This window comes from Elephas maximus, chromosome 19 (genome assembly GCF_024166365.1).
Source record: "Elephas maximus indicus isolate mEleMax1 chromosome 19, mEleMax1 primary haplotype, whole genome shotgun sequence".
In the NCBI taxonomy this organism is placed as follows: Eukaryota; Metazoa; Chordata; class Mammalia; order Proboscidea; family Elephantidae; genus Elephas; species Elephas maximus.
Window position 1 is genome coordinate 70,962,403 of NC_064837.1, and position 279,320 is coordinate 71,241,722.

At 56.5% G+C, this 279,320-nt stretch overlaps 7 protein-coding genes and 1 long non-coding RNA gene across 21 annotated transcripts; 3 read left to right on the forward strand and 5 right to left on the reverse strand.

The window, feature by feature from the left end:
* Positions 1–276: 276 nt before the first annotated feature.
* Positions 277–69,423, forward strand: BAIAP2 (BAR/IMD domain containing adaptor protein 2). 3 transcript variants are annotated; one of them, XM_049858813.1, is made up of 15 exons: positions 277–408; positions 13,919–13,994; positions 18,116–18,202; positions 42,961–43,022; positions 44,001–44,072; positions 44,667–44,804; positions 53,699–53,851; positions 57,059–57,283; positions 57,403–57,604; positions 58,492–58,693; positions 60,698–60,766; positions 61,345–61,507; positions 62,149–62,183; positions 64,879–64,922; positions 69,333–69,423. In XM_049858813.1, exons 1-14 carry the CDS (start codon positions 355–357, stop codon positions 64,904–64,906), a joined length of 1,566 nt encoding a protein of 521 aa, XP_049714770.1. In that variant the 5' UTR covers positions 277–354; the 3' UTR covers positions 64,907–64,922; positions 69,333–69,423. The 3 variants fall into 3 exon arrangements, with proteins under 3 accessions (XP_049714770.1, XP_049714768.1, XP_049714769.1); XM_049858811.1 differs by lacking the exon at positions 64,879–64,922 and having other exon boundaries at positions 69,333–69,419; XM_049858812.1 differs by lacking the exon at positions 69,333–69,423 and having other exon boundaries at positions 64,879–67,630.
* A 2,773-nt stretch (positions 69,424–72,196) lies between these two features.
* AATK (apoptosis associated tyrosine kinase) lies at positions 72,197–109,882 on the reverse strand. The gene is made up of 14 exons (XM_049858810.1): positions 109,674–109,882; positions 88,822–88,955; positions 84,036–84,183; positions 81,837–81,916; positions 81,278–81,396; positions 81,025–81,112; positions 79,897–80,030; positions 78,480–78,564; positions 78,275–78,396; positions 76,735–76,884; positions 73,365–75,990; positions 73,124–73,274; positions 72,758–72,970; positions 72,197–72,284 (listed from the first exon to the last, which is right to left on the reverse strand). Exons 1-14 carry the CDS (start codon positions 109,753–109,755, stop codon positions 72,244–72,246), a joined length of 4,173 nt encoding a protein of 1,390 aa, XP_049714767.1. The 5' UTR covers positions 109,756–109,882; the 3' UTR covers positions 72,197–72,243.
* Positions 109,883–120,398: 10,516 nt separating this feature from the next.
* PVALEF (parvalbumin like EF-hand containing) lies at positions 120,399–122,603 on the forward strand. The gene is given in 5 exon segments (XM_049860141.1): positions 120,399–120,501; positions 120,912–121,049; positions 121,331–121,359; positions 121,361–121,448; positions 122,560–122,603. Coding segments are annotated over 5 exon segments (402 nt in total).
* A 5,899-nt stretch (positions 122,604–128,502) lies between these two features.
* On the reverse strand, positions 128,503–160,457 carry CEP131 (centrosomal protein 131). 7 transcript variants are annotated; one of them, XR_007514102.1, is made up of 29 exons: positions 160,325–160,457; positions 157,777–157,968; positions 145,930–146,024; positions 145,398–145,512; positions 144,992–145,119; positions 143,287–143,400; positions 142,398–142,556; positions 141,678–141,795; positions 141,220–141,333; positions 140,970–141,120; positions 140,438–140,532; positions 139,807–139,977; positions 139,240–139,422; positions 138,673–138,798; positions 138,120–138,245; positions 137,499–137,615; positions 136,780–136,882; positions 135,504–135,705; positions 134,772–134,879; positions 134,575–134,692; positions 134,246–134,320; positions 133,742–133,884; positions 133,336–133,513; positions 133,046–133,191; positions 132,203–132,263; positions 130,419–132,111; positions 129,845–130,114; positions 129,477–129,706; positions 128,503–129,081 (listed from the first exon to the last, which is right to left on the reverse strand). XR_007514102.1 is itself a non-coding variant. In XM_049860305.1 (26 exons), exons 2-26 carry the CDS (start codon positions 157,951–157,953, stop codon positions 132,037–132,039), a joined length of 3,198 nt encoding a protein of 1,065 aa, XP_049716262.1. In that variant the 5' UTR covers positions 157,954–157,968; positions 160,325–160,457; the 3' UTR covers positions 129,735–132,036. The 7 variants fall into 7 exon arrangements, 1 of the variants encoding a protein (XP_049716262.1); XR_007514104.1 differs by lacking the exon at positions 129,845–130,114; XR_007514103.1 differs by having other exon boundaries at positions 128,503–128,793; positions 129,845–132,111.
* A 1,432-nt stretch (positions 160,458–161,889) lies between these two features.
* Positions 161,890–169,832, reverse strand: TEPSIN (TEPSIN adaptor related protein complex 4 accessory protein). Of its 6 annotated transcripts, none has more exons than XM_049859360.1 (13): positions 169,746–169,782; positions 167,736–168,503; positions 167,410–167,501; positions 167,230–167,323; positions 166,970–167,037; positions 166,625–166,703; positions 166,450–166,521; positions 165,975–166,178; positions 165,438–165,615; positions 165,043–165,156; positions 164,841–164,919; positions 164,134–164,268; positions 161,891–163,854 (listed from the first exon to the last, which is right to left on the reverse strand). In XM_049859360.1, exons 2-13 carry the CDS (start codon positions 167,905–167,907, stop codon positions 163,276–163,278), a joined length of 1,866 nt encoding a protein of 621 aa, XP_049715317.1. In that variant the 5' UTR covers positions 167,908–168,503; positions 169,746–169,782; the 3' UTR covers positions 161,891–163,275. The 6 variants fall into 6 exon arrangements, with proteins under 6 accessions (XP_049715320.1, XP_049715318.1, XP_049715317.1 ...); XM_049859362.1 differs by having other exon boundaries at positions 161,892–163,854; positions 167,736–167,808; positions 169,746–169,832; XM_049859363.1 differs by lacking the exon at positions 169,746–169,782 and having other exon boundaries at positions 161,890–163,854; positions 166,092–166,178; positions 167,736–169,690.
* A 254-nt stretch (positions 169,833–170,086) lies between these two features.
* On the forward strand, positions 170,087–171,118 carry NDUFAF8 (NADH:ubiquinone oxidoreductase complex assembly factor 8). The gene is made up of 3 exons (XM_049859365.1): positions 170,087–170,241; positions 170,449–170,559; positions 171,027–171,118. The coding sequence occupies exons 1-3, from the start codon at positions 170,158–170,160 to the stop codon at positions 171,051–171,053; spliced, it is 222 nt and encodes a 73-aa protein (XP_049715322.1). The 5' UTR covers positions 170,087–170,157; the 3' UTR covers positions 171,054–171,118.
* A 164-nt stretch (positions 171,119–171,282) lies between these two features.
* On the reverse strand, positions 171,283–214,559 carry SLC38A10 (solute carrier family 38 member 10). The gene is made up of 16 exons (XM_049859358.1): positions 214,057–214,559; positions 210,146–210,263; positions 203,154–203,199; positions 202,227–202,320; positions 200,682–200,825; positions 200,469–200,593; positions 197,544–197,646; positions 196,445–196,627; positions 193,944–194,055; positions 192,570–192,676; positions 184,458–184,611; positions 181,420–181,587; positions 180,540–181,004; positions 179,566–179,685; positions 176,445–176,600; positions 171,283–176,284 (listed from the first exon to the last, which is right to left on the reverse strand). The coding sequence occupies exons 1-16, from the start codon at positions 214,153–214,155 to the stop codon at positions 175,332–175,334; spliced, it is 3,147 nt and encodes a 1,048-aa protein (XP_049715315.1). The 5' UTR covers positions 214,156–214,559; the 3' UTR covers positions 171,283–175,331.
* A 47,278-nt stretch (positions 214,560–261,837) lies between these two features.
* LOC126062168 (uncharacterized) lies at positions 261,838–265,896 on the reverse strand. The gene is made up of 3 exons (XR_007513985.1): positions 265,751–265,896; positions 262,422–262,506; positions 261,838–261,944 (listed from the first exon to the last, which is right to left on the reverse strand). It is a non-coding gene; the product is annotated as an uncharacterized LOC126062168 (long non-coding RNA).
* Positions 265,897–279,320: the final 13,424 nt, after the last annotated feature.

Consider the following 279,320-nt stretch of genomic DNA (forward strand, 5'->3'; position numbering starts at 1 on the left):
CGCAGGCCGCCCGGCCCCGCCTCCGTGCCCTCCCCCGCCGGCGGTGCCCCTCGGAACCACCAATGAGAAGGCGGCGAGGGGGCGGGGCCGAGACGTAGCCTAGCAGCGGCGGGCCGGGGTGCGAGCGGGAGTCCGGGGGCGGGTCGACAGGCTCGCGGGGGCGGGTCGCGGGGCGGGAGCTGTTCGGGGGCGTGCCTGGGAGGCGGGGCCTGCGTGGGGCGGGGCCTGCTGCGGCTATAAAGGGGCCCGCTCTGGCTGCTGGCTGGCTGTCCTGCTCCGCGCGCCCCGCGTTTTTCTGTCTTCGTTGCCGCTCTTGACCCCGCTCGGGTCTGCGGTGCTGCCGGGATCAGGACCATGTCGCTGTCGCGCTCGGAGGAGATGCACCGGCTCACGGAAAATGTCTACAAGGTGAGCCCGGCCCCGAGGCGTCCGCCCCGGGCGCCCGGGGTTTCTGTGCCGCCCGCGCTCTCGGGCCCTACCTAGTAGACCCGGGCCGGGGGCGACGGATCCCCGGGGCTCTCCCTGCGCGGCTCCGGTCGCGGGCGTGGAGAGCCAGGCCGGCCGGGCACAGGTAGCCTCGCCCGTCCGGCCCGCGTCTCCCCCGTGGGCGCAGGTCCAGATCCCCTCGGTAACGCCCCTGCCCCCGCGCGCCCCTCCGCGTCCCCCGTGCGCCCCCCGGCCGGCTTGCTAGGCTCTCGCGTCCGAGGGCACTGCCCGGCGAGGAGCGGGACCCGGGGGCGGCGGGCTGGGCTGCGGGGTCCGGGGTCCCGAGGCCGCGCGCGGTGCCCTCGCCCCGAGCTGGCTCATCCCGGCGCCGTTACGCAAGGGCTGGGGCACTTTTTCTCAACAGGCTTTCCCTTTCCACAACTCCTTCCCCGCGCCCGCGGACGTGGCGCGAAGTGGGAGGCCGGGCGGCCGGGTTGGGTGGACGGATAGTCCGTCATCTTATGTAACCGCGGAGGAGCAGACTGGTGGTGTGGGAGGCTGACGCGCCTTCCCTCGCCTCTGAAATGTGCGAAGAGTCAGGCCCGCAGCTTTCTGTGAAATGCCGGCTCGCGCCCAGGAACCGCAGAGCCCCCGGAGGCCCCCTCTGCACCCCTCCCGGGCCACGGGCGTGCAAGCTCGCGACTTTTCTATTTCTGAGGCATCCCTCCTCTCAGTGCCAACCCCCGCCCTCAACCAGACAGACCCAGGCTCCCGATGGCTCGGGGGCGGCTGCAATTCCAGGCAGGCGTTTTTCTCACGAGAAAACACCATGCCCGCGGCGTCCATGACGCCTTCTACAAAGATGTGCTCCTTTTCCAAACTGTGCCTGGAGCTGAAGCGATAGAACGGGAGCTTGGAGTAATTGGTATTTACATGAGTGTTGCGGGCTCAGGGCCACTAACAGGAACTGCAGAGCGCTTGGCGTGGGGCAACAGTTCCTAATTGTATTCTTCACCAGTGGCCTGTGAAGCCGTCTTAACTCTCTACTGGACGGCCAGATGGGCGTCTGGGGTGGCCCCGTTGGTTTCTGCTGGAGCCCAGGGGGACAGGTTGTACTGTGAAACCGCTTTCAATAAAGCTTTAAAGTTGCAGCAAGGTGGTGGGGAGAATTTTGGAGCTGGGTAGGGGTTGACTAAGCCAGTTCCCAGGCCAGGTTAGCGCTGCTCTCTCTGGTAAACAGGCTTCTAAGGATGACTTGGGAATCCGGGAGAAGTGCCTTCGCGGTTTCAGCCTGCAGTGTTGTACAGGCTCTGTGGTGCCTGCCTCTGGTCTCCTGCGCTGTGGAAAGAAATCGGTCCCGGGAGGGAGCTTTATTAAATCATTAGTGATTAGTCCATTACAGTTTTCGTGCAGTTGAAGGGGGTGGAGGAGAAGGCAGGTCAGTCTTTTTCTCCCTGTTTTTCTTGCTGCTGCGCTGAACTTGGTAAACAGGAATTTTCTTGGCGAGAACGACGAGGGAGTGAGGTGGTTTTGCTCCAGGGAATCCCATGGTGGTCCTGGGCAGCTGGGCGAGCAGTTGAGGAGGAGATGCAGTATACCCGGAGGTTTACCTGGAGGTCTGAGTGACATCCGTCCTCCCTCGTGTGGAACACAAGGGTGAGATTTTCCTGGGTTGGGCACACACGGCGCTGGAGGTGTCTGGGAGCTGCTCCACCTGGGAACTCACCTGACCTAGTAACAGGCCCCCCAGCGGGGCAGGCTCGACTTTGTGGGCGGATGGCTCTTCCCCCTGCTGCGTGGGCGGGGTGCTGCGGCTTCCTTCCTGGTGCTGTTACCTGTTCTGTTTGTGTCACCTGGAGCTCCAGGCTCAACAGCACTGCCCGTACAGGTTGGACAACTCTGGCACTGTGGCTGGGCAGAAACCCAGCCTACGTGAGGCAGCATGAGGAGGCAGCCATCACAGGCAGACCCAGGCAGGTCCAGCCGGTCCCAGCTGCCACACTCTGTCCCTCTCCAGGGCTCAGTGGAGCCTCTGGCATCCCTGGAAGAGCCTGTGCCTGTGCCCGGGTTGCCAGTGCCTCGAAGTGGCTGGCTGGGACCCTGTGTGCTGCTGCCTGCGCTGCAGCGCTGCCATGTGCTTTGGCCCTGCCTTTGCATAGGTTGCGGTTCTGCGTGTGTTTGCCTTGGCGCAGCCGGAGCAGTGGGGACGCGCCCTTGCCCTTGCTGATTAGAGAAACAAGAGTGAAATGTGCCATTGTGATTTTCCTCCTGGAAGAAACTGTCTCTAGGACTAGATCTCTTCTGCCTGTGGCGTGGTTCCCTTGGGAGTGTGTGCCCAGGGAATTTCACGGTGATAGGGGAGGCGCTGGGATGGCTTCCCAGTATCCCCTGAGAACTCACACCCCCGAGGGCACAGGCTGGAGCCTTCTGGGGGCTTCCCAGAAGGATGGGCACTGGGCTGGGCCCTGCGGAAGTGGCAAGGAAGGGCCTTTCCTCCAGGGCACAGGGCAGGGCCTGGATCCCAAATAACTGGTGTGGGGAACTGAGTGACAGATCCAGGAGAGGGCCCCGGGAGTGGGACTGAGTGCCGGGGAGGGGGTGGGAGGGCGTAGGGGGCTGGGTCCTACTACTCCCTGATGACTGAGTGTACTGTTGAGGGGAGCAGTTTTTAGCAGGAAGTGGACATTAAGCCACCATACATTTCCCAAGTGTCCTTGGGTGCTGAACTGACCTCGTTCCCAGGGTGGCAGGGGCGTGATTGTTACCATGGTATTTTGTCACAGTCGCATGTTCCAAAGGGAAACCTGGCTCCCGGTGGCCCACTGACCTTTGAGGGTGGTGGCTCCAGTGCCTTCCCAAAGGGAAACCTGGCTTTTGGTGGCCCACTGACCCTTGAGGGGAGCAGTTCCAGCGCTTTCTCTAGGAAGGGGACTGTCAGCTTCAGCTGTCCCCAGGACATGGGCAGGTAGGGGGAGAGTCCTCATCAAGCCTCAGGTGCGGCTGTCCCTGAAGTTGTGGCTCTTGGGCCTCAGGCAAATACTCTAGGCTGGTCGCCAGGGGCTGTGTGGGCATCCTCACCCTGCAGGCTGTCATGGGGAGGTTGGCTGGCCCTGCTGCAGCCCCGCAAGAGTGGGAGCCCGTTGAGTTTGCTACCCTCCAGGATGGCTAGGGCTGGGTGGGAGAGAACCCACTTGGTGGGAGAGATGGCTGTCTGCTTCCCTGAAGAGTGGCCTTCAGCCACCCTCTGCCATGGCCTACCCACCTCTCCAGGTGGGGGCCTTGGGGAGGGGGGTCTGCATGGAACCCCTGAGCACTCGCTGCTGACCTCACAGTGTTGGGCATGTGAGCAGCATGGAGTGGACGTTGTTGCGGGCGGGGGGCTCTGTATTTGGAGCTGGAGCTTCTGGTGGGCATCCCTTTGCCTTGGAGACATTTGCTGGAGGGACAGGCAGGCCTGGCTCACATTTTGCCGAGGAGAGAACTCAGCTGCCAGTGCAGCTCCGTGTGTGTGTGTGTGTGTGTGTGTGTGTGTGTGTGTGTGTGTGTGTGTGTGTGTGTTGTTTCGTTTAATCTGTGGTGCCTTTTACAGGTTCTTGAGGTGTGGCCTCTTGAGGGGACATTTTCCAATAACATCGTTAGGCCTGAGGTCTCTGGATGGCCTGGATCTGGGGCCCCCTTTCCCTGATGTGTCATATGGTGCTTTTCCCGTGCTCCTCAGCCTCTTACCATGAATAGGGGACAGTGTTGATCAGGTTCCGGGGTAGCGGGCAGGTTCCCCACCGCACTGACTGCTGAGCCACACTGACTTGGAGCTTGCAGCCCTTGCAGCCCTTGCCCATGGCACATCCCAGACCCTGTCCCAGGGCATGTCCGGACTCAGGCTGTTCGGCCCCGCCGTCGGCCTGGTGCCTGGATGATGCCTGGTATCACTGCTACTGACAGCAGTGTTGGGGGCTGCTCTGGTGGGGCCTGCGATCCTGGGTGTGGCATTCAAAGTCTCAGCTGGGTCCTGCCTTCTGTCCTGACAGGGTCTTACCCAGCATATGTCTGTGTTGGGAGGCCTACTTGGCTCATGGAACTGGTCCTTGGGGCCATGAGGCAAAGAGTCAGAGAAAGGCTGAGCACCGCCCAGGGTCAGGGGCCATGGGGAGCCTGTTGAAGGGGTGGCAGCGAAGGGTGCCCCTGGGGGCCATTCTGGTGCTGCCAGGACCTGACCCTGGGCACAGCAGCACTCATGGAGCTGTGGGACGGGTCATCTCAAAAAAGGGCTGTGCACCTGGTCGCTAAGCAGAGGGTCCTGCCCCACTCCTGAGCACGAGGAGTGGCAGGGAGGCCAAGGCTTGCTGGCCTTCCTTCCTGGGGAGTGGATTTAGGCCCTGCTCAGGGAGCCACCACAGTGCCATTGCAGGCAGGGTGGGTGGTGGACAGGGCTGGCCCTTGTCCCTGCTCAGCCGCATCTCTCTGCCTGCTGCCCTGAGCTGGCGCTGCCTGGGGTTGTCACTGTCAGGTGGGGGGGGGAACCTGAGCAGTTGATAGGTACAAGGGTGGCTGCAGGTGGGCTGGCTCTGGATTTCCCTTGGCTCCAGGTATCTGGGTCTTGTATTGCCTTCTCATTCCACAGGGCCTGGGATCAGGAAGCCCCCTCCTGCTTGCAGGGAGCCTGTACTCCCTGAAAGCACTGTGCTTGCTGCGGCAGCAGCCAGCCTCCCCCTTAGCACCGCACTACAATCAGCTGCCCACATCCCATCGTAATTACAGAGCGCGGACGCACTGGCACCTCCACCAACGCGCTCCTGCCTCCCTCGCGCTGATTCATGTGCCCTCATTGGGCCTGTACAGCTGCAAGGTGGTGACCGCAGAGGCCAGGAGCAGGGGCCAGCCCAGTGGGTGTCCGAGGCGTGTGTGCACGGGGAATCCTGCAGTCCACACGCGATGTATTCCCGAGTGAACCCTGCTTTCCCCAGAGCGCAAGGTGAGGTGACGTGGGACCCAATCTGTTCTCCCTGATGGGCTCCCAGACCTGGGACAGTGGCCAACCTGTGACAAGGGACTGGTGGGCAGTTTGAGGTGAATGATGACTGTGTCTGGCCTCTGGAGAAAGTGCTGGGTTGTTGTCCCATTGACGTTGTGTCAGGCTCTGGCTGTGGGCACACCTGAGGCATGGCAGCCGGTGTCTCCAAGCAGACAGAGCTCTGTGTCCCAGGCCCAAGGGCAGGAAGGGGACACTGGGGACCTGGGCTGGCTGGCTGGTTGGCCGGGGAAGCAGTTTGTCCTGCCATGTGCTTAGGGGCTCTCAGCATTTGCATCTGCACCCAGTGGACCAGAAGGCCCAAGATGACAATTGGACCTGTGGTGTGGGGGTCGCTGGGGTGGCCGTGGAGAGGGTGGAAGGTGGGGCCCAAGCTGACTGCAAAAGTGACCTTGGTTGGAATCCTCAGGTGGATAGGTGGGCGGGGTCACAGCCTGGGCTCAGGTGCTTCTGGGCAGGTCAGGGGCTATTGTTGCTGCGAGTCCCTCCGCCTGTGTCTGTGGCTGGTGCTTTGCTTCCCTGCCAGGCTCCCTGAGTTGGGCCTCTTGTCCCCTACCTGCCTGGTCCAGGTTCAGCAGCACCCTGCCTCAGAAAGGCAGGTCTGGTCTTCAGGGCTCCTGCTGGGCTGCAGGGAGGGAGGGAGGACAGGTAGTCTGCTGTCTGCGCTTGCTGTGTGATGGGGACAGTGGTGGCTTAGAGACCCGGGTTCGATTCTTGTCCATTGCACCTCATGCGTATCCAGCACCTGTCTGTCAGTGGAGGCTTACGTGTTGCTGTGATGCCGAACAGGTTTTAGCAGACCTTCCAGAGTGAAGTGGACTAGGAAGATAGATCTGGAATCTCCTCCCAAAAATGGACCAGTGAAAACTCTATGGATCGCAGCAGTCCAGTCTGAAACTGATCACAGGGTTGGGGCAGGACCAGGCAGCGCTTTGTTCCCTTGGGCATGGGGTTGCCGTGAGTTGGGCCACTTCACGCCAGCCAGCAACAGCAGCAACACGCTGTGTGCCCAAGCCTTGTCCCTACATCACGGAGTGGGCCTGAAGGCGTCCTTCCACCCCAGGGCTGTTGGGGCAGGGACCCGTCCCTGAGTCCCCAGCCCCGAGGGCCCCGTCCTTGCCCTCGTGGGGTGGAGTGTGTGACATTCTGTACGCAGTGCTGAGCGTAGTCTGCTCTGTGAAGCCCGTCTGCCCAGCGTAAGACCCCGTGAGTGGATGAACCTCTGGAATGGGGAAACGTGCAGTCAAAGCAGAGGCTTTCTTCCTGTTTGGAGTTTTTGCTTGATGCTTATTGGGACAGCTGTTTTGGAATTAGACAGGTTTTTAAAAAGTCGTAAGTCAAATCTATGCGAAGTAAAATGACTTCACTTTCTGGTCTGGCTCTGAGCTAGTGGCCGCTCTGTGTCAGGGTGCTGGGGGGAGGCATGGAGAAGGATGTTCGGGGTAGGGAGTGTTGGGGGAGGTTAAGGTGGAGGGTGCTGGGGGGAGCATCAGGGGTTTAGGGAGAAGCATGGGAGGGGGGGAGGTTCCCAGGACCTGCCCCTGAGCTGGGGGGCTAGTTGGGCTGCCTCTGCCCAAGGCTAGCGCCTGTCACCGAGAGCCTCAGGAAACTCCCTGCCCCCCCCCAATGCTGGTGTGATGGTCCTGCATGGCCTGGGGGCCCGTATAGGTGTTTAGGGCTTGTCCTTGGAATGTGGGGGCAGAGGAGGCCTGGGTTCCACATCTCCCTGTCTTGTCCCCTGCCCCTCCCCTGGAAGGTGCGTCTTGGGGACCTGGGCTGGACCCCAGGGCTGGTGGCTGCCTGCAGTGTTCCTCAGAGCCAGGGGCTGTGATCACCCTGGCGGCAGAAGTCCCCACCTTGGGTGTCCTTGCTGCAGCCCTGCCTGGGGAGGTGGCCGTGACATTGGGTGTCAGGGCTTGGCTGGTCCTTCACACCCAGCTTTACATTGAGGGTGGCCGTCAGCCTTTGGGAACTCAGCGTGGTGGCCAGTGACCTCGAGAGCATGCTAGTACAGCCCTACCTGGGATCCTATGTGCCTGGCCTCACCTGTCCTTCCTCCACTGCTCAAGGCAGTGCTGGGTCCCCGCTGCCCAGGCGTCTCGCGATGTGGTGTCTTCGTGCTGGTGCGTGGCTGAGCTGGGCTTTGAGCCTGACGTTGAGAACCATTGGGAACCCACAGGCTTGGGGCAGGTTATTCGGTGTCTGTGCTGGTTTCTCACGGGACCCGGGATGTTCCCCGGCACAGGGACAGCCACGGGTAAGCAGTGGCTGTTATTTGTGCTTCTTTGGCGAGTGGAGGGGTTGTGCGTGTGACTTCTGGGGTGTCCTGCTAGTGTGACAGTCTCTCAGGTTAGCACATCCTGCCCACCATGAGGGGGTACAAGGTGAGCCCCTCAGAGTGCCAGGCCTGACCCTGCTCACTCATCTATCCCGGGGGCTTCCCTGCCTGCAGGGACTCCAGCCTGCGAAATGGGAAGAGGATGGGTCAGCACCTGGGATGATACAGTGGGCCAGGCAGTGTCAGGCTGGCGTTCCCCACACCAGAAGTGGAGTGACCAAGTGTGCAGTGGGGCTCCACCCACGGCAGAGGCACGGTCAGCTGGCATGGCCGAGGGCACCGGGTATGCAGGGTGCTGTTGGTCATCATGCGGTGACCTGTCCACTTCAGGCTGATCGTGCAACAAGGGTTTGTCCCCCGCGACCTCAGCCACATGCAGCCTTGTCTGTGACAACGTGAAGCTTTCTGGGACCACACTGTGATATCATCATAGGAGCCCTAGGTTATGGGGGGTGGGTTCAGGCTTAGCTCCAGCCACAGACAAAAGCAGTTGGGAGGCACCTCCCTGGTGCAGGCCAGACACCCCTCTCCCACTGCCTGGTTGTGTGGTCCACTCTGTGGCAGGCCCAGGTGGCAGGCGTGATGCAGGGCAAGGTGCTGAGCTTGCCTGGAAGTTGGGGTGGGCCAGGTGGAGCTCTGGGCACAGGAGGGAAGCGTCCCTGTGGTGCAGCCCAGCACTCCCGCTGGCTGGCCCTCATCAGGCAGGGAGAGGTATCCAGCAGGAAGCGATGTCCAGCTCGGCGGAGCTGTGGCCTGCGCCAGGGAATGGTGGTGCTCTGGACCTGGTGAGCAGGCACCCAGGCCTCAGCCTTGGTCCAGGCACTTCTTGGTGTTCAGTGGCAGAAGAAGCCTGTGTCCACCATCTCCATGTGTCCCACCTGCGCCCCAGCCTGGGCTTGTAAATAGTGCTGGAGAGCTGGGGAGGGGGCTCCCTCAGGGCATCGGGGCTGGGAGCTTGGGCTCCAGGTGTGAAGTAGCCGGTCTTCCCCACCTGTGCGTGGCACAGAGCATGCGGGAGTCTGGCTCTCAATACAGTGGGTCCAGACAAGGCGTTGGAGTTGGTGGCACTTAAATTCACCTTTTATTCTGGTCGAGCCCATGGTGCAGGGCATCACGCCAGTGGGGCCAGTCGCCATAGCTGCCAGCTGCAGGCGGTCCCCTGGCCAGGAGTATCCAGGTGGTAGGAAGGAGCTGCCCGGTGTCAGGTCTGAGCACAGTGTCAGAGCCTTGGGGGTCCACTCTGCTGTGACTCCTGCCTTAGGCCTCTCCCACCCCGACCCCCCGCTGGCCCCTCAAGCCCCTCCCTCTGGCCCTTACCGGCCACTCCCACTCGGGAACTCTGTTCTGGGTCAGCCCCTCCCTGCCAGGTGCCTTTTCCCCAGTGCTTGGCTGGAAGCACATGCTTTTCCACACATGCTTTTTCCCTGAGGTCCTGTGTGCCCGCAAAGTGTCCTGTGTGCCGTCGGGGCCTCCTGTGTGCCCATGGGGTCTCCTGCACAGGGCGGGGCTACCCCCCCCCCGCCCCACCGCCGGGGCTGGCTAGGGGCACCTGAGTGGCCAGCAGAGAGACTGACATGCTAAAGTGTGACCTGTACAGTGAGCTCTGCTTGGTGTTCCTCTCTCGGGAGCCTGCCTGCAGGGTCCTGGCCTTCACACTCCCATCCTTGATTCCATCTCAACCGTTTCCTTCTGGAAGCCTCCACTCAGTTTCTAATGTGGAACCTGGCTCTTATCTTCTCTTTGATTCTAAACAAGTAAAGAGCTGCCTCCTCCAGGAAGCCCCCCCCCAGCACTCGCTGCATAGGAAGCCATGTTCCCTACCAAAGTGTCCCCAAGGACAAATGCCCCAGCTGTTGGAGGGGACAGAACCTTCCACTCCCAGACACAGTGACCTGCTGGAAGGGTCTCACAGAGCTGGGGTGAGAGCCAGGCTTCCTGGCTCTGGCAGGTAGTCCACCTCCCCCACCCCCAGCCCACTGGCACTGTGAGCCTGGTCCTCAGCCTAGGGTCCCCAACTGATAGGAGGCTAGAGTGGACAGGGCCCTCGTCAGAGGGTGGAGCCTGGGCCCCCCAGGGCCGAGGGGGCAGCTCTGACCTCCTGGCCTCAGCCTATATGATGAGATACAAAGTCAAGGGTGAGTGGCGTGGCAGTCAGTATGACAGGTGTGTGAAGTCTCCCTGTCCCCTGCAGCCAGGTGAGGCACGATTTCCTGCTCTGCATTGAGCTGGGTGTCCTGGTCGCTCACACACCAGACACGGGCGTATGCCCCCACCCTTTCTCTGTGGATTGTAGGCCTGGCCACACCCCTCTGTCAGCCCAGGAACTTTGCCTTCTGTATGTGCAGCAGCCCTGCTGGGAAAGTTCTAGAGAGGGGCCCCTGAGGAGGACGGAGAGCTGAGGGTGACCTGTGTTCCTGAGCTGGCACACATGGCCCTGGACACCTTCCCGGGCCCTGGAGCAAAGTCCTTTGGCATAGTTCCTCCACAAATATGCCGCCTGGACTCCCTTTGTTCTCCAAGCCAGGGGGAGGGGGCTCCACCGCCCTTTGTCCTCACTGGCCTGGCAGGCCCCGGTGGAAGTAGGCCAGAATGGCCGCCATCTCTGGCCTGGCCAAGCTGAGAATGTCCAAGGCTGGAGCACGCTGGGCAGAATGGGCTGCCCAGGGCTTGGCCAACTTCCCCCAGGCTTGCCGGCTCACCTGTATCCTGATGGTGGCTGGGGTACTCGGCCCCCTACTTGCTCTGGTAGAAGTAGGTGGTCAGGAGTCTTTGGGGAGCTGGTGTAGGGATGGCCTGGCCTGATCTCTGCTATGGACACACAGTGGATGCCTGGATCCCACTGTGGCCCAGTAGGGACACGGACACCCAGCTTTGTGAATGTCCCAGCAGCAGGGCACTTCTATAATGTGCCTGGGCTGTGACCCTTGATGGGGCAGACCCCCTCTCCACCTGCTCCTGTGGGGGAATTCCCTACTGGCGCCAGAGAGCCCCCATCAGGCCCCCCATGCCCTAGCACTGTGCCTGGCCCATGAGAGGCACTCCCTAATGAATACTGAATGGACAAATGAGTAAATGAGGGTGCCCGTGCTAAATATAGTGCTTGGCCCACAAAGGCTGCCCGAGCCACACAGGCCTCACCGTGTGCACAGTGAGATTCCAGCAGGCGCGGGCTTGTCATCCGTGTGTCACAGCTTAGGGTTGCAGGAAGGTGCGGTGGTTGCTTATACTGTCACCTGTCTGTGCAGGCAGGTGGGGCAGGCCTGGGGGAGAAAGGAGGCTTCCCATGTGCTTGGCTCTCTGGGAGCCCGAGGCTGACCCAGGGTTAGAATGGCCCTGGGGGCCCCCATGCTTTACCCCCAGCATGCAGGGCGTCACTCCGCCTCTGTATCGAAGTTTGTTTCCTCCCAGCCTTGGTTTCTCTGTTTCCATAGCCCTCTAGTGCTGATAACGAAACCCTCCCTTCCCTTTGAGACTCGCAGAGCCCCCTTCTGCCCCAGGCAGGTTATGGAAGGGAGCGTGGGGGTGTCAAGGTGGCACCCTGCTCAGCTCGGTGGGGGAAGCAGGCCTCCCCTCCCCTATAGGAGGGGCTCACCTAGGTGGCTCTGCCTGACCCTGCTGTCCTGCCCCACAGCTGTCCTGGCCCACAAACCCCCCGTCCCCGATGCCTGTGCCTGCTGTGGGCATGGGGGGAGGCTGGACAGGCCGTGGATGGAAACCTGGGCCTAGTTAGGGAGCAGCGGTCAGGCTGAGTGCTGCCCTGCCATGGGCAACGCTGGGTGGTGGGCCGGAGCCTTCATGGGGGGCCCTGTTCGGGGGCTTGGGGCCATGTGATTCCCAGCACCTGCCAGGGCAGCATGCTCACTCTGGGGCACAGCCACCCTCCAGGTCGGCGATCCCAGACTTTGTGCCCCTTCCTCACAGTGAGAAGTGCATCCATGCTGCGACTCTGTGCTCATGTATGCATACACACACGTACGCACACATGTACACCTGTACATGAGCTCCTGTGCGTGCACACACATGCGTATGCATCTATATATGTGCATGGACGTGTACATAACCTATACACGTACATACCCATATACACATGTACGTGAGCACCTATGTGTACACACACACGCATATACACCTGTATATGCATACACATACGTACATACACTTATACATGTACATACACATACACACTTGTACACACGTATACACACTCATACACACCTATACACTTGTTCACACACACCTATGCATGTGTTCACACACATGTATACACTCACATACATGCATATACACCTGCACGTGCATACCCACACAGGTAGACACGTGTACACATACACATAGATACACTCATACGCACACGTACGTGCATGTACAGGTGCACACTAACACACATGCAGGTATGCACGTATACACACTTACAGAATAAACATGCGTACACACACGTATGAGCTCACACATGTACACATGCACACACACTCGTGTGCACACATACTACATGCATATAGATGCACACTCATACATTAACTCACACGCACACACCTGCAACCCCAGAATCAGGAACTGCCCTGCCCTCACTGGGGTTGTCCCACTTGTGCTCTGATTCATTCAAATAACACAAACCCCTTTTGTGTCTCTCAACCACTTCATAACCGTCCACAGGTCTGGAAGGGAGACCGGGCAACGCTGCCATGAGTTCCTCCAGTATGGGGGCGTTTGCTCGTCTACATGGGTAACTCCCAGGCACGCGTCGCCGGCTCCTAGAGGCCTCCCCCACGCCTATGTATATGACCCTGAGGCACCCATAGACTCCATACGTTCTGGGCCAGACAGGGCCTTCATCCCGTTGGCTCACACCCACCCCAGACTGTGTCAGCTCTGGTCTCACGCACAGTGCAGTCCAGAACCTCTGTTGAGCCAGGAGGGAGGGATTGCTGCCCAGGGTGAGGCTGGGGGCTTCACCTTGCTCAGGCGCCCAGCCCGGGTGAGGGCCAGGGGCTGTGAGTTCACACCATGGAGGAGCTGAGTGTCTGAGGTGGTAAGGGGCTGGTGGCTTCTCGCTAGGCCTGAGCTGAAGCGTGGTCAGAGCAGGACCCCCTGCAGGCAGGCGCTGGAGCATGTGCTAGGTAGTGGGTTTCCGGTAGCCAGGCCGCAGAGGGGGCGCATGTCACTGTAGATGCTGCAGACTGAGGGTGAGGAGCAGAGAGCATGTCACTGGGCCTGGGGTGGCTGCCAGCCAGGCCAACAGACGGGCCTAGGGTGAGGGCACCCGTCAGACAAGCCTTGGGGACCCCCTCTGTGGCAGGGCGAGACATGTCTCCTGCCCATCTCCCTCACCCCAGGAAAGCCCAGCAGAGGCATGGGATAAAATCACTGAGGACTTAGAATGTGGTAGAGCCAGGTCTCTGTGCTTCCTCCCAGTTCTCGGCTGGCGTGGGGCTCTGCTGACAGCCAGTGCCACTCCTGCCGGGAGAATTCTCGTTTGGCTGCTCTCAGTGTTGCCTGCTCTGATGCCTTGTAATTAAAACATGCATTTGGCCTTCGCCATGAAAATCTAATTTCTTCGTCTGAGATCTGCTGATCTTGGCACCGGACGCCAGCCCGTCTAGCGTGTGGATCGGAGTCGGCTGGATTGCTCATAGCCAGTGTTTGCAAATCAGGCCGTGGGTCTCTCTAATCAGAGCCCAGGTTTGGTAATTGGTGTGTAAAGATTCTCAAGGGAGGGGGACGTTGGGTGGCACTGGGCCATCTGTGTGGCCAGTGGGGGTTGAGTCGCTGACTCAGCCTGCCGGGTGGGGTAACAGCTCCCTGGTGGCCGCACTTCAGAGCAGGTTATATGCGAGGCACCGTCCCACGTGTGCGACGTGCATCCGCTTGTTTAACCCGCAGGCCTCCCTCTGCGGGTCCTGTTGCTGTCCCCATTGTGCAGATGTGAACACTGAGCTTAGGAAGTAATTTGCCTTCAGTAAGGAGCAGAGCTGGGGTTTAAACTCAAGGAGTCTGACAGCAGGCTGCGTGGTCTTAATCGCAGGGGATGCTGCCATCTTTGGGTTTCCTGGTCGCTGCGCGGACCCTCCTGGCGTCACTGGGCGGCCACCTGCGCATTGACGCTGTCTCTCTATGCCTCTCCACAGACCATCATGGAGCAGTTCAACCCCAGCCTCCGGAACTTCATCGCCATGGGGAAGAACTACGAGAAGGCCCTGGCAGGTAGGACTGCACTGGGCCCCTCAGGGTCAGGGGAGGGGCATTCTTGGATTTGGACACAGGCTGTAGCTCGTCGGCAGATGGACTTGGGCACAGGCGGGGGCGGGGCTGTGATGGAAGAAGGCCTTTTGTCCTGGAAACAAACCTGGCAGAGGCGCTGAGCGGAGGAGGTGTGGGTGCCAGCAGCGCCATGGCCCTGAGCTTGACAATCTGCTCCTGTGGTTACAGCGACGGCCCCACCCTTGGTGATGTGAGCCATTCCTGCAGCTGGGGTGACAAGCCCGGCGTCCTGGCTCTGATCCTTGTCCACAGCCCCTAAAGGTGGGCAGGATTTCAACATCGGTCCTTTGGAACTCAAGGTTGGGGTTTAAATTAAGTGGTCCTAGCCTGACCTAGTTTTTTTGTAGCCTGACCTAGTAGGTCCTAGTAGTCCCTGGGTGGTGCAGATAGTTAATGCGCTTGGTTGCTAACAGAAAGGTTGGAGGTTCAAATCCACCCAGAGGCAGAACTCAAATTCACGTAAAAAGACCAGACTTAATGGTCTGACTGAGACTGGAGGAACCCCTGAAGCCATGGCCCCCGGATACTCTGTTAACCCAGAATTAGAACCATTCCTGAAGCCCACTCTTCAGACAAAGATTAAACTGGACTATAAAACATAAAATAATACTCATCGAGAGTTTGCTTCTTAGTTCAAGCAGGTACATGAGATTAAATGGGTGGCTCCTGTCTGGAGGCAGGATGAGAAGGCAGGAAGAGACAGGAGCTGGTTGGATGGACGCGGGAAACCCGGGGTAGAAAGGGGGAGTGTGTTGTGACAGTATAGGGATTGCAACTAGTGTCACATAACCGTATGAGTATAAATTTTTGTATGAGAAATTAACTTGAGCAGTAAACTTTCACCTAAAGCACAATTAAAAAAAAAAAAAAGCTTTAAAAAAAAAATCCACCTAGAGGTGCCTTGGAAAAAGCCCTGGTGATCTACTTCTAGAAAACCAGCCGTTGAAAACCCGGTGGAGCAGAGTTCTACTCAGACCCACACAGGGTTGCCGTGAGTCGGAATCGACTTGACGGCAACTAGTCTGGTTTTTGGTTTAAGTAAACTGTGCTTTGGAAAGGAAGCACATCCATCAGAAGCACACAACGAGCATCTTCTCCAAGCCTAACGAATCTGCTCCTGTTGAATGTCCACCGCTTTCTGGCCGTGTAGAGATGGGAGTTATAAACTTGAATCAACGGTGCAGGGATGGCTCAACCCTGGAGAGCAGCATTGGTCTCGAGCGTTTCAGGATGGTGGTAGTGTCCTTTTGTGATGCTGTCTGTTGGTAGGACGCTTGGACTGTCTGGGACTATTTGCAGAACATGTACCGTCAAGGAGTTCTTTTCACTCTGCGCATTGTTCTTCCTCAGAGTGACATCCCATTCCCAACTGTTTTGCATTCAGGGAATGTTGGGGATTGAATGGCACCCCCAAAAAGACATGTTGAAGTCCTAATCCTGGTATCTGTGAACATAACCTTGTTAGTGTTGGGGATTGAATGGTGGCCCCCCCAGAAAATGTGTTGGCGACCTAACACTGGTACCTGTGAAACTGTGACCTTGTTTGGAAATAGGGTCTTTGAAGGTGTTGTCAGTTAACGTGAGGTCCTAATCCCATCTGAGGGGTGTGTTATAAAAGAGAAGAAAGAGAGACAGACAAACAGGAAGGATGGATGTGAGACTCTGCAGCCACACACCAAGGAATGCCTGGGGCTACCAGAAGCTGGGAGAGACAAGGAAGGCTCTTCCCCTGGAGCCTTCAGAGGGAACACGGCCCTGCCAACACCCTGAACTGTAAGACAGTCAGTTTCTGTCCTCGTCAGCCACCTGTGTGTGGTCCTTTGTTACAGCTGCCCCAGGACACCAGGACAGGGAGCCACAGGATGCCGTTGATGCCTCTTCAGTGGGGGGGGGGGGGGGGGGGGGGAGGCTGTTGTCTTCTCTTTACTTTGTGCACCCTGGCTCTCTGACGCTGAGGCACAGGCTTCCTTCTGGGCCTTTCCGCCTCTCGCCCAGATTCCCTGGGAGGCTGTGCTGGAGACAGAGAACCAGAGGCTTCTCCTCTTCCTGTTCTGAGCGCTCAGGGGATAGGCAGCTGTCTGGCCCCAGTCTTCACCTTGGAGCCAAGCTTCTGTGACCTCGTTTTTCTTCCACTTGTTTTAAGAAGCCCTCTCCCCCAGGCATCAGAAGCACTTTCGTTCCCCAGGATGAGGTGCCAGAAATGTCCTGGGCTGCAGAACAAGTTGTGTGCACTTAAACACAAAACTGCAAATAAAACTTGATCAAGTGCCCCGTTATCAGCCCCCATGGGGCCTGTGAGATCATGCATGCGGACGGCTCCAGCTGGCTCCACCCCTTCCAGCTCGGAAGGTTGGGTTCGCTCAGTGCACAGATCAGGCATGTGGCCAGGCACCTCAGCAGTACTGAAGGGTCGCGCATGCCCCTGAGGAGTTGGCCTGGACTGACGCTGGCCATGTCCTGTGCCTGTCAGTGGGCACCGCAACTTGGGCAGCAGGGAGTTTCCCACACCTAGGTCAGGATTTGCCCTTTCAGGTGCTGTGATACGCACCTGACAGCCAGCAACACCAAGTGCCAACTTTAGTCCACTTTTCGTTGGTTTGTTTGAGGATTTTAAGAGACTTTATTTTTTTTAGAGTAGGTTTAGGTTTGCAGAAAAATTGTGCAGAAAGCACTGAGAGTTCCCAGATGCCCCCTCCTCCCTGCACATTGTTTCTTTTGTTATTTTCATCCTGCACGTCTGTGGTACATTTGTTCAACTGGTAAACCAATGCTGATACATTGTTATTAACTAGAGTCCACAGCCTACCTTAGGGTTCGCCCTCTGTGTTGTACAGTTCTGTGGGTTTTGACAAATGCATAACGTCATGTGTCCGCCATTATAGTATCATATAGAAGAGTTTCACTGCCCTCAAACTCCCCTGTGATCCACCAACTCTCCCCTCCCCTTCCCCTGAGCCCCTTTCTACACAATCTTTTCACTGTCTGTGTAGTTTCCCCTTGTCAAGAATGTCCTCTGGCTGGAATCATACAGTGTCAGACTGGTGTCTTTCACATAGCAATATCCACGTTTTTCATGGCTTGCATCACTTTTTATTCCTGCATATAACACTCCACTGTGTGGATGTACCAGTTCGTTCATCTATCCAGCTATTCAGGGACATCATAGTTATTCCAGTTTTTGGCAATTATGAAAAAAGCTGCCACGGGCATTCACGTGCAGCCTTTTGTCTGGTCGTAAGCTTCCATCCATTTGGGTGAACACCTAGGAGGGCGATTGTTGGATCAGATGGCAAGGCTGTGTTTAGCTTTGCACGAATCCACCAGACTGCCCAGTGGCGGGGCCACTGCATTCCCTGTTGCTCCACGTCCTCTCCCGCATTTGGCAGCGTCAGTGTTTGGGATTCTAATGGGCGTGTAGTGGAATCTCCTTGTTGTTTTGCACTTCCCTGATGATGTATGATGTCGGCATCTTTTTATCTGCTCTGGTGAGGTCTGCTCAGATCTTTTGCCCATTTTGTAACTGAGTTGTTTGTTTTCTCACTGTCGAGTTTTGATGGTTCTTTGTGTGTCTTGGATATAAGTCCTGACTTTAGCCGACCTACTCCCAGTAGTGAGTCTTATTCTGAGACCAGGAAGCCGGGAACAGTAGTCCTCTCTCTCAGCTTGGCTTGGGGGTCTCTCCAGGTAAGGAGTTGGCGCTCTACCTCCCGGTGTTGCCTTTTCTGGCCCAGCCATGCCTTCTTTGCCACAGGAACTACACTTAAAGAACCTCCCCATCCCTTGCCAAATAACACGTGACTGGGAGTAGCTCTCTCCCCACTGAGTGAGGAGTGCTGGGTGTGAACGGAACACTGGGTTCTTAACACATAAAAGGAGCCCTCATGACCTGAATAGGGTCAGAATATCCACAAGAATATCACAGGGCCTGGGATGAAGCCCAAACCTGAGTCGTGTGCATGGGGAGCCTGAGGGTTGGGCTGATGGGCTCAGGGGCAGCGGTGTCTTTGCAGCTGGTCTTGTCAGTCCTCGTGAAGGAAGTAACGCTCCCTCTGCCTCTCTCTCAGGTGTGACGTATGCAGCCAAAGGCTATTTCGATGCCCTCGTGAAGATGGGAGAGCTGGCCAGTGAGAGCCAAGGCTCCAAGGAACTGGGTAAGACCCTGGACACATCTGACATGCTGGGTGGGGCTGGCCTCTTGTCTGCGTCTCATCCTCCTCAGGCTTGGAATCAGGTTTTATCTGTCAGATACGACATGGTTTTAAAAATGATGACAACCTTCAGGGCTGGTGGGGGCCGTGGGGTGCACTGGACAGTTCCTTGGATGCTGCTCAGAGCTCACTGGGGAGGGGGGGTGTCTCCCCAGGGGCGCAGCTTAGAAGTGAGGAGACGTAGGAAAACCCTGGTTTAAAAGTGTTACATCGGGAATTAGCGTCAAAGATTCAGACAGTGGGGTCAGGATGGACAGCCAGCTTCCCCCGACCTGTTAATGACATGGGGGAGTGGTCCTGGTATAAAACCAGCAAAGGGCGTGGACCATCCTCGGTGAGACCTGACTTCATGAAGAACGTTGCTCGTGCACCTGCCTCGCTCTAAGCAGAGGAAGAGACCACTAAGCACCAGTGTGGGTCTTCCGGGGCGGGGGGGTCTTCCTGGGGGGTGGCCTTCCTGGCTGCATTTTCATTGTATTTGTGCCTTGTCTACTTTTTGCGAACTTTCTGCACAAAGCTTGTCTTACTTTGACAATCAATGCGATGAAGCCGTGAGCTCCTGCACTGGGCTGTCAGCAGCGGCTTTTCTGTCAGTGTTGTGGTCTGTGAGGGAGGAGGGCGGGGCCCTCAGGGCTCCTCCTGCCCTGTCTGGTGGGACTTGCGGCCCGCGGGGAGGACCTGGAGGGCTGGCCTGGTGATGCTCTGGTCTTCACTCTCAGGGTGGGCTGTGGATGGGGAGATGGACCTTGGTCCAAACAGGAAAACCAACATGGGCTGAGAACCCGTTAGGATTTTCCCGGCTTCCGCTTTGGTGATGGAGGGTCTGCTTCCTGCATGTGGACTCCTGATGGCGGGAATCGGCCTGCGGCCAGCTTTCCCAGGGTGGCCTGCGGGTCTCAGGCAGTTGGTGTAGAAGTAATCACCCTGGCTGGATGAGGAAAGGAGGTAGCCATGCCGTGCCTTGGCCCCTCTGATGGTTGTGTTTTCCCTTGAGTGGCTGGCTGCTGCCCTCGACAGACAGTCAGCCCTGGGCAGCAGTTGCAACTCTGGGGGTTTGGGTCCCTGTTTCTCACATGCTGTGCCAAGCCCCTGTCCATGGAGCTTTGCCTGCTCTTTTTCCTTCAATCCGTTCCACAACCGCCTGCACAGGATGTCAGGTCTAGAGACCGCGGGGCTCTGCAGTTGCCTCTTCCACTCCTTTGTTTGGAGAAACTAAGGCCAAACCTGTAAGTTGCCATGGCTGGCCAGACAGGGGTCCTGACCCCGGATAGGCACCATTCCCTTGGGCAGCCCGAGGGGCGCATGCTGTGGGTCTTCTCATTCCCACCCTTACAGGTGGACGGCGGCCAGCGTGCCATGTTGAGAAGGCACCTGGGCAGGTGATAGGCCAGAGTACCAGCCTGTGGGGCGTAGGCTGTGTGGGGAGCCACCAGGGAGAGGCCGCTCACAGGTGGGGCTCAGGTGGTTAGAAGGCAGTGTTGCTCTCATCTCCGGTGACTCCAGGGAAACCTCTTCATCTTGTGGCAGTCCCTTGGGAACATAGCAGGGCTATGGGTGCCCACACACTGGCCTGCTTGGTGATGTCGGGCGGATAGAGGTCACACTCTGCTGTGAAGAATGGGCTGTGGGACAGCGGCCTCACCTGGGCTCCCCTGGGCCTCCTGGCTGCCCCTCCCGGAGGCCCAGTTCTGGATATGCGGAGTTGGGGGCTAGTGTGTTTGCACACATACTGTGACTCGTCTGGGGGTTAATCATCGCGGTTAATCACGCAGTGGATCGTAGGGGCATGTGCTGGAGGACGGGGTGTGCCGTCTCCTGCCATCATGAGCACGTGCAGGGGATGCGAGGTCTTCCCACGGGAAACGTCACATTCCGGTGTAGCCCCACAGTTGGGGGGGGGTGTCCAGGACTGCAGTGGGAGTCTAGAACTTACTGTTGGCAGAGTTCTGGGAGGTTGCTAGCTTCACCAGACCTGGTGAGCAGGGTGGAAGGGCTCTTGCCACCTGCAATGTGCCCTGGTATTGGCATGTGGGGAGTGCCATGGGAGAGATGTTTCTGCCTCACCCTGGGGCTCACAGGATTTCCACTTTAATCAGGGGGTTCCAGTCGACTGTGGGTCTTTGACGTCTCCTCTGGGGTTTATTTGGGGATGGATTCCTTCGCCTGACAAATACGAATCCCCGTGTGTCTGCAACTCACGTATTTAAAGTGCAAAACCAGTGGTTTTTAGTGTAGCCACAGATCTGTGTGACCATCAGCACAGTCAATTTCAGAACATTCTCATTTTCCTAAAAAGAGACCCCGTACCCTTTAGTGGTTGCTTCCATTCCCTGTGTCCCCCAGCTCCTGGTAACCTCTAGTCTACTTTCTGTCTTTATGGATTTGTCTATTCGGGACATTTCATAGGAATAGAATCATAATACCTGGCCTTTTGTGTCTGGCTTCTTAATGTTTTCAAGGTTCATCTGTGTTGTAGCGTGTATGAAAACTTTCTTTCTCTTTATTGCTGGATAATATCCCGCTGCTTGCATGAGCCGTGTCTCGTTTATCCACCAGCTCTTGTGAACAGCGCCGCAGTAAACGTTGCTGTTGAAGCTTTTCTGAGCAGACACTTGTTTTCATTTCTCCTGAGTCTGTACCTGGGAGAGGAATTGCTGGGTCAGATGGTCAGGAGTTGAGTTTTTATTAAAGCAACATGTGGCCCTGGTTTCACAATATGTCCCCTGCCCTCTTCTCCTCTCACCCCGGCGTCCCACTTCTTGGGGGTCGCTGCCCTCAGCTCCTAAAGCTGTTTTTCTTGGTGCCTGCTTCTATGTGTCTAAAAAGCAGGTTTCTTCCTTTTTTTTTAATTTTAGAAATTAATAATTCTTACTATTGAAGATTTGGATTTAACTTTTTTATGCAGCTCCCTTGCCCGAATATAATTTATCACAATTTTTGCTTAAATCCATATGGGATGTTTATATTGTGACTGTATCAATCTTAGCCATGGCTAAGACATCTGCTGTGTTTTGTTACAGCTTCATTGAGGTATAACTGATACACAGCAAGCTGTCCATGTGTAAAGTATACAGTGTGATGGGTTTTGACGCGTGTGAGCACCCACGAAACCATCGCCACAGTAGAGATCACGAGTCTCTCCCTCGTCCCGTTTCCCTGGCCTGTCAGTCTCTCCCCACTGTATCCCTCCCCATCCGCAAGAAACCACTGATCTGCTTTCTGTCACTGTAATTCCGTGTGCATTTTCTAGGGTGTTATATCCATGGGATGGGATGGTATGCACCCTTTCTCATCTGGCTTCTGTCAGGCAGCATAACATTTTGAGATTCGTGCACACTGTCTGCGTGCGGACCAGTAGCTCGTTAGGTTTTATTGCTACGCGGTGTTCCAGCCTACCGAGGTCCTGCACTTTGTTTATTCAGTCCTGTGTTGGTGGACCCTTGACTTGTTTCCAGCTTGGGGCTGTTACAGATTACATTTCCATAATTAACTAACCTTGCTGTGAGCACCTTTCCAGGTACTTATCAGCTGCTCATACATCTTCTTGGGTGAGTTGTCCATTCAAGTCTTTTGCCCCCTCCCTTTTATTAGGTTACTTGCCTTCTTATTTTTGAATTGTAAACATTCTTTATATACTGTAGATGCAGGCCCTTTGTCGGACATATATTTTACACATATTTTCCCTCGGTTTGGTTTGCCTTTCATTTTTGTAACTTTTTTAAAGAGCGAAAGTTTTTTCCATTTTGGTGAGGTCCAATTTATTGACTTTCTCATGTATTGTGTTCATGGATGTTTATTATGATTACTCTTTCTCCCCATAAAACTGTGTTTTCCTTCACTTCTGCCTTTGCTTGTTTCTGTATGGACCGTCATGAATTCGTTCCTCTGTCTGCCACCGGCCAGCTCAGGGGATCGTTTTATGTCTTCTTTTGGAGATTGCCCTCCTGGAGCCCCCACCCCCTGCCCGGACTGGGGGGCCGGGCTGCCCCCCCGCCACATGCTTTGGAGTGTCCTGCCACCATCGTCTGAACTTCCTTGTGCTCTCCTATACGGGAGCACCTGTGTTTTTCAGCATTCATGTTTTGCTCTCTCATTTAGAGATTGTTTTTTTTTTTTCTTCGTACTTCATTTTTGAGAGCAGATTTAAGTGTACAGAGAAACTGTGTAGCAAGTAGACAGTTGCTGCGGACTCCTAGAGTTTTAGCATCTTGTATTCCTGTGATACACGTGTTACAACGGGTGACCAATATCAATGCATTATTACTAACTGAAGTGCACAGCCTACTTTAGGGCTCACTCTCTGTGTTGTACTGTCCTGTGGATGTTGACAGATGCAGACTGTCATGTGTCCACCATGACAGAATCGTGCAGAATACTTTCACAGCCCTAAAAATGCCCTGGGCGTCACCTACTCATCACCCCTTCCACCCCAGCCTCTGGATCCCTGGCAACCACTAGTGTGCTCACTGTCTCTATAGTTTTCCTTTTCCTGAATGTCATCTGGTTGGAATCTTACAGTGGGTAGTCTTTCCAGACTGGCTTCTTTCACTTAAAACCCAAGGCTGCTGAGTCAATTCCGACTCATAGCGACCCTATAGGACAGAGTAGAACTGCCAGGTAGAGTTTCCAAGGAGCGCCTGGCAGATTCAAACTGCCAACCTTTTGCTTAGCAGCCATACCACTTAACCACTATGCCACCAGGTTTCCTCTCTCACTTAGCAACGTACATTTAAGCTTTCTCCAGTCTTTTCATGGCTTATGGCTCATTTCTTTTTACTGATGAATAATGCTCCATTGTATGGGCGGACCACGGTTTGTTTATGGGGAATCAACTTGTTGTTAAAGGTTCCTACAAAGGAAATACAGTTTTTGAGCCTAGGTGTCTGCAGGTGTTTCTCTACCTGGCATCCAGTGGGTGGCTTGGCTGGGGGTCAGCATTCAGGGTGGGAAACCGTCTTCCTTCGGACTTTGGTGGCATTGTCCCAAAGCTCTGGGCTTGTGGTCCTCCATCAATGCCATCTTGACACTGATTTCTGTAGATGGCTTTTGTTTTTGTTTTTTTCCCTCCCTGGAAGCCTTAAGAGCTTCGTCCTTGGTGTTCTGAAATTTCCCAACAGTATGCCTCATGGGAACCTGGTGTTCCTAGAGGAGGCCCACGAACCAAGCATCCCTGAAGGACAGGTTTGGGGCCAGTGCTCGGGGCCACCTGTGGGGGGTGTGACCAGGGCCGGCGTGTAAACTGCGTCCAGTGGGTGAGGAGGGGGTGGGCTTAGTGACAGGTGGAGGAGGGGGAGCAGAGGTGCACACCCAAGTGTCCCAATGAGGTATTTCTGCAGAATGTGAACAGTCTGGAGCAGAGGAGGTGGTGGGCTCAGAGGAAGTTGGGTTCGAGCAGCGGGGCCGCGTGGGGATGGGTTCTGGGCTTGTGCCAGGGGTGGCTGGCCCTTGGAAGATCGTCACCAGGAAGGTGGACTCGTGCAGCAGGGGCAGGCTGGCCCCTGGAAGATCATCCCCAGGAAGGTGGACTTGCATGGCAGGCCTTTTCTCTTTCCATGTTCAGATTCGTTTGTGTTGTTGAAAGTAGGAGAGTGCATTCGTTTACACTGCTCTAGAACATTCCATGCTGTGAGCGCACACAAGTCATTTCACTGTTCTCTTGAGGAACAGCTGGGTTTTTCCTGGTGCCTTTTTCCTGCTTGCCCTTTGTTTCCTAGTTGCCATAACAAAATACCACAAATTTGGGTGGCTTGAAGGAACAGAAATCTATTGTCTCACAGTTGTGAATCACAAGTCTGAATCACGGTATCGGCCACGTCAGTCCTGCGGTCTCTGAGAGGAAAGTTGCCTCCCTCCCGGCTGTTGGTGGCTGCCAGTGAGCCTTGGGGTTCCTTCGCTGCTTCTCCATGCATCTTTCCCATCTCCAGGTCTGTCCTCTGCTTTTATAAGACACCCTTTGGAAGGGGTTAGGATTTGGATATACCCCTACCCACCTGGTATGACCTCATTTTACCTAACTGATAATGTCTTTGGAGACGCTGTTTCCACACAGGGTCACGTTCTCAGCACAGGGCTCAGGACTTGCACATCTTTTTGATAACACAGTTCTGTTCACATCGTGCTCTGAGCATGCTGGTCTGGGAGCCACGGTTCCCAGCCCTGAGCTGACGCCTGCAAGATTCTGGAATGTTCTGCCTGCAGCACTAAGGGCACACACTCTTCACGCAGCTGGTGTCACCCGGCAAGGCCGCTCTCCTCGGACAGCGCTGCTCACAGGCACAGGCTGCAGGTCTCCCTTGCCCCCCTGACCGCACTGGAGGGGAGTGGGCCAGTGGATTCGAGCTGACTTGGGTGTTTTGGGCGTAAAAAGCGCAGGAAGGCCCAGTGCCTTTCTCAGGCCCCCTTATCTTGGCATAGTTGAGACCCGTACACTGGACCTGGGCAGGGCACAACCCCAGGCCCCTGAGAGAGGGTGGCAGCCCCTGATGGGCTTGGCCAGCCTGGTTCTTGGAGGCCCTTGGACGGGAGGTAAAAACCTATAGCCAAGTCCGGTGTCTCCAGCACTAAAGTAGCAGGTTGCTTTCACTTTGTTATTTTGTGGGTATCTTGGGTGTTGGCGGGCAGGTTTGCCAAGGTAGGGGTCCAGCCCAGAGGAACCCCAGCCCTGGACCAGCCCTGTGCCAGTATCTGCTGAGAAAGGGCAGGTCTGCTGGGAGCTGAGTGTGGGTGCCCTTCCTGCTGTAACGCCCTCACAGGGAGGCTGGGGTCCTTTGCTCTGGGCTGGAGCCAGAGAATTTGCCCATCGTCCCCATGGACCAGTGTCCCTGGGTTCTAGGTGGGAGGCCACTCACTCAGGAAATGTGTTCCTCCTTGTTCCTCAAGTCCTGGGCTTGTTTGAGCTCTCGGCCCCATTAACTCTGGCGGCTGTGGGCATCTATGGTGAACCCCTCCCCAAAGGCCAGTCAGGCTCCATTGGGGGTGGGGGCTTGTTCTCCCGGTTCTTTGAATGGCCCCAAGTCTAAAATGTTCACTGAGAGGCATTACGGCCAGGTGTGTGGCCTGTGTTTCAGGCGTCCACATTTGCCTGAAAAGAATATTCCCTGGTGACAGGTGTGGGCTTTCTTATTGTCTCCGAATCTTCGGTAACGTTGTCCTTCGTAGTTATCAGCAAAAGAGACATGTTATTCTCCTGGGATGGCTGGCTTATCAGTTTCTGTGTAGTGTTTGCTTTATGCATTTGAAGGCGGTGTTATTAAGTACATACACTACACGTTGTTTTGTGTCTTCTTGAAGACAGGAACCTTATCGTTGGGATGTGGCTGTCTCAGTCCCTAGTAATCCCTTTTCTGGTCTGTTTGTTCGCTGTTTATTGGTTTCTACCTACTCCTCTCTTCTTGTTGTAGCCCTGGGGGATCGCTGAGCCTCTGACCACTTCCCTTCAGCATGGCCTTGCTGCCCCAGGATGGGGGTGCTGCCTCCCTGCTATCCAGGAGGTGACCAGAGCCCTCAGGGGATGCCCTTTGTGAAGAGGCTAGGAGGTGGCCAGGTTGGTGCCAGCATGGAGGGCTCTCTCTGCTCTGGTCAGACACCCTGAACCAGGTGCCAGCCATGTGGGAGACCTGGGTTCGACTCCCAGCCAAAGGCCCTTGAGTGCAGCCACCACCCATCTGTCAGTGGAGGCTCGCATGTTGCAACGATACTGAATAGGTTTCAGAAGCTTCCAGACTAAGACATACTGGGAAGAAAGGCCTGGTGATCTACTTCCAAAGGTCAGCCAGTGACAACTCTGTGGAGTGCAACAGTCTGATCCGCAACCAACCGTGGGGATGGTGCAGGACTGGACAGCATTTTGTTCTGTTGTGCATGGGGTCACCATGAGTCAGGGCTCCCCTGACAGCAGCCAGCAACGACAGCAGCAGACCAGCCTTGATTTGACCCCAGAGATTGTTTTTTAGTGACTTAATGTTGACGCCCAGCAAAGTGGGACTCTAACTCACCCTTTTGCTGCCAGTTTCCTGCCTGCGTCCTCGGGTTGTGGCCCTGGTGGCTGTGGGGAGCAGTCTGATGCCCCTGCCATCCCCACTTTTCCTTATCTTGCTGTTTTGACCCCCACTTTCCCATGCCGAGGAGTCCTGGTGGGGCTGAGTGGTTAAGCACTCAGCTGCTAACCAAAAGGTTGGTGTTTCAAACCTACCCAGTGGCTCCACGGGAGAAAAGACCTGGCAATCTGCTCCCACGAAGATTACAGCCTAGAGAACCTTATGGGGCAGCTTTACTCCGTCACATGGGGTCGCTGTGAGTCAGAACTGACTCCACGGCGCCCAGCAACACGCAGCCCTTTACCATTCTTTACCTTCTTGCTCGTGTTTGGGACGGGGTGTCCAGTGGCTCCTGCTGGCTCGCTGGGCTGTCTTAGCCCATTAGGATAAGGTGGGATTAGACTGCACTGACCCTTGTCCTAGTTGCCGTGGCAGATGTCCCCCCCTTCACTGCAGGGCCCCAAGTCGCGTCCTTCCTGTGCCGACTGCAGCTGTCAAGTGGGATGCACCACCCCCAGTGTAGCCAGATGTGTGCGCAGAGGTAACCTGAGTCTCCGGAGTAGGCAGACTGCAGATGGGAGCCTCGTTTGAGCTGCCCGGCCATAGAAGCCAGCTGGCCTCCCGCGTGGTGGAAGCCCAGTCATTGCCCTTCCACAGCAGCCAACCAGTTGTCCACCCCTTTGTTCCTCCTCATTCACTCTGTGGCTGTCTCTGAGATGGCTGGCAGCTCATTTGGTCCGTCTGGCCTCTGTCTTTCTGTGCGTGTGCGCAGCTCACAGCTGGGAGGTGGCCCCGGGTGGGTGGCTCCTGACCTCACAGCGGGCGTGTCCTCTCATCTTGTGCAGTTCTCCCTGCAGTGAAGAAGTCTCCACAGAGGACTCTTTTTCGGGCTTTGCTTTGATACGGGGAGTGGAGGGGGCTGCTCTGCGTTCTTCTGTCGCCCTCTAATCCCCCAGCCGGCAGCCACCCACGTTTTATTGCCTGTCTGATGGCTGATTCGGTTTCTTAAGTCTCCCCTGCTGTCTGTGGAGCATGTCGCCAGTGTATCCCAGCTCTGTGGGTGCAATCACACAAGCGAGCCTGGCGCTCTGACAGCCCCTTTGATCTGTGCACACCTCACAGCATATTTCCCAGGCCATCTGCTCGTCCCCTTCCAGCTCTCAGTGCCAATATTGCTTGGACTGACCAGCGGTCCAGGGCGATGGGGGCGTCAGCGGGGTCCAAGGCTCCAAGCCCTGGCATGTGCAGATATGCCATCTCTGTAGCTGAGAAGCAGATGCGGGCAGCGAGGGTAGACGCCGTGGCCATCATGGATGTGGCGCCCTGTGTACCATCCCTGCTTCCTTCCGACTCGGAAGTTTGAGAAGATGGGAGAGAGACTCCGTTTCTCCTGCTCCTCCATCACTGCGTCAGCCCCTCCAGTCACAGCAGGGACAGGGCCTGGTGTGGAGACCACAGGGCAGAGTGGAGGGGAGCCTTGGGGGGCTTCAGAGCTGCACATGTCTCATTATCCCAACCCTCCTGACCCCAGCAGTCTGAAATGTGGTCGACCTGAGAGCTGGGAGCACAGCACAGAGCAGCGGAATTGCCCACGTGAGCTCTGGGGCTGGTTGAGGAGGGCAGGTGTAAAAATGGTGCTCTGGGACATCTGACTTCTCTACGTTCATGAGGGGGGAAGGAGAATCAAGGTCGTCAGCAGCCCAAGGCTGGTTTCTGTGAGGGTGGAGGTCAGACATACCTCCTCCCTCCAACCTTTTTAACAATTCTGACACCAGCCATCCCTCCCACAGCACACTCTACTTCTCTGCTGGGTTCAGTAATTTGTAGCAATGGCCACACAAAACTCACAGACCACACACTTATGGGGTTTACAGGGAAGTAGCAGGTTACAGCTCAGAATCAGGAAGGCTCAGCATGTAGTTCTTAATCAGGACAGAGTCTTCTCAGCTGTGCCTGCAGGTAGCCCTCTCTCTGGCCCTCAGCCCCTTGAGCCTCTTGGGCCAGTCTGGCCTCTGTCCTGCTCTGGCAAGTGTTATAAAGCTCTTCAGCTCCATTGGTAGGTGCCCAGGGCACCTCACTCTGACAGTAAGCCTCGGCCCGACAGCTCTCAGCCTCCTAGCTCCATGGGTTGGCAAGACTAGCTCCATAGACAAGTGCCTGGAGTCATCACACCCCACCAACAAGCTTGCTGACTGAAGGCATTCAGCTGTCTCACTCCATGGGGCAGGAAGCCCACCACGCTGTCTCCTGTTGGTCTCCTGGTTCTGCTGTCTCTGCTGCCACCATTTCTCTCTCTGCCGCTGCTTTCACTGTCTCTTGCTGCCTTCCGTGTTACAGCTCTCTTTTCCGCCTGAGTCCAGGAAGCTGTTAGTACAGGAACTCTGGGTCCAAAGGATGTACTCCACTCCTGGCTCTTCTTCCTTGATTTAGTAAGGTGTCTCCTTTCTGCCTCTGGGATGGCTCACTTTAAGGCTAGTGGATGGCAAAACTAACCATTCCCCTTGTTGGGGTTTCATACACCTTATTTGCATGGTCCCACCCCCACAAGGGTGCCATGCACCTTATTTGTATTATTAGCAAGCTATCCAATCCCTTTGGTGAGTCATAAGCACCTCATTTGCATAGGCCACTCAGTCATTTGGTGGGAGTTACAAGATCATGGCAAGAAAGGCCGTATAAAACCAATGCGTTGCACCATAGAAAGACTTAGGGCCAGGTTCTCTTTGCACTGGGTGGTGCAGTTAACGTGCTCGGCTGCTAACCAAAAGGTAGGAGGTTTGAGTCCTCTCAGAGGTGTCTTGGAAGACAGGCTTGACAATCTACTTCTGAAAAACCAGCCATTGAAAATTGTATGGAGCACAGTTCTACTCTGACACCTGGTCACCATGAGTTGGAATCAACCCGACAGCGACTCATTTGGTTTGGTTTCTCTTTGTCCTAAGGCAGGAGAGTGTTTTCCTGGCCTCGGCAGAAGCTGTCCTTCAACAGCTCGATGTTCTCACCTGCCTCCTGTTCCTTGGGTCACTGCCTTTCAAGCGATGTGCTTCCAGCGGCGCACACCTGGCCGAAGTAGCTTTGTGATGGGCTTGAGCTCCTTCAGGCTGTGTGTCTCAGCCCCTCCAGCACCACTGGTCACACAGGTTCCCTCAAGTCCACCTGGCAGAGGGCTGGTACCACAGCCCTGAGGGGTGATGCTCCTGTTCTGCCATCACAGCCTCTGGAAACAGGGCTGGTCCTAAGCTGTGGCCAGGCGTCAGCTTGCTGACTTCCCCAGGTGGGGCTTCTGCTGCTGCCGACCCTGGGGGCTGCTGTGGAGTGTGGTAGCCCAGGGCCTCAGTCCCCACTCCCGCCCCAACCCTGAGTACTATAGCCTTGAGCACATCCCCCGACCCAGCCAGGCTCCTGGCCTGCAGAGAGCTGGGCCGAGCCCATGCCTGTGATGTGGGGTGGCAGACGTAGGAGGAAGAGCCCGGTGTCCCGACTCAGCATGGTGCTGGCGAGGTCCACAGACAAGGCCAGGCGGCCTCAGTGCTCTGGCTAAGATCACCCATGTGGAAAGGGTGGCCCAGCTCCTGCTTCTTAGGAGGCTGAGTTCAGTACTCTAAATCTTCCAGAAGGGCAGCACTGCCTAAAGGGTCGTTGTGGTGGGCAGGGACAGCAGTCCCCACAGAATGCTCCTTTGTTACCTGGTGTGCAGGAGAGGTGTCTCACCTGGCTCTGCAGAAGCCTGGGTGCCATGTAGTATACTGCTCTCGGCCAGGCTGGCGTCCATGTGGCTGTCGCACAGCCTTGCCATCTCCCAGGGCCCGTTTTCTCCATTTGCCTGTGAAAGCAGCCATGCAGTGACTGATGAAGCTGTGGTCCATTGTTTGTCACCACGGGCATGTATGTGCTCACCAGGCACGCCTGGCTCTGCGCCCTGGCCTTGCCGTCCACGGGTTCCCTGGGCGCCCATAGGACACAGGAGCTGCATGCTGGGCACCGCCTGGGAGCAGGTGCTGGGGGAGGCGACTTCCTCTTCATCTGGAGCTGCAGCTGCTGTGGTCTATGAGTCATCGGGGAAGGTGTGTCCTGGAACCCCCCATGGCGTTTCGTTGGTCCCTGTCCAGGCTGTGTCCCTGAGCAGAGAATGGAGGAAACACCTGCCCCCAGCTCTGGGAGAGATCCCTGCCCAGGCCCTGTTGCCCACCTTCTCCCCAGGCCCTCGTCATCCTCAGAGGCCTTCGGGGCCACCCCGCGTGGCCTTCTCTGATCCCTGTGCGAGGCAGCTCCGTGGCCCAGGGGCTCTGCAGTGCTGCCTCAGGCCACTTGCCGGACCCTCCCCGGTCCTCAGTCTTGGGATGGAGGCTAGGGATGTGGGCCTGCAGCCTGTGTGCTGCCTGCCTGGCCATCAGATCCTACCAGAAGGGCCACCTTGGAGATGTTTCCTGGTTGTTAAAAGGTGAACCCACCCAGAAAGGAAGGAGCAGCCCTTTGAACCCCTGTGTTCCAGGCCCTGCCTGCCCTCCTGGGGCTGCACCTGCACCTCTGCCGGGCACCTTGGGCCAGCTCCACGGGCATGCTTGGAGCGAATAAAGGGAAAATTGGGGAATTAGAGCGACCACATGCCCACCCACGCCTTAGATTTGCCAACACTGGGAGACGAGGGACAGAGACAGTGCTGACAGCTCCTCTGGGCGAGGATCGGGGTGCGGGGGGAGGCCGGGGCACAGCTCTGCTCCCCCATGCAGGACACATTGCATCAGTGGCAACTCCCCTGCTCCAGGCTTGCGTGCAGTCACCAAGCTGCTCACGCCGCAGCCCACATGGTTCACTTCCTCTGTGACCCAGTCCCTCGGCTCACTCCAGCCCCCCGCAGGTCATGCCTGCCCCTCATGCCCCCGTGTGACTCAGGCATGTACATGCTTGTGCAGACCACCTGTGGGCTGTGTTCACACATAGCAGCTGATCCAGGGGCTGGAGTGGGGCGGAGGGTCCACGTGGCCACCGAGCTCTGGGTGGGGCAGACGCTACAGGTCCAGGGACCCCTCCACGTAACAGGGGCCTGGCCTCAGGGCAGCTGGGTGGTGAGCTGAGAAGGCAGTGGCAGAGGGGGAGCTGGGGGCAGGGGGCCGGGAGGGCCAGGCCTCTGCCCTCCCCACAAAGACCCTGTGTCCCTGTGCCTGCTGTTGACACAACATTGATACAAAGGCGGTCCTTTGCTCGTGATTTGTTCCAGAACAGTGCATCAGTAAATATTGCTGTCTGGTGTCATCGCCATGGCAACTCAACCATCGATTTTCCCGTCTGTTCCCCCCTTGGCCACTTTCCGTTTTTGCTGTTTTTGTAGGCGGGAGAAGCCTGCTTCTCCCAGGAGATGCCAGCAGCTTCTGTGGCAGCGGGGGGAGGGAGCGGGTGGGCGGAGGCCAGTCCCCAAGTGGGGGTCCCCGGCTCCATGTCCTCATCCTTCCCCTGTGTCACTGGCCCCACAGTATCGCCGCCTGGCAGCCTCCTCACTGCCATCTTCCTCCTCAGAGAGCTGGGTGTTCATGCATTGCTCTGTATGCTGGTATGCTAACGAGCTCGCTGTGGGGGCTTTCCACTCTGGAAGCCACCAAAATAATCGCAACTCAGGGTTATTTGCTCAGGAGACTGAGAGGTAAGGCCGCTCACAGCCCAGTGCGAGCAGCTGACCCTTGGCTCAGGGCCCTCTGGAGCCTCCAGAAACGGCCAAGACGAAGGCCATGGTGTCCTCCTTGGCTGCTTGTGACCAGAGGAGCGCTGTCATCACCTGACGGGGCAGCCCCCCACCCTGACCCCAGAGACCCCGTGCTGGGGCAAGGAGCAGCTCCAGGAAGGGTCAGGTGGCTGCTCCACACCCCCTGCCCCACATCATCTGGGCTGGTGGCTGCTCATGACCAGCACACACTACTGCCATCTGGGATGGCAATAGCCGGGCGTTGGAAAAGGCTGGGTGGCCCCATGAGCCCCTGCACATGCAGACAGCACCGTGACTGTGAGGGGAGGGCCAGGCCGTCCTTGCTCCGGGGGGCCTTGGGATGCAGGGCAGCAGGTCCCAGGCAGGGCTGGCGTTTCCAGTGGCCCATGGCTGTGTAGTGCTCATGTTGGCTCTGTCCCTGGAGCTGAGGGGAACCATGGTGAATCACTGGCATTCCATCTGCCAACGGCAGTAGGCACTCCCTTCTTCAAGGTCTCTGGAGCGGTCAGGGCCCAGGTGGCCAGGGAGGGGACGTCAGCCACAGCCGCCCTGTGGGGCCACACCTGCCCTCTTGGATGGCTGCCACTCTTCAGGGCCTTTGGGCAGCCACACCGAGGGTGGAGTGGGAGGGGCTTCCCTCCTGCAAACAGGCAGGGCCCTGGGCTTAGTGGGCTCTGCAGGGTCCAGCCCAGCCCCCTTCACGCACGACTCTGCTTCTCAGTCAGTTCAACCCCAGGACTTCCTGGCTGCTCACTGTCCCTGCGTGCCTCTTGCCCCCCACCCACCTGGGTGCCTGTGAACTCCTGGCCCTGTGTGATGAACAGGGCAGCCAGGCAGGACCCCTGTGCACTGGGGCGGATGCTGTGGCTGACCCTTCTCAGAGTGCTCCTCGGGCCCAGGATCTATGGGGGGCCCGGGGTGCTTGACCATGCTCCTGACATCACTGAGGTCGCCTCTGCTTCTGAAAGGCGGTACTTCCAGCCACCCCGCTAACTCCCACAGGATAAACACCTCCTGCTGACCGCTTAGCCAGCTGGATCATGGGCCACTTTGCAGCTAGGTGGGAACTTTGGCTGCTGACACATGTCTGCGCTTCCAGGGGTGGGGGGCTGTGCATGGGTACTGTGTCCCAGGGGTGGGGAGCTGTGCGTGGGGGCCTTGTCCTAGGGTGGGGTGCTGTGCGCAGGGCCCTCCCTAATGCCAGGACATTCTCAGTGTCACCCCAAGGAGTCTGCTGCCTGAGCTGAGATCCACTGAGTTTGGGGGCCCATGGGGCAATCGTATCTCCAAGACATTGGGGCATTGATGGGTGCAGGGCGACACTTCCCTCAGTGGCTGGTTACTGCCTTCAGGAGCCGGGAAGTGGCACTGAGAGGATTGGAGACTCCCGAGTGACGAGGAATCAGGGTTGGGCCCTCCCGCTGCCACCTCAACAAGGCCAGAGCCCCCATCCTTCCAGTACGTTCTCAGTCTCCGCCCTGGACCCAAGGTGTGATCTCATTGGGTCTTCCAAGGGGTGGGCGGACCCCAAGGCTAGGCTCTTCCTTCCTGTTGGCATAGCATCTTCACAGGGGCTCCCTGGACTTAGTCAAGAGGTACCCTGAGCTGTCCCATTGTCTCCACAGCCTGGGGGAGGGAGAGCTGTACAGGTGGGCTCAGCAAGGAAGTTTCCGGCACTGGGACCTCCCCCTCCAAGTCCTGACTTCACCACCAAAGGAGGGATGTCAGGGGGGCCATGGCATGGACTCTGGGTTCTCAGAAGCTGTTGCCAGCGCTATTAACTGAGGGCACCAGCCAACCCCAATTAACTGAAAAAGTGAGATCCGTCAGGGAGCTGCTGTCCTGAGCACTGTCCCTGTGGTCGCTGTATGGCCGAGACCATCCCCTGGGTGGGCCTCCCCACACGGGGCACCCTCCAGCCAGCACACGGTAGGGTGATCTTGCTGGGTAGCCATGGGTTCCAGGCCTGGGAGGTGTTGATTGTTGGCAAATTACTGCTTAGGGGTTTTGGGCGCTCCATTACAACGCAGTCTGCAAAAAGTGTGTGTGTGTGAACATCTCACAGAAAAGCATAAAGCAAATGTGGTAGAGTATTGACAAAATTGCTATGGACATGTTATTAGGGACCAGCCCTGGAGAAGGACATCATGCTTGGTAAAGTAGGTCAGCGAAAGAGAGGAAGACCCTCAGTGAGATGGAATGACATAGTGGCTGCAACAATGGGCTCAAACGTAGCAATAATTGTGAGGATGGCGTAGGACCAGGTAGTGTTTCCTTCTGTTGTGCATAGGGTCACTGTGAGTCAGAATCGACTCAACGGGACCTAACAACATGGTTATGGGTTGAGTAGTATCCCCCCAAAATTTATGTAGAAGTTCTAACCCATGGTACCTGTGCATATGACCCTGTTTGGAAATAGGGTCTTTGAAAGTGTTATCAGTTAGGTTCACATAAGGTCATAGGGGAGCAGGGTGGGCCCTGATCCCACCTGAGTGGTGTGCTGTTAAGAGGAGAAGAGACACAGAGAAACAGAAGGAAGACACCCCGTGAGGATGGAGTTCCCCTGCAGCTCCATGCCCAGAAATGCCTGAGGCTGCTAGAAGCGGGGCGGAGCAAGGAAGGACCTTCCCCTACAGCCTTAGACAGATGGCCCTGCCAGCACCCTGAATTCGGACTTCTGGCTTCCAGAACTGTGAGACAATCGGTTTCTATTCTTTTGAGCCCCCCGTTTGTGGTGTTGTGTTACGGCAGATGCAGGGCGTTCCTGCACTAGGAAAAGGATGAATGGTGTTTGTCGTTCTCTTCTGGAGACCTCTCCGTGGGTTTGGAGGCTGGCTTGGGGAAAATGTGCCCTGTCTTCTAAGCCGCAACAACAGCCCAGCAGTGTCAAAATGTGCAGTCCTTTGGGTCTCTGGACAACTTCTTGCCGGGTGCCCCCGGTGGGAGCCGAGTGTGGTTGTGTGTGGTTATAGGACCGGCCCATCTTACCTGAAGCTGCTCTCCACCTCGGTTCAGCAGTCGTGGAAGCGGCCTGGTGCTTTCTGCTGGTCTCCCTGCGGCCCTTCCTGCGGTCTCCTGGCGGGAGAGTGTACACACCGTGAGAGCAGAGCCTCTGGCTTCTTCTTCCACTGCAGCAGCCGAGCACGGGGCAGAGTCTGGCACACAGCAGTGCCCACTGGGCCGCTGTCAGGGACGTGGTGCAGCCAGGCCGTCATGAGGGTGAAACCGAGAGAGTGCTGGCCACAGGGGCACGTGCCCTGGATGCTAGCCCTGGTCCCTGCGGGTGACTGTCAGGGCTTTCCAGAGAAGCAGAACCAATAGGAGAGAGGCAGAGAGAAGGGGAGACAGAGAGAGAGAGAAGCAGACAGAGAGGAGGAGTCAGAGAGACAGAGATTGTGGGGGCTGGCAAGTCTGAAATCCGCAAGGCAGACAGCAGGCTGGAAATACAGCAGGCCTGGTTACAGTCTTGAGGTAGAACCCATACTTCCTTCCTCAGGAAGGCTCAGTTTTTACTCTTAAAGCCTTCAGCTGATTGGACAAGGTCCGTCCACGTTATGGAGGGCCATCTATTGTTAGTTGCCATCCAGTTGGCTTCGACTCGTGGCGACTCCACGCACAGCAGAACAAAACACTGCCCAGTCCTGCACCATCTTCAAAATCATTGTGTCTTTAATGTGTGTGTGGAGTGCCTTCCAACCTAGGGAGCTCACCTTCCAGCACTATCGGACAGCGTTCTGTTGTGATCTATAGGGTTTTCATTGGCTGATTTTTGGAAGTTGATCGCCAGGCCTCTTCTTCCTAGTCTGTCTTAGTCTGGAAGCTCCCCTGAAGTCTGTCCACCATGGGAGACCCTGCTGGTATTTGAAATACCGGTGGCATGGCTTCCAACATCATCATGGCCACAGTACAACAGATGGACAGAAGGGTGACTGGAGGGTAATCTGTTTAACTTAAAGTCAGTTGATGGTAAATGTCAGTCACGCTCAGGTATTTCACAGCAACACTAGGTAGCGTTTGACAGACGGCTGGGCATCGTGTCCTCTCCACAGTGACACAAACCCCACACACTGCAGCTGCCTGACAGCTCTTGCATGGACATCAGGACTGTTATTTCTGTCTGTACGTGTTGTGTTCCCACATCTCCTGGAACCTTTCCTCTTGCCCCAAAGGGAACATGGGAGCCGTCCAGCACGTGGAGCCGTCGTCAGCGTGGCCCTGGGTCCACCAATGTCTCGCTCTCTGGCGGCTCCAGGCCGGGCTACGCGCAGCTCCTGTGCTGTTTTCCTTGGAGTTCTGGAAGCAGCACAGGAATCTGCAGTTTGATCCTTCCTGTCATCTGCTAACAGGGTGCAGCTGTATCAAAGTGGGGGGCTGCCTTTCTTGTGCTCTGCCTGCCTGGAGCGCATTGTCCTCGTCTCTGTCAGGCCCACCTTTGAGCTCGCCGGCCTTGCTGACCCTCTCGTGCCCCGCACCTTCCCATGTAGTCGTCCCTCTGGCTGCGGGGGGCCCCCTTCACCGTTCTCCTCTTGCTCGCCTGTAATGTCCCTTTAAAATCTGAGCACACCATACTCCCTCTGTGCTGGCGCCTTCTTTTGCTTCTTTGCTGCCGCCCTTCTCCTCCCCCATCAGGGGTGCTTGGACTGTGCTGCGGTGTTTTGCTGCCATCTATGGTGGTCCTCATGCCCTGCTCCATTCCTCGGTCCTAGGCCAGCACTCACCTTGGCAGGAGCAGGCTCAGATGGGGCTGGCTGTACCCTCTCACCGCTGTCCTCCCCCTAGGCGTCTCCTGAGGGTCTCTGTTGACTTCTGAGAGTCTGTTGGGGACTGTCTTTACAGCAGAGGGTACATAAATGGTATGAGAAGAGAAGCAGGTGTGACAGACCCCTGGTTCTCGCTTGTGCTTGAGATTCTGAGGCTTGGCAAAGCCAGCTCTAGGTCAGGGCAGCCAAGGAGCACAGTCGGCTGCCTGCCCACACTGATGCCTGGTGAGGCCCACGCCGCTTGCACATTCCTACACGGCTGGCTGCGAGAAGGAATGCTGACTCACCAGACCTGCTGAGGAGGCAGGAGCCTCCCACAGAATCCATTCCTCTTAGTGTCTCTCCTGCCTTTATTCTGTTCCTGTTCCGTCTTCCCTCTGTGCTCAGCCTGGCCCAGGAGGAGAGGGGCACAGCCTCAAAAAGCCTCACTCACAGAGACGGGGCTGACATCCGGTGCTGTGCTGCTGATCCTAGCTCCTTCTCCCTCAAGGAGGGCCTGGTCTGGAGCCAGATGGACCTCAAGGGCCTCACAGCTCTAGAGTTCTACAATGCTGAGCCGTTGGCCAGGGCCGAGAACCCACAGTTTACCTCACTTGCCAGCAGGTGTTTCTGGCTGTAAGCAGGTGGGAGCAACTCAAGAATGGCTCTTGTGAAGGCTGACTGTGCAGGTAGAGCGTAGGGTCATTGTAAAACAAAATCAGTTCTGAAGAAGAGCTGACAGTCATAGTGGCACCCTTCACAACAGCCAGAGTGAAAATAGCCCAAGTGCTCATCAATGGATGACAGATAATTAAGACGTGGTATATACGTATAATGGAATATTTTTCAGTCGTAAAGGGAAATGAAGTCCTGGTACACGCTACGCCGTGGATTAACCTTGAAGACATGCTGTGTGAAAGAAGTCAGTCACAAAAGGCCACATGTTGTATGATTTCAGTTACACAAAATATCCAAAACTGGTATAGAGACAGAAGGCAGATTGGTGGTTACTAGGGGCTGGGGGGAGGAGGGAATGGGAGTGATGTTGATGGGTACGGGGTCTCCTTTTGGAGCGATGCGAATGACCTTGAACTAGCTGGAGGTGGTGGTTGTGCAGTCTAGTGAATGCAGTAAATACCACTGAATTTCACCCTTAAGAATGGTTGATCAGTGGGTTTTACGTCCTGTGGCTTTCACCTCCATGATGAAACAAGCCAACTGCGGGGGGTGGCTTGCTGTCTCCGGTCTCCGTCCTTGCACTGTGCTGACCCAGGTGAGGCCCAGGTGAGGGACATGCTCTGTGGGACCGGGGGCAAGCCATGGGAAGTCCTGGCTGCTGGACCCTTCTGAGTACGGCCAGGGTTCTTCTTGAGCTTTCTGTCTGGCCCTCTGGGCTGTCTCTCATGCTTCTGGGCACTGGCTGCACTGAGTCAGCTGGGCTTGGAGCTGTGCAGGAACAGGGACTGGATCCGAGGAGCTTCCTGCACAGTGGGGTCATAGTTCCTGCGTGCAGGTGGTCACGAGGACTGGGGCTTTTGCCATTCTGTTTCAGCCTCGAGTGGTGGGACCTGCTTGCCGGCTCCCAGCCTTGAGTGGGTGGCATGGGCCAGGCCGACTGGCAGCCAAGCCCCTGGAGCCCCTGGCTGTGCTGTCTGGGCTCTGCAGCCCACAGCATTTGCTCAGCTCCGGGCACAAGGAGAGGAGGCTGAGGCTCCTTCTGCAGGAGTAGAGGCGGATGGCAGCTGGGGGGGCGGCAGCTGCATCTGCTGTCTCATGCTCACATGCGTGTATAGCTATGTAGTTGATGCGGGGAGGAGGGCGTGAGGAGGGGGTGTGAGGTACACCTGGTCTCCCCCAAGCCAGCCACACGGCCCCAGGTTACGCTGCTCTCCTTCCCTTTCCCCACTGTCCCCTTCTGTCAATTGGCAGGACGATGGAGGCACCCCAGGGTGGGGAAGCTTGAGGGTGTCCCTGAGCACCATGGTGGTCCCCACCCTCCAGCCTTTCACTCTCTGGAGCTGCCACCACATTCCCCAGGGCCTTATTCTTCTGGGCTGGGGCTGCTCTCATGGCTAGGACAGAGGAGGGGAGCTGAGTCAGGCCCCATGTCCCCCTTGCAAGCCACCCACAGCCACCACCCACCACTCAGAGCATGTTTCTAGGGCACCTTGCCCATCTCTGGGTCCAAGTGGGATGCACTCAGGGAGAAAGCTCCTGGTTGGGGCCCCTGTCCAGCCTCGCCCAGCTCCGGGATGGTCCCTTGGCTGGGGACTGTGTGCTGGGGCTGGGCACTGCCTTCGTGCCCCCAGACAGCTGGCTGGCTCCTTCTAGGGGGACAACGGCCCAGCCTGGCTCTTGACACCAGCCTGGTGTCCCTTCAGCTGCACACAGACCCAGCCCAGTTCATGGTCGGTCATGTAGAGGCAGATAGGAATGTGTCTGCTTGACCAGGCCCCACCTGTTTCACACGCCCAGGTGGCCTGTGCTTGGGGGAGGGGGCAATGCCTGTGTGTGCGTGCATGTGTGCGGCTGTGTGTGCATCTGTACATGTGTGTGTGCATTTGAAGCTCTAGTGGCACAGTGGTTAAGCACTCAGCTGCTAACGAAAATGTTGATGGTTCAAAGATGGGGCAGTCTGCTCCCATAAATATTACAGCCTTGGAAACCCTATGGGGCAGCTCTACCCTGTCCTGTCAGGTTGCAGTGAGTAGGAATCGACTCAACAGCAATGGGTGCCGGTGCATGTGTGTGTGCATTTGTGCATGTGAGTGTATGCGTTGGCTGCCTGGGTGGTCCCATGGTGGCCCGCCCCACCCCCGAGGGACTGACCACTTTCACTCTTAAAACATGAGGCCGCGTGTGGTGTTACTAACAAGGCCAGAAGCGTTAACGTGAGGACCAATAGGTGTGGGGCGATGACTCAGGCCACAGCCACATTGGTGGAAGTTGTGGGGCAGAGCACCATTTTCTGGACGCCATGTGTTTCCTCGGTGAAGCCCAGTGTCGGTCTGCCCCCTCCTTCCTGTCCTGTCCCTGTCGCTCCTCACACTGTCCCGGCTCCTGTGTGACGGCCAGGCCTTCCTGCAGCCTGGTGACCTCCTGTCCTGGGAGGACCCCCTGGTCTGGGAGTGACAGGGCTGCACCACTGACTCACAAGGTGAGGCCACCTGCTGCCCTCCCCTGCTGTGACACTCCCCGGAGCCCTGACAGCAGATGATGGATCTCACGCTAATTGATCCTATTTTAAGCTGGTTGGTCGGGTTGGCCCCACCTGCATTGTGGGCCTGTGGACGGGGTTCCTGAGGGGTCAAGGAGCCCAGGTGGCCTCCTCCCTCCCTGTGGGTGTGACAGCTCTGTGACTGGTGAGGTCCTGCAGGCCAGGGATCGGGGGCTGGCTTGTGGGGTGTTGGAGCCAGCTTCTGCCCAGGGCTGCCCTCCCCACAGGGCCTCTGCTCTGGTGGGGACCTCATCCTTGTCCCCCACTGTGTCATCCTCTGTCAACCTGGGCCGCTTCCCTGAGCACACCAAATTTTGGGGGTGCTCAGGCACTCAAGTGAACATGTGTCAGTGGAGTCTGGCCTGCGGAGAGGCTGGGGGGCTGGCCATCCCCACCCCAGGCTGGGGCTGCTGAAGCTCAGATCCAGTGAGGTTCGCCTCTAACCAAGGGCAGTTATGGCCTCACCTTGACCACGTGAGGCCATGGCACAGCTGGCTTTCTGCATTCCTGGGAGTCATGTTGCACCCCTCTCCACCCGCCCCCTCGAGGCTGGCAGTACCCCTTATGCTGGCACTGCGGCTCCAGAGCTGGGTGGAGGAGCCCTGTTCTCTCCCCCGCAATGGGGGTGATGGCCAGGCCATGGTGTTCATCTCCGTGGAGGTGCCAGGTCACCGGGCACATGACCGACACATTTATCAGAGTTCAGTGATTGTACCAAGCAGGGCAGAGGCCTGGCGAATCCTCCCTTTCAGCACATGGGCAGTGTCATCCTGGAGATGGACCAGTCAGGTGTGAGCGCAGCGCTGGACTGGAGCCACGTGCAGAGCTCTGAGGGCAGCACCAGGGCTCGGGGATGGGGAGGGAAGGCTCTCACACACACTCGCTCATACCCACAGACACTCGCATGCATACACATGTACTCCCACACAGAGATCCACATACACACGTGTATACACACAGCCACATTCACACACACAGCCATACACACATGTACTCCCACATGCAGATCCACATATACACGTGTATACTCACAGCCACATTCACACAGCCATACACACATGCATTGCCACACACAGATCCACATACACATGTGTATACTCACAGCCACATTCCCACATACTCACATGCATACACACGTACTCCCACACACAGATCTATATACACACACGTGTATACTCACACACAGCCACATTCACACACACTCACACCCATGTACACATACATGTTGTCACACTGTGCGCTCACAGCCACATACACCACACCCTCACATGCATACGCACATTCACACATGCACGCCTGTGTACACACAGGGCCAGCTTGTGGTACCAGCTGTTAGCACTGCCCTGCCCCTCACGCAGCTCTCATGCTGGGCTGTGTGGGGATGGTGGCGCGTGCTGGCTGGGACTGGGTTGTCCCCTGGCCCCCACTCCCTGAGGAGCCACTCTGTCCTGGTGGGGATGGTAGGGCATAGAGGGAGCTCAGCTCGGCAGGGAGCTCAGGCCCACTTCTCTGTCTGACGGGCTCGTCTTGCTGTGTCTCAGACACGCTGTCTCTGTGAAGAATAGGGCTGGAAGCCCCATGTCCTTGACAGTGAGACCATCCTGTGGTCATAGCTGCCAGGTGGCCCTGCCTCAGGGCTCCGTGAAAAGCTGTGTGTTCCTCTCCTCCCCCGGCCAGACATTTCTGGTGAGGGTGGCCAGCAGGAACTGGTGCTGTGCTCAAGGACATGCCAGCAGAGGGGTGCTCAGAGGCAGCCAGGCCCCAGGTGGCTCTTGCATGTGTGTTACAGCCGTGGCTCTTGGGTGTGTGGGTTGTGGCTGTGCCCAGTGGGGCAGGACTCTGAGCACTGCAGAGCAGGGCAGCAGGTGTGGTGTGACTCAGGCTGTGCCACTGGGTACAACTGGTGACCTGGGTGGATTCTTTCCTGCTCACTTGGCCCAGGCGCCCAAGCTCACAGGGTGGTGTGCTGACCGGAGAGGCACACTGGAAAGCCCGTCTGTGGTCAGCGGGGGTGATGCTGCATAGGGTCCTGGGGCTCAGGTGAACCAGACGCCTGCGGCTTCAGAGCACGCCAGCAGGCCATGTCACTGGGCATTGCGTGGCCATCTAGGACGGGGCTCATCCTGCATGGTTGTGAGTTAGCTTGCCCAGTCTGCCCTTCACGGGGACCGCCAGGACTCAGCTCGCCCAGTCCGCCCTTCAGGGGGACCGCCAGGACTCAGCTCGCCCAGTCCGCCCTTCAGGGGGACTGCCAGCGTCCCTGGGTATCCTCATTCTAGGACAGTGTGTGCGAGGAGGCTTGGTTTAGTTGTCCCCGAGGCCTCAGTGGCGTGTGCCTGGGCCCCAGCATGCCGGCGGCCAGGGTCCAGGAGCAGCTGTGGACAGGGCCTCCTCACACCACCATTTCCCTAGGACGAAGGCTGTGTGTGATGCTGCGCTCAGGACCCAGGTGGCCATGGGGCGTGGGTTCTGCTCCTTCTTTATTCAGTCACCCTGTGGACAGGAGACGTGGGAGCAGGCCACCCCGCTCCACAGCCCCTCAGCAGCCTTTTGTGCTCCCCGTGGGTCAGTGACCCCCAGGAGGGTTTCACTCTGGTGTTGGGTTTGTAGCTGTCAGCAGGGCCCAAGGATGCCATGTGGGTCAGGTGTGTGTGCATGCATAGTGGGGAGCCTTCTATCTACAACTGCATCATGAGCACCAACTCTGGTACAGACCCCCAGGGTCCCCTCCTCGGCCCTCAAGGTGCCAAACTCTCATGCGTTTATGTTTGGGGTCCTGGTCATGGTAGGGTCGTCTGCTTTCAGGGAGTGCACCATTGGGAGACGCAGCACCCACCTTCCCTGTCCTGCTTCAGGCCCCTGGTTAACCCTGTGCCTGCCACTGGGTCGGGGACCTCAGAGGCCTGTGTCAGCCACCATGCCACACCGCCCCCCACGGCGTGGATGGATGATAGTGAATTCGGAGTCACTAACCCTCCTGTCCCCTTTTTTCTCCCACCTCGTGTCCCCAGGAGACGTCCTCTTCCAGATGGCGGAGGTTCACAGGCAGATCCAGAACCAGCTGGAGGAGATGGTGAGCACAGCTCTGCTGCTTGGGGCCATGGTGGGGAAGTGCTGACCTGGGCCCTGCCCCAAGCATCTACTGTCATGTGGCCACGCGCAGAAAGGGGAAACACATCCCAGGCTTGGGACAGATCCTGGGCAGGCTCTCAGGAGCCCTGGGAGGTGATCTCCATGGGGGCTGTGGGGCACAGCAAGAGCCAGCCCAGGGTCCCCGCTAGCTGCCTGCCAGGTTGGAGACAGTGAGTAGGGACCGGGGGAGAGCATGCCACAGTCTCAGACCCCCAGAATGCAGTCCTGCTGTGAGGATGGGCCACCTCTTGGGATTTATTTCCTTCCGTGATAAGCTGGGGAAACCCTGGTGGCGTAGTGGCTAAGTGCTACGGCTGCTAACCAGAGGTTGGCAGCTCAAATCCGCCAGGCGCTCCTTGGAAACTCTACGGGGCAGTTCTACTCTGTCCTATAGGGTCGCTATGAGTCGGAATCGACTTGACGGCACTGGGTTTGGGTTTTTGGTTTGGAGATGAGCTGGAGGTTCAGGGGTCCCCTGTATGGTTCCAGTTGCAAGATCCAGGGACCACATTTACCCTGAGCCAGACATTTGGGGGCCACTGGTGTGCAGCCTCTGGTCTAAAGCAGGGGTCCTTTCCTCACCCCCCAGCTTGGGTTCAGGTGCAGTGCCTAGGCAGCCCCAGCGCCGAGCAGCAGGGAGCCCCTGGCTGGTAGGCTGTGTGGGTGTCGGACAGTCCTGGACTTGTGCTGTAGGTGTCCAATACTCCTGGACGTCTGCTCTGTGCCCACAGCCTTGGGGCTTCTGCATGCAAGGCTGTCAGCGATTGGGGCTGTCTGTGCCAACTGCCCCGTGTTGAGGTGCGGTGGTGACCGCCACTTCATCCCAGGCCCCCCCCCCACACCCCATCTAGTGGCTCCTCGCCATGTGTGTCCCAGCCAACAGCTCAGGGCCTTTCCACTGTTTTCTCTCCTGCTCCAGCTGAAGTCTTTCCACAACGAGCTGCTCACTCAGTTGGAGCAGAAGGTGGAGTTGGACTCCCGGTACCTGAGCGTGAGTACCTCGTCATGCGCTTGTCAGGGGCCTGGCTGGCCTCCATCTGCCAACTCTCTGTCTCTGAATCCTTCCCTGGGCTGAAGGTTTCCTCACTTCCTTAAGCTTCCACCCCAGTAGGTCCCCAGGTCTGCGACACCCTTGCCTGTTTGGCACTGAGGCCTCTATGCCTGAATATTGTCCTGTGGGTGAAACGCCATCAGACACCCCAGCCCGGCAGCTCCCACCTCCAGCTGCTCTCAGTAAAGCTGATGGCGTTATTTTGCTGCCCCTTCAAAACTGCATGCAACTATTCTCTGACCTGCTGTGATACATCTTAGCTCTTCCTGCCCCACATCCAGCCACAGACCAGGTGGCAGGAAGAATGCCAGAGTGCGGTGGATGGGAGGAGGTGAGACTTGGGGGCTTTCTGGGGTCTGACTTTCATCTTTGGGAGCAGAGGCTGCCATTAGGCGTGAAGGGCCAGGTCCGTCCCTGTCCTGAGGGTGTCCTGCCCACAGTGCTTGGGGCCTGTTGCAGAGGGTAGAGGGGGCCAAGTCCCAGCCAGGCCACAGTGGGCTCACAAGTCTGCTCGGTCTTTCATTTAAACTCCAGGCAGCACTGAAGAAGTACCAGACAGAGCAGAGGAGCAAGGGTGACGCGCTGGACAAGTGTCAGGGCGAGCTGAAGAAGCTTCGCAAGAAGAGCCAAGGGAGCAAGAACCCGCAAAAGTACTCAGACAAGGAACTGCAGGTGTGTGCTGCCGGCTGGCCTGCAGGAGGGCGCGGGGCGGCAGGCCTGGACCCCAGCTTCCAGATACGTCCTGGGCCCAGGACTCTGCACCCCGTTGCTAGCAAGCAGGTGAAGGAGGAGAGTCCCCTTTGTCCCCAGTGGCTTGGCCCTGTCGTGGCCCTGATGGCTGACTGACTGCTATCCATGTGACTGGGCAAGGGCAGAGCTGCCGAGCTGTCAGGGTGCTGCCAGAGCCGTGGGGTACCCCTGCTTTGTTCCCAGCTGCCTCTGAGCTAGAATGTGCTAGAAGGCTCGCCACCCAAGTGACCCTCCCACCCTGTGTCCCTCTAGATTCCTAGACTGTTACTCTGATCAACCGGTGATGCCCACCGTGGGTCTGCTGGGGGCACTGGGTTTCATGAGCAGATGGCCTCAGGGCCGTGAGAGAGGGACACCCTAGTGTCAGTCCTCTATCACGCCTGGTGTTCTGGGCACCCTGAGCTGAGTGGCCCTGACACAAGTCACACAGCAGAGCCCCTGGCCAGTCACCTGACGAGCGCCCGGGAAGCCCCTCCCTCCCCACTTACCCGCTAAGCAGATCTCCCAGTGGTTGGTAATGCACATGGTGCCAGGTGGGGAGCTGCTGGGAAGGGCCTGGGCGGGCTGGGATGGGGCTCTCAGAGTTAATCCCTTGCCTCCTGCGGACCCACGTTTCCTGAGAGCTGGCAGGCTGGCAAGCCTTGGCAGGCCCTGTACACACCTGCCTGTTCCATGCTGCTGTCTGTTTTTGCATGTCCCTGCTCAGCATGGCAATGTGCATGCAAGTGCGTGTGTGCATGTGTGTGAGCCCATGTGTACACATGTGAACATGCACATGCGTGTCCTTGCGAGGTGGGAACACTGACACCCACATGTGCTTCTGGCCCCTGGACTGAGGGGGTCTCTGCCTCTGAGAAGGGGAACCCGTGGGCCACATACCCTATGAGTGTGGGGAGGCCCAGTAAGGTCACCTATGGGTGTGGATGCACAGGTGACACTGGGGGTGTCACCTGGTGAAGGGACACCAGGTCAGCCCTGATGGAGAGGCCAAGACTGAAGACCCCTGTGGGCCATGGCAGACGAGAATAGTATCCAAAGGCTCCTGTCAGAGAGCGATAGGACCGAGTGGGGGAGGCGGGGAAGTCGTGTGGCCCCCAACCCTGGCTCTTACACGTGTGGTTTACACAGCATTGCAGACTGCGCCCCCAGCAGACACGCTATCGCAAACCCACGGTCTACCTGTGCCCATAGCTTTCGCGCCTCCCGGGGATGGCCCTCCTGGTGATTTCCAGCTTGGGGCTGTTACAGACTGCTGTGATGAGCCAGCACTGGATTGTTTCTGTGACTAAACGCCTAGGAGAGGGGTTATGGGATGAAGAGTAGAAATGTGCGCACATGCTTCTGTCTGATCCTAGACGTGGGCTGCCATTTTGCTTCTGAAAGCCTTGCCCAGGGGTGGTGTCCCCTCCTGCCCCAGAGGGTGATGACAGCCTGGCGTGGGGCCTTGGGGTAATTGTTGGGCAGGTGGGTGGAGCCCTCTTAAAGGGCACTTCCAGGGGCAGTGATCAGGGACTCCCCCAGGGCTGACGTCCTAGTGGCGCTGAGGCCAGCTTGCTTTCGTGGGTTCATTTGCCTGTCGGGAGGGGCCAAGAGCCTGCCTGCACCTCCTTTGTGGCTCTGACTTTTAAAAAAACAGTTTTATTGAGCTTTAACTCGATATCCACACAGAGCTGCCTTGGAAGAAGGTTCTGGCGATCTACTTCTGAAAAATCAGCCATTGAAAACCCCATCGAGCACAGTTCTACTCTGACACCCACAGGGTCACCGCGAATCAGAGTCCCTGGCAACCAGCAACAGCAGTGTCCTTGCCAAGGGCCTCCCAGAGGGTCCCAGGATGGCCAAGGGAGGAAGGGGGAGCCAGGCCATGTGCTATACATTCCCGGCAGGGTGGGGAACCTGCAGGACCCCCTCTGGCCCTGTCTGTCCTTCCCTGCAGTGGTCGCTGACTGGAGGCTGCTGGGGGCTCTGGGTGGAGGCGAGCGAGGGCTCTGGTCCTGGCTGGAGAGCGGGAGGTCCCTGCCTCAGCACCTGTGGGCTGTGGTCTGGGCAAGGCGGCCTCTCCACCGGGTCTGTCTGTCGGGGCCTGGCCAAGCACCTGCCCTTTCCAAGGACACTTTGTCCTTGAGCCTCTGCTCTGGGGTCTCCACCCCAAGGAGTAGTTTTGATTGTAGGTCAGGGAACAGGCATGGAGAGCATGGGGGCCAGAACTAGGATGGGAGACTTTATATAAACATGGGAGCAGCTGTGTGCCACCTGGCTGGCCCCAGGGTCACAGGTCTATGGGGTCCCCTCATCCCCCAACATCCGTCCTTCCAGGACTGGACGAGCTGACAGAAGAGGGCACGTGTGCTGGTGGGTGGGACACTCTCCTGGGGGCTCTGGTGGACGTGCCCACAGACCCCTCCATCTGGAACAGGCTCAGAGCAGCCCTGAGGGGGGCGGATGTGCACCTGTGATGTACCCTGAATCCTGGGGCCCACCGTTACCCTGGGCTGCTGGTATGAGGAGTCAAGCAAGCACAGCCTAGCAAAGGAAAATGGGGTACTGGGGTGTCCTTAGTGCCCACGGGGGCCCGTGGGATGGGCAGCGAATTGGGATGGGGTAGCAGATGGGTACCCCAGTCTCTGGTACCTGCCACATGACATGGGAAGACCCCTGATTCTGACTATTTGGGGTGAGGGGTCCTGGCCCTCCATCTGGGCCCCTCAGTGAGCAGCCCTGCACCTGCCCGGCCCTGGCCCACGTCCTCAGCAACACGCAGGACTTCCCAGCACTCCAGCCCCCCAGCAGGGCACTCCTGCCACCCCACCCACCCTGTGGTTCCTTTTGTTCCAGAGCCCCCTCACCTGGGCAGGCTACGTCCCCTCCCCAGCAATGCCGATCCCACTGGTCAACTGCAATCTGGCTGCCAGCGTTTGCAAAGCTTCTGGGTGACTCTAATGGGTGGCCAGTCCTGAGGTTCTGGCCGGTGTGTGTGGCTGGGGTGGTGCCAGGCCCACCCTGGGCCGGCTTTGCAGCCTGTCCCCCTCCTTGTTGGTGTGTGGGACCTGGGTGAGGGTTCCTTCTGTTTGATTCTATCTCCTGACCCCACCCCAGCCCAGCTCCCACTAGTTCCACACAGCGGGGGCCCCTTGGCCAACATTTTAGCTCCTCTTCTTGCTGTCGGACCTGGGCAGCAGGGGGGCGCTGAACCCCCAGGGCCTTGGTGGACACCGTGTGTGGGGGCCAGCCACAGCTCTGGAGTCTCCAGACTCCAGGTTGGTTTTAGCTCCCTCCTTCTCACCCTCAAGGAACTTTCTGAGCCCCCCATCCTGGGAGGCGGCCAAGCAGAGCCAGCCAGGGCCAGTCCCAGCCCAGCCCATGCCAAGGTGGAGGGTCAGGAGCACCCCTGCCTGCCACTCCGGGGGTTGTGGCTGTCCCGGGACCTGATGCTGCTGGTCCATGCAGGGTCTTGTGTGGAAAACGGGCAGAGAGCCTCCTCCCTGGCTTTTCTTACTTTAGCAGGGATGCAGGGGCCCCGAGGAGAGGGGTTTTTGTGCCAGCTCAGCTTTACCTGTTCCACCTCTGAGCCATGCCAATGGGGTGAAGAAGCCAGCACAACCCCAGGGCCCAGGGGGGAGAGGAGAGTCCTGCGTTCCTGGGGGTGGGGTGCAGAAGTTGTGGGGGCAGAGGCTCCCCAGTGACCACCCAGGCTTCCGTTTAATTCTGGGAGGTGTCCTTGTCACTCTCACCGCCGTTGTGGGGGCTCATGGTCCTCAGACGGTTTGCATCTTCCAGAAGGCAAGTGAGTCCTATCTCGGTCTGAGAAAGGGGAGAGGTTAGTTCTATTTAAAGGGCTATATAACTAAACAAAGCAAAACCAAATAACCATAATTTAGATCTTCAAAAAAGATAATAGCAGAGGCTGGCCCCGCTTCGTGCGAGCCTGACATGGCACAGGGTGGCTGAGCTGCCACTCGCCGCTGTTCTAATTTTAAATAGCTCTTCACAGCAGAGATAGTTCACGGGCAAGTGGGAGCGCTCCGTTCTCTGGAGTAAAATCAAGTTCAGGGCTCTCTGGAAAAACCCAGATGAGCATGGGAAACTGGGGGCCACAGCCCTCTCAGGGCCCTGTGCCTTGTCAGCTTGTCCCCCAGGGTGTCCCTAACATAATGATTGCGTGTGTAACGGAGCAGCAGCTCTCCATTTGCTGGATCCTGGGTAAGACGAAGAGTCCCTGGGCAGTGCTGACCAAAAGGTTGGAGATTTGAGTCTACCCAGAGGTACTTTAGAAGAAAGGCATGGTGATCTACTTCCGAAAACCATCCGTTGAAAACTCTATGGAGCACAGTCTACTCTGACACACGTGTTCTCCATGAGTCTGAGCTGACTCAACAGCTGCTGACCTTTGGGTAAGACGCCCAGCTCGTCACCTGCCCAGTGCCAGTTCTGGCTCTGAGCTCCTGCGTGGGGTCCTCCTGTCTTCCGAATCACCTGCCACAGTCCCACCACACCCCGTACCCGGCTGGCCTTGCTGTGGGCCTGGTCGGAGGGCAGCCTGGCTGGTTTGGAAGGCAGCAGCTGGCAAATGCCATGACTCTGTGCCCATGGGGACAAAGGCTGTCTCGTCCCCTCCTTTGCATTACAGGCTGCCTTCTCGCCTCCTTGGAGCTGTCGTCACTGGTGGTGAACGGCTGAAGGCCGAGACATGTGCTCTTGTTCACAAACTGCAAGGCACTGGAGAGGCAGCTTGTCTTCGGGGAGATGCAGGGAAGATGGCGGCGTTGGTAGACCAGGTGGCCGTGGTAGACCAGGTGGCTCTGGTTGCTTCTAGCGTGTCCCTCCCCCACTCTGAGTCACCAGCTTGTTTGGAGCAAAGAGAAGACGTATGTTCTCATCACTTTTGTCTTCTCGGATTACAGGGCGGCTCAGCCAGGGTGACTAAGTGGATCAGTTTGTGGGCCGAAAGTGGTTTCTCTGGGGTGTTTCTATAGTGGCCGCCGTCGCCATGGTACCCAGCTCCACAGAGAAGCAGGGTGCGGCAGCATGGGGAGGGGGGCGGAGATTGGGCGGGACAGGCGGCAAGCTTGCTCCTGTTCTCTCAGCTTTCCAGAAGCCCCAGCACCCTTCTGTGTTTGGGCCGCACCTGTGCCCACAAAGCAGCCCTGCAGGTGGGGGTCTTCCTCGCCTCCCCCGCCGTGGGTGAAGCCCCCCTTTGTTCTCCATTTCCAGAATGTGCCTGATTAGGCTATGGCTTTTCTGTGGAAGGAGCCAGGCTTCCTGGAAAAGGAGAACAGGAAGTTGCTTTGGCTCTTGGAAGGAAGTGGCAGCACGTGCCCCACCCCCCCAGGGCCTGACCGGGTAGGGGGCAGCCAGACAGCTTTGACCGCCGTGGGTGATATGGCTTCTTGGGTGCCTGCTGGCAGCCGGGCAACGCCACTCCACACAGGGGCTGTCCTTGCAGATAGCCCTGGAGATGTCCTTTCGACCTCTGCCTCCAGGGGTGACCAGTGGGGAGGTGCCTGGCGACCCCGCTGAGACATGGGTCCCCCCTCCTCTGTGTAGCCTGTGACCGCTCACAGCCGTACATAGGCTTATCTGAGTAAATGGAGATTTTAAAAATAAACCCCCTCCCTCTGCCTTTGGGGACCCTGCTAATGAGGCCGGCGCCTGCGCTCAGTCCATGTCTGTGGTGGTGTTCTCTGCTCCAGGGACGTCACCGCAGCCTAGAAACCCAGAAACGCCTGGAGAGGCTGGTGGGGCCACAGTTTGGAAAGGGTGTTCTGGGCATGAGCAGACCCAGGAGGCCTAGCGACCCAGTTTTGCCACAGTCCTGGGGGACCGTTGAGAGCGGTATCTGGCTTTCTCCACAGTCCCAGATCAGGCAGCACTTCAGTGTGACTGAGGCCCTGGGCACCTCCCACCAGCCACCAACCTGGGAGCAGGGTCTGTGGGCTCCACTGCCCTGCACCCTTCCAGGTGCCGCTAGGGGTGGTAGGGAAGCTGGGCTGTCCCCAGGGCAGGATGGTGTGTTGGCACAAGGAGACCACGAGTTTGGGGCTTTTCCCAGGGTTATACCCGATTCTCTTCTGGGGAAGCAGGGGATACTGCCCAGAGGCTGTCCTCTTTGGGGGCCCTGGTGCCAACCCCGCTGTGTACCCAAGCATGGGGGCCAGCAGAGGGTGAAGCTACAAGGTCCCACCGGTGTCCCTTCCAGTTTCCTGAGTGGTAAGACACCCAGACTGAGGGGCTTCAGGGGTCATCCTAGCACTGGGCATTGCTTACAGGGGGGCTTATCTCTCTCCCCTCATCCCGCCCTGCCTGTCTATTGAAGCATACCCTGCCCTTCCTATCACACAGGGGAGCTGGCCCCACTGGGGCAGGAGCAGCCAGCATCGGTCCTGCTCTGTCTGAATGTCCTGGCCCAGGGCTCCTGGGGAACTGCCCGTGTAGGGTGGCCGATGTATGTAGTCCCCGCAGTTCCTGAGGCTGGCGCCCACCTGCATCCCTGTGATGTGGCCCTCCCGGCGCAGGAAATCCCCTGGCTTGTCCCTCTCCTCCCCCCAGGGTGGAGGTACTTAGTTCTGAGCAAAGTAGGCCATGTAGGGGTGGGCGTGCTGTAGGGTTGGGTGGGCTGTAGGCATGGGCTCTTAACAAGAAGCCCTCCAGCAACTGGGAAGGAGCCTGGGAGCTGGGGCAGCTGCAGGGTCCCCCAATACACTCAGGCTCATCTCCATGTTCAGACTGTTCTCCAGAGCCTGTGTTGTCCCAAGCAGACCCCCAGTGCCATCGGGGGCCCCTGTAGGCTGCAGCCTTGGTGGGGATAGGAGGGGCTGTCTGGGCGACTCTTTTGAGGCCATTGAAGTTGTGCCTCCCCCTACCCCTCTGTGGGGAACAGAATAAAACCCCCCATGGGGAACTGGGGGTTCTGTGAGGGCAGAAGCAGCAGGGCGTTGGGGCCTGGTGACAATGGTACGGTCTGGCTCCTGAGACTGGCTGGCCTGCGGAGCCAGGCCCTGCTGATGGCACTGGGTCCCCATCCCAGCTGCTGACCACCACCCCCCCCGCTCTCCAAGGGGCCGAGTGGGCACTGCGCTGGTGGCAGCGAGGGAACAGACAGCTCAGATGCTTGGTCACCGCCCCCAGCAGCAGCCCCCGGCAGCGGCCCGCCCACCCACGCTGAGTCAGCCTCAGAGGCTTCACTCAGGCAGGCGGGCCTGCCCCCTGCTGGGGGATGGCTGCATCGAGAGGCAACAGGTCTGCAGGGAGGCTCTGCTTGGGGTCCATGAAACCTGAGGTTTGCACCAAGGACGGATAGTCAGCTCTGCCAAGGACTGGCGGGGGCTCAGACCAGGCAGGGTGGGCGCTGGGGGAGAGCCAAGCCCAGAAGATGGGGATCTAGAAAGATCTTCCTGTCAGTCTAAAGACTGCTCCCTGCAGAAACCGCCCACACGTCTGGGTCCTGCAGCCCCGGGAGCCCCCATGTCACCCAGACAGAAGTACCGAGGAGGAGTCTGGACATTGCCCCCGCACCTGTCCCAGGCCCCTGCCCCCTGCATCTCCTCAGCGGTCTGTGATGGGAACTTCCCAGCCTCCGGAGTCAGAGCACGACCCCCGACCCCATCCAGTGGGTGGTGCCCCCACCCTCATCCCCTCACCCCACCCAAACCCCGTGGTGTGGGTCCACATTCCTGAGGGTCCCTGGCTCCCCATAGCTTCTGGTCCCATTTGTTGCAGTCAGGGCCCAGCCAGGTGCTCCAGCACAGCGGCCACCGAGCCACAGTGGCCTCATTGGCCAGCACTTGTCCCTAGTTTGCAGGCTGCCGGTGACAGCTCCATGCCATGACTGCACACTCGTTCTGGTGCCCGGGCAGAGGGGCCTGTGGAACACAGGTGTCCTTCGAGGCTTGCAGCCGGCACACTATCACTTCTGCCCACGCCCTGTTGGCCAAAGCAAGTCACACAGCCAAGCCCACCACCAGTGGGACCAGGAAGTACGCTGCACTGAGGGCTGTGCAGTCACATGGTGCAGACCCTGCAGGACCAGTGGTCCATCTGCCCGGGCAGCAATGACATCTCCATGGCTCTGTGACCCCAACCCGTTCTTGTCTTTCCTCCTGCAGCCTGCTCAGTGGGCGTTTGTCCTGGATCGGGGGGAAGGCTGTCAGGGCACTTACTGGTCTGGGTTTGCTGGCTGCGTCCTTGTGCGTGTCTAACAGACCCCTTGGTCCCAGTATTTTCGGGATTAGTAGTTGGACCTAGGGGCTTGGTCAGTTGAGGGTTGGAGACTCACGATGGCAGACGCCTCTCAGGAGGGATTAGGGTCAGGATTAGTGTCAGGACATGACAGCAAGTGGTCTCTGGTGTTGCTGGGCTTGTAGATGTCTGTGTGTCCGTTGTCCCTGGTGTCTGTCCTCCCCGTGTGTCTGTGTGTCCATTGTCCCTGGCGTCTGTCCTCCCTGTGTGTTTGTGTGTCCGTTGTCCCTGGCGTCTGTCTTCCCCGTGTGCCTGTGTGTCCGTTGTCCCTGGCGTCTGTCTTCCCCATGTGTCTTTGTGTCTGTTGTCACCTAGTGTCTGTCTTCCCCGTGTGTCTGTGTATTCTGGTCCTTTCACAAGATACTTTTTCAGGAGGGCTTAGGGTTAGGACCCACCCTACTTCATATGACCTTATCGACTTAACAAAAGGAAACTCTTTCCAAATGGGGTCATATTTACAGGTACGGGGCTGGGACTTCCGCATCACTTTTTGGGGGACACAGTTCCATCCGTAACAGGATTCTGCCAACAGCTTATAGCTCTCTCCTTTTCTCCCTCCCTGCCTCCGCTTCCACCCCCAGTACATCGACGCCATCAGCAACAAGCAGGGTGAGCTAGAGAACTACGTGTCAGACGGCTACAAGACTGCCCTGACCGAGGAGCGGCGGAGGTTCTGCTTCCTGGTGGAGAAGCAGTGTGCCGTGGCCAAGAACTCTGCCGCCTACCACGCCAAGGTGAGTGATGGCACCCGCCACACTGAGTTGAGCGATGGCGCCTGCCACACCAAGGTGAGCAGTGGCACGGGGCCACCTGCTGCTCATGGTCAAGGTGAGCGATGGCGTGGGGCCACCTGCTGCTCATGGCCAAGGTGAGCGATGGTGCGGGGCCACCTGCTGCTCATGGCCCTCCGTGCACAAGCTGAACCTCCACATGGGGACCTTGGCCAGCATTCTGGGTTTCCTTAGGGGTAGAGTCCAAGGTGGAGAATTGCCAGGGTAAAGGGCATGGACACATTTAAGACTCGCATGACAAAGTGCCAGGTGCCTTTGAGGAAGGTGGTACCAATGTCCCACTCCGAGTGTCTAGGGGATGGGCTTTGGGCCCCTCCAGCCTGGTCCTGGCCAGAGCTGGGCCGATGGCAGGCCAGGGGGGTGGCTGCAAGCTGGACACAATTCAAGCTGCAACACGGCTGTGCTCCTTGGATCCCCACCTGGCCTCTTGGCCACCTGCCGGCATTGCCCTCCCCAGGTCTCCCCAGTTCTCTCTTCCTCGGTCTGAAGTCCTGGGGGTACCTGCTAGACCTTGGCTCTGCTGCCTGCCGTGTGGAGGCCTGGCCCACACCTGATCATCCTGGGACAGGGAAGATGTGGCGGCCCCCAAGTCCCTGAGCCCTGGGAGGGAGAGTCTCTGACTCCCCTCAGCCTGACCCTGGGCCCTGGACAGCCACCAGGCCTTGCCAGCCACCAGCTTCCCTGTCCTCAGGACCCCAACTCCTCCCCCTGTTCCCCACCTCTGGGTGGTCACCCTAGCCCCTCCCCCCAGCTCCAGAGGCTGGTCACATCATTGTCCTCCCCCTCGGAATCTCTCCCTAGCCCTGCGTCACCTGGCTATCCGTGTCATCCCTCCTCACTTGCCCTCTGCACCCCTGAGCTGCTTAAGGTCCCAAGGTGGGTTCCGGGGGTTCGACGGTCCCATCAGTGCCCACCACCTGGCTCAGCCCTGCTCCCTGCTTGTGCCTGGAGGCCTCCCTGCCCCTGGTGCTGACGTCCTGCCCCAGGCCACAGCCTCTTGTCATGGGTCCTTGATCCATGTGTTTTCCTCTGGGTCCCCCAGCCCGGCAGCTCCTGGGGGGCACTCTGCCCTGGGGCTCCTGGGACATAGAACCCAGGCTGGCCGGGAGGCCTCTTGGGGAGGAGCTGCTATGTAAAGGCGCAGGCCCTGGTCAGCAGCAGAGGCCCCCCAGGGAGGGGACCCTTGTAAAGGGCTGCCTCCGTACAGGGCTGGGGGGTATCCCCCAGAGCTACCAGGGGCAGCGAGACCAGAGGACACAGACTCTTTGTAGCAGTGGGTCCTGCTGCCCGTGGGGACAGGCGGATCCAGTTCACTGCAGTCCACTGCGGGAGCTGGGCAGAACGAGTTCAGTCCCCTGGAACATTCTAAGAGTATGGCAGGTGTGAGGTAGCTAGGCCAGCCAGGGAGGCCCTAATCCACGTCCTTGTTAAATCAAGGGGTTCTACTGGTCGTCGGGACACAGCAACACTTGTCGTCTGCACGTGCACACACAGGTGCGTGAACGTGTATGCAGACACACATGTACACAGGTGCACACATGCAGATGCACATACTCACATGTGCAGACATACACAAGTGCACATGCATACAAGTGCAGACGCATACATGTGTGCACACGACACACACGTGCCGCAGACTGGTGCAGACACATGCACGCAGGTGCAGACACATACATGTGCACACATCGACACGTTCACATGTGGACATGCATGCACACAGGTACAGACACATGCATACACATACATGCGGGGATGCACGCGCACTGGGGTTCCTGCTTTGCCACCACAGCCCTGGGCGTGTTGTTCTGCTCTCCTAGAGGCCCCACTTGTCTGCAGAGCACATGTGTGAGGGCGTGTGTCCCTTTCAGGTGGGCCATGCCTTGAGCTGGGTCCTGTCCCTGTGGTGCTTGGCAGCCACGTGCTGGGAGGGTTGGCTGTAGGTGTCCCAGCGTCAGGGTAAGGCAGATGTGGGAGCACGGTTGGCCTCCCACTGCACCTGCAGCCCACGTCTTTGCTGCAAGACACGGTGTTCTCAGCAGTGAGCTAGCGCGCGGGGCGGTGGGGGGGGGGGGGCTTGCAGACTCTCGCAGCTCCACAATGCAGCTGCGGCGCCCTCTAGTGGTGGACAGGCCCCATGGTGGTGGCCTGGCTGCCGCGGCTGCAGTCCCAGGATGAAGGGCAGAAAAGCCCCCTGCCCGCCTGCTGAGGGGGACACGGTTTGTGCAGCTGGACTAGATGGGGGCACCTAGCCCTCCTGCTGGCCGTACCAGAGCAGGTGTAGAAGGTGCAGCTTGCGCAGGAACTGACCTGGACAAGCCCCTGGGCTAGGGACCCAAGGAGGGGGCAGGACTCTCCCAGGGCTTCAACCAGCAGCTTGGCCCCCAGACAGCTCCCAGGACTTGGGTTTGGGCCCACCCTAAATAAGATGGCCTGCAGCGTGTTGGGGGTGAAGCCAGGATGGCTCTGGGCTTCGCTGGGCCCTTCCTGTCCAGATTGTGCAGGGGGTGGCTCTGTTCACGGCAGTGCCCCTCTCCCAAGTCCAAGACCCTCATATTCTGTCAACGTGGTCATCTGGGTCCCGGGGCCAGGCTGCTATGTAGACCAGAGAGGAAGGGGCTGGACAGCTGATGCTGTGGAGTCCCCTGGCTCTTGGGACTGTGGGGGCAGACAGCAGTTACCAGGGTAGCCTGAGGGACACCTGACAGGTTCTGCTTCCCTGTACCCCTGGCAGCTGTCCGCCTTTCTCTCCTACCTTGGTTCCTTCAATAGCACAGCTCGTAGCAGCTACCAGGCCCTTTCCCACAGGACTCTGGGGTGGGGGGCCGGATGCCCTTAGTGGATAGGGAATTGGGCTCACAGGTGGCCTGCCTCACCTGATGGCACGCATCTAGTGAAAACCAGCCCTAGTCCTGGCCAGGTGCTCTCCCACGCCCCACCAGGGACAGGGGTCTGTCTTTTCGGGGCCTCCCTGTGCCAGGTGGGGGCTGGCGGTCTGCGTCCAAGGTGAGAGTGCTCAGCAGAGCCAGCAGCCGGTCCCTCACCCTTCCAGGCCCCCAGGCTGGCAGGGCTGCTCCTTGGGAACACGGTGGCACTGGGGCTGGGGAGCCATGGCTGGGCCCTGACCCCCATCTGCCCCTTCCTCCCCTGTAGGGCAAGGAGCTGCTGGCACAGAAGCTGCCACTGTGGCAACAGGCCTGCGCTGACCCCAACAAGATCCCGGACCGCGCCGTCCAGCTGATGCAGCAGATGGCCAGCAGCAATGGCGCTGTCCTTCCCGGTGCTCTGTCAGCCTCCAAGTCCAACCTGGTCATCTCAGACCCCATCCCAGGGGCCAAGCCTCTGCCTGTGCCCCCAGAGCTGGCCCCTTTTGTGGGGGTGAGTGCTTGACCTCAGGGAGCTTCGGGGTAGAGGCTCTAGGGGAGCCAAGCTGCTGAGAGCTGAAGGGCTCACCCAGGGCAGGCTCCCAGCAACCCCGCCCGCCTTCTCCTCCACAGCGGATGTCAGCCCAGGACGGTGCACCTGTCATGAACGGCGTCTCAGGCCCAGATGGCGAGGACTACAACCCCTGGTCTGATCGCAAGGCCGCCCAGCCCAAGTCCCTGTCTCCTCCACAGTCGCAGAGCAAGCTGAGCGACTCATACTCCAACACCCTGCCTGTGCGCAAGAGCGTGGCCCCGAAAAACAGCTACGCCACCAGTAAGGGCTTTGGAGGTGCCCCACAGCAATGCCCCTGCTTCTGAGGGGAGGCCTGGGACACCCAAGGCTCACGAGTATGCATGGGCTGGGGTGTGGTGTGTATGGGTGAGTGCATGTGTGCAAGTGCACATGCATGGATGCATGTACATGCGTGCACTGTGTGCACGTGTGCAAGCACGTATATGCACGTGTTGGTGTGTGCATGTGCATATGTTATGTGCTTGTGCAAGCATGTGCGTGCACTTATGTTGGTGTGTGTGCATGTGTAGATTGTGTGTGTGCATGTGTAGATTGTGTGCGTGCATGTGTGTGGGTAGACGCATGTGTGCATGTCTGCATGCCTGTGCAAGCATGTGTGTGTGTGCACACGTGCACTACTCCATGGACCCAGCAGGCATTCCCTGGCCGTGACAGTCTAGTAAGTCTCTGGTGCACAGTAGAAGCTGTGAGCGTGAAGCCGCTGCAGCGAGGCTGGGTGCTGGGTGCTGAATATGGCCGCTGAGTCAGTGCTGAGAGCAGATGGTGGCATCAGGAGGGATGTGCCAGGGCCCATCCAGGGGGCACACCCTGGGCACACTCCTGCCTTCCACCCAGAGAACCACTCATGAGCTCATTTGTGGCAGGCCTGGGCTGGACTCGTCTCCAGAACCAGATTTCTCGAGTACCTGATTCCCAAGGTGGTGAAAAGGCCAGGGGCAGGGGGCCTGGTAGTCCCAAGCCCCCAAGCACTCGGTCCACGCACCAGCCTGCTAGCAATAGCAAGCCCAGCGTTTCTGTGCGCTGCAGCAGAGCTAATGTGGTGGCTATGCCCCTGTCCCCCATCCTGGGCTGTCGCCTGTGTCTCCTGGGAGCCAAGTCCTTGATCACGTGCCCTGTCATCCTGACAGCTGAGAACAAGACCCTGCCCCGCTCCAGCTCCATGGCAGCTGGCCTGGAGCGCAACGGCCGCATGCGGGTAAAGGCTATCTTCTCCCACGCTGCCGGGGACAACAGTACCCTACTCAGCTTCAAGGAGGGAGACCTCATCACGCTGCTGGTGCCCGAGGCCCGCGATGGCTGGCACTATGGCGAGAGTGAGAAGACCAAGATGTGAGTGTGCGTGGGGCGTGGGCAGGGTGGGGATGTAAGCCGGAGCATGCACATGGGGTGCAGACGTGAGCCAAGAGTATGTGCGTGAGGGGCGAAGCCTCCACAGGCAGCCTCCTCCCTCTGTAGCCCTCAGACCTCCAGGGTGCTCTGGGTTCTTTTTTTAGATGGATCATGTTTTTGCAGGAGTGGCCAGTCCTTGGATCATGCAGGAGTGGCCAGTCCTCGTTCGTGGGTTCCGTATACACAGGCTTACCCATCTGGGGGAAATACACCGCTTTTTGGTCACTTGCAGAGTGGCAAAAAATTCCCTGCTGAGGTCAAGCTGGGCTGGTTGGGTGGTCTCTGATTCCGTGTTCATGGGGACTTTATAGAAGATCCAGCCAGGTGTTGTTGAGTTGACTCTGATTCATAGTAACCCCATGTGTGTCAGGGTAGAACTGTGCTCCACAGAGTTTTCAAGGGCCGATTTTTGGAAGTAGATCACCAGGCCTTTTTTCAAGGCACCTCTTGGTGGACTCGAACCTGCAACCTTTTGGTTAGCAGCTGAGTGCGTTAACAGTTTGCACCACACTACCCAGGGTCTTCTTATAAAAAGTCACCACAGTGACCGCAGAGAATTGACTGTGACGTGGTCTCACATCAGCCGACTGAGAGTACAGACGCACATTACAGACAGCTTTCTCACACACATACACGCGGACCTCCGCGTCACTCTGTTGTCATCCAGGTCACTTAATCAGGCACGGGGCACAGGTCCACCCTGTATGTGCACCTTAACATACACAACAGGTCCTGTAGGCGGGTGTGTGATTCCCAGTGTCAGTAGTATAAATGATGGTTATTTACATATGACCTTAGTTACCACCAGGTGCCCACCAGCCCCCCGGGCCCCATAGATGATGCTAGCTCTTGGAGCCCCCTGTCCATCAGCCGCGTCACCTCCTTTAATCCTGCTCCACTGAGGTCAGTGTTGTCACCAATCCATTTCACAGATGGAACCACCGAGGCCAGTGCCAGAGCCCATTCTCTGGGTCACCATGGTTAACAGCCTGGGTTGGTCCTTGTCAACAGAGTTCTTTGTCACCTCATTCAACCATCTGTAAAGCAGGTGTTGGCCCATCTCACTGGTGGGGAAGTCGAGGTGCGGGAGGCCACCCAGGTGGTAAACAGCAGAGCTGGGACTCCCATCCCGTCTTTGCTGTGAAACCTTTCTTCTGCCCCCGTGGCTCTCCTGTGTGTCCAATCACTGTCATATTCAATTTCTAGAAGGCACACTGTTGCATCTGAGGGCCGCGCCTTCATGGCTTAATTTAAACCTGTTGCCAGAGTTGCCGCAACAGCAGATGCTCAGTGTGGGTACTGCTGGGCCAGGGCCGCCCATGCCACCTGCTCCCTGGCAGCCCCCCACCACCGTTTTTGCCCCCGTTGCAGCAAAACCAGCCTTAAAGTTTTTTCCTGTCTCGTCCAGCAAGAGGGCTGGTGATGAACTTTGCTAGGCAGGGTGCTGCTGAGCTGGGGGACCCTGCGGGGCAGGGACGCCCATGGCCCACCCCATTCTTAGATGCTGCCCTTGCCGCTCTTCCAAAATGGGGCCTTGGGTTGTGGGGCCATAGTCCATAGTGGCCTCTGGGGCTGTGTGGCAGGGGACCAGCCTTATACAAGAAGCAGGTACCTCAGCACGGCACCAGGGTCCCTCTCCTAGCCCCAGGCCTAGCTCTACTGGCCTCATAGGAAGGCAGGTCCCTCCAGTCACTGCTGGAGCCCTCCGAAGCAGAGAGGCTCAGAGCCACCTCTCCCTCAGACTGGAGGTGCAGGCGGGGTCTCTTGGCCTCAATGACGTGTCTCCCCTCCACACACAGAGGGCGCAGCTGGAGGATAGCTGGTGGACTTGGGGCCAGATGGCAGGTGTCCTCACCTTGGAGCCCAGGGCCCCCAGTGGGGGCTGGGGAGAGGCCTCCAGAGCTGAGCTGGGCCCCTCTTACCTAGGAGGGGCTTCTCTTTCAGGCGGGGCTGGTTCCCCTTTTCCTATACCCGCGTCCTGGACAGTGATGTCAGCGACAGGTTGCACATGAGGTGAGTAGTGGTCTGTCCCCAGTGGTGGCCCCGCTGGTAGAGGGGCTGTGATGGAGGCTTGGGGACTGTGGATGGGCCACCTCTGGGCACAGTGAACCTGGCTGGGCTTCCAGGCCCTTGTCGACCTCCACAGGGGTCAGTCAGATGGGACGGGTGTGGGGCTGCAGCATCAGGAGGTACCCCAGGAGGAGGGGTTCAGGGGTCCTGGAGCGCTGGGGCCAGCAGTGGAGCTGTCTGGGGTGGTCCCTTGCTGGCCTTTTAGAGGATGAGGGAGAGGCTAAGAGGCTAGCAGAGAGGGCGGCAAGCTCCCTGTAGGACTCACAGCTTCACAAACAAGGCACCGAGGCGCAGCGTTTTCTGGAGGTTTCCACCGAAGCATTTTCATGCTCGAGTGGAGGGAGGGAGGCCAGGTTCAGCTGGGTGGCAGGACTGGCCCCTGGGGTTCCATGCATTTTGCACCCCTTCCTCCACTGTGTGAAGGGCCAGGCACCGGGGGGCTTCAGGGAGGTTAGGCTGGGCTGGCAGTGGTGGGGCCCCACCAACCCCCACTGACCCCGGCCCGCCCTGGGCCACTGCAGCCTGCAGCAGGGGAAGAGCAGCAGCACGGGCAACCTGCTGGACAAGGAGGACCTGGCCCTCCCACCACCCGACTACGGCACCTCCTCCCGAGCCTTCCCCGCCCAGACAGCTGGCACCTTCAAGCAGAGGCCCTACAGCGTGGCCGTGCCCGCCTTCTCACAGGTGAGTCCCTCCTTCAGGTGTCCATCCTCCCCAGGTGGGCCCCTCCCACAGGTGAGCACTTCTCCCACGTGGTCTTTCCCCTAGATGGGCACCTCCCCCAGGTAAACTCCCCCAGGTAGGCACCTCCACCAGATGAGCTCCCCCAGGTGGGCACCTCCTCCAGGTGCTGCCCTCTCCCACCAGCCCCACCTGTGGGCCTCTACTGAGTGGACTGAGACACCTGGTGTTGGGTGGGGTCTGGGTGTGTGGCTTGACGGGCTGGGTGAAGGTGCAGGTTTGGGAGGCTTGCAGCCACCTTGCGGGGCTCACTGCCTAGTGCCCCCAAGCCCTCTGTGGATCACAGCTGTGGGTCTGCAGCAGCCTGCTGTCTGCCCTACCTGGGTGCCCATGTCAGGGTGGGTGCAGCAGGCCTGCAGGTGGCAGAACCAGTGTGGGGAAGATCAGTTTCCCCAAGAGCTGGGACCTCCTGCAGCCCCAATACTACGTGGGCACCTGCAGCTCACAGCCCTGATCAGGGTCTGGGATGGGGCAGGCAGTCAGAGGCTGCCAGCATGGCCTCCTGGGCCTCATGGAGTCAGGCTTTTCAGCACCAGTGGAGCACTGATATCTGGGCCCTGACCTGCTTCTCCTTCGCTCCCCAGGGCCTGGACGACTACGGCGCGCGGTCTGTGAGCAGGTAAGAGGTTTCTGGACCTGTCCTGGGTGTGTAGGCAGGTGGGGAGCTGTCCCATCTGTGGTTAGGCCCTGCTTGGGGACTGCCAGGCCACTCTGTACAGAGTCCATGCCTGGACTGGTCCAAGGCCAGGAGGGCTCAGATGCAACTCCAGCTCTGCTCTCCCTCAGCGCTGGCTCCACAGGCCCTGACCCTAAACTCCCTCAGCCCCTCTGAAGGTCAAGGGCAGGTGACCTGCCCTGAGGTGTGTAGGGACCTGGCTGAGGAGAGAGTGGTTGCCCCTCACTGGGACACCTGTGGGGTCTCACTTGGGTGGGCTCACCTGGGGGCTTACCTGGGTAAGCGCAGGCCACTTTTCCTGCAGGGCCTCTGGCCTGGCCCCTGTCTCCCACCCAGCTCCTGTCTCTGCCCTGCTGCTCTCTCCTAGCCTCCATGCCACCTCACCTGACCCAGCAGGATAGGATGGGGAGTGTCCCCTTCTCAGGATGAGCTGTGTCCCCTTGGAGCCTCCCCGGCTGGGCTTGGGGCTCTGCCTGCTCCCTGCAGGATTCGGCCCTGTCCTGGCTCCGGGCTTCTCCCCTCCCCTCCGCTTAGGGCCAGGTGGTCTGTGGCCCTCAGAGCCTCTGAGAGGGATGCTGCCAGGGAGGAACGGGCGCCTCCTGCCCCGGGCTGGCAGCTCTCCTGTGCTTTGTCCACAGCGGCAGTGGTACGCTGGTGTCCACAGTGTGAGGACGCGGACCACACGCTGCCACTGCTCTGGAGAGCTTGCTGCCACCTCCCCCTCCTGCTCCTTCTCTTCCTCACGCTCTTTCTCTTCCTCCCCCTCCACCCCTGCCTCCTCCAGCCTCTGACCTGTTTGGCCACCATTGGTCTCCTCCTCCGCTCTGGTTGGTTTGTTCTGGGTTATTCTCTCCCCCATCACCCACCCATCTCCCCCTCAGTTGTGACCCGACTCTGTGATCCCAGGATCCATGGTGCTGCTCCACCCCTCATGCCCCCATGTATCCGCAGCCCCCCCCCCCAGCAGACACCGCAATGGGCCCCAACCTGCCCGGCGCTCCGCAGTGTCCACACGCACCCACCCTTTTCTAAGGCTCGCCGCGAGCCTGGTTTAAAGTTTGAAGAAAACAAAAATCTTAAAAAAAAAAAAAGGATGAAAAACAGGAAAAGGACTTTTTTTTCCTGAAAAACAAAACCGATGTGCATGGACTCCGGTGTACGTACTGTTACCTTTGCGTCTGACCCTCCCGGCACGGGCGGATGGCAGGGAGGGCAGGAGCTCAGACTCCGGGGCCGCCCGCCCAGCCCGCCCCGGGCAGCACCAAGGGCTCGCGCCACCACCGGGGCCTTGAGGAGCCTCTGTGCCCAGTGAGGGAGCCCACCAGGCAGGGCCCGGCATCCTGCCGCCTCCCGAGGGCGCGGCCCGCAGGTGGACATAGGCGCCCTAAGGCGGGGTCTCCCTACCTCACGCGGTGCACTGCGCGAGGGGTGGGGGCTTGAGCAGGCGCTGCCCAGCCGCACACGGACATTCCAAAGACCTCCCGAGACCCCTGCCTCCCCCACTTTTTTGAAATCATTTCTTTAACCAGCCTTGACGCACGTCGTGGTCACCTGCCTTCCCAGGGCAAGGCACGCCCGGCAGGCAAGGCCTGGGAGGGCAGTAGGGGCATGGCCGCACCACATCCACCCCCGTGCCTCCAGCCGGATGGGTGACCTGACAGGCGCTGCCCTGATCCTTGCTAAGCGCTCTCGTCTTCGTTGTGTGTCTTGGTGACTTTGGAAACAAATACATGGGACTCAGTGGCTACTGGTCTTGTTTCTTCACCCACTGAATTCTGGGACGTGAGTGGGCCACTGCCTGGCTGAGCCCTTCCGGCTGGTGGGAGCTGGCAGGGACGCTGTGACCCTTCCTTTTCTCACGAGATTTAACAAGCCTACCCACCCATGGACCTGGCTACGGCCGGGAACGCTTGTGAGCGAGAAGCAGAGCAAGGCCCAGACAGACCCAGTTTTATACTTAAAGAGAAATCGAAGCCAAACATGGACCTGTAGAAAGAACCTTCCGTGTTGGTGTTCTCGTTTTGCTAAAAGATTTTTAAATCCAGGAGATTCCATGATCAGTGGATGAATGTGGACACAAAACAGCAGAACTTGTATGAAGATGTGCTGAAGTGTTTTTCCTTTTTCCTTTCTCCTTTTTTTTTTTTTAAATCTGATTTGTGCCCTGTACTGCAGTCAGTTGTTTGAATAAAAGTTTTATTTATTGCATCGAGCTGGGTTTGGTGCCTCCTTCAGTCCCCTGCTGTGTCAGGGGCTATGTGGAGCCCCTGGGCCTGCCTGGAATCAGCTAGGCTTGCAAACGAGCTGGCCCTTTGCGTGTGGCATGGTGGCTGTTTTCTCTGCCCACTCAGTTTGGGCACCCCTGGCGGCCACCTGCTTTCTCAGGGTGGTCCACCACCCTGGGGACAGAGTTAAGCCCCTCCGAGCCTGATCCCAGAGGGAGCCAGGATCCCCTGCTTGCTGGGGCATGTCCTTAGTGCTGAGTCTCCCCCTAGCGGGGCTGGAGACCCCACTCTCTGCCCTGCCTCTGGTGCCACGAGCTGGGGTGGCAGTAGGCACCAGGCCCCTGGTGCCCACCCCATCCCTGCAGCCCCCACTCCCTCCACCCCCTCCAATGAGCCCTTGTGTTTCCTTGCAGCATGGACGTGGAAGTGGCCAGATTCTGAGCAGCCTCACTAGTTAGTAAGTGGCTGTGGGTTTCTGGGCTGGTTACTCAACTCTCTGTGGCTCTGGTGCAGCCGAGGTGGCTGGGGGCTGGGCAAGAGCCCGAGGGTCTGTCAAGGCTGCCTCTGCTCTGCGCTCTGGGCCTTCGCGGACCCCCGAGTCTTGCTTAGGGCTCAAAAAGTGGGTTTTCTTGGTTCTGTCTCGGAGCTTGTGGTTTCTGACTTAACTGTTTCCTCCCTGCACACCTACAGCACCCCATACTGGCTGCCGGGGCAGCCGGGCCTGGCTGCTGTTCTCCAGCCTCCCCTCTCCCTTTGCTGGGTGCATGGGCTCCAATCAGGGGGAACCCCACTGACAGCAGTGAGGCAGGGCTGTTGCGCCCCACGTGCAGCATCAGCCTGGGGCTCTCGGGGGTGTGCTTCTTCTCGTACTGACCACTGTTGGTGGGGCTCAGAGCCGGCGGGGGCTGGGGAGACCAGGGTTGGACCTGGGAACAGCGCGGCGGCTATGGTCTGCCCAGGCGAGTGCCAGCTACAGTACGCATCTGCTCCGGCCACAGGTGACGTGGGGAAGGGGTGGGGGTGTGGGAGTCTGGCTTGGCCCTCTGCAGTCCCCTGCACAGGCTGACCCTGCTCTCCCAGTGTTGTCCAGGCCTCCCAGGAGCGGGGCAATGAGAGCTCCCCAGCCTCCCACCCTCTACACTCTCGCACACAGATCTTCGCATTCTCCTCCAGCCCCTTTCAGCTGACCCGCCCTTCCCATCTGTCCTCAAACAGCCAGAGGGTCATGAAGGCACATGTTGCCCCTCCATGATCAGCCCTCTCCTGGAGGAAGGGGCTTTTACCTCCCCCTCTCTCAGTGACTAAGGTGCCAGCACTGTCCCGTCCCCATTCAAAGGACAGTCACTCTACTGAACTGGCTCGCAAACACGCTGGGCAGGCCCTGGATTGGTGTGGCATCTCACCTCAGGGGACTCTCTTCCGTTGCTGTAGTGTGAATTCTGGAAAATTCTGCAGAAAAGTGCTTCTGAGAGTTGGGGCAAGATGAGGCTGCCTTTGACCTGCTGACCCTGGCCCCCACCTCTCTCCTTCCTTCCGAGATGTTCTCCACAAGGGGCTGCTCTCCCGGCCCCTGAGCTGTGCAAGGGCCCTGCTGCTGCACCCCCTTGTGTCCTCCGAACTGACTGGGCAGCCAGACTGGTGCAGCCTTTGCCTGGACCACTCCCCTTCTGTGGGCAGAGGCTGGGGGACACAGCAGGCATCAGCACAGCCCCAGGAGTGCCGCATTATGGCTCTGCCAGCCAATTTCCTGCCGAACAGTTGGCCTGGCCTGGGAGATTCCATGGCTGGGGAGGCGGGGGTCAGGGCCACTTGAGGTTGTTTGTGGGACCACCCCATCCCTGCCCAGCTCCTCCTGATGGCTGTCTGTTGGGGAACTGAGCACCCCCTTGGGTCAGTTCCAGAAGGGCCAGAAGATTGGGAGAAGCTCTGCAGCGTGGAGGAGGTGGCTGGGAGGGTGGAGATCTGCTATGACCACTGGCTGACTTCCATGCTGAGCTCTCAAGTCACCTTCAAGTCCACAATGCTTTGTGATGGCTTGGTTTTTTCTTGGAATTGCTGTTTCTTATTCTAGAAGCTTGTTCAGAAAAGTCACAGCTGGTGACCTAAATCCCAGCACTTTTTCAACACTGGGGAGACTTGGGGTTAGAGCTGCTTGACAGCAGGGCTGAGACTCCCGGTTGCAGGGACCAGGCAGCTGTGGGGGCGGGAGATGCCCCAGGAGGCCCATCTGGACGGATCATGAACACCCCCTGTCCTCGGATGCTTCTTTGAGTGTGAACGCACTGGGTGCTGCCTCTCCTGGGGCAGGGGTCACGACTTCAGCCTCCTTTTTAGCTGCTTCCTGGAGTTGCGTCACTCTGCACTTGGAGCACGTGTGGACTGAATCGTGTCCCCCCCCAAAAGATTTGTCAAAGTCCTGACCCCTGCGCCTGTGAGCATGGCTTTGTTGACGATAGGGGTTTTCTTTGCGTCATGCAGGAGAAGGGTAGGTCCTTACCCCGGCTGCGTGGCAGCTTATAAAAGGCGAGAACAGACAGGGAGAGACATCACACACAGGGCAGACAGACGCTGTGTAGCGATGGAGCAGATGCATCTGCACGCAGCAAAGGAACGCCAGGCATCATGGACTTCCAAAGCCGGGAGGGAGGAGGGGACAGGTTCTCAGAGCCTCAGGGGAGCTGACGCCCTGATTTGGATTCCAGCCTCCAGAACTCTGGGAGCCGACATTTCTGTTCTTTAATGCAGTCCGCTGTGTGGTACTTTGTCATGGTGGCCCCAGGACACCAAGACAGAGTGGAACCTGTCCGGGCACGAAGTCCCCGCCCTTCTCACATCCCTGGTCAGGAGCCTCTGGCTGAAGATGTTATTGGGGAAATGAATGAGCCCCTTCTGTCCGGTTGGGGAGACCCCAACAGTCTGTCTCTGGAATCCCTCGCTTCTGTGGAACTCTGCTGCAGGGCTGGTGCTCAAATGTTCCTGATGGACGCCCCTCCGCAGGCCACAGACAGGCCTGTGTGGTTCCTGGTAGTCCGGCAGACGAGCGACAGGATCCATTGGTCTGCCTTGGGGCGCACAGCGCCGACTGGACTCTGCGGCAGCCTTGGGCCCTCGGACGCTGTGTCATCGCAATGCCAGACCCTCTCCTACCCACTGCTACGGGGTTGCCCAGGTACCCTCCGTGGGGCCGTCAGCCACCCTTCCTCTCATGCCTGCAAGGCCGCACTCTCCCTTACCGTGTGGACCTTCAGTCTCACGGGGGCAAAGCTGCGTGAGCCCCAAATGGGCCTCACTGTGCTGAGGGAGGAGAAAGGGACAAGACCAGAAACCGTCAGGTGGGAGAACTTTCTAGCCTGGCACCTGCCCTTCAGTTCTGGCATCTTTTGCCAGCAGCTTTCGTATGAGATTCCACATGAGGTGGGTCAGGATGGGAGTGTTCAGGCAGATGCACTGGGCTGACCGGTGCCCCGCTGGCTCGCCCATCCCTGGGCAGGAGTGCCCCCCACTGCTTAGTCCAAGACTAAGACAAACTCTCCTCCATCTCTCATCCTTCAGTACCTCCCACTTGGTCCTGGGCTTGGGGACAGACCAGGGCCACCAAGATGTGCCCCAGAATCTACCGTCGCTTCAAGGATGGCAGGCAGGGCATGGACACCCCCGGCCCCGCTGAAAGTGATATCACAGGGCAACCTCAGCTAACTCAGAGCGGCTATGGTGGGAGGGGTGACTGACACCAAAGAAGAGCTGGGGGTCCCACACTGGGGCTGAACATGGCCTTGAATCCAGAACCCTGCCACTCTGCACCAGGACAAAGTTAACCAATGGATCGGCTTTGCAGGATGCTCAGATGTCATCTTGGAGATGTGGAAGCCACATGGTGACCTGTCCGTCTGTCTCTTCTCACCTGTTTTCCTTGTAAACATTCACCATCCAGGTGTTTCAGTTTTAGAAGGCACAAAGCCCCTGGGAAATGTAGGGAGGTGTCATTCCCCTGCCCCGTGTGCCTCCCCCAGGCACGCAGAACAACGCCTGGCCTCATGGACGCCTGGCCCGTGCTGTGGCAAGGTAACCCTACTCCAGGTAATGGCTCCAGAGCCAGCCCGCTTTCGCTGGGCAACTGTCGGTGCCAAGTCTGCATGTCACCATGCTGTGTCGTCACCTCTGGAACTGCCTTGAGCCCCCTGCTGTCTGTGCCACTCCTACCCAGTGGGCCCTCGGAGGGGAGGTGTCGTGAGGGTACCGTGTTGTTCCATCTCAGCCTCTCTCAGTCTGATGTGTCTGTCAGCTGTGGCCCCAGGGACACGGGGGTGAGGGGCACCTAGTTGAGCACTTAGTGTCTGGCCAAGGAGGGACTGGCCCTGCAGCCACCCAGGTCCACCCATGTCTGTGTTTGGACGCCCTGCATGCACCGTCCACTGCCCTGTGCATCAGCTGTGTCTGTCTGTGTGTCCAGCCTAGGCTCATGTGGTCACCGAATGTCCTCAACTACCAAGCTCAGCTGTTCCTCCTGGGCAGGCAGGTGGGCAGGCGGGCAGCCTAGGCCCGACTCGGGAGTCTCACTGAGGAAGAGCCCCCCTGGCTCCCACCTGGCCGACATCCACCTGCTGCCCCGAGCCGGCCCCTCCCCACTATGCCTCCCCCACCCTGGGAGGGTCGGTGCAGGGTGGGTGGCTGCCTTGCCTAGAGCACGTGGGCCGGCTTTGGGGATCTTCCCCAGCAGCTTCTGTTGGCACTGGCTCTGAGCTCCAAGCTGGGCCCACTGGGTTTGGCCTGGTGCCTGCTGCAGGCCTGGGGGTCTGGGGTCTGCAGGAGCGATCCCAGGGGCACAGCATGCTTCTCCCACACTGAAACCTCTCTTGTCTCTTTGCAGGAACCCCTTCGCCCATGTCCAGCTAAAGCCCACGGTGACCAATGACAGGTCTGCCCCCCTGCTCAGCTGACAGCCACGCCTTCGTCTGCTGTCCACGCCAGCGTCCCCCATAACCTCTCCCTGTTACAACCACGCATGTCCTGTGGAGAGAGAGCTCTTTTTCCACCCTACCCTGTGGGCTGGGCTGGATCCCACCTTTTCCAGGGAGTGGTGCCTCAGCTGTGGGGGGGACGGAGCCGAGCAGGGGCTGGACCCCGGGGAGCCAAGCCGGGGCTTGTGGGCAGAGGGCCAGCCTCGCCACTGTCTGGTCAATGTCCTGCGGGGTCATGGGCAGGGGTGGGGGAGGACCTGCCCCACCTGCTCTTGGCTTACGTGCTCATCAATAAAGGGGGCTCTATCTGAGAGCAAGGTGTCATCTGTGGGCCTGGGAGGGGCACCCCCCTTGTCTGCAAGAATGACTGGTCAGACTTACCTTCTGACGCCCCAGCAGGCCCTGTGTGCTGAACTTGGGTGAGGCGTGATGGAACTCCTCACCTGGGGCTCTGCTGGGCACCCCACCCTGCTGGCAGAATGGGGGGGAGCCCAGCCAATCTCTTTCTGCCTGCCCCCTAGCTCCCGTCTGGAACTTTGCCAGGGTGGGCAGTAGGTGGTGTGGCCTGTGTCACTAAGCTCTGTGCCCGTGGTGCTCCTGGACTTGCCTGAGCCTGGCCCACCCCACCTGGCTGCTCCTGCTGGTGACCAGGGCCTCTGCTGAAATACAAAATCTTTGAAACTTCATTATCGTGGCTGCACTATTTGGCCTTTTTGGGTGCACTACAGCCAAGGTGACTTATGCTCTTAACAACAGTCTGTAGCTAGGAGGACTGGGTGGCGGGGGTGGGGGGTCTCAGGCAGAGCCCACTCCTCACAGGCCCTTAAAGGAAAGTCTGGAATCCCTGACCTAACTGCAATCCCCCTCCCCCGGATGGGGCGGGCGTGGGATACCAGGCAGCACTCTGGCCTCCTGCCTTTGCCCTTCCTCCACCCTTCTGGGCCCATTTCTTGGGATGGGGGGACACGCTAAGGCAGGGCCACCCTAGGGCCAAGGACAGCCCCAGGAGCCCTGCGGGGCTGATAACTGATCCTGTGGCAGGGGGCTCATTGAGACAGCAGCTCAGGCCCTCTTGTCCCCCAGCCCCACAGCTGCCCTCTGCTGCTTCACCTGGGGCATGGTCAGGAGAGCATGGGGTGGGGGGGCAGGAGACGTAAGGTAGGCCCAGGATGAGGGCGGCCAATGGGGAGGTGGCACAGGGTCTCTGGGCCCAGCTGTCCCCATGCTGCACGTTTGTCCTGAGGACCCTGAGGGGCCTGCTGGTTTCCCCAGGCAGCTGGGAGCTGCTGCACCATAGGCCTGGGGGATCTCAGCCTCGGCTGGGGGAGCTGCTGCTCCAGGCCCAAGGCCACCCAAAGGCCCAGCGCCAACCTTCTCCGCTGGCCTTCCAGCCAATCACAGCTACAAACAGACCAGTGGAGGGGGCCTGAGTAGGGTGACTTGCGGGGTGCATAGCACCCTGGCTCCTCAAAGCTCCCTGCCTCCCACCTGTCCACGCCGGGGCTGGGCTGGGAGCTGGGGGCTACCCTCTTCACCCTTACCTGGGCATGGCACTGGTACAGGCTGTAGCCAGGGGTCCCAGGCAGGACAAGAGACCCCAAGCACACTGGAGCAGGCTGCAGGAGACCTCCAGGCTGTGGCTCCACCAGGTGCCCCAAGGGCAGTGAGGACAGGCAGCTTCCCTCCCCACCCCCCAAAAAGACACACTTAGCATGAGGGCTTTTTTCCTTAGCATGATTTCTGTTTAAAAAAAAAAAAAAAAACCATTGCACCAGCATTCTAAGCCTCAAATAACAAAAGACACAAACGAAAGACAGGTCCCCGCTCCCACCCCAAAAGCAACAATAAATCTTACATCTCTTTGGCAACAATAACTTAAAACCATCCCGGTCCATTCACTCTGACGACAGCAGTTACAAAAATAACCCCCAGCTGCCAGGCCCCCCGCCTGGCCCGCCCTCCCTGCCCAGCCCTTCCCTGTAGACAGTGGACAGGGGTGTGGCCCCCACTTCCCTTTGGCAGCTGGAGCACTGGGCAGTGCCCTGCAGAGGGGCCATCTGCCCAGCCCTGTCACGGGCACCTCTAGAACAGGCCCCGCAGCCAGGGGTGGCCCAGAAGCTCCCCATCTTCCTGGCTGCCCACTAGGGTCCCCCACTCCCAAGCTCCAGCAACAGGACCCAGGTGGCAGGCAGTCCAGACCCTGTTGGGGAGGAGGGCTCAAGGGCCACCTAGAGTCAGTGAAGTGGGTACAAGGGTAGAGGGCAGGCGAGTCCAGGGGTCCTCTTCTCCCACGTGGAGAAACGATGGAGGCAGGAGATGCGCACACACCTGACTCCATCCCACCTGGGCATGGCACAGCATCCTTGGATTATTCTCACAGCAGGAGCAAGCCGCGAGGACGGGCAAGCCCCCACGGCCTGAGGGCAGGGGTCAGATGCCCAGCAGTTCAGCCACATTGGCCAGGGCAGGGGAGGCACTGCCGACGGGGCTCTACCCTTGGACATGTATGTGTGTGAGTGCATGGATGCCCACAGCCCCAGGGGCTGCAGGTGGGGAGGAGCTATGGGGGGGTTCTAGCAGCAAACCCAGGTGTCTGGAACAAGCCTGCCCCAAGCAACCTGGGGACAGGCCCCAAGCAAACTGGGGACAGGTCCCAAGCCTTGTTCACAGCCCCAGCCAGGCTTCTGTCCTGCCCTGCGCCTGTGAGGCCCAAGGGGCCAAAAGTTGCTGCCATCACTCTTGGTCACCATCCTCGACTCAGCCTGGAGCAGACAGCAGCAGCTGCAGCCGCAACCTCCTAGAGGTTGGTGCTACCTGGTCTCAAGCCTCTGTACAGCTGCCCCCAGTGCCTCGGGCAGGACCTGCCAAACAGAAGTCTACATCAGGGATCATGGGACCTGAGACCCGGGGCTCCTGAGACACCCAGAGCCCTCCTGGCCTCCTGGGCACCTTGGCTGCAGCAGGTGTGCCCCTGGGCCAGCGACGCCCTCCCAGACCTGATAGTGCTCCGATGGGGAAACCGAGACCTGAAGGGAGAGGGGCTGGCCCAGGATCAGTCACCTCCTGGTGGCCTGCGTTTTGGGCACACTGCGTGCCAGGGCTGCTGGTGAGGACGGTCGCCCTGCAGAAGAGGCTGCTAGCACAGACCGAAGTAGGCTGGGGGCCGACTGGGTCTGCCTCAGGGGCTGCGGCTCCACAGAGGCCAGGCCTTTGAGGGGGGCCCAGGAGAACCCCAAGGAGCTCACCAGGCACATGGGGATGAGAAGATGAGCCCCCAGCATGATGAAGCCCGGGCCCGCCTGCCTGCCCACTGGTCTCACCGCGGGGACCTCACCTCCCACAGCCTCTACGTCCGAGTCCGAGACGTGCGTGATGGAGAAGCGGGACCCGGGCGCGGGCGACACGGTGAAGCGGGAGAAGGGGCCCGGAGTGGCCGGCTTGGGCGACGCCGACCGGGTGGGCTCCACCGCCCCGGCGCCCAGCGCTGTCGCCAAGGCCTCCTCAGCCGGCATCAGGGGGAAGTCGTCGTCCCACTCGAACCCGCCGCCTGCAACCCATGCTGTCACTAGCGTCCGCGGGCCCTAGGGGCCCCGCTCCAACTCGCCCTCCGCCCCAGAGCACTCCCCGCCCTCGCCCGCCCCCTCCCCCTCCGCCTCAGCGCAAGTCCAGTCCCTCAGCGTTGGCCCCGCCTCTGGCTCACCCTCTGCCGCCGCGGTGCGGTCCGGGGCGTGGTCGTCGGCCCGCTGCAGCCGGCAGGGGGCGCTGGGAGAGCCGGGGCTGCCCGCCAGGGACGTGGGGGGCGCCTCCTTAGCGCCTGGGAAAGGCTCCCCGAGCTCGCGGGTGGGGCTCTCCTGGAGGGACCAGAGCGCACGTGGCTCGGGCGGCCTCGGGGGGCGGCCAGGCCCGCCCATTGCCCTGACAACCCCGGGGCAGCGGCCCACCTGATCGAAGAGGTAGACCGTGACGTCGTCGAAGAAGGACACGGCCTTCTTCTTGCGCTCCAGGTCCTCGCAGAAGGCCTCGGAGAGCAAATTGGGCATCTTGAGCAAGCTGCGCAGGTTGCCTGCGCTCTGGCTCTCAGCCACCACCACGGGCACGGGGGGCACCTCTTCCTCGCTCTCCTCGCTTGGCTCCTGGATGCTGTAGCATCGAAGCTCCTCGTCCGACTCGTCACTGTCCTCGCTGTCCTCCTCGTCCTCGTCTGGCCTGCCCTCGGGGGCCAGGCCCGGAAGGGCCAGGCAGAGCGGGGTTCTGGGGGCTCCCACACCTGCCGCCCGCTCCCCAACAGGCACCCTGGGGCTGCCGCTGGCCCCTGTCCGCTCCTGAGGGGCCTCCTGGGGCTCAGGATGGTTGTTCTCTGAGCCTGGCAGGACCGGAGTCAGCCGGAAAAACTTGGAGCGGCCGGGGCTGGGCACGAGCGGCGCCTGGGCTTGGCCTTGGAGCCATGGGCAGGCACTGGGCTCCGGGGATGACTCCTCCTCTGGTGGCAGCGGCGGCGGGGATGCCTCTCTGGGGCCAGCGTCCTGCGCTTCCCCGGGTAGCCCGGGCACCAGGCAGCTCTGCGCAGACTGTAGCGCGGGGCTCTGCGGGCTCTTTAGTCCCGGCTCTGGCGCGGGGGCACGGACGACACAGCTGAGCTTCTCGGCAGCGCCCATGGAGAGCTCGGGCTCGGCGTCGAAGTCTGAGAAATAGGCCGAGTCGCGGTAGGGGTTCTTCTCGCTGAGGCCGCCACCCAGGGAGGCAGACAGCCCCGTCTCGGGCCCCGGGCTCTCGCCCTCAGATACAAGCTCGTGTGTGTCCTTGAGCACGAACTCCGGGGACTCGTAGTTCTCGGTGTCGTATCCGCTGTCCAGGGCGCGGGGCTGCCCACCAGGAGTACCAGTGGTTGACGGGCTTAAGACCTCACAGCCGCCGTCACTGGCCGAGGATGGAATGTCTAGGGAGTCCAGGGAGTCGGGGGTCCCTACTTGCTTCTGCAGGGAACGGAAGGCTGGCGCCCCATCCAACTTCTCCGTGGGGGGCGCATCGCTGGACAAGTCTGTGAAGACGCCTGAAGTGGCCTCAGTCGTGTCCTCGTCCTCACTGCCGGGCACATCAGGCTCAGGGGAGCTGCCGCAGCTGTCAGGGGTCCCTGCCGGCTCGGTGGCAGTGGCCCGGCTGCCAGCAGCAGGTGTGGGCGAGGCAGGTAGGGTGGCAGGGGCCTCCTCTGCGGGAAGTAGGGCTCCCTCCTGGGAGGGAGAGGGCACAGAAGGAAGACGCAGCTGGGGTCTGTGGGAGCCCCCAGCCTCCTTGGCAAGCCTGGGCTCTGCCCCAGGGTCCTCGTCCCCACTCACAGCTGCGTCTGCCCACGGGGACACGATGGTGCCAAGGGCCAGGCCCTGAGCAGGGCAAATATGGGGGAGTCCGAGGCAGTGGGCTGGCTCCTGATCAGGGAAAGCTGTCTGCGGCCCAAAGAGAGGCTCTCCCGGGTCCTCCTGGGCCAGGAGGTGGCCTGGCTCAGGCTCAGCCAGGGGGCTCTGCTCTGCGCCAGGGCAGCCGTCTGCGCAGCCCGGGCCCCACGATTCCGGTGCGCGGCGGCCCCTGCCGCTGTTGTTGTTGGCCGACATGTTGGAGCGCCAGTGTCTGTGCTGGGCCGCCCTGCGCGCCTCGGCCTCCCCTGGCTCCTCCCCGCCCGGCGATGGTCTGGCCCCGGAGCTCCACGAGGGTGACGCGCACAGCGGGTCCTCGAAGAAACCCGGGCAGAAGGCGGCCGCTCCCCAGCCGGCGTCCTCTGCGCTTGGCTCCGCTAGCATCAGGGCACGGGGCGACGGCGAGCGCGAGAGCGAGCGCGAGGAGCCGGCCGGGACCCGAGCGCGGCTCCTGAGAGGGAAGTGGTCGCAGTGGCCCCAGAGGCCGCCGGTGGGGGGCGGATGGCCCAGCAGCGGCTTCATGGCCAGCGAGGCAGCGGCGCTGCCATCCGAGTCGTCGTCGTCGTCGTCGTCGTAGTCGGGGCGCGCGGCGTGGGGGCTGTGGACACAGCCGGCGCAGTCGGAGTCGTGACCAGCGGCGGGTTCCTCCAGGCGGATGAAGTATTCGCTGCCCACCGAGGGGCTGCGCGCGCTGAGCACGGGCACCACGCCGGGAGGGGCGCCGTCGGGGGCGCACAGCTCCTGCAGGCGCGCGGCGCGGCCCGGGCTCGGCGCGCCGCCCGGCAGCGGAAAAGCCTCGGCGTCGCGGCCCGCCTCCCACTTGTACTCGAAGTTGAGGCCGCGGCTCGTCTCGGTCACCGTCAGCACGTCGTCGCCGTCCGCGTGGAAACCGTCGCCTGAAAACTGCTCCAGCAGCGGGAAGGACGAGGCGGCAGCCAGCTCGGCCGCGCCGCCCAGCGCCGGGCCGACGAACCCCGCCCCGGGGCCCGCGCCACCACCCTCGCCACCCCCGCCGGGCCGCAGAGAGTGCCAGCGCCTCTCGAACTCCTCCTCCGCCTCAGTGGCGCCCTTGGCGCACAGATAGGACAGCAGCAGATGCACCTCTTCGGCCGTGGGCCGCTGCTCCGGCTGCAGCCAGCAGAACTGCATCACTTCGTACCTGCGGGGAGGCGGGGCTCTGTGGGGCCTGGTCCAACCGCTCCTCACCCATGGCTCGACCCCTGATCTCTGGCAGGTCCCGCCCCGCCCTGCCCCCTTCTCTGAGAGGCCCCGCCCCGCCCACCCCCATTCCTGGCAGGCCCTACCCCCTCCCTGAGAGGCCTCGCCCTGGCCAAAGGCCCCGCGCCAGGAGGACCCGCCCAGCCAGGGAACCTCCCCACGCACGCCCCACCCCAGCCCCCTTCAGAATGAGGCAACTGTTTCCTCATTTGAGGAGGGTAGGAGGGCCCCTCTTGCTCACAGTCCCTTTAGGACTGCTTAGGGCGTCTCAAGCTGAATTAAGTGAGCCCCTAAGTCTCCAAATTAGTCCCAGCCGTTGGGGGCTGTCCCCTCCCACCTGCCTGCAGTTAAGTGGCTGGTCACCTGAGGGCAGGCGGCCAGGGGAGGTCGGAAGTGGGCCATAGAGGTCACTGCTGCCTAAGGGGAGGCCAGGGAGAGCAGAATACTGCCTTTATCTAGGCCTTCCTGCCCAGAGCTCCCCAAGGCAGGGCAGCCCCAAAGTTAACCAGGCCCTGTGGAACAGGGGGTGGGGCCAGATAACATCCACCCTAGGGGGGTCCTCTCCAGGCCCAGTGGGGCAGGCCTGGGGGCCTCAGGCGATGCCCACCCTGGGCCCAGGGTCCTCTCCAGGCCCAGGACAGGGCAGGGGCCCCAGGTGACACCACCCCAGCCTGGAGTTCCTCACCAGCGGTCAGACAGGGGCAGGTGCAGCTGGGGCTTGGGCAGCTTGAGCTGCTGTTCCCTGATGGCATAGGCCAGCACCTGGCGGTCCGAGTGGTGCGGGTAGGGCTGTACACCCAGCTCAAAGAGTTCCCAGATGGTCACCCCCAGGGACCTGCAGGGGCACAGGCAGGACAGCACAGCTGGGTAGGGCAAAGACCTTGAAGGAAAACGGGCCTCTGAGCGCAGGTGGGTGGGGTAAAGACCTTGAAGGATAACGGGCCTCTGAGCCTTGGATGCCCAAGGGGCAGTTCCCTACATCACACAGCAGAGAACAGGCATGCCCTCTGGGGCGAGGCCTCAGCACACTGCCCCTCCAGAAGGGCAGCTTATACCCCAGCAAACACAGACATGCCACCCACAGGCCCAGCACCCGGAGCCTTGGCAAATAAAACCTAGACTGTCTGCCTTGCACAGACTCAACACCTTTTGTTCATTTGTTTGTTCATTCATTCATTCACTGACGCATACTGAGGGCCGGACACTACTGGGTATGGGGCTGCCTCACCAGGTTCCCGGTCCAGTGGGCGGGTAAAAGCTAGAAGGAAGGGGTGAAGCCCAGGCAGGCAATGCCCATTTGGCACCAGGGGGTTTCTCGGGGGAGTGGTCCTGGGTGACCACTGCACTGAGACAGGAGCATCCTCTCCCAGTGTGTGGGGCTGGAGTTCTCCTAGAGGCCAATGGCTTCACAGGCTCCTTGGGACCCCAGCTGTCCCAGGAGGTGAGGGGGAGTGAGGCGCAGTGCAAAGAAATCACGGTGGCCTCAGACATGTCACCTGGGACTCCAGTCAGCCTGCAGCTGGGAGGGGGGCAGGGAAGGGTCAAGGGTCACCTCAATGGAAAGGCAAAGATTGAGGAGAACAAGGGATGTTCACAAGAGAGCATAGTTAAGTGGCTTCAGGGAGGCCCCTAGGAAGCTCAGGAAGGGAGGTGGCCGTGGGTGGTCCGTGGGTCCAGGCTCAGAACTCGTCAAGGGCAGAGGTGAGGTCAGAGGTGGGATAGGGGGAATGGGCTGGTCAAGATGAGCAAATGCCAAGGCTAGAGACGCCCACCCCCACAGTCTGCCCAAGGTGGTGCCTTCCGACTCCTGAGGGCCAGTGCAGCCCCAGGCCCTGTGGAGGCCCCAGTGCTGGCTCTCTATGCCTGCCCTGTTCCAGGCTCAGCCCCCAGCCCCAGCCCCCAGCCCCAGCCCCAGCCCCCCCGGTCAAATCTCCAGCTCAATATGGCCTGACCCTTCTATGTCCCAAAGGCAGCTTCACCTCCACCCAGCCCCTCCCACAGCCTGAGGTAAGGCCAATCCCCCAAAGTATGTGCCCCCTACCACTGCCCACAGCAGGTGAGTGGACCCAAGGTATGCAATGACCCTTCCGCTGTGGGTGTCAGCCCAAGGGATCCTGGGAGTCTTGGCCACCCTGCCTGTCAGCACCTCCCCAGAGCAGCCCTTTGGGCTCTCACTGCCCCACCCCCAGCCGCCCCTCACCACCCGGCTCCCACCAGCTACTCACCACACATTGCTGGCTTTGGTCTGGTCCACCACCAGCAGGTTGCTGTGTACCTCGTCCACCAGCTCGGGCGCAATCCAGCGCAGTGGCACCCACAGTTGGTCAGCCGTCACCAAGTAGTCCTCCTGTGGGGGTGCACGATCAGTTCCCAGCCATCGGCTGGCCTGTCTAGTGCCCACGCTGCCCCCCCAGCGTGGCCCCCACTCACTCTGTATTTGCAGTGTGACAGGCCATAGTCGCCGATCTTGACCGTCAGGTCAGCCGAGAGCAGGCAGTTCCGCAGGGCCAGGTCACTGCAGGGGAGGGGTGGGTCAGCAGGCAGCGCCAGGGGGGCAGTAAGGGTGTCTAAAGCCACCGCCCCCCTCCCCTCTGCCCCACCTGGTCTCAGCTACCAGCACCAGGGGGTGAAGGTCAGCTTGGGTGGGGCCCCAAACATGGCAGCAGATGAAGAATGGGGGAAAGGTCCAAGATCCCAGGTGAAGACCCAGTGGGTCTGTGCTGGAGCCCCGCCCCTGCCCCCTACCGGTGGGTGGAAATCCACTTTCCCTGGGCTACCAGTCTGTTGGTCTGTCTGGCAGGGCTGCCCCTGGCCAGAGAGACTCAGGGACTGCATGTCCTTCAAGAAGTGTCTCCCCGCCCCGCTACACTCTCGCCCTCAGAAGCAGAAGTCAACAGGGAAACTGAGGCCCGAGCGCCCCAGAGTCTGTGTTCTGCGCCTGGCCCCTGCTCTGCTCACCCTGGCCACCCTCCCCCAAGACAGAGGGTGGCTGGAGAGCGTGGAGTGTCCCTCCTGGGGCTGTGGCTTAACCCCTGCCTGCCTAGTGGCCCTGGGTGTTTAGGAGGCAGGGCACTGAGGCAAATACAGGTCGGCACACATCGCCACTGCTGCTCCGTAGAGGACTCTGGGGTGGGGGTGGAGGGAGACCTGTCCTGGGTCTGGGGCTGCCTCCCAGGGAGGCAGGAGGTTCATGGGCAGCCTGGGGCAGGGTGGCGGCAGAAGGAGGGTCGTGGGCGGCCCAGGGCCAGGCAGCAGCGGCAGGAGGCTGGCAGCTGCCCTCTTCAACAAAATCACTGATGCTGGAGTTGCCGTGTTATCACTCAGCACCAGGATATTGTTGGGGAGGACGGCCCGTGCGGCGTCCGGGGCTGGCCGGCCACTCATCCGTCGCACCTCTTCCAGCGTGGCCCCTAGGCTCCCCAGGGCTGGGCGGGTATCGGGGCCCAGGGCCAAGAGTGGGACAGAGCGAGCCCCTCCCCCCAGTGCAGGGCCAGCTGTTCCCTCCCTGTCCTTCGAGGAGGCCTGGCAGGGGCCCCTGAAGGCTGCTGGCTGCCTTGGTGCAGAGGACCGCCAACCGCCTGAGGCCAAGAGGGCAGGCTCTGAGCCTGGTGGAACGGACCCCAGCCGGCCACTCGCGCTAATCCTCCCACAGAGGGGAGGTTTAGCCCTGTCTCTCCAATTTCCTTTACCTAACAAATCCTTTCCATAGCGGTCATGAGATGCCTCCAAAGACGACCCCAGGGAGCCCTCTTACTCCCATGAAGTGAGTCTCACCCCATCCACAGATGAGGAAAACTGCCCAGAGTCAATGCAGAGGGCCCGACCCACAGGCCTGCTCGGGCCTCACCTGTGCACGTAGTTGTGGTGATGCAGGTGGAGGACCCCACAGGCCACCTCGCAGGCCATGCGCTGCAAGGTCAGCGGGTCAGGCGCCATGGACTCCGCCACCCGGCAGCTCCGCAGGTAACCCTTGAGATCGCCCTGCCAAAAGAAGCAAGTCTGTCATGGCCAGCTGAGGAGTGGGCCAGGAGTGAGCCCACCACCCGGCTCAAGAGGGCCCTGTGAGCCCACCCACCCACCTCCCCAACTCATGCCCCTCCCACAGGCCTGTTGGGGAGCAGCCAGTCACCCTGCTAATGGATGCCCAGAAAGGCACTGTCACCAGTGGGTGGAGCCTCCCCCGGGACAGGAGAGGGGACCAGCCATGGCACCCCGCCAGTCCCAAATGCTTTCTCTAGACCACCCTGTTGTCCCCAGTGGCCCTGTGGGCTGAGTAGGGTCATGCCCAGTTGGACGGATGAGAACCCAGGGGCTCAGACAGCTGTGCTTGAGTCTGGGAGCTGAGCCAAGCTAGCAGCTGAACCGAACTGCACATGAATTGAGGCTCCCGGGAGGGGCAGGGTCGGGACTCCAAGAGAAGCCTTGGCAGGTGACTGCTACAGCCAGGAGGAGATAAAAGCAGCCAGCCTGGAGGCCCATAAGGCAGCCCTAGCTCACGGCCCCTGTCCTTGGCTCAGCCCACCACCAAAGCTGTGTTCCCTGGGGCCTATATGGGAAGGGGCCCCAAGAGGACAGTTGAGTCAGCTCTAGGAAGTGGCTAGACACAGAAGTGAGGAGCCTGAGCACCCATGCTGGCTGGGGGTGCCCTCCCACCTTGATAACCATCACCATCCAGGCTCCCCAGAGGCTGCAGATAAGGAGTAGGCCCTCCCCGGGAAGAGCCCCCCTTTGTCATGGGGTTGGCCCCCAGGCTCCTCTGGAGATGGTGGGGCAGGCCCGGGAGCCCACTCTAGGGTGTGAGGCCCACAGGAGGAGGACCCAGTGGCAGGGTCAAGGGAGGATCCTAGCCCAAGCAAGGCCCCTCCCGGGGTGTCTGGCTGACCTTCTCTTCCTGCCTTGTGTGCCAGAGGGGCTTCAGAGTGGGGAGCCTGCAGAGGTGGTGGGTGCACCCTGCCCCATGGACACCCCGACTCACCAGTGGGCAGAATTCCATCACCAGCAGGTAGGGTGTCACCTCTGTGCACTGCGCCAGGCATGGGAGCAGGTTACTGTGCTGCAGGGCCCTGCGGAGCAGAAGGCAGCGGGTGGCAGCAGAGGGCAGGGAGCAGCCAGGGTGGGCAGCACAGAGCTTGCCTTTGTTTCCGGGGACCCCCGTGCCCCGGCCCGCCCCGCCCCGTCCCAACCAGCCACGCAGCCAGTTTGTCCCCAGCCTCAGCACGGTGGCCCACCTGTAGGGCTGCACCTCCTCCAGGAACTGCATCTGCTCCTGCACGCTGGCGCTGGCCTTGAGCTCCTTCACCACCACCTGGCTGCTGCTGCTGCCTGAGTTCACCTCCCCCAGGAACACCTGCAGGTGGGGCCGGCCTGGCGCTCAGGCCCACGCTCTTCCTGGCCCCTCATGCCCCACAGGTCCCTCCTCGTCCTCACTCACACTCCAAGTCCCTTCTTGCTCCACACCTCAGTTTACTCATTTGCAAACAGGCACTGGGTCCCTGCCCAGTGAACCCTCTGGCTGTAACATTCAGATCTTTGTATGTGCCTCCCACACCTCCGCAGTTTTCTCGGCTCTCTCTGGGGGTCTGTGGTGAGGAAGGGCTGGGGTCCAGGGAGAAGCCAAGGCCAAGATGCTGTCCCTGCACCTGCCCAACCCCTGATGATAGCCACCCCAGCTCGGACACCTGGATCTGCAGAGAAGTGGCTGCCGCTGCCACCTGGGAAGGGACCTCAGGGCTTGGGCGGCTCCCACCCTCCTACCACCAGGTATGCCCGAGCCCTGCCCCTACTCACCTTCCCGAACCAGCCGTGACCAATCTCCTTCAGGTACAGGAGGCTGTGCCGGCCCAGGTCTGTGGACTTGAGGAGCTGCACTGTACCAGGACAGGGTGCTCAGGGCCTACCCAGCTTCCTCCCCGGCGCCCCTTCCCCAGCCCCTTGAGAGAGCAGTTCTGGGGAGCCCCCCCAAGTCCGCTGGGGCTGAGGAGGGCAGGCCAAGACAGGTGGCAGAGGCCACACCTGGGAGCTGCCATCAGGGGCCAGCACCTCTGGAGGGGGGACTGTGCCCAGGAGACCGGGAGCTGCAGGGTCCTCCCGGGCATCTTTCTGAGTAGATCTGGGAGGGGTGCCTAGAGCCACAGGAACCAGCCAGGGTGGGAGACCACGGGGGCTGTGTAACACCAGGCAGGCAGAGGGGCTGGGCCAGAGAGTCTGGTGGCAAAGGCGGGGGTGGGGGCTGGAACAGGCGGTCCCCTCACCCCTGCCGCGGCCTGGCATTCCACTGCCCACGAACCAAAGGCCCCTTTGTTGGGGGCTGCTTGGCACAGCCATGCTGGACACACTGGGCCCTTTCTGCCTGCAAGCTGGCTGGCTGAGGTCAGCAGGAGGAAGGGTCAGCGGGGCTGGGAGGAGGGGCCAGGGCATGCCAGTCATCGAGCCCACCCACGCCCCTGCCTGCGCCCCCAGGGATTCCCTAAATTCTGCTCCCACGCCAACTGCCCGGAGGGTCATGGGGCAGGGGCTCAGAGTGTCTGGAATGGAGCCCAGGGAGCAGGAGTAGGGGAGCTGACCCAGGGACCAGAGCCCCAGGTAATGGTAAGGCTGATAGCCAACAGCATTGGGTCCCTGTGTCCTGGTGCTCCTCCCCTGGGCTCAGCCTGTCCAGACCCTCCTCTCCAGCCCTGGGGTCTTCGACAGATGTGGAGGTGGGGTTGCTATCCAGCATCACCCCAGATCTCTCCTCCACGGGAAGCACAGTACCCCCAGAACACTAACGCCAGAGGAGCAGAAACAAAACAGGCAATCACGGTTTCCTCTGGGTTCCTGTAGGCCTCTGTCTGCGGGGACAGCCCCCGAGAGGCAGAAGAAGCTGGGTCTCAAAGACTCTGTGGCGGGTGGTGTCCCCTGGGGTGGCCTCTGTCTCTCCTAGCTCCCAGTACCCAGCACAGAACTTAGGCCCATGGTCACAGAAGAAGTCAAGGGGACCCTCAGGAGAAAGCCCACCCTCAGGTCCTTGGCTCACTCCACAGATGTGCACACGCCTGTGGGTGCTGGGCCTGAGCGCTGCCTGGCCGGTGGGTGGAGGTGGGTGCCTTGGGGTTCCCCAGTCCATGACAAAGGCTGGGGCCTCAGGTGGGCCAGTGACATCGTGGTATGTGGGACTTGGTTGTCACCATGGTTACAGGTCCTGGTGCCAGCAGAGCCCTCACAAGACCACTAGTGGACACAGGCTCAGCCCCTGGCCTGACACCCCCTTCCTCAGGGTTTCAGGAGGAGCTGAGGGGGGCAGTGGGGAGGGTCAACGTGCCCTTCGCTAGAAGCAGCCAGGATGGTGGTACCTAACACTGCCCTGAGTAGCCTGAGACCAGGCCCCCCAACTCCAGGTCAGAATGGGGCGCCTACAGTGAGCGGGGGTCAGATGGAGAGCAGCTGGGGACAGAGGACCCAGAGCTACACTTCCATGGCTGGGGGGACTGGCTGTGGGGACCCCTGCGACAGGGGCGGAGTGAAAAGCCAATTCTCAGAGAACTGAGAAGCCCCACCCCCATGTGGGTAGGCCACACCCAGCCACACAATGGGGCCCATGTCCCTCTAGAGCTCCGAGGGGGCGGGAATCTGGGGTTAAGCATCTCCAGGACAGCAGGCCCACCCAACATATGGGTGGCCAATCATCCCAGGACCACAGGCCGGGTTCCCCCTGCCACAGGGGAAGGGGCCACACACACCCTCAGCCAATAGCTGGGTCTGGAGTGCAGCCACAGGGATCCCAGGGCAGGGGCAGAAGTGGGGGCTGGCTAACTGAACTGGGGTGGCTTCCTCCACCCCAGGGACCACTGGAAACGAGGTCTTGGCCTCCCCAGAGACTGGCCCACTGACTGGGTGAGCTGCACCCCCACATAACACCTACGGCTCCTGGGGGCATTCAAGGGTGCTGATGGAGGGAGGAAGGTGGCCAGCCCCCCACCACACCTGGTGGCAGGGAGGCCCACTCACCTGAGCGGCCTGGCTGCTTCGCAGCGGGCAGTGAGACCTCGGCCAGTGGTAGGATGTACACGTCAGGGCCGCTCCGCGCTGCGGCCACTGGGGAGCCGTGTGCCGAAAAGCTGGCTGCGTACTCATCCCCCTCAGCATTCTCAAACTCCTGTGAGGGGGGGACCCAGTAAGCTCCCTGCCCCCCTGGAACTACAGGTGGAGCTACAGGTGGGCTTGGGCTGGGGGGTCTGACCCAGCAGTGGACCCCCCAACTCTGCCGGCCACAGACGGCAAAGCAGGCCCCCACCAGCTGCCCCTTCACCCTTCACCTAGGGAGGAGCAGAGCCCCCTCCCCACATACACACACTCCTAGCCCCTCCTCTCCACAGGAACACCAGCCTCCTAAGAAGGGCCTGGAGCTGGGATGTGTTGGTGGGGGAGACATTTTCTTCCCAAAGACAGGAGCCAAGAGAGGAGGGAACTTGGCCCAGCTCACATACAGGGCCAGGAGCCTGGGGCCCGGCCTCAGCCAATGCCCCACCCCCACCCATCCCCCTACCCCTCACCACCCCTAACCTAGCCAGGCTGGTAGCTGGAGGCACCAGGGACAAAGGCGAGGTGCTGAGGCAAGCTAGCCCAGCCCACCCAAAATCAGCCCCCCAAAACTCTCAGTAACCTCCCCCACCCCCAGCGGTCCCCCCTCCTGGGCCCTGCCATGGGGCTGCCACCTCATCTCAGGGCTGCCAGCCGGGACAAAGGCTCTATCACCCCACCCTGCCCCAGTGTCCACTGGGTGAAGCAACTCGGTACCCCCACTCCTTTCAAGGGGCATTCTGGAGTGTCCACAGCAAGGAGCCCCAGCTATCCTTCCCCCCAGGCCCGGACCCCTGCTGCCTACCACAGCCATCTGCCTGGTGGCAGCCCATGACCTTTGCCCAGGGCAGACGGTCTGCTGCTCCTCAGCTGTCCACACCCACCTCCCAGGAGTGCTCAGGGCTCCTTAAGAGCCTGACCCCAGGCAGCCTGGAACTGGGGCACATGGAGACAGACTGCTATTTTGAAATAGGGCTGTGGCACCTGCCTGGGGAGTCTCCCCATACACTCGCACGCAGGCATGCTCTCACAACGCACACATGCCCAATACACTCACATTCTCACACATATACGTGCACCTTTCCACATGCAGATACACACGTTCACGCACATATGCTCACACACGCATGTACACACACATGCACACATGCTCACATGTGCACACATCCACTCACGTACACATGCACACACACTGACATGCACACGTGCACACGCTGACACATATGCTCACACATGCATGCTCATACATGCACGCACACACATGCTCATGAGCACACCACACACTTGCTCACACACGCACACCACCACTCGCTCACACATGCACATAGGCTTAAACACAACACACTTGCCCACATGTGCACACACACATGCACACTCACAGTGACAGTGACACACCTGCTCCCACACATGCACACATGCTCACACACCACTCCAGGGCACAGTCCCGAGCAGACAGCTGAAGTCTCCACAAGACTGGGGCCTTCCTTAAAACAAGTGCATGATAAAACGATCACCTCCCTAGCCTCACTCACTGGACCTTCAGGGCGACCCCAAAACCCCACAGCCCAGCTTGAAAAACCAAAGCTCAGAGAAGTCCAGCCGTCCCACTCCAGACCCATGCTCCTGTGGACAGACAGCAGAACTAGGAGCTGTGTGACCCTGAAGCACCCTGCCTTCTCTGAGCCTCAATTTTCTCAGCTGTAAGAGGAGAGGTGAGGGTCTCTGCTGTTATTCCCATGGGCCGGTCCTGGTCTGCACCCAGAGAGGACAGAACCACAGGCTCTCCCCTTCCCAAGGGCCCAGGAGACCACCTTTGGGGCCATGGGGCTGCCTGAGCTGCCCTCCCCAACACAACCCAAGCTGGGAGCCTCTAATTTCAGCTGCGGCTGTAGCCCCACCACCCACCAACTCCAGGGAGGTGCTCAGGGACAGATGCCCCCCTGCCCCGACCTGGTGTCTGGCCCTGCCTCTTCCTGTTACCTGACCATACCACCTGGAGGCCTGCCGGATGCCACGGACCGAGCGGGCGAGCAGGCAGGACAGGGTGAGCATGGTGCCTGCCGTCCAGCCCCGTCGGAAGCACAGCCCAAGGCAGGTGGGCCTGGCACTGCCCAGAGCCCAGGAGGGGCCCCTGTGGAGGCAGGCCCTCCCACCAAGGCATCTGGCACTGGAATGTTCCACCACCATGTTCTGGAGGTGAGGAGGGCATGGGTAGGAGGGGCTGAAGCTTGCCCTTGTTTTGGGCCTTGTTCTCACACAGCCCTGTGAGGGACTGTGCACCCTCAAACAGCCTTGCAGCCCTGGCCCCAGCATCCTCCTGAAAACACCCAGCTCTGCCTGGGCCAGCTGTGTGCCCACAGGTCAGGGGAGAGCCTCCCCGGGCCCCTGTGGCACTCAGAGGCCACAGCGCCACCTTGGGAACCCAGGGGATGGGGCCTGGGCCCACCTCAGAGGGTTCACATGTGGGCATGGCAGCTGTCCATGTTCCCACCCCACCCACCTCTGGGACATGATAGCTGGGGATGGGCCTCCAGGGGTCAGAGCCACCTGGAGGCCAGGATGGAGGCGCCCCCAAAATACAGATGAGTGTGAGATTCAGCCCCACAACAGGGACAGCCGGCAGCAGGGAGAGTATCTGGGATGTCTCCAGGCACAAGAATCTGACCTCTGGCCTGGGGTGGGGCTGACCACACGGGCATGTGAATGGCCAGAAGTCTCGGCCACTCAGTAATGTGCTGGGTCAGCAAGAATGGGCCTACATGGGCAGGCAGGGTGGGGGGCAGTGGCGTCACTGAGGGGGGGTGCAGACCATACCAGGTGACACTCTCAGAGGCCTACATGGGCAGGCAGGGTGGGGAGCAGTGGCGTCACTGAGGGGGGTGTAGACCATACCGGGTGACACTCTCAGAGGGGTGACACCAAAATGACTGTCTATAAAATTTTTGTACAGCATTTCAGCAGAAATTCATTATTTTTTATAAAAATATCCCTGAAGTAAATTATAACAGCAAAAACATTCTTCCCTAAGCCCAGCTTAACCCATTGCCATCAAGTCAATTTTAACCCATAGCAACGCTATAGGACAGAGTAGAACTGCCCCATGGGGTTTCCAAGGAGCAGCTGGTGGATTCAAACTTTGGGCCTTTTAGTTAGCAGCCGAGCTCTTAATCACTGCACCACCAAGGCTCCAAGCCCAGCTTACATGTATCAATATATCTACAAGACTAAATGTCTATGCTAATTTACTTTCTGAACCCTCCCTTCAGAGCTGTCATTATTACCCAATTACAACAATGCCTCGAATCACATGGTTTCATCTGCACGCATTACAAGCTCACGCTACAAGTTGTTTTCATCGTCACTGATTTTGTTGAATTTTCTGGTGTTTTAGCTACAATATTGTAGTATTTGTGAACCTATATCAATAATTTTTTTGAGAACGAAGTAGTAATCAAAGGAAAAGGAGAAAAATCAAAAAAGGCTTCCTCTCAGTTACTAATGACGTTGCAACTAGGAACGTTGTAACTCAACACGGAAAGGTTTTACAACACAATGTTGCTGTTAGAGTTCAAACAGTCTAAGAAACGTTACATGCAAACAATTTACAAGGACATTTATCACATATTAGCCCATGATTAAAACAGAGTAAACGTTAATAAGGTTCGGTGCGGGAGGAGGTTCATGGGGGGTGACACCATGAGTTACTGCATCATGAGACACCAACCCTAGTGATGCCACTGGTGGGGGCCTCTGGTTGGGGTTTTCAGCCTGGTCCCCCTCACCCAGAGCTGCAGTCATAGGGACGCAGAGTGGGGGAACAGCACCCCCAAATGATGCCCCAGAAACCTTCACCACCACCCTGGTGAGGGGAGAACGCCCAGCTTAGAATCCAGCCTAGGGTAACTGCAGAAACCTCTCTGCCCAGGGGCAGCTGACTTTGTGAAGGCCTGCACCCTACCCCCCATAGACAGCAGCCATCTTGCAGCTGCTCATGACCAGGGGTTTCCAGCACCCACACGCAATTCTCTCCTTGGGGGCAGAAGGTGCCCAAACCAGTGGGGTGATTCCAGGCAGCAAGATGGGTGGGGCTGGGGAAGCGCAGCCTCCTGTTGTTGATTCAAATGGACAGGGGGGTTGGGGGCCCCATGCAGGGAGCAGTTCCTCCACCATCAAGAAGTCGGGGTCTGGGGAGCAAGCCCCTCCCCTGCAGGGTCAGGAAGCCCCCCCTGCCCATCCTGCCCTCCTGGTTCTCAGCTTAACCATAGGAGCCTGGAGGCCTGGCCTGGGGGCAGGACTGGACCGCTGAGGCCACGCCCCCACAGGGAGGACACCAGGGTGGGAGAGCAGTGGTCTGGGGTCCCCAAAAGCCCCCAGGCCTCTCCCGTCAGCAACTCCCAGCCCCCATAGGAAGGAGTGTAATCCCAGGCCCAAGGTTTAGGGGGCCTCTGGGTGGCCTCATGGTGGCCCCAGCCAGCCAGTAGCTACCTGGTAGCCCCAGGAGGGATGGCAGTTCAGGGCCAGGTGGCTACTGTGGCCAGCCCCAGCCACGGCCCCAGCCAAGCCCCGGCCTGAGCTCCAGCCCAGCCCCAGCCTCAGTCCCAGCTCAGTCCCAGCCATGGCCCCAGCCCAGCACCAGCCATGGCCCAGCCCAGCCCCAGCCATGGCCTCAGCCAGACCCAACCACGGTCCCAGCCCAGCCCAGCCCAGCCCTCACCTTGAACCCGATGCCGCCCTTCTTACAGCAGAGGCAGGCCAGCATGAGGACGATGACAGTGAGGAGCCCAGAGAAGGACACGGCCACCACGGCCAGAGAGGACGACCAGGAGAGTTCGCTGAGGGGGGCGCCGTCTGCCGAGGGAGGGGGACAGCAGTCACCCAGCAGCCTGCAGGACAGGGCCCCCCACTCAGGTTGTGCCCCAGGGACCCCCAGCCCCTCCTCTCCTGGGGTCCCCAGCCTCCACCCCTCCCTGGGCTCCCTAGTTCACCATCAACTCCCTGTGGTCTGGGACGGTGCAACCCTGAGTCTCAACACCCCAACTCCTTGCTCCAGGAGGCCAGCCTGGGACCCCGCTTGGTGGCACAGCCACCTGGCACAGGGCAGGAAGGACCAACAGGGCCGCCGCAGAGTGGCTGGAGCCTGCAGTCCTACAGCCGGCCACTGGGCGCCGCTGTGGCCTCCTCTGGGAAGCCTGCCCAGCCCTGAGTCCCCAGTGAGTATGGTAAGGGGTTCATGGCGCCCCTCCTCAAGGTCAGGGTCTTAAGGCTGTGGAACCCTCCTCCATGTCTCTCCTGGACCCCATCACCCTCCCTTGTCCCCGACCCCACCTTGGGGGCTGTCACCATGGCCAAGGCTGCAGAGATGGCTCTGGGAAAGGCCAGAAGACCCCAAGGGGACAGGAAGGGGGACAGGGGCTCTGCCAAGTCAGAGGCCATGGAGCTGCTCACATCCACCGCCATGTGCAGGGCTCTGGGCAGCAAGGGTCGCTGGGGTCATGAGACATCAGGCCAACTGGCCCTCTCCAAGATGTCACCCACCTGCCTACTCCCTCACCTGCCTGCCGGGCAGAGCCCCTGTTCTAGTCAGTGCTTCCAAGTGGATCCTTCCTGGCTCACCCCCCAGAGCCCTGGGTGGCTATTTCTGTCCTGGAGCCTGGAGGGCAGTAGGGACCCCCTTCTGTAACACCTGGTCTGCGTGAGCCCCTTCCCTCATACCAGCCCCACCCTGAGGGGAAACAGGTGCTGAGGATAGACTGACATGCCCCTGCCCGCCCAGCCCCCCCCCCCCCCCCACACACACCACTGAGCTGAAGTCCAGCTCCCAAATCAGGCTCTGAGCTGCCCCAATGCCCAGCCAGGCCAGGGCTTTCCAGAAGCTTGCTCATCTAGTGCCTGCAAGGCCCAGCCTGGGCACACCCTAGACAGAGGGGGGCAAACTGAGCTGGCAGCTCCCCTGGGCCTGTCCCTCCTGTCTCCCCCTGCACCAGCTCTCTCTCACTCATGCCCTTCCCCGCTGCCTCCCTCTCCCTGTCAGTCCTCTACTCCCAGTGGCTGATCACACAGGACTTGTCCCCCAGCCCAGGCCATCATCACAGACCCCACAACCACGTCAGCACAGAGCGCCTCGTTCTGTCCTAACAGTCTGCTGAGGCTGCTGCCATGGCTACCCCACCGGGCAGGCAAGGAAACTGAGGCTTGAGAGAATCCCTCCTGAGACGGTGGAGTTGACTGTGACCAGTGTGCTTCCAGCCACAGGCCCTGCTCCAGGGGCCACAACACCCCCTCACTGGGACACCAGTGAGAGGGCTGCCGGGAGGAGGTGTGGCCCCATGGAAGATGACTGTCCTGACTGGCAGAGACGGAAGTCCATCCTGGGGGAGGCAGCAATCCTGTCTGCAGCCGCTGCTCGGGACTCCAAGTCCATTCTCCATTATACACGTGGGCAGGATGCCCGAGGAGCCCAGAGGCAGACAGGATTGCCTCCCAGCCTGGAGCCCCACTCAGGCCTGAACCTCCCCACCTCAGTTCTGGGGCCCACCATTGCCTCTGACCAGCCAGCTCCAGGAAGGCTCAGCTGGGGGGTTCTGGGAAAACACCACACACTTGGGGCCTCCCTGAGTGTGGGGAGCAGAGGGCGACCCCCCCATGCCCCCCACCCTCGGTGCTGGCCACACCAGCCTGGGCCAGGGCCTCGATTCTCAGAGGAAGAGGGGTTCTTTTTTAACTGTTTTTAAGGCTCTGCTTTAGTTAGATGAGTCCATACGGTCAGGGATCGCAGCTCCCACATGTGAAAACACAAGTTGTAAAGTCAAACACATTCACGGGAAGGAAGACTCTGATACAAATAACAACAAACACTATCATGCACGGGGCCACCGCCTGACCATCGTCATGTCCCTTCCCAACATGGAGCTCAGTGACAATACATTGGCGCGCCAACACCACAGACCACTCGAAGCTGCCCTGTCCCCTCCCACCCTCCTCTCTTGTGGAGGGTCTGAGGGGAGCAACGGGCCTTGACACGGACACACCACCCAGGTGCGTCCCAGTGTCCCTCTGTCCTGTTTCCTAGTCGGTGACCCCGACAATTCCCCATTTCTAACAGGCTGCTGTTCTGTGTGTATGATTTACGGCAGTACGCCCAGTTTTCCCTGTTGGATTTTAAAATAATCCCTGCCTACTGCATAAGCCATGGCGTTTTCAATCTCCTCATATGCATGCGAAAGCTGGACAACGAACAAGGAAGACTGAAGAATTGACACCTTTGAATTGTGGTGTTGGTGAAGAATATTCAATATATCACGGACTGCCAAAATGAACGAACAAATCTGTCTTGGAAGAAGTACAACCAGAATGCTCCTTAGAAGCAAGGATGGTGAGATTACATCTCACATACTTTGGGAAGGACGTCATGCTTGGCAGAGTACAGGGGTCAGTGGAAAAGAGGAAGACCCTCAACAAGATGGACTGACACAGTGGCTGCAACAATGGGCTCAAGCATAACAATGATCGTGAGGATGGCGCAGGACCCGGCATTGTGCACAGGGTCACTATGAGTCAGAACTGACTCGACAGCACCTAGCAACAATAACTCATAAGCAACAGGAAACAGAAATAGAAACACCAAACGCCCCCAGGCCCTGAGCACCCTGCTTCACTCTGGACTGTTCGTCCTCTGGATCGACTGCCACCACCCTGGCCACATGGGGGCCTGAGCACTGCTGGACGCCACGGCCCAGCCACCATCCAGCCAGAGTCCGGCCACATGAGCCACTTCTTAAGGGCACACAACATTCCTGCAGGACAAGTCGGTTGCTTTTGACTGATTTGGGGTCTTTTATATAAAATTGCTCGGAACATCTAGGGCTCTGAGCCCAGGCTTAGGAACTCCCCCGCCCGAGCACCTGCTGTATGCCAAGGACCAACTCCGTACATGTGACCCGCCTGTGTCCTCCCTTGCAAGGAAGGGCTGTCCCGTTTTGGTGAGCAGGCCTCACCCCTTCCCACCTGGCTCTCTGTCCTGAAGTCGCCCCTCTGTGCCCCCCACTCCTAGGAGCAAGGTGGCTCTGAACCCCACGGGGGAGGCCTGTGGGGAGCTGACTGCAGGCTCTGCGAGGGGACCTCTTCCACGTGGCAGTACCCAAGCACACTGGGCAGCCAACATGCTCCCACCTCTCCTCCCCTTGCCTCTCTCTTCCATTCTTTCCTGGTTTCTTTGCTTTCAGCTTCAAGGAAACCTTTCGGGATCCCCCCTCAGGCCCCCCTAGCATCCTCGGCTGCCCACCAGGCTGCCTGGGGACCTGTGCTGGACAGGTACTCCAGGGAAGGCAGGTGGGCCTGGGGGACCTCTTCCTGACCCCATCCTTGGTGTCTCCCTGCCTCCCATCCTCACCACGCTAGACCCTCCCCTCCTCAGCTGGAGCTCGCTCTGGTGGGGACCCACAGTGACAAGGCCGCGCCAAACAGCCAGGCCTCTCTCCAGAAGCTTCTCCAGGACAAGCCTGATCCTCCAGGGTTTGGAGCCAGGACTGTGCTTGGGTCACCTTGAGCTTTACCTGCCCTCAGCCCACAGCACCTTAGTGGAGGCCACGGAAAGGGGGATAGGAGGGACACAGGTGCTTGTGGAGGGCTACGGGGCCAGGAGTGGGTGCCCCTTGGTGGGACGCAAGGGGAAGGCATGTCCTCCCCATCAGCCCCCCATGTAGATGCTCTGGGGCCTAAGGGTGGCCGGTGGGAGAGGGGCAAGGGTTGTTCATCACGGAGCCCCTGCAGGCACACAAGGAGGGGGGATGGCAAGGCCCTGTGAGCTCAAGGGGGGCGCTGCAGTCCCAGGCACAGACTCCTTTAAGGTTGACCAAAAAAAAACAAAACCTGTTGCCCTGGAGTAGATTCTGACTCATAGCGACCCCATAGGACAGAGGAGAATTGCCCCCTAGGGTTTCCAAGGACCAGCTCGTAGATTTGATCAGCTGACATTTTTGGTTAGCAGACGAGGTCTTAACCACTGCCCCACCCTCCTAAATTCTAGCACTTCTGGCCCAGGCTCTCAGCAGTCTGTGTGCATCTCAGCCCTCCAGCCTCAGGCACCATCTCTCCTGGGGAGGCTCTGGGGAGGGGGGGCCACAGGGGATACGGTCCCACTGATGAGGAGGGGGAAGGGGAGGGGAGCCCCAGCTGGGGAGGAGAGGGCACAGCTCAGAGTAGAGCCAGGTGCTGTACCCGGCCAGGCCAGCTCCTCGTAAAAGGTAAACAGAAGAGGGGTCAGGTCAGTGGTGTACATGGGGTGGGCTGTCACATTACCTGGGTCACCCCAATGCCCCCAGGGAGGCCTGGTGATTCAACCTTAGATAAAGCTCTAAATAGATGAGGGAGCTAAGACTTTTTGAAAAAAAAAAAAAAAAACCAACAGAGAAAGGATAATGGCTGTATGATCCCATTTATACGAGCCATCCGGACCAGGCAAATTCAGAGACAGAAAGTAGATTAGAGATTACCAGGGGCTCAGGGAGGGGGTGCAGAGTTTCTGTTAAGGGGGATGAAAAAGCTCAGGAAATACACAGTGGTGATGTTTGCACAACACAGTGAACATAATTAATGCTACTGAATCAAACACTTAAAATGGCTAAAAGGGCAAATTGCACGTTATATACATTTTCCCACCCACCCCCCCAAAAAAAAACAAAGAGAGAGGAAACTTGCCTTTCCAGCGACCCTAACTAAAACCACATGGGCCTGTGGCAAAAGTGGACAACGGGTGGACGACTGGGGGAAACAGCCGAGAAACAGCCCAGCCAAGTGTGAGGGCTCAGCACGGATAAAGGCGGCGTCGCGCTGCAGAGCCAGCGTCGGGGAACAAGCTGTCTCCTCAAGCCATACACCAGAATAGTTTTAGATGGATGACATGTTTATATGTCAGATTATGGCATCCTAGAGGGAAATAGGCAAATATCAGGGATCTTAGTGCAGAACAGTTCTGAAGCTAAAAGCAATGAAAGCATAACAAAACAGAAGATGGATAGGTTTCACGATATAAACACGTACGTTCAATAAAAGCCCTAAATTAAAAGGCAAACAACAAACCAGAAAACAACTACAGAAAATATGCCAAAGGACTGATACCATTACTATACACAGCACACAACCAGTAAGAAGTAAAAATACTTCAGACCCCAACGCTCACAAACAAGGAACTACGAATTGTTCAACCCATTAGAAAATGTTGGGCCTCACTAGAAACAAAGAAATTCTAATCAAAACACACTGTCCAGCTTCCGGACAGCAGGCGTTTGTAAAAGCCCGTGTTCTCGGCAGAAACTGGTAAACCAGAGCCCTGGCACCCAGGCTCCCCAGTGGGTAGGGCTGGGACATCCCTTTGCAAAGGGCTTTGGAGCTATGTGTGGAGGGCCTAAGAGACTGGTTACCTCTTTGGTCCGGTAATTCCATGTCTGGGAATGTAAACTAAGAAAATAACAAAGAGGATACACGAATACAGAATAAAAAGGAATGAAGGACTGAGCACATTAATACCACATACAGAAAAAGCTTCCTGCACAAAAACATTCATTGCAGCAATGTCTGTAAGAGTAAAAAGCAACTTCAGTATTCAACAGTAGCAGAATGGTTACATAAAAACAATGGTACATCTGCAAAGGAAGCCATGTAAAGTGAATTTAAGCAGATGCTTTCAGTAAACACAGAAGCACCTATGCAGATTTGAAGAAGTAGAATACACAGGAAATTTGGGGGTGACGGATATGGAAATTTGTTCAAGGGTTGTTGTTGTTAGGTGCCGTCAAGTCGGATCCGACTCATAGCGACCCTACGTACAACAGAATGAAACACTGCCCCGTCCCACGCCATCCTCACCATCGTTGTTATGCTCGAACCCTCTGTTGCAGCTACTGTGTCGGTCCATCTTGTTGAGGGTTGTCTTAGTTATCTAGTGCTGCTGTAACAGAAATACCACAAGTCGGTAGCTTTAACAAAAAGAAATTTCTTCTCTCACAGTCTACTGAGCTACATGCACAAATTCAGGGCGTCAGCTCCAGGGGACGGCATTCTCTGTTGGCTCTGAAGGAAGGTCCACGTCATCAACTGTCCCTTGGCCTATGAGCATCTTAGCACAGGCACTGCAGATCCAAAGGACATGCTTTGCTCCCAGCACTGCTTTCTTGGTGGCATGAGGTCCCTGTGTCTCTCTTCTCACTTCTCTCTTTTGTATCTCAAAAGAGATTGGCGTAAGACACTATCTAATCTTGTAGATCTCATCAATAGAACTGCCACTAATCCATCTCATCGCTTGCTGAAAGTGAAAAGGACTCGAAGCACTTACTAATAAAGATCAAAGACCACAGCCTTCAGTATGGATTACACCTCAATATAAAGGAAACAAAAATCCTCACAACTGGACCAATGAGCAACATCATGATAAACGGAGGAAAGATTGAAGTTGTCAAGGATTTCATTTTACTTGGATCCACAATCAACGGCCATGGAAGCAGCAGTCAAGAAATCAAGAGACGCATTGCATTGGGCAAATCTGCTGCAAAGGACCTCTTGAAAGTGTGGAAGAGCAAAGACGTCACCTTGAAGACTAAGGTGCGCCTGACCTAAGCCATGGTATTTTCAATCGCATCATACGCATATGGAAGCTGGACAATGAATAAGGAAGACTGAAGAAGAATTGACGCCTTTGAACTGTGGTGCTGGCGAAGAATATTGAATATACCATGGACTGCCAAAAGAACAAACAAATCTGTCTTAGAAGAAGTACAACCAGGATGCTCCTTAGAAGCAAGGATGGCGAGACGGCATCTCATATACTTTGGACTTGTTGTCAGGAGGGATCGGTCCCTGGAGAAGGACATCATGCTTAGTAAGGTAGAGTCAGTGAAAAACAGACCCTTGTCATGGATTGAATTGTGCAATCTGCTTCCGAAAGATCACAGCCTTGAAAAACCTATGGAGCAGTTCTACTCTGCATACGTGGGGTCACCGTGAGTCAGAATAGACTTGACGGCAACTAACAATAATATATATATCCCTGGTGGAGCAGTGGTTTTATATATGTATACACATCGATCTTCCCTTGGCCTAGGAGCTGCTCCATGAAGGAACGTCAGGTCCAAAGGACACGCTCTGCTCCTGGCACTGTTTTCTTTCTGGGTGGTGTATATACGTACACGCATATACACCTTATGGGGCAGTTCTACTCTGTCCTATTGGGCTGCTGTGAGTCGGAATCAACTCGACAGCAACAGGTTTGGTTTGGTTTTGGTTACACACACACACACACACACACACACATATCAAAACTCATCAACTTGCAGACTTTAACCATGCAGTTTAGTCTACTTCAATTATACCTCAATAAGAAAATAGAAAAAAAAAAAAAAAAGAGGCAGGATATGGAACTGTTTATAAATGTGGGTCACAACTATGTTAAAAAAACAAACTGGAAGAAAACATCCCAGAATGTGAGCAGTGGTCGTCCTGTTGCTGGGAGTCTGGGAGGGTTATCCCTTCTAGAGGTCTGCACCTTCATATTTTCTGCAGCAAGCAAGCACTACTACGTTTAGAGTCAGATAACGTAAAATTTTATTTAAATATCCCCCAAACCAAATCCCAACACTGCTTTTTTTAAAGAACCCCCATGGCCTCAGTGCCCTGGCATCCTGGGGTCCCCTCCCCATCCTGTCCCCTACACTCTTCACTCAAGTCCCACCTGACACCCAGTCTGCTTGCCTCAGCTCTGTGGGTGCCCAGGACTGTGGGAAGGAGACGGGGAGTGAATGCTAACGGGTGTGGGGTCTCCACTGGGGGTGATGAGAATGTTCCGGAACAAGATGGAGGTGCTGGCTGCATGACCCCGTGAACACTCTAGATGCCACTGACTCGTCATTTTAACTGCTCATTTTCTGAGTTTCACCACAAAAAAAAGTAAGTGAGCATTCCAACACTGCGTGTCCACGCTGGGCCCAGGGTGGGCTCTCCAGGGAGCTCAGGGGAAGGCCAGCCCTGCCCTGTGCCCCCAGTGCTCACCCACGAGACCCCTTTCCTGCTCTGCCACCAGGCACACGCCCTCAGGCCCCCAGCCTCATCCCACCCGCCCCCTTGGGGAAGCTGTCCACACCCTCCTGGGTCAGGGGTTCTGAGTCCACCAGTAGATGACAGTCCTGGAAGACCCCCACCCTCATCCAACATCTCTGTGGGCCCCTTGGGAACCTGGAACAGGGGTCGCCCCACTGCAATTGGCTCAGCCAGGCCCCCCATGCCACTGCCACCCACCCACACAGAGGTGGAAGGGATGCAGCCTCCTCCCGCCCTGTCGCAGACTCCCGGGGCATGTGAAATTCACTATTCTCAGGCCCAAAGTGGCCCCTTGGCTTCTCCTGGAATGGGGGTGGGTGGGCGAGGAGGGGGGACCTCTAGGGGGCTGACCCCAGAGGCCCCAAGGGCACACCCAAAAGTCCCCTACCCAATTCAGGGTGGCAGGCAGCAGGCTGGTGAGGCCCCGGCCCAGACGCCTCTCCCGCTACAGCAGCCAGAGGTCATCAATGAAAACACAAAAAACCCAAAAACCAAACCCACTGCCGTCGAGTTGATTCTGACTCAAAAACACAGGCACCACTTAAATCAGAGTTTCTAACAGCCTGGGCCATGTCTCAGTATGCCTCAAGTATTGCATGGGACATACTTATACTAAAAGTTACTCCTTGTATATTTGAAATTCAAGTTTGGCAGGAGGGTAGCTGGGCAGGCGGGATGTCTGAGGGGGTGGGACTGCCAGCTGGGCCAGCCTTGCACCGCTAGCCCAGTGACCACTGGGACTGGAGCAAGATTGCCGACACCCAAGGTCTCCAGTGCACAGGCCTTTCAATGGAGTACCCCACCCTGGCTTCGTGCCTCACCCACTGACCACAAAGCCCACCTGGGCTCAAGCACAGGGTTAGTCATCAGAGCAGGGGGGCTCGGGCCCCTAAAGACAGAGGCGCAGGCATCTGAGGGTTCCTGACACACGGCCTACAGCCCGCCACGCCCACCACTGCCCCAGGTCTTCCCAGTGGTCAGGGGTCGGTGATACAAACAGGAGCACCTTAAGGAGCTCTCAAAACCCAGGCCGAGATCCTGAGTTCAGAGGAGGCAGAGACACTAAGCGGGTGTCAGGGACCAGGCCCCGGGGAGCCAAAGTGGCCCCCCTCCTGTCACTGAAACAGCCCCCCTGGTTCCCAGCTGGTGCTAGAGGGATGCAAGGGTTACCTCTACATGGGAGTTCCCGTGGTGGAGCAGAGGTTCCCCTGGTGGGAGGGGCCGTGTGCCCGTGGGGGCAGGGCTTCTCTGTACCGGTTTGCCTGGCGCCCAGGTGGTGGTTCTTCCGAAAGGAGAGGATTTGGGAGGGAAGGCACAGGCCCTTTTCCACTGGGACGCTGAAGTCACAGCGCCCTGTGTGGCAGCACCAGCAGGACCAGCCACGGCCGCCTGTCTCAGGTCCCTCACTTCTCCCCCAAATCTCCGAGGGGTTGGAATGAAAGCACAGCCCCTGAGGCTGAAGTCAAGAACTTCCTTATGTTTCAGGGCGGCTCCTGGGACTGGGCGGGGCGTGACTGTGTGCCTGTGTGTGCTGTGTGCACCAGGCCCACACTGACGCCCAGCACAGGACCTCGGCCAGCCCTGCTGAGCCCCTGGTCACAACGTGGGGCAGGCCCATCTCTGAGCCACCATCCGTCCCTGGCCCTCTCCCACATGGCCAAGGACATCGCCTTCTTCCCAGGGTCCAGGGGGCATCTGGGAGGAGTGTGTCCAGCCCCCCGTGGTTCAGGACAGCTGACCTGCCCCGACCTGTGATCCGCACCCACAGCACACACTCCCTGCACCTCATGCTGGCAGGATGGACATCCGGCCCCTCACCCGTGTGCCAGGACCATGTCTACTCCCCAGTGCAGAGACCCCCAGCAGGCCAGAGCCGGACGCTGACACCAGTCACAGGGCCACCACACACGTCAGGCGACCCCTCACCACTTTCTCTGGAGCCCCCAGAGCCCATGTCGAGGCTGGTCAGCAGTCAGGGCAGGCACCCGGGATGCCCCCTGCCCCCCAGGAAATGGCGGCCAGCTGTGGTGGAGGGCTTCCCAGCACCCTGTCCCTATGGGACACCCCCCACCCAGCCATCTCTGCACTCTTCTCCATCCATGCTGCCCTCTCAGTGCTAACAGCCCCTCCCACCTCGGCCCCAGCTCACCACCTTCCCGCAGGAAGCCCCCCAGCCTCCCCATAGCCCCCACTCTCCTGCCAGTGACCTGCCTTTTTGAATCACCATGGAACCCCCAGACCTGAGAGCCGGATGAACGGCCCGGTCTCACAGGCATGAGCTGGGGGTGTCTGGGGGGGCAGCTGTGCAGGGCCCACCAAAGAGGACGTCTCTAGTCCCAGGGCAGCCCATCCTCGAGGAAGACTGCGTGTGAGCCATGGCTATTTTTAGACAGGCCTCCCAGACTGCCCGTCTGTCAAAGGAGGAAAAACAACAGCATCCGACGCCCTGTTCTGGCTCCAGCACAGCTGCTGAGGATGCCTGCAGCCCAGGCCCAGAGGGCAGCCACCCGCCAACCTCACCTCTGAGTTTCTGTCTGGACCCCACAGGGTGCCAGGAAGCTCCCCATCACCCTTCACCTTGCGTAGAGTGGAGGTGGGGCCCAGCAGGGCTGGGAGGGGCCAGGCCACCCAGGCCAGGTGAAGCCTCAGTGCAAACAAGAATGCGCTTGTGGGCAGAGAGGAGCCCTGGCCTTGTCCCTGAATCCAGCAGCTTCCACAAGAGTTGGGGTGGCTTCCTCTGGGCCTGGCAGTCACGAGTGGGCTGAGTGTCAGTCCAGGGGCCTCAGCAGGGCCATTCCTCAAGGAATCATCCCCAGGAGGCCAGGGGATGCCTCTTGGGGACCCCTGCCTCATGCCAAACTGATCTCAGGCAGCGTCCCAGGTAAACAAGATGGCCTATACCCAGTGGTGTGCTGGCAAATGTTCAACAACTGTCTCTCTAGAGAAGAGAAAAGGTCCTGACGTGCAGTGTTTGCCAATTCCCAGGGTGTAAATACTCCCAAAGTGGCCCATGTCAGCTGCCAGCATGACGCCACTGGACATGGAGTTGGGGCTGCTCTGGGCCGGCCAGCCACACAGACCAGATGGAGCAAGGGCGCTGGGAAGAAGTAACACAAGCCACAAACGGAGAGGCTGCCCACGGTGCCCACAGCCGATGAGGGCCGCATCCAAGAGTCAAATGCCAAACGGCATCCACAAAAGAGGACTCCAAATGGCCAACATGCCCCTGACAAGGCGTTCAACACCATCAGTGGTCAAGGAAAGGAAAATAAGGCACCATGAGCTACCACTGCACACTCTTAGAACGGCCCAAATCAAAGACAGACGATAGCGTCATCCGCATGTACATGGCATATGCCCTCCGCAGCACCCACAGACCTGAACGACAGGCCCTGACTCAGCTTTCACTCCTGGACATGAGCACCAGAAACTGCACAGAAGTGTACGAAAACCACACTTCTTGCTGTGTGCCATCCAGTCAATTCCAACTCATAGCGACCCCATGTGATGGAGTAGAGCTGCCTCGTAGGGTTTTCTAGGCTGTAACCTTACAGGAGCAGGTCGCCAGGTTTTTATCCCGCAGAGTGGCTGGTGGGTTCCAACTGCTGGCCATTTAGTTAGCAGCCGAGTGTTAAGAGTGAGAATCAGACCAAAACACGTCGCTGTTGAGTAGATTCCGATTCACAGCGACCCAACAGGACAGAGTAGAGCTGCCCCGTAGGGTTTTATAGGCTGTAACTTTACGGGAGCAGATTGCCACATCTTTCTTCCTGGAGCCTAAAGTCAACAGAAGCCCACACGTTGTGTGATTCCATTTACACCAAAAAACCCAAACCGATTCCGACTGACAGAAATTCCATTTACAGCAAAGTCTAAATAGGCAAGTCTACAGCGACAGAAAGTACGTTAGTGGCTGCCTGGGGGTGGGAGTGACGGCTAACGAGTACAGTGCTTCATTTTTGTTTGTTTTATTTGTATTTGTTTATTTTTCTTTTTATCACCTTTTTTATTGAGGTGGAATCACATAAGATCAACCATTTTCAAGTGGACAATTCAGTGGCACTTAGTATATTCACAATGTTGTACCAACATCTCCTCACCTAGTTCTGGAACTTCCTCATCGAGCCACGAGAAAGCCCTGTAGTATCGGGTTTCTTTTAGGGAGGACAAAAACATGCTACAATTGACTGTAAAGATGGCTACCCGATTCTGTGAATATACCAAAAAGTACAGAGTCATAACTTTAAATGGGTGAACTGTAAGGGATGTGAATTATACCTCAAGAAAACTATTTTAAAAAGAGTGAGAGACCCAGACAGAATGTTTGCAGCAGCGCGGAACAGCCAAAGGCAGAGTGCCTGCTGTGCGCCCACAACGGGGCAGACGGATGCGCTTAGCGGACCACTGCCCCGCAGTGAGAATGAGCCGAGTCCACACACACAGCACACGGAAGGACCTCGGGCCTGGGCGGAGCTGGGCAGGGCTCCAGGGACTTAGTTATACAACAACCAGGAATGGGCAGTATGCCCACCCTGGGGATAGGGACTGGGGGCAGGGGGCTTCTGGGGACCAGGAGCTGTTTTGCAGGCCAGCCACCCAGTAAGAATGCATCTAGCCGTATGCTTGGGACCCACGAACGTTTCTACCTATGGCAACATTCAGTAGAAAGTTGACTCTTTTTCCTGAGGGTGCGTGGAAACCCAGGGCAGGCCTCACAGCAGAGCCCCAGTCACCTGCCACGGGGTCTCCAGGAAGCAAACGCAAGAAGGGAAATCTGGTCCGTGAGCCTGAGGCACATCATTCCGACGTCAGAGGGCCTGGAGGCTGGACGGCGTCAGCCCTGAGCAGACCGGCTGCGGGAATTCGTGGCCCAGTGTGAAATGAAAACACGGGGTCCTTGTTCAAAAATGTTTCGGGCCCTAAAGTCTTCCTTAAATCAAAAAATAATTTAGCTTAATGAGTAAAGAAGATCCGCCCTGAGCATTGTGTTCTTTCAAAGAACTATCTATATGGGCTCAAACAGACAACAGCAACTCCCGAGAGGGTGGATAGGAACCTTAAAAAAAAAAAAAAAAAAAATTTTTTTTTTTTTTTTTTTAAAAAAGGGGGCAGTAAATTTACGTTAATGGAGGAGGAACTTTTCAGAAAAGGAGGGTGAGAATGGCTGCACAACTTGAAGAATGTAACCAATGTCACTGAATTGAAACTGTTGGGGTTTCTAGGAGGCCTAGAAACTGTTGAATTGGAGTGTGTTCTGCTGTGTATATTCTCAACAACAATAAAATAAAATAAATAATTTTGAAAGAAGATGAATGGTTAAGGATTTGCAGGATTGGGTGGAGCAGAGAGGGAGGCCAGTGTGGGTGTGCCTTCCACAGATGATACGTATCCCGGCAGCAAGGCCCCCTTGATGGCTGTGACCTCAGCTGGGCTGCGGCCTGGGACCCTGGACAGAAGGACATGGCACATCCAGCGTGGCTCCCTGGCAGGTCCCAGAGGCCAGCTGGTTGCTGCCCAACACCACGTGCCCTAGCAGGGGGTCCTCCCAGGAGCCCAGAAGGTGCGTGAGCTGCACCCCCACCTCTCTGGGAAGAAGGAGGTGTCACCCTCACAGCCCAGGCAGGGAAAAGGCAAGGACAGCCCAGCCCCTCCGCACCGTGAGAGACATAGGTCAGCACTTCGCCTGTGACAGGCTGCCCAGCCCGCCACAGCAGTGGTCCTGCCAGCTCTGGCAGGAGCCTTCAAGAGCCGTAGCTAGAGGCCTCCAAGACTGGCGATGGAAGAGGAGTTCAGGCCCCCTAGAAACCCCACAAACCAGGCTCTAGGTGGCCACTCGCACATGCCTCCAACTGCCCATTTTAACCCAGAGGGCCTTCAGGAGAGCCCCACCCCCCAGCCCCCCGGCCCTGCACAGGCAGAGGAAAGCAGAAAACAGAGCTCAGACGCCACCTATGGTCCTCAGGGCCACCGTCCACCCAAACCCTGGGCCCAGGCCAGGCTGGTACCCCCTGCCCTCATTTCCTCTGCCACTTCCTCAGCTGGAGGCAGGAAGGCCATGAGGCTTCTTCTGTGAAACGCAGGCCAGGACCCCCAGGGAGCTGGCCAGGGGTGTGGATGGTCCTGGGGTAGGATTTCCATGCAGAGGAGGGGAGGTGGAGGAAAATTCCAGGGCAAAAGCCAGGAACACGGCCATGCCTGGTATGGGGGCTACCCAAGGTCCAGGAGAAGGGAGGGACCAAGGGCCCGAGACAGCCTGACTTAGGCGGTGGCCAACTGAGGGAGTCAGGGATCCAGCCTTGTGGGAGAAGCAGCCAGGACAGGTGGGGCCCACTGGCCAGATAAGGGTCACAGACCCCTGCAGGGAACTGGCCCCAGAAACATGCCCCTGAAGGTGATGCACATTCAGGAGGTGTGTGCATAAGGTACACGTATGTGTGCAGGAGCAGGAGCTTGTGTGAGGTACATGTGTAGGAGGGTGTCCGTGTGTGCAGATGTATATGTGTTGCATCTGCATATGTGTGAGGTACGTATGTGTGTGCTCAACTATGGGAGGGTACGTGTGTGCATGAGGTGTGTGTGCCTTGTTTCCCTGTACATCAGTGTGTGTGAGACATACACGTGGGGGTGTTTGTGCGTATGAGGGTTTGTGTGCGAGTCAACACATGCATGCGTGTGAGCTCGTTACGTGTGCAAATGTGAGGGCATGTGTGAGCATGTGTATGTGTTGCAGGTATACATGTGTGTTTGACAGTTTATGTTTGACAGGGTGTGTAAGTAAGCATGTGTGTTCACACATGTGAGTGCATCGTGAGTCTGTGTACCTGTGTGTATGCAGCTGTGACGGTGGTCGTGGTTTGCAGGGCCCAGTGGGGCAGAAACAGCCCCACTGAATGAAGTGCATAACCTGGAGAATGTGCCTGAGAAAAAAGAAATTTTCTCCCCCCTCCTGCCATGATGGCCAGAGGGGTATGTGGCCCCCACTCACGCCCACGTGTGCTACCCCCAGGAACCACCCTCCCTGCAGTGTGCAAACCTGACCTGACCAGTGGGTGACCAGCCCTGCTCCCAGGGCCAGAAGCCTCAAACCCAAGACGTGGAAGAAAGCTTGCTGTCGGCTGCTCCCCTAGCAAGACCAGCACCCATCCAGCCTTCTCACTCTGACACTCTTCAAGGACCCCCGACCCCGCCTGCCTTCGTCCCAGCAGTCTCGGTGGGGGCAACGGTGGCTAGGAGAGCAGGCCTGAGCAGCCACAGACCCCGCCCTCTGGTCAGCCCTTCTGAGGCTCCTGGGACGGAGGTGCTGGGTCCCCAGGCCCTCTGGCTCCCACAGCAGACAGTGGTGGGTCCCAAAGTAAGACATGCTGCCGGAGAGTGCCCATGAGTCAGAAGCAGGGCTCTGCTGTGTCCTGGGGACTATCCAAGACCCTCACATCCCCTGAGTGCAAGCTCAGACTTGCCCAGCCTGGGCCTCTGTCCCACCCTGGCCCTCTCCTCCACCAAGGCGTCCACCCACCAAAGGCCTGCGTCTGTCCATCCGTCAAGCCCAAGGTGGGTGAGCACCTGGCTGGGGGTGGGCACCACTCCTGTGAGCCTCTACCGTGCAGACAGGGTGGGGGGCACCATGTGGGCTGAGGAGCAAGGAAGGGGCAGGTGGGGGTGCATCCAGGCTGCCCTACCCTCCATGAGCACCCCAAACCCCTAGTCTCTGTGGACTGGGATAGGAGACCTGGCCTGGGCTCCACCCTGAAGGTCAGCCTTGATGGCACTGCCGGACTCGCTCCAGCTAAGGCTCCACACTGCCAACCCCACTCCCTCCCTGCGCCCTTCAGAGGCGGCCCTCAGGAATGGCAGGAATGCCCTCCCACCGCCCCACTCAGGAAAAGACAGGTGAGCAAACCTCAGCACACCAGCAAACCTGGCTCCTACCCGCTGCAGAAACTGCCGCTCCAAGGTTGGGGTCCTGGGGGAGAAGCAGGGGAGAGATGGCATCCCCCTGGCCAAAGCCAGGCAGCCCTAGGGCTGCGGGACTTGCAGGCCTCCGGTCCAGAACCCAGGACGCCCTGGCCAAGCTGGCATCTGCTGAGATCCCTCAGGCCTACCTGGACGAGGCTGGTGAGCCCAGGAGGCCAGTCCACACCCTCCCTCCCAGCCCCCACAGTGCCCAGCCGCTGCTCCTGTCCCTCATGGCACCGCATCAGCCCTCACTGCCTGGCTTCCACTGCATGCCCACCTGCGCTCCCCAGGCAAGTTCTCACCTTGAGTAGGGCCTTGATGTCCGGGCGACCGGGAGGCCAGCAGGGTGCTGGAAGACATTGCACCCTCAGCCAGGCCCCTTCCACCCCTCCCCTTGCCCCTGCTGCTCTGGCTGGTGGCAGGCCTGGGCAGTTGCTGTTGTTAGGTGCCATCAAGTTGGTTCCAATTCAGAGCGACACCATGTATAACAGAACACTGCCCAGTCCTGCACCATCCTCACAATCATTACTGTTTGAGCCCAGTGTTACAGCCACTGCGTCAATCCATCTCTTTGAGAGTCTTCCTCTTTTTTGCTGACCCTCTACTTTACCAAGCATGATGTCCTTCTCCAGGGACTGGTCCCTCCTGATAACACGTCCAAAGTATGTGAGATGAAGTCTGCCATCCTCGCTTCGAAGGAGCATTCTGGTTGTACTTCTTCCAAGACAGACTTGTTCATTCTTTTGGCAGTCCATGGTATATTCAGTGTTCTTCTCCTACACCATAATTCAAAGGCATCAGTTCTTCAGTCTTCTTTATTCATTGTCCAGCTTTCACATGCATATGATGCTATTGAAAATACCATGGCTTGGGCCAGGCGCACCTTAGTCTTCAAGGTGACATCTTTACTTTTCAACACTTTAAAGAGGTCCTTTGCAGCAGATTTGCCCAATGCAATACGTTGTTTGATTTCTTGACTGCTGCTTCCATGGCTGTTGATTGTGGATCCAAGTAAAATGAAATCCTTGACAACTTCAATATTTTCCCTGTTTATCATGATGTTGCTCATTGGTCCAGTTGTGAGGATTTTTGTTTTCTTTATGTTGAGGTGCAATCCGTACTGAAGGCTGTGGTCTTTGATCTTCATCAGTAAGTGCTTCAAGTCCTCTTCACTTTCAGCAAGCAAGGTTGTGTCATCTGCATAACGCAAGTTGTTAAAGAGTCTTCCTCCAATCCTGATGCCCCGTCCTTCTTCACACAATCCAGCTCCTCGGATTTTTTGCTCAGCATACAGCCTGAGTAAGCTTGGTGAAAGGATACAACCCTAACTCACAGCTTTCCTGATTCTAAATCACTCAGTTTCCCGTTGTTCTGTTCCATCAGCTGCCTCTTGGTTTACGTACAGGTTCCACATGAGCACAATTAAGTGTTCTGGAATTCCCATTCTTCACAATATGATCCATAATTTGTTATGATCCACACAGTCAAATGCCTTTGCATAGTCAATAAAACACAGGTAAACATCTTTCTGGTATTCTCTGCTTTCAGCCAGGAGCCATCTGACATGAGCAATGATATCCCTGGTTCCACAGCCTCTTCAGAGTCCGGCTTGAATTTCTGGCAGTTCCCTGTTGATAAATATTGCTGCAATTGTTTCTGAATGATCTTTAGCAACATTTTACCGAAGTGTGGTATTAACGATATTGTTCGATAATTTCTGCATTCTTCTGGATCACTTTTCTTTGGAATGGGCACAATCATGCATCTCTTCCAGTTAGCTGGCCAGGTAGCTGTCTTCCGGATTTCTTGGCATAGACGCGTGAATACTTCCAGCATTGCATCTGTTTTTTTGAAATATCTCAACTAGTATTCCATCAATTTCTGAAGCCTTGTTTTTCGCCAATGCCTTCAGTGCAGCTTGGACTTCTTCCTTCGATACCATCACTTCCTGATCATATGCTACCTCCTGAAATGGTTCAGCGTCGACCAGTTCTCTTTGGTACAGTGACTCTCTGTATTTCATCTTCTTTTGATGCTTCCTGCATCATTCAATATTTTGTCCATAAAAAAAAATAGAATTCTTCAATATTGCAACTCGAGGCTTGAATTTTTCCTTCAGTTCTTTCAGCTTGAGAAATGCTTAGTGTATTATCCCCTTTTGGTTTTCTATCTCCAGGTCTTTGCACATTTCATTATAATACTTCACCTTGTCTTCTCAAGTCACCCTTTGAAATTTTCTGTTCAGCTACTTTATATCATCATTTCTTTTGTTCACTTTAGCTGTTCGACATTCAAAAGCAAGTTTCAGAACCCGGGCAGGGGTCTGTCTAGATGAAGCCCCCTGGCCCCCAGGCCGCCCCTGAGCATGTGGCCCACAGAGTCTCAAACTCAGCCCATCACTCTCGGCCACAGCAACCACATGTACCCCTGCTGCCACCATTGTATGTGGGGTGCACGCCAAGCTGAGAGCTCCCACCCTGCCGGACCCGTGGTGGTGGTAAGGCCTGGCCTGTGACCTTGTCAGGAGCCCCTGCCCCAGGCCATCCTGCTGTCCATGCCCACCTGGCACCACCATTGATGACCCCATCCACAAGCCAGCCTCAGACATGAGGGGTCCCCCACGAACCCAAACAGACCTCAAAAGAACCATCTCTCTCCACTTTGGGGATGGAGAAAGGCCAAAAGCCCTCCGTGGTCATGAGGAGCCCTGAGCCACCTGCCCAAACAGCTCTCTGTTGACTCACCAGGACTCGAACTCCACATCATATCATCCCATTGTACAGACAAGGACACTGAGCCCCAGCAAGGCCAAGTGGGGACAGAGGGGTCCCAGAGTGGGTCTGGCCTTGAGAGGCCACCTCAGCAGGAGGGCAGAGCCCCCCGCCTCCCCTTCCCCCCAACACCTGCACAGGGCCCTGTAGACCCTAGCCCAGGTTTCCAAAGAAAGGTCCTCTTCCCCCTCCACACCCACTGCCCTCAGCCCAGCGGCTGGTGCCCTCCAACACAGCCCCTCCCCTCGACCCGACCCACAGAGGGATACCTCCCAGGCTCCTGACAAGTTCGCCCTCTGAAGTGTTGACGCTGACACATTGTAACCACACTTGTCACAGCTGTTTACGCAAACATTTGCTGCTGTTCCTCCGAGGTGGGAAAGGGGCACTTGGTCCTGCCCAGGAAACACACCCGGATGCGGGAGGGTGGTGAAGTGCCCAGGCAGGTCCGGGCCTCTGTAGACAGCAGGGTGGCAAGGCTGGGGGTCTCCACCCAGATTGGTCCAGCACCCACCGGCCCCTCTGCCAGCAGCCCCAAAGCTGCCATTTGGGGGTGCTCCGGGCAGGGAGACCAAGGAGGCCTGTCCTAAGGTGGTCTGGGCCTGGGACCTAGACCTTGGTAGCCAGCCCTGGCCAGGCCCTGCTGCTGGGTCCAGGGCAGTTCACTCACTATGCTGGGTTCTCCAAGCCTGGAGGGTCACTTCTGAGCAAGTGAAATCCACAGCCCCAAACCCAGAGTGTAACCGAGGGGGAAGGGCAGACAGGCCTCCCATCAGCCCCGCTCCCCCGGGAGCAGACGCCTTCAGACTTTCTCTGCCCAGGGGACCCTGTGCATCCCGGCTCCCAGAGGGAGGCCCAAGGGATCGTCACGTGTGCAGGCTTTGTTTGGACCAGAGTGTGCTGTGTGGAACAGTGACTGAGGTGTGGGTGGGAGGTGTAGGTGGGCCAGCTTCAGGTGGGGGTCTCTCTCCCACTGGGACCAAGGAGGGCTGGAGATGGGTAAGGTGAAGGAAGAGCGCCCACTGCCTCCTGGCAGTGGATGCAGGGCTCTGGCCACCAGCCCTCTGTCCACCTGGCCCCTCGGCCCACCCCAGCGGCCACCCCTCCCTAGGCCAGGTGTAAACATGCCGCCGGGGGAGGCGGCCTGGCTATGCCCCCCTCCCCCCCCGCAGGCAGCCTGACTGTGCCCCCTCCAGTCTTGCTGTTGCCAGGAGTCTGGGCACCCACGGGGGGAAGCCTGGGACACCACCTGCCCCTTCTCATCTGCCTTGTGGGCTGGCTACTGCTCCCACCCCCACACAGGCTGCTGAGTGGCAGGCAGGCCCCCCAGAACCGGCCCCAGCCTGGCAGGAGCCTCCAGCGCCCAGCCAGCACCCCCACACCACCCTCAAGGAGCCTTGGCCCTGGCCTCCCTCGATCTCCTGGCCACCTGGGTGCATGTGGGGGTGGGAGGAGCAGATGCCACAGTTACTGGGTCGGGGAGGCGCCCACAGAGAAGTCGGGTGCCTGTGCCGACGGCTGCCGGCCCAGTTGGGCCCTGTCCACCCTAGGCCTGCCCACCTCTTCGATCCTGGGGCCCTGGGGGCGTTCTGTCCTGCTCCCAGTCCTTCTGCTGCCTCGGCTCAGGGGGGGAAAAGGTTAATATCTGTGCAAAATAATAAACGCCGGCGTCTGGGGAGGCCGCAGTCAGGGAGGCGTCCCGGCCGAAAGGCAGGAGCGGCTTCCGCAGCAGCGGGCGGCCCAGCGGCGGACTCACCCGGGTCGAAGTGCGAGCTGAAGGCGAAGCTGGGGTTGAAGAAGGACGACGACATGGCCAGGGCCAGTAGCGCGGCGGGCATCGGGCGGCGGCTCAGGACGCCCGCGGCCCCGGCCCGCGCCGCCGCATCGCCCAGGCCGCCGCAGGTGCCGAGCCGCCCGCGCCCGAGCCCGCGCCGATGGGGCTGCGGCGACGAGCGGCCAGCACCCCGCGCTCCCCGCTCCCGGCCCGGCGCGCGGGCCCGGTGCAGCCGGCAGCGAGAGCGCGCGCGGGGGAGGGGGGAGGCCGGGGAGCACAGGGCTGGGGGGAAGGGGGACGGCTGGGGAGGACGGACGCGGGGGGGAAGGGGGGCAAGGGAGGGAGGAAGGCAAGGGGAAGCCGCTGGGAGGGAGAAGGAGCGGGGAACAGGGCACGGGGTGCTGGGCGGGGGGATGAGAAAAGAGGGTGGTGGGGGGGCGGGAGGAGGGACGTTGCAGTGGGGGAAGGAGAACGGGAATGCCCCCCGGAGGGCGTGGGGGTGGGAAGGAGGAACGGAGAGGGCAGGGAGATGCGCGGGGGTGGGGGGCAGGTGGCACACGGCGGGGGCACGGAGGCCTGGCACACGACGAGGGGTGCAAATTTCAGAGGCGGCTGGGGTCAGGCGCCCCCCCTTCCATTGGGCGGTTCCTACTAGGTGGAGACGTGAATATTTTTGCAGAAGCCGGCCCCCGCGGGGTGCTATGCTGCTGCAGAAGGGGACCTGGTGTCTGGGAATAAAAAGTGCAGGATGCTTGGGGTGCTGGCAATGGGGAGGGACGTGTTCCCTCCCTCCGCAGCGCCATTTTGCCCTCCTCCCACCATGGGTCCCTTTGACCTTTGGGTGGGTGGGGACGTTAAAGTGTAGTTGAGACTTGGAGGGTTGAGTTTATGTAACTTCATTCATTCACTCAATAAACCCATAATGAACACCTCCTGCACCAGGCAGACTGGACTGGACCCCTGAGCAGATAAGTGAAGAGCCTGCAGAGCCCAGCTGGGTGAGGGTTAGTGGGAGTGGGAGGAGGGGGCATTTAGCCCTGAGCAGACCCCTAAAGACTTTCCGGAGAGCAAAGAGCAACGTCCCTGGACGAGGGGACAGCAGGGACAAGGGTGTGTGGGAAGTCCCATCTCCATGTGGGCAAATGAAAGGGCCTCCTCCTTTTCCCTGTAGACCTTGGGGTCCCCAGCTGTGGGTGGCCTGTGGAGTGGGGTGGGCATTCCCGCCAAAGCCACTGCTCCACAGGGCTCTGCCCTCCAGGGAGAAGGAGCTACTGAGGAGAGGTGTAGTGTTGGCACTCAGAGGGTGTCTGTCCAGCTCACCCTGCCCAGTCTCAGCCTGGGGCCAGGAACAGAGGCCATCAGAGCCCCAGTGTGGATAATACGGGTGACCCCCATCCAGTGAGGACAGCTGGCAGGACGAGGCCTGTGACCAGGAAAGTGCCAGTGGGAAGAATGAGAGAGCGGGCAGAGGGGCGGGGTTCCCCACTCTGGGTCACTCCCCCTCCCACACCCACATTGAGGGTCTTGCCTCTGCCCACCAAGGAGGTGCCCCAGACACAGCCAGGGAGGACCCTTGGGGACAGGCAGGGAGAGATGACCATGACCCCAAGTCACGGCTGGTTTGGGGACCCTCTGCACCCACTGCAGTCCAGATTCAGTGACCAGGGTCAGAGGACCGTGAGCGGTGAGGGTGGCCTTCAAAGGTAGAGGGGTCACCAGTTTGTGAGCACACACATGCGCACACACTCAGACACAATCAGGCACACAGGTGCACAGATACACACACACAGACACAAACACATAGACTCATGCACAGACACACAGACACACACAATCAGACATGCATACAAGGACACAGAGACACACTCAGACACACTCACAAAGATCCACAGACTCACACACTTAAACCCAAACATATAGACTCACAATCAGACACACCCACAGAGAAATGCACAAGCACAGATATACACAAACGTAGACTCAGACTTAGGCACACACAGACACACTCATGTACAGGCACACACAGACTCAGAGAAACACACACATGCATAGTCACTCACATAGACACACACACACGCACAAGCACACTCGCACACATAAACACACGATATGTCCCCTGCAGCAGAGCGGGGAGCCGGAGTGGGGCTTTCTGGAGCGAATCTGCCCCCTGAGGGCCGCTCACCCCCAGGGAATCCCGTGTGAGATTCGCTGCACTCCAAGGCCCCTCTACCCCTAGCCGGCTTGCTGGGCCCACATCCTCTGCTCTGCGGCCGGGCACCAGGGAGGTGGTGAGCAGGAAGGCCGGGAGGCTGGAATTGGTGGGGGGTGGGGGTGTCTGTCGGGGTTTACCACACATGTCCCGGAGCCAGGGGAAAAGATGATAGGTCCTTTCAGTGTCCCCGTGAGCCCAAGGCCTCTGGGTCCACCCCTAGCCCAACCCTGGGATGGCATGAACGAGGCCAAGTCAGCAACATAGCCTGCTCCTTCACGGAGCCTTCCAGCCAAGGGAGGGCAGAGCTGGAGAGGTCTGGAGGCCAGGGTGTGTGGGATGCCCCGCTCTGCCTCGGGGCCTGAGGTCTGGTCCTTCCCTCTCGGAGTTGGGGGCTCAGACCCTGCAGTAAAGCTCTCTGTGCTGCGTGCATGAGACATCCCACTCTGCTGGTCCAAGATCCCGTCTACCCCTGCACGTCTGGGCATTGAGGTCCCTGAAGATGTAGCCTCCCATCCTCTACATAGCTCCAGAGCCCCCCACAGCCCATGCAGGGTGTCACATACCTGAGTGACCACCCAGGGGCTGGCTGGAGGACGCACCTCTGCCCACAAAGGCCAGGTTCACAGAGATGTCACTTCCTGGGCTTCTCTGCCACACAACTCCAGTGCCCCCAGGCTCATGGAGACAAGGCTCCCCTTAGGACCTCCGGTGACACCCAGTTCTGCCCATCCAGCCTTCTAGCAGCCTCTCTGGGGTGCTCCACTCCTCCACGGTGAAAATGTCGAGCCACTGCCCTGGCTTGGTCCCAGTACAGGGAACACTGGGAGCCGGACACTCTTCCATACAGCCGTTGAAGAGACTGAAGCACAGAGAAGGGGCCAACACACACACAGCAAGACAGGCCCAAGCTGGCTCCCAGCCCCATACCCAACCCCTGCTGTGTTCAACCTCTGGGCTGGGTGGGGTGGGGGCCTTGTTGCTCCCCACTACCCTGGCCTGGGTGTGCGTGGGGAGGGGTGCAGCTGCCACGGGGTTGGGGCTGCCTCCACCTGAATATGTCGAGAGTCAGCCCCCGAAAATGTAGAGATTCAGCCCCCAGTCTCAGAGTAGCCCCTCCCCCGGCAGCCCCACCCACCTGCAGCTGCTCTCTATGTGGTAGGGCTGGGGGTTCTGGCATTTGCCAAGAGACCCTCGGGACTGGGCCAGCTGGGCTCCAGGTACCCTGCAGGGTGCTGCCTGCCAAGAGTGCCCACACTGCGAGGGTGACAGGTATTCAGAGCCGGCCAGAGCCACCTCCAGGGGGATACAGCCCAGTCTGGGAGGAGACCATGGCTGGAAAGAGCTTCGTCCTTTATAAAAAGGGCACCTTAAAAGCTAGTGACTCTCTTATATTTCTAATGCTCACTGAGGGCGGGGCCTGGGCTGCTGCATTTATGGGGAGGGCAGAAGGCTGCAGTGGAGGGGGTTGGGCAGCCCCCACCCAGCCCCCACTCCAGCTGTTGATCTTGCCAGGGCTCAATGCCTACCCGCAAGGCCAGGTGAGACCCAAGCCTCCCCGAGGGGCAGTGACAGCCGTGGCAGGGCAGGGGGATGACAACAGCACCAGAGCTGCAAGGTGGCCCCGGGACCCCTCCAGGCTGGCCCAGTGGGGAGGCCTAATGAGCAGGGCCAGGGCTGGGGGCGAGGGGGGGCACCTGGACTTGGACACTCTGAATAGAAATCAGACCCGAGGGGCTGCGGGGACCAGCCATCTGTCAGCTCCAGGCAGGTGCTGCTTCTGGAGCGCTGGAGGAGGCGCGCCCGCTCCCCAACCTGAGAACCTTCGCCAGCTCTCCACTCATCCTGCTGCCAGGCAGGGGTGGCCTCCCAGAAGGTTCCGCAGCACCTCCCTCCATGGGGATGCTGAGTGTGGGACTGGCCATACCATAGGCCCATGGGAGCTGCTCGGCTTGTTATTTTGGTTTTATTCATGTTGTATTAAAGGTGTTGTTCCCTAATCTGCATACATACATACATTATTGAGGTGAAACTCATGTAATAACAAAGTCACTGTTTTACTGTTTGGGGTGATGGAAAGTTCTGGAGATGGGTAGCGGTGATGGCGGCACAATACTCTGAATGTAATTAACGTCACTGAATCCAACACTTAAAAAGGTTAAAATGGCAAATGTTTTGCTATATAGATTTTATGACAGCAACGTTTTGTAAATAATAGCCATTTTAAGTGCACAATTCAGTGGGATTCAGTGCTTTCACAATGCTGCACGGCCGTCAGGGCTACCTGTTCCAAAGCATTGTCATCGCCCTCAAGGGGGCCCCTCACCCATTAGCGGTCACCCCCCTCTCTTCCCCCAGCAGCACTAATCTGTGCCCTCTCTGTGGCTTTACCTGTCTGGACTTCTCACATAAGTGAAATCGTACAATATGGAGCCTTTTGTGTCTGGCTTCTTTCACTTAGAATGTTGTCAAGGTTCGTGCACGTTGCACTGCGTCTACAGCTTCATTCCATTTTATGGCCGAATAATACTCCATAGTGTGGCTGGACCATATTGTGTTCTTCCATCTGCAGATGCTCGTGGGAGAGCAGAAGTGGGCCCTGCTCACCCTCAGGGCGCCTGGGACACCCAGCCAGGGTTTGGAAGCTTTAGGGTAAGCCCTTTGAGAGAAAGCTTTGGCAGGACCATGGAGCCTTCTTATCTTTGAAGCCCATTGTCCCACTCCTGTGAAGGCAGCTAAGGAAGGGAGGGGCTCCTTGGACAAAGGCGCTGTTGCGTCTCTGACAACAAAAATGCTGGAACCTTCTCGGGCCGGTAGTAGGTGGTGAGTCAAGGAAGTTATCAGAACATGCTCAGCTCACAGGCTATACTGATGGAGAGCTGAGGTTCCACACAAGAAAACATTTTACAGACAAAGGAGATCTCAAAGATGTATCAAAAACACCAAAACCAAAGCCGCCGCTGTCGAGTCGATTCCACCTCATAGCGACCCTGTAGTTGTATCCGTGCTATATAAAAACCAGAAGCCTGTGTAAAAATACATGCTACAACATGGATGAACCTCCAAAGCATGACGTTGAGTGGAAGAAGTCAGACAACAGAAAATAGGGGGTTTGGGGCTGCACGGCGTTCATCGACGGTCGTTACTGGGAGGCAACACTGTGAAAGTGCTGTCTGTTGCCTCTAAGTGGTGGCCTCTGGGTATTATGATTAAGGTGACATATTGATATATTTTTTTCACCTTTTCTACATTTTCTTCACATAAAAAATGGTATGGAACAGTTGCACAACTTGAAGAATGTAATCAGTGTCACCGAATTATACATGTAGAAACTGTTGAATTGGCATACGTTTTGTTGTGCATGTTTTCACACATAAAAGTGATGCAATAAAAAATAGTCTGTATTTACCAGAAAAAAAATCAAGTTACTTCCATGTTGCAAACAATAAATAAATAAACATCGGGAAAAAAAAAGGCAAGCAAGCACCGACTGAAAGGGTATCAGGCCCAGAAAACAAATGCACATAGAAGTGGCTCCCTTCAGCAGACCACCCGGAGGGCACTCCAGTGCATACCCCCACCCAGGTCCCAAGGTCTCCTGGTGAGGGTACACACACCTGGGCTGGCCCTGGTAGGGGTCCTTATGCCCGCTCATTCCCTGTGCCCCAGGAGCCATCCTGGCCTGGGTGAGACCTCCCTCTCCTCCCCTGGTTGCAGGGCACTGTGTCCCAGCCTCCCACAGTGACCCAGGGACGGAGGAAAGCTGCTCTGTCCCAGCTGCTGTAGTAGGAGGCCCAGGGTGTCCAGTGTCTCCCACTGGCTGCTTGGACCCCCAGCCAGCCTGCAACACTGGGAGACCCCGCTCAGACCCCTGGCCAGCCTGCACCTATGGGGAAATCCAGCTCGGACCTCTGGCCAGCCTGCACCCCCAGGGAGGCCTCACTTGGATCTCCTAGCCAGCCTGCACCCACACGGAGACCCTGCTCAGACTTCTGACCAGCCTGCATCCATGGGGAAACCCCGCTCAGACCCCCCAGCCAGCCTGCACCCACAGGGAGAACCCATTAGACCACCGGTCAGCCTGCACGATGGGGAGACCCTGCCAACCTTGGGGACACCAGTGACCTTGAGGCTCAGGGAGGGAGAGAGGCTGGCCAGGTTTTCCACTGCTCCCTGTGACACGCCTTGTCCAGCCATCTCCATGGGCAGTCACTCACCTCCCCCAGGCCAGCATGCAGGGGTCACACCTTGTTTCCAATAGGAACTCCATTCGAGGAGTGGTGACACAGCTCTCCAAGTGCACAGTTGGAAGGCGGGCCTGCCAGCCCCGGACTGGTGCTTCCTTGTGCCCCTTACCTGCAGCAAAGGGCCACTCAGCTACACCATGGACTACCACTCAGGTACACCATGGACTACCACTCAGCTACACCATGGACTACCACTCAGCTACACCATGGACTACCACTCAGCCCCACCATGGGCTACCACTCAGCTACACCATGAACTACCTCTCAGCTACACCATGGACTACCACTCAGCTACATGGACTACCACTCAGCTACACCATGGACTACCACACAGCTACAACATGGATTATCACTCAGCTACACCATGAGCCACCACTTAGCTACACCGTGGACTACCACTCAGCTACAACGTGGACTACCACTCAGCTATACCGTGGACTAGCACTCAGCTACACCGTGGGCTACCACTCAGCTACACCGTGGACTACCACTCAGCTACACCATGAACTACCTCTCAGCTGCACCATGGAGTACCACTCAGCTACAACATGGATTATCACTTTTTTTTTTACATGGACTACCACTCAGCTACACCATGGGCTACCACTCAGCTACACCGTGGGCTACCACTCAGCTACACCGTGGACTACCACTCAGCTACACCATGAAGTACCACTCAGCTGCACCATGGAGTACCACTCAGCTACACCCTGGCAGGACCGGAAAGACACCACACTGAGTGAAAGAAGCTGGACAAACGCACAGACGTTGCGTGATCCCACTTAGACGAAGTGTCTAGAACAGCAAACGCACAGGGACAGAAAACAGATTAGTGGTTTCCAGCGGCAGGCGGGACGGGGGATGGGAGCGATTGCTTAAGGGGCACAGAGTTTCCGTTTGGGTGATGAAAATGTTCCGGAAATAGATAGTGGTGCTGGTTGCACAATGTTGCGCGTGCAGTTAATCCCGCTGAATGATGCACTTTCAGATGGTTAAAACGGCAAATTTTATGTCATGTGTACTTCACCACAACTTAAAGAGAGGGAGAGAAAGAAAGCCCAGGCCCTCTGTTCACAGCCCCCGTCCAGAGTGCAGCCCACCCCACCCCTGGCCTCACTGTGGGCCCCAGTGTGACCACCCCATGCACTCAACCCCCACCCACACGCCCGTCCTCCCAAGCCACCAGCACAGTACAGGGTGAAGGCCACCCTCCCTGGGCAGAAGGTGAAGGAGGAGCACCCGGTGTTCCAGCAGCCAGGGGCCACACTGTGATCCGGGAGAGGGATGTGGCCTGGAAAAGCTCTGTCCTTGCATGAATTAGCCAGGCCTCCCGCTCCTCAGCCTACAGGTGGCACCAAGCTGGTGCCCCCCACCTGGCCTAAACCCCCAAACCTGGCCACGGTGGGGGGCCTCGTCAGCCCTACAGAGCTGTGCTCCTGAGTTAGGCCTGCAGCAGTCTCCGGCAGGTAGAGCTGCCTGGGGCTGGGACCCCCCCGCCTCAGCCTCCCAGCTCTGCCTGGCTTCCAGCCATGTGGCCTGGACAAGACCCTAAACCCAACCCTGATGGGGGTACTGGCTTCAGGGTTGTCATGAGGGTAGTGTGTCTACGTCCTGACATCTGGTGGCCTGGTGCTGGCTCACTGCCATCTACTTCTCCCCCTCTGCCCAGGGGGCTCTCAGCCTTGGTCATCTGCCCAGCCTGGGTTGACCCGCCAAGTGCCAGTGAGCCCCTGGTGGCAGCCAGTGCCAGGCGGAGGGCCAGGAGGGTAGCTGGACAGGTGCAGCCTGGAACTGTAAACAGGCTGTGGCAGCAGGTATAAAAGCAGAGTCTCTGGTGGCCTCTGAGCACACCAGCCCGATCTGCCCAAAGCCTTCGCGGGAAGCCAGCAGAGGCCAGACCTGACAGGGTAGGTCCTGGGGGGAAGGACAGGAGGAGGCAGGGCAGGGCAGCTCCCATCAGCCCCAAGGGAGCCCCGGGTCCATGGGGTGAGCGCATGCAGGGAGCATGCAAGACCCTTCTGTGGGCGGCGCAGCTGGGGAGGGGAGGATGGCCGCAAGCGGACTGTAAGGGCTCTGTGTGGAGGCAGGAGGTGGTGGGCTGGGTGGTGGCACTGAGCCCCAGTCCCAAGGGGACCCCTGCCTCCACCAACCCATCCCTACCTGGGGTCCCCCACAGGCTTCCCCCCCTACCAGAATATGGTGCCCATTGGTAGATGCAATATGGACTGAAAGCGTCTGAGTGGGCCCCCCTGGCCTGAAGGGTGTGTGGCTGTCTGGGGGGTGGGTCTCAGCCTGGCCTTATAGCTCTGGCCAGCTGTGGGTGTGGAGGGTGGTGCATGGGGGGAGGGGCAGGGCCCTCCCAGGGGCCGAAAACCCTGCAGAAGGCTGGGGGAAGGCAGGCTAGGGGAGCTGTGTAAAAGCTTTGTAGCCTCCCCCCGCCATCCCCCCTCCGCAGGCCAGCCCAGCTTGCCCCTGGGACCTGAGGAAACAGTCCTAGGCTCAGACGCGGAAACAAAAATAAACAGCCCAGGGTCCTGCCTCCTTCTCCAGTTTCTGTCTCAGGTCCTGCCTTTGTGTGGGGGCGTGGGGGGTGCACATTGGGGCCTCTGACCTCGAGACCCCCAGTGAGGCCAGAGGTGGGGCACAGCAGGGCAGGCCTAGAGCTGTGGGACACAGGACAAGGACTCCCTGCCAGTACCTGCTCCACAAAGTGGGGTGACACTGAGCCTGGCAGGGCTCTGAGAGGCAGGCAGGGTGGGAATTCCTCCTCCGAGATGCTGGGGAGAGGCTGAACCTGAGGGGCCCCAGGACAGGGAATCAGATCTCCAATCAGGAGTCTTCACTCAGCCACTCCCAGCTGGTCCCTATCCCTTCCCCAACCCCCTCTGTCTGTGGGACTCCCCTTAGTGGTGAGGTCGGGGTGGCAGAAGACCCCGCTGCAGGCCCAGCACAGCATCCAAAGCCTTCCCCTCCCCTCCTCCTCACGGCTCCTCACAGGACGCTATGGGAAGCAGGGTGGGTAGGTTCCCCCACTTCCCAGTGAGGAAAGGAGGCTCAGAGAAGCCACAGAGCTGCCCAGGCCGGAGGGCAGGTCTGGAGGACAGAGCCAGCCTGGTCTGCGCCCAGCAGCTCTCCAGGCTGTCAGAGCTGAGGTGCAACCTTTAACCCCATGGGCCTGCCCCTCCTGATGGGTGGGAGAGTGTTCCAGAAGCAGCCACCAGCACATGAACTTTCAAGAGAGCCAAGCAGCCCCGGCAGCCCCTCGTGGCCGCTGGCCCCGCTGCCTCCCGCTCCGAAACAGCTGCTCTGCCGGCGCCCCTCAGCTCCCCCACCCCGGAAATGCAACCCGAGAGCCCGGCGGTCACACACCACTGTCTCTGTGGAGGGCCTGACCCGCCTGCCAGCCCCCCTGTGCCCAGACCCCTACCCACCCAGCAGGCAGGCCGGAATCCTGGCATAGCACCAACACTCTCCCCAATGGGGACAGTGACCCACTCCTGCCACTGAGCAAGGGGCAGAGGGGATGGGATGGAGAATGTCTGAGAAAGACTCAGCACAGGGCAGCTCATACCCTTGCCGCCCAGGCACAGGGCAAACACGTGGCATACAGCACACCTTGCCACAGGGCAGGGGTGGGTCAGCACCAGTCAGGATGGTGGCCAGGGGCCAGCCTGTGGTCCAGGAGAGTGAGGCCAAGGCCCCCCAGACAGGGGATGAGGAGACGGTGCCTCAGGTTAACCAGGAAGGCTTCCGGGGGGAGGTGGCTTTGCAATGGGCCTTAAAGGACAGAGAGGATTCCTCTCCATGGTCAGAAAGCTGCCACCTTCACCAGGCTGAGCCATGCATTGACTATCTCTAGGTTTTGATTTCCTCTTCTGAGAAAAGGGGACAAGGCCCTAGGGTGATCCAGCTAGCAAGGGTAGGGGGATGAAGATACAGAGGAGGAGGTCAGGGATCCCGGTGGTGGCCTGAGGCTTTGCCTTCCTCTTGGGTCCTAGGCAGAGGATGGCCATTGAGGCTGGGACAATGACCCCTCCTGCAGTCCTGCTCCAGCCCCTCAGGGACCCCTACTCAGGCAGGGAGGGGCTTTCTCCCAGGCAGACCTGCCCTGAGCAGACCCCTCACTCCCAGCCAGACCTGGCCTGAGCAGACCCCTCACTCCTGGCCAGACCTGGCCCTGGGCACACCCTTCACTCCTGGCCAGACCTGGCCTGGGCAGACCCCTCACTCCCGGCCATGCCCAGGGGCAAGATGGACAAGGACTTCTCCCAGATGAAGAAGATGGCCTTGGCCATGGGCATGTCCTTGTCAGAAAAGGACATTGAGCTGCTGCCCACGGACATGAGATACCACGGTACAGCCCTCCTAGCACAGCGCCCTCCTGGCACAGTACCCCCACTCCAGACAGCACACCCCCAGCACAGCAGCCCCTTCTACACACAGCTCCCCAGGCACAGCACCCTCCTGGCACAGCACCACCCCAGGCATAGCACCCTTCCAGCACAGCAGCCCCCTGGCATAGGATCCCCCCAGCACAGCCGTGCTGAGAAGCCATGGACAGAAGCCCTGCGGGGCCACATCTTTCCTGGGACTGACAGCACAGGATGCTGTGACCAGCAGGGCTGGCAGGGGGGACCGAGAGGAGGCCGGCAGGATCAGGGTGGGGGGGGCCAAGCTCCCCGGGGTCCTGGCTGTGCCCTCCCAGGGTCTACTTCTGGGTCCACCAGACGGGTTGCCCCTGGTGACCAGCCTGCCTAGCCCTAGGATCCTTCATCTACCTTAAGTTCTTCGAGTACATGCGGGGGTTCCAGACCTCGGGGCAGCTGGAGGCTGTCATTCGGAAGGCCTTCCAGACGCTGGACAAGGACAAGAGCGGTTTCATCGAGTGGAAAGAGATCACGTAAGGCCAGGGCTCTGCCAGCCCCCGCCCCTTCGGCCACCAAGAGCCCACCCCAGCAGCCCCAGACCTCCCTTGGGCCCCTAGCCGGCCTTTCGGAAGGCGGGCAGCACCGGCCAGGCCGGAAACAGGGTCTAGGGGCTCAGGGACAGCACTGTCCCTCCAGCTGGCCCTTACCTCCCCAGGTCTCATCTCCCACCCATCTGTAAACCTTAGGCATCAGCCAGATGCCCCTCAGGCTGGCCCAGCTCCTGTGGCCCTCACCAGAGCCCACCCTTGCCTCAGGACATCCTGTCCATCATCCCGAGCAGCGAGCGTGCCAACCGCCGCACTGATGGATGAGGAGGCAGAGGCTGTGATCCAAGCAGCTGACACAGATGCGGATGGGAGGATCAACTTTGAAGGTGGGAGTGGCAGGGATGAAGTCTGCCAGGCAGAACCCCAGCCCTGGGCGTGGCCTGCCCAGCCTCTGACCTTGGCCCCTCTCCCCACTCCCCCACAGTCAGCCCCATCAAGTGCCCATCTCTAGCCCATGCTGTGCTGGGCCCATGCTCCCCTGAGTCCTTGCAGCCATTGTTCCCATTTTACAGCTGGGAAAACTGAGTCCCAGAGGTGCTAAGTGTGGTGGGGTGTCTCATGGGGTCTAGGGGAGTCACAGTTTCTGAGCAGAGGAGAGGGGTGGGGTAGAGTGGGCAGGCCAGGTGGGGAGGGGGGTGTGGAGACAGGGACCAGGACCTGAGAAGCTGCAGGGGTACATGGAGGAGGGCAGTCTGGGCAGATGGCTATGTCCCCAGGGAGCGGCACTGTGGGAGCCAGTGGGAGGGGTCTGCATGTAGGAAAAAGGCTGCCGTCTAGAGGGAATGGAATTTGAGGAGCCCATGGGGTCTCCCTGAGGCTTTTCCACGAATGCCCTGGGGACCTGGGTCCCCTTTCCATCCCCTCCACCCTCTCCAGCAGCTGGCAGGGCCTGGAGGGCAAAGGGCGGGCGGGGGCACCAGGGATAGCACTCAGAGGGGTCTCTGCGGACACCCCTTCCCAGCCAAGGCCTGGTCCATCCTGCAACCCTGGGCCTCTGTGTCTGCCCTGCCAAACGCCAGGAGACCCCTAGGGGGCCACAGGCTTTACAGTGGGACAACCTGGCCAAGGGGTTCACCAAGGACTCCGGTCACCGGTCTCTCTGTGCCTCAGATTCCTCTCTGGGAAAGGAGGAGTGACCCCAGGAGCCCCTGCATCAGAAGGTCTGGTGGGAATCCCCAAGGGTCCCCCACAGGCCCCATCCCCAGCCCCATTGGGGTTCACTCTCACCTCTGCCAGGTGGGCACGGGGGACCTGTCATTATTGATGCTGGGTTGATGCTGGTTCTGTCCTTCCTGTCCCCCACCAGGGTCCAGGCTTCTGGGCTTTGGGGTCTTCCCATAAAAGGGTACATGGCACCCCCCCAGGAGCTAAAGAACCTCAGGGTTTGGGGGAGCACAAGGCTGGGGTGGTTTATTAAGAACCTGTCTCCTGCTCTAGAATTTTCTGACTTGATCAAAAAGGAGAAAATTCCCAAGAAGTAGCAGCGCCTGCCCTGGCCCGGCCAAGGCCCGGGGTCACTGTTGTGTCATGTGTACCGAGTAGACACCCAGGGGCGAGCCTGAGGAGGAGGCCGGGGGTCAGGGGCAGCTTGTCTGGGAAAGTGAAAGAAAAATTGCATTAAATGCTGCTGCACACTGTGTGTCTGTGGGTGCGGGCAGAGCTGGGCCGGGGTGTGTGGGGATGGCTGGGGGTAGGCAGAAAATGGGAGGGTGGGTGGTGGGTACGGCCCAGCCCCTAGCCCCCACCCCATGCCCTCACGCTCACCTGTGTAGCTAGCACCCACGTAAGCCTTGGTCTCCCCATTGTGTGGGACACCTGTGCAGAGGGCTGTCCCCACAGCCAGCCCCTGGTCCCCCCTGACCTCTCAGCACCCTGCTCTCAGGCGTGAAGACCCCCACAGGGCCCCTCCCCAGTCACTGAGCAGTGTCCCAGCTGCCCGGGACCCACACATGGGCCGGACAGTCCAGAGTCCGTGCTGTGTTGAATTCCTGCCTCCCTGAACGCTCCCCTCAGCCTCCTGGGATGGTCCCCTTCTTCCCCCGACCTTCAGTCCCCACCTGGTGGTCCCCACGCACCTGTGCACTGGGGGCTCCCTCTAGACCTGCGACCTTCACCCTGCCCACCTGCCATCTCCCAACTTCACCTACCCTCCTCCCTTGCCCCCAAGACTCAGCTGTGACAGCTTCTCACTTCAGGCTGCTCAGACCAAAATCCATGGCAGCAGAGCCGTTAACTGTTCCACAGGAGCCGCGCACTCCCTCCACCTAGGGCCACCCTCCCAGCTCCACAGTCCACCTGTGGCCCCAGGCTACCTCTCGCCACAGAAGTAGCCCAGAAGAGGGCCACTCAGGCCATGGTTTGTAGTGAGTGGGGTTCCTCCTCCAGCCGCTCACCAACACCCCAGGGCTCAGGCCTCAGGGACGGAAGGGCCGCAGAGTGGACAGAGCCCCCAAGCCCCTATCACTCCATAAGGTGCCTGCCAGTCAGGATCCACTGACGGACTATTACACCCCAAGTTCCCCCCACCCCCATAAGTAAAGATGGCTGCAGCCTGGACCCCCTGCTGGGCTATTACAAGTGAGAGAGGAGCTCCCCTGGGGCCATCTGCTCTTATCTGCAGGGGCAGTTTTAATCCATACATCCCACACTCTTTCACAGCCTCCAGGCTCTGCCTTCAAAGTGTGCCCCGAGCGCCCAGCCCTCCACCTTCCCCCACCATTCCGGCCACATCACCTCTCGCATGGGTGACAGCCAGAGCCTTGCAATTGGTCTCTCTGCCTCAACCCGTGACAGAGCAGCCAGGGGCTCCTTCTGAAGTGTTGTTATGAGGTGCCTCAAGCCAATCGGACTCATAGCGACCATGTGTACGACAGAATGAAACACTGCCTGGTCCTTCACCACCCTCACAATCATTGCTTTGTTCGAGCTCATTGTTGTAGCCATCTTGTTGCAATCCATCTCACTGAGGGTCTTCCTCTTCTTCACTGACCCTCTACCAAGCATGGAGCCCTGGTGGCGCAGTGGCTTAAGAGCTCGGCTGCTAACCAAAATGTCTGCAGTTTATATTCACCAGCCGCTCCTTGGAAACCCTATGGGGCAGTTCTATTCTGTCCTATAGGGTTGCTATGAGTCGGAATCAGCTCGACAGCAATGGGCTTGTTTTTGGTTTTTTGTCTACCAAGCATGATATCCTTCTCCAGGGACTGGTTCCTCCTGATAATATGTCCAAAGTACTTAAGACAAAGTCTTGCCATCCTTGCTTCTAAGGAGCATTCTGGCTGTACTTGAAAACAGATTTGTTTGTTCTTCTGGCAGTCCAAGGTATATTCAATATTCTTCGCCGACACCACAATTCAAAGGCATCAGTTCTTCTTCAGTCTTCCTTATTCATAGTCCAGCTTTCACATACTTATGAGGCGATTGAAAATACTATGGCTTGGGTCAGGCGCACCTTGGTCCTCAAAGTGGACAAGTGGTATCACTCTTTAACACTTTACAGAGGTATTTTGCAGCAGATTTGCCCAGTGTAATACATCCTTTGATTTCTTGACTGCTGCTTCTGTGGGCATTGATTGTAGATCCAATTTGATGTTGCTTAGTGGTCCAATTGTGAGGATTTTTGTTTTATGTTGAGGTATAATCCACACTGAAGGCTGTGGTCTTTGATCTTCAGTAAGTACTTCGAGTCCTCTTCACTTTCAGCAAGCAAGGTCGTGTCATCTGCATATCACAGGTTGTTAATGAGTCTTCCTCCAATCCTGATGCCCCGTTCTCCTTCACAGGGTCCCACTTCTCTGATTATTTGCTCAGCGTACAGATTGAATAAGTATGGTGAAAGGATACAACCCTGATGCACACCTTTCCTGATTTTAAACTACGCAGTATCCCCTTGTTCTGTTCAAATGACTGGCTCCTGGCCTATATACAGGTTCCTCATGCGTACAACTAAGTTTTCTGGAATTCCCATTCTTTGTAATGTTATCCATAATTTGTTATGATCCAGTTGTAAGCCTTTGCCAAGTCAATGAAACACAAGTAAACATCTTTCTGGTATTCTCTGCTTTCACCCAAGATCTACCTGACATCAGCAATGCTATATCCATTGTTCCACACCCTCCTCTGAATCCAGCTTGAATTTCTGGCAGTTTCCTGTCAGTATACTGCTGCAACTATTTTTTAATTATCTTCAGCAAAATTTTACTAAAGTGTGATATTAATGATATTGTTTGATAATTTCTACATTCTGTTGGATCACCTTTCTTTGGAATGGGCACGAATATGCATCTCTTCCAGCCTGTTGGCCAGGTAGCTATCTTTCAAATTTCTTGACACAGATGAGTGAGCACTTCCAGTGCTGCATCATTTCATTGAAACATTTCCATTGGTATTCTGTAAATTCCTGGAGCCTTTTTTTTTTTTTTTTTTTGCCAATGCCTTGAATCTTGGACCTCTTCCTTCAGTACCATTTAATGGTTCCATGTTAACCTCCTGAAATGGTTGAACATTCACCAATTTTTTCTGGGACAGTGACTTTTATGTATTCCTTCCATCTTCGTTTGATGCTTCCTGTGTTATTCAAATATTTTGCCCATAATATCCTGCAATATTGAAGGAGTCCTTCTAACCTAGAGTTGGAATTGTCGCTCTGCTCAGAACCCTCTGGAGGCTCCCCTTACCCTAACCTCTCTGACCTTGGACCCCACTCTGCTCCAGCCACACTGTCCTCCTCACTGCTCCTCAGCCAGACACATCCCTGCCTCAGGGCCTTTGCACAGCTGTCCCCTCAGAGATCGTGTAACGTGCTTCTCATCTCTGGAAGCGTTTTCTTCTAATGTCCTGTCTCATCGAGGTCACTGTTTACCTGCTTGGTTCTAACTATGCCCAGTCCTCCCTGACCTGGGCTGTTTTCCCGTAGCACTGACCGTCATCTCACACACTGACAGTCACTTATTTGTTAGCTTTATTTGGTGAGAAAGCAAACCAGCAGGACATGAGGCTCTGAGATCCCAGAGAAGGGAGCCTGAGAGGTGAGCCTGACACTGGCGTTGGTTCCTGTCAGGCATCTGACTGTTGGTAGCAGTAGCTGAGAGCCTGGGCAGTTGGAGAGGGTGTCTGGCCTCTCGTGTGCTTAGGACCTGTCAAGGAGGAGGGCTTTGGCTTCAGCTCCTAAGGGGCCACCTGCTCAGAGGACAGACGGGGCATAAATGGGTCCTCATAGAGACTGAAGCCCAGCTTCACCATCGGCCAGTCCCAGGAAATCTGCCCAATCTCTACCCTAATGGCCTCCCATGAGCAAAAGTAAACTCTCTAGAACAGGGTCAGCAAACTACACCCTTAGGGCCAGATTCTGCCCAGTGCAGGCCAAACCTAGCCTTGCCCATTCGTTTGCATATTGTCTGTGGCTTCTTTCAAGTTAGACCACAAAAAAAAAAAAAAAAAAAAGTTGCCTTCGAGTTGATCGAGACTCATAGCAACCCTATAGGGCAGAGCAGTACTGCCCCATGGGGTTTCCAAGCTATAATCTTTATGGAAGCAGACTGCTACATATTTCTCCCACACAGCAGATGGTGGGTTTGAACCACCAACTCTTCAGTTAGCCGCCAAGCACTTAACCACTGTGCTACCAGGGCTCCTTGCTTTTGAGCTACAACCCTTAACTATAAGGCAATAGAAAGGTTGAGAGTAAAGAGAAGGACAAAGATACAGCTGCAAACACTAAGTGGAAACTGGTATATGAAACTACTACCAGACAAAGGAGATTTCAAGGCAAGAATCACTGAGAGAGATCAAGAGGGACATTCTAATGATAAAAGGGTCAAATCACCAGGAAAACACAATGATTTAAAATGTGTATGCACTTAACACAGCCTCAAAATGTACAAAGCAAAAATGAGCAAGCAAAAATAAGAAAAAGACAATGCACAATCACGGCAGGAGGTTTTAACATTCCCCTGTAAGTAATTTATGTAACAAGCACAAAGGAAATCAGTAAGGATACAGAAGACTCAAAAAACACAATGAACTAACTAATAAACAAATAGAACTCTTTATCTTACTACTGCAGAATACGTTATTTTTAAATACACAGATGAAGCACTTATCAAAGTTGACCAAATACTGGGTCATGAAGCAATTCTCAAATCAAAGGATTGAAATAATGTAGGTAGAATATATTTTCTAGTTGAGTTAAATTAAAAATCAAAAACAAAAAGATAAAAGCAATACAGTTCAAAACAACCCATGGATCATAGAAATCACCATGCAAATTAGGAAATATTTCAAACCAAAGAATAATGAAAATACAATATACCAAAACTTGTGGGGGTACAGCTCAAGTTGTGCTCTGAGGGAAATTCACAGCCTTAAACGCAAATACTTGAAAGGGAAAAGTGCTGATGATGTAAGTATACTTTTCAAGAAGCTATAAAAAGTTTAAAAAATTAAACCTAAAGAAAGGAGAGGGGAAGAACCCCTGGAGTGTTAAGTTCATTGTTGATTATTGGTCTCCCCTGCTAGAACAATGGAAAGGTATTTGGTCTGTTTGTTCACGGTTATATCACAAATTATATGCCTGGCACAGAACAGTTAAATAACTTGTTTGACGCTGTCACCTGGCTCAAAGAAAAGGAATGTGGATCAGAAATGCATTCTATTTGGGAGAGGACAAAGCTCATCAAAATGGGCTGGACCATGGAGAGAGGTGGAGCAGGGGGGTTGCATTAACCCCAGGTAAAGTGAAGATCATTCAAAAGCAGCTGTGACAGTATATCAACAGGGAACTGCCAGAAATTTAGGCCGGATTCAGAAGAGGATGTGAAACCAGGGATATCATTGCTGATGTCAGATGGATCCTGGCTGAAAGCAGAGAATACCAGAAGGATGTTTACCTGTTTTTTACTGACTATACAAAGGCATTCAACTGTGTGAATCATAACAAATTATGGATAACGTTGCAAAGAATGGGAATTCCGTAACACTTAATTGTGCTCATGAGGAACCTATACATAGATCAAGAGGCAGTTAGTTGTTTGGACAGAACAAGGGGATACGGAGTGTTTTAAAGTCAGGAAAGGTATCCATCAGGGTTGTATCCTTTCACCATACCTATTCAACCTGTATGCTGAGCAAATAATCCACGAAGCTGGACTACATGAAGAGCGTGACGTCACGATTGGAGGAAGACTCAATAACAACCTTCGATATGCACATGACACAACCTTCCTTGCTGAAACTGAAGAGGACTTGAAGCACTTACTGATGAAGATCAAAGACCACAGCCTTCAGTATGGATTACACCTCAACATAAAGAAAACAAAAATCCTCACAACTGGACCAATAAGCAACATCATGATAAACGGAGAAAAGACTGAAGTTGTCAAGGATTTCATTTTATTTGGATCCACAAACACCCTTGGAAGCAGCAGTCAAGAAATCAAAAGATGCATTGCACTGGGCAAATCTGCTACAAAGGACCTCTTCAGAGTGTTGAAAAGCAAAGATGTTACGTTGAAGACTAAGGTGCGCCTGACCCAAGCCATGGTATTTTCAGTCACATCATATGCATGCGAAAGCTGTACAGTGAATAAGGAGGACCCAAGAAGAATTGATGCCTTTGAATTGTGGTGCTGGAGAATGTTGAATATACCGCGGACTGCCAAAGAACGAACAAACCTGTCTTGGAAGAAGCACAACCAGAATACTCCTTAGAAGCAAGGACGGCGAGACTGCGTCTTACATACTTTGGACATGTTGTCAGAAGGGATCAGTCCCTGGAGAAGGACATCATGCTTGGTAAAGTACACAGTCAGCAGAAAAGAGGAAGACCCTTAACGAGATGGATGACACAGTGGCTGCAACAACAGCCTCCAGCATAACGATTGTGAGCATGATGCAGGACCGGGCAGTGTTTCGTTCTGTGGTACATAGGGTCGCTCTAAGTCAGAACCAACTTGATGGCACCTAACAACAACAAAATGCCTTTTGGTCAGTAGTTTAAATTCACCATTCGCTCCTTGGAATCCCTATGGGGCGGTTCTACTCTGTACTATAGGGTCACTATGAGTTGGAATTTTTGGTAGAGTACATTTACGACCCTGTCCCAGCCTGGCTAGGTGTGACCCCTCCCCTAGGAACCGTGTCCTGCCTGGGGGCCGAGACTTGCCCCCACCCATCACCTGCCACCCACCAGCCTGGACAAGGAAGAAACCCACCCACTGCCATTGATTCTGACTCATAGCGATCCTACAGGACAGAGTAGAACTGCCCCCATAGGATTTCGAAGGCTCTAAATCTTTATGGAAGCAGACTGCCACATCTTTCTCCCACAGAGCAGCTGGTGGGTTCGAGCTGCTGACCTGTTGGTTAGCAGCCATGAGCTTTAACCACTGTGCCATGAGGGCTTCTTGGATGAGGAAGGGGCTTTGAGAGTCACTGAGCTGCTGGCAGCTGGGTTCCTCGATGGTGGAGACTCAGGGCATCTCCCTCCATGGGTCACAGACTCCTCCATGCCCCGAGGAGCACACCAGTCCTCCAGCCTCCTTATCCTTTGGGTTTCTAACCACCTGCAGCAGATGGCGCTGGAAGGCTGAGAGGGCAACAGGAGTGGCTTGGGCCCTTCCTTGGGATGCTGGGCCTAACAGCTGACCCTTAAAACACGTTGTCACACCCCCGAAACCCCAGGAAATGGGAGTGGCATCTCGATCCCCCCTTCTTTGTTGCACACCTGTACAGGTGAAGCGGCAGCCCGGCAGGGCAGGCAGGCACACCCTCTGGGTGCCCCACCAGCCCACTGGCCACTTCAGCCTTTCTGGGCCATGTGCCTCCCAGCTAGGGCGGGCAACCGCAGCAAAGGACACGTAAGCTGCCACCACCGCTGCATCGGCACCGGCCTCGGCCGCAGGCATGTTCGGGACAGAGACCCGAGAAGCGATGGGAGGCCTGAGCCCTTGACGTCAAGGCCAGTGGTCTTTATTATGATCCGTGGTAACTAAAACTGGAGTAGATACAGAAATGGAAACCCAACCAGGTGATGAAGGGGAAGGTGTTGGGAGGGGGTGGGACAGAGTGACTGGGCACAGGAGGCGCTCAGTGTCTGTGAACGGACAAGTGCATACGTGTGTGGATGAATGAAGGGGGCGCCTGTCAATCAGGGCTCAGGAACCCCTCCCTTCCTACAGAGCCACCCCAGAGCTTGGCTGTTTTCCTGGCTGTAAAGAAGCCTCCCCTACCTGTCCCTCTCTGAAAAAGCCCCTGAAAGTCTGTCTGCTCCTCCTTCACACCTGACTTGTGAAAAATACCTCAGCTTAGTGATCCACAGCCGCTTTCTCCTAGCAGCTCCTAACAGCTTCAGATGAAAATATTTTCTTGTTCAGCATCAAAATTTGTGCCAGGACAGGAAAGCCCGGAGTCTTCCAGATTTGGTTCCCTGTCCCTCCTGGGTGCCACAGCTTAAAGGATGCGAGCAGCCAGCTCCCTCCCCGGCCTCAGCTGCAAGGCCCTGCTGACCCAGACCTGCCACCCTGTCTACTCTGAGCCCCTCCGGTTTGAGGCCTCAAAAAAAAAAAAAAAAATTAATCAATTAATTAATTATTATTTTTTTTGTCTCTGGGGCGGGTGCAGCCGAGGCAGGTGAGAGCAGGGAATCGAATGTGGTCAAGGAGCCCTCCCAGTGTCCCGAGCAAGGCAGGGCCCCTCCTCACCTCAGCCCAGGACTGCTAGCTATTAGGGAGAATCTGCCTTCTCCCCATCCGTCATTGACAGGTGGGGAGCTGACGTGGAGGGAGGGCGCTGGGCAGGGGACCAAACACTCTGCCATACCCTGGATGGTGCTCCTGCCAGGAGGCCTGGGCCAGGAGGGAGCCTCAAGCAGGTTCAGAAAGAACCCAGCCAGCACAGGTCTGCTCACAGGATCCCAGGCCCCAGGCCGCACCCAGGGAGGCTCCTGCCCGGTCGGAGGAGACTGAGGCTCCTAGGGGCCTGAGCCCAGTTTCTGCATGACTCCAAGACCCCTGCTGCCTCATCCGGGGACTCTGCTCTCATGGACATGCCTTCTCATTTCTGTCCAGGGCCTCGACTCTTGTGGAGATGCTGTAGTGCTGACCCAGGAGGGCCACCTCCTTTCAGGCCCCAGGAGATTGTCTGATGCCCTCCCCTCTCCTGGTTTCCCTCAGAGGCCCCAGAAAAACAGGGGTCTGACCCCAAGGAGAGCCCTGCAGCTGCTGAGCAGACGGTGAGCAGAGGGGCTGGGCTTCTGAGCGGGAGGGGAGACCCCAGGGGACGCCAGCTGCTGCCCTTCAGAGCGCTGCGCTGCCCTGCCTGGAACCTCCGTGGATGGGCTGGCGCTCTGGGTAGGCCCTCTCCCCATGGGCAGGCCATCCAGTCCCCCTTTCCTGGGCTCCCTCCTGTGGCGACTCTGGACCCCGGACTCTGCAGCACCCCTCTTGCTGGGGGCCCTCAAGAGGGGACAGGGTCTCCTCGGAGGGCTGTCTGCTTACCCTGGCCAGGGGACTGTGGGCACCTGGATGGAGGGGAGCCCCTGAGCTCTGGGTTGTGGGGAGAAAAGGAGTGGGGGAAGGAATTGAGAGGAAGGCCAGGAACAAAGTCCCATCTCTCTGCTCAGAGCCTGGGGGTGAGGGGAGACAGGACGACAGGATAGGGGATGGAGGCTTGGGGTGGGGCCGGTAGGGGAGGGTGAGGAGAGGGAGGAGGGACAGCCTAGCTGTTCACATTCAGACCTTCTCTCCCGCCCCACCAGGAGTGCCAAGCACAAGGTCTGCAACAGCTACAAAACGACCTTTTACTGTTAAAATACAGCCCGGCAACCCCCCCACCCCCAGCCCAGGGTGAGTCAGAGGGGTGGGGCTTCACACAGGTAGGTGTCCATCTTCACAGAGGCTCCCACGTGAGTCCCTCAGCTCACTTGGCAGTCAGGGCCGGCTGCCTGCACTGCTCCAACAGCTCTTCCAGGTGGTCGGCCCGCTTCACCGCAGCCTGTGACACACACCACATGCACCCTCAGGCCAGGCTCCCCTCATTCCAGCACCAACCCCAGGGCGGCCGCAGCCCCAGCCCCAGGACCCACCTCATGCTGCTTCCGGAGAGCGCTCACTGTCTCCTCCTTCCTGGCCAGGGCTGACTTTACCCTGTGGGCGAGTGGGCAGTAGGCTTCTGTGTAGTGCTGCCCTTTGCCCCCGTCCCCCCACCACCCTGCAGGCCACCTTCGACCTTCGGGTACAGCAGGGGCAGCTATGAGGCAGGGTCCTCCCAGGGGTGCAGCCCCACCTGGCCCAGGGCAGCTGGCCTCCTGAGGGACGGTGACAGGGCTGTGACCTCATAAGCGCTCCAGGCCACTGCCACAGAGCCAGCCTCGAGTCAGAACCCAGAGTCAGAGCACCCAGTGCAACCCACAGTGTTTCGTGTGAGCCTAGGGGGCAGGCCCTGCCCTGACCCTCAGAGCCGCCCGGGACCAGAGCCCAGGAGCACTGGGACAGCACGTGGGGGTGCCTGCTCACGGCCAGTCTCCCTCCAGACACACCCTGCTCCCATCCCAGGCCCTGGGGCCCCGAGGACCCCCAGCAGCTCTGGCTCTGAGAACAGGCAGAGCATTTTCCTGGCTGCTGGGGGGGAGGGCCCTCCTGATCACATGACCACCCCAGTTCCCGCCATCGCCCATGTCCTCTGCTCATCTTTGTCACCTGAGGCTCCCTGCCCCTTCCACCATTGTCCTGTCACCTCCCCAGCCCCTAGCAACCCCCTGCTCACCTGTGGTGCACTTCCCCCTCCCCTGTGGTGTGCCCCCCTCACCTGCAGCATGCCCCCCTGCAGTGCACATCCCCCTCCCCTGCAGTGTCCCCCCCCTCCCCGGCAGTGCACCCGCTCCCCTGTGGTACACCCCTCCCCCTCCCCTGCAGTGCCCCACCCTCACCTGCGGTGCACCTCCTCCAGCTCCTCCTGCTTCTCCCGTGTGAGCCGCTCCAGCTCAGCCCTGAGCCGCTGGTTCTCCTCCTCGGTGGCTGCCTGCCGGACCACCTGGGCCGGGCTGCTCTGCTCACCTGTCAGCTGCTCATTCACCTGGGCAGGGGAGGGGAGCCGTGAGGGGAGCAGTGGAGGTGTGGACGCCGGGGGGCATGAACAGGGGCTGGGTGGTGGGAGGCTGGGGGCGCTGTGAGTGCTGGTGGTGGTTGGGCTGTGGGGCCCCCCGGGCCATCTGCTTACCGCCCTGGCATCCTCCAGTGCCCGCTCCTTCTGCCGCAGCAGCCCCTGTAGCCGCACGGCCTCCCCCTCGGCCTCCCCGAGGCGGTCCTTCAGCTCCAAGCACCGCTCCTGGAGCCTCCGCTCTGACCGCTCCAACTCTGATAGCTCTGCTTCATACTTGTCCCGGAGGCGCTTGACTCTGCGGGGGCGGGAGGCAGGGTCAGCCCTGGGGGTGAGCGGGTGGCCCTGACCTGGAGGCCACGTGCCCCCCACACCCTCATCCTCCCCTGTCCCGATCCTGACTCACCGGCTCTCGGCGGCCCGCTCACTCGAGGCAGGGTCAGCCCTGGGGGTGAGCGGGTGGCCCTGACCTGGAGGCCACGTGCCCCCCACACCCTCATCCTCCCCTGTCCCGATCCTGACTCACCGGCTCTCGGCGGCCCGCTCACTCTCCTCACGGGCCTGGGTCATGTCAGCCTCGAGCCGCTGAATGACCAACTCGATCTCCTTATCCCTGCCTTTCCGGATCTCCTCCTTCAGTTCTCGCTCCCGGGTCAGCAGCCACGCCTCCTGGTGGTGCGCACGGGAGGAGAGTGGGCAAAGCCGTCCACCCCCAAATCGGCACCCGCAGGGCACACTGCTGGGCCCAGTGGAAGAAGGGGAGATTCTCTCTGATCACAGAATCGGCCCCAGCTCCCACCCTGTTCACTGCATTTCCAAGATCCTTAATCCTTCAGAAGCCCACATAAAAAAAACACACTGGAGACAGTGTGCACACGTTTGCTTAGAAAACAGCACCAGGCCCCAAGAAACCCAGAGTGGAACGGAAACACACACATAGAGGCCATACTGCAGGACCTGTGTACCGCCCCCAGCCCCCACCTCCTTCCTGGCATAGCTGGTCCCCAGCCCCTGGCCTCCCAGCCCCCACCTCCTTCTTTGTGTAGCTGGCCTCCCACATCTGCCGCTCTGCCTCCAGCTGATCCTTCAGGGTCTGCAGCTCCACCTGGGGAGCAGGTGATAGCCTGTGAGTTCAGGCCCCACCAGCCAACCCTCACAGCCTGCTGCCTGTGCAGGTTGAGGGTCTGCCGAGGGGCAGGGGCCTAGCAGGCGAAGGCGGAGCCCAGGGCAGACCCCGTACGTGTCCCCCTGCATAGTGCTCCAGGCTGTGACACCCTGGAGGCGATGGCAGCCTGGTGGTGTGCCCCGATATGCTGCCCGCCCCCCACCACAGTGCCTGGCAGAGGAAGTGTGGGGGACCTGGTGCCGGTGCTCCTGTTCCTTGGCTGCCTTGTCAAACTCGGCCCGCAAGGCCTGGCCCGCTGCGGCGCTGCTCTCTTCCAGCTGCTGCCTCAGCGCCTCCAGGTCGGCGCGCTGCCTGCGGGCCAGGGAGGTCAGTGTGGCAGGCCGCGGGCAGGCTCGCCTCACCACCCCACCCCACCCCACACACTGGGCACCTGGCTGCCTGCTGGCCCAGCCGCTCCCTCTCCTCAGCCACCTCGCCATACAGCCTACGCCGCTGCTGCTCCAGTACCCGCTGCTCCTGCTCCAGGTGCTGCTCGAACCTGCAGGGATGGCACTGGGACACTCATGGGGTGGGGACAGAGGTGAGGTGCCATTCCGGCCACTAAGAGAACCCACCACACACTCTTCTGCCCCACCTAGGCCTGACTTCACCTGGGCACTGACAACCGTGGCCCTGACAACCATGAAGTCTGACCAGAGCTACCACGCCTGCCACAGAAACCAGTGGGTACACAGCCTGCCCAGCACTGGTGCCGCGGAGCTGCAGGCACAGTGTGATCCAGATGCCGGAGTTACTGAAGAGGGCAGGGCCTCAGAGCCCCCAGCTGGCTGGGGCTGGATCACTGATCTACCTCCAGCGTTCTGCCCCCTCCCTAGCAGGCTTTACCCCAACACTTGACTCTCCACCAGGATGCTCCAGGTCTCCAGAAAATGCAGGCCCTTACCCGGAGGCTCCAGGCCTCCAGAAAACACAGGCCCTCACTCAGAGGCTCCAGGCCTCTAGAGAACGCAGGCCCTCACCCGGAGGCTCCAGACCTCTAGAAAATGCAGGCCCTTACCCAGAGGTTCCAGGCCTCTAGAAAACGTAGGTCCTCACCCGGAGGTTCCTGGCAAACTCCAGCCCTACGGCCACCCCTCCCACCGGCCGAGCAGGATGGACGCACCGCTGTTGGGCCAGCTGGCACTCCCGCTGCCCCAGCGCCTCCTTCTCACGCTCCAGGCGCTCCCGCAGCTCCTCAGCCTGGCGTTCGCAGCGCTGAGCGGCCCTCGCATCCACCTGCAGCAGCTCCGCCTCATGCAGGCTCTTCAGCTTCTTGACCTCCTGCTTGTGCTGAGCAATCAGCTTCTGGATCTCAGGCTCCAGGCCTGGGTGGCGGAGGGGGGATCCATGCTACAGAGGCTCAGCCTGGACCCTCGTCCTTACCTCCTGCTGTACCTCACCCCCTGCCCTTGCCCCGTGCTGCAGGGGCCTGGCCTGGACCCCCATCCTCGCCCCATGCTGCCCTGCACCTGGCCCCCCAGGACCCCCCTCCCTCACCCCATGCTATACCTGGCCTCCCTGCCCTTATCCCGTCCCCTGCCCTGGCCCCATACTGCAGAGGGCCTGGCCCTGGACCCCCTGCTCTTGCCCTGCAGTGCTGTCCCACCAGCGCACAAGGCCCCAACCTCCTCCATGAGCTCCAGCCCCGAGTACAGCCAAGTGGATGAGTGTGCAGGTAGACAGGACATGGCAGACTCTGTGGCCCAGCCATGGCCCCCTGACCCTGGAGGAGTGAGCCCCATGAGCCACCGTTGGGGGTTGGGGGATCCCAGGCTTCTTCCCCTGGGGCAGGCAGGCCGTGGTGCCCCCAGCCCCATCCTGTGCCTTGTTCTAATGTGAGACGGCAGTGACACTATCCTCTTGGAGGCCACTGGTGTCCCCTGAGCTCCCCCTGGGCTTGCTGCCCTGCAACCTCACGAGCTTGAGGTTGGCCCTGCAATGCCCAGGCCCCAGCCCACAGCCCCCTAGCCCCCACTGGCTTGTCCTGTGGGGCCAAGGCACCCAGCAGTCCCCACCCTCCCAGCCTGTTTCTCCATGAGCTGGACCCACACCTACTGGATGCTCGTCTGCTGCCAGACACGCCGGGAGAACTGACCTGCTTCCGCCCCTGCCTGGCCCCACCGGCCACCCCCAGCAAGTGGCTCTTCCCACTTGATGAATGAACCCTGCTCTGACTGATTAGGGGCTGGGACAGGCTGGACCACGGTAGCCAAGAGGGTCTGACTCCTTCACGGGGTGGGGGTTGGTGGTTGGTGGGTGTCTTCCTATACCACAAGTGTGACCAACAGCATGTCCTCTCTCTCCTGAGTTCGCCGGACCCATGGCCTCTGCCTTCCGCAGGCGAGGCCCATATCCTCTCCCTCCTGCACCGGGCCCACCAGTGCTGGGCCTGCCCCTACCCTTGACCGTGATCTCCTTAATCTTCTTGGTTTTCTCGTTGATCCACTTCTCACGGCGGACTTTCTCGGTGGTGCTCATCAGCTCTTTGAGCTTCTTGAGCTCCTGGGAGGGAGAAGACAGGAGAGTGGAAGGAATGACTTGGGAAGCCAGGAGAAAAGGTGAAACCACAGCCTCCACTCCCTCAACTTGGGGAGACTGGACTTCCGGGGCCACCTAGCAAAGTTGCAAGAGCATTCGGGCCCCCTGACGTGCACTTGGCACGTGGCCCATCCCCGCAGGAAACCCGTGAGTCCTGGGGTCAGCAGAGGGCCAGGCCCCCACACTGGGTGGCAGGACCGGGGCGGGGAGGGCTGTGCCTTTGGGAACAGCAGTCCTCAACCCTGACCCTCCACTACAGGCACTGGGGACTTTGAAAAGGCAGAGCCAGCCCACTCCCAGGGTCCTGGTCCTGGGGTCTAGGTGGGGCTCGGGCCAGTGCAGCCAGGCATGGGGAAGTGGGCCACAGGGAATCTCCCTGGCAGAGCAGGAGTTGGCTGGGTCCCTGACCGACCAAAGCCGGGAGGGAAGAGACGTGAGAGTGGGGGTGGACGCGAGGGTGAAGTAGGCGGGGGAAAACACAGCAAGGGGGATGCGGGGTGGGACGGGGAGGATGCCGAGTGGCAAGATGTGGGGCAGGAGCGTGGACTCCAGGCCAGGTGAGGAGGCGCTGGTGGCTCACCAGCTCATGCTGCGTCTGCATCTGGGCTGCCCTCTCTTTCCACCTGTGGTCCCCCTGCCGCAGCTTGGCCACCACAGCCTCACACTTCTCCCCCAGTGCCTTCTTGTCCTCGATCAGCTGTGAGCAGGAGGTGGGGGAGGGGGTGAAGCTGCTAAGATGAGGCCCCTCCCCGAAGAGACCCCCACTGCCAGGGGACCCTGGCTTCCAGCTTGCTGAGAGACCAGCACCCCACAGAAGACCTAGCCCTGACTCTGGGCCCTCGATGGTCTGTGGACAGACCGTGGGCTGCGGGGTGGGGGACAGGTGGGCAGGTGTGGGTGGGCGGTACAGGTATGCAAGTACAGGTGAGCAAGGGCAGGTGGGCAGGTGTGCAAGTAGTTGGGGGCACAGACAGACCTGCACCCTTCTTTAGGCCCTCAGCCCCCCAGAGGAGGGGGCCCTGAGAGTGCCTGGCCCAGGGGACATCAGAGAGCCCTGGTAGGGGTGGCGGCCACAGCTGACTCAACCTAGCGGGCCTAGGCAGGTTCTAGGTTGGGGCTCACCTGGTTGAGGGGAAACAAGTTCAGGTTTACCTGGTAGTGGGCACTCACCGGGTTAAGGGGGGCCAGGTACAGGACTCACCTGGTCGATGAAGGCCAGGTGCCGCCGGATGGTGGCTTCATAGTGCTCCTGCTGCTGCCGCAGCTGCCTGCTCAACTCCTTCTCTGCCTCTTTGACCTGCCGTGCCGTGAGGGCCCGCTGCTGTGCCTGTTGTGGGGGGACGTGCTGGGGTCTGCAGGGGCCAGCAGGGAAGGCCCCTCATCGTGGCCCAACCCCAGGGCTGGGTGACCCCCTGGGTGCTCCTGAGAGGGAAGAGGTGTAGCTCTGAGCCACGGTGGCCTGTGTCCTTCATCAAGAACCAGGTGGCGGTCGGCCTCGGGAGCAGGCTGGGGGTGGCAGCGTCTAAGGGTAGTGGACAGAGCCCCTGGGGGCACAGACCCCCTTCCCCACAGGGCTCATGTCCTCTTCCCATCACGGCTGCCTCCCCCACCCAGGGCATGGCTGTCCCCCATGCCCCAGTACCACCACAGGGTCAAGGGAAAACGCTCTCAGCCATCCCTCCACTGGGCAAAGGACTGCAGACCCTGCCCTGAGTTGCCCACACCACACGCCACGCCAGCAGCGCCCACACTACCAGCGCCCGCTGCAGGAGTGCCATGGCCTGCCGCTTCTCCTCCACCTCCAGCCGCAGCCGCATCACTCCCGTGGTCCCCGTGGACCCGCGCTCCAGGCTGGCCAGCTCTGCCTGAAGCACCAGCCCCTATGGAGGGCCACGCATCAGGCAGGACCACCACCACCAGGCCCCCCTGTGACAGCCAGGAGTGCCCGGGGCTCAAGGTCCCCCTGCTCACCCCTCACAGGTGCCCCCAATGCTCCCTCCCCAGCCGCCCCTCCCAGGGAAGCTGTGAACCCAGTCTAGGGGGACGCCCCGGGGAAGGCTGGGGCAAGGCACCGGGTGATACGGCACCGGGTGATATGGCCCCGAGTGACAAGGCAGTGGTGACAAGGCCACCTGGGGGGGTCATTCTTGTTCAGTGAGGGGGAATGGGCGTGGTCACCAGCCAGGTCATGCTGGCCTCTGACTTCTGGACACTGGACTCACTGCCCACACAGTGGCTTCTTGGCTGCCCTGCTTCACCCAGCACGGGGTCTCTGGGACATGAGAACTGACAGGACGCGTGAGGGGACCTGCCCAGCACACCTCCCACTGGGGGCCCGTGGCTGGCCACTCCCGCGCCGACGGCTCCATTTCGTCCAGGAAGCTCAGGATGCTGTGCAGCTTGGCCTCCGAGAGCAACGTCCCATTGTCAGGGGGGCCAGCAGGCGCGCTAAGCCGCCCCAGCTTCTCCAGGTTGTCTGCAGTCAGGGAGCTGGCGGCGTCCTCCTGCGGGTGACCAGCCTTCAGGGTGCCACGCAGGTGGGGAGGGCAGCAGGGACCCAGGCCGTCCCTCCAGGAGCTCCTCGGGGTTCCCAGGGGCTAGGGGGATGGCGCAGCCTGGCTCTGGAGGGGCCTCCCCAGTGCCCAGAGCCTAGTTGCATTGCCCACAGGTACCCCTGGCTGAGAGGAGTCACCCCATCCTGGTGGCCAGTCCCTCCTTGGGGTCATTTTGAATGTCCTAACCAGAAGGGACCTTGGACAGGAAAAGAGCTGGGTAGAAAAGGGACCAGCAGAGAAGGCAGATGTCCTGGTCATCAGGCCCCTGACCCCATGAAGGACCCACTAAAGCAGTACAGCACCCCTGCTCCCCGAGCACCCCACAGAGCTCACCTCATCGATCCAGGCATACTTCTCCTTGTGGTAGGCCTGGGGCTGGGGCAGTGGCTCAGGCTCTGCCTCCAGCAGCTGCAGGGTGTCCAGCAGCTCGCTGAGGGTCACCCTAGGCTTGGTGGGGCCCGCCACCTCCAGATGCTCACTGGCCACGTCCTGGGCGTGGGTGTCCTGCAGAAGGTGGGGAGAGGCCGGCAGGCTGTCAGTGGGCAAGTGGCCCTGCGTACGATGCCGAGCAGAGCCGGGAGGGGCCCGGGGCCTTGCTCTAGACACATACGTCTGCACCCTGTGGCCACGTGAACTGCGCCTCAAAGGACAGGACCTTCCCTCCCTGGGAGCACATCTAAGACCCTCCAGGAAAGACATGGGCCTGGGCCACCACCTGACCCCGAGCTCCCAGCTCCTCCTCCACAGACGAGGCTGCTAGTACCCCAGGCTTGGGCCGCGGGAGGCCCAGAGGGATCTCAAAGTGACCTGTGGAGTCCGCTCAGCAACACTGCAGCCCAGAACAGATCAGCTGGGCAGCTCAGCTGCTCAGTCTGAGTGACCCACTGCCAGGGGAGTGAGTATTGGTGGATTCTAGGCCACCCTGAAACTGGAGTCAGGCTGGGAAGAGGGGCTGCTGCAAGACCTGCGGGGTGACATCTGGAGAGGAGCGGGGTTCTGGAGACGGGTTGGAAGCTGGCTGGCCAGGCTGCTCGGGGCCTGCAGTGTGGGAGCTGGGCCCTGCAAAAAAGAACACAGCGTCACACCTTGAGGGCCACCTGGAGGACACGGCGCCCCCCACTGGAGGGTGACGTGTGGGCCCTGGGGAAGAGCCAGGCACAGCAGGAGGTGTCTCCCAGGTATGAGGTCGGGGCACTGGCTCTGAGCGTCCCCGCTGACTAGCACCTGAGGGTCACATCCAGCTCCAGAGCAAGTGGGCATGTGAGGAGGAGGAGGGCGCTGGGGGATATGCTCAACAGCAGGGGCCCTCCCTCTGTGGGGGAGACGCAGTGCAGGGCGCAGGGCAGGTCAGCTCGGGCCGCAGCCCTCCTGGAGGTGGGTGGGGACAGGGGAGGGCAGGGTGCAGGCTGGCTGGTGGTGTACCCATGGTGAGCGCAGGCAGCGGGGTGGCAGAGGGTGGGAGAAAGCCTGCATGGCGTGGCGTGGGCTATGCTCACCCACATTGTTGGCCTTGGCCTCGTGAGAGGCTGTGGACGCTGGTGTCAGGGGGAGCTCCTGGGCAGGCCTGGGCTTCCCCATCCCTCGGGGCTCCTGCAGTGGCCTGGCCTCAGCCTCAGCAGACTTCTGGGCATGGCTCTGCTGCAGTTCCTGGAAGGAGGGTTCTCTGAGCAGCTGCCCAGTGTGGAAGAGGGCCGCCAGGGGAGGAGTAGGCAGGGGTGTCCCTGGGGACCCGCAGGCCCCCAGCACCTGGATGGCCACCCGCCTGGCTTGGCGCGCCTTCTCCTCTCGGGCTCTCCTCCTGGCGGCCACCTTCTGCTGGTGCAGCTCCAGGATGTTCCCCTCTGCCTGCCGCTGTCGCTGCTGCAGAAGAAGCAAAGCTGCAGCAGGTCCGCTGGGCCCAGACCTGGGTCTTCAGACAACGCCCGAGGCCCCCAGAGTCTGTGGAGTCCACTGGGGAGGTGACCACCACTGGGGCCCCAAACATGCCCCAGTGAGGCCCACATGAGGACAACCTCCAAGTCTTCTCCTGGGACCCACTGAGGACCACCGCCCGGCCGAGTAGACTCTGGGCCCACAGATGAGTGTCCACATTCTGGGACACAACGGCTTCTATCAGTTGTCCTGGTCTCTGCCCGCACATGGCCCAGCCTGGGCTTCTGAGGCCCCACCCCCGGGCTGAGCCTGGGCTGGGCCCCCACGCTGACCTCTCGCTTGGATGCCAGCAGATGCTCCAGGCTGGCCGCTCCAGCTCGGCGCCGCTGCACCTGCTGGCGGTACCAGGACTGGATGGTGATGGCGGCCTGGTTCACCTGGTGAATGAACCTGTGGGAAAGCGGGCTCAGCGGCGGGCAGCGCTCTCTTCCACAGCCCCACAGCCCAGCCCCACAGAGGGGAGCTGCTGCTGCACACACCACCGGCCCAGCAGAACCAGCGCCACCAGGAGTCCCCAGGAGGAAGGAAAGTGCCATCCGCACAGGGTGCTCATGCGGCTTTACTCAGAACCGACCAGGCTGGACATGCCTAGATGTCCACCAGCTGGGAATGAGCGGGCAGCCCACCCAGTGGATGCCACTCATGGACAGAAAGGGGCCAGCTGGGCGCTTTTCTGGTCAGGAGTCCTTGGTAGTGCACATGGTGAATGCACTCAGCTGCTAACCAAAAGGTTGGAGGTTTGAGTGCACCAAGAGGTGCCTGTGAAGAAAGGGCTGGCACTCTACTTCCGAAAACTCAGCCACTGAAAACCCTGTGGAGCACAGTGCTACTCTGATACACGTGGGGTGTTCGTAAGTCAGAATCAACTCGCCAGCAACTCGTTTTATTCATCGTTGGGGTCTTTGGCCCCTCCTCCTGCCCTTGCCCCCCCCAGCCCTGTCCCCATGCTCTGAACTCCAGCCCTCCGTGTCCCCTGCCCAGAGCCCAGTCACCTCTCAGCCTCCTCCTCCGTCACCTCCTTCCTCCTGTACAGCCCCCCGGCGCCCCTGGCATTGTTCCCAGCCACGTGGCTGCTGCTAGAGATGCTCTCCTGGGGCTTCCTGAAGCTGCTGCCCTCGGCACCCTCAGTGGTGGCTGCCTTGATGATGTTGCTGACAGACACACAGACACGGGGTCACACTTACGGACCTGTCTCACCACCCCACAGAATGATCAGGCTCATCTGAGCTGCTCTAAGCCAGGGAGGCACCCAGGCAGACAGCACCCGGAGGGCACTCAGCGTGCCCTGTGAGGGCCACTGTGATCTGTGGGTTGCAGGGCCACTGACACCCCAACAGGTCCCATCTGTGGGCACCCTGAGTGAGGGAGCTCTTCAAATTTGAAAAAACAAAGAGTTCCTCAGAGTCACAGGATTCCAGAGTGGGACCATGACTCGGGGGTCCCGTGGGCATCCTTGGCTCTCGGTGGGACATACTCGACGGTCCTCTAACAGGCTTACCGTGCTGTGGCCCACAGCCCCTCCCAGCTCGAGACTCAGCCAGCAGCCCGGGCGCTGGCGCCATGACCCCAATCTCAGCTCTGCACTGGAGTAGGGCTGCCCCTGGGGCACAGGACAGAGGGGAGGGGTGCCACATGCGGGTGAGCCCCCACCCCCAGCCTGGTCTATTTCCTCTCCCTCAGGAAGCCACCACTCCAGGACAAGAGGGATAGTACTGTGGGCAGGAGTCCTGAACACCAGGCCTGCGTCCTGGTGTCTACAGGCGTGTGCACACAGGCACCGGGCCCTGGTCCGGGTGTCTACAGGAGTGTGCACACATGCGCTGGGCTCAGGTCAGAGCCAGGCCATGGACGGGCCCCCTGGACGCAGGCGGCAGGCCTTACTTGAGGGAGGGGGGCGTCTGGTTGGAGCTCTTGGGCGGGGGCGCCTTTTCCATGGGCGGGCAGTGGTTGTGCACCATGGTGGTGACACAGTTGCCCACAGCTCCCTTGTTGCTCCTGCCAAGAGACAAGCAGCAGCTCAGCTTTGAGGGGTGGGCACTGGAGCCCAAGTCACGTCGGGCAGGCGCCAGGTGGTTGTGGACGAAGAAGTAGCCTACAGTGGCTGCTCCTGGGAGCAGGACTGGGCTGGGGAGGGAAGGGGCAGCAGGTTTGCTCCTTTGGTTATCAGCTTGTAGTGCTGTCGACTTGTTAGCTGTGTGCAGGTGTTGCTCTGATAAAAACACAAATTTTAATTTTAATTCTCACACTAAAAGCAGGAATCCTTGGTGCTCGCAGGTGCAGACTCCCTCTCCCTCAGAGACTGTGGCTTTGAGAGGCAGCTTCCCCTGTGGGAAAGTTCTTTCTTCAAGATGCAAAGCATAAGGTCGCACCTTCTCGCCCTGTCCCCAGCTTCCTGGAGCAGGAGGACAAGCTGTGCTCATGGCTCAGGGCACTTGTGCTAGGTCTGCTTTCACCTTGGCCCCCGCAGGCCCCTCTAACCACGCTGACACAAGCTCAGCCATGGGCCCGTCAGGTGGGCCACGGGCCACGCCCTCCCCTGCCGGACGAGCTTTGGCCCTTGTGTCCTGGGTGAGCGGCCTCAGGGCTCTGCCCCACACAGCCCTGACGAGAAGCCTACTCACTGCACCTCCTGGCAGAGCCTGAGAAGCAGCTTGGGACCCCAAGTGCCACCTCCCCTCCAGAGACACCAGAGTCTGGGTCTGGAAGCTCCAGAAACTCCCATGAGCCTCCAAAGTGACCTGTGTCACCTCACAAGCTCCCCCGCCCCACACCTGAAACTTCAAGACCAAAGATGAGAGACTCAGGCCTCTGGAGGGAAAGGCTGGGGATGATGAGAGGAGGCCTGGGGGTCATCATCTGAGCCCCCCAGGCCAGAGGTCAGTTCCAGGAAGAGTCCACCCATCCTCAAACAGCGGCTCAGTCTCTGTGCAAGACACCTTGTCATGGATTGAATTGTGTCCCCCCAAAATGTCTGTCAACTTGGCTAAGCTGTGATTCCCAGTATTGTGTGGTTGTCTACCATTTTGTGATCTGATGTGATTTTCCTACGTGTTGTAAATCCTACCTCTATGATGTCAGTAAGGCAGGATTAGAAGCAGTTATGTTAATGAGGCAGGACTCAATCTACAGGATTAGGTTGTATCTTGAGTCAATCTTTTTTTGAGATATAAAAGAAAGTATCGAGCAGAAAAGAGAGGGACCCCATGCCACCAAGAAAGAAGCGCCGGGAGTGAAGTGCGTCCTTTGGACCTGCTGTCCTTGTGCTGAAAATCTCCTAGACCAGGGGAAGACTGACGACAAGGACGTTCCCCTAGAGCCAACAGAGAAACCCTTCCCCTAGAGCTGGTGCCCTGAATTCAGACTTCCAGCCTCCAAAACTGTCAGGGAATAAGTTTCTGCTTGTTAAAGCCATCCATTTGTGGTGTTTCTGTTACAGCAGCACTGGAAAACTAAGACATTCCACCTGGTCCCTCCTCCCTTTTCCTTGGGTAAAGAAAGCCACTCATTCATTCATTCATACACTCCAAACACTCTGGCTGGCCAGGAACCAGGCAAACACAGTCCCTGCCCCAGACATCAGCCGTACCTGTTGTTGGCAGTGAAGCTGGGAGCCAGCTTCACAGTGCACTCCCTCCTCCGCAGGCTAGCTGGTGAGTCGGGGGCACCGGAGCTCCAAGTGCCAGGTGGCAGGGTAAGCTCTTGGGGCTGGTCATCCTGTGCACACACGAGGCCACTCAGCCCCTAGCCCTGCCGCGCGTTTCACCCTTTTCTGCCACTCACACCTCACCCACAACACAGGACGGGTGCCCAGCTTTCCACACCCGAGGTGGGGAGGATGGCCCCAGGGGCCAGAAAGTTCTTTCATTCTCCTGACACTGCATGTTACAGTGACACTTCCACCACTGGCCCCGGCATTCTGTTACGGAAGCAGGGAGAGGAGCGTGGAGATCGCCCCCTTTGCCCCCAGTCCCGGCTTGGCCTCCAGGGCTTACCAGGACATTCCATGCAGCCCCCTTCTTGCTCGGGGTGCTGCCCAAGCTGGCCAGCCTCTTTCTCCCCATGGTGCTGCTCTCAAAGAGTGCCAGGAAGTCAGGGGGCTCCACCATCCTGTGCCCAAAGAGGACAGCAAGCAGAGTGAGCAGACAGCCCAGAGGAGCTGGTTCCCAGCTCTGCTCTGACGGCCATGCCTGGCAAAGGACCCCAGCAGAGTTCCCCAAGGCTCACTGGCCACAGACACGTGGGAGCCACATGCTTCAAACAGGGGTCACCTGCTGCCACCACCCTCTTTCCCTGTTGACAAAGAGCCGTGGGGGCCTAGCAGCTCAGAGTGGAGGAAAAAGCCCAGCTGGACGGCCTGAGTCCAGACCCACCAACCACTGACCACGGACCCAGGACATGCCTCACCCCATTTCTGAAACTGAGAGGGGGCGAGAGGGCCTGCCGCACCTGAGCAGGGCAAGGTCTACCTGAGGGGGCCTGGGTACCTGAGGGGGCTAGGAGCTACCTAAGAGGGAGGAAGGTTACCTGAGGGTGGCGGCCCACGGCTGGTTGACTTGTGTGGCACTATTAGATCTTCGAAGGTTGTTGATAGCACGGGAGCCCCTGGGCCCTGTGGCCTCCTGCAAAAAGGGGGGCACAACCAATGAAGTGGCAAAGGTACCCGACCCTCTCCATCACCCAGGCCAGGCCCAGAAGTAGCAGGTCTAGAGGAAGGCAGTGGGCCTAGTAAGAAGACTTCTCCTGGGTCACGGACCTTTAAGCAAAAACAAGTAGCCCAACCAACATAAAACAGAAAGCAAAACCAGGAAACCAGTTGTCTTGACCAAACCAATGCCTCCTGAACCTCTTTTCTTTTTGGTGGTTTCACTGATAGTATTCAAATCTCCCCACATAAAGCTCTCCAGCCCATATTCTTAAACACACCTTTAATTTTCTTAGAGCCCTGGTGGCGCAGTGGTTAAGAGCTATGGGGAGCTAGAGCTGCTAACCAAAAAGGTTGGCAGTTCAAATCCACCAGCTGCACCTTGGAAATCCTATAGGACAGTTCTACTCTGTCCTGTAGGATCACTATGAGTTAGAATCAACTCAACAGCAACAGGGTTTGGTTTGGTTTTTTAAATTTTCTTAACATGTAATTATTTTCTGATTTATGGAAGTTTTCTGAAATTTTGAGAAACACAGAAAAGCATAAATAAGGAAATAAAACCCATCTATAACTCCAAAAATAACCACTGCTGACACTGTTTTCTACCTTTTCCATTTTTCCCCACGCCGATGGATATGCTTATATGTGGAGTCACACCACAGACACCGAGCAATCTGTTATGATTCCTTCCCCCACGTCGCTCAATAGTCTCCCCAAGCGGTAAAACAAACAGCAAGTGCACGCAGGGAAGGTCAGCTTGGCAGCAGTGTGGCTGGGCAATGGAGGCCAGGTGAGACACGGCAAGGTCCACAGGAGAGAATCTGACACGCATGTGAGCATGCACACTTTCCTAGGGAAGGGCTCACAGCTTTCTCACACTTTCCAGAAAAGGCAACAAATCATAAACTGGTTCCAGGAAGTGGTGTTCAAGCCACCTAATGCTCACTACAGAAAGCAACGGACCAACTCCCCCAAAATGATATAGATTCAACGCGATCCCTTATCAAAATTCCAGCTGGCCGTTTTGCAGAAATTAACAAGCTGATCCTAAAATGTATACGGAAATGCAAAGATCTAGGCTAGCCAAAAGAACTTAGAAAAAGAAGAAGAAAGTTGGAAAACTGACACTTCCTGATTCCAAGTCTTACAATAAAACTATAGCAACCAAGATTAAGTAATGTTAGCTTAAGGATAGACATGTAGCTCAATCGCACAGAAGAGAATCCAAAAATAAACCCTCACGTTTACAGTCTATATATATTCCCAACCAAGGCACTAAGGCAGTTCAATGGAGAAGAGACAGTGATGCTGGGACAACTGGATGTCCACATGCAAACAAGTGAGCCAGAACCCCTACCTCACACCACATGCATACAAGTGAACCAGAACCCCTACCATGTACCGTAACAAAAACTAACTCACAATGGTTCATAGACCTAGATATGAGAGCTAAAACTGTAAGACTTCTAGAAGAAAACATAGGAGAAAATCTTTAAGACTTTGGGTTAGGGAAAGGTTTCTTAGACACGACATCAAAAGCAAAATCCATAAAAGAAAAAATTGATAAACTGGATTTCATCAAAATTAAAAATTTTTGTTCTTCAAAAGACGCCATTTAGAAAATAAAAAGGTAAGCCACAGACTAGCAGAAAATATTAATATTTGCAGACCACATACCTGGTAAAGTATTATATCCAGGATATATAAAGAACTCTTACAATGAAAAAATAAGACAACTCAATTTTTTTTAAATAGGCAAAAAATCTGAATAGATAGTTCTCCAGAGAAGATAATATAAATGACCAAGAAGCATATGAAACTATGTTCAACATCATTAGTCATTGTTGTTGTTAGGTGCAGTCCAGTTGGTTCCGACTCATAGCAACCCTAAGTACTACAGAGCAAAACACTGCCTGGTCCTGCAGCATACTCAAAATCATTGTTATGCTTAAGCCCACTGTTGCAGCCACTGTGTCAATCCATCTTGCTGAGGATCTTCCTCTTTTACGCTGACCCTGTACTTTACCAAGCATGATGTTCTTCTCCAGGGACTGATCCCTCCTAACAACATGTCCAAAGTATGTAAGATGTAGTCTCGTCATCCTTGCTTCTAAGAAGCCTTCTGGTTGTACTTCTTCCAAGATTTGTTCATTCTTTTCGCAGTCCATGGTATATTCAACATTCTTCTCCTACACCACAATTCAGAGGCGTCAATTCATTTTCGGTCTTCTGTATTCATTCTCCAGCTTTCATGTGCATAAGATGCAATTGAAAATACCATGGCTTGGGTCAGGTGCACCTTAGTCTTCAAGGTGACAACACTGCTTTCTAACACTCTAAAGAGGTCCTTTGCAGCAGATTTGCCCAATGCAATGTGTCTTTTGACTCGTTGACTGCTGCTTCCGTGGGTGTTGATTGTGGATCCAAGTAAAATGATATCCTTGACAACTTCAATCTTTTCTCCGTTTATCATGATGTTGCTTTTTGGTCCAGTAGTGAGGATTTCTGTTTTCTTTATGTTGAAGGGTAATCCATACTGAAGGCTGTGGTCTTTGATCTTCATTAGTAAGTGCTTCAAGTCCTCTTCACTTTCAGCAAGCAAGGTTGTGTCATCTGATGCCCCATTCTTCATATAGGTCAGCTTCTAGGATTATTTGCTCAGCATGCAGATTGAATAGGTATGGTGAAAGGATACAACCCTGACACACACCTTTCCTTACTTTAAAACACTCAGTATCCCCTTGTTCTGTCCAAACAACTGCCTCTTGATCTATGTATCACGAGCACAATTAAGTATTCTGGAATTCCCATTCTTTGTAATGTTATCCATAATGTGTTATGATCCACACAGCCGAATGCCTCTGCATAATCAATAAAACACAGGTAAACATCCTTCTGGTATTCTCTGCTTTCAGCTCAGATCCATCTGACATCAGCAATGATACCCCTGGTTCCAGGTCCTCTTCTGATTCCTCCCTGAATTTCTGGCAGTTCCCTGTTGATATACTGCTGCAGCCATTTTTGAATGATCTTCAGCAAAATTTTGCTTGTGTGTGATATTAATGATATCGTTTGATAGTTTCTGCATTCAGTTGGATCACCCTTCTTGGGAATAGGCATAAATATGGATTGCTTCCATTTGGTTGACCAGATAGCTGTCTCACAAATTTCTCGGCATAGATGAGTGAGCAGTTCCAGTTCTGCCCCCATATGTTGAAACACCTCAGTTGATATTTTGTCAATTCCTGGAGCCTTGTTTTTCGCCAATGCCTTCAGTGTAGCTTGAACTTCTTCCTTCAGTACCATCGGTTCCTGATCATATGCCACCTCTTGAAATGGTTGAACGTTGACCAACTCTTTTTGGTATAATGACTCTGTGTATTCCTTCCATCTTCTTTTGATGCTTCTTGTGTCAGTTCATATTTTTCCCAAAGAATCCTTCAACATTGCCACTTGAGCCTTGTATTTTTCTTCAGTTCTTTCAGCTTGAGAAATGCTGAGCGTGTTCTTCCTTTTTGGTTTTCTATCTCCAGCTCTTTGCACATGTCATTATAATACTTTGTCTTCTCGAGCCACCCTTTGAAATCTTCTGTTCAGTTTTTACTTTGTCATTTCTTCCTTTTGCTTTAGCTGCTCAACTTTCAACAGCAAGTTTCAGAGTCTCTTCTGACATCCATTTTGGTCTTTTCTTTCTTTCTTTTTAATGATCTCTTGTTTCTTTCATATATGATGTCCTTGATGTCATTCAACAACTCGTCTGGTCTTCGGTCATTAGTGTTCAACACGACAAATCTATTCTTAAGATGGTCTCTAAATTCAGCTGGGATATACTCAGGGTTGTACTTTGGCTCTCATTGACTAGTTCTAATTTTCTTCTGTTTCATCTTGAACTTGTACACGAGCAATTGATGGTCTGATCCACAGCCTGGCCCTGGCCTGGTTCTGACTGATGATACAGAGCTGTCCCATCATCTCTTCCCACAGGTGTAGTCGATTTGATTCCTGTGTATTCCATCTGGTGAGGTCCATGTGTACAGTCACTGTTTACATTGGTGAAAAAGGTATCCGCAATGAAGAAGACGTTGATCTTGCAAAATTCTATCATGTGATCTCCAGCATCATTTCTATCACCAAGGCCGTATTTTCCAACTACCGATCCTTCCTCTTTGCTACCAACTTTGGCATTCCAAATCAAACACCAGTAATTATCAATGCATCCTGATTGCATGTTCGATCAATTTCAGACTGCAGAAGCTGGTAAAAAAAACCTCATTTTCTTCATCTTTGGCCTTAGTGGTTGGTGCATAAATCTGAATAATAGTCATATTACCTGGTATTCCTTATAGGCATATGGATATCATCTATCACTGACAGAAATGTACTTCAGGATAGATCCTCAGATTTTTTTTTTTTAATTAATTTTTATTGTGCTTTAAGTGAAAGTTTACAAATCAGGTCAGTCTCTCATATAAAAAATCACATACACCTTGCTATACACTCCTAATTGCTCTCCCCCTAATGACAAAGCACAGTTCTTGCCTCCACTCTCCCTCCTCGTGTCCATTCGGGTAGCTTCTGGCCCCCTCTGCCCTCTCATCTCCCTTCAGACAGGAGATGCCAACATAGTTTTATGTGTCTACTTGATCCAAGAAGCTTGTTCTTCACCAGTATCATTTTCATCACATATGCCAGTCCAATCCCTGTCTGAAAGGTTGGTTTTGGGAATGGTTCCTGTCTTGGGCTAAAAGAAGGTCTGGAGACCATGGCCTCCAGGGTCCTTCTAGTCTCAGTCTGACCATTAAGTCTGGTCTTTTCATGAGAATGTGGGGTCTGCACCCCACTGCTCTCCCGCCCCTCAGGGGTTCTCTGTTGTGTTCCCTGTCAGGGCAGTCATCAGTTGTGGCCAGGCACCATCTAGTTCTTCTGGTCTCAGGTGGATGTAGTTTCTGGCTTATGTGGTCCTTTCTGTCTCTTAGGCTCCTAATTACCTTGTCTTTGGTGTTCTTCTTTCTTCCTTGCTCCATGTGGGTTGAGACCAATTGATGCATCTTAGATGGCCACTTGGTGGCATTTAAGACCCCAGACACCACTCTCCAAAGTGGGATGCAAAATGTTTTCTTAATAAATTGTATTATGCCAATTGACTTAGATGTCCCCTGAAACCATGGTCCTCAAACCCCTGCCCCTGCTACGCTGGCCTTTGAAGCATTCAGTTTATTTAGGGAACTTCTTTGCTTTTGGTTTAGTCCAGTTGTGTTGACCCCTCCTGTATTGTGTATTGTCTTTCCCTTCACCTAAAATAGAACTTATCTACTATTTAATTAGTAAATACTTCTCTCCCTCCCTCCCCCCTCTCATAACCATCAAAGAATATCTTCTTCTCTGTTTAAACTATTTCCCCAGTTCTTGTAACAGTGGTCTTATACAATATTTGTCCTTTTGCAACTGACTAATTTCACTCAGCATAATGCCTTCCAGATTTTTCCGGGTTATGAAATGTTTCATGGATTCATCATTGTTCTTTATCGATACGTAGTATTCCATTGTGTGAATATACCATAATTTACGTATCTACTCATCTGTTGAGGGGCACCTTGGTTGCTTCCAAGTTTTCGCTATTGTAAACAGTGCTGCAATGAACATGGGTGTGCATATATCTGTTCGTGTAAAGGCTCTTATTTCTGTAGGATATATTCCAAGGAGTGGGATTGCTGGATCATATGGTAGTTCTATTTCTAGTTTTTTAAGGAAGCACCAAATCGATTTCCAAAGTGGCTGTACCATGAAATGTTCTTTTTGACGATGAATGCAAGCAACACCATTCCTCTTCAAGTTGTCATTTCCAGCATAGTTGACCATATGACTGTCCAATTCAACATGGTCAATACCAGTCCATCTCAGCTCACTAATACCCAGGATATAGATGTTTATGCATTCCATTTCATTTTTGATGATTTCCAATTTTCCTAGATTCATACTTCCTACATTCCACGTTCTGATTATTAATGGATGTTTGCAGCTGTTTCTTCTCATTTTGAGTTGTGCCACATCAGCAGATGAAGCTCCCGAAAGCTTTACTCCATCCACGTCATTAAGGTCGAGTCTACTCTGAGGAGGCAGCTCTTCCCCAGTCACCTTTTGAGTGCCTTCCAACCTCGGGGGCTCATCTTCTGGCACTATATCAGGCAGTGTTTCACTGCTATTCATAAGGTTTTCACTGGCTAATTCTTTTCACAAGTAGACTGCCAGGTCCTTCTTCCTAGTCTGTCTTAGTCTGGAAGCTCAGCTGAAACCTGTCCACCATGGTATCTAAATACCAGTGGCATAGCTTCCAGCACCACAGCAACACACAAGCTCCCATAGTACGACAAACTGACAGACACGTGGGGGCATTAGTCATCAGAAAAATACAAGTCAGAACCCCAATGAGATACCACTGGACACCCACTACGACAGCTATCAAAAAGACAATAACAAGTATTTGCAAAGATTTGGAGAAAACGGAACCCTCATATGCTGCTTTGGAATACTTTGGAAAACAGTTTGGCAGTTTCTTAAAACATTAAACAGAGCAATTCCACTCCTAGGTATCTACTATGTTATTGTTGTTCTTAGACTTTACACAAATATTCACAGCAGTTATTCATAATAGCTAAAAAGCAGAAACAACCCAAGTGTCTATCAACTCGTGAGTGGGTAAGAAAAATGTGGTAAGCAAAATCCATTCAGTGAAATATTATTCAGCAATAAAAATGTAAAACATTGTACCTGATACAAAAGGGGAAAATCTCGAAACATTACGCTAAGTAAAAGAAACCAGACACAAGAGACCATATACTGTGTGATCCCACTTACAAGCCATTTCTAGAAAAGGCAAAACCACATAGACAGAAAGCAGCTCAGTGGCTGTCAGAATGAGGGGCCTTGGAACCTACTGATACATGTTCTGAACCTAGGCTGTGGTGATGGTTGCATAATTGTACAAATTTACTAAACATCATCAACCAGGCGCTTAAAAAAACATCATCAACCAGGCGCTTACAATGGGTAATTTCACAGTATGCAAAATACCATGTTAATAAAGCTGTCTTTTTTTTTTTTTTAATTCTAAGCCAGACAAAGAAAACAAGCAAATGACAGGGGAGGGAAGGGAAGGCTCTCTTTAGAGGATGCCAAACTATAAGTGTAACTGGAACGGCAGGAACAGAAAATCACCGTTACCACCACCATAGTGACTCAAGTAAGGACTGTCACGGCATGACTGGATAAAAGACCATTGGAGGGAAGGCCTCGGAAGACATCACTCGCATGGTCTCAGAGTAACACCCAAAGAGCACCCGTCATAACAACAGGAATAATACATTTTACATGGCAGCCAGGACCTTGACTGAGTGATCAAACACCACCAACAAAGGACAGACGGATGTACACTGCAACCCCAGCAGGACAGCCTGAGAAAGATGAGATGTCACCTGTATGTACTTCTGCCAAATGGAGGCACCAGACAAACCCACGCTAGCAGAGTCTACGAGAGAGTAAAATCTTTGAAAGCCAGAACCTGTTGATGGCAGAAACCTGTCCGAGAAGAAAAACTCAAATATTTGTCACTAAAATGAACAACAGAAAAGTGGTAAGACTGTACTCTGTCAAAGGTAGAAAACTTGTGAGAACTGGAAAAACAAAGGCAGCCCTGTCGAGTTCTAGCTCTCACAGGTTTCCCTGTAGCTGTCCTGGACTCTTCACAAAGGTCGATGTCATGGGAGATCTGGAGACAAAGAGCCTGGGGAACGCTAATTTGTGAAGGAGTCTAACGATACGTGGTGTCTAAAGGAAATGGTGGTCCTGGGTGGATCCTGAATTTAAAAACACAAAAAACCCACTCTAAAGAAGGTGAGCAGGACAATTGACAACACCTAAATGTGGACGCCACTTAGTGACAGTATTTTAAAGGCCCTAATGTGATATCAGGAGCCCTGGTGGCGCAGTGGTAGAGAGCGCGGCTGCTAACCAAAAGGTTGGCAGTTTGAATCCACCATATGCTCCTTGGAAACCCTATAGGCAGTTCTACTCTGTCCTATAGAGTCACTATGAGTAAGAATCGATTCAACGGCCAGGTTTGGTTTTTTTCAGTGTGATACATTGAGGCGAGCAGGAAGATACCCTTACCCTTAGGGGACACACACTGACCTACTTACTGATAAAGCCTCGTGAGATTTCCAGTTGCGTCTCAAATGATTCAACACATTAATACAGAAGAGACAAGGCCAAGCACACATGGCAGAGCTCATCCCCACAAGGCTGGCAAGGCACGCAGGTGCTCACTGTACTAGGCGCGCAGGTGCTCACTGTACTAGGCGCGCAGGTGCTCACTGTATTAGGCGCGCAGGTGCTCACTGTACTAGGCGCGCAGGTGCTCACTGTACTAGGCGTGCAGGTGCTCACTGTACTAGGTGTGCATGTGCAGGTGCTCACTGTACTAGGTGCTCACTGTACTAGGCGCGCAGGTACCCACTGTACTGGGCGTGCAGGTGCCCACTGTACTGGGCGTGCAGGTGCCCACTGTACTGGGCGTGCAGGTGCCCACTGTACTGGGCGTGCAGGTGCCCACTGTACTGGGCGTGCAGGTGCTCACTGTACTGGGCGTGCAGGTGCTACTGTACTGGGCACGCAGGTGCTCACTGTACCACTCCTACAGCTTTTCTCTAGGTCTGACTGGTTTCAAAGCAAAAGCATATGCACTGTAACAGCCAAAGAAAAAGACGCCACCATAACAGCACCTGCCCCAAACCTGTCCAGATGAACCAAAAACTTCCATGAAAAATGAAAGCACAAGATTCACACAAGAAACCTTAGCATGCTCTTACCATGAGTTCATAGTGAGAAACTTTATAACACAAAAGCCTGAAGATGTAATAGAAGAAAACGGAGACACATAGCTACACAGAAGTTACAACTGCCTGTGCCCACCCATTCACCACACAGTTGGAGAAGCCACCGTGTGCTGGACAGCAGGGGGCAGCAAGACGGCTGACCTGCCCTTGGCAGCCTTCATTCTGGCCGGGAGGCAAAGAACCAAAAAGAACACAATAAACCAGAGAAAATTAAGGTATGTTAGACATTGTGGGTGCTAGAAAAAGGGAGCAAAGTCAGGTAAGTGTGGAGCTCAGGAGTGTACGGGCGGGGAAGGAGGAGGGGAGGGCAAGGGCAGCGGGCAGCAGGCCCCGTGGGCAGGCGGATCTGGGCAGAGGCAGAGGGAGAGGGATCTCAGTGCCACTGGGGCAAAAGGAACGGCACATGAGCGCTGTCCACTAGTTGGGAAGAGTTGTTTCCCAAGGGGGCCTGGGTTAACTATTCTGATACTATGTTTACTGGAACTGAATAATTTAGTAAGTGGATGGTGGGAGCCAGGTTTCTCACTGGAGTGAGAGTTTACAGACAAGCAAGAGGAGGAAGATAGAATAAGCCATGTGGTCATGGATTAGAGCTGGGGACATCAGGATGAACTCATGTTCAGCTTAATGCAGACACACGGTGACATACAGAAATAACTATAGGTCTATACACATGTGTAAGGGCTTGTTCTGTCAGCTGAGAAGGCTACAAGCAATGACACCCCAGTAGCAATGAGCACATCTAGTACCCAGATCTTGGTTTCTAAACACCATCTGACCAAAAGGAACCAGGGCTCCCTGGAGAAATGGCCGATTCTAGGGCCTAGAGCATTGCGTAGTGTCAGAAAGTAAGGAAGTGCTTTAAAGGCACACGTACATTGATGGGGGTGTGGCAAAGGGACACAGGAGCCAATGAAAGAGCTCCCAGTGGCCAAAGCTGGAGCAATCTGAACAACAAAACCACACAGTATTAGATTATAACCCAAAGCATAAAATAAATACCCAAGAGTCCATACTGACAGAAATGAATGATTGAATAAATACATGAGGGAGAACAGATTAAAAAAAAATCTCCCAACAGAACTCCAAACGAGGTGCCCTCACCAAGGTGAAGCCCAACTCCCCACCTCATGAGTGGGGACTGCACATGGTGCCTTCCTCCCCAAGAGCAACATCACAGTGAAGAAAGTGGGTGCACATGGCCAGCACCAACATGGAGGTCTGTGCTCAAGGCCAGCACCAACATGGAGGGTCATCTGAGAGCGCGTACCCTTGATATGATGCCATGGGAAGGCATGTCACCTCTGTGCTCTTCTGCCCACAGACCCTTCACCCCATGTTACACATTGAATTGCGTCCCCCCAAAAATGCGTGTCATCTTGGGTAGTCCATGATTCCCAGTATTACGTGATTGTCCATGTTTTTTGGTATCTGATGTGATTTTCCTATGTTGTAAATTCTACCTCTATGATATTAATGAGGCAGGACTCAATCTACGAGATTAAGTTGTAACTTAAGCCCATCTCTTTTGAGATATGAGAGAAGCAAGCAGAGAGATAGGGGATCACATACCACCAAGAAACAAGAGCCAAGAGAGGCATGTCCTTTGGACCCAGGGTCCTTGTGCTGAGAAGCTCCCAGATCAGGGGGAAGACTGATGACAAGGACCTTCCCCCAGAGCCGACAGAGAGAAAAAGCCTTCCCCTAGAGCTGGCACCCTGAATTTGGACTTCTAGCCTCCTAGACTGTGCGAGAATAAATTTCTCTTTTTTAAAGCCAACCACGTGTAGTATTTCAGTTATAGTAGCACCAGATAACTAAGACACCCTGTCTACCACGAGGAAAACATCAGACAGATCCCAACTGAGGGACAGTCCATGTAATACCTGACGAGTTCTCCTCAAAACTGTCATGGTCATCAAAACCAAGGAACATCTGAGAAATGCCCCACCCCAGAGGAGCCTGAGGAGAGGCGACCTCTAAGTGTAATGGAGTCCTGGGACAGGGACAGGATGTGAGGGAAAAACTGAGGAGACCTGAATGTGGTGTGGACTTGAGTTAATGACACGTTCACATCGCTTCCCTAACCTAAGATGTCACTAAAAGGGGAGACTGGGTGTGGGCTATGGGGGCACCCTCTGTGCTGACTTTCCAACAGTTATGTAAATCTAAAGCTGTTCTGAAAAAAGTTTATTAAAAACACAGTACAAGCAAGTATCTACTTTAACTTATCTGATTTGTAAAAACCAATAAGAATTCGGAAATGTTTGCTAATGTCATCTGGCCAAGGTATACAGACAAAGGCTGTCATACCCTGTGGCCCAAGTGTCGAGTGGGACAGTCTTTATGGCAATGTTTATCACAATGTTCCATGAACGTACCCTCTGACCCAGACTGGTCCCTGGCAAACAGCAACTTGGGGAAGGGCAGCGGCCTGCCTGCCTATCTCAGCCAGCCCTGGCGGTGACCTGGGGCTCCCATCCCACCCATCCCTCACTGAGGTGGGCTGGGCAGGCAGCTTGGCCCCGAGATCATGGCCATCCTGCCACCTGCCCACCCGGCTTCCTCCAGGGCCACCAGGAGCTCATCACCTCCCACACAGGTCAACCCTATGTCTTTTGTTTAGGGCTTAAACAAATCCATACGGTGGAGGAGCGGGAGGGACAGGGTTGTGCTGAAAGAACCTAGGCTGCCCTTGGTCTCTCTGACCTGTAAGGCCAGCATCATCTCTGCCCCGGGCCAGCCGCAGGGATAGTGTGGAGCTGTACCAGGGTCAGATGCACCGTGAGCAACCCCGGAGGGAGGGGCCACACACTCCTGGGCGAAAACACTCACCAGCGCTTTCCTCCTGGGCGCGCTGCCTGTGGTCACGGAGACGGAGCGGGCAACGGGCTTGGTGGTGGAGGCGCTGTTGGGGCGCCGGGACATGGGTGGGGGCAGGCCGGTCAGGCTCAGGTCCATGCTGCTGGGGTTGCCCTCGGCAGGGCCGCTGGTGGCCCGGAAACCTTTCATCAAGGGCAAGACGGCCTGAGCAACAAATCAAGAGAGGCAGGGAGGTGGCCTATGAGGCCGCAGCATCCAGCACCCCCGCAGGGGCTACGTGCTCACTGCCCGGCCAGGACACGGGGGTCTGCTCCTCCATCCAGCCCCTCCTCTCCAGGGGGCAGCCTCCTTATCAGGAAAACACCAGCATGAGGCAGGACAGGAGGGTTCTAGCTATAGTTGGGCACACAGGGGCACCTCCCTGGAGGGTCCTGCCGGGCACAGCCATGTGCCACATGTGACCCCAAGAGCTCCTCCCCATCTGAGCCTTGCCTTCTTCACCTGTGACATGAGGACCACAGATGGCCTCTCCCAGGGTGTGACAAGGCTCAGACAAGGGGACACGAGGCCAGCTCATGGGGAACCCTGGCAGGCATGAGCCATTCTAACTAGGACCTGGTTCTAGTTAGAAGTTCTGCATCAAGCAACCAGTTTACCAGCCACAGAGCCTCCATCCCTACAGCCCTGCTCATTGCCATCCACAGGGTCTCCAGGTCACCTGGCCAGAGCCTCCATCCCTACAGCCCTGCTCACTGCTGCCCACAGGGTCCCTGGCTCACCTGGCCACAGAGCCTCCATCCCTACAGCCCTGCTCATTGCCATCCACAGGGTCCCCAGGTCACCTGGCCAGAGCCTCCATCCCTACAGCCCTGCTCATTGCTGCCCACAGGGTCCCTGGCTCACCTGGCCACAGAGCCTCCATCCCTACAGCCCTGCTCACTGCTGTCTACAGGGTCCCCCAGCTCACCTGGCCATAAAGCCTCTGACCCAAGAAGGTGCTCACACTCAGGATCTCTGGGATGTGGCATCCTGCTCTTTGCTTCCACAGTCCGGTCCTCTGCTGACCCCTAAGGCTCAGTCTCTGCCTCTCTCTTCTGTCCACACTCTCCTGGGCCACCTCTGACCAGCTGGCTTCAAACACCACCCACCCGTGCCTCCACCCAGATGGGTCCTAACTGCCGGGTCACATCACCAACCCTGATGGCACTTCCACATCAACGAGGCCAAGACATCACTCCCAAGGCCCATCTCAAACTTGTCCCCCCACCTGCCGGTACTCTCTATAACTGAGCCGAAGGGCTACTTCTCACCTGGCACCCCCCTCCCGTACCCTATGCCTGCTCTCAGCACCTTGTCAGGGCTATCTCCAACCCATTCACTTCCTCCACCCCACAACCCTGGCCCAACCACTGTCCTGCCCACTCTGACAACTCACCGTACCCCCTCTCTCCCACATGGTAGCCAGAGCTGATCTTTATGAACTGTGTCTGAGATCACTCTAACCAGTTGCCATCATCGAGTCAACTCTGACTCATAGGGGCCCCATCCGTATCAGAGTAGAACTGTGCTCATAGGGTTTTCAATGGTTGCCTTTTTGGAAGCAGATCTCCAGGCCTTTCTTCTGGGGCACCTCTGGGTAGACTCTAACTTCCAACCCACTGAAGACCCTCCACTGGCTTTCCAGGCCCGGCAGAAAAAAGTCCAAATTTCTAATGACCCACCTGATCAGACCCTGCCTCTCTGTCTGACCCCATCCTTTGCCCCCACCTCACGTTAGCCAAGCCAGCCTCTGCACTGCCCCTCAAACCCAGCAACCACCGTTCTCTGTACCTGCCAGTCCCTCTGCCCGGAGGCCATTCCCTCAGACCTCAGAGGACCCATTGACTGCCCCATCCCTCTTCATTGTGTGGGACTCCCCTGTGAGAATGCAAGCCCCACAAGGGCAAGGAGTGTTACTCAACACGAGCAGGCGGGACACTGATGACCATAAGCAGGGTTCAACTCCTCTGTCCTCCAGGACTGTGATGGCCAGGGGCATCCACCCACTTATCACTTAAGACTATTCGGCTCTCTGCGTAGTGCGGCCTCCTTTAGCCTGACACCCACAGCAGGGCCGCTCTGGCCCCCTACACCCACCGGCCTCCACCTTCCAGGATGGAAATGGGCTGTCTGCCGTTTGGCCAGGTCAGTGCACTTGGCTATGCTCTATGCGTTTCCGGTGGTGCTAAAACTCCGCCCGATCTTCTCCTGGGGGCACCGGCCAACCTCGGACCGCCCAGGGAAGAGCTGGGCCCCGCTGCCCAGCTGACATGTGCAGCTGCCAGCTCTGGGGAAGTAAACACCGCGCTGGCCATGGAAACCTCCAAACCGCCACCTGGACGAGGAGGCGTCCGTCCCAGGCCCCTGGGCTAGGCAGGCGGGGGGCTCACTCGGACGGGGCAGGTCACGTCCTGCGCCCCCCTCGCCGGGCGACCCCCGCCCCCAGGCCCGGGCTCGGCTCCTGCCGAGGTCCCCGGTTCCCGCCGGTGGACTCCGTGTTCCCCTGCCCTGGCCTCCTCACCTGCGCGGCCCGGGAGCCGCGAGCCCGGACCAGGCCCCGGCCCGCTTCCCGCGCCCGCGCGCCCCAGCTCGGCCTCTGCGCCCTCGGCGACAGGCGGTGGCCCAGTCGGCGGCGGCTAGCAACCAGCAGGCACCACCCACGGCGTCCGCCACGCGGCCCGCCCCCTGCCGCGCCGCGTCCGGACTGGCCCTGCGGCCGCCCACTCCGGCTATCTCGCGGACTTATTGGACTGCTCCGCTGTCCTTCAGCATGCCCAGGGGCGGGAGAAGCAGCGGAGTGCTGGGGGCCGCAGAGGCGCTGGGCTGCCGATTGGACATGCAGAAGGGGCGGGCACTCTGGAGGCGGGAAAACGGGCCTGCCCCAGGCTGCCGGTTGGACGCGGCAGGAAGGGGCGGGCACTCTGGGGGCGGGGCATGGCGGCAGGCCCTGGCTGTCGATTGGACACAGCTGAAAAGGTCTGGTCAGAGGGGCGGGGCCGACGAGGCTGGGAGAATTGCAGGAGGAGGCAGCGTCGCCGGAGCTGTCCATCCGCGGAGGCCAGTCTGTAAGCACGGCTGGGACCTGCCGACTCACGACCCCGTGCAGACCTGGTACCTCTCCCCGGAGGGCAGGTGTCCCAGGGGCCGCGTGCCCTGCGGCTGGCGTGTCCCGCGGCCGAGTGTCCCAGAGTCTCGCGTGTCCGAGGCCGGCGCTCGCAAGGCAGCACCGGCCTCGAAGGCCAGGTCGAGGAGCTCTCAGCAATGGGAGCCCTTCTTACGCTCGCCCCCCGGTCCCTGGGACACTGTCCCGAAGTCCAGGGCCCGCTCCGTCCTTCCGTCCTCAGGTCCCAACGCGCTGGTTTCTCGCTCGTCTATTCTTTTTATAACCATGCTTTTTGTTTTTCCCTTCAAAAGCTTTGAGCCCGCTCAGCAGTCTCTTCTTGGGGTTGTTCTCACTTGTAACCCCACTGTCGGCCATCTGCAGGACTCCTCTCCGTCACGTCCAACAGGTAGGTCCCCAAGCGGGCACTGCACCTGCCTTCCCACACGCGGGTGGAACAGGTCCTCCAGGCATCCACCGCCGCCGATGCCCGAGTTTCCCCTGCTGTCCATGTTCTTCCTTTCCTAGAAAGCCCTTCATCCCACTGCTCTCTTGAGAGCAGCTGAAATCCCATCTCCTCCATGAAGCCTTCCTGGTCTCTCCAAGTGAAAGTTACTTTTACCCTCAATATAGCAGGTTGTTCCCCCTTTTAAAAAAGATTTTTTTTTCATTTATATGCAGTAAAATTCACTTTTTGGCGTGCAGCACTGTTGACAGACACATACAGTCGCGTAACCACTAGTCAAAATGCACAACACTCTCCCACACCAAAGAAATCCCTTGCCCCACCTTTGTAGTCAAACCCTCCCTCACCCTCAACCCCTTCCTCCCGCGGGTCTGTTCCTCATCACTCTATTTCTGCCTTTTCCAAAAGAATGTTGTACAAATAGAACTGCATACCACATGGCCTCTGAGTCTAGCTTCTTTCACTTGGCATTTTGAGAGTCCCATGTGTGGTTGCCTGGTGTGGACTCACGGTGGCTTATCTTCGTCAGTGGAAGGCTGTAGGGGTTCATTTTGGGGCAGTTGTTACTAAAGTTGCTATAAACATTCACTTGTAAGCTTTGGTGTGAACATCAGCGTTCATTTTCTGGGGTAGATCCATAGAAGTGGATTAAGAAAAAGGGGGTGGGAGGGAGAAAACTGTTCTCGTTGTGTAAACAACAGTGTTTATTTGCAAAGTGCTGATCCCAGAGGCCTCCTCAGGTGTTTCTGAGATGGGCTGGACACGTCTTTCAAGGCCCGTCCCTGTGACCCTGGAAAGCCGTCATGCCCCAGTGAGTGGAAATGGCTCTAACAGGGATTGACATATGTAATGGCCACAGGCCAGACTCCTCAGCCCCGGTGCACAAAACCTGCCTCCCAGCACCCACCCCACCCCACCACTGACAGAACCAGAAGTGGGGATCTGTGACTGGTGATGACCTCCCTGCGGGGAAAGGGATTTTAGCTCAGAAATCACCACTTGAAGGAAGAACAAAGAAACTGCTTCCAAAGCCACACCAGAAATGTTTCTCTGCGGGCATGGCTGCAGGGGCCCCTCAGTGACAACAGGGGGGCTGACAGAGGTCAGCTGTCTGATGTCTGCCACCCATCCCCCACCATCGCAGGACTGCATACCCAAGCAGCCAGCTGAAGGTAAGGAGATGGGGGAGACGGAGGCAGCCCTGGGGTCTTGTTTCATTTCACATCACCTGCAACTGAGCTAATGGCCCACGCTTTGCCCTTATCCAGCCCCAGCCCACATGGAGATGCTGGGTCCTAGCCAGTGAGAGACAGGGTGGGGCCTCAAGGACTGGGGAGGTGGCCCCAGGACAGCTGGGCCTAGCCCACTCTGAGCCTGTGCTGCCACAGCACCCTGTCCCACCCTCCTACATGGACGGACGACGGCCCCCTACATGCAGCGGCTGCCAGTACCTCCCTTCTCCCGTGCTCTGGGATGGGAGGTACCAAGGACGCACCATATGTAGAAGAGACTAGCGGTGTCCCCAGGTGGGGCCGGGGGACAGTGTGACACCCACATCAGCTCACACTGCCTGCCTTGAGATAGCACAGCGTCATGGTGTGCCCCTGCAGGGCTGTCAGGATGCACAGCCCCCCTGGGAGAAGCCATACCACCCCTCCTCTTCTGTGCCCATCCAGCTCCGGGTGGTTTGCAGCGGCACAAGGGCACCATCTAGGGTTTTATTGGTGATGTTCCCATTCCCATTCTGCTCAGGACAGTGCTTGCTCTGTAGGGGGCACTGGGGTTGGGGGGGGGGGGCCGGCAGGAGGTCAAAGGATGGGCCGTCACCAAAGGGGACTGCTCCTCGGTGCACACAGGCGAGCCTGGGACAGGAGATCCCAGGGGTGGGCGGTCAGGACAGACAACATCACGTGTTCAAGAATGCAAAGGCCGACAGCTGTGAGGTGGGAGAAGCCTGGGCTGCTACTGTCGGGGCCAATGTCCGCGGGGCCTCAGGAGCTGAGGTCGGCAGGAGGGGCTCCCTGGCTGAAGCCCTGGCCTTCACCAGGCGGGGACAGGCTACTAACTCCATGCCCGCGAACAAGGAGTTGCTGCCGTTGGCCACTGGAGCCCACAGGCAGCCTCCAGGGCCTGAGTTAGGCTCTGGGCCTCCGTCCAGGGTGTCAGACCTGACCCTTGGCTCCTGGGAACCTGCCGAGCCCATCTCAGCGTCCCTGGAACTCTCCCAGCCTGCACGTGTGTCCCTGGTGGCTGGGGTGGGCACAGGGCTGGGCTGTAGCCCCCCTGGAAGAGCAGTACCCTCAGGCAGGCACAGGGATGGACTCAGAGGCTGCAGGGATGGCTGGCTATCCGGAAAAGGTGAGGCGTCAGTCAGCAGGTCGGGAGGGCAAGCCTGGGCATGCACAGGCACTGTGGGGCTGGGCTCGGCCGGGAGCCTCCGTGGAGAGGGTTGGTGCCGGCAGGAAGCTTCAAAGTGCCTCAGGATCTGGAAATCCGGGAGAGAGAGGAGGCTGGGGCCGGGGGGTCCCGCAGAAGACAAGGCCCCAGCCCCTGAGTGCCTCTCCAAGTGCCACAACACAGAGCAGGGCCAGTTCTGGGGCACCAGTTCTGACGGCCCTCCCCCGCAGATGCCCAGGCCGTGCTGCGTGCACCGCCTGCATTCTCCCTTCCACGGCCATCATGCCAGTGAGCGTGTCCTGACATCTTCGTTCTGACGACGTGACGTCCCGCAGAGCCACGCACAGGGCAACCCCCCGGTGCTCACCTTGGTGGCCTTGTTGGTCACAGGCCCGGGGCTGCCCACACTGAGTTCTTGCAGCCGTGGCCGGGCCAGGAAGAGCACGTGATCCTGGGACAGCAGGTCAGCGCCACCGATGGCGGACAGGGCACACAGGGCTCTCTGTGGGAGAGTGGGATGGGGGGGCTCGCACCACACACTTCTTCCTCCTCCCCTTCCCCAGCCGGCCTGGACAGTGAGGAGGGAGGGACCACCAGGCAGCACAGTCACTCCCAGAGGAGGACGGCCTGGTGGCTCTCTCCGACTTCTCACTGTGGGACCAAGCACAGGGTCACCCAGGTGGCCACTGCAGACCCCACCCTGACCCCCAGCACAGAGTCTGGGGAGGCTGAGGAGTCAGGGTGGAGACGCTGCCCCTTCCCCCCCACCCCTCTGCATACACGCATGCTCTCACGCACATACATACACCCATGCCTGCACACGCGAGCATTCAGACACACACACTAGTACACACACATGTACACACACAGAGAACATCGACACATACATATACATGCACACTTGTGCACATAAGCACTCATGTACACACACGCACATGTCCGTGTACGTAGGCACACTCACGTATACACATACACACATGTATGTACATGCACACTCACGCATGCACATCTACACACACACTTGTGCACACACAGGCATACGCCCCACTCCAGCCCTCCTCGCCAGGCCCTCACCATCTGCTCACACTCTTGGGCCCCAGCCAGGTGGCGGGTCAGCAGCTCCAGCACGGCCTCGCAGTTGAGCCGCCCACACCTGCACAGAGGGACAGCTGGGCCAGGGGCTGGCCAAGGGGTGACCACGGCCAGACCTGGGCTTCAGGGGAGCATGTGGGCCTGTGGGTGTCCCCCCTCCCCGCAGCAGGCAGTGGGTGCTCACTCCTTGAGGAAGTGCTGGATCTCCTCATGGCTCAGGAAGGCACGTGATCCCTGCATCACAGCCCTCACCAGGCTCGCCTCCTGCTGGCAGTCGCTCAGGGCCACAGCCTCAACCCTGTCAGACAGATGGACAGACAGACAGGCGGACAATCAGCTCAGGGAAGAGTCAGAGAGGAATGGCCCCTGCTAGACTGCAGACCCCTCCCTCCTCCCCAAGCTACAGTGAAATACTAGGGAAGGGCCAGGAAGTGGGGACCCAGGCAGGGAGGATCCAGGGAGGGGGAACCCAGGGAGGAGGGATCCGGACGGGGGATCCAAGGAGGGAAGAGGGGATCTAAGTGGGACTGGACTAAAAGAGAAAGGGGCTGTCCCCTGATGCCTGGCCACGCCCCTCACCTCTCCACCAGCTCGCCAGGCTCCCGGCCCACCCTTGAACAGCCATCACTGACACAGCCGCTACCAGAGTCAGAGGCCCTGCTCTGGCTACCATTCTCCTGGGAAGACCCTCGGGAGCTGGGGCTGCTGTCTGGCTCCTCCCAGCCGCCCCCAGGCTGCCCTGGCTGGTGTCTCACAGCTGCGAAAGACAGAAGGCAGGTCAGTCCCAGGGACCTCATACTGCCCCCTAGACTCACAGACCCCTGGAGAGACCCGGGGACAGCCTGGGAGGAGCTGTCGCCCAGCTCAGTTGTGAGTCACCCTGTGTGGTGCTTTGGGGACAGGGCTTGGCCGACAACCCCACTGGGGATTCCCTTCATCTCTAGCCCGCCCTGGCCCAGGGGCTGTGTCTTCCTGCATGTGGGAACACTGTGGCTGTCCCATGGCTCTGATGCCCCTCCAGCCCCCAGAGGTGAAGGCCGCCCCCCTTTAAGGCTTGTCCCCCGCCGGGCCACAGGGAGGGAGAGCTAGACTCCAGCGAGGTCCCTGCCATGGAACCTCGAGTGCCTGGGCTGGCCCCTGGGAGCAGCCTCCCAGGAGAGGGGTGGCTGTGGCTGGCTGATGGTGTCACAGCGGGTTGGTAGGTGTCATCCCCCAGCGTGGACCTCTGCGCACCAGGCTGCTCATGCCCAGGACGCATGGCGTTAGCCACCACCTCTGCAGCCTTCTGGATCGTGGAGAGGAAGGCTTCCCCCACAGAGCCTGTGTCGGGAGGGGAAATAGAATGGTGCTGGTCCCTCACCTCATTCTCCGGGCATGCTGTTGCTATGGAGCACTTCTGTCCCCACCCCACCCTCCTCATGGCCCAGCAGAAGGTCAAACCCAGGTGGACAGAGAAGACGAGGGAGGTTAGCATGCCAGGGTAGAAGAGGCCAGCTGGCTGCCCCGGCCCTTCATGCCATGCCCTTGGGGGCAGCTGGGCCAGCCTGGAGCACTAGCTCCCATTCCCCAGGGGGGCAGCCACAGGACTCACCTGTACGGCCCCTCTCATGGCTGTAGCCGAAGCCCTGGAGGGTGCTGTGGGGCCGGGGCTGGGAGCCCATGCCTAGGGGAGGAGACCCTGGGTCAGCACTGTAGCCCCCCTCTGCAGCACACACGCATACTGGGGATGCAGAGCCCAGGATGGCAGGGAGGGGCATGTCACGTACCAGTGGGAGGCAGCAGCCTGGGGACTCGGGGGGCAGACAGCGGTGACACCGCATCTGAGAACAGGGCGCTGTCCAAGTCCTAAACAGGAGCCGGAGATTATTTAGGCACGCCGCACCACACCCCTGCCCCCCTGTCCCCCCACCCCTCCACGCCACCCTCCCCCACTCTCCACAGTCCTAGAACCACCTGCACCTCCTCTGCACTGTACAGGCTGCCAACGGGGCTCTGGGGCGGGGGCAGGGGTTCCAGGCCAAGCAGAGCCCAGGGTACCCAGGTCGGGGGGAGGGAGAATGAAGCTACTGTGCAGTGTGGAGGGGAACAATGGCCCGGAGGAGGCGACTCACCTGGGCGGCCAGCCGGACCTTCTGGTACAAGCTGTTCCCGTGAAGAGGGTCGGGGGGCCCAGTGAAGACTGCAGACAGAGGAGAGGCGGTGCTCAGTCTGGCACCAGGTGCCCTGGGCACCAGGCGGGCACACTCTGGAAGCCCACCCCGGGGGGAAGCAGAGCGCGTCACCCCATCACAGCTCCACCCCCCAGTCTGGGCTGCAAGGCTGCTGCGCTTAGAGGGGGTGCTCTCAGCCCAGACGACACGCCCGCCCGCACCGGTGGCCTCCTGGATGAAGGCAGAGTTGCGCTTCAGGATGCCCAGGAAGGACGAGGAGCCATGGCTGCACAGGTAGAGCAAGATCTTCAGTACCTGGGGTTGGAAGAGCTATGTGGGCAGGCAGCCGGCAGCAGCCGCCTCCACCCTGGGCAGTTCACCCGCCTCCCCTCCCCTCCCACCTTGAGCTTCACGTGGCCCGAGCTGCTCTGCAAGCGCCTCAGGAGGTACTCCAGGAGGCACTGGCTGCTCCCCAGGGACTCGTGGGAGATGTCTGGGTGTGGGGTTAGGGAAGGAAGGCAGGCTATCCCGTCACTTCGGCCTGCTCAGCACATGCTCCCCCAAGGGCCCGTGTCATCGGAACACCACGTTCGGACCTGCCCGCACCTGACTATGGGTGCAAGCACCCGCGGAGCCCACCTCGGGGTAGCAGAAGAACCCCAGTAATCTCTGGGCCACTCAGGGCCCTGATGCCCACTCCCCCAACCCAGACACCCAGGAAGGATACTAGCAATCTCTTCAAACAAGTAGCCAGGACATGGGACGTCATCATCCGACGTGCCTTTCAGGAGGACTGGAAGCTGGAAAGAGCAAGAGGCCCTGCGTGAGGAGCCACCCACGTGGGTGAGCCCACAGCCACTGCAGGTGACGAAGCTCCGGAAACTCCTGAGACGTGCCATCCCAGTGCTTGGTGCTTTAGGGGCGCCAGCTTCCAGCTATCTCACTGTTGGCACACCCATCAGGGAAAGGATCCGGGGCAGTGGCTCTCCAAGCAGGTCGAAACAGGCACCGCAAATGGCCCCCACCCACAGCCGGGCAGCACAATTCAAAGTGCCTTTAATGCGCTGTCTACGGCCAAGCAGGAGAAACAAGCCTGGCGGCAAGCCCTTCCCACAAAAATACAGCACGCGGCTCAGTCTTTACAGAGCTTGAAGTGGCAACATTACAGAACTGCCTGGGCTGACGGACCCAATCACTCCACCTCCGCCACGGACCTCACAGAACTACCCTGCACCCAGCTTACCTTGTGTGTTTACGTTTGCCCGTCAGCACAAGCGGATGTTCATTTACGGCACACACTTATCTATCAGCACCAGAACTAGTTGCCACTGAGTTGACTCTCCATTCGTGGTAAACCCACGTATCGGAATAGAAGTGTACTCCACAGTGTCTACAATGGCTGTGACCTTTCAGAACCAGGTCGCCAAGCCTTTCTTCCGAGGTCTTTCAGCACCCACTCAAAGGCCACTGCTGTAGTCGATTCTGACCCATGACCCTGTAGAATATAGTAGAACTACCCCATAGAGTTTCCAAGGCTGTAACCTTTATGGAAAAAGATTACCACATCTTTCGTGAGGATTGACTGGTGGGTTAGAACCCCAGCCTTTCGATTAGCAGCTGAGTGCTTTAACCAGTGTGCCACACACACACACTGTGGCTATTAGCAAGAAATGCACTATTTACAGGGATAGAACATCAACCTCTCATTAGCCAACGTGTCGTTCACCTGATCCTAAACACAGGAGAGTTTGGGATTGTTTAAAGCAGTGAGTACGTAGACCCCGTGGGTGCTAAGCACGTGACACGGTACAAACGGGCGCCGCTAGTATCGTGTCAGCGCACGATAACGTGTCTGGGTGATGCTAAGTGGACAAGGCAGGATGGGCCAATGCAAACACGGCTCACGTGCCAACCAGACCTGGAGAGAGCCTAGGGGGTCTGTATATGTGGGTTCAATGCCCGCCACGTTTTTTTCTCCTTAAAGCTGTTTTAATTTGGGAAAGAAAGTAGACTTTCGCAGCCTAGAGCTCCCACTTTCCCGGCTGAGGTCCTTCAGAAAGAGATGGCTTCAACCCCAGAGCTGACACCAGAGTCGGAGTGATGCGCCTATCGGAGTGATGTGCCTGCGTTGTACACGGGGGTGTCCCAGCCTTCAGGAGAGACTCAGACCTCAGCAGGAGGCAGAACACGGGGGGCAGGAGAGGAGCTGGGAAGGGGACCGAGGCTGGGGGACCGGGAGGCTGGACACCAGGGAGGAGAGGAGGCGACAGACGGGACCGAGGCCGGAGGACCGGGAGGCTGGCCACCGGGGCAGAGGGAGACCACAGAGAGGACCGAGGCTGGGGGACCGGCAAACTGGCCACCCAGGCAGGGAGGAAGCGACAGAGAGGACCGAGGCCGGGAGACCGGGAAGCTGGATACCAGGGCGGAGGGAGGCGACAGAGGGGACCGAGGCCAGGGGACCGGGACGCTGGACCCCAGGGCAGGGAGGAGGTGACAGAGGGGACCGAGGGTGGGAGGCTGGCTGGCGGGATGGGGACTGAGGCCGGGGCCGAGGCCAGCGAGGGCCTGAGGAGGGGCTGTGCGGTGCGCGGCGGCTCCAGGCCCTGCGAGCACCGGGAGGGCGGGCCGGGCCCAGAAGCGGCGGCATGCGGTGACCCCGAGGCGGGCGGCCCGCGCGGGGAGAAAGCAGAGCAGGGGGAGGACCTGACAGACCTGACAGACTGCGGACACTCACCCGGTGCAGGAAGCTCAGGCGGTCCCGCAGCGGCGGCGCTGCCGCCATAATGCTGGCCACCTCCTGGCCACGCTGCTTCCGCCAGGCCCAGACCCGTCCAATCACCGCGCGGGGCTGGCCCAGTTGGCCAACCGCTCGCGGTGGGGCGGGCACTGGGCTGGCTTCGGTAAACAATTTGAGCATAAACCAATCCAAAGTCCCAGAGCAAGAACAGACAAGGACACAAGCCAATTGCAAGACTCTGAGAGACCAGCCGCGGCTCTGGAGGCGGTTGTGGAGGGCGAAGGTCGAAGTCTACCAATTAGAGAGCTCGGTGTAGGTCAGGGCGGAAGTGCGCTTCTCTGAGGCCGCTGGCGCCGGAAGAGGACGGACCCAAAATGGCGGCTCCCGCGGGGGCCCGGATCGGTCGTTCATGTCAGCGAAGGGAGCGGTGTGGAGTCGCGTGCGAGGCCGCCTCCGCGCTTTCCCCGAGCGCCTGGCGGCCTGCGGGACCGAGGTGAGGACTAGGCAGTGTCTTCGGAGCAGGAAGGGCCGCGCGGGGAGAAGAGCGGAGGGCGATGGGGCTACTCCCGGGCAGGAAGGGCCGCGCGCAGCGGAGGGCGGTGGGCGAAGCCGAGACCCGGAGGGACCCTGGGAGCGGAGGGCGGTGGGACGAGTCTGGCGCCGAGAGGACCGCCGCGACCCGCGCCCGACTCCTCTGCAGGCCGCGGCGTATGGCAGGTGCGTGCAGGCCTCCACTGCCCCGGGCAGCCGCCTGAGGAAGGACCTCTGCGCACAGGAGTTCGAGGCCTTGCGGAGGTGCTTCACCGCCGCGGTAGGTGGGCGCCGGGAGGCCCGAGAGGTCAGGAGGGAACCCGAACCGGTGGTCTGCCTGCTGCCCACCTGCCCGCCTCCCCAGGGCTTTCCACCCGGGGTTGTAGCCCTCCCTCTCATTCCTTCAGTGCTCGAGCGCCTGCTGCTGCTTTAGACGTCGGGACACCATAACAGTCAGCCAAAAAGTCCACAAAACTCTTTTGTTTTCGTGGAGTTTACGTGTTTATTAGAAGACGATGACATTAACCTGAGAAACCATCGGAAAATTAGCAGAGATGATGAGGGCGGTGGGGGGTCACCTTACCAACACCCTGGTGTTTTGGGGTTCACACAGCTGAGCCTCCTGCCACAGCCTCGTTTCTTAAGTCCAGTTTGGTCAAGGAAGACCTTTGTGGTGGGAGTTTTCTTGCTTTGGAGCCATATCTAACCTGAAAACTACCTGTGCTGACAAAGTACCTTCTTTTTCAGGCCAAGACCGTGAAGGGAGGCTGCTAGGAGGGACCAGCCCACCCAAGCTGCACAGAGCCAGGCCCAACCTTGCCAACAGCACGTGGCAGCATTTAACACTGAGGCTGAAACCTAGGCATGGAGACTTCGGCTCTCAAATGGGCCTGCGTCTCTGCAGGGAGAGCTGCAGAAAGAGGGGGAGTGGGTTTCCCAGCAAGAATGTACAACAGGGTGTGGGACAGAATAAAACATACTTGAACTAAAAGACAACCGGTACAGATTCTGTTTGACTGTGCAGGGGGCAGGGCAGGGAACAAGGATGTACCAGGAATAAAATTAGAAGTGCCACCTTAAGGGTTAAAGTAATAATTGTGAGGATGGTGCAGGACTGGGCAGTGTTTCCTTCCATTGTACGTGGGGTGGTTAATCAAAACAAACTCCACGGCACCGAACAGCAGCAAACCATGAGGGGAAAAAAAATCCATGCAGTAGAGAATCCTACAGCTGACTTTCCTGGTCCCAGGAAAAGGTGGGGTCACACTTCCAGACTAACAATGGGCTATAAGGGGGACCCCTTACCCCTCCTTTTGCTACCTCCTCTTGGTATCAGGAGCCCAAGTTCATCACTGACATCTCTCTTGCCCAGTCCAGCTCCCCATCCTCTCGTTCCATGAGCTAAAAGGGAGATCAGAAGTGCAGAACCCGCCCCGGCCGTACATTTAAATAGTCTAAAGCCCACAGGCCATCGGGGTCCCAAAAATCCTGGGCACGCTGGGAACTGCTTTGAGTGGGCATCCCCTCTCATGCAGCAGCCTACTCCAGATGCCAGAGCATGGCTCACTAGGCCCAGTGAGCAGGAGTAGCCCTGCAACCCAGCGAGCCCAGGCCTGTTTTCAGGCCCTCACCTGGCCCATTTCTAAATTCTATTCCATAATCAGTCCCCTCTCCCCAGGTGTGGAGACCCTCTCGTCCTTGATCCACCTGAGGCTTTGTTCCAGGCGCCTGACGCCCTTGGATCTACCCCACCAGTAGTGGCACGTTTCAGAAAGCACTGGGTGCTCCCAGGACTCTGCCTGTCTCTCTGCGGACAGGTGAGAAACAAGCCAGCATGTGCCAGGCAGGCAGCGCTGTTCCAGCCTCCTGGGAGAGGAGGGGATGGTGGTACCTCCCAACAGAAAAGGGTCCAGAAAACTAGGTTAGCAGGAAAATCAAGGCAGAAATAAAATCCCACCCCAGGTAATATCCTCCTAGACAGCTGGGGGCTGTCTAGGGGGATATTACTGGGCACTGGTTCCTCCAGGGTCACTTCTAATGAAGGGCCGGAGGCACCCTGTGCTGGTGGAACGTGTCCCTGGACTCATGAACACCCAGAACCTGTGTGACCACACGGGACACGGGTCTCTGGGTGAGGCCAACCTGGGGTCGGGGGAGCGTCTTTCAGGTTGTTGTTGTTAGGTGCCGTTGAGTCAGTTCCAACTCATAGGCGACACTATGCACAACAGAACGAAACACCGCCGGGTCCTGCGCCATCCTTTCAATCGTTGTTATGCCTAAGCCCATTGTTGTAGCCACTGTGGCAATCCACCTCGTTGAGGATCTTCCTCTTTTCCGCTGACCCTGTACTCTGCCAAGCATGATGTCCCTCTCCAGGGACTGATCCCTCCTGACAACAAGTCCAAAGTATCTAAGACGCAGTCTCGCCATCCTTGCCTCTAAGGAGCATTCTGGCTGTACTTCTTCTAAGACAGATTTGTTTGTTCTTCCAGCGGTCCATGGTATATTCTATATTCTTCGCCAACACAATTCAAAGGCATCAATTCTTCGGTTTTCCTTATTCATTGCCCAGCTTTCACATGCATATAATGCGATTGAAAATACCATGGCTTGGGTCAGGCGCACCTTAGTCTTCAAGGTGACATCTTTGCTCTTCAACACTTTAAAGAGATCCTTTGTAGCAGATTTACCCAATACGATGCGTCTTGATTTCTTGACTGCCGCTTCTATGGCTGTGGATTGGGGATTCAAGTAAAATGAAATACTGACAACTTCAATCTTTTCTCCGTTTATCATGATGTTGCTCATTGGTCCAATTGTGAGGATTTTTGTTTTCTTTGTTGAGGTGCAATCCATACTGAAGGCTGTGGTCTTTGATCTTCATTAGTAAGTGCTTCAAGTCCTCTTCACTTTCAGCAAGCAAGGTTGCGTCACCTACATAACGCAGGTTGTTAATGAGTCTTCCTCCAACCCTGATGCCCCGTTCTTCATATAGTCCAGCTTCTCGTATTATTTGCTCAGCATACAGATTGAATAGGTATGGTGAAAGATTACAACCCTGACACACACCTTTCCTGAATTCAAAACATTCAGTATCCCCTTGTTCTGTCCGAAAAACTGCCTCTTGATCTATGTAAAGGTTCCTCATGAGCACAATTAAGCGTTCTGGAATTCCCATTCTTCGCAATGTTATCCATAATTTGTTATGATCCACACAGTTGAATGCCTTTGCATAGTCAATAAAACACGGGTAAACATCCTTCTGGTATTCTCTGCTTTCAGCCAGGATCCATCTGACATCAGCAATGATATCCCTGGTTCCACGTCCTCTTCTGAAACCGGCCTGAATTTCTGGCAGTTCCCTGTCAATATACTGCTACAGCCGTTTTTGAATGATCTTCAGCAAGATTTTGCTTAAGTGTGATATTAATGATATTGTTCTATAATTTCCACATTCGGTTGGTTCATCTTTTTTGGGAATAAGCATAAATATGTATCTCTTCCAGTCAGTTGGCCAGGAAACTGTCTTCCATATTTCTTGGCATAGACGGATGAGCACCTCCAGTGCTGCATCTGTTTGTTGAAACATTTCAATTGATATTCCATCAATTCCTGGAGCCTTGTTTTTGGCCAATGCCTTCAGAGCAGCTTGGACTTCTTCCTTCAGTACCATTGGTTCCTGATCATATGCATCTCTTGAAATGGTTGAACATCGATTAATTCTTTTTGGTATAATGACTCTGTGTATTCCTTCCATCTTCTTTTGATGCTTCTTGCGTCGTTTAATATTTTCCCCATAGAATCCTTAATTATTGCAACTCAAGGCTTGAATTTTTTCTTCAGTTCTTTCAGCCTAAGAAATGCCAAGCGTGTTCTTCCCTTTTGGTTTTCCATCTCCAGCTTTCAGACAGAAATGACAATTATTTCAGAAGGTGCAGGTGAAGAGCTGTGTGGTGAGGTTTCTGAGGAACGTCTCAAAGGCTAGTCCTCCTCACAGCTGGGCATCCTACATGTAGTCAGCACACAGCCCCCACGCCAGCCCAGCACATAAGGTTTGGGGTGTCTCCACCAGGATAAGGGCAGGCACCCGTGCAGACACACCACCGCCTGGGGCCTCAGTGGACCTCTGCCACCGATGCGTCTCCCAGACGGCGTGTGTGACCACCAGCTTTTCTGAACCCTTAAAAAGCACCACCCTGCACCTAGGGAGGCTGTGTTTATGGTGAGGTGCTGCACCCTCCTCCCAAGACAATGGACCACCGAAGAGAAAGGAAGCACCATCTCCAGTGGGGATGCCCTGGACTTGCTGCCCCTTCCTGTAGCGTGCCTACCCAACAGTGATATTGGGCGGGGAGATTTCCTGTGTTATCACCTTTATTAATGGTGTTCTCTCACCATTGCCCATCATGCTTTATGTTGGTGGGATCCTGAGCCTTTTTTCTAGGTAATTCACCTCAATACCAGCTTTACTATTTTCAGCTATCAGTGGTTTTTCTATTAGTTAAAAATAAACTCAGAACAGTTTCATTTGGGAACGCATGGGGAAGGTGGAGAGGCAGATATGAGGTCCCCCAGCAGCTCACAGCGACCCTGGGGGGCAGCAGCAGGCAGTGTTTATTGGAGGGTGCTGACCGTACTTAGAGGACTCTAGGTAAATAAGGGACGTCTGAGGAACCAGCTTTGTGGTCAGTTGGCTCTGAGAGGTCTCATGGGGCAGGGTCAGTGAGGGCGAGAGGGGCCACACTCCTGGGTGTGTGGGACTGGTCTGTCTCTGACACACAGAGGCCACCTGGAGTGGTGGGTCCCAGCTGAGGCTCAGGGTGGGAGCGGCCCTCTTCAGGCTGAAAGGACCCAGCACTATGTGGGACATTGGAAGAACCTTCTAGTTACAGCCTCAAAGTAGGAGGCAAAGAGAAGGGCAGGCGGGGGCCACTCTGCAAATGATACCCCAGTGAGATCTGAAGACTGGGGGGACAGGGAGGAGATACTGCGCTCCCAGGTGAAGCCAGGGGAGTGAGCTGGGCAGACTCAGGCCCCGCCCTAGGGAGGCACTTACGCCTCTTCCATGGCCCCCAGCACCTGCTTCATCTGCCGGCTCCGCACCACCTGCACCGCCCCCTGCGCCACCTGGTGCAGCTGGGCCTCCAGGGCACCGCGCAGGCCGTTGGCCCCAAGCCCCAGCAGGGGGTGCAGGCTGAGGAGGACGCCATCTTGCCCCAGGTCGGGGGCTAGACCCCGGCGCCGCCGCCGCCGCAAGTCAGCGCCTGCCTGCACCTTCAAGTCGCGGTTGGGCTTGGCCTTGTCCAGCTTCGGGGCCTCTGGGGCGGCCACCTTAGGCCCCGGCTCGGGCTCCAGCCTCAGCTCAGGCTCTTGCACGGCGGGGTTCCCTCCAGGCGCCTCTTTCCAGGCCTCCAGGTGATGGGCCTGGCCCAACAGCTGGCCCCGACCCCCGTCAGGGGCACCCCAGTGTTCGGGTGCAGACGGGGCCCAAAGGGCCGCTCCTCCCTTGGACTGGTGGGCCAGGTCGGCCACGGGCCCTGGGTCTTGCCTCACCTGCGGGGCCTCCACCCTGGCCCCAGGCACAGCGGGCTCCTTCCCAACATCAGTGCCGATAGCTGCCGCCTCCTTTCTAGGTTTCTCCCCTTCTTGGGAACCTTCGGCAAGGACTCCTCGACCTTGCCCAGGGGGATGGGGGGACACGGCGGGGTTCTGCACAGCGGGTGGCTCCTGCTCCCGTGGGGCGCCCTGCCGGCCTTTCCCAGCCTTGGCCTGGGCTGCCCGGGGCTCCATGTCTGCGCTGTCACCAGGAAGGCCAGCTGCGCCTCTTACCACGACCCCCTGGGGCTCTCCCGCAGCCCGTGGGCCGTGTTCTTTGGGGGGTGCCGGGCGGTCTCTGGGCGCAGGTTCCACGGCCTGAGCCAGCACGTCCTGCCCCGGCTTCCGGGCGGGGGCCTCCCTCTCCTTGTCACGGGGTGCCACTGGCCCTGGTTCATCCTTTGTGTCCACTGCAAAGGAAGGTTAGTGCAGATGAGCGTGGCGCCCGACGGGAGCTGAGGGGACCCAGCTGGGGCACACAGGAACCCAGCCCCCGCCCCGCCCACACCCCCAGCCCCAGCCATTGGCTTGTCCCCCCACCCCAGCTCCAGCCCTGAAGCCGGCGCCCACCCAGCCGTGGCCGCTCCTGGTGGATCTCCTTGTGCTGCTCCTCAATGACAGCCAGTAGCTTCTCCTGCTGGTCCAGGAGCCGTTTCTGCTGCACCTGCTGCTCCTTGATCACCTGCAGCAGCACCGCATGGTCCAGCAGCTCCACCTTGCCGGCGTCTGGGGGGAGGGGGACCTGCAGTCAGGGGCGGGGCTAGGACCCCCGGGGCTCCTCCCGGACATGCCCCGCCCCGTGCCTGTCCCTGTCCCTGCAAGGCTCAGGGAAGGCCGGCGCCCCAGACACAAGGAGGTCCGGGCAGGGCACCCCTCCAACTGTGCTGTGTGCTGCCCACCACGGCTAGGAAGCACCTGCGGGCTTCCAACCGCTCCAACCTGCCCACGAAAAAGTGCCCAGAGCCAAGTGGGAGGAACTGCCTAAATGGCAACCCAGTCCCTGGCTGGCTTGCCTATTTTTGAGCACTCGGTTGTCCTGTGACCAGTATGTAAGGAAAACGAACAAAATTGTTTTAAAAGAGTACTAACATTCAATGTGAAAAAAGTGTCCCCAAAGTGAGGATGCTAAAAGCCAAGAAGAACCGTGTCTGCCTTAAGGAGCAAACGGTGAGCCCAGCCAGTGACACAAGCAGCCTCCCACACGGAGGTGTGCTGGCGTCGTTCTGGCAGGAAAGCCAGGGAGAGCAGACTGTCGGCCCTCCCCAGAACTCCCACCCACCTCGGCCTCCCCAGCGGCCAGCTCTGGGTGCAGGGGAGCTCAGTCTTGACTGTCAGCCCTCCCATACAGCTGTGAAGACAGCACAAAGCACAGGTTTTAAATCGCCAAGCTTTGGGAGACAGCAGGTTAGGGCCGTCAGGTATCAAGGTTCAAATCAGAAGAACTACTGTCTTGCCACTGGGGGAGGGTGCTCCTGCTGGGGCGTCACTGTGCCAGGCCCCTATGGCACATGGCCCGCCCTCCCCATGGTGACAGATGGCCATCACCAGAGCAGGGGCTGGCATGCTCATAGTGGCTGTCACTAGGCCTCAGTGGACCCTGGCCTGGAGCCACCCCAGGGTGGTCGGTGAGTAGCTGACGAGGGACGCCTTGTGGCCGGAGGACAGGGCACGTGGCTGAGCCTACCCTGGCCCAGCCCCTGGCAGAAGCCCCAGTGTGGGAGGCACTCGGCACCATCCTCCAAGGGTCTCAGCCACCACTTCAGTGCTCTTGACCCAGTGCTGGCAGCCACGACCAGGGAACAAGGTGCAAGGACAAGGTCCCCATGCTGCTGCCCATCCCTGTCCCACCCCCAGGATGGGGTTCCAGAACATGAGGCCCAATGGCAGGGCAGCCCTGGACCTGGCGGGGGGGAGGAAGAGGCCACATCCAACTAGAAGTGACATACGGGGCAGGAGGCAGACACAGAGGGGCCCTTGCACACACACTGCCGCACAGGCCAGCACCCTGCATTGCAGAGAATGGATGCCTGAAGCCACCAGGGCCCAGGCTCCACCCACTGCCTCAATGACAGCCACACCCTGCACAGCCCTGCTAGGAAGGGACTGTGGTCAAAAGAGGGAAGGCACATTGGGGCTGGGGGCTGAGTGCGCGGCTCCAGGGTGGCCCCGGCCCATGGGCACGTGCAGGACTCCAGCAGTGACAGGGTACCTTGGCCTCTGCTGTGCCCAGGCATTTGCACCCACCACCAACCCGCCTTTTACCCTGACGCCACCCTCCATCCATACCTGCCACTATCTTTTTAATCTCGGCTGTGCAGTCCCGTTGAAAGGCACAGAGAAGAAAGACAGATTAGGAAACAGGAAAAGGCTCTTTCTCAGACAGAAAAAAGTCAAAGAATCAAACAGGTTTGATAACAAATTACAGGAATTGGAACTGATACAGCCAGAATAAAATCAGAAACACAATGCGTGCATATGACTTTTAAAGCAACTACCAGCTCAAGAAACACCCGTGCCCCTCTGCTCTGCCTCCAGCTGTTAGGCATTTGGAGGAGACTGAAGCCCTGGGCCTGTGTGTTGGAGGCTGTGTGCTCACATCTGGTTTCTGCCAAGGCGGACTGGCTGTCCTGAGGCACGTTCCATGGCAAAGAGAAAGCCTGGGTCTTATAGACCTGGGGGGTGGGCAGTGCCAACTCCTATGCAGGTGCCCCAAAGGCAGGTGCAGAGGCCTGGCCACCGTGAACCTGCTGCCAACAGGCGTGGGCAGAGAGAACGGGGCAGCGGAGAGCCTGCCACCCAGACCCCATCCCAGAGGGGACCTGCTGCGATGTCAAAGCACACACAAAACGCCCCCACCCAGTCAAGACCAAGTAGAGCTGAGGGTCCCTGAAGGAAGAACATTCCAGAATACTAGACCCCATGAAAGCACTGCTGCAGGGGCACTCGGCCGCACACCTCAGGGCTAGGCAGGGCCTGACCTGCGTGGGGAGACAGCTTGCTGTGGGTCACCAAAAAAAAGAGAGCTGGGGAATCAGGGTCCCAGTCCCAGGAGGGCTGTCCCCTGGAGATGGGGTCTCGTCTGTCTGGGCACGGGAACACAGGACCACAGGGCTTGTGGAAGCCCACAGCCAGAGGTGACCAGGGGCAGACAGGAGGGCTGGAGAGGCAGGACGACCTGTCTTCATCGAGGGAAACGCGTTCATTCGGGGACAGGTGACCACACAGTGCTCTCCTTATGGGCCGGGGGCACAGGTGGAGGGTGAGGAGGTGAGTGCCACCATGGGGGTGGCAAGATCAGAGCTGGGTCACCAGATGAGGCGTGTCCCTAAAATAAGCCTCGCCCCCGACACCTGCTGCTTTAAATACCAGGAACATCAGGAATGCTAACCCATTTGCTTTTGGACAAAGCAAAGACGGTAATCACCAGCCCTGCGAAAGCGCAGTAAGCTTTTTTAAAAGGAAGCATGGGAGGCAGAGAATGTTCTGAGGGAGGTGTGGGACAGCAAGGCGCTGGTGGGAGAGAAGGGGCACCTGAGAGCACCTTCTCCGGAGAAAGACCCCACAGAGCAACAGCAGCCGGTGGGGGCCACTGACACCCTCTCCAGGTGTGACCTAGGGGTGACTGGCTCAGACCCTCCCGAGGGGTGACGGGGGGGCGGGCCCAGGGGCGCGAGGAGCCGGCCAGCCTCACCCTCCAGCTTGCTGCCGGCGTTGTCCTGAAGCAGGCCCTCGGCGTGCCTCTGCTCCCGAGGCTCGGCTGGCAGCCCTGCCAGGCGCTCAGGTCTCTCTGCTGGGAGGGCCACCTTCCCACCTGCAGACACAAGACCAGGACATGGATGATTCAGGACTAGTCAGAAGAAGGGTCTCAAAGGACAGGGGGCACAGGGGCAGGGGAGGCGGCAGGTGTTCCAGAAGTCTCCTCACACCCTCCCTCTCCGTCAGTGCGGTTTTCGTTCAACCTGAAGATTATCGGAGAAACAATCAAACAGTTAACCATTGCACAGACTGGTGGCGGCGCACTAGCGCTAAGTGCCTCTGCCACTCAGAAAGCAGACGCCATCCTAACCAGCTTCCGATGGCACTCAGCGGTGTCACTGCCATGCTCCCCGCCATCCCCGTGCACCCTGGCACCGGGAACAGCCCAGTACCTGACACTTAGTGGCTGAGCAAACAACCACCTGACAGATACACAGCAGCTGTCAAGGCTCCAGACTCCTGACCCCAACAGCTGTTGCCGCCACATTCCACACAGGCTGGCGAAGGAGAGCAAAGCCAGAACTGAGCCAGGAGCATCTACTCTGTCCCTTGGCCTCTCCCCTGTCCCCCTGGCCTCTCCCCTGTCCCCCCACCTCTCACCTGTCCCCCGGCCTCTCCTCTGCCCCCCAGCCTCTCCCCATCCTCCCAGCCTCTCTCCTGTCCCCCTGGCCTCTCCCCTGTCCTCCAGCCTCACCCCTGCCCCCCAGCCTCTCCTCTGTCCTCTAGCCTCTCCCCTGTGCCCCGGCCTTTCCCCTGTCCCCTCGGCCTCTCCTCTGTCCCCCAGCCTCTCCTCTGTCCTCCCGGCCCCTCCTCTGTCCTCCCGGCCCCTCCTCTGTCCTCCCGGCCCCTCCTCTGTCCTCCCGGCCTCTCCCCAGCCCTCCCCAAGGAAGCCCCTCAGCTGACACCCACCAGGGCCACTCTGCCCTGCAGCGGGCTTCCCCAGCTCTTCTGCAGCGGGGCCCGGCGGCACGACGCGCTCTGCATTCTCCCTTCCTCTTGCGGCCAGGACCTCCTGCTCCTCCACGAGCCCTGCCTGGGGCCCTGGGTGGCCCTCCCTGTCGCTTAGCCCCAGGTCCTCATGGGCAGGCTGAATAGCTGGCTGGCTGTTGGTCTCTGGAGCCTTCTGGAGCTCCTCAGGAGGGCCAGCCACTTCCTGCAGGGCCTCTCCCCGCTCAGGTGCCCGCCTCTCCCTCTCTAAGTCCAGCAGGGGATGTGCGCCCGGCTCCATGCCTCCCAGGGCTTCCGCGCCTGCGTGTTTGGACACGCGTTCGCGCTCCTCTGGTCCTTCCAGGTCTTGGCCTTCGTCGACCACCACCTTGTCATGTGGGACAGGGGGCTCGTGACGGTGGGCCTCCCCCAGGGGCACAGCAATCCCTGAAAGAACAGAAGCACTTTTAATAACCACAACCTTCACATGTAAAGCTCAGCGACGTTATTAGATTCATCACGTTGTTCGACTGTCGCCGTGAACTGTTGCTGAATTTTCCATCGCCCTTAACGGAAGCTTCACGTCCCCTCAGTGTTGTGTCTTCCCCTGAGAAGACAACGAGCAGCCCTGGGGATCTGGCTTGGGGGGAGGCCTCCTCCTGCATATCTGTATCCAGTTGAGGACACTCATTATTTCTAGAACATTACAAGAACAGCAGCAGCAAGCAAGCAGAACAGGAACCTGAGGGAATGGGGAAGAAGGTAGAAAGGACTAAGACCCAAGACTGAGCTGAGGGGAGAAAGAGGCACACCTGAGAACCCCGTCAGGGCGTCGATGCCTGCTCCCTGAGCCCCCACCCACCTTGGCCAGGGCGGTCAAGCTGTGCCTCCTCCAGCTTCTCCTTGGTGTCTCCTCGCGGGGGCATCTCCACGGGGCCCTTGATCTGGGCCTGCTCTGCCTCGTCCTTTATGCCAGGCAGTTTCAGTTCGTTGCGGGAGTCCTTGGCCACCTCCGCGACCAGGTCCTGGGCTGGAAGCACACACAGTGGGTTGAATGGCCAGTTCTCCTGGTTTCAACCACATCTCGCCAGCCAGGTGGCAGAGCCACAGCAGTTATATTTTTCCTGCTCGATCATTAGCCGCTAAGTAGCTCAGAAAACTGTCATTTTTCAAGTGTTTTCATAATAAAAATATGTCAAAACACAATTTACACCTAACCCAGCACAGGAAGTGTTCAGCCCTGTGTCATTCCAAGCCATTCCACCAGGTGGCAGCAGGAACCCACTGTTCTGAGCCTGTACTGGAGCAAGAGGTTCTCATGAGATGGGACAAACTGTCATGTGGGACCCCGTCCATGATCATACCTTCAGTGCAGAGCGACCAGCCTGCCAAAACCTCCCCCTGCTACAAGGCCGTGTGCATGTGTGCGCGTGTGTCTGTGCGTGTGTGTGTGTGTGTGCACGCATATGCGTGTGTGAAAGAGAACGGAGCATGCTAAAGAAGATGCCAGTTGGGATGCTAAACTGCCAACTTCTTACTGCGGGTGGTGAAAACTGACATCAAAGGGAGACAAGAAAAAAACAGCAAAGCTGGCCACCCTGGGCCCTTCCCTCCCACGAGGGCCATGTGTCCCACGCCGGTGTCCCAAACAGAACGGGCTGGGGGCTGGCGGGCACGTGGTGCCCACGGGCCTCGGAAATGTGGTAACGGCCACAGAACCGGGTCACTGTGAAGGTTGCTGGGGAGCCACCTCCACTGTGAAAGAAAACCACTTTCTACACACGAAGTAAACAGCAGAAGCTAAAGTGCTACCAGGAGAAAAACAGACTCTACAAGGCAGAGCACCTCTGGGCTCCACTCCAGAGACAATGGCGCTAGGATGGGGGTGTAGGGTGTTGGAGGAGGGGGACTGCAGGCCGGGGGCAGAGCTAGCATCCAGAGCAAGTCCATGCCTGACAGGGGCCTGTGGAATGTTCTGGAGTGAGGACTCAGCCAGCCCTGCTAGAAACAGAGTGGGTGGCTTCCAACTCCAGAAGGAAGACCAGCTGAGCCTCGGCCTGCCTGTCGCCCTGACCTGCTGGCCAAGTCTCTGGTCACAGAGAAAACACATGTAAGCAGCTATGACCTGGGGAGCTCCATGCACTGTGCCAGCAGTGGAGGGCGGGTGCCTGGCTGGCAAATGGCCCGCTGACACAGAGCAGGCTTTGGACTCTGGCCGCTCACACCTTAACCACAGCTGAGCCCAGTGACCGACTTGAATGACCCTGGAGCTGCCCACCCCAGTAGGTGACAGTGTCCATCTCCTTCACATGATCAACCCCTGGGCAATAACGGGAGCAGCCATAGGTCAGGAGGGGCCTGTTCGGTAGGTTGCAAAACTATGGAAGGGGGGCCAGGGAGGGGAAGAAAAAACACAAGAAGACAAGAAAAGGAAATCGTCACTCCATAAGGCGTCCCCGTTGCCTCTGAGCAGTCATTTTCTCAGCAGGAAACAAAATTAAATTCGTCACCAGGGTGTGGATTAGCGGTCTGTTATGCTGCTCAGGCATCTGCGAGGTGAGGAGGGCCAAGCGGAGGTGTGGTCACCACACAGTGCTGAGGCACCGTCTGGGACACCGTGGCTGTTACCGCTGGGTGAGCACGGGCTTCTTGGCTCACAGCAGCATCAGCGGCCCCGGAGTCCAGCCCCCGAATGCCCCTCATCTACTAAGCAACCCCCTTTCCCTCGTGAGCAGTGAGCCTGCAACACCTCCTGGGCTTGGTAAAACCAACAAAAACCTCACAATTAAAAAAAAAAAAAAAACACAATTAGTATCTGAAAAATGCCTTATGCCGCGGTGGCACAGCAGAGGGCGCCACATGTTACAGAGGCTCCAGGCGCTCTTTACCCTGTCAGGGACTTTTCTAGAAGACCTGGCCCACATGCAGACTCAGGAAAGCAGGGATCCCTTCAGCAGGAAGCCCGTGGTGCACAGCCCAGGTGGACCTGGTGCTCAGACCTGTGGTCACCACAGCCACGTACCCACTTGCTCTGCTGCTCCACACTCTGCCCCACGCCACTGAAGCCCCCGTCCACTGTCCCAGCTGGGCAGCCTACAGGAAACCTTCCCCCAGACCCCCATCCTGACCTATGCTGGGGTCTGCAGCCTCAGAGAGCCTCCCCCCGACCCAGCATCAACCACCCCACAGACAAGTGCAGCCACAGCTGCTCGGAAACTCGCCCACGCATCCCGCAGGACGCAGCTGCCTGGGGCAAGGGGTCCTACCACCGGCACTTTGAGGATGGCCTGCAGCAGGGGGTATACTGGCCATAACCCTACCAGGGGCACGAGACACAAGCAACACCTCACAACCCTACCAGCGGCGTGAGACACGAGCAATGCCTCACAACCCTACCAGCATCATGGGAAACGACCAACACCTCATGGAGGGCAGTAAACAGGCAGAGCATAATCACTCCCTCTGTCAAGGCAGAAATGGGCTTGACACTTACATCCTCAAAACCAAACCAAACCCGCACATGTTTACGTACCTGCTGGCACCCTGAACAGTGGGCGCCAGAACAGAAACTGTGCAGGTAGAGGCAGGAGGGGTGATAGTCCCATCTCAGCCCTGCTGCTCAGAGCACCATACACTCACGGCTGCAGGTGGACCCGAGGCTTGTCCCCACCCAGAACGCAGCCTCAGCCCCTTCCTCTGCTGTCCCCACCCAGAAGGCAGCCTCAGCCCCTTCCCCTGCTGTCCCCACCCAAAAGGCAGCCTGACAGAGAACTTCTGGCAGGCACTCAAACCGCATGTGGAAAGCGCCCCTACACCCCATGTGCCTCATGCCCCAGGGACAAGCTGTTGAACACATGGCTGCGGATCACGGGGGCAGGGGTGAGGGCCCAGTGCACGTACCTGACAGCCGGGCCGCCTCTGCCTTCTTGATGCTCTCAGCTTCCCCAAGCCGGCCGCCAGCCTCCTCTGCCAAGTCCACAGGAGCCTCTTCACGCACAGACAGGGTGGTGTATGTGCTGATGACCAGGACGCCCAGGCCGACCCAGAGCACCACCTGGGCCAGAAAACAACCAGGAGCGGGGGTCAGGGAGCCATAAGCCAGGGCTGGACTCCGAGGGTGAGGGGTGGGGTGGGGAGGGGGGCTGGACTCCCAGGGTGGGGGGCAGAGTGGGGAGGGGGGCTGGACTCCCAGGGTGGGGGGGTGGGGTGGGGGGGCTGGACTCCCAGGGTAGGGGGCAGGAATGGGAGCAGACAGCGGCCTCTGCTTTTCCCTTCTGTGAAGGAGAAGGGGCGCAGGCTGCAGCCTGGGGGACCGGGGAACAGCAGCAGGGTCCAGCCCAGCAGGGCCAGCAGCACCATCCCACAGGGCTGCATGCACCAGCGGTCACCACCAAGCCTGCTGGCACCACAGAAACATTGGGGGAAGAGCAGGGGGAGGGGCAGGGTCTCCAGGAGACTCGGGTCAAAGGAGTCTAAAGACAGAAGGTGCATGTAAAGACTAGAGAGGCCCGGCTGCAGTCATGTCTCCTGTGATGTCCGGGGGCCATCCCCGCTGCTGCTGAGGCTAGGACACCAGGGAGAGAGGAGCAACAATCTCGGGGCATCGGCAGACGGGGGGACCTACCCACGGTGGCCCCTTAGAGGAGGCAGCCCCATTGGACTGGCACTTTCCAGGCCAGGGCGAGTGACCGGCCCCCCAGCATCATCCAGATCAAATGCCATGGGCTGGCCATCTTCAGGCCAGCGAGGCGAGAACCTGTATCCCCCTGCCAGGGACCTAGACTTGAGGCCCCTCACTAATCCCACCAGCTCCAGTCCCCCCTGAGGGATCTCGTCGGGGCCACACATGCTGCCCTCAGGCATTTAATGCAGCAGAACCCACATGACACAACTCCACCTCGGCCACAGCTCTTGCTATTTTAAAGCCTGCACACACGGAACAGCCTCCTCCCGGGTGGCGTGTGTGGCCACCACAGCAGTGGGCACGACTGTCCCTGCCCTGCTCACCCAGGCCACGCGGCCCCCAGAAGCAGCAGCGTGGAGCTCTGCAGAAGGGGAACAGGTGAGCCATGTCCCCAGAGTCGGGGCCTCCCACCCCACCCTGACCTCCATGAGGCCTGAAGCCAGCACTCAGTGCCCTGTCTCAGGGTCATGCTGAGTCTCAGAACGCCGGAGCGGGAATGGTGGCATGCTGGGCCATCACACCCAGAAGACCAGCTCCCACAGGAAGAAGGTGCCCACACTCCTGAAGCTGGGCGTCGATCAGCTCAGAAAAAGCCCCCAGGAAAACCTCGCCTGGCCTCTTCCCCTCTCTGCCATCCCAGGAGCACTGAGCTGGTTTCCACTTGCGGAAGCCACGTGCTGATACCACCCCACAGCCCCAGGAGCTCCTGGCTTCAGGGAGCCCGCCCATCCCTGGCCTTCTGGCAACAACCCTCACCCCAGAGTCCAAGAACATGCAACACACTCAGGAAGAAGGATGCGAGGCACACCATCTGAGGGGCTGAAAGGAAGAGGCTCAGACACAGGGTCTGGCCCAGAAAACAGATCCTGACTCCCCCACAGCCCCGTCCACCCAGACACCTGCACCTCAGGGCGAACCCTCCACCATGCTCCCCACAGGCAGCTAGTGTGGCAAAACACAGCTGACAGCAGGCAGCAGGAGACACCCCATATGAAAGCAGGAAAGAAGCCACCAAGCACCGGGCACTGAAGGGGCCCTCTCGATACCCCCACCTCCACCACTTAGCTGGAAGCACCCCCCTTTGCCGAGACCCGCTTGGCTTTCCAGCCCATGCTGGTGGGCGGCCCCTAGGCTCCGCAGCGCGCGCTCACCGGCTGACCGTTGCCCAGCCGAGCCTCTGAGAGTCAATCACACGTTGCACCTCCACACCCTCTCCCTCCCCTTTGAAGAACCACCACAGACCCACCAGGACCCCAGGCAGGGAGACCAGAGCAACCCAGGCAGCAGGGGCCCTGAAATGATGCCGCACAGGGACGCAGGGACAATGTCTCCTGGCCTAGGCCTGGGGCAGTGCAGGAGCCAGGTCCACAGGGAGGCTGGTTAGCACCTACCAGAAGCACATGCTGTGAGGTGTGAGCTGGCTCCTCACTTTGGCACCAGCTAAACAGCAGCATCAATGCCCAGGTGGACCAGTCACCTGCAAACAGCTGCCCAAGTGTCTGCGGCAGCTGTGAGAACTATATCGCTGACCTGACACACACCCGCACGTTCCAAAGGCTTCTGGGGCAGTAGTGGCTCAGTGATAGAATTCTTGCCTTCTGTGAGGGAGACCTGGGTTCGATTCCCGGCCAATGCACCTCATGACCAGCCACCACCTGTCTGTCTGTGGAGGCTTGTGTGTTGCTAGGATGCTGAACAGGTTTCGGCAGAGCTTCCAGACTAAGACAGACTAGGAAGGACAGCCTGGTGATCTACTACCTAAAATCGGCCAGTGAAAACTCTATGGAACACAATGGTCCAATCTGAAACTGATCATGAGTCGGAATTGTTTGAACAGCAACTAACGACAACAAACAAAATGCAGCAGTGCGCTGGGAGAACGGCTCACACAGCCGACACATCTGTCCCCGACCTGCGTGGGGACTAGTGACACTAAGTCACGGAAAGAAACTCCGCCGTCCCCTCCACCACAGTGAGAAAGCACGTGATGAGATGCAACACGCCCGCTTGGTTTTTAAACACGTGGTGGATGGGGCACAGATGTACTTTCGTGAGACCGTGTGTGTTTACGTCTGTGTACACACAGAGGTGTGTGAACACACATGCTCATCTCTACATACCGAGCCAAAAGCCCCATGAGACTGAGTGGCTAAGCACAAGCAGCAGCCCCCACGGTGTCAGGACGTGCTGGCACCCTCACCACCGGCTCCATGCAGGAGACGCAAGACGCACTGCAGACGGGAGATACAGAAAGGAGGCGGTGACATCAGCATCGGTCCCAAGTGGGCAAACCCAGGAGAAATGTTAAGTTTGGTAAGGTGAATGGGTAAAAATTAATACATAAAAATCTATACCCTCGTTCCTCAAAAAGTCAAACACGGACTCACCATAAACCAGCACCCGGTGGCTGTGGAGTCAATTCTGACTCGTGGTGCTTGCTCCACGTGTGTCAGAGTAGAACTGTGGCGACAGGGTTTTCAAATGGCTGGTTTTTCAGAGGTAGATGGCCAGGCCTTTCTTCCAAGGGGCCTCTGGGTGAACTCGAACCACCAGCTTTTTGTTGGTAATTGAGTGCTTAGCCAGGAGCACCACCCAGGGACTTCAGACTGACCGGTGGTTTTTCTAACTGGCTGTTGCTTGTACATAGGTTTTCCCACATTAATCTTACCACAGTCAGACATACATAGCATAAAATTCATCGTAACCATTTTCAAGTGTGCGACACGCTGGCACTAAGCACACTCACAATGCTGTGTAGTCTTCACCACTACCTATTTCCAAAACTTCAACACCCTAAACAGAAGCCCCGTTCCCTTAGCAGTCAGTCCGCCCCTCAAACCAAAAAGACCAAACCCGCTGCCGCCAAGTCTTGTCCCTCTGCATTTGAGGCTATAAGTTTCTTCTTTAATTTTGATAAAATATATAACAAAGCGCTTGCCACTTTAATCACTTTTAAGCATTCGTTCAGTGACATTAATTATGTTCGCCATGTTGTACGGCCATTACCACTGTCGTTTTTCAACTGTCTCTCATCCCCTTGAACGGACACCCGGTTCCCTTAGTAACTCTTCATTTCCTTCTGCCCTGCAAGCACTAATAAACCCTGGTCTCTGTGCATTTGCTTATTCTAGCATTCCATGTAAGTAAGCTCATACAACACGTGGCCTTTCATGTCTCATCTCTTCACTCAGCATGTTGTTGAGGTTCTTCCACGTTGCAGCAGGTGTCAGGACTTCATTTCTTTTCACGGCTGAATACTATTCCATTGCATGATACACCATACTTGGATTATCCATCCATCTGTTGATGGCTACTGTGAAAAGGGCTGCTATGAACATGGGTGTACACGTTATCTGTTTGAGTTCTTGCCTTCAAGTTTTTTGGGTATATACCTAGGAGTGGGATTGCTGGGTCACATGGTAGACTTACCATATGGGAAAAAAAAAGAATATTTAAAACACCTTATTTACCCAAGAGGTGACCAACCAAAATCAAACCAAACCCAGTGCCACTGAGTCGATTCCGACTCATAGCAACCCTACAGGACAGAGGAGAACTGCCCCATAGTTTCCAAGGAGCGCCTGGCGGATTCGAACTGCCGGCCCTTTGGTTAGCAGCCATAGCACTTAACCACTATGCTACCAGGGTTTCCAAAGGGTGACTAGAAAGAAACAAAGAAAAAAGGACAGTGAGACAAGTGAAAATCAAAGAGTAGGATAGATGCGCTAATCCCAAACAAATCGATGATTACATTAACTGTGAATAGTGTTAAATGCTCCTATTAACAGACTGCATAAAAACAAAACAAAACCCAACTATATACTACTTACAAGAGGTACGCCTTAAATGTAAGAACACAAGAAGAACAAAAGAAAAAGGATGAAAAAAGCTGAACTGTCAAAATACTAACCCAAAAGAAAGCTGGAATAGCTAGCTATACGATGTCAGACGAGGCAGACTTTAAGGTAAGAAGCATTTCCGGCGATCACAAGGGTCACTTTGTAAGATAAAATGTCAATTCAAGAGGAAAATATAACAATCTTAAATCTATATGCTACTAATAACAGCATCAAAATAAAAAGCAAAAACTGATACAACTAAAAGAAGAAAGAAACAAATCCACAGTTCCAGCAGGAGTTATCATGCCTTTCTCATTACTGCTAAACAAGCAGATATACAGGAAAATCACTAAGAACATACACAATCTGAAAAATCAGTTAGCAAACTCGACCTGTCAACATAGACAGGAAATTGCAGGCAACAACTGCAGACTACCTGGCCCTTGAACACTCATCAGAACAAACCACATGCTGAGCCACAGAGCAAAGGACTGAAATTCTTCAGTGTGTCTGTTCTCCAATCACAGCGGAATTAAGCTTGAAATCAAGAGAAGAGATCACAAGGAAATCCCCAAACGTTTGGAAACACACTCCTAAAGAACCCACGGGTCAAAGGTGAAATCGCAGTGGGAATTAGGAAACACTGTGAAGTGAATGGTACTGTCAATTCCTCAACCTATAGTTTGATGCGATCCCAATCAAAATTCCAACAGGCTATTTGGGAGGAAGCTGACACATCAATTCTAAAATTTAGTTGGAAATGCAAAGGACCAACGAGAAGAAAGGCCATCTTGAAGGAGAATAAGGCTGGAGGACTTCTACTACCTGTATCAAGACTTACTATAAAGCAATTAAAAGAGAGCAGTCCTGGTAAAAGGAAGACAAAAGAGACCACTGGGACTGCGCTGCCCCCAACATGCACACACGTACACAGCTGGATGCTTTACAGCAGTGGAAATCCTGGTGGCGTAGTGGTTAAGAGCTACGGCTGCTAACCAAAAGGTCAGCAGTTCAAATCCACCAGGTGCTCCTCTGAAACTCTATGGGGGCAGTTCTACTCTGTTCTATAGGGTCACTGAGTCGGAATCGGTTTGACAGCAATGGGTTTTTATGACCTTGAGGTAGGCAGAAATTTCTTAAGTAGGACATAGCAAAAGGACAGAGAAACTGGACTACGCTAGAATTAAGAACGTCTGCTCATCTCATGCCACCAAGAAAGTGAGGAGGCAGCACAGAGAGGGACACCATCTACAGTACACATCTCTGAGAAAGGATTCATACCTAGACTCTATTAACTCCCACAAAACAACCAGAAAAAGATAACCCAATAGGAAGACGGGCAAGGACTTGAAAAGATTCACAAAAGGACACACCCACATAGCCAATAAGCATATGAAAAGGTGCTGAGCACCATTAGTCATCTGGAAACTGCAAATTAAAAGCAAAAAGAGGCACCAGGTACTGGTCACACCCACCACAAGTGCCGAAACTGACAAGGAGAGGCCAAAGCAAGTTGGGGGCTCAGAGACCACTGAGGGACCACTGTGGAAAAACGCTCAGGAAAATCTACTAAAATGGAATATCCACAACCCCAGGACTCAACACCACCACCCCCTCCCAGCCCACTATACAGCCAACAAAACTGCACCCCCGGTGCGCCAAAGGAAACGTGCCGGGCAGCAACGTCTGTGACCCCCAAACTGGACGTCCTCTGGTCTGCCACCAAAGAATGGACTGAGGTAAGTTCACAAAACGGAATACCCTGCAGCGCTGAGGACAAACGAGCCACCATCACTTGCACTGTGTGGCTGCACGCGGATGTGGTGCTGGGAAAAGAAGCCACACACAAATGGATACATACTGTAGTATTCCACATATGTAAACATGAAGGACAGGCAAAATTATTCTAAAATATCAGACGGCAGAAGAGTGGTAACTTCTGGGGGATGGAATGACGTGGGAGCACTTGGAGAGGCTTCAGGGTGCTGGTGAGCGTCTTCTGTCTTGCCCTGGCTGGTGGTCTCAGGGGTGGGTTCACTTTGGGAAAATGTACCAAGCTGTACACACGTGAGAATCATGTGCTTTACTGGTATGTGTCCTATACTTTTAATTACGAAAACATACCAATGAGGAAAAAAGCCCAATAACCCCATGCAAAAGGGACCAAAAACACGGGCAGGCCACAGAAAAAGAAATGCAAATAGCTTTTGAACACATGGAAAAATGCTGTGCTTTACCCAAGGAAGCCAAGACTTCACCCTCAGACCGACGACTTCAGACTGAAGACTTCGCCCTTGGACCGAGGAAGTTGGGAAGCCCCAGAGCAAGAAGAGGGCCCTCATGCTTTGCGGGTGGATGCCGTGATGGAACTTGGCAAATGCCATAAAAGTTACAAAGGCCCTCACGCTCCTTGACATAGGCATTCCAGCTCTAGAACCTTCTACTGAGCTATTTTTCAGTCTACAGAAATGCTCACGTGTCTGTAAGAGCCAGAGACAGGAACGTGACTTGCCCGGGGACTCAGAGAATGGCATGTCCTCCAGTGAGTACCACGACACAGCTGAGTGCAAGGTGGCTGCTCTGTGCGCAGATGTGGTACCACCTCCAAGGGCTTTGAGCAGGAGGGGCAGGGAGCTGTGCTACCATTTAATTAGATACAAAAGAGGGCAGGTGTGTGTGCACACACACCACTGTGCACAGGCGGTGGCACACTCATGCGCACTCACACGCACAAAGGCTGCCACACACGTGTGCGCACCCTGGCACACACACATGCACGCACACAACTGCACACTCACATGTACACCCTGGCACACTCACATATACATACAACCAGCACACCTGCACACACTGCCACACATGTGCATACCCTGGGACACTCACATGCATGCACACACCTGCACACTCACATGCACACACATGCTGACACGTGCACACACCGGCACACTCACATGCACACATACCGCCACACATGTGCACACCCTGGCACTCACATACACGTACACACCAGCACACACACATGCACACGCTGCCACACTCGTTTGCACACCTCAGCACACTCGCACGCACACATACACACCAGTCTGGCTGTGGGGACACACCAGCAATGACAGCAGTGGTGGTCTCAGGAGGGGGCTGGGAAGCGGGGAGGGGCGGTGGGATTAGCGTTAGTTTGTAGCGTGTACATGGGTAACCCAGGTGTATAAATACACTTGGGGAAAAGCTTCTAAGTACTCGGCACTCAAATGTGTGGGTGCAACACTGCCTGCCAGCTTTCTCTGGGAAACGCCCAACGAAGGCAAGCATGTTAACTGCTCTGTGCGGCCCTACAGTGCGAAGACTTAACCGTTTAACTTGCTTCAATCCAGTATTTCCCGGACCCATTGCACCAAAGGAGGCTTATCCTGCCTCCTCTGCCAACCCAGCAAATCCCTGCTGGCCCAGGCTGCCGCAGGCCCCGCACACCCCCCTGGACTGGCCTGCACTCACCTGGGCTGAGAAGGCGTTCTTGTGGACCTTCCTGTAGATGAGGGCGGGGCACACGAAGCAGATAAGGCTCCCCATCATGGCTCCCGTGAGCCCGAGCACCGTCTCCACTGGGGAAGAGGCGGAGGGGGCAGGCATGAGCGGGCGACCCACGCGGGGCTACAGCATCCCGCTCACCTCCGTGCCCAGAGAGACACGTCCTATCCTGACCACCACTGCTCGGGGGGCAAGGTGGCATCAGAACCTGCACCACGTGATGGACTTAGTGGCCTCCCTGGGAGCCCAGAGCTACCACTTCCATGAGTTCCCTCCTCATCAGGGAATGGGGATCACAGCCTCTCCCATGGGAAACCAACAACTAAACCCCAACTCATGGCAATACCATGTGTTACAGACTGGAACTGCTCCATAGGGTTTTCTTGACTGTAATCTTTACAGAAGCAGATTGCCAGGCTTTTCTTCTGTGGGACCACTGGGTGGACTTTAATTGCCAATTTTTATGTTAGTGGTTGAGCACAAACTGTTTGCACCACCCAGGGACCTATTTAGAGAGGCCGAAATTACAGCGCCCTAGTGGCGCAGTGGTTAAGAGCTCAGGCTGCTAAAGTGGCAGTTGGAATCCACCAACTGCTCCTTGGAAACCCTGCAGGGCAGTTCCACTCTGTCCTGTAGGGTCGTGATAAGTCGGACTTACACAACAGTGAACAACAACTAACTAGGGAGAGGGATACTTCTCTCCACACGGCATCCAGCACTGAGCAGGCTGAGCAGACGACACTCAACCCTGTAGGGAGACTGTCTGGTGTCAGTGAGGGGGGGCCCTGATGTGCTGTAACAAGGTGGACCCGGGCTCTTCTACCCAGATCACATGCTGGCTCCAACTGAATGGGGCACAGACTGCCCACCCTCCCTGCTCTCTGGTGAACAATCTAGCAGGCACGGAAAAGTCAGGGCCTGGAGTATAGTGGCCGAGCATCCCACGGCCACAAGCCAGGAAGAGGCCTCGTGAGCTTTGTGTAGGGAGGCAGGTCCCCTGCTCCCTTCTTGGGATCTGCCACAGAGCTGGTGCCGCCTGCCAGGCTTGGGACTCTAACGGCACAAGTCACTCAGGGCCTTCAGCTCCCCCTCAGTCACATTCCACGCGGGGAGGCATCAAGGCAGGGCACGAGCTGTTTTATAATCACTGACTCCACAATCAGGCCTGTGTCCCTGCACCAGGCGTCCCTGCCCTGGCCAAGTGTAAGACTGGGGTGTCTGTTTGAATGCCAGGACATAAGGGGGCAGGGGAGGCACCACTGGGCCCCTGCATGTAAAAGTGAGAACAGGAAGCAGGGAGAAGCCAGTTGGAGCCCCACCACAGGAGCAACCCCACCTTACCATTGGGAATCAGGATTCCACCGACCATGGTTCCAAACACCACCGACAGGGTGAGCACTTTGAAGCGGAGAGGGGGCATGTACCCTCCAGCAGCAAAGGTGCCATCCTTCTGCTGTGTGACAGAAAAGACAAACAGGTGTTAGGAGGACTGACGCCCTCAGACTTTCCCATGCAGCAGTGCCTTCAAGGGTTGGCCGAGCACACCAACAAGTCTCCGGGGAGGCCAGGGGGTTCCACCCCCCAGTGAGCGGCACTCAGAGGGGAGGACATGGCTGAGCCCACAGGACAGCAGAGAAGCACATGCTGCTCCCATACCATGTGTGGCACAGAAATTTACCACTTCATTCTAGAATGTTGCAGCAAGACCCTTTCACTTTCTCTTGTGCTTCTGGAAACCCCCACCCCAACTGAATGGACAGTGACTGAAACAGTGCCCAGTGCCCACATGCATGTGGGACCAAACATGCCCGGCACCAGGGCCGTCTGCAAATGGGCTGGGCAGCCTCCCAGCCTGGCCATGGAAGCAGCTCCGCTGGCCAGCTTCAGGGTGCAGGCAGGTCCCCCACATTCAGCTGGGCTGCTGCTGTCTCCAGCAGAGGAGTGCCCAGCAGTTAATCAGCTTTAAGGTCCAGGAAGAAGGGGGGAGGGTAAGACATGGCAGAGCGAGGCCACAAGTGCTTGGCTGTGTCCCCAGGAAGCAGCCATGGCTTCTACCACACATGTACATGGCCACATGTCCATAGCCACACGCCCACAGCCACACACCCAAGGCCACACGCCCACGGCCACACATGCACGGCCACAGCCACACACCCATGAGCTGCCAGGTGGGCCCGAATCCTGGCTCTGCTGCCACCAACACCAGCTGTGTGCCCTCAGGCAAGCTGCTGAACCCCATGCCTCAGTTCCCCATCTGTGAACATGGATACAGCTGGGCACCTCCTCACCACAGTGTGGGAAGAACTGAGTGAGTTTATACATGTTGGGCACCTGGCACAGCGCCAGGCACACAGAAACCCTGGGTCTGTGAGGCCAAGTCCTCTGTGGCTTCTGTTCAAGTAGCATCTCTGTCACTTGCAACCCAGAGTCCTGATGATCACTTCACACCAGGCTCAGGAGACACTGGCTGCAGGTGAAAAGATGCCAGCCCTGGCAGGCACCAGCCTCCAGTCACACCAAGCAGGGACGTGGGTCCATTTGAGGTCCACAGTAGAGCCCCAGTACCCTCAGGGCAGGCAGGCAGGCAGGGAGCCCGGGTACGGCAGTGTCCAGTCCGAGCAGAGCTGTGATCCCCTGCGTCTGGGCACGAGATGCTACAGTGCGCCTCTGCTGGTAACCTGGCAACAATGAGTGAACCAAGAGGGTCTTTCTGCTTCTCTCCTCGATGTGGAAATTCCTTATCAAGGGCTCCACACACTACAGTGCACAGAGCTTAGCCCCTCTTCCGGCTCAACTGTAAAAAACACCAAAGCTACACACAGGTGTGGAGAAGGGGCTTTGGCCCCAGGTACTCTTCCCATCATCAGGTCAGTCAGTCTGCTGTCGTCCCCCCCCTCTTGCCTCCCACCCCTCTGCAGCTGCCAGCAGCAAGCCCTAGACTACCTGCAGCTTCTCTGGTTCAAGAACCCCAGTGTTGCAGGTAGGGGGATCCCAGAGGCGGGGCCTAATCGGCTGAAACCCTGGGCCACAACCCTGAGGGTCTCCTGCTTCTCCTGGCATTCTTTTTTCCAAAGTTGGTAAACAAAATATGTTCCTATTAAAAGATTTCATTTACCAGAAGGAGCCCTGGTGGTACAGGGGTTAAGAGGTTGGCTGCTAAACAAAAGGTCGGCAGTTCGAATCCACCAGCTGCTCCTTGGAAACCCTGTGTGGCAGTTCTACTCTGTCCTATAGGGTCACTATGAGTTGGAATCCACTCCATGGCAACAGGTTTTGTTTTTGTTTGCACCAGGAAAAGCTTCACCTGCCACTTCCCAGGAAAATAGAGAACCAACAAAACACAGCGTCATTAAGATCAGGAAATCAAGTAAGAAGGCCAGACTTAATGGTCTGACAGAGACTGGAGAAACTCCCAAAACTATGGCCCCCAGACGTTCTGTTAACCCAGAACTGAAATCGTTCCCGAAGCCCACTCTTCAGACAAAGATTAGACAGGACTATAAAACAAAAAACAGTACACGGGAGCAACGTGCTTCTTAGTTCACTCAGATACGTGAGACCGCATGGGTGACTCCCTTCCAAAAGCAGGATGAGAAGGTGAGAAGGGACAGGAACTGGTCGAATGGACACAGGGAACCCCAGGGTGGAAAGGGGAGTGTGCTGTCACATTGTGTGGATTGAAACTAATATCACAAAACAATACATGTATAAATTTTTGAATGAGAAATTAACTTGAGCTGTAAACCTTTCACCCAAAGCAAAAAAAAAAAAAGACTGGGAAGCTCCCTTTCCAGAGCCAGGAGCTCCCTTTCCGGAGCCGGGAGCCACGTGGCCAGGCTCACCTGCTGCTCGAAGAGGAGGGTGCTGAGGGCCTGCCTGCAGGGCAGGATCATCATGGGGAAGCCGAAGGCCACGGACATGAGGAAGCCCACACGAAGCATCTCCGTCACCAGGTTGGAAGGGAAGTGCATCAGCACATTGCCAGCGATGGCCTCGGTGAAGCTGACGTAACCGAAAAATCCCACCTGGTGGGAGACAAGACATATGGGCGCCCACCCTGAGGAGGGGCCCAGAGGCCCCGCACCACGAGCTTCCTCGATGACGGGCACCATGTAGGTTGGCCGCTGGTGACACTGCCCCTCTTGAGAACTAGGAGGCCCATCTGGATGCGTCAAGACCAAAGGTCCGACATTGTGTTTCCCAAAACAAGAGGGCACGAGGACATGGAGCTGCCCACGGAAAGAGGGAGGGGCAAGTGCCCACAGACCCACAGAGCAGCTGCTCTGAGCCTGGCTTCAAGTCCCAGCCAGGGAGGTGTGCGGTGGACTGCGGGCACCGTGGGTATGACGCCGGCATCACCGATGGTCTCCACAGACCACCTGTAACAACCTGGAGAAATGGGCCATGGAAGCACACAGCGAAGGAAGGAAGTCATAACCTCAGTGCTCACAGCTTCACTGACGGTGTACGAAAGACGACAGGGAGGAACACAAGAAGGTGGGAAGAAAAACCTTCCAAAAGGGTGATGGTAACTGTATTCTGGGCTATTTCCTTCCTCTGCTATTTCACACTTTCCAATTTCTCTTTGGTGAACACAACCCATTTCCATGGTGAAAACCACTTTAACAATGGTCTCGATGAGACAGCGACAAGGCACTAGGTAAAGCTTAACCAACGTTAGCCACCTGGGGGGAGCCCAGTGGCCTTGGGTAGAGGTGGCTGGTGTGGTGGCCCTGGATGACAGGCAGGGCTGTACAGTGGGGCTCAGGGGCAGGGCTGTACGATAGGGCTAAATGGTGAGGCTTTACGGTGGGGCTCTGGGGCAGGGCTGTGTGGCGAGGCTCAGGGGCGGGGCTATACAGTGGGGCTGTATGGTCAGGCTGTACGATGGGGCTGTATGGCAGGGCTCAGGGGCCGGGCTGTAACCAAGGAGGTCCCTACCGTGATGTAGAAGGTGGTGACCACGTTGAGAGAGGAAGCGAATATGGAGCTCATGGCCTTTACCGAGGGCTCGTCCAGGCTGTCGTAGGTGGGCAGAACCTGGCTGCAAGAGCACAAGCCATCTCACAAGGTGAGTCCAGAGAAAGACGCCCACCCCACTGCACAAGCTCGTGTCTTCTCATGCGCCACTGCATCGGGGGGCTTGGAGCTGACGCCAAGTTCTCACAACACCATTGACAGGAGAGTCGTGAAAATGCCTACTTAGAACCCCCTTCTCCGTGCCACCCTGTGTCCACAGCGTGACATACTGTGTGGGCTGGAAGGAACTGGGTCACCCACAGGCTAGGACCTGACCTAATGCCCGCAGGGAGAAACACAGCAGCGGCCAGAAGGGTGCAGGCAGGGCCCAGCACGTGCAAGGGGTGTGGGCAGACAGACGGGCGCCTGGAGAGAAGGAGAGGGTGGGTGGGGGCATGGGGGTTTGGGTGCAGCAGGGACAAGGGAGCTGCGCTAAGGGGTTGGCAAGAGGGCCCAACTGGAAGAAAGTGAAGGAAATCCTGGGTGAATGTAAGTGTGGGCGGCTGCTTTCTGGTGTGTTCTGTGGGCTACTGTCTTCTGGGTGGGCACACGACCGGGCCGGAGGTTTGGATGGGTGGGTGGGTGGGGAAGGAGACAATAACCAGCCGATAAATGGACAAGCATGTCCCTGGAGGATGCAAACGGAGAGCATGCTCCACCGCTAACAAAAAGGTTGGAGGTTCAAGTCCACCCTCAGGTGCCTCGGAAGAGAGGTCTGGCTATCTGCTTTTGACAGGTCACAGCCTTGAAAACCCTATGGAGATGTTCTATTCTGCACACGTGGGGTCGCCGTGAGTTGGAACCAACTCCACAGCAACTGGGATAATCACCAGAGTCAGATCCCAAAGCTGCCTTTAAAGAGTGAAGGGAGGAAAGGAGGGCACCCCGGCCTTAGCGGAAGGTGTGCGATGAACACAGGCGGGAGGCGGATGCACAGATGCCAGGGTCCCCTCTACCTGCACTGTGCAGCCGTGGTCTGGGGCTTGAGCGCTGCTCTCTCCTCACCGGGCCGGGGGAAACCAGGCAGCTGCACCCATGCCTTTCCCCCCACCCCTGGGAGACAGCAAAGAACGGGGACAGAAACAGCTGACCTAGTGCCACGTGTCCCCAGCCCATTACTCCGGGAGAAAACAGCATCTAGATGGGCTTCAAGCACCACCACCCCCGGCCGGGGCAGAAAGTCCACACCCACCATCCCAGCGTGGGGCCCCCGGCTCACCCCCCATATGTGTCGGGAGCTCTGGCCATGGGGACTGCTGTTACTGGGGAGGAGAGAATGTGGGGAGGAACCCAGCCCCGGCCCCTGAATGCCCACATGCCCCAGGACCCTGGGCCCTCCTGGAGAGACCAGCTTTGTGGGGCTCAGTTCTGGCCAGAACAGCTGCACTACAGGAGAGGGGCACTACTCCTGCCACTGCCCCTCGCCAAGCATTCCCAGACTGCCACCCAGCAAGGCCGCCCTTCGCAACTCTGAACTCGAGTCCAATGGAGCGTCCACGCACAGCCCTGCGTGTGCTCCTCCTGCCCCTGCCGCACAGGTGGGGCGCGGCCTCTGTGTGGACGAGCCCTTCTGGGCCTCCGGTGACCCATCCCCACACTCAGGGCACCCACTGCCATACCCCTGGGCCAGCAATGGCCAGCTTGGCTAAGTACTCAAGGCTATGAGAGACCAGAAGAGCAGGCCATGTTGGCTGGGGACACCTGTTTGCCCATGGAAATGCCTAGACAGGCCACAATGGCAGGGCCTGGCCATCCACCCCCCACACTGTGCCTTGGCACTTGGCAAATCGTCCACACATCAAGGGGCTGGGATGTGCCCTAATCCAAGGATGTTGCGCTGCCACTGCAAATGGCACAACACTGCTCTGGGACCAGGCTATGTCCTTGGGCTGGCTGCCCCTTCACAAGGCAGAACCCATGTGTGCTCACCCAGGACCCAGACCTGGCAGGCACACCGGTTACTTATACACTCACGCGCACAAACCACAAAGGCCCGCCGAGGCTGAGTTTTTAAAAGCCACGCGCAGGTGGAGAGGACACCTGGTCGTAGAGGGGTGGTTACAAACACCACTCCTGCCATCGACTGTGGCAGGGGCATGAGCAGCCAGGCTGGAGCCTGTGGAAGGCACAACGCTGCGGGGAGTCGGGATGGGAACGGCGACTTTGATCTCGTACCTGGGTGTCAACGCGGCAGTGGGAACAGATCCTATCTGTCACAGGCGTTTACGACTGGCACAATGCATGTGCGTGGAGAGGAGGGGGCGGCTCTGCCAGAAACCACACACACACTCACTCACACACGCGCAGGTCTCCAAGAGCCACCCCACAGCAGTCTCAAGTCAACGTCTGTGCAATTTCCTTTTCAATATCCTCAGACAAACAGCTCGGTTCTGGCAGAACGTGGAGGGTGCTGCCTCGTCAGATGGCATGGCCGTCGCCAAGCCCTCAGCCAGCTCTGCCCATGAAGCACCTGGCACACTCAGCAACGCAGCTCACAAGTAATGCCAACTTGTCTCCTGACTAAAGCACAACTGTCTCCTTCAGCTTGGGGGTGGGTCGAGGTGGAGCAGGAGGCTGCTCCTCTGACGTGTGAGGTGCAACACAAGGAGAGAGGGGCAGGCGACCCCCATTCTGCGCCACAGCCCCACGCCCAAGAACCCTCTGCGCCTCGGATCCCTTCATGAGGACCCTCTGCACCATGGCCCCCCTCGCCAGGACCTTCCATACCGTGGCACCCCCCACCCAAGGACCCTCCGCGGCAAGGTCCCCCCTTCACAAGGGCCCTCCACACTACGGCCCCCTGCCCAAGGACCCCCTCACCGCGGCCCGGCTGTGGCAGGTACTTACGACTGGCAGGCGAAGGACATGCCGAAGATGGGGATGCAACGGAAGACACCCTCCCAGCGCACGAAGCTGACCCGCTGCAGCCACTGCCCGCCAAAGAGGCCATGCTTGAGTGAGGACAGCACGATCTGCGAGCAGATAGGGCGACAGGGGGCCGTGCAAGATCTCAGCTATGACCCTGCCCCCACCTGGCCCCAGGGATGCCCGCAGACTCACCACAAACATGAACACCGTGTAGAAGATGAGGGCCATGGCGCTGAAGGACTGGATGGAGGCCATCATGTTCCTCTGCAGGCTGAGCGGCAGCACGATGCACAAGGATACCGCCACCAGCAGGAAGACGCGGAAGTGGCTGGTCACCTGGGAGGGGTCGGTGGGCAGAGAGACAGGTGAGGGGCTGCTGCACTGGGCTGGGCCCTACCTGCCCCAGGGAGGTGCCTGCAGTCCCGCCCACCGACAGCTGAGGATAGGCAGGTGCCTGCAGCTCCACCCACCGACAGGTGAGGACAGGCAGGTGCTCATGGTCCCGCCCACTGACAGGTGAGGACAGGCAGGTGCCCGCAGTCCTGCCCACCGACAGGTGAGGACAGGCAGGTGCTTGAGGTCCCACCCACTGATAGGTAAGGACGCGCAGGTGCCCATGGTCCCGCCCACCAGACAGAGAGGACACAGGCCCAGAGAGCCAGCTACAACCAAGAACAGAAAGCCGGTGTGGCTCAAATCGGGGCCAAATGCTTCCGGAAGCTTCTCTCTCGCCTCTGTGCTGCACTGCCTCAGTCACTGACCACTTCCAGCCCCTACAGGGTCCAGCGAAGCCATGGAGTGAGACCATCCAAACCAAGGACAGGGGCCCCTAAGATATGGGGAGACCCAGACACGGGGACACCCAGACTGGAGCTGGTCTGTGTGTGCTGCACCGTGCCGTCACTGTGGGCCACTGCTGCTCACGTGGCTGCAGGGCTCCCTCCGTGAAGAGTGCTGGATGCAGGGGGAGAGGCAGGACACAGACGGAGCCAGAGGAGACGGAGCCCAGGGATATGGAGCCCGGGGAGACGCACCCCCAGCCTGAACCAGATGTGACCTTGTTGAAGAAGGAAGACTGGATGCTCTGACCCAAAAAGCTCATCACCACTCCAGACAGGTGCTTACTTTAGCCAAGCACACCAAGGGGTGGAAGTCTCTAGCGGTTAACGTGGCTGCAGCCACACGCATCTGACATCAAAGTCCCTGATCTGGAGCCGACCACCAGGTGGAGGTGCACAGAGCCCGCTGAGAGCCTGCTGAAGCACCGCCCAGGCTCACACCCCAGACCCCAATGCCCGAGGATCCCCCAGCCCACGGGTCACGGCAGCACAAGGACGCCATGAATCCTGGGGGCCCCGGCATAACTACACGTGGGTGGCCTTGCGGGCCTGACACAACCAGCCCTGGAGGTGGACCTGCGTGGGAACCCGCGCCAGGTGGTGGCGGCCACACCTTTCTCTGCAGTCAGCCTGCACTGCGCCCTGAAGGCTCCTCTGCCTCCTCTATGTTATCTTCCCAGGACTTGCCCCCAGTAAGCCCCCGTGATTCCAGTGCCTGCAGATGCCTGATTCCCAGGACCCAGGCTGACCCCAAGGCCTAACACAGGTACTTCTCCCAGCCGCCCGCATTGCTCTCAATCCAGCGTCCATGTGGACCTGCGCAAGGGCCACACTGATGAACGGCCACTCAGGTGACCACATGCACACACATAAACCACACACCTGAACACATCCTTACCTGAAACCCAAACAGCCGAGCAAAGAAGTTGGACCCCAAGTCACCGATCACAACGTAGAAAGCAATGCAGGTCCCTAGCATGAGTCCGATCATGCTGCAAGGACAGAAAGCAAGGCTTTGGTGAGATTTCAGAAGGTGCCATGATCCCCTCGTGAAAAATCCTGCTCACACACTGACAGCCCAGGAGAGGACAGCACACTGGAGCCCCACCTCCACAGCCGCCCCCCGCCTAGATGTAGGACCACGCAAAGGCTGGACTGAGAGAAGGGTGTGATTTAGGAGGCTCCACAGTTTACAGGCTTGGCCACGTTTTATAGAGCTTGCTATTTTACTTGGAATGAATGTTGAACAACGCTAGACTTTTCTTTATGTGATATTATATATTTTTTTCTGCAGGAGATGTGAAAAGTTCTTTCAGGTGCTACAAAAACGTGCCGCCATGTTAGACAAGATAAAAAGAACAACCAACTGCTTTCAAAAAGGGTTGTTCTTTCTAGTTTACAATACCCTAATTTAGAAGCCTAAAAGTGCAATTTCCCAACAATTTTTTCATCTCGTAAAACTTTACTCAAAAGGAAGAAAACTATGACACTTTCCATTTAACGCAGCGGAGTCCTGGGGCGGTGTGGCACTTCAGGAACGGCGTGGAGAGATTAACTACAACTGAGGGAGAGCTACTTTGCTGGGTGCCACCAGTTCTCCATTTTTATATTTTTCTTAGTAAGACTTAAGTAACGCTTTCCACCTTGACACTAATCATTTTAAGGATACGGTAAATTGGACTTTCAACTTTTTGGAACGTATTCTAAGTTATAAACCAACCCACACACGAAACACATCCTTCATTCTGTAGAACCCTCCAGTCTATCCTCAGCAGAGATGAAGAGGAAGGACAGAGGCCCATGTCAGGACAAGGTGCACGGTTACCTGGTCTCCACCAGCATCTTCCCTGCTTTCCCATAGGCGTGGAAGGCTAATGTAAAAGAGAAGAGAGTTAACACTCAACCCAATAGTGTGAGAGGCACATCAGCAAACACATTACTGATGAGAGCTGTGAAAGGCAACCTGACAAAAGCCTGCTGGTCTGGGATTTCACAGGTGGAAGGGGGCAGTTTTTAATTTTGGTTCCCAGGCCTTTTTTCAGATCTACCACCCACCAACGGAAGCCACATAAAACAAGAACAAAGGAAGGGAAAGTTGCAAGGCAGATTCTTTTCTCACTCCAAAACACCTTTTAAACTCACTAGGAACACACTGATGTTCACTGCAGCACTGTTCACAGTAGTCAAAAAGCGGGGACAGCCTAAACGTCCATCAAGAGATGATGGGTGAACAAAATGTGGTCCATCCACACCATGGGAATACTATCTGTTTGTCAGGAAGTACAGTCCTGATGCATGCTGCCACGCGGGTGACGCTTGAAAACACAGCGCTGAGTGACATCAGTCAGTCACAAAGGACACAGTGCATGACCCCGTTTATATGAACTATCTAAAATAGGCAAATGTGTAGACCTAGCTCATCAGTGGTTACCAGGGGTGGGGGTGGGGGGCTCAGCACGTAGGGGGCACCGAGTGTCTGTTCAGGGTGATGGCAAAACATGGGAACAGAGAGTGGTGACGGATGGACAACAGATGAACACAGTTAACGTCACTGAACTGTACACAGGAAGGTTGTTAGAATGGCAAATTTTTTGTTACGTCCACAGGTACCACGGTAAAATAAAGTCACTGTGAAAAAGTCATTTCCCACATCCAGCAGCCCCTGCCCGCCCGGGGTGGGACCACGTGGTACACTTGGCAGCCAAAGGTGGTGCAAACGGAGCCCCCCGAAAGTTCCGTCCAGCCAGGCTGACCGACCCGCTGGGGTCAGGCCAGCTGGGGCCCGGATGACCCAGAACGAGTGCTCCACCTCCATGGCCCTCACCAGAGGGACTTCCCCACACGACTCCACTCCCAGCGTGGGCTGTGATCTGCAGAGGAAAACGCGCAGCACCTCTCAAGGGCAGCACTGGAGGGTGGCCAGGGGCTCAGGCTCCGCTTTCAGGACAGGGGGCTCAATCTCGGCCTCACTGCTGATGGTGCACCCCGCCCCCACAGCTGATGGGAAGCTGCTGTCTGTCCTTCCTGACAATTCCACAACTTCTAGCAGGCAAGAAATCAGAAACTGACTTAGTAAGGTCCCTCCCAGGACCCCAGCGTTTCCCTCCAGGCCCAGCCAGGGGAAAGGGAAGTTCTGGTCCCCAGGGGGCAGCCAGGACGGTGTGTGTGACAGGATGGGAGACACAGGACCACCACATCCAGCCAGCAGCTCCCGCTTCCTGCTGCATTTCCTCCCTTCACACAGAGGGTCAGAGGCCCCGGGGAAGACTTGGAAAGCAGGAAACAAGCCGGTTTGGTGTGAACACAGCCATGAGGCAGCCCTTATAATTTTAGACACTTGGTTAGAGGGACAGCAGTGCCAAGGCAAGAGGGTTTGGTATCTGATACGGCGAAGAAAAAGAGGACACCCCAAGGGCAGCAGACGCTTCGCCTTACGGAGTGAGGGGTCACTCAGCTTTTCCTGGGCCTGTCCAGTCAGAGGAGATGTGTGTCTCCCCGAGATCACCCCCTCAAGTTCACAAAGCCTTCCGCTTCACATAACCATCTACACCGAGAGATGGATCCGTACACGGAATGGTAGGGGTCAACTCCTGCCAGTGCGGAGGGGCCGTGGTCATCATCCAAAGCCACGTCCTCACCGAAGGAAGCCCCCAAGCTGCAAAGCCTCCAAAAGAGAGCAGCAGGTCAGTAGCCCTTGGAACACAACCCAGAAATCCAGTGCCCCAAATTAGAAGCGGTCGGCTTGTCAAGACAGCCTTCCTTTTCCTTCTCTAATAGATGATAAGGCTCTACAGAAAATTCCAACACTTAGCTCACCAGCCCAGGAAAGTTCCGGAACACACCTGCATCCGGGACAGGAAGGAAAACCTAAGGACCTCCAGAAGTCAGAGGTCCCAGTCAGGAGGCAGCACTTTCTTCACACAGAAAGACCACACTGGTTCCCAGGATATCACCCCAAAGTGCTGCCCTGCTGAAGGGCATGGCGTGGGCCCCGGGCTCCCTTTCTCCCCTCTTTCTCCCCTCAGGCCAGGTCTGTGTATGCATGCTCACAGACATGCCACCTCAGCAACCTTGAACCAAGTCTCAAACACAAATGCCAGCCCAGCCACCGTGGCTCTCAGTATCGTGCCTGTTCAGGGCTGAAGAGGGAGGGAGGTCGGAGCTACAGCAAGCCATGGGGCCTGCCCAACCCCCAGCATGGAACCCTAGTGCGCACTGAGGTCCGAGCCAGTGCCCTGGATGTCACCGGGTCCCCTCCTGGCCTGCCTGTCCATTCTCCCTCAGTGGCCTGAGCTCAGCTCCAGCCAGGCCACAGGGAGACAGGGTGGGCTGTGTCCAAAGGCTGGAGCACAGCCAGGGATGTTCTCCAGTCCTGCCTGCCTCGCGCCTTTCCCCAGGGACCCAGCAGCAGCCACCCTGGGCTCGGAGGGCCTGCACCGGCATCTCCCCCGCCACCCCACGGCCTGCCCTCCCCCTACCCCGACTGCTGCAAATGCAGAGTGTCCTAGGCCTGCTCCCCCTCCCCACGGTGCACAGCCCCAGCTCCCACCCTGCTACCCCACGGTGTACAGCCCCAGCACCCCCACCCCACCATCCCACAATGCACAGCCCTGGTGCCTCCACCCCACCATCCACAGCTTCTCAGCTTGTCGCCTCCAGCAGCAATAGGGTGGAGAAAGGAGGGGTGCACACACCGAGGGTGCTACTGCAGACGGGGGCACTCCAGGGAGAGAAGGATGGCCAGCTCAGACCTGGGGGCACTCTGGTGCTCGACGCCTCACTGCTGCACCTAGCACAGGGTGGGCACAGCGAACCCCGCTCAACGACGAGGCTGGGGAGGGGCCGGAAAGCTTGACTTCACAACCTTTAGTCCCAAAGCCACAGACGCACACATGCTGGTCACAGCCCAGGACACAGTGGAGTGGACCAGCTTGAGATGCAGCCCCCGAAGCCTGCCCCACAGGCCCTGGAGGAGCAGGCCACCCTGCAGCCCTGGCAGAGGACTAATGCTGACTGAAACCCACCTGATGCCCGCCCAACATCCCTGCTGCAGAAGGATGGCTCCCAGCCCAAAGCGTGTCCCAGGCTTGGGCCACCACTCTCCACAGGGGCTTCGCTGGGCATCAGGACAGCTGGAGGAGGTTGTCCATCATTCTCCCCTTTGAAAACAAGGCTCAGAAAAGTCTACACAAACGCAGGCCAGGCAGGAGAGAGAGCAGCAAATAAGACAGTGACAAAAACACCCAGAGCCGGGAAAAGCATATAAAATGAGTTGATACACAAAAAACCCATCAGGGCTGTCATTCTCAAAGCTGGCAAGGTTAGGTCACTCTCCGGCAAGTGCCCGAGCACTGGCGATGGTTGGAGGCTAACCACCCTGAGATGTGACAATAACCACGAACGTTTTACACGTTAGGAAAAACCACTTGTGTCGTGGGGTGCACACGGTTTAAACAAGCCACTGCTCAAGAGGTGCCTGCCACTGGGGGAATTTCTATGCATCCTTGCGCCGTCTCCCTGACCTGGACCAAGGCTGTCTGTCCAGGCCCTCGCCCCGTGCACCTGCCGACACCCACTGTCCCAGCGTCTCCCCACCAAGGCCGTCTGTCCCAGCCGCTGCAGCAGGACAAGCGAGGGGCCCCTTTCAGCAGACCTCCCAGCCATGGCACACGCTCATAGTGGGCCTTCTACCCAGGAAGAGGACGGCAACGGCCAGAAAGGCCTTTCAATGACTGTGAGAGCGACAAGAGATGACCCAGAGCTTCGGCAGGGCCAGTAGGCCTGGCAGTGCTGCTGACCCACCTGTGCTCAGACCCAGCCCCTCTGAGGTCACCAACTCTTCCCATTCAGGCACGCCCTTCTGAGTAGCAGGTCCCTCTGCTGCAAGACACTGTACTGAGACGGCGCCAGGATGCAGGGCAGCCAGTGCTGGGCACCCAGGCTGGGAAACTCTACCCGAGCTCCTCTGTGGGCCCTCGTGCCCAGCATCCATGACAACCTTAGACCACATGCCTTTTCTCATCTTTCCTGCTTCTCGTGGGTACAATGAGGCTATGGTCACCCCATGCAGTTCAAGGTGGGGCCCCCACAGCCAATGGGGGAGCTCTATCTGCCAATTTTCTTTCAATCTTTCTCATCTAGCCAAACCAGTCTGTCTCCTCAGGGTCTTTCTAAGAACAAGCAGACAGACAGCTACCCAGAAGCACTGCCACCCAGCCAAAGGTGACCCATCTTCTATCATGACACAGCCAAGCAGTTCCACAGCGCCTCGGCCACAGGAACCCTGGAGAGACCCTGCATAGGAGAGGCTTACCTCACAGACAACAGCCCTGCCAGTGGAGGAAAGGCCCACCAGCACCCCGTCTATGGTTTCTAGGATGCATACTTCACCCCGAGCTAAGCCTGTCGCTCACGGTGCGCCAAGTTTAACTGGTAGATTTCACTCCCTCAGGTGACTCCCATATGAGGACAGGCTCATCCAGCACCATTCCCAAGGAGAAGAAAAGCACCCTTCGGCTCCAGATGTCCCCCCACGAGGTACCCCCTCAGCTCTGAAGGTCCCCTACTCAGATCCAAAGGCCTCCAACAGCTCCAAAGATCCCCCCAGCTTCAAGACCCCCCTCAGCAACAAGGACCCACCCCAGCTTCAAGGCCCCTCCTCAGCTCCAAGGGTCCTCCACAGATTCGGGCACCCCTTCAGTTCTGAAGGCCTCCCACTCAGCTCCAAGATCCTCCCTCAGCTCTGAAGCCCTCCCAGCTCCAAGGCTGCCACCTCAGCTTGAGGGCCCCCACCTCAACTCCGAAGCCTCCCCAGCTGAAGACACCCCTCAGCTCTAAGGCCCTCCAGCTCTAAGGGTGACCCCCTGAACCAAGGACCCCCTCAGTCAGCTCTGAGGACCCCCCTCAGCTCTGAGGACCCCTCCCTGGGTCCCCCCACAGCTCTAAGCGCAGGAACAAACACTGCTCTCTCGCTGCTGGTGCACAGTGCCTGAGCTGGAAGGGAGCGGGGCACCAGCCGCCAGCCCACACAGGGACAGAGCACGTATGTGGCTTGGTTTGGGGGCGCTGCACACTGTCTTTTCTCACTGTCATTGCCGAGTCACTCAGCAAGGAGGCTGGGGGCGGGAGCCACGCACAACCCTCCTGGTGGGAGCCCACAACCCTGGCCACACACTGGCCACAGCGCCAAATCCTGAGAACACATACACTGCTATTTCAACACTCACACCAGATGCCCCCAATGAGGTACAGAGTCCAGGGCTCAGAGCCAGGCCGACGCAAGCAGAGAGGGAAAGTGTCTTCACACACCACCTAAGGACAGCAGGAAGGTGAGAACAGTGCCCTGATGCCAAACTACCCAGATGGTGCTCTCAACTATCCAGAGAGTGCTCCCAACTACCCAGGTAGTGCTCTAAGCTACCTAGGGAACACTCCAAACTACCCAGAGAGTACACCAAACTACCCAGGGAACACTCCAAACTACACAGAGAACACTCCAAACTACCCAGAGAGTACACCAAACTACCCAGGGAACACTCCAAACTACACAGAGAACACTCCAAACTACCCAGAGAGTGCTCCCAACTACCCAGAGAACACTCCAAACTATCCAGAGAATGCCCCAAACTACCCAGAGAGTGCTCCCAACTACCCGTGGAATGCTCCAAACTACCCAGAGAGTGCTCCCAACTACCCAGAGAGTGCTCCCAACTACCCAGGGAACACTCCAAACTACCCAGAGAACACTCCAAATTGAAACAAAGTGCAGCCTCCTCAGTTTGTGTTCGGCGATTAACCTAAATGGGGCCCTGGTGGCGTAGCAGTTAAGAGCTCAGATGCTAACCAAAAAGCCGACAGAATCCACCAGCCACTCCTTGGAAACCCTATAGGGCAGTTCTACTCTGTCCTATAAAGTCGCTATGAGTTGCAATCAACTCAACAGCAAGGGGTTTGTTTTATCTAACCTAAATAAAGTTGGTGTTTTGAACACCCCGGTAGCCCTATGGGAGAAAGGCCTGGCAATCTGCTTCCACAATGATTACAGCCAAGAACACCCTATACAGCAGTTCTACTCTGTTAACACATGGGGTCATCATGAGTTGGAATCAGCTAGACAACAACAGGCTTGTTTTTTTTTTTTTTTTTAACCTTCTTTTGACTAAACTATGTCAAAGGAAGAAAGAAAGAAAGAACTTAAAAAATGAAACTGCAACCAAGAGGATCAGGAAACAGTAGGGCCATGAGGAGAAGGGGTCACTTAATCCCATCTACAAGCCGGGGAACTGGTGACAAGTTCCCCAGGGGAATTAAGAGAAAGTGGGGAAAGGGCAGCAAGATTCCTTCCAGGCAGTTCCAAGGGCGAGGCCTGGGGTTCTTCAGGGCAGTTACACAAGAAGCGAGCCAACAAGGGGGACACGAGAACCAGTGTCTCTGCCTTGACTTAGGAGAAAGACTGCCTGTGGGTTTGCCTGAATAGGAGCCGGAGGACGAGGGCGGGAGGAGGGTGAGTGACTTGGGAGAAAGACTGCCTGTGCCTTTGCCTGAATAGGAGCCGGGGGATGAGGGCAGGAGGAGGGTGAAAGGCAGGCTCTCACCTTCCGAACCGCTCCGGTGTGAAGCCTATGATCATATTTATGGTTTTAAGAACTGCATTAAATTTTAACATAAGGGGAAAGAACTGCTGTCCAAGTAACTCCTTACAAACAAAGTGGGAGAAAATATAAATAAATAGAAGCAGTAAAGCCCAAACAGCCAGATCTGCAAGGCTGCGTTCCCCAGCAGTGCCCTGTGCTGCGGGACCCCGTCCGCGCTCCTCACCCAGGCCGGCGTAGGTCCTCCGCTTGCTCAGGCTGGCGGCCTTCACCAGGAACATGCAGGACTGGTGTGTCATCCAGGCGCAGAACACCAGGAGCAGCGACCCCAGGACCATGCCGCACTGGGGGCGAGAGGGAAACGGCCATGAGGCGAGACTCCAGAGGCCCACGCAGTCAGCATCAGGCACGTGGCTTTTCTTTTTTTTTTTTTAATGCAGTGAAAACACAGGCACCAAAGCACGCACCAGCACAGCTTCCACGTGCACAGTCTGATGACGCCGATTGTACTTTCCGTGTTGTGTCATCAATCTCACTATCCATTTCCAAAACGCTGTTTCCCACCACCAGTAACATAAACTCCATGCCCCCAAATATAACGTTTCTGTGGCTTCTGAAAGGGCTCCCCACCCCATCTCACACCACCCCATGTAAACATAAGGCTCCAGCTGTGCTTCACGTCCCCCCACAGGTGACCACACCAGCTCTGAGAGGGTCACACGCTTCACCCAGCTACACAGAACCTGTGCGTGATTCCAAAAGAGCCAAGGACCCTGCCCTGTCCCGGCCCCTCTGTGAGTCCTGGGCATGTTTCAAACAACTAGCTTCCAAGTTCCCTGCAGACGCCCCACGGCGTACCACTCTTTAGCCACTTGGTTCAACAGCTACGAGTGGTGAACGGTTTCTGGAAGGGAGAGATTAAAATGACATTTACACCTTCCTCATAACCTTTTTTTTTTTTTTTCATAAAGTTAAACAGACACGCACCTTGTAACCCAGCAATGGCACTCCTAGCTATTTACCCAAGAGAAAGGAAGACGGGTGTGGCAACGCTTAGAGCAGGTTTCTCCCTAATCTCCAAAAACTGCAGAGACGACCCAAACGACCTTCAGTAGGTGAATGGGTGAACAGACTGTGAACACCCACACAAGGGCATATTACCCAGCAATAAAAGGGGTGAATTATTCACACGCAGTGATGAGCTAGCCGGCACCTCAAATGCACTGTACTGAGCGAGAGAAGCCAGACTCAAAACATCGTGTGACATTCCGGAAAAAGCAAAACTATAGGGCCAGAGAGCAGCTCCATATTGCCAGGGGCTGGAATGGGGAGCAGGGCTGAACCCAGAGCGAGAACTTAGGGACGATGCTGTTCTACATCTTCATTGTGAGGGGATCCTGTGACTGCAGGCAGACATCAAGACTCAGGACCGCACACCAAAAAGAGTGAATTTGATAGCACGTAAGTTTTTTTAAGCCACTGTTGTTGCTCGCTGCCGTCAAGTGGCTTCCCAACTCATGGTGACCCCTTCCACAATGGGATCGGACTGCTGTGATTCACAGGATTTTCACTGTCTCATTTCCAGGCCCTTCTTCCCAGTCTTAACCTGGAAGCTCTGCTGAAACCTGTTCAGCACCACAGCAACATGAAAGACTCCACTGATAGGTGGGTGGTGGCTGTGCACAAGGTGTATTTGCCAGGAATCGAACCCAGGTCTCCTACGCGGAAGGAAAGAATTCTACCACTTAACCACTATGACCCCCACGTGTAAAGTAAACCTCAATAAATCTGAATTTTTTTTAACTGCCAAAACTACTTTTTAAAAAACGCCATGGCTGCCAAACAACGAAAACACACTCCCCAAAGTGCCTGCTGGGCTCATGCGGGCTCTAGTCCGAGGAGGGTAGCCGGTGAGAAAGGGGATCCACAGGGAAGAATTGAGTCCAGGGACCGCAGCCACCGCTCCCTGTGGCAGTCCAGCCTCATGCGACCTCACTGTTTCTGCTTGTGGTTCCTATGTGCACTCGGGGTTCCACCCAGGGGCTGCACTCCCCTGGGCCCATCTGCCTGCTCAGCTTTAGTTCCTCCAGCAGCGCTGTGGGGCCAACCATGCAGCCATGTGGCAAACATTCAAGGTCTGTGGACAACCAAATTGCCTGGGCCCAGAAACATATTTTAGCAGGTGTCCCAAACAGAAAAAAAAACAAACCCATTGCCATCGAGTTGACTTCAACTCATAGTGACCGTATAGGACAGGGTAGAACTGCCCCATAGGGTTTCCAAGGCTGTAATCTTTACAGAAGCAGACTGCCACATCTTTCTCCCAAAGAGCAACTGGTGGGTTCGAACCACCTGGCTCTTGGATAGCAACCAAGCACTTAACCACTGCGCCGCTGCAGGGAGACGTCAAGACTCAGGGCTGCACACCGAAAAGGGTGAATTTGATAGCACGTATAGGGTCGCTATGAGTCGGAATCAACTCGACGGCACTGGGTTTGGTTTTGGGTTTTAAGCCATTGTTGTTGCTCACTGCCATTAAGTGGGTTCCCAACTCATGGTGACCCCTTGCACAATGCGATCAGGCTGCTGTGATCCACAGGATTTTTATTGCCTAATTTCCAGGCCTTTCTTCCTAGTCTTAATCTGGAAGCTCTGCTGAAGGCTGTCTCAACCAGAGCCCTATCTAAAGCTGGCTACAGTGGCACTTCCAAACAGCCATCCAGGACGACAGTGGTGACCAGCCAACACTATACATCCCAGGAGGCAGTCTGCTCTGACCAGAAAGTCACAGTGCACACTAGGACACACGGTCACTCCAGAAACACCGGAGGGGGCGCCAAGCTGGAATCCCAAAAGCCACAATACAGATGCTGCCCCAGGACCCTGGAAACTGCCAGCTCAGCCTTCAGCCACCTGCTGCTGGCAAAGGCCCGGTTCTCACACTCACACATTCACCACCCAAGCCAAACGTCCAACACACAGGAACTGTGAACATGCCTCACTCAGGGCAGCTGGAAGGAAACAGTCAAAGGGGAACCTAACTTGCTGTGCAAACTTTCACCAAAAACACAATAAAATATTATTTTAATAAAATAATGATAAAATTAAACTCCTCTAGGTGCCCGCTTTTAGTTCCAAAAATGTCCATCTTGTTTTCATTTTTCTACCTCTTTGGTTTCATCAAATAAGACAGGTGGCAGATGGTTTCTTTACGGCCTTTCCTGTCACCTGCCCTTGCCCTGAAATCCCACTCTTCTCTCCCCACCTGCAAACAAGCCGGCTCTGGCCAGCGACTGCTCCATCGTGAAGCAGGGGAGCAGCAACTCTCCCCATAACCTACAAGATGCTCGAGAGAAATTCACTTGTTAAGACAGAGCCCAGTTAGCCACAAAGAAGCCAGGTGATATTTCCACCACCCTCCCTCTTCCAAAGTACCAAATGCCTGTGTATGTGTGGACAGCTGAAACAGAAGTCAAATAAATCCACACATCAGAAATGGTGTCTTTCTTCCATAGAGTATTTAACGTTGGAACAACGCCAACTTTCCAGCATATTAGGTTTTTTTCATTGGAGGTAAAATTTGTACACAGCGAAACGCAAAAGAGACTGTTTACAGCTTGGTGAATTTTGACGAGTGTCATCATCTTGCGATCAACACCCTTTTTAGTTTTAAGGCCTGGAAGAAGGGCTTGAACAGTGTGCTTTTGAGTGTAAGTGCAGTAGGGCCCGAGTTTGAAAATGAATAATAATTCCGAATCCTCTAGTGTTCATTTTTGGAAGTCCGTTTTGCATTGTGACACTTTGTCCTCGAGCATAGTTTTCAATTGTGTGGAACTTTGGGGCCCTGGCTGAACTGTGCTGCCAGGCCGGATACTGGGTGAGCTGGGTGAGTTTTTCACCGCTGGAATCCCTTTTCTGATTTCCCTGAAGATTCTTGGGGAGCCAGGGTAGCACAACGCAGGGAATGCTGTCTGTTGCGCAATGCTCTTTTGGGGCGGCCACCACCCGACCCTAGTTATACCTTCTCGGAAGAGCCAGAGGCACTTTAACAGGGCGAACCCCGGGAGAGATGCTCACTCCCGCCTGGGGACGACAGCAGGCCACGGGTCCCCCCGGGCAGCCGCGCCACGCACTCACCTGTTTGAAGCAGAAGGGCATGGTGAGGACACTGACCCCCACTATGCTGTTCACTATGTTGGTGATCAGCCCCCAGTTGGAGGCGGAGGCCGCGGTCATAGTGGGGGTCTAGGGGCCCGGGACCCCCGGCGCCCGCAAGGCCTGGCTCCAGCCGGCGCCCGGGGGGTCACTGGACGGCCGGCCCTGGAGCCGCGGCCCGAGCGCCGGGTAGACGGCGGGGACGATGCGGGCGCTGCAGGCAAGGAGGGCCCTAGGAGAAACGGCGGGATGAAGCGCACCGGATGGGGGGCTGCCTGGAGGAGGCACCGAGGGACCGCGGCGGGCTCAACCTCCACAGTCCGCCGGGCCCCGCGGCCGCCTCATGGCCACCGCGCCTCGCTCTGCCTCCCAGCCCCCTCCGGGACCCCGAGCCCAGACCCAAAAGCGCCAAGAGGTGCCAGCTAGGGACACCTCAGCGCGGTTTCGCAGTCCCACGGCACACACTTCCGCCTTCTGCAGGCACCTATTCCCGGAAGTGACGGTAGGGGGCGGGGTTCGGACCGGCCACGGACCAACAAGAGGCGGCCCTGGAGGGACCAGCGTGGCGGGGGCGTGTCGAGATGTGTGGGCGGAGCCTGGGGGCGGGGTCCGGGCTGGAGTGGGCGGGGCCTGCGCTGCACCTCCAGTGGAGCTGACTTCTCAGCCGGGTTTTGGGAGCGGAAGGACCCAGGCCTCCACCAGGACTGTGGAGAGCGGGGGCTTGCTGGGCTCAAGGCTGTGCCCTGGGCAAGGGGCGCTGGGGAGCTCTAACAGTTTGAGCTGACAGCTTAACAACCCATTTGAAGGAATTACCAACTACCTTTTACAAATGAGACGCTGAGGCACAGAGAGGCTTGGTGACTGGTCTAAAGTCACACAGCTGGGATACAGGGCCTGGGGTCGGCTCCCAGGGGCCAGTGCTCTCCAGAACTGCACCCGGAGCTGATGCTGGGAGAGAGGAGGGAACCTAACAGCTAGAGCGGCAAAGGGAGTGCTGCGTGAGAGGGCAGGAGAGGGACTGACGTGGCCCGAGAAATCGAGGAGATGGTTTCTAGGTTGGACTTTGAGGGACTAATGGGAACCATTCAGGTAGAAATGGGGCTGGGGGAGGAAGTGTGAGCCGGCAGGTCTCATTTGGCGTCCCCTTGGACTTGTGCCCCCGGGCAAAAGCCCCCCTCTAACCCCTCTTGCTATGGCTCTGCTCAGAAAGAAGCAAGCGATTGGAAGCAGGCTGGAAGTACGCACAGGAGGAATCAAAGGCTCCCTGGAGAGTGGTGGTGTTTGCAGGGCATAAAGGACCTTAGTTTTCAGAGGAGAGGCTGACTCCGCAGGCACCAGGCAGGGCAACCCTTAGGGACTGCTCTGCCCCACCTCGAGGCCAAAGAGGAAGAAGAGGATGTACCAGGGCTAAGAGTAACTTAAGTGCAAAGCCAAAATAAAAGGTGCCTGCAATTATTTATTTTTATGTAAATGAAATCATCCGTACATTCTATAACTTGCTTTTTATTAATTATGTAATTTTTATGAAATATCACGCACACCAGATAGGATATAGAACTGAAACATATGTTCCAACAAATAACACTAAGCACCCATTTAGCTTTAAAAACAGAATATTACCAGAAACTTAGATACTCCCTGTGGGTCCCTCCCTGATTCCACCCCTTCCTCCATCTTTCCTTCCATCCTGGGGTAACCACTATCCAGATTTTATCAATTTACTACTTTTCTTTAAAGGTTTACCACATATGGGCATATCCCTAAACAATTATAGGGAAGACTGCTACTTATCACTTAACATTCATTTACCCCAGCTTCCAAAGTAATAGGACCTTGACCTGTGCAGTGGCTGCTTAGAATAAAGAATACACTTTCCAGCCTCCCTTGCAGCTAGCAGCGGCCATGTGACTACATTCTGGCCAATGAGAAGCTAGCAGGTGCAACTTCTGGGTCAATCCTTGAACGGAGTCATGGTCTGTTCTCTCCTCTCCCGTCTTTAATCCTCTACTAGGAACAGAGAAGTGGATAGTAGGAACCTATCTTGGAGTGTGCAGGCAAGGGCGGCATTGTAGTGGAAATGGAACAACAAACCAGAAGGAGCCTGGGTCCCTGGACTGTCATGAAACAGAGCTGTCATACTAGCCCTAGACCACCTCCCTCAGACTGCTACATGAGAGAGAAACAAACCATCTTGTTTAAGCCTCTGTTATTTTAGACTCTTGTTTCTCACAGCCAGATACAATGATGTGCTGGGATGGGACGTTTTGCACTTTTTACTTTGATACTACTGGAATTACACTGTATGTATTTTTCTGCAACTTCCTTTCTTCACTCAACTTTAGGTTTCCAAGATTCACCATGGTATTGCATCTGCTTCGAATCATTCATTTCCATTGCCCTGTGGAATTTCATAAGGAGCCCTGGTGGCTCAGTGGCTAAGCACTGCTAACTGAAAGCTCAATGGTTCAAAGCCACCAGCCACTCCACAGGAGAAAAGACATTTAAAGACCTGATAATTTGCTTCCGTAAAGATTACAGCCCTGGAAACCCTATGGGGCAGTTCTACTCTGTCCTGTAGGGTCTCTACTAGCTGGAATTGACTCCATGGCAACAGGTATGGAATTCTGTTGTTTAAATTTTGTTAGGTGCTGTTGAGTCGGCTCTAGCTCATAGTGATCCTATGTATAACACAACAAAACATTGCCTGGTCCTGCACCATCCTCACAATCATAGGCATGTTGGAGCCCATTGTTGCAGAGCAGAATGTAAGTATCCATTCTCCTGCTGAAGACTCCGTAGTTGTTCCTAATCACAGTGCTGTGAATTGCTTTTATATTAATTTTCTAGCATAGTCTCTTAACTCCCACAAAATGATTGGCTGGCACTATGCAAATTAGGTGTGTAAAACTCCTGCAGGGATTGGACAGCAACTATAAAAATAAAGTGCCTGTGGCCTAACAAGGGGATTCTTCAGTTTTGCCATCGAGCTAGACTTAAAAGAGCCAATCCCACAGAGGTTGAGGGAACCTCACTACCATCAGGAAGAGCCAGGAGCAGAGCACATCCTTTGAACCCAGGGACCCTCTGCTGAGAACCTCCTAGACCCAGTAGACAGAGAACTGTAACACTGAAGGCAGCACAAAATGATACGAGACAGCAGGAGCAGCAAGAACCAGGAGACAGGTGGGAGACGACTGTGGTGGGCTCACTGACTCATGGAGCAGGAAAGCTGAGCATCTTTGAGCAGGAGGCTTTCTGGCGGAGTGGGGTACCTCCGGGCACTTATCGGCAGAGTTAAAGAGCTGTAACACTTGCCTGAGCAGGGCAGAGGCTGACACCAAGGGCTGCCTGTGGGCACAGTAGAGAAGGAGCTCAGAACTGTCCTGGCTGGCTATCCTGATTGACAAACTCTATCCTGGCTCCTGAGTTGTTCCTGATACTTTCAAGTTGATCCTGATCCTGAATTGTAACCTGTAACTTCCCGAATAAACCCCATAACTATGAGTATGGTCAGTGAATTCTGTGTGGCCACTGAAACGAATTATCAAACCCAGCTGAGAAGTAGAGGGTGCCGTGGGAGGGATGCCTGGTGTCAGAATTGGTAGAAAGTTTGTAGAGTGGAGGTATGTCTGACCTCCACCGCATTGGAATCAGCCTTGGGCTGATGCTGATTTTCATCCCTCCTCCTGAAGTTGAAGGACTTCTGACGGTTACCACATTACACCAATTATTTGCCACCATCAACAGTGACACAGTTAACATTATTGTACATGTTTCCCTAATGTCTGTATGTTAGACTTTCTCTAGGGTAAACCCCTAGAAGTAGAAATGCAGAGTCAAGTGTATCCATACTTTTAAATTGCCAAAATTGTTCTATAAAGCACTTAAAAGAATTCTTGCTGTTTTACTTTAGAGGTTGGCAAACTCTATGTAAATAAAGTCAGATAGTAAGTATTGTCTGCTTTTCAGGCCATACATTCTCTGTCACAGCTATTCAGTCTTGTTGTTGTAGTGGGAAAGGAGTCACAGACAACACGTGAAGAAATGAGCATGTCTGTACACCAATAAAACTATTTACAAAAACAGACAATGGGCCAGATGTGACCCAAGGGCCATAGATTGTGGACCTCAGCTCTACATTGTCTCAAACATTTGGTATAATCAATTTGGCCAATCTGGTGAATAAAATGGAATCTCATTATCTTATAGCCCTGTTCAGAAGTCCAGTATGAATCTCACTGGACTAAATCAAGGTGTTAGCAGGCTTCCTTTCCTTCTAGAAGTTGTAGGGGAGAATCCATTTTTAGCTCAATGAAGTTTTTGGCAGAATTCAGGTCCCTGTTTTTCTTGCTGGCTGTAAACTGAGAGCCATTCCCAGCTTCTAGAGTCTGCCACATTCCATGGCTCAGGACTCCCTTCCTCCATTTCCAAAGCAGCAATGGTAGATTGCATACCCACACTGCACCTTTTGGACCAGCCAGGAAAGTTCCCTGATTTGAAGGATTGGTGTGATTACATTGAGCCTACCTGGATAATCCAGGATAATCTCCCCATCCGTAACCTTAATCACATATGCAAAGTCCCTTTTACCATGTAATGTAACATAGTCACAGGTTCTGAAGGCTAAGGGGTGGACATCTTTTTGGGGGGGCGGGCATCATTCTGCAGCCACACTGATGGCGAGGTCTGGTTGTGCTTCTTTGGCAGGAAGAGCACGGAAGCAAGGCTGTGCTCTCATTGTGTTCCTCCAAGGAGTGCACGATTTGTCCTTGGTGGTACAAACAGGTAGACTCTTGGCTACTTACCCAAAGATTGCTGGTTCAAACCCACCCAGCAGTTCCGTAGGAAAAATACCTGATGATCTGCTTTCATAAAGATAACAGCCAAGAAAACCCTACAAGGCAGCTGTACTTTGTCACACGGGATCAATATGAGTTGGAATTGACTCAACAGCACACAACAACAACAACAATGACGTTTACTGTGTTCACTGGACTCAGCAGGCTTCTCCACAGTGAAGCTGCCTCTTTCTCCTCTGTAATTAATATCTTGTGTGAAGGTACTTTGAAACTAAATATTCTGGTCTTTATCAAAGTTTGAATTTATTATTTCTTTACATCAGTGTTGATTTGTGGTTTCCTATTTTTTTCAATGGGTTATAATCTGTTACTATCATTTTTTATTTTGATGCTCAAATTGTCCCATATTTGGCTAGTGGGAGCCCCTTCATCTGGCTCCTGTGTCCTTTTGACATGTCCCTATTGTTCTTTGAGCCCTTCCTTGCTTTCTGGCCCAGGGTGCTCCAGGCTTATCTTGTACTTTCCCTGCCCCAGCTTGGAATCAATCATTTCTCCAAGGAGCCCTGGTTCCTTTCGTGGAGATGGTATTTAGAAGCCAAGCTCTGGGCTCCAGGTGTGCTCATTGCTATCAGGATGCATCTGCCCCCAGGCGCCCCCAGTGGACAGAGCTAGGTAGTGCATGTGTGTGTGTCACACATTTAAGTCTAGATTGATTTCTAAGTCTACCTGCATATATTGAGAGCCACGAGTTCATACCTACACTTGCAATTCCAGTCCAAAGCCACACGACTCATCCTAGTTTTTGCCTCTTTCATATTCATAATCCCCATCTGCACTGCTGACAGCCCCTGCCCCACTGATATTCTCACACTTCACTCAGAGTCCAAGACCCCACATGGCACCACCCCCACCTGGACACCCTCCCCACCCCTCACCCCTACACTGGCCTGCCCCTCCCAAAGTTCTTAGGACTGAGTGTGAGGAAGGGAAGGGAAGCAAAGAGGAAGAGCTGTGACCGTTGGGTCCAGCACAACCTCCATACCTGCACCCACATATCAGGGCCACCTCCAGAGCTGAAATGGCACTGTCAACTGTCCTTCTTGAGTACCAAGGCTGTGCAACCCCAGGCAAATTAATTAATCTCTCTGAGCCTGCACTGGGGCATCTACCACTGAGGTGGCAGTTCTAAGGACAACATCTTTTGGTTAAGTCACTGCAGATGACCCTTGTGGGCGCTGTCTGAAAAAGGGGAAGGCTGGGCTAGAACTTGGCTCTGCCAATCATGGGGTGCCTATACCTTGAGCAAGTCTCTCTGACCCTTCGTCTTCACACAGGCAGGGCTGCTCACAGCCACCTTCCCTTCTCAGTTTTCTTGTCCATAAAATGGGGTTAATAACACTACCTGGCACATTTGTGGCGCAGATGAATGTCCCTTTCTTCCCGTGCTGGCCATGGAGTACAGCCTGGCTTACCTGGAATACACCCAGTCTCTCCTGTGTCTGGAGCAGAACTGGGTTTCTCCACCACCCCCTTCCCCTCTTTCCCACCCCTTGTCCTGCCAACCCCCAAACCCCACCAAAGCACTGTTGGCACCCAGCATCCAGTTAGGTCCATGTGGGAGCCACCAGCCCATTTCAGGGGAGAGAGCCTGGGAGGGGGCTGGACTCCAGGAGAGGTTCTTGAGAGGTAGGAAGAACTCCGGCCATGAGCTGCCCAACATGGTGACCTGGGTGGCTGAAGCCTGCCTAACGCTTGAGGTTTTCAAGTATGAACAGAGTGAAGGACACCTGTGCTGTGAGGTTGTGGGTAAAAAGGAGACCCCAGTGGGAGTGGTCCCCTTCTCTCCCTGCAGAGCATTTTACTAAGCAATCCCCCACTTTTCTACCTGTGTCGCCAACTTCTGAACTGGGGGCATGATCCAAGGCCAGTGTGGCCCCTTTGCAATGAGTCTCAGGGACCCGGATGGGTTGGGGGCGACACAGCAGCAGCTCCTGCCAGGTACCTCCTACCAAGAGGCCCCTCAGAGGAGCAAGACTTTCATCGCCCTGCAAGCCAGGGTTAAAAGTTCACCCCAACTTTGTTGTTGATTTGTCTAGAAACCTGAGGTTCCCCACCCCAACTCCTCCCTCTGTGGGCTTTCTGAGTCAGAACTGTCTTTGGGCTGTCCCCTCCCCCCCCGCCCAGCACCCAGTGGCCCCAAGCCCAGGGTGGTGTTGAATGGAAGGAGGAGGCAGCCCAGGCCTAGTGGCCTCCCCAGCATTCTCCTCCCATTGTTTATATAACCCCAGAGCCATAAAACTGACAACACAGTAGATGGGGCTGGGTCTAATTATCATCCTCAAACCACAGCTGGGCTGGCAGGTCGGGTGGGGCACCACTCTCAGATGACATGCTGCAGCGGACCCCACCAACACCATCCCTCAACCAGCACCCAAGGCCACGTTGGAGGGCAGCTCCTAAAACCGTGTGTCAGGACGCCCTTCCTCCCGAGCGCCAGGTTCAGACCTCACACGCCTAGCCTTGCCTCGTGGCTGCCTGCCCGCCCGCCTTGGCCCGGACACTGGTTTTCCGGGCGGGGGCAGAAACAGCAGGCCTTAAAGAGGTATGAGAAGAGGATGGGTCCCAGGCCCTTCCCCCCGCCCTGGGCCTCTCTAAGTGTGCTGCCCAGATTATTTCATTTGCCCCTTTGGGTGGAAGGGGTCCTGGAGCAGCTCCTTTGCCCAGGCTTCCTACCCAGTGGTGGCTGTCCAGGAACACATTGGGGCTGGATGCAGAACTGGGGCCTCTCTACTGAGGGTGGGCTGAGCCGGGTGAGGCTTTGGGAGTGTCCCTGGCCTGAGCTATGAACATTGCTGGCCAAGGGATTTTCCCAGGGCTCATGTCCACCCTGGCAACCTCCAGTTCTGCCTCAAGGGGGCGAGGCCTGGAGTGTGTCATGGCCAAGATGGCAGCAAGAAAGGAGGCCAGGAGGGCCAATCTTGATGCCTGGGCCGAGCCACAGCAGCCAGCCGGGGTCTACAGGGCCTTGGATGGTTTTCAGCGGGTGACTGTTCCAACAACTGTTAGACACAGCTGTGACAACCAGGATATTGCCCCCCCTCCCCGCATCCCCTCCCCACTGGAAGAGCTGCTGACTACAGCCCTCCTCCCCACATGCTGACCATACCGGCATCCAGGGGCCCCACCCAGGCTCCATGTCCCGGAAGACTGGGAGGGTGGGAGGCCTAGAGCCCTAGGAAATCAGCCTTGGCCCAGCCATGCCAGAGGCCACCCCCACGCCCCCCCCACCCCGCCCAAGCCTGCCACACCCTTGCTGCCTGAGGAGGTCAGGGCTGGCATTCAGTGGCACTGACTCTCTGGCCCTGGCCTGACTTCCCCGGCTTGCCCACAGCTGCCCTGCCTGCTCAGGGCTCTGTCCTCCTGAGCAGGACCCGGGAGTCTCCCACCTGGCAGCTGTCAGGTGGGGAGCTGGGCCGAGACCCTACACACACTCTGCCCTGCTCCCAGCTGGCACCTAACAGGCCTGGGACCCTCCGCCGCGGTGGCCTGCAAGGGGGACAAGGGCTGACTCAGCCTGATAATCTGGCTGGACCTCCTGCTCCCCAGGCTGCAGGGAACAGGGCTGTGTGTGTCTCCAGCACACGGGGTGGGGCCCCAACCACAGTGGGCTTTGGCCCTGAGAGTGAGCAGGGAAAGTGCAGTTCCAGCTCTGGAAGGGAGAGGGCAGCAGAGGGGCCATGGATGTGTGCCTTGCACCCAGTCTAGAGGGGGGCAGCTGCAGGCCAGGGTGGCCTGCAGGGACGTACCCATAGGTCTCCCGCCCTCCTCTCCAGCCCCTTCAGCTGCGCTGCCCATTCTGCATTGTGCCCCCTCAGGCTCCACAAGCCCTAGGACCAGGCACCCTAGGACAGGGAGCAAAGGTATTGTCTCTGCCCCCCAATAGGTGCTTCCCAAAAAGGGTGGATCTAGACACCTTTTTTTTTAGAAAAACTTATGGCCCGTGAGTCTTGTCCAGGCTCCAGGGAGGGTTATGACCATGGGGGCGGTGTCTACTCTGGAAAGCCAGCCCGGTCCCAGCTGGGTGGGGACTCCCAGACAGACAGCCCAGCATCAGTGTCCATGGAAAAGTCCTTTGCTCCTGGCTACAGAGCCTGCCAGGCAGGCCCTGGGGACCCCGAATGATGACTGCCTGACTTCTCTTTACTAAGTTAGGGGACAGAGCCATGACAAGGTGGATGGAGTAGGCGCAGCTGGACTCTGTCCAGGTGCCGCCCAGCAGCTGCAGGCCCCCACCCCCACCCCCACCTGCTCCTGCACCTCGACCACGGCCCTGCGGGGAGGTATGCAGGAATGTGGCATGCCTGGGCTCCGAGACCCGCACAGCTGTGCAGAGGCCGGCAGATGGAGCCGGGGGTAATTAAAGTCAGTGACAGCTGATGAATGATGGAGACAGGAGCAGGTGGGAGCACTGCCCAGCATCTCCCCGGGGATCCAGCTTCACTGCTTCAGGGAGAGGCTCAGAGCTGGGCCCCGGGGAGAGGGCAGCCTTCACAGAGACTCAGGCACCAGGCAGGAGGTGGGGCTGGGGGCAGTGGGAGAGGGGCTGCAAGAGGGGCTCCTGTTATGGACTGAATGGTGTTGCCCAAAAAGATGTCAAAGTCCTAACCCTGGTACCTGTGAATGTGACCTTGTTTGGAAACAGGGTCTTTGCAGATGCTATCGGTTAAGCTCACATGAGGTCACACTGTAGTAGGTGGGTCCTAATCCAATATGACTGGTGTCCTTCAAAAGAGGAAAAGAGACTCGGAGAGACACACAGAAGGAAAACAGCCATGTGTGATGCATCTAAAAACCAAGGAACACCCTGGGATACCAGAAGCTGAGAAAGATAAGACATGGTCTTCTCCTAGAAGAGCATGACTCTGCCAACACCTGAATTGAATTATGACTTCTGGCCTCCAGAACTGTGAGACAATTACTTTCTGTTCTTATGAACCACCCAGTTCGTGGTATTTTGTTGTGGCAGCCCTAGATAGGTCGGTGGGTGTATGCATGAATAGATGGATGAGTGAGTGGGTAGATGGATGGATAAGTGGGTGGATGGGTGGTTGGTGGAAGATGCATGGATGGATCAATGAATGGATGGGAGAGTAGATGGAAGTAAGGAGAGTTAGTGGATGGGTGGGTGGATGGATGGATGGGTGGAAAGATGGTTGGATGGGTGGGTGTATGCATGGATGGATGGATGGGTGGGTGGGTGGATGGATGGATAAATAGTTGGATGAGTGGGTGGATAGCTGGAAGGATGGATGGATGGGTGGATGGATGGGGGGATGGGGGGATGGGGGATGGGGGATGGGGGTGGGTAAGTGGGTGTGATTTGAACTAAGGGCCCATCTGGGTGAGACCTCAAGCCCCAACCCTGTTTATTCATTTGATGAATCTTATGTCAGCCAAAAGCTTTCTATCAGTTTCTGGTAACAGAAACCAGCACTGTTATCTTCATCAAAAAGGATTAAGCTGGAAGGATACCGGGATGTCACAGTCGAAATGGGTGGCTGAAAGATTGGACTTGGAAAACATAGGAACTGCCAGGGAGGCAAGAAGCAGGAAGAGCGTTACCTGTCTTTCAGCAGGCACGGCCTGGCCAGAGCCCCCTGCGGCAGCCAAACCTCAAGGACTCTACCTGTCCCTTCTCCTAGTGACTCGGGAGTCAGTGTCCAGAGCCAGGGACAATCCCTGGAAAAGGTCTGGGCCACATGTGTGTCCTTGCTGCCAGGGCAGGGGCTTGCTGGGCATACTGCACAGCTGTGGGTGTCCCCCCACCACCAAGAAAGCACCAAGAGTGGGGTTCCCTGCAGCCAATACGCTCCACGGGGTTCCCCCAGAACACTGTGTTTGTGTCTCTCTTCCTCGGGAAGGAAGCCCTGGCAGGCAAGGCCAGCCCTCCCTGGGTTATGAGGACTTGATACATTTAGGTGCTTGACTGGGAATCAACCGGTTTGGCACGTCCTGGGCTGTGAGCTGAGGCGGCAGCTCCTTCAGGGTGAGCGCCCAGCATCAGTGGAGACAGGCCTGGGAGGGGGCATCCACCATGTTTGGAAGCAATAGTATCACCTGGGTTAGCACCCAGAGCTGGGCAAACCACAGGGAACTGGCAGAGCTACAGAGGAGACCACTGGGTCCCAGGTTCCTAGAATCCTGCTTGGGAGGGCCAGTTGCCTCAGTACGCTTCCATGCCCTTTACTAAGACCGAAGCTCGTCAATTGTACGCAGAAGGTTTTTATAACTTCAGGAGGGGGCTGGGGCAGTGGTGGCAAAGGCCCTCAAGTCACCCACTCCTTCAGAGAAGGGGTGAGATGTCCCTGTCATACCTTGTCCCCAGGTGTGATGGGAGCACTCAGCCATAATATCAGAGGAGAGTTCTGAGTTTGAGAAACAAAATCAGCTTAATGTACAAAGAACACACACTCTGAGGGGGATTTCGAAGCCCCTTCCTCTTGTGGCATTTGCAGGGCTCACTGCTGGTGGACACAGCCCTAGGCCCACATGTGGCCCCTCTGTCCTCCTCACCTCAGCCCCAGGACGCGACTCCATAGGAGTGTAGGCAGCAGGTAAGAGGAGGCCAGGCGGAGCCCCTTCTCCAAGAACTTCACGCTTGCCTCCTGGCAATTCCTCTGTTTTTCTCCTACAAAGCTCACATGAGCACCCTCCCCAAAAGGGGACCTCTTTTCCCCTCTTAGGAGCTGAGCTCAGGCTCAGGGACACTCTTTGGCTGTCTCCAGGGCCCCCGGGGTGGGGTCCCCTGGAGAGAAGTCTCCTTGGGCTGGGCCTGGACACTGGGGAGGGGGACGGAGCAAAGGCTCCTGAACAAAGACCAGGTATGGGCATAAATCCCCAGCGGGACCACATTCCTGCTCTGGAAGGTCCTGTAAAACACAGGAGAAAATTGCCCTGTCAGGCCGATGGATGAGCAGTGAATGCGGCGACCGCAGGGCCAGGCTCCACCTGTATCAAATCCCCCCCCTCACTGCCCGCTTGCCTGCCTGGGGCTGGGCACCCTCAGCCTGGGCAGCCCCCGGGAGAGCCAGGTGGGGAGTGCATTTACTGGGGGGGCTTGGATCCTGACCTCCCCCCCCAACCCCACTGCCCTGTCCTGATGGACAAGGCCCAGATGCTGAGCCCAGCAGGCTGTAAAAAGGATGGAGACCAGGGCCAGCGTCAGCAGACAGCTCGAGCACCTTTTAAAAAATGTAATCTCTTTTTATTTCCCTCCTCCACCTGCCTGCCCTCCTTCTCTAGACCTCCCCCAAACCATAACCTCCCCTTCACCCTGTTCTCTCTTCCTGTGTAGCCCAGGCTGGCGGCAACCTTGGTGCCTGACCTTGGCCAGGCAGCCGGAGTGCTCAAGGACGCCCCCTCACCTTGAGGGATCTGTGCTCAGCCAACCTGAGCCAGCTGGGGGGCTAGGGGCAGAGATGACTGGGCAGTCTGGGCCCTGTGCCCAGGACACTCTCCTCCAAGATGACCCCACCGCCTGAGCCCCTGTAGCCCCAGCCTGAGACGGGACCAGCATGGGGATAGCCTGGACACCCAAGACTGGTTCCCTGAGGCTGCACATCCAAGGCAAAGGGCAGGAGGCTGTGGCAGAAGGGCCCCTCCGGCCTCCAGAGCTGGCTGGCCCGCCTTGCCGTAGCAGGTGTTCTCTCTCTCGGCCCAGGTTGTGGCTGAGCAAGGAGGCAGGCAGTTCGGGAGGCTACCATGTCCAGCTAGCGGACCCGAGCTGGGCCTGCCCCTTGCCTCTCTGCTGGTCACCCTCCCAGGCCCTGCCCAGCCCAGCCTCAGGCTCAGGGGGTCCCAGGGCCACCAGCCAGGCCATCCGCACCTCACCCCATGAGCCAACCAGGCCTGTTGAGTCCAGTGTTCCTGGCACTGACAAGTTCTGGGGGCTTCTGGGGCTCACACAGCCTGGGGCCCGTCTGGCCCCTCTGGGGTCCCAGGACAGTCCACTCACCACCTTGCTCCTGGCCTCTGGCTGCCCTCCCTAACCTGTCCATCCTCCACCCCAGCTCCCCAGGCCCTCCTGGCTGGGGTAGCTCTCTCTTCCTCCTCCTCCACTTCCTGCCCCTCCTGCCCCACCTGCCCCTCCCCCCCCCCCCCCCGCCCGCCCGCCCCGGCTCCTGCCCATGAATCTAGTGATTCTCACAGCCCTGGACATGCTGTAAACGGAGGGACATCCATTCCAGGCAGCTTCGGGTCGACCTGCAGAGCCCAGCAGCACCCTCTCACCTGGGCTCGGGCTCGGGCATGGAGGGTGGGCACTGGGATTGGGGTGATCCTGGTCCCTGACGCGTGGGCACATGGCTCCTCCCCTCAGTTGTCTTCTGCCCCCACACACACATTGGGGGCTGAAGCACACTGTGTAATGGGGGCCCACAGCAAGTCTGGGGGTCCTGAGGGTAATAGAGTTTATAAGGGGCTAAAGAAAGCCCACCCAAGTGCCCAAGGTGCCTCACACCTGGGCAGCTCCACAGGTGGCACCCTTCCTGCCCCCTCGTTTCTGCCCTCCTCATGAGCCCAGCCAGTGGAAGGATCCCTTAGGGTTCTGATGCGAGCCCCTTAGGAGCCATTCGCACACCCTGCCCAGATCAGCCCCTCTCCCTCAGCCCCTCTCGGTCCCCTCTGGGCCTGGGCGCAATGTGCCAGATAGACGGCGGAGGCAGTAGACAGACAGCAGAGCTAGACAGGCGGTGGAGGTAGACAGATGGCAGAGCTAGGGCAGGTTCGTTTTGCTTTGTTTTGGGGCCACCGTGCTGATCCTGCACCCTGTCTCTGAGACCCTGGAGGAGGCCTTAGCTGTGTTTCACATTTTCCCTACCTCTGCTGCTAAGCCCCTCCCCACCCAGTCCAGGCCCCTCCATTCCCCAATGCTTGCGCTGGCCCCTTTTATAAGTCCCTGGGTAGCAAAACCAGACTGTGTTTAGGTGCTAACTGAAAGATCGGCAGTTCAAACCCACCCAGTGGCTCCGTAGGAGAAAGGCTTGGTGATCTGCTTCTGTAAAAATCACAGTCAAGAAAACCCTATGGAATAGTTCTGGTCTGTAACATGTGGGGTCGCCATGAGTCGGAATCAGCTCAGTAGCAGTGGGTTTGGGTTTCCTTCTGTTTGGTTCATTTTTTATACTGTCCCTGGTCGATGGTCCCTTCAGAGTCCCCGGCCTTCTTTCCCCCTCCTCTTCCTCATTCGCACCTGAAATCCACAGCATTAGCGCTCGCTCCCACATGGCCAGTTCGGCCTTATGTGGGGCTGGCCCCAGCCCAGGGCCACAGACACGGAAAGCCAGCTCCAGGTCCCTGCATTAGAAGAACCTGTCTGTCCAAGGAAGTGGTCTCAGTCAGGCCTTACAGCGTCTCCAGGCAAACCAGAGGGTCACACCAACATCACCTAGGACCCACTGTCCCAGGAGAAGGCCAGGCTGCCAAGGGCTCTATAATTACAGGCACCCACGACCTCATTAGCCCTTCATTTTGGTGTGGTTTTTAAAAAATATGACTGTTTTTTCCATTTTTCAAAAACAAGAATTCAATTAAGTTTTTCTAACCATAATAGACAAAGAAAAATTCTGGGGAGCCAATGCGACGTTAGGGAGCTGAGGTATGGGTGGGCATATGCCGGGTTGACAATTTTGGTGGCGGGCCAGTGTCGTAACTACTCTGGGGAACCTACCGCCTCTGCTGGAAGCCCCAGGTGAGGATCTGCCTGCCCCCACTCACCTGGAGCAGTCTCGTCCAGCCATGCCCCACAACCCAGGAAGTTCTTGCTTCCTCTCCCAGGTGTCTCTGGGAATGAAACAGCTGGAACCCACAGCCCCAGGACTCACCTGCAGGGACCCCCTGCCCACTCACACCTGACTCCAACCCCTCCAAAGGAGCCTAGGGTGGGATGGTGGCTCCCTCTTCCCAAACACGCCTCTCTCACAAAATAATTCAATGCCACTTAATGGCTTGAAGTTGATGTAAAAATTACAGGAGCTTGGGGAGTGGGTGGGGTGGGGGCAGCGTAAGAAATCCTTTTGAAAATATAATTGAGTTAATGGAGCCATAACTGCTGCTCATTTTGGGGGGTAATTGGCCTGCTTTTTGTCACTCTGTCCATTTACATACTTCTGTTTTCTTTTTGTTATTGATTTTTTCTTTATAAAGTGGGCCACTTTACTGCAATTTTTAAAGCCCCAGTGATGAATAAAACCTCATCTTCCCACTCATTAAGACACAGGAATTAGCCAGCACAGCCCGACCAGTCAATTTGCTTAACAATCCCAGGCTGCCAGGTTTGGGAGTGGGGGAGGACCCAGGCCGGTGGGTAATCACTGTCCACAGGCAGCAGCAGGCCAGAGCAGCCACTGGAAGATGGTCTTGGGACTGAAGGACCCCAGGAGTTCACTGCCTCAACCTACACCAACATCAGGATCTCCTAATTAGATTGCATTATGGATTGAATGGTGTCTCCTAAAAATATGTGTTGTAAATCCTAACCTCTATGCCTGTGATTATGAGTGAGAATCGACTTGACGGCACTGGATTTGGATTTTTTTTTTTTTAATGCCTGTGATAAGGAGCCCTAGTGGTGCAGTGGTCAAGAGCTCAGCTGCCAACCAAAAAGTCAGTGGTTCAAATACACCAGCTGCTCCTTGGAAATCCTAGGGGATAGTTCTACTCTGTCATAGGGTCACTCTGAGTCGGAATTGACTCAACAGCAAAGGGTTTGTATGCCTGTGGTAAGGAGCCCTGGTGGCACAGTAGTTAAGTACTCAGCTGCTGGTTCAAACCCACCAGGCGCTCTATGGGAGACAGATGTGACAGTCTGCTTCCGTTAAGATTTACAACATTGGAAACCCTATGGGAACAGTTTCACTCTGTCCTATGGGGTCACTATGAGTTGGAGTCGACTCTATGGCAATGGGTTTTAGTATGTCTGTGGTTACAGGCACATTTGGAAATGGATTGTCTTTGTTATGTTAATGGGACACAATTTGTGTGGTGTGTATCTTGATTCAGTATCTTTGGAGATATAAAAGAGATTAAACAAGCGAGTGGAGAAGCAGAAGGGAGATGCCAAGCCAAATGAAGATCGCACAGGAGCAGAAGCTCAAAGAAACAAGGACCTTCCTCTGAGCCAGCAAAGAAAGAAAGCCTTTGTCTTTATGGAGCTGGCACCCTAAATTCAGACTTCTAGCCTCCTAAATCGTGAGAAAATTAATTTTTTTTTTAAGCCACTTACTTGTGGTATTTCTGTTATAGCAGCACTAATAACTAAGATAGAACTTGGTACCAAGAGTGGGGTGCTGTTTTAACAGATACCTAAAATGTGGAAGCAGTTTTGGAATTGGGTCATGGATAAAGGCTGGAAGAGTTTTTAAGGTGCCCAGTAGTAAAAGCCTAAATAGCCCTGAAGAGACTGTTGATAGAATTACGGACATCAATTCTGGTAAGGGCTCAGAAGGAAGTGAGGAGAGCTATAGAGAAAGTCTCTATCATCTTATAGAATATATATGGTGCCAGCAGCAGAATGTTGCTAGAAATGTGGATGTTAAATCTGCTTCTGGTGAGGCTTTAAAAGAAAGTGATGAACACGTGATTGGACAATGGATGAAGGGTGATGCTTTTTTATGCAGTGGCAAAGAACTTGTCTGAATTATGTTCAAATATTTGATGGAAGGTAGAATTTGTAAGTGATGAACTTGAATATTTGGCTGAGGAGGTTTCTAAGCAAGATCTTAAAGGAGCGATATGGTTTCTCCTTATCACTTATAGTAAAATGTGAGAGGAAAGAGATGGACTGTGCAAAATGAAAAACAAAACTCAAAGATTTGGAAAGTTCTGTTGTACAAACTAAGGACACATGGCCTAGAGTTTACACCAAGGACATGGCTACACAACCTTTTGTTAAAGTGGTTAAGCCTATGAATGATGGATCTAACCAACCACCACAGCAGAAAACCCATCAGTTTACACTGAAGGGGACAGAGGAGGAACAAAAGGAAAGAACACTGTCTGCCTCTTGCCATTCTACAGGCAAGAAATAGGTCAAAGGAGCTACATCTACTGTCTTCCAAGAAAATAAAAGGACCATCCCTGGAGCAGCTTGGAGATCAGCAGAACTGTTGGAAGGAAGACAGGAAGCAGGGCCTTTTCAGTTTCAATGGGTGGGGCCATAGTCTCCTGGATCTCAAAGAGTAAGGACATAGCCTCCTAAGTTTCAAAGAGTCAGGTCTTTGCCAACACAGTTCTGGAGTGTGGGGCTACCGTTAAGCTGTGCCAGGGGGATGGGGCCACTGCCCAAAACTGAGGGGGTGGAGCTGCCATGCTCAAGGGGCAGAACAGGGTCTGCCCAGGCCAAGAAGGTGGGGTCACCAGTCAGATGGACTAGAAGAATGGAGCCACTGAAAGCCAAGGGACCAGAGTTGCTGCCCTGGTTGGCCTGGAAGGCAGAGCTGAACCCCAGGCTAAGGGGCCTCTACCCAGAATCCAGAGGGCATAGCCAGCACCCAGAGCCTGGAGACCAAGGCCATTACCCAGATGGTCTCAGAGGACAGAAGATTGTTTTCAAGACTTGAGAACAAAGGTAACGTGTTCTGCTGCATTTGGGACTTGCTTGGGTGCCTGTTATCCTTTCTTTCCAGCAAATTTCTCCCATTTGTAATAGAAATGTCTACCTGTGCCTATTCCACCCCTGTACGTTGGAAATAGATTACTTGTAGTCTAGGTTTCACAGGTTCATAGAAGAAGAGGAATTTTGCCCCAGGATGGAATACACCTGAAGTCTCATCCATATTTGATTTAGATGATTCAGAAGATGAGATTTTGGAGTGGATTTAAGACTTTTGGGATAATGTGATGGAGGGAATGTGTTTTGCATGCGGCAAGGACATAAGTTTTGGGGACCAAAAGGGTAGAATGTTATGGATTGAATTGTGTCCCCAAAAATATGTGTTGTAAATCCTAACCTCTGTGACTATGGTCGTGCTTCCTTTAGGAAATATTTTTTACGTGATGTAATCCACATGGTCCAACAACGGGCTCAAGCATAGCAATGATTGTGAGGATGGCTGCGGGATGGGGCAGTGTTTCATTCTGTTGTACATAGGATCACCATGAGTCGGAACCAACTCGATGACACCTAACAACAACAAAGAAGGCCATATACATGGGGACAGTGGTGACCCAATGGTAGACCCGGGAGACCCAGATTCGATTCCCGGTTAATGTACCTCATACGCAGCCACCATCTATCTGTCATCGGAGGCTTGTGTGTTGCTATGTTGCTGAACAGGTTTCAGCATAACTTCCAAACTAAGACAGATTAGGAAGAAAATCCTGGCAATCTACTTCTGAAAATCAGCCAGTGAAAACCCTATGGATCACAATGGTCTGATCCTGTTAAGCACGGAGGTTGAAGTGAGTTGGGGCCAGCTTCACGGCAGCCAACAGCAATCCATACACACTCATAGTAAATGAGTCAAATGGCAAAGTGGTATAAAAAGAAAAGCAGCATCTCCCATGAAGAAAACTGAAGGCACAAGGGAAAGATTGGTCCAAAGGACTAATGAACCACAGCTACCATGGCCTCCACCAGATCGAGTCCAGTGCAACGAGATGGTGCCCGGCCACCACCACCGACTGCTCTGACAGGGATCACAATAGAGGGTCCTGCACAGAGCTGGAGAAAAATGTAGAACAAAATTCTAACTCACAAAAAAAAACCAGACTACTAGCCTGACTGAAACCGGAGAAACCCCCAGAGTATGGCCCCCAGACACCCTTTTATCTCAGTAATGAAGTCACTCCCAAGGTTCGCCCTTCAGCCAAAGATTAGACAGGCCCATAAAACAAAACAAAACTAACAGGGCATACCAGCCCAGGGGCAAAGACTAGGAGGCAAGAGGGGATAGGAAAGCAGGTAATAGGGAACCCACGTGGAAAAGGGAGAGTGTTGACATGCCCTGGGGTTGTTAACCAATGTCATAAAAAAATATGTGTACTAACTGTTTAATGAGAAGCTAGTTTGTTCTGTAAGCCTTCATCTACAGTACAATTAAAAAAAAAAAGTAGGGCCTCCCCACACCCCAGACTCAGAGGTAGCTTCTGTGCCTGCTACTTCCAGCATCCTCTATGCAAATAGGTGTTTATTATGTGTGTCCTTAAAAAAAAAAAATCTTACCTCGCTATACAGACCACCTGCAACTTGTTTTTTTCTTTGTTTTCTTTAGTTTTACTTAATATCGCTTAGAGTTGATCTTCCATATTGTTATATTTAGATATAACATCCTTTTTCTTGACTTTGTAGTTATTCCTTTGCTTGTCTGTACCATAGTCTGTCTGGTGTAACTAACCATCTCAGTTTGAGGGGACTAAGGGGTTTCCTGGGACAAGGAATTTGCAGTGCTAAAACTGAGACAGCCCCTGGAAAACTGAGGCAGTTGGTCAGCCTTGGGTAGTTAGCTAATCTCTATCTGTTGGATATTTATGTTGACTCTAGTTTCTCAACAGAAGCCCTGGTGGCACAGTGGTTAAAGTGCTCGGCTGCCAACCCTTGGCTGCTAACCTGAGAGTCTGCTTCTGTAAAGATTTAGAGCCTTGGAAACACTACGGGCCAGTTCTACCCTGTCCTATAGGGTCCCTGTGAGTCAGAATCAACTCAGTTGCAATGGCTTTGGGGTTTTTTTGGAGTTTGTCAGCATTACAAAGACTGCTGCAAAGGACATCTCTTCCCATATCTGTGTGCCCTTACACAAGTATATCTACAAGATAAAATTCCTACAGGGGAAATTGCTACAGTAAAACGTCCGTGTAGTCTGCAAGTTTTGATTGGATGTTGCCAAACTGGCCAGCACAAGTGCCAACAGACATCCCCACCAAGTGGGAGAGTCTCTGTTTCTTTGTACCTTTGGCAAAACAGGACATTGTCAGCCATGTGAACCTTTGTCACTTGTTAGGTGTCTTAGTTATATAGTGCTGCCATAACAGAAATACCACAAGTGGATGGCTTTAACAAAGAAATTTATTTTCTCACAGTCTAGTAGGTTGCAAGTCCAAATTCAGGGCACTGGCTCCAGGGGAAGGCTTTCTCTCTCTGTCTGCTCTGGAGGAAGGTCTTTGTCTTCAATCTTCCCCTGGTCGAGGAGCTTCTCAGGCTCAGGGACCCTGGGTCCAAAAGATACGCTCTGCTCCTGGCGCTACTCTCTTGGTGTTATGAGGTCCCCAACTCTCTGCTTGCTTCCCTTTCCTTTTATCTCTTGAGAGATAAAAGGTCCTGCTGGACATACCCCAGGGAAACTTCCTTTACACTGGATCAGGGAGGTGACCTGATTAAGGTTGGTGTTACAATCCCACCCTCATCCTTTCAACATAAAATTACAATCACAAGATGGCAGACAACCACACAATACCGGGAATCATGGCCTAACCAATTTGACACATATTTCTGGGGGGACTCAATTCAATCCAAGACACAAGGTGGCAAATGGTTTCTTGTAGGATTTTTATTTTAATCAACTTTATTGAGGTACAACTTACATATGATGAAGGGCACCTGTTTTACGCATGCAGCTTGATGGGTTTTGGTAAATGTACATAGCTGTGTAACCACCACCACAGTCGAGACACCAAACACTTCTATCACCCAAAAGCTCTCTCGAACCTCTTTGCAATCAATCTCCCACCCAGTCTCTGGTCCTACATAACCACTGGTCTGCTTTCTGGCACTACAGATTAGTTTGGCCTTTTCTAGAATTTCCTATAAATGGAATCATGTAGCAGGTACTGGCTCAGCATAATGATTTTGTGATTCATCCATGGTGCTGCCTGGATCGATTGTCCTTTCCTTTCTCTATCTGAGCAGCCTCCCATGGTGTGGATGCACCACATTCGTAACATTCATCTGTTGTTGAACACTTGGCTTGTTCTAGGTTTGGGCCATTACTGAATAAAGCTGCTGTGAACATTTGAGTATAACTCTTTATGTGAACATGTGTTTTCATTTCTCCTGGGTAAATACCCAGGAGTGGAATGACTGGGCCATAGTGCAGGTATATATTTAGCTTTTTATGACACTGCCAAAGTGCTTCCCAAAGCAGCGGCACCATTCTACATTCCTGCCAGCAGTGTGTGAGAGTTCCAGGTCCTCCACATCCTCTCCAACACTTGATGTTGTCCATCTTTTTAATTTTTCTCTTTCTGTTTAAGTACATAATTTTCAGCTTTCAGTACAATTCCTTTTTATACCCCAATCATGATGGCTTAGGACCCCAGAAATTAGCACCCTTAGGCTGAATCCCACTTATTTTTAGAAGTTTACAAAGGGACGGAGCCCATACACACAGGTTCATACACTCTCCCCCCTATCTTCCTTCTCTCCTGCCATGGAACACCACTTGTCTTCAAGGGCTTACTGCCAAGTTGTATGGAGACAGATACCTCTGCTGCCCACCTGCAACACCAGTGTCCACACCAAGGGCCCTGCTCCCTGCTCCCCTCCTGGTCTGCATTAGTCTCCTGGGACAGCCGTAAGTAACAAAGTCCCACAAACCAAATGGCTTAAAACAAGAGAGATTTCTTCTCTCACAGTTTTGGAAGCCAGAAGTCTGAAATCAAGGTGTCCGCAAGCCTACGCTCCCTGTGAAGGCTCTAGGGGAGAATCTGCTGCACGCCTCTCTCCGGCCTCTGGTCATTACCAACAATCCTTGGCTTGTGGCTGCATCGCTCCACTCTCTGTCTCTGCCTTTACGTGGCCTTCTCCCCTGTGTGTCTGTGTCCAAATTTCCTTCTTTTTATAAGGACACCAGACACTGGATTGGGACCCACCCAACTCCAGTAGAACCTCCTCTTAACTAATTGCACCTACAAAGATGCTGTCTCCAGATAAGGTCACATTCTGAGGTTCCAGGTGGACACAACCCAGCACATGGCCCCACCTTCACTCCAGCCCCATCTGAGAAGAAACCTCTTCCCTTGTGGTTCCTCTGGTAACTTTCACTTATCTGGGTCATTTTCTCAAGTTCAGGTCAGCTGCCTCCCAATAGCTACCTGATGCTGTGACAATAACATTTCAGAGTCACTTGCCCAGGGTCTCCAGCTGCTAATGGAAAGCTTGGCAGTTTGAATCCACCCAGCAGCAACACAGGAGAAAGGCCTGGTGATCTGCTCCAGGAAAGATTACAACAGGAAAACCCCATGGGTCAGTTTTACTCTGTCACATGGGGTCGCTATGAGTCAGAATTGACTTGACAGCACCTAATAACAACAAAGCAGACCCGGAACCCCTGGGTGGTGCAGAAGGTTAAGTGCTCTGCTGCTAACCAAAGGATTGGAAGTTTGAGTCCACCCAGAGACACCTCAGGAGAAAGGCTTGGTGATCTATTTCCAAAAGATCAGCCACTGAAAACCCTATGGAGCAAGTTCTACTCTGACACATGTGCAGTCGCCCTGAGTTGGGATCAACTCAACAGCAGTGGGTTTTTAAGCCGATCCTGAGACAAGAGCACCTAGTCCTTGACAGGTGACCCCAGGACATGGGGAGGAGGGGACAGAGTGGCAGGACAGGCTAGGCAGGCACCAACACAGGAGAGTGGATGGGTGTGGGGTTTCATCCCACGGGGTCCTCTCAGAGACCCCATAAACACGGCTTGGAACTGCCCCCTAGGGAGGCACTTGTCCACCAGTGCCCACACCCCTGTGAGTGTTACCTGGTGGCGCCTGTGTGCTGGGAGCCCAGCCAGCCCTTAGCCCAAAACAGGGCATGCTGGGAGCCATCCACCTCTGCAGCTGGGGCCTCTGCCCCTCCCAGGATCTTCTGGGCCCCCGTCGGTGACCCAGCCACAGAGCTGCATCGCCTAGGGGGCAGAAGGAGGTGAGTTGAGGGCACTTGCACAGCTGGGGCTCCAAAGACCTCCTTTGGGAATAACGTGCTATTTGAGGATTTGAGAAGGCTTCAAGGTAATCAACAGGGTGGGTCCACACTCTCCCAAGGTTTAGGCCTCACAGGGTCCCCTCCCCCCCAAAAAAATCTGTTGCCATCGACTTGATTTCAACTCATAGTGACCCTATACGACAGAGTAGAACTGCCCCATAGAGTTTCCAAGGAGTGCCTGGTGGATTCAAACTGCCAACCTTTTTGTTAGCAGCCGTAGCACTTAACCACTACTCCACCAGGGTTTCCAGGAAACATTATGCCACAGCGACAGGGAGCCATCAGGAGATGACCGGAACTTGAGGCAATGGCCCAGAAAAGTGGAAGTGACCAGAGGAACTGTGAGGGAAGAGGCTCCTCCTTCAATGGGGCTGGATGTGAATGCCCAGTGGGCGCCCCCCCCCCCGCCCCACTGCTGGAATCCCTCCCCATTGGCCTGTCTCAGGGATGCCCACCCCCTCAGGTGACCCCACTCCTACCTCTGCCTACAGCTACTTCTCACAGTCATCACCACGGCTTTGTCTCACCCCCTTGCCTGACACCTGACTCATTAAACCTCACCGCGGAGCTTCTTGGCTGAAACCTCATTTACATTTCTCCCAGAACTGAGCCGGATCCACAGGGTGTGGAAGGGCATTCTGGGAGATCCCAGGCCACCAGGATAAACACCTGGGTCCAGGCCTCAGGAGCGACCAGCGTGCAGGGGGCATCCACCTGAGCGGGGCTTTCACCGTGAGTGCCCGATTCACTCCTTTACCAAAAACAACCAAAATATTTGCGGCTCCTGCGGGGCGGTGAGGCTGGGGGAGGTGAGGTGGTTAAATGTGGGGGCGGGGCTGGATTCGGTACCAGGCCACACAACGCCCTCTGCTCCTCACTCCACTTATGCACACCCCACCAATCCTTACCTCCCCTCCCCCATCTCCAAGCTGGCAGGGAGGGGGTGCTGGCTCAGCTACTCCAGTGAAAAGGGCAGGTGGATGCACCTTCCCGTCAAATAGAGGCCTTTAGGGTGAAGCAGGGCAAGGACAGCAAGAAGGATCCAGGCACAACAATTGGTCTCTATTAGACTGGAGCAACAGAGGAAAGACAGCCAGGAATAGGAGGAGGAAATGGAACACGTGGCTGGCTAATTGCCTCCATGAACATCTGCCTCCTTTACCGTGAGACCAGAAGAACTGGATGGTGCCCAGCTACCATTACTGGACATTTGATCAAAGATTCCGTAGAAGAACCCTGATCAAAAGCAGGAAAATGCAGAACAGAATTTCAAATCCTCATGGACTCCAGCCTTTCTGGAGCCATGAAGGGTGGATGAACCCCTCAAACTATTGCCCTAAGACAACCTTTAAACTTTAAAACAAAAATATCCCTAAGGTCTTCTTAAAACAAAATAATAGTTTAACTTAACTAATAAAAAATGTCTGCCTTGAGCATTGCGATTTTTAAGATTTATCTAAAAGAACTAGTGGTGCCTGGCTCCCAACAATGACCGCCCTAACAGGGTGCACAACAGAGTCCCAGACAGAGCAAGAGAAAATGTAGAACGGGATTCAAATTCATGTAAAAAGACCAGACTTAATGGTCTGACAGAGACTGGAGAAGCCCCCAAAACTATGGCCCCGGGACGCTCTGCTAACCCAGGACTGAAACAATCTGTGAAGCCCACTCTTCAGACAAAGACTAAAAAAAAAAAAAAAAAAAAAGGACAATAAAACAAAAAAATAATACACATGAGGAATGTGCTTCCTCGTTCAATCAAATGGGCAGCTCCTGTCTAAAAGCAGGATGAGAAGGCAGGAAGGGACAAGAACTGGACAAATGGACACTGGGAACCCGGGGTGGAAAGGGGAGCACGCTGTCACATTGTGGGGATTGCAACCAATGTCACAAAACAGTATGTGCGTAAATTATTGAATGAGAAATTATCTTGAGCTGTAAACTTTCACCTAAGGCACGGTAAAAAAAAATTAAAAAAAAGATTTATCTATATGGTATCAAATTGACAACAGCGAAGTGAAAGATTTGATTGGAAACTTAGGGGGCGGCGAGTTTATATTAATGGGGGAGGAAGAACTCAGAAAAGGAGGGTGAGAATGGTTGCACAACTTGAAGAATGCAATCAATGTTGCTGAATTGGACATGTAGAGACTGTTGAATTGATACATGTTTTGCTGTGTATTTTCTCAACAATGACAACAAAATAAATAAAATTAAAAAAAAAGAGAAGGATTCAGGTTAGACTGCAAGAAGCAAGCAAGCAAGATGTTGGCAAAGGAGGTTGTGGCACCTTCTTTTTTGGCCCAGGGCAGCTCTCTGTGGTCAGATGTCCCCCCACACACGTTTGGGTGGAAGCCCAAGGGCCTGATATGCAGTCCAGCCCCTTGAGGCTCCCCTGACCCTCATCAGGACTCCATGGTTCCAAGCCTCCTCCTAAGTGCTTGACACGAATTTGTTCATTAGTCCTCACAGCAAACCTATGAGCTGAATGCTGTCATTAGACCCATTTAGAGATAAGAAAGCTGAGGCACAGAGAGGCTGAGTGACTTGTCCAAGGACACACAGGTAGTCCAGAGATAGCACTTTCCACCACGGCTGAGCACCCTGTTATGGCTCTTCACAAACTGCTGGGGCTCCCCACATGGAACCCCAGTGTACCAGGACAGGGTGCTCCACCCCCGGCTCTCAGAAGTATTCATTTCCCTAACCCCTTAATTATAGTTCAATTTCCCCAGCCCTATGCTAACCAAAGGGTCGGCAATTCAAATCCACCAGGTGATCCTTGGAAACTCTAATGGGCAGTTCTACTCTGTCTTATAGGGTCGCTATGAGTCAGAATCGACTCCATGGCACTGGGTTATGTTATTTTGGGAGTCCCTGGGTGGGTGGTGCACACAGTTATCACACGTGGCTGCTAACCAAAAGGTTGGTGGTTCCAGTCCACCCAGGGGCACCTCGGAAGACAGGTCTGATGATCTACTTCCAAAAAATCAGCCATTGAAAACCCTACGGTGCACAGTTCTACTCTCACATATGTGAGATTGCCCTGAGTTCGGGTGGATTGGACAGCAACTCCATTAGATTTTTTTTTTTAATGTTATTTTGTTTGTTTTTACAAAAACACGTTTTTCAGGCAGGGTCGCTGGGACACTAGCGACCCCAAACCTATGCCTTAACTTTCTTCTCCAGCCCTTTCTAGAATCATCCGACCTAGGTTGGAAACCCTGGTGGCATAGTGGTTAAGTGCTACGGCTGCTAACCAAAAGGTCGGCAGTTTGAATCCGCCTGGCACTCCTTGGAAACTCTACCCGGCAGTTCTACTCTGTCCTGTAAGGTCACTATGAGTCGGAATCGACTTGACGGCAGTAGGTTTGGTTTTTTTTTGGTAGTCCTTCAAACTCAAGGAGGCCTCTCGCTCACATGGGGCACTGTGAAAACCCAGATTTCAGTGCCCCCAGCAGTGCTGGCTCAGCAAGCCTGGGTAGGGGCTCAGCACATCTGGGCTGGGGCTCAGGAGGCCTGGGTGTGGGCGCAGCAGGCCTGGGTGGGGGCTCTGCAAGCCTGGGTGGGGCTCTGCAGGTCTGGGTAGGGGCTCAGCAGTCCTGGGTGGGGCTCAGGAGGCCTGGGTGGGGGCTCAGCAGGTCTAGGTGCTCTCCTTCCTCCTCCCCCGCCCCCCCCCCCCCGCCCAGTATACACCCAACAGTATCCTGGTGATGCTGATGCTAACGTATGAGGACTCAGTTTGGGAACCACACTCTAACAGGTGGTCCCTGGTTGTGCCGACACCTGTGGCCGTGGCTTCGCTCACATTTTCCGCCTGTGCTGGCGGGCCCCCTCTGGGCGCAGCCCCCCAGAGTCCTGGGGAAACTCGCTTATGCAGAAAGGCAGGTCTGCAGCTGGACCGGCCCTGCTGCTGCCCTGGCCTCTCTGCCTCGTCCTGGCCGCCTGGAGGGGAGTCGACCCCGCATCCGGCGCGCCAGGACCCTTGACACCATCCCACACCCCGAGAAAGACAACCTCACTGAGTCGGGGGTGGCCGGCTCCAGCTGCAGGGCAGGCATCTGACCCAGCCACGTGATCAGGACTGTTCTGATTGGCCAGTCTGGGCCACTTGCCCACCCACACCCGAGGGGGCGGGGCGCTGTGATTGACAGCCGAGCCAAGAGGGGCCGGTGACCCCTTTGGCCACCCGGTACCGCAGGTGTGGCCACAAGGCAGGCCTTCAACCTTGCCAGGCCCAGTTCCCACCTGGTCACGGGCTTCCTGCCGGGAGGACGGAAGGACATGATGCTTCAGTGCCGGCGCTTTCTGGCCACAGCAGGCTCTCGAACCTGCGCCTGCAGTCCGCCTGCAAGGCCTGTGGCCTCGGGGTCCCTTACCTGTTCCCTCACGCCGCTCCCTGCTGACCCCGCTAGGGTGAGGGTGCCCTCCTGCCCGCCTGGGCGCCATTTCCCAGGAGGCAGACTGGCAGCGGGTCCTGGGCTCAAGGGCAGACCACAGAGTGTCTGGGCCAGCCCTGGGAGGGCCTGCCTCTTCCAGTTATTTAAACAACCTGCGAGGACCCCCAAGGACAGAGACAGACCCAGCACCCCGGCTGCGCTGCCCGGCTCACAGGGCAGGTCTGAAGTTTGCATAGAGCACACTGCCAGCTGAGGACCTCATCACCTGGACGCTGCGTGCTGGAGCCGGACATGGGACGACAGGTCCTGCCTCCCAATACTCCCCTCACCTTGGACAGCCCCAGAGCCGGGCAATTTCCGGTTCCCAGGAATGTGCTGGCACAGGTGGGCTGCTCAGGCCTCTCTCCTGCCCACCCTAGCCAAGCCCACCTCACCTCTGAACGGTAGACCAAAACTCAGAGACCGAGAGACTCTGACCAGACAGACCCTCTGCCCTGGACAGTGTACCCAGCACCCGGCTCCTGGACCAGGCACTGCTCCTGTCAGTGAAGGTTCCTGCATACCCCATGTGCTGGGCGGGGGTCTGGACTCAGCAAGGCCTGTCCCTGCAGGGTGGCCGGGCTCAGGGATTTGGGCACCAGCCCTCAGGAGCCCAGGGTGAGAAGATTAGCACAGGTTTGGAGCCCAGCCACACTGGCATCAGCCTTCCTGGGCCTCAAGGTCCTCCCCTGTGAAAGGGAGAGCGAAGAGGGCCTTTATCACAGGGCTGCTGAGGTGCTGGGGGAAGAGGAGGTGGGTGGTGGGCCGGGGGGCACAAGGCACTCATTCAGAGCCCCTCTCTGGCCAGGACAGGGGCTGAGCAGGATGTGGTTGGTTGGAGGCCTTTCCCTGGTCCTCGCCCCTTCCTCCCCCCTCACTCCTGAGGTCTTCCAGCGGGGGGGGGGGGGGCGCGTGGGGAGGCCCTCCAGTGGAGCGGAGCAGAGACAAAGGCCTCAGCAGCTTCCTTCCTTGCTCTCCTTCTCCCTAAGAGGCCGGCACGGATGGAGAGGTGCCAGGAGCCGAGTGGCTGCCACTGTGCCGAGCCTCATCCCCCCCCTGCCCCCGCCAGAGCCCGGCAGGCCTCCCAGATGGAGAACAGCCCTGGGTTGGGGATGGCCAAGACCTCGTCCCACCCTCCCCTTCACCGTCCTCCCAGCATGCGGCACAGCTGGGTTCCAGCTCCTGGACCTGTCTTACCTGGCCAGTGTGACCACTCTGTGTCACATGAAACAGGAGCAGGAGGCAGCAGAGAGAGCTGCAGACCTCGGGGGAGGTAGGGGCTAGGGGGCTGAACTCCAGAAACCCCCGTTTGAAAAATTTCCCTAAATGTTCAGGAAGCATTAGAAATGCCACAATACTAATAAGCTTTATCAGACTCAAAGTAGAACCCAATAAACACGGTAATCTTGTTGCAAAAAGCAAATTCTCAACTTAGCACGATTCTCCCCACTTCAGGCAGGGCCAGAGGATCCTAGGACTCCCAGAAATAGGTCTGGCAGACAGGAGGGGTGGCCACTGCATCCCCAGGGCAGGGCCACCACAGGTTGGGAAAGGTCTGCACTCTGGGGGGCACCCTGGTCTGAGGAATGGGGGGCCTGAGACATAGAGCAAAAGGTGGCAGCAGCCCCAGGCCGCTGGCCTGCCCACCTGGGGTCATTAGCACGGAACCTGATCCCACCCCAATCCCACCCCACCCCACCCTACCCTACCCTACCCTACCCTACCCTACCCTACCCTACCCTACCCTACCCTAGAGATTGTTGCATGGAGAAGGCAGCGGCCAGGGTAGGTGACCTGACATCGGAGCCAGGCTTCCCTAGAAGGGAGTGGAGGGGGGAGCCCCTGCAGGCTGCCCCCCAGGAGAGTGCAGTACCCCAGACCCCATGTCCCCCAGGCATTGCACACATCCACAGACCCAAACTGGAGTCCTGTAGGTGCCTGCTTTACAACCCCATCTGCACCCAGCAGCACCCTCTTTGGCCCTGCCCCATAGGTTCCTGGGTGGGGGCAGGTCTTAAGAGCCACACTTGCCACTGTCCCCACCCCAGAGCACTGCAAACTGCAAGTCCCAAGCCAGGGAGACTTGCCACTTCCTTCTTGAGCTGGGTCTGGCTGGCTGGGCGACCACCTAGGGGCCTTCTCACAGGGCCCCCTCCATTCCAGGGCCCCCACCCCACTGATTCCCCCACTCACGGGATGTGGTACTGGGGGTGCGATGGGTACGCCCCAGTGTTGGGCCGGATGGAACACCCAGCCTCGGCTGTCCCCTCACACTCTGGATCATTGGATTTGGGCCCTTTTTCATGGAGCCTATGGTCTGTATGTATGGGGGCTGTTTGCCAAGCTGGGGTGGCTTGGTGGACTCTTGGGGGACGGGGACAGGAAAGTGAGAGTCCCGCTCTGGTCCCCCCACCAGCAGGGAGATAGATCTCTGGCAGCTGTTTCTGGAACAATTGGAGGCCGAGGTCAGCGGGAGGCCAGGGGGAAACGCAGGGTCTGGAGGCTGGGGTGGGGCTGAGGCCCCACCCCTCCCCCTTGCCCCGGGAGGGTGGTGGGTGGGCAGGCAGACGGGCAGCTGGGAGCCGCAGAGGGCGCCCAGAGTGCAGCGTGGCGGCAAGCAGCCAGCAGGGCCTCGGACAATGTGGTTTCAATCTAATTGTCCCAGAATATTGTTACAACACAAACCACGCGCAGCCCACTCACCTGCAACTCATCAGCGGCAAAGCTACTGAACCAATCAGTTCCACACCCGGGGCAGGCAGCCCAGCACAATCCAGTGCCCACCGGGGCCGGGCCAGGGCGCCGTCGGCCAGCTTTCCTGTTGGGGCCAGGCCATCAGGACAGGTGGGGGCACCCAGGGGCTCTGTCTCCCTCTGTGCCCCAACCATGCCCTAGGGGCTTAGCGGGAAGGGCCAGCCTCCCATTTCCCAGCCCGCCAGGTTGGAGGGATTGGCAGGAAGCGGGGACCTGGGTCAAACCTGAGCCTGCTGAGGGCTGTCCAGGGTCCAACCACCCAGGGTCTCCAGCATCCTTCCTCCAACCTGACCATCCTAAGACTGGGACCTGGGGGCCTCAACCCTGCTGGAACCCCAGTAAAACACAGCAGCTTCAAGTGAGACATCCTGTGCCTAAATGAGGTTCCCATTTATCAGACAGGGAAACTGAGGCTCAATGGTGACCTGGACTTGCCAGGGCCCAAGGTTGGTGGGCTGAGGGTCCAACGGCCTGGTTCTCCCCACACTGCCCTGCCCCATACAGGCTGCCAGGCAGGCACAGGGCCTCTGGAAAGGGAGCCTCCAGCCCCCTGACCTCCAGGGGAAGGGGCGACACAGAGTGAAACAAGGGCTGGAATGGGGGCAGTAGGCACCTCCTGTCCCAGAGCCTGGGAGGCCCACAGTGGCCTTGAGCTAGGCCCAGAGGGGTAGTAGGGGGTCCACAGGAGAAGAGATGACGCAACTCTGGGCTATATGTGCGTGGGTTTCAAAAAGGGCATGCCTCAGACCTCAGATGGGTTTTGGGAGATGGCCCAGCATCCTTCAGCATCCCAGGGTCCCCCAGAATGCGAGGATTCCATCTGTCAAAGTTGCAAGAATGCATCCCATGTTCAGCCACCTTGGGCGCCGTACTGTGGGCAGCAGCAGCTGCTGGGAAGGGGGCGGCCGGCATCACAGGCCTCCAAGTGCAGTACATGAAAATTGTAATGGGCTGCATCGCACCTCCCAAAAGGACACGTTGAAGCTCTAAGCCCTGTACCTGGGGACAGAACCTTGTTTGGAAATGAGCTTCTTGCAGATATAATCGAGTCAGAGTGAGGTCACGCTGGGTTAGCGTGGCCCCTAATCCTATATAACTGGCGTCGTTTTAAACCAAAACCAAACCCTTTGCTGGGGTGTTGATTCCAACTCATAGTGATCCTATAAGACAGAGTAGAACTGCCCCATAAGGTTTCCAAGGAGCAGCTGGTAGACTCCAACTGCCGACCTCTTGGTTAGCAGCAAAGCTCTTAAACATTGTGCCACCAGGGCTCTGGTAAATTTGAGACTCAGAGACACAGGGGAGACACAGGGGAGAAGGCTACATGACAATGGAGGCAGAGATGACAGTGTTGTGGCCACAAGCCAAGGAACATTGGGGCTGCTGGAAGAAGTAAGAAAGGGTCTTTTCCTAGAGCCTCCGGAGGGAGTGCAGTCCTGCTGACACCTCAGTTTTGGACTTCCGGCCTCCAGACTGTGAGAGAATCAGTCTCTGTTGCTTGAAGCCACCAGTTTGTGGTCTTTGATTACAGCAGCCCCAGAGACCTGTGCACCACTTCCCTATCCAGCCCCTGTAGTCCTTTCTCTGTGAGCCCTGGTGATGCCCCAGTACTTACCAACCCACCCTGAGTGGCTGTGATGCGATCACCATACCGACAAACCCTCACCTGTGCCCACCTTTGATAACATGTTTTGTCTCTGGTGCCATTCGAAGTGAGCACTTTCCCAACATTTTCTCTGAGCATTTCTGGGATGTGGATCTTTTTATCTCCCTTCCTAGGTAAGAGAGGGCAATGGTGGTTCAGCGGTAGAATCCTCACCTTCCTTGCAGGAGACCTGGTTTCCATTCCTGGTCAGTGCATCTCGTTGCAGCCACCACCCATCTGTCAGTGGAGGCTGTGTGTTGCTGTGATGCTGAACAGGCTCAGTGGAGTTTCCAGACTAAGACACACTAGGAAGAAAGGCCTGGCCCTCTACTTCTGAAAATCAGTCAATGAAAATGCTATGGATCACAACAGAATATTGCTTCCAATAGAGTGCTGGAAGATGAGCCCCCTAGGTTGGAAGGCACTCCAAATACACAGTGGCCGCAACAGTAGACTTGGGCACACCAGTGATCAGGAAGATGGTGCAGGACCGGGTAATGTTCAGTTCTGTTGTGCATGAGGTCACCAGAGTTGGGGCTGACTCGAGGGCAGCTAACAACAACTGATAAGAAAGAGCAGGCTCAGAGAAGTTAAACAGCCTGCCTAAGGGCACACAGCTAGGAAATGGTGGAGCTGGATTCTAGCTCAGTGTGTGGGACTTCAAAGCCTGCACTCTCCCTATGATATTCAATGTTCCTTTACACTATAGTATAAAGTAATCATAACCATAACCTCTATAGAGTAACCCTAGGGGATCTGGTCACTGTAGAGGCTGAATAAACAGACACTTTTTTTTTTTTTTAACACACTCAGCAAGGGAGACGGCCACGTCACCGAGTGCCACTGTGAGCTGAATGCCTCTCATTCATACTTGGAGATTAATTATTCGTCACAGAGCTTCTGTGGATGACACTGTACGAGACTCGGTGGCCCAGACACATTGCAGGGTCCACTCACCACTGTACATCCAATGGTGGCAGGACGAGGTTCTGACTCAGGCCTCGCGTCCAAGCCCCCCAAAGCCGGGACCAGAGCAAGTCTTCAGCCTCTGCCAGGGACAGGCCGCTCCTGTTGGCCCCAAGGCAGCCAAGGTCAGCCCCTGATAGGTTTTGTGCTCAGATAGGTGGGCTGGCAGCAGTGGGATAATAGGGAAGATACCAGCCAGATAGTGGAGATGATGATAGCTGTCTGGCTGGAGACAGCGACTGACAGCTGTCCCACCGCAGCTCCCTGAAGCCAGCAGAAGAGGAGAACGGCTACAGTGCCACCACTGCTCAGTTCCTCTGTAACGGGGCACAGGGAGGTGCAGGCAGGGGAAGCCGCAGACAGACCCCAAACCTTATTTGCACAAGGGTTTTGCCTTCTCCCCTATCTGATCTTTGAATAAGAAGCAAAGTGGGCAGACAGACGGAATTGCCTTTGGTCTCACATCTGCGCTAGGCTTGCCTGGCAGGGGTGGTCAAGGGGGAGGGCGGGGAGAGCACCTGGCAGCCCCTCCATGCCTGTCCCTGGGCCCCCTTCCTTTCTGAACCCAGATTTTCATCTCAGAAAGGAAGGGTTTTTCTTCTCTTTCCCTCTCCTGGCCGAGGCAAATTGGGGAAGATGAGCCGTACTCAAGGGGAGACTGCTGCAGTTGGGGCGGGGTGCTGCCTGAAGAGTCGGGGCCTTGGGACTCTCAGCTCTGCCCCCAGCTGCTGGCCTGAGCAGGTGGTGCCATCACTCTGTCCCTTGGTTTCTTTATCTGTCAAATGGGGCTAGAACAGCGTCTCCTCGCTCGGGAGGATGGGACAAAGACAGGCCTGTTTATTTTACAGGTGGGCAAATGCTGCCTCACCCTCACCTGGCCAGAGCGAGTGCCAGTTCTTTCCCCCTCCCACTTAGCTCTCAGGTCCCAGGGCAGGAGCAGGGGAGCCAGGCTGAGCTCACAGCCCCCAGGGGAGGGATGGGAGGGGCCTGGGGAAAAGATGCCCAGCAGAGAGGGTTGGAGGGCGTCCTTCCTCCTGCAGATGACTGAGCGGTCTCTGCAGATGCAGGGGCAAAACCGGTGACTTTGAGGCCTCCTTCCAGCCTGCGGTCCTTGCGCCATCCCTGGACTGGGGGAGGGGCGTCCACTGGTCAGCAGCCTAGGGCTGTACTCGCCATTCAGGGTCCTCCCAGCAGGGGGCACCCTTAGCATTCCACCCTCACCCTGGCTCTCCCAGAGGGTGGCAGGAGCCCTTTCATGGGTGAGCTGGGCAGCTGGCTCTAGGCCTGGGGGGCAGCAAGGGGTGGCCTGGGGCAGTGTGTCTGCCTGGACCACAGAGCCTGGTGTGGGGCAGTGGGCATGGGGCAGTGGGCTCAGTTCTCCCAACTGTAGTGCTCTCAGGGATCAGTCGCTGGCAACCTGAAGAACCCTGGGTGTAGGTGCTCGTCACAGCAGGAAGGCAGCCAGGGACAAGGAAACTGAGGCACAGAGCGAAGAAGGGGATGGGGCCAGGACTGGGCTGCCCAGGGCCCACTGCCTTGCCCGACTGAGGGAGAAGGCGCCTGGAATGGGGGAAAGGTCTTGGAGATGAGGGGGTGCAGCCTCAGGGGAGGTGTGATGGCGGTGGGGCTGCACAGGAGCCTACCTGTGGTCCCCCCTACCTTACACACTGCCCCCACAGGGTGAGACTCCAGGCTGTGTGACCAGGCTGCTCGTGGGGGTCTGGGCCTGTCAAAGGGAGAGCCTTGGGAGAGCCTCTCCTCAGATTACCCAGCTGAGGGGTTCCCCTCTCTGTGCCCGTAATTCTCAAAGGAAGGGCTTGACGCCCACTGGGCAGGGGGCTCCTGCAGTGATTTCCAAAAGGCCCCCACAAATGTTTTTTTCAGCATGTATTCAAAAAACAAAACCAACACAGCAAGCCTTCGGTTTCACAGGTACTAACATCTGGACAAGCTCAGGTGGGAGAGGTCATCGAGGTAGAATGGCGGCGAGAGGGACCCCATGGGGGGATGTGGGCCTGCAGAGATTCGGGGAGCAGCACACCTCTCCCCCATGTAGGGGCTGGCTCCCCTGGGCCCTCGTCCCGGGTGGAAGAGGGAGGGAGGCAGTGGCCAGGTGGGACTGCTCTAGGGGGCTAAAGGGGCTCCCTGGGAAGCATCACCCAGCAGGGATGCTCCCAAAGGCTCCTCCCACTGGTTTTTCCTGTTTGTTGGGGCTGCGGCTGGGCAGTGACTCACGGCCCGCTCACCTGATCCCCGGGACAAGGGAGAAACCCTAGCCAGCTCCATAACTGCTGGGGCACCTCCCTGGGCCAAGGCAGGCAGGTGTGACTGGGCTGCCCCTCTCACACCCACACAGCCCTCTCTGTCCCCAGCACTGCACAGCTGCTGCCCCTCCCCCAGGCTGGGCCCCAGGCCTCCCCTCCCATGTCCTCCTCCCCCCTCACCTGGGGTCTCTGCCTTCTCCATGAGGGGCATCTGCATAGATGGCATAGCTGAGGGTCTGGGGTTCTGCCCCAGTACTGCCTCTAGCTACTTGTGGGGCCCCCACCCAGTGGCTCCCACGCTCTGAGCCCCAGTTTCATGTCTCTGGATGATCCATCCAACCAACAAGCTTTCACAGGCCACCTGGCAGGCTCCCGGGGCTGCCCCTATCCCCAACCCACACTACCCAGCCCAGGCCCACCCAGGACTCCCCTCACCTAGAGCAGAGTCGGGGCTCAGTAAGGACCTCCTGGAAGACTCCCAGGAGCAGGCAGACTCTCCCAGGTGGACCCATGCTGGGGGTGGGTGCCTGGGCATGGCGGGCATTGGCCACTCACTCACCCCCTTCTTCCCTAAGCCTCAAGGAGCACAGGAGGCCCAATGAGGGGCAGGTCCCAGCAGGAAGGGAGGCCTCGGTCCTATAGAGACATAGTGGGTACAAGGTGTCTTGAGTTGGTGGTGGCCTCGCAGTGGCACTGTTGATGGGAAGAAAGGACTTGGTGGCTGAGCTGACAACAAAGGCTTTGCCAGACCAAGCAGATGGAGGGGTCCCCAGGACATGCCTGGAGACCAGAAATAGGACACTGGGGCTGTGGGGACAAAGGGTGGGGGCAAGGCCAGTGCCAGCACTGTCGGGGTATACGGGGCTGTGTCCAGCATTCAGGCGCCTGCCTGCCTTCCCACAGCTGTTCTTTGGCTTGACCACTGTGACATAGAGTTAGCTATTCTGACAGCAGAGGGCAGGCCCCAGGTGATGGTGGGCTTTGAATTTCCCAACGGCACCCCAAGTGGGATGCCGCTGGGGGCCCGGACGTGGGGTTCCAATCAGCAGGTGTAGGTGAGAGTCTGAATTTACACCAAGTGTCTCCCAGGCTCTCCTGCTTACCCAGCCTGTTGTCTGTAGAGAAACACGGGCCTGAGTTCTGCGCCCGCTGATCACTGGAGGGACCCACACATAGGTGGAGGGCTGGCCGCATGCACCACTGGGCCTGGCGCTGGGGTGAGTGTGCCCAGGAGTGGACGTTGGGGGAGGGAGAGGAGGAGTGGGCCTTGGCCCAGGCAGAGCTCCAGGTAGGGGAGGGCAGGCACCGTCAGCCACAGCCATGATCTGCTGGCAGAAGCAGAGGTCTGGGGCAGCCACCAGGCTAGAGCTGGTGGGGGCTGGGTTGGGAGCGGTGGGGAGCAGGCCCTCCCTCGCCTGCCTGTCCTAGACCTCTTGCCTGCCCGAGCCCCTGAACTCAAGGAAAGCTGGCTAAGAGAGGGCTGAAGAAGGCAGGACTGGGGGCTGCACCCGAGCCTACACAGCTGGGACCCCTGTCTTTCCACCCCACTCCAGCCCCCCATACCTATAGGCCCTGTCTTTCTGCTGGTGCCAGGTCTTGTTCATGCACCTGAAAAGCAAATTACCAGAGGGAAAAAGGCAAACCCTGGTGAGCTGGGGCCTCCAGCATGCTGGAGCCCTGGGTGGTAGCTGAGGGGCTTCTGCACACCGATTGTCCCAGACCCCAAGGATTTCAAGAGGCCCCCAGCCCACCGCTGGGCAGCAATAATTCAGACGAGGAGGCCGAGGAGGGCACCGCTGCACGGAGGGCTGGGAAAGACCCCCTGCCCCCCGCCGTGGCTGATTGTACCCTGTTCAAGGATACCTGCCTTTGGAGTGGCAGGGCCATGGCTGGGGGCCGAGAGCGCAGATGGGTTGCAGTTCCAGGGGGTCTCCATCTCAGTCCTGCCTGCCCCCACTGTCTGTGCCCCGTCTCCTCTCTAAGCAAGTTGGTGCATCTGAGGTTTGGGTTTTGTTGATGTGGAACACGGTGATGTCAAAGCCCACGCGGCCCGGTGCTGGCGCAGAACGAGGCCTCCACAAGCAGGACATCCTCCACTCTCTACACACGTGTGACACTGAGGGTGGCACCAGGGCCTGAGGGCATGGATGCTGGGGAATGTCCCTGTGGCCACATGCACACAAGCATGCGTGTGTGTGCTTGTAAGTCTCGGACCCGGAGCCAGGGGGCCTGGAGAAACATGAGTGCAGACTGGGTCCATGGTGCTCCCTGAGGGGGTGCCGCACTGCCTACAGGGCCCAGCCCCAGCCCCCCACTCCCTGGCTGGGTGGCCTTGGGCATGACATTGGACTTCCCTGTCTGTCCACTTTCTCGTCTGTAAGATGGGTACAACTATGGCAGCACCTTCTTGCTGCTGTGCCCTCTAGGACAAGTGACACGTGTGCCAGCCTCGGCACCATGTCCGTGCAGAGCAAGGGTTAGATCAACGTTGGCCACTTGTGCCTGGTCTCCCACCAAGCCTTCATCTTCCATAGCCTCAGTTTCCTCAAGTTAAAAAAAACAGGCAAAGAACAGCTGACTCGGGGCTGGCGTGAGGACTCTGTCACAGACTGCACAGCTTCCTCCTTGCAACTTCCTTTAACACAGTGACAGTGGCGATGCGGCAGCAGGGCCTTCTGGGGAGCACCAGGAGCTGTGTCTGATTCTGGGGGTGCAAGGGCAGGTGCGCAGGAGGCTGTGAGCACACGTGCTGGAGGATTTTAACAAGAGGGCCCCCCATGGACGTGCGGAACACTCTCCAACAGCTGTTTCGGTAGCAGCTGTAGCAGGAACTCAGCCTGGTTCAGACTCCTCTCTGGGTGCCCCCCCAGAGCCCCATGAGGGAGGCGGCAAGGGAAGGGGTTATGGGGAGCATGGTGGTCTGGACCGCCACTCCCCAGAGGGAAGCCCTTCGCCATGGAGACCCCGCCCCTGTGGGTCGCCTCCTTGACTGCCCTGCCCCCCTACCCACGAGTACCCCAAACACCCATTCTTGGTGTGAGTCAGCATCCATTTCTACCACCTGTGACCCAAAATTCTCTTTTTATAAGTACATAAAAATAAAATTTATTTTCAGATATTGATTTTGTACCCAGCAGCTCTTTTTAAAGATTTTGTCGCATTTGCTCTTTCTCTCCTTCTGTGTAACGTAGCCAAACCATTAGCAGCAGGTCAGCCACAGACCCTGTGCCACTTTATCCCTAGACACTTCAGCACCTACCGTGTGTGAACACGGCCTCCTCGCACCCTACACAGGTCAAGCAGATCACAGACTGCCCATGCAGTGCGCCCAGGTATCTCCACAGCCCTCGCAGCTGTCCCTCCACCCCATCCAGGTCCTGTCAGGGGCTCTCCTTTGCCTTATTTGACCTTGGCCTTTTGGGAGTATCCAGAGCAGCTGGTTTGCAGAATGTCCCTCCACAGGGATTTCTCTGAGTACCCCCTCATGGCTCCATTTGGGTTAAGCATCTTGGTTAAGCACCATGCTGGTGACATTGGGAGTCACCTGGGGGAAACCGAGGCTCAGAGACGTGGAGGAATGTGGTCACCACTGCTCGGGTGGGGCTGGCACCGTGGGGCTTCCTCTGGTTCCTGGAGGACTCAGACTGGAGGCTTCCAACTGGGGGTGACCTCGACTGAGTCAGGAGGGTAGTCCCCAGCCCCACAGCAGTGGGGTCTTATGTCACTGCCTCTGGAGCTGTCCACCACGTGTGTGCTGCCTGGCGCTTCCAAGCCAAGCCGGGTGTCAGGTGGGTGTGTGGCTGGGATCTGTCAGGGCCTGGCAGATCCACACAGAGGGCAGAACGGAAGGTCCATGGCAGAGGTGTGGCCAGGGCTAGGCCACCATGGCAGTGGGGCAACAGCACTGAGCACTGGGGAGCTGTTACCCTCCTAGGGCCAAAGAACAAGGAGTGTGGGGGCACAGGGCCCACTGAGGTCGTGTGAGGAGTGTCTGTCCCCTCCTCCCTTCCCTCCTACACTTGGGTCTCCTGCTTCTGTCCCCCGCAGGCCCCACCCACCCAGAAGCCAGAGAGCAAGATAGCTAGGGGCAACCTCCCCAGGACAGAGCAGGGTGAAGAGCAGGGGCCAGGGAGTGGGGGGCTCACAGCATCCCAGCAAGCTGCTCCCATCTGGCCTCCTGCCATGGAGGACCCTAACTCACATCAATACACAAGCACAGAACTGGTTTAGGGAGATGGGTGCAGTTGGGGTGGGGGGAGGGACCCCCCTAGGTGCCCTGCTAGGCAGGATGACTTTAATTATTCCACAGAATGTTGTGTCTTGGACAAAGGTGGGCTCCAAGAAAGTCAGCTTTGTTCAAACCCTGCTGTGTGGCTTCAGACAAGTTGCTGAACCTCTCTGTGCCTCATGGCTCACCTTTAATATAATTTACCTGGCAGGACAGCCTCAGGGACCCTGAGAGATGACGCTTCGATGGATCAAGTGCAGGAGCTTAGCATAGGCCTGCTCCACTCTTTCCCACTCCACCCCACCTCACCTCACCTCCCTGTGGCCAGGGCAATACCCCCAAGGTGCCCAGGCTATTATCTAGGCCAGCACACCCTCCCCACTCAGGCAACAGAGGTCAACCACTAGGCACAGGTGAGCAGCCGGCAGCTAGGGAGGGCCTCCATACCTGCCTATTGCTGTGCAGCCCTAGGCAGTGTCCACGAGAACAAGCAGAGGCCATGCCCTCCTCCCACAACACCCCACCTCTCCCCAAGGTGCTCCCCCATTTGCCTTTCCCAGGCTTGTTTTGGTCGTAAGTTACCAGCATTGGATGGGGATGCTGGGTTGGGCTGGGGGCTGGTGGTGGGCTGTGTAATAGTCCCACCTACGTGCCCCAGGTTGGGAAGGGGTCTCTCCTGTGTCTCACTGGGAAGGCCTCTTGCCCCTCCCCTGCTCCCCGCTTATCTCATTTTGGGGTTTGCTCCCAAGGGGTGACCCAGGCTCAAGTGAGCTCTACTCGGCCACCAGTGGGCAGTGTGGCCTACAAGAGGGCCGAAGAGACTGTGAGAATAGGAACCTCTCATTACCCATCCAACCAACGTGTACTTGCTCCATGGACACCCTCCCCCCCCCCAGGGCCGACACAGCCCAGGCCTCTGGGGCACCTGGGGTGCCATCTGGGGGCACAGGCTGCTCAAACCACACACCTCCCAGGCCAGGCTCTCCGGTGGGGCCTGGACATCATTTCCAACGGAGCCCTGAGCACCAAGCCACACTGGGCACGTGCTCCCTGCCCCAGGTTCACGGCCCTGAGTTGGGTCTGTTTCCCCTGAGTCTCCACTTTTTACCCACTTCCCCTGGCTGCCCTGAAAAAGGCCGAGCAGAGTCGCAGATTTGGGGCTGTGACTATTTGTAGGGCAGGGAGGTGGAATCAAGAACATCCTGGGCAAGGGCCCCAAGCCGTGTCCTCTCTACTTTGGATGGGCCAGAGACCTTAAGCCACCGGTGTTCAAGACAAGTGTTCTAAGGTGGGACACTCCTGAACCCAGGCAGGACTCTCAGGGGTCCCCCAACTCCCACTCTGGCATCAGTGAGACCCTGCCTGGAAGCACCACAGAGGGGTCCAAACACAGCCCCTCCTTTTTCAGAGGCCATTGGGCCCAGAGAGGACAGGGTCTCTCAAAGCCCCCTACCCTACAGCTGCACCTGAGCACTGGGGCTGCAAAGCTGCTAAATTACATGCGGGAACCCTCACCCCCGGATCTTGTTTGTGCTAATGGCTTTTCAGGGGTCCTCTGACGCCTCGAGTCCCCTCCTCCCAGCTGGCCTGATTAACAATGAGTGCAATGCCAGGAAAACGATTAATTTCCACCTTCAAGTTTACTTCTGGGAAAGTTCACCAATTAACTCAGCAAGTGGAGGCTTCCAGAATCAAAGGCGAAGGAACCCAGGCTGGTCCTGTGGGGGAAGGGCAGCAGGTGCTGATGCCAGCCTCTGGTTCCTGGAGGACTCAGACTGGAGGCTTCCAACTGGGGGTGACCTCGACAGAGACAGGAGGGTAGTCCTCAGCCCCACAGCAGTGGGAACTGGTCCTCAGGGCCGGCTGGAGCTACATCCTGGTCGAACTCGGTGTTGCTGGGAGATGACATGGTGGGACAGGTAGTGGGGGCTCAGAGGGCATCCACGCCCGTACTGTAGCACAGGGCCTGATGGCCAGCTAGGGGAATTCAGGATGTCCCACCTGATTATCCTTTCCTTGTTTTGTGCAAAGCCAGGTTCCCCACCTCCCATGCAGGGTTCCAAACCCTCCTGCCCCAGAGCTCCCCACTACCATGTGCTGGCAGCATGCCTTCAGCCCAGTTACCTAGGTTGCAATGTGGCTCCCCCAGTCCTGCTCCTTGGTTCTCATCTTTCCCCTTGGTCTGTGTGAGTTGGGGCAAGGGGCAGATGGCCCTCCTCACCACAGGACCCAGGGAGGTACCCTTCACACAGCAGGCGTGTAGCCTCAGGGAGCACACGCTCATGTGGAAGGAAACCACAGAGACACACCCGGGGGGCTGCATCGGGGCGGCTAGGCGGTGCCCTCACTAGGCGGATGGTGCCAGGAGGGGGCAGTTGGTCCCTCTGGGAGGCTAGAAAAAAAAAACAGGAAGGCAACCCACACACAAAAAAGGGGACTCAAAAGGCCAGAAGCAACGGGGGGGCTTCCTCAGGGCCAGACCGGTGAGACATCCTCAGGCCAGCTGCTCCTGGACTGGGGCCTTCCCTGGCTGCCCATGGGGTGGTTCAGGGGAGTCACTGTGCCCAGGTTTCCCAGGCAGCGGCCCTCCGGATGCCTGGCTTAGGAATGCCTTCCAGGCCCACTCCAGAGGGTGACAACTGGCAGGGCCCAGTGACTTTACCACTTTGTAAGGGCAGCTCAGAATCTTGTCTCCTGCCAGTCAAAGGCCACCTTGTCCCCTCTCTCGGCTTCCTCTGCATTTCCTGCCTATCCAGGTCCAATTCTCTCTGTCACTGCAAAGGGAGGGGGCTTTGGCCTGACCGCAGCCAATTGTCCTTCACTGAACCCCAGTTCTTAGAATTGTAAATTAAAACAAACTGCATTTTTAAATCACAAACACAGGCCATTTTATCGTCTTTATTGCATAACAACCATTAATGAAGTGTAGCCCCTGCCACCTTAATTGCTTGAGGGCTAAAGTTCAATTCCTGTTGTCCAAGCTGGCTGGTCAGGAGATCCTTTGGGTCGTCCACGTCCTGGCACAAGAGAAATGTAAATCTAAGGCAGGAGCTGAGGATGGAATGACCAGCCTGACAAGGCTGCGCCGTGGAGCCGGCACTGCCCGACTCAGGGATCGATGAGTCCTGGGGACTTCTAGACACAAAAGAGGGCACTTCCACGGGGGCATAAAGGGTGGGAGATGAGGCCTGAGTCCCCGATCAAGCTGATCCTCAGCCCACCTCCTCCTCTTCCCTGCCAAGGAAGGCATAGGAAGGATGGAGATGCAGGCCCTTCCACGTACCCCCACTTCCCCAGTAACAGAAAAACAGATGACCACATGGTGAGGCCAGTCCTCGGAGCCTCTCCCAGCCCTTCTAGGCACAGCCACCTTCCTGGGATTTCGGCACTGCTAGGGGTGGCAGCCCAGGAGGGCCCAGAGTGCCCTCTTCTCTCCGAAATATGTACCCAAGCATCTGCAGGACAGTGTAGTCAGCCACCAGAGGCTCACAGCTTCCTTTGTGGAGGGAGAAGCCCAGCAACTGCGATCCTAAGCCCACTGCACAGCCATACAGGTGTAGGGGTGGGGCGGGGCACCAGTGTCTGTGCTGCAGCCAGAGTGTGGCCCACAGGGGGACCACAGGCCCATCAGACACCACTAGTGCCCTGCCTCCCCCCAGTCCCCCTCCTCCAGCCCCCAGGACCCCAGACACATTAATCATTAACTTCCTCGGACTATCGCTGACCCCAAAAGGAAACAAGGGGAGGGTTCCTGGAGAGGGGACACCGCTGCCAGGGTGGGGAGGTCAGGAGGTGTCATCTTACAAGAGGCCCCCGTGAGGGGTCACCCAAAGTGGCCTTGGGGTGCAGACCCAGAATCAAGGCAGAGGTGCCTCTACCTCGGCTCTTGTTCTCCCCTCCCCCACCCATCCTTGGGTGGGGGGGCGATTCATCGCTCCCCAGTTCAGGAAGCTTCGCCTTCTCCCAGAAGTGACCTCAGGAGGCTGGGGGTTGGCAGATGTGGGGGCAAGACCCCAGGCCAGGGCAGACTTCCAGACAGAAGGTAGGTTCTGAAGGCAGAGGAGGCCCCCCGCCCTGGAGGTCTGGCGCAGCCCGAGGGTAGAGGCTCCCTGGAGAAAACGGGGGGGGGGGGGCCGGGGGCGCTTTCCTCCAGAGCCCTGCTGAGCTATTGTTACCCCGGCCCAGGCCAGGGCATTTTTCCAGGAGGCTGTGACAACCCCCAAAAATAATAATGCCCCTCCCCCAGCAGCAAGAACTCTGGAAAAACAGCTGCTGCCAAGAGCGAGAGGAAAAACAAGGTCAGGCGCTGCGAAGATTTGATGCAAGGCGCGCGCCACTGAGGCAGTGCTGGCCGAGGCCCCCGGGGACTGGGCAGAATGCGTTTGAGCCTCCTTCCGCCCCAGCCCCCAGGGGACTAAACCCCTCTGCAAAGGATCACCAGATAAATGGGGGGCCCCACTGCCGTCAGGAGCATCCAGCCGACTTTAATCAGAAGTGACAGCAGAATAGGGCGCAGGCGGGCCAGGAGACGGCGGCCTACGGATCCGTTAGCGCGCCTGGAAAGTTCCACGCGCTATGCTCACTCCCTACCGGCCGCACTCGCAGATCCGGCCGAGACGGGTTCCAGGTGCAGGAACCAGCAGGCCGCGGTCAGTTCTCCTGCGCTCTCGGAGCCACGTCGTGGCGGGCGCCTAACGGGCCCTGAGGAGCGCATTGTTTTGCACAAAGCAGCGCCTCGGAGCGCTCGATCCAGGCCTAGCCGCCTGGGTTCACGGGCGGCTGACCCACGCGCCCGGCCGGGGAGCTGTCCGAGGGCCGCGGGGCGCCTGGGACGCAAGACCCCGGAGGCTGCGCTGGGAATTTGGACGTTTCCAAAAAACCTCAGCGGTCCCAGTGGGGAAGTGGAGCCAGGGACAAGGCCACCTCATGCGCGCCAGCGAGGCCTGCGGGCGGAGAAATGCGGCCCTGCCCAGCCCACCGCAGGAGAGGCCTGCAGCTCCTCCCCTGGGCCCGGCAGGCCTCCGAGCCAGGGTCACCTGCTTTTCCGGAAGAAATCACAAATAATTCTCAGTGTTTTCCAAACTGGGGAGCTGGGGCTGAGGAGGTGGGAGGACGCAAAGGGGCGATGGAACCCACAGGTTTTTTACTTTAAAAATTCTGTATATTCTTGTCACAATCGCTTTTCGTTAAGACCACAAACATCCAATTTGGCTTAGCCTAATAAAATCTGCCGGAGCTCCCTAAAACGGAAACATTCTGGTGAATTAAGTTGTGAAACCTAATCTATTATATCCATAAAGGAGAATCCTTTCATTGTAAATTCAGATTATAAAGAAGCTGTACCTGAGCACCAGCATCCCTTTGGATTTGCTACTTCAGCGCTTATCAATGACTTCACAATGTTGGGCTACCCTCTCCCCATCTCCCTGCAACAAAAATTACAGGGGGCAACATTTCTTTTAATAGCATGAAAAGGTCAGAAGCAACCAACACAGCAACAGGGGTGTAATTAAAAAAAAGACACCCCCCCCACGCTTTTCAAGGTGCAGTTATTATTTCCCCCAGTAATTTCAAGTTTTAAAAAAATTCTAAAGGGCCCAGACTTCACGTTTTCTGGCCCTCTAGGCCAGACGCTGCGGGTGCAGCTTCTGGTGGACCCAGCCCCAGCCTGCGCCCTCGCCGTGAGGGGACGCCCCAGCCTGCACCCTCCAGGAGCTGCCATACTGGGCTGGGGCAGGGCCGCTCTGGGGCAGGGGGCTGCTCCTCCAGGACCTTCGTGCCCAGCCCCCAGCCCGAGAGTACCTGCTGGTCTCCGGAATGGCTGGCCAGACAAAGGAGTCACCACAGAGGGGTTAATCCACCCCCTGCATCCGCCATGCCACACCCCCCTCCTGCAGCTCCAGCAGCTTAGGAAACTTGGGGACCCTAACATTTATTTGGTTTACAAATGGGGGTATTTGCTACCCTTTCTCTGATGGGATCGTTGGGCTCCCCTAGAATACCCCCCACAACACCTTCATCCATATCGGAGAACTAATTCACTCTGGTCTGGGCCTGCGTAGAGTCGAGGTCACCAAGAATGACAAGGAAATCGGTAAGTTTAGAAATTCCCAGGGAACCGGAGCTCAGGGCTCCGCAGGAAAGATTTATGGGGTGCCTCTGAGTGTCCTGGCCAAGCCTAGGCCTCCAGTGTGCCTCAACTAATCTGTGAGTCCCATCTAATTCTTTTCCTGCCGCTTCCACCTCACTGTCCAGTGAGGGAACAAAGGGACTTGGTGGGGGATGGGGCCGCCAGCCCGCGGGAGGGGTCGGTTGGCAGCCCCCCCCCACCCGGGAGGGTGAGGGATGAAGGGTGACTAGACCAGGCCCAGGCCCTGGAGACCCGCTCTCCCTCTTGGCTGGGCCCGGAGGTGTCCCCAGAATCGCCCTAGGGCAGCAGGCGAATGCAAAGCTCCTTTCTCCATAAATGCAAAAGAGGCTGTGGGGCAGCGGAGTACAGGCGACAGGCCCAGGGCGCCAGCACATGGCCAGCAGACACGGAAGGAGGCCTGGCTGCTGGGCTTCCTGCCCCAAAAAGATCCGCCCGAGCGGGTGAAGAAGGAGAGAAGCTTGCATTTCTCCTGTTTAAAAAATACAAAATGGAAAACGATTTTCGTGATCACCACCGATAAGTCAGCTAAAACCAGGCATAATTAAGAGTATGGGGGATTTGGGGACCATAAATCTGGGAAACCTCCCGCTGGCCGGGGTTTATTCGGGGAGAAGAAAAGCCCTCATTTTGGTGGACGCGGGTCAGCGCCGGGAGCGCCACGCCAGCCGCACAAGCGAGGCCGCTCAGCCAGGACGCCGTGACCCTCAGGGGACCTCTCTCTCAGCCCGGAACCCGGGACTTGGGGCGAGCCAGAGGGCCCCCGGGCTCCCGCCGCTAGCCGAGGTCGGCGCCCTTTGTCCAGGCTGCGACCCTGCAGGGGAATCGCCTTCTTTCCCCCTCCAAACTCGGATGAAACTACCCGGAGGTGTGTGGGGACCGGGAGGCCAGCACTTTGGACAACGTGCTCCCTGCAACTCGGGACTCCCGCACCCCACCCTGTTTTCTCCGTCCTCCTCGGCCCTTTGTTCTAATTTACGGGGGGCGGGAGAAAAAGACAAAACCGCCCTTCACTATCAAGTCCCTTCATTTTCTGGTTTCGGCACAAGCGGAAGGAGTTCATTTCACTCCAAAAGGGTTGGTCCCCCCGGGTGAGGCCAAATTTCCAATTCCCCACATAACTAGGACGCTTTGCTTTTCTCAAAGTCCTCAAACAAAACCAGCCTAAATCCAGACTAACCAGGGAAGAAAGTGGGGAGCGCATCGGCTCAGACACTTCTATTTTGGGAGAGGGAGGAAGAGAAGATGAATTCTTTCTCTGAAAGCACCCCAAGATGAAAGCGCGCCCTTTCCAACTCCCTGCAGCCTTAGTCTTTGTTGCAACTACCCGGCCCTTCCCGAGAACAAGAGGGGGACTCCAGGTTCGCCTCCCAGAAGGCCCCCTCAACGACTCTCCGAGGGTTTCTTTTGTTTGCAGCGGGCATGGGGGAGGGGACAGGGCCTCTCCGCGCCGGCCGGCTTCTGGGCTGGAGAGGAGCTCTGCAGAACCAGGGGCGCCGCCCGCCCAGCGGGGCACCAAGGTCAGCTCTCTCATCCAGAGCTTCCGCCCCTCACAGCTGAGCGCCCCGCTCGAAAACAATCCGGGCTGCTGGGGCTGCGGAGGGGGCGGCTACAGGAACAAAGCCCATCGCCGCGCTCCGCGGCCGGGCAGGGCGCACGTCTCCCCGAGAACCAAACGGCACCAGGAGGACGGGTGCCAAGCCCGCGGCGGGGAGGGGGTCTCCAGGCTGCGCTGCGACCCGGGCGGGTGTCCCCGCCTGCAGGAGGCCTTTCGCGCGACCAAAGGCGCGAACACACGGGCCGCTTCCCGGTCCAGCGCTCGGGCGCCGGCAGAGGTCACGCACGTACCTGGCGACGCTGGAGGAGGCCGCAGGCCCTCCGCCGGCGAGGGCGCCCCGAAGCAACCCGCCGGCCCGGAGCCACGGCCTGCCCCTCCGCCGGGCCGCCAGCCTCGGGACGGCCGAATCCGCTTCCAGGCCGGGCCCCAGGCCAGCGTCCCCAATCTGCGCAAGGGACCCACGCCGGGGGTCTGGAGGCCGGGGAGCAGCGCCCGGGCCGCGAGGCTCCAGGCCGGGCCAAGCCGCGGGGACCCACGCGGAGCCCGCGGGGAAGACAAGGCGGCGGGCGGGCGGGAGACCGGGCGGAGGGGGCGGGGTGCGGCTGGCTCCGGCCCCGCCCCCGTGGAGGCCCCGCCCCGACCCCGAGGGCAGCGGCCGCCCGGCGTCCCGCGTGGTCCGGCCTCCGCGGCCCAGCCCCAGGGGAGCCCGCGCCCGCCCCCTTAAACCCCGCGCCGCGCTCGCTCCGCCCAATCGCCGCTCGCCGCCGCCGCTCCCTTTGTCTGGGCCGCCAGAGTAGGCCAATGGGGCCGCGCGGAGGCGGGGAGTGGGGCGGGGCGGCCAATGGGCGGCCGGCTGGCCCGGGGGCGGGGCTCCGCGCGGGCGGTGCGGAGGGGGGACAGCGGAGAGCGCGGTGGGGAGCTGCGCGGGCTCCGAACCCGAAGGCTTCCCTCTGCGCTGGCGAGGGCGCGTAGGGACCGCGGCCTTGGTGTCCCGGGCAGGGCTTCTAATTGGTTCTTCAGGTTCGCACCCCTGCTGAGAATTTGCATTTCTGATGAGCTCCCGAACCTACTCCCATCGGTCGATTCGGACTCATAGCGACCCTATAGGACAGAGTAGAATTGCGCCATAGAGTTTCCAAGGAGCGCCTAGCAGATTCGAACTGTGGACCTTTTGATTAGCAGCCATAGCACTTAACCACTACGCTACCAGGGTTTTCTAACAAGTTTCCGAGCGATCCTAATGCTGCTGGTTAGGGGCCAATTCTGAGAACCACTAGTAAAGCCTTGGTTCTCGAAATTTATCATACATAGGAATCAACCTGAAGATCTTGTTAAAATGTAGATTTTTGGTTCAGTATATATATATTTTTATATCTGCAGTGGAAAGTCTCAACAGGGGTTCTAAGCAGAAGGAGCCCCTTCGAATCCCTGGTCCTGGGTTTTTGAAACCCCTCCACTATCTGCACAGTTGTCCCTGAATCTGAAAGTGGGTGGAGGAGTCAGTGCTTCGCAATGGCTGCAGAGTGTACGGCCGGAGTCATCTCCACCAGCAGGCAGGCCAGGCCCTACCAGGCTCACCTTGCACAGTGCCGGTGGGTCCAGTTCCACCCTGCGCGGTGTGGCTTCTCCAAGGACATAGATAAAATGCCGGCGAGATGGTGCTCTGGGAAATGAAGGCGGGTTCAAGATCAAGTACCAGTGTATGATGTCTGCCTGGGAAGTGGGTCTGAAGTCCAGGGTCCTTTCTAGAAGCTCTCCAGAGCCCGGGTCCTGGGCTGGGTCAGTGGGGTGAGTGCCCAGGAGCCTGGGCCACTGACTCTGGTTCAGCACCCCTTCCAGCTGGGTCATATACCAAGGGAAATTTCAGGACACTGAGGGACAGGTCTGGGACTCCTGCTTGATTACTTCTTGGATTAGAAGTCACCACCAACCGGGGACTTCATGGCCTGCTCTGTGTGGGGGTGCTTCATGGGGGGTGTTCTCCCAGAGGTGGGGTTATTCCCTCCTCGAAAAAGGCCCGGGGCCTGGAGCTGGCACAGCTCACCTGCAGGAGGGCTTGGACCAGAGGAAGGGGGTGCCTGTACCCCAGCCAAGCCCTGTGGAGCAGCAGGGGGTGGGTGGACACAAGGAGGCTCTGGTCCTTTTATTACCTTCCCCAGGGCATCTGGGATGCTGACAAGCTGGTTAGTGTCTCCTTGTTCTCTAACAGAAACATACAAACAGCAGGTAACAGGCCTTTCTAGAGGGAGGACTTTACACAGGACATTTGCCTGCAGGGCCTACACCAGTCCTCGCAGTCTACTAATTCTAGAGAAGGAAAAGCCACAACACAGGGATGTCTGGTCCCAGGTCCCAGGGAAGGTGTTTTTCAAACATTTCCTCGTTTCGAAACCCTGACTCAGAATGAAATCATGATTAACCCAAAATATGAGTCCACATCAAGCAGACCATGGATAGCTAGAGATTGTGAAGGGACGTCCAACAGGGTTGAGTTGGACCCTGGACATAGACACAGTGCCGCATGGCAGGGGAGCCAGCACCAGGGAACACAGTCTTGTCACAAACCGCAACATCCTGGACCAGCTGGCTTTGCCTGAGAATTCTCAGCTTTGCATCATTGGCACTGAACTCCCTGAAGTCACCATCCAACTCCTGGATGCTAAGTCCACTGGTTAGTGACCTCTAAGGCTTCACTTTGGGGTCCTCACTGGGAGGGCCAAAGGGATCCTATGTACAGCATGAAGCTGGGACCCCAGGAGAACACCAGACAACATGGCCTTGAAGAGCTGCTTCCAAGGACTGAGCATCCAGGGCCTGAGAGTAGATGGATTTAAAGGTCGTGAAGGGATTGAATCAGGGCAGAGGTCCAGACGCTTCCTACAGCCTCCCCTCTACCATTAATCCCTGAAAGTGACAGAATTAAAAAAAAAAAAAAAATTATAGCTAGGAGAACAAGAAAGGGTGCCCTTGGTGGGCCAGAAATCCTGAGGATTCCTTGGGAGATGGGAGGCTGGTGCTCTGGCTAGAGGAAGCCACCAAGGCTTCCCACTAAGATAGCTCAGTCAGATAAAAATGCTTTGGCCTGCAGCAAAGATCAGACTGGAGGCAGGTGTAGATAATGTGATAGCTAGTCCTTCACTTGGACCCCGAGGGGAGACTGTGTATACCCCAGAGATGCTGGGATTAGGCCTGGGCAGTCTTCCTTGGGAGGAGAGTGATCTTTTCTACGTGTGGGAGGAAGAGTGCTCAAGGACATTCGGAGGTCAGATGGTAGACAGTAGCAGATGTCTGCCAAACCAAAAATCAAACCCACTGTCGTCGATTTGATTCCGACTCATAGTGGCCCTGTAGGACAGAGTAGAACTGCCCTGTAGGACAGAGTAGAACTGCCCCACAGGGTTTCCAAGGCTGTAATCTTTATGGAAAGCAGGCTGTCACATCTTTCTCCTGTGGAGCTGCTGGTGGCTTTGAACCACCGACCTTTCGGTTAACAACTAAGCACTTAAGCACTGCACCACCAGGGCTCCTTGGCAGATGTCTAGGTGTCCCCAAAAGCTGTTTCACCTTCTCACCGGACCCCTAGCTACATTAAATTTCCCAGGTTTCCTGATGATAAGTGGCCAAGTAACTGGTTGTGTCCAACAGAATGTGGCAGAAACAGTGTGTCCCCCCATACAGGCAAAATGAGCCTTCTTCTGTGGCCCCCTTTCCCATGTCTGAGTGTTAACAACTGGAGAGTCTGTGGAACCACGTGTTGAAGATGGCAGAGTAGCCGCCAGCTCTGAGGCCCTGTGGAGTGCAGCCCCTGGGTAGGTTGGAGATCAATAAGCTTCTAATTTCTGTGAGTCATGTTTGGGATCTATCTGCTACAGAAGTTTAGCCGGCCCTAAAGATTACAGCCTAGAAAACCCCATGGGGCAGTTCTTGTCTTTGGCATGGGGTAGCTTTGAGTCAAAATCAACTCAACCGCACCTAACAACAACAATGACAACTAACACATGAGAAAACAAGAGTTTTTAGAACACACAGAATGTTTAAAAACAGCATCAGTAATATCTTTAGAAAGAAAAGCAAGGAGATTTTATCTTTTTTTTTAAGCATTTGGGAAGCAAACTCTCCAATGATTTTTGCTTTCTTCCTTATAATTTCATGTATTATTCAAAACTTAATATGACTATATTTTTTCTATATTCAGGGGGAAAAAAACAAAACTATGTTCATTGTGGAAAAAATACAAATAAGTTTTAAAAGATACTTTCCAAAAGTAAACTATTATTTTGGGGAATAAAAAATGTGGACATTGGAATGAAAAGTACTCAGTATGCTGGGCCAAGGAGAAGAGACACAGCCAAGCAATGAGTTAGTGAGCTGGAAGATAAGCCAGAAAGTTCTCTATAACACAGACTAAAATGACAAAGATTTACAAAGGAAAAGTTAGGAAACATGAAAAGTAGATACATATCTTCCCTGCACCCACTTAATAGGAATTACAAAGAGAGAAGAGAAGAAAGAAAATATTTAAAGAAATAATACAAGAAAACTGTTCTGGGCTGAAGAAGACACATTATGATGACATCTTAGAACACGGAGGAGGAACAGATAAAAGCTCCCGGGCTGGGGGGACATGTTGCAATACCTCCATACGTAAAAAGGAGGAAGAATGCTGACATCAGACTGCCTGTAATGTTCTGGTTGTAGTAGTATCAGAGCTTGTCTAGCTTCCTTAGGGATAAGGACCAGGATCAGCCCAAAGCTGATTCCTATGAGGTAAAGGCCAGACATACCTCCATTCTCCAACTTCTTTACCATTTCTGACACCAGTCGTTCCTCCCACAGCACACTCTACTTCTCTTCTGGGTTTGATAATTTGTTGCAATGTTCACACAGAACTCACAGACCATACTTACAGTTAACTGGTTAGGGTACAATTCCAGATCAAGATCAGGAAGCAGGTGGGCAAAGCCTGGACGGCTCCCCAAGGTAGAAAGCACATCCTGCCCCTCTTCGGTGCAGGACAGGTCCTCTCGACAGCACGGACAAGCAGGCCCTTCTCTCTGCTGTGCACACTCCCTCTCAGCAGTATAGACCCTCTCTCAGCCCCCTCAGGACAGGCCTCCTCTCAGCTGTGCATGGCCTCTCTGCTGCTAACTGACCCAACTCATAACCACTGTGGCAGCTTTGTTCAGCTCTCCTAGCTGCATTCCTAGCAGCAGGTTTCTGCTGTTACTGCCAGCTCTGTTGCAGGGCCCCTTCTGGGCCTCTTGCTGTCTTCAGTATTATAGCCCTTGACCCAAGATTTAGTTCTTTTATGAGATTCCTCATCTCCTCTCTCTCTCTCTCTGCTTCTTTTTTCTCTCTTCTTGCCTCTCTTGCCTTTTCTCCTTTCTTCTGCCTTCCTGAAACCTTTGTGAGGTCGGCTGCATATTTATGCTAACTCCTTGTCAATTTCAAGGCATGGTGTTCCCAGGAGGGCCACAAACTCTGGGTGGACCATAGTCACTTCATCTGTATAGTCCACAGTTACTTTATTTGCATAGTCTATAGTATATTGACCAATCCCTACAAGTTACATAAAATAGACTAATCACAGTGTAGGCTGCAGCCCAGGGCCAGACAAAAAATATCAAACCATCAAGTTGTTGACAACCAGGAAATGTCGATTAACCTGGACAAAAGTAACAAACCCTCTGGGGTGGAAAACTAGGGCAAAAGTAACTCTCTGGGTTTGGGGGAACAATCTCTCAAGCTGTTTTTCCAAAGAAACAAAGCAAAAGGCCACATAAAGGAACTCATTTCACCATGCTTCTGCTTGGTAACTCTGGATTCAGAAAAGAGTAGAGGGACATATTCACAGCTCTGAGGGAAAATTATTTTGAGCCTATAATTCTATGTCAGGTCTAATGACTTTAAGAAACAACAAATACAGTTTTGGACATGCAAGTATTCAGAGAGTTTATTTCCACTAAACGCTAACTTAAAAAAAAAATTACTGGAGTCCCTGGGTGGTCCAGACAGTTAAGTGTTCAACTACTAGCTGAAAGATTGGTGGTTCAAACATACCAGGTCTGGCTGTGAAAGGTCATAGCCTTGAAAACCGTTTGGAGCAGTTCTGCTCTGTAACACACAGGATCACCATGAGTTGGAATCAACTCAACAACAACTAACGGCAACAAAATAATTGCTAGATTATATATTCTAGCAGTACAGAAAATAATCCAAGAGGAAGATAGGGATACAAAATGGAGTAAAAGTTATTTTTAAAGTGGATCAGTGTTCAAAAATACTCCTAAGAGTCTGGGAGAAAAAGCCAGATGACCCCAGTGGGGGCAGTGGTGGGGGTGGAGGAGGAGCAAAGTAAAACTGAAAAGTATGTTGCCTCATTCATGGGGATAAAAGTAGGTGCTAATTAACTCTAGCCATGTGTAGGAAAAGCTAAGTTCAGATGTGCATGCTAAAAAGTTAAAGTAGCCACTACCCATGGCCATGGATTCCGACTCATAGCGACCCTACAGGACAGAGTAGAGCTGCCTCCATAGGGTTTCCAAGGCTGTAAATCTTTACAGAAGCAGATTGCCACATCTTTCTCCCATGGAGTGGCTGGTGGATTCGAACGCCTCACCTTTCAGTTAGCAGCCGAGCTCTTAACCACTGCACCAACAAGGCTCCTAAAGTAACCACTAGAAGAAGAGAAATAAGATGTAACACTTCAAAATCATTAGAAGAAAAAAATGGAACAAAGACAACTTGATCTAACAAAAGCAAGAAATGGGGCAGAGGGGGCGGTAGGAACAGCAGGAAAACGTGGCAAGTAAAAATCCCAAACTAGATTACAGGATGCTGGCAGGGTCTCTGCAGTGGACGTGCGGCTTTGGAACAGGTTTCTTATTTCTGGGAGTGTGCAAGAGGAGATACCCTCATTGTCTTCCCCTGGGTCCCACCAGGTTGATGGAAACCTGCAACCGCCACAGTCACCTGGCCAAGCTCAAGGGCAAAGCTGACCCCAACCACCCAGGAGGCCCACCGAAGAGATGGCAAGACCCTGGGTCTGGGAGACACAAAGAAAACAAAAGGAGGGAAAGAGTAACACCAGACAGATGTTCTGTTTCTTGATCTGGTTTTTGGTGGCACGGGGGTGTTCGTTATGAGAAAATCCACAGGGTTGTACATTTAAGATTGGTGCACTTTCATATGTGCATATTATGTTTCAGTGAAAGCTTTAAAATGCTATGTCAGGCAAATGCTAACAAACAAGAACAGGTGTCGTAATATTAATGAAAGACAAAAAGGATTCAAGGCAAAAAGCATTTAAAAGAACAAAAGGACTATATTTCCTTTACAACCACAGAACTATCCTGGTTATGGCTACTGTCTCTAACTATTGAACTGCAAATAGCAGAAACATAATGGACAGTGGGCTGCACAAGAAAGGATTTATCTTTCTCATGCAATAAGGAAGCAGTGTTTGGAAGCTCAAGATTAATGCAGCTAGCTGTGGAAATCATCACAAACAAAAATTCTACCTTTTGGTGGCATCTGGCTTTGGCCCTCTTGGCTACAAGATGGCTGCTGCACCTCCAGTTATTGCATCTTGTTTCCCAGCAAGAGGAAAAGGAAGGGCCAAGGGGGAAAGCTTTTTCCCTACAAAGCTTCTACTTTATGTTTAGGAAGAGAAGTCCTCAGGGACTTTGGCCTACATTTCCTTGTTCAGGACTAGATCACGTGAATACCCCTATCTGCAAGAAAGACCCAGATTCTGGGCATTTCCTTTAGAGAACAGAAAGGCAAAAAAAGAAGGCATTGGACTAGGTGACAAGTCTCTTCCTACAGAGTCTACTTCATCAATTGTGAACTGCTATGAAACAACAAATATGTCTTCCAAACCTATAAGGCAAGAACTCATAGAAGCGCAAATCCACATTTAGGGGGATATCTTAACACAGCAGTCACAGAAATCAAGGGATCATGTGGACAAAGAATAATTGACAATATAAATTTGAAAAGCACGGTTAACAAATTTGATCCAAGGCATCTATATAATAGTACTTTGTAATCAATGAACAGAGACTGTATTTTTCACACGTATGTTTTTTTTTTATGGACTAGTCTCACACGTACACACAACGAGCATTTCCAATAAACCAAAGCCATTGCTGTCAAGTCGATTCTGACTCATAGTGACCCTACGGAACAGCGTAGAACTGCCCCGTGGGGTTGCCAAGGCTGTGATCTTCACAGAAGCAGACTGCCACATCTTTCTCCTGCAGAGTGCCTGGTGGGTTCGAACTGCTGACCTTTCATTTAGCAGCTGAGAGCTTAACCACTGCACCACAAGGGTTCCTCAATGAGCATTTACTGGGCCACAAAAGAAATCTCAATAGATTACAAAAAGCAAACATCATACAGTTCACATTCTTTGACTCCAACGAAATAATTTAGAAATTAAGAGTAAGAAGATAACATTTAAAAATAAGTCACTTTAAGGGCACCCTTCTAAATAGCTCTCGGATAAAGAAGAAAATCAAAACCAATTGCAAACTGTTTATGAATGATGAACAATGAGAATGGTATATCTTGAAACTTGTGGGAAGTCCCAAAGGGAAAACTGAATATGTATAGCCTTAAGTACATTTGTTGGAAAAAAAGAAAGATTGAAAAGGAATAAATTGATCTTTCAACCGGACAAGTTGTATGAAGAGCAACAAAGAAATCCAACGTTTTAGCTGGAGAGTTTGCATATGCGTTCAAAAAGGAGGTCAGAACATAGATTGCTTCTCTGATTTTTCCACTTTTGGTTTGTAGAGGAGCTGGGAAGGATCCTAATCTCAACCACTTTTCCAACTCCTATGATTGCTTCTACTTCTTCTTGAGTCAATTTTACTATTTGTTTTCTAGAAAATAATGTAATCTAGATTTTGCTGGCACAGAGTTTTATGTAGAGTCCTCATAATTAATAAAACAGTATCTGCGTTTGTATCACTGGTCCTCTTTCTTATTCCTAATGTGTGTGTGTGTGTGTGTGTGTATGCGTGTGCGCACGCGCGCATGCGTGCATGCACACTCTTGACTTTTCATCTTCCCACCAGCTCGGTAAATTACTTCACTCCATCAGTTATCCCTTCTCTCTGCTGTGTCCTGTCTTCTTCTCTTTCAACTAGCTTTTTCTCCTCAGCTTATAAACATGCTCAAGTTTCCCTCATCCTGAAAGCAAACAATGTCATCATCAGCAACAACAAACCAACTAACCAAAAATGTCTCCCCTAACACTAAACGTCTCCCTTCTCAGCAGAACATCTGGAACGAGTCGTCTAAGCCCGGGCTTCTGTTTTTTCTCCCCCAGTCCACTGCAGACTAATACTTCTGCAAAACAGTGTAAAATGAATTACTAGAAAAAAAAAAAAAAAACCAAAGACGTCCAAAATGCAGGCCCTAATTTTTTACTATTAAATTTAACAGACATAAATTACTCTCCCAAATAGCTATAAAAGTTTCTAAACTCTTACTCTCAATTTGGGTGCTTATCTTGACATGGAGGGTGGAGGAGAAACAAGGTATTTGAGGCAAGCTGGTCTGCAGCCACACTTGGTGAGTGCTGCCCTGTACACGCCTCCCACTCTTGGACCACCCACACACTCCTGAATCCATGGCCACCTGGCTTCTGCCTCTCTACTTCTTGCACGGGCAAACATCTCCAAAGGCTTTCTCGGCCTTTGTCTCCCTGCTGACTCCTCTGTGAACTTTCTGCTCCTTTTCTTTGCTGATGAGCTCTCTTCTCCCTCTATTTCTTTTGATCTCCTTCATAATCTCACTTCCTCTGTCTACCCTTTAACATGTGGCATCTCGGCCCGTTTCTGTTTCTTCTTTCTCTGCACAATGCTCTGGATGACCTCATTGTGGGTTGGGTCTTCAGCCACATCCGAGAATTTCCACGTTGGTTTTCCCAGCGACAGTCTATTTCACTACAGGTAGTCCACAGTTTACCACGGGGTTCTGTTCCAATGACTCCATTTTAAGTCGATTCTGACGTAAGTAGAATACCTCTTTTTTTTGTTTATTGCTCTTGCCTCTTATGATCAATATCTTCATAAATCTGATCTTTATTTCTCTTTGGGAGTTGAGAACATTACATATAAACTTACAGATATATTTTAATACATGCATACATTAAAAAATACACGAATCATAAAAGTTTACTCCGATGACAAAGAAGAGTTGGACAATGTTAGTGTTTTGTCAGCTGTAGTAATAACTCCACTTGTGGAAGGTTCTGGATCATCAGGATTATCCCTGGGATTGGGGATAGCATTCTAGTCAGAACATTGGTGAGAGTTGTCTGTATGGTCCTTTTCTTTTTTTCTTCATGTATTTCGTGGTAACACCTCACTGCTTCCCGAATCTGCCTGTTGACTTTAGCAAAGCAATCAGCATTTGGGTCCATGTTTCTAAGCAACTGAAGCCCCTGATTTAGTTTAGAAAAAACTCCAACTAACCTACGTTTTCACTGTAACATTTTTTGACAACTTTTCTCCTTCCTCTTCCTCACTATTGTTTTCTTCTTCAGCATTTCTTTCCTCTTCAAAATCCATTAAGTCCCCATCTTTCAATTCCCCTTCTTTGTGATTATGAGCTATTCCACATCGGCAATATCACGTTCTAAATTCAGGGTTCTTCCAATATGGACGATTTTTTCACTGATCTCTTCTGTCATATTATCCTGATCAAGTACTTGGAGTGTGTTCACATAACTCAACAATTTTTTTACACATCCCCTGAAGGCATTTTCTATAACTTCCTCCAGGAAGAGGCGATGTTCCGGATAGACTGACAATTGTTAAGTGTGGCTGTAACTTGAGTGTGTTGTACGTTGAGGACTACCTGCACTTCCCCGTCCATTGGTCACCTCTGCTTGGATGTGCATGAGTACCTCATGGTCAACACAAAGGTATCAGTTAGGATGCTTGGGGGCTAACTCAGCAGAATCTAGGTTGGCTCACAGTTTGGAGGGGAAAGTTGCCAGCCAGGCGTCCAATAGGTCAGGAAGCAGGGACACTCCTAAAATCAAGATGGCGTCAGGATCCCATGGACCTTCCATTTGGGTTTCACCACTGTGATGCATCTGCAGTGTTCCTATTACTCTTGCTGCATAACAAACCACTCAACCCTAGTGGCCAAAACAACCATTTCATTCCACTCACAGAGTCTGTGGGTCACGAATTTGTATGAGGTGCAACGGGAATGGAGAAGTCACTGTGTCTGAAGTCTCAGGTGGGAAGATTTGACAGCTGGGATGACCTGATGGGCCTGGGGGCTGGAATCATCTGGAAACATCTTCGCACACATACATGGTAGTTGGTCTAGGACCTCACCTGGGCTGTGGACTGGAGAGGCACACATGGCCTCTTCATGTAGCCTGGGCTTCCCCACGATATGGCAGCCTGGGTTGGTAGTGGTGAATTTCTTACACAGTAGCTCTGGCCTCCAAAGGTTAGTGTACGAAGAGAGCCTGGAGAAGCTGTATAATCATTTCTAAACTAGTTGGCCAAGTTACTAAGGCCAGCGCTGACACAAGGGGAGGGGACATAGACTCCCCCCTGCTCCACGCTGAAGAAGAAAGAAATAGTGAGGGAGAGGAAGGAGAGAAGTTGTCAAAAAAATTTACAGTGAAAGGATTAGCTAGAGGTTTTTCTAAACTAAATCAGGGGCTTCTGTTGCTTGCAAACATGGACCTAAATGCTGATCGCTTTGCTAAAGTCGACAGGCAGATTTGGGAAGCAGTGAGATGTTACCGTGAAATATATGAAGAAAAAAAGAAAAGGACCATACAGACAACTCTCACAAATTTTCTAACTAGAATGTTATCCCCAGTCCCAGGGATAATCTAGACAACGTGTGAACATGTCTTAAAACTGCCACCTGAGGAAAATATTTGCCAAATTTCTGTTGCTCTGCTCCAGAGTCAAAATTTGAGGGAGAGAGAGTTCGACTGCTGAGATTTCCATCCAGGAGCAGACGGGAGAGCTCATTTTAAATTCAGATTCTGGGCCAGGAAATTGGGCTTTTTAATTCGGGGTGGGGCCAGGCAGCTCACAGAATCAGGGCCCTAAGTGATTCTGATGCAGGGAGCTGGGGGACCACAGTTTGAGAGACAGCAATGTGATTTCTTCCTGTTTGTACCAGCCTGGGGGCGGTCAAGGCAATCTGGGGCTGGAGGGCAGCCAGGGCTGCTGAGATGCCTCCTCTGGGGAGGGCCACTGCTCAGGACCCTGGGGTTCCATACCCCCGCTTTGGGATTCTCACACCAACCCTGGGAAAATGCCAGTGGGAGAACAATTGGATGGCGGACCGTGGGCCTGGTTGGGCAGGACTGAGGGGGAACAGGAGGCCAAAAGTGAGTAAGAACAGCCCCCCAGGGTCCTTCAGAAGCGTGAAATGTGGAGGGATGGGAGGCCGGGACAGATGGTGACAGCGAGGTAAGTTAGTCTGTGGGAGGATCCGCCTTGGTTCCTGGCTACTGTCTCTTGCTTCCTGCCCCGCGCGTGTACTTTAACCTCGTCTTCAAGCTAAGGTGCATGGCTGCTAACTGAAAGGTCAGAGGTTTGAATCCACCCAGAGGTACCTCAGAAGAAAGACCTAGCAATCAACTTCCAAAAATCAAGCCACTGAGAACAACCGTGGAGCACAGCTCTACGTCGGCACACACAAGGTCACCATGAGTTGAAGCTGACTCCACAACAGCTGGTTTAAGCCTTGCCTCCGTGTCTATGGTCTCAGCACCAGCCAGGGCCTGGCTCACTGAGCATCCTCAACTAACATGAGTGGAATTGGATGGGGGGTCGGAGACCTCGAGGAGGGGGAAGGTTTGAGGAGATATTGCTCTTCTCCGCGGAGCCTGGAGATCCCATGACTCTTAGTCTCCAGTGGGCCTCAGAACCAGCTTGGCAATTTGCTAACATGCAGAGTCCTGGGCCCTACTGGGAATTTCCCCTCAGAAGCTCTGGGTGCCAGAGACCCAGGAACCTGCATTTTTTTTCTAAGCATTTAAAATTTTAACTTTATATTAATGTAACAAATACAGCAATATATATTCAACAATTGTATAAAATCACATATATATTATATATACATACATACACAAACATACAAAGTATTAGAATTTTTTAATTACACTTTTTAGGTTAAGATAATTGTAGAGTCAGGCGCAGTTGTAAGAAATAAGGTGGAGAGAGCCTGTGCCTGCCTTTCACCCGCTTTCCTGCAATGGTAACAGCTAGCCAAGCTGTAACACAGTGTTATAACCAGGATACTAACATTGATACAGTCAAGACAGGGAGCCCTCACAGTGTTCTTTTATAGCCACTGGCCTGACTGCCTCCCACCCAACCCCCTCAACCCCTGGCAGCCTGTCTCCACTTCTAGTTGTCATTTCAAGAAAGTTACATAGATGGAATCTTACAGAACGTAATTTTGGGGGGTAGACTCTTCTCTCAGCAGTTCTCTGGGGAATCCATCCAAGTTGTTGCATGTATCAAGAGTTCCTTCTTTTTAGTGCTGAGTAGTAGTCCATGGTGTGGCGGTACCACAGTTTGCTTAACCACTCAGGGGTTGGAGGACATCTGGGTTGGTTTCAGTATTTTGCTTGTGTAAACAAAGCTACTAGGAACTATGAACATTGTGTTCAGGTTTTTGTAGGAACACACTTTTTAATTTCTGTGGGATAAATGCCCAGGAGTACAATTGCAGGGTCTTACGTGCTGCAAGCTATTTGCAGTCAACTACTAACCTAAATGTTGGCGGTTCAAACCCACCCCGTGGCACTTCAGATCTGCTTCCGTTATAATTACAGCCAAGAAAACCCTATGGAGCAGTCCTACTCTGTAACACATGGAGGTGCCCTGAGTTGGAATCGACTCAATGACAATGGGTTTGTTTTTTGTTGGTATGATAGTTGCATGTTTAGATTTTTAAGAAACTGCTGAACTGTTTTCCAGAATAGCTGTGTATTTTATACCCCCGGCAGCCTGTGAGTGATCTGTCTCTCCACGTACTCGCCAGCACTGGGTGTCGTCACTATTCTTTACTGTAGCCATTCTCACAGGTATGTAGGGAGACCTCACCAAGGTTTTAATTTGTGTTTCCCTCATGGCTGATGATGTTGAACATCTTGTCCTGTGCTTATTGGCCATCTGTACCACCTCTTTAGTGAAATGTCTCTTTATGTCTTTTGCCCACTTCCTGATTGGATTGTCTGCCTCTTTTTTTTTTTTTAACCATTGAGTTTTGAGAATTCTTTATATATTTGAGATACTAGTCCTTTGTCAGATACGTGCGGACCTTTTCTCTCATTCTGTAACTTACCTTTTCATCCTCTTAACAGTTGTTTTTTTTTTTAACTTTTTACTTTTGAATAATTTCCAACTTACAGAAAAGTTGATAGATACTCCTAGATTCTCTCCACCCAGGTTCTCCAATTATTAAGATCTTACTTCATGTTTTTATTGTGGTAAATATATATACACTATGAGTCAGAATTGGCTCGACAGCAATGGGTTTTTATATATAACAAAATATTTGCCAGTTCAACAATTTTTACATGTACAGTTCAGTGCCTCTACTTTTTGGAACCACTTGGGACACAACACCCATCATTCCCTAACCCTTTGGTGTGTTTCCTAAACCCCAGGGCAAGCCCAACACCACCACAGCACCTCCACCAAACTCACGAGTTAACATTGATCCAATACCGCCGTCAGTCCATAGGCCTGGGAAAATTCCTAGGTTGGCTCACACATGTCTTGGAAGCTAGCTTGCCCCTTTCCACATTTCAAACTCCCTTCTCCAAGGGTGAGAAGCCTGGCCCCATTATCCTGAGATAGTCACTACCTGCTCACCTGTCCTGTACCCAGCCATCCCCGAGCACACCCCTGCCCCCCTGGCCCCACTGCCCCAGCCCCTGCACTGGCCAGTGAGTGGCCGCACCTAAGGGACAGGAGAAGAAAGGGGAGAGGAGGAAGAACCTGCATTGTTAGTAAGTCCACGGGGCTTGGGGGTACAGGGTCTGCCAGACACCTGTGCTTGGGGTCTGAGTTCAGGGGGCCCTGGGGCCGGAGGTCGAGGGGCTGGCCCACTGGCCCTGGGTGGGGCTGTGTGAAGGCAGAGGAGCAGCTGGCAGCAGGCCTGAAGTGGCTTTGGAGCCGAGTGCCCACTAGAGGCAAGGGCCAGGGCCTGGCTGTGGGCAGGGGCCTGGGAGCCACATAGAGGGGAAGGCCAGCGTGGGGTCCCTCCATGCTGCAGCTGGCCCTGAGGCGTAGCCCCGAGAGAGCCCTGTCTCCCTGAGAGGGTCCCCTCAGCACTGCAGGGGGCGAAGGGCTCAGGCCCAGCCCGGTGGGGGCAGGCCAGCGAGATTCTTCCCAGGTGCAGTGAGTGGGGTGTTGTGCTGGCTTTGCCTCAGGGTGGGAGCTGACCCTGGGCTGGGCTCCTACTGCAGAATGAGGGGCTGGACCAGCAGGCTGGATCGGTGCTGCAGCAGCCGGCTGGGAGGTTGCAGTTCACTCTCTGTCCTGGAAACGGCGCTGGACCCAGGACGTGCACTGTGCTTCCCGCTGGTGCCCTGGGCTTGGCCATCTCCGATGCTTAGACTTGAAGGGGTGAGAAGGAGGACATGTCTGGGGGGCTGTTTCCCAGCTGCGTTGCAGAATGCTGCCGGCCCAGGGGAGCATGGCTGAGGGTTCCTGCTCTCACCTACAGGGGTCTGCCGGGGTCCTGCCAGGTGTCAGCAGCATCGAGTCTGCCATGTTCCTATTACCCAACAAGCAGTGGGAGTTCAAGAGGGACATAAGCCGATGCTCACCATTCACCAGAGATGGGAAAACTGAGGCCAGAAACTAGGAGCCACTGGTGAGGGATCCAACAGCCCCAGTGTCGGTCCCAACAAGTGGGGAGCATGGTTCTGTTCGGGGCTGGGGGGCTCTCAGAGAGGTCTGGAAAGGTCTGGAAAAGGCGGGAAAGCCTCAGCGCTGGAAGGCTGGAGTGGACGTTTATCTCTCCCTGAAGCACATGGTGGCCGGGAATCACGCTGCCCTCTGCGCTCACAGGTTCATTTGTTTGATGAATTTGTCATAACTTGAAAGGCCCTGGTTTATAACGCTAACTTCCTGTTCCAGTTCAGTTGCCAACATAACCACAGGCAGGTTAATTGCATGTCCGTCAACACGCCCAGGAGGCAGCACGGAGAGCCTCCCTCCCTGCCACCATGGCCAGGGTTCCTGCAGCCTAAGTGAGCCCACGGGGTGGCACTGTCATGGGCACCAGCCCTGGGGCAGGGCATGGAGGAGAGACACTGTGTTTGCTGGCGAGAATATAATCAGGACTCTCTGCTGAGAGTCATTTAGCGATATCCATCAGAAAATGTACGTGGTTTATTTTATTAAACTTCGTTGTGGTGAAAGATAAATAACAAAAATGTTTGCCATTGTAACCATTTTTAAGTTGAATTCATTGACATTAATTGCATTCACCATGCTGTGCGGCCATTACCACCACCCATCTGTAGAAGTTTTCCATCACCCCAAACAGAAACTCAGTCTTCCTTCAGCAGCAACTCCCCATCCCCCTGTGCCCCACCCCCCCAGCCCCTGGTAACCTCTAATAAACTTGGATTTCTATGTATTTGCCTATTCTAGATATTTCATGTAAGTGGGACCATACAGGATTTGTTCTTTTGTGTCTGGCTCCTTTCACTCAGCATCATGGTTTTAAGGTTCATCCGTGTCAGAGGAGGCGGCAGAACTTCATCCCTTTTTACGGCTGCATAACATTCCACGGTGTGGATAGACCACATTTTGCTTATCTATTTTTTTACTCACCTGTCCATGGCGCTTGGGTTGGTTGTCGCCATCTTTTGGCTGTTGTGTGCAGAGCTGCAGTGAACACCAGTGTAATATCAGTGCTCTTACTCCAGCAATTCTGCTTCTAGGAATTTGTCCTAAACTAGAGGCCCAGCAGGAAGCCGAGATGTCGGACAGGGACGTTCCTTGTAACCTGTTTGTGGCCCCAGGAGCCTGGAAACAAGCTAACTGCCCCTCGTGGGGAGCTGGTTGAGCAAACAACAATACTGAGGTAATGGAATGCTATAGAATCATCAAGAAAAGCAAGGTACATCTTTGAGACCTGACGTCTAAAAGATCTTTAAGATATTGTGTTATGTGACAAAAGCAAAGTACAGAGCAGGGTTTATCCTAGACTATCATTTTGTTAAAACAAAGTAGGCCCTGCACGCACACACACACACACACACACACACACACACACACTGATACACGTGTGGGGAGAGGAACAGTGCGGGAGGGGCAGGGTCCTTTCACCTTATAATCTTTTTACCTTTTTGAATTTTTTTTTAAGCATTGTTTTCTTTCCCTGTAGCTGCCACAGCAAGTCACCACAAACCTGGTGGCTTAAATCAACAAAAGTTTATTCTGTCACAGATCTGGAGGCTTGAACTTTGAAATCAAGGCGTCAGCAGAGAGGAGGAGGCTGTGTGGAGATGGAGGCAGAGTGAGAGTAATGCGTTTAGGAGCCGAAGATTGCCCGCAATGTAGGAAGCTGAGCGGTGGGGAATGGATTCTCCCCGAGAACCTCTGGAAGGTGTCAGCAGGCCCCCCAAGACTGTGAAAGAAAATGCTTCCGTGGTTCTGAGTCGCCCATTTGTGGGACTTGGTCCCTGTCGCCGGGACCCTCACGCACCACCATAGCTGCAAATGCTGGATGCCTGGGGGGGGCGGGGGCGGACAGGTGGGGAGATATTCAGGCTCCAGGACCGTGTGGCCTCAAGGGGATCACAAAGGAGTAAAACGAGGACCCCAGGACCCGCCTGTGGGGTGATGGCCTGTAAACAAGGAGGCCTTGAGCACTCTGGGAAGCACTGCAGAACTGGCAGGACAGGGGACTGAGGGGACGGTGGCCTCTGGAGGGGCCTCCCCACACAGTGGGGGTGGGGAGGGCAGTCCAGGTGGCTGGAGGGGGAGCAGAAGGCATGGATACAAGGCTCCCCATCACCAGATCCAAGGGCCTGTACTTGACCCTCCTCTTAGTTGGCTCAGGAGACCAGGCCTTTCTGCTGGAACCTTCCTTCATGGGGCTCCTGGCCTCCCTCCTTCCTCTCTGGTACCCCTCGGCCAGCTCCCTTCCCTCTGAAGGATGACACCGTTGAGCCGCCCCTGTCCTTGCCCACACCTTCCTGGCTGGTCCCAGCCACCATTTTCCATAACAAGTCCTGCCTGGACCCCTTAGATGGCCCCACCCCACCCAAACTGCCTGCCCTTGACACCGCCCCTTGTCTCACCTACAGCACATCCTTCAGGAAGTTCCTGCAAAGCTGACTGCAGACCTTCCCTCCTGCTGGGCTCCTTCCTGAGGCCCATTGCCATGCTGTCTCACTGACCCTGATGCCTGTGGAACCCCCTCCTGGCTTGACCTGCTCCTGTT

What these genes read in the sequence shown, in the direction of transcription:
- BAIAP2 (XM_049858811.1), top strand. Translation starts at nt 355, where the DNA reads ATGTCGCTGTCGCGCTCGGAGGAGATGCACCGGCTCACGGAAAATGTC. An exon ending in TGGACTCCCGGTACCTGAGC is followed by an intron (nt 44,073 to 44,666) that starts GTGAGTACCTCG and finishes TTTAAACTCCAG; the next exon opens with GCAGCACTGAAGAAGTACCA. An exon ending in AGCGACAGGTTGCACATGAG is followed by an intron (nt 60,767 to 61,344) that starts GTGAGTAGTGGT and finishes GGGCCACTGCAG; the next exon opens with CCTGCAGCAGGGGAAGAGCA.
- AATK (XM_049858810.1), bottom strand. Translation starts at nt 109,755, where the DNA reads ATGCCCGCCGCGCTACTGGCCCTGGCCATGTCGTCGTCCTTCTTCAAC. An exon ending in CAGCTCGCACTTCGACCCGG is followed by an intron (nt 88,956 to 109,673) that starts GTGAGTCCGCCG and finishes CTCCCTCGGCAG; the next exon opens with ACGGCGCCCCCCTCAGCGAA. An exon ending in GAAGCAGCCAGGCCGCTCAG is followed by an intron (nt 81,917 to 84,035) that starts GTGAGTGGGCCT and finishes GTCCTGGTACAG; the next exon opens with TGCAGCTCCTCAAGTCCACA.
- CEP131 (XM_049860305.1), bottom strand. Translation starts at nt 157,953, where the DNA reads ATGAAAGGTTTCCGGGCCACCAGCGGCCCTGCCGAGGGCAACCCCAGC. An exon ending in ACGGAGGAGGAGGCTGAGAG is followed by an intron (nt 141,796 to 142,397) that starts GTGACTGGGCTC and finishes GCTTTCCCACAG; the next exon opens with GTTCATTCACCAGGTGAACC. An exon ending in TAAGGAGATCACGGTCAAGG is followed by an intron (nt 135,706 to 136,779) that starts GTAGGGGCAGGC and finishes TCCGCCACCCAG; the next exon opens with GCCTGGAGCCTGAGATCCAG.
- TEPSIN (XM_049859360.1), bottom strand. Translation starts at nt 167,907, where the DNA reads ATGGCACGTCTCAGGAGTTTCCGGAGCTTCGTCACCTGCAGTGGCTGT. An exon ending in CCATGAGAGGGGCCGTACAG is followed by an intron (nt 166,179 to 166,449) that starts GTGAGTCCTGTG and finishes CTCCCGACACAG; the next exon opens with GCTCTGTGGGGGAAGCCTTC. An exon ending in CCTGGCGAGCTGGTGGAGAG is followed by an intron (nt 165,157 to 165,437) that starts GTGAGGGGCGTG and finishes TCTGTCTGACAG; the next exon opens with GGTTGAGGCTGTGGCCCTGA.
- NDUFAF8 (XM_049859365.1), top strand. Translation starts at nt 170,158, where the DNA reads ATGTCAGCGAAGGGAGCGGTGTGGAGTCGCGTGCGAGGCCGCCTCCGC. An exon ending in TGGCGGCCTGCGGGACCGAG is followed by an intron (nt 170,242 to 170,448) that starts GTGAGGACTAGG and finishes ACTCCTCTGCAG; the next exon opens with GCCGCGGCGTATGGCAGGTG. An exon ending in GGAGGTGCTTCACCGCCGCG is followed by an intron (nt 170,560 to 171,026) that starts GTAGGTGGGCGC and finishes CTTCTTTTTCAG; the next exon opens with GCCAAGACCGTGAAGGGAGG.
- SLC38A10 (XM_049859358.1), bottom strand. Translation starts at nt 214,155, where the DNA reads ATGACCGCGGCCTCCGCCTCCAACTGGGGGCTGATCACCAACATAGTG. An exon ending in GAGGACCTACGCCGGCCTGG is followed by an intron (nt 203,200 to 210,145) that starts GTGAGGAGCGCG and finishes CTTTTACATTAG; the next exon opens with CCTTCCACGCCTATGGGAAA. An exon ending in ACACGGTGTTCATGTTTGTG is followed by an intron (nt 200,594 to 200,681) that starts GTGAGTCTGCGG and finishes ATCTGCTCGCAG; the next exon opens with ATCGTGCTGTCCTCACTCAA.